Here is a 283,570-nt window from a genome sequence, read left to right as displayed (position 1 = left end):
TTAGCATTTGAATCGGTCTTCTCACACAAACCCCCTTCGCAATAGTAGCAAATAAATGGTAACAGAGATGAAGAACCCGCACACAGTCTGCAGCGGGGACCTGCCGAGGGGCAGCCGGCCCTGGCTGGGGCTCTTTGAGGGGCTCCGGGAGGGATTTCCCTCCGGCAGAGCTCCTGCACCAGGTTTCCCACAGCAACCTGCCCGTTATTCCTGGGAAGAATTAGGACGTGCCCCGCGACCGGCCACGCTCCGGCTTTGGGCAGGAGACCCAGGGCGAGGCTGCTCAAAGAAACGCACACCAGGCACCAGATGTTTCCCTTCTGCAGAGAGCATGAGTAAATGAGAGCTGCGCTGGCCCCAGATTACCTGCGGCTGCCTAATGAGCCCCCCCAGGGACTCCGTGGGAATCCACCACTTTTGTCAGAAGGTTAAATAAGATTTCAATTAAGTGACACATCAAATTGTCAGACCAGCTGCTTCGAAACCGCCTCCGTTTAGACAAGCTCTGCTCCGGCGAGAGAAGGCGGCTCAGCGTTGAGAGCCAAACCTCCGGCTGCACGCACACGCCTTGGCATTTAAAGACTGAACTCCTCCCCGCCAGCCCGCGCCGTCCCCGGCTGTCACACCGCACCGGCAGCTGGCAGGTCCCCGCCAAGCAGCTCGGAGGGGACAGGCGCGCTGACACCCAGCAGGCAAACGCCGCAGAGCGAGCGCAGCCGGGAGAGGTGCTCCCCAGGGAGGTCTTGCAGTTGGCTCCGAACCCGGCATTTCCCTGGGAGAGGGGTCTCACCGCGGCTGCCCCGGGATGCCTGGCTGCTGGCCACCCCCGGGGAGAGGACGTCACCCCACCGCAGCACCTTTTGGGGGAAATGGCTTTCCGAGCCGCTCTCCCGCAGCGCTCGCCCTGCCGGTGCCCAGGCTCGGGGGCTGCACGTGCACACGCACCTCGCCCCTGCCCCGCGGTGCCCCACGCACCCCGTGCACCCCGCACCCTGCCAGCTGCTGCCGCCCGGCCGAGCCCCCCCAGGCAAACCACAGCAGCACCGCAAAGGGCAGGAGAGCAGGGCAGGGGCTGCGGGGGCTGCTCCCCCAGACCCTCTGCAGCCAGGGAGCCCCGACCCCGGGCACCCCACGCAGCCATGGGAGAGGTCGAGGCTGCCGTAAACACCCCTGAGACACAGCGTGGGGTTTTCCAGCTGCCCGCAGCAGGGGCAGTGCAACCTATTCAGCCAAGTAACTTGCTTGCCAAACTGGACGATTTTATTGTTATTTTTCTCATCGATCTCCCAGCCATTATAGAATCATACACCATCCGCACGCAGCCCGCGGCCGGCGGCCCAGCCATCAACCCAGCTTCTCCTTCAGTACCACCAGGTCAAGCGTTGCCTCCTTGGTTGTGCCCAGACAGTAATTTGTGACTGCGTGTGTATTAATTTTAGGGAATTAATTCATTTTCTTGCAACATTAGAGGTTAATTAAACGCTGGCTAATTGCTACCAGTCATTGGAGGAATTCTGCTCCTGAGTCCTTTCATGGCCTGAATGCACCAAAGGAAGAAAAAAGGAAAGAAAGAAGGAAAGAAAGAAGCCCTTTCAAGACCACAGAAAATTGCAAAAGGATGTTTCTTCCAACCCGACATGACAAAATTGAATTCCAAGCTATTTAATGCATGCACGAAACGCCACAGAGAAACCCAGCCCGAGCACTCCGTCCATCACGACAGGGAAAGGGGTTTCGTAACACGAGCACTCGCTACGGCACCGACTCAGTGCTTCACACTCCGGACTTCCGGGCAATTTCGCTTAAATGTAGCTACCAGATTAAGGATTCTCACAGACAGGGCTTTCGCCAGCATTTCCATGGGACATACAGCTAAGGTAACACTGCGATTATGATCAACATTAACGATGGAGACCTCGGGAAGCCACCGTCCCGGGTGGTGATGGAAGCCCCGCTCAGTCTGCAGGGGCACCACGGCCAGGGCCACAGCGCAGCCCCCGCCCCCCCGCCGGGGAGGGAGGGCCGCGGGGTCCCGGTCCCACCGTGGGCACAGCGGCCTGGCGCGGCCAGTGGCATTTCGGGAGTGAAAAACCAGCCCCGCGGGTAGGGGCACGGGGAGCCATCCGGGTTTGTCCTTAAAAACGGGATTTCACGGGTTACACCGTCACGAGGATGATGCCATGCAGCCTGACAAAACGCCCCTGCCCGCCTCAGACCGGCGTGGTTCGTCTGTTGGCCGGGTTGTTGTGCAAAGACTCCTTGAACTCTTTGGGGATGGAGTTATGGACCTGTAAAAAACCGTGATCCCGCTCCGAGTTGAGCAGCGTCCCCATGGTGACCTTGGAGGGATCCCTGGAGAGGGTGAACATGGAGATGTCGGTGGAGGGGATGGTGCTGAACCCCTTGCTGACGGGCGACATGTCCCGGGACCGGGGCTCGGTGGAGCGGGAGCTGGACCGCCGGCGGAAGCGGTACCTGTAGGGGGGGAGGCGGGTGAAGGCCGACTTCTTCAGCAGCTCCGAGTGGGACTTGGCGCGGATCTGGCGGTGCTTCTCGATGTACATGTGCACGGCGATCACCCCCACCATCTCAGCGATGATGAAGGACAGGGCTCCGAAGTAGAAGGACCAGCCGTAGGAGTAGCTCTTCTTGGAGTCGCTCTGCCCTGGGTCCCCCGCGTTGGCCGAGATGTAGACTATAATCCCGATGATGTTGCTGAGACCTTCAGGGAGGACGAGAGGGAGAGGCGCTCGCCTGAGCGGCAGGAGAGGGATGGGGACAGCAGCACCCCGATCCCCTCCCGGCAGCAGAGGGACGCAGGCTGGGGAGCTCGGCCCTTCTCCTGCCCACCACGACCCGCGGGGTGCCCGGCAGGCGGGGAGGGTGCTGGGGGCCGTGGCCGCAACCCACAGGGCACCAACCCACCTGCCAGCACACCGGGGCCAAAACCCCTCACAGACCTCTGCTGCTCTCCCCAGCATACGTCTGTATTCACATGCACCCACTATATATGTATATTCACGTATACTGAAGGAGCAGGAGGAATAACCACTATTCTGTTTAGAAAAGGGACATTTCAAGAGCTGGTTTGGCTTTGCAGAGCTGCTCACCAAGCAATGGACTGCAGGAGCCCAGCCGGTGCCGGGGCTGTGGCTGGAGGAGAGCCAACCCACGGGGCACGGAGGGGATCCCTCCGGCATCAACCCCGGCTTGCCGCAGCCCTGGGAGTGCAGAAAAGTGGGAATGGCTCCATCTTTTCATTTCTGGTGGAGCCCGGAGGCTTTACTTGGGATCTGGGCAGCTTTTGCACTGCGAGCAGCGCCGTGGGGCTGTGCCGCAGGGCTGGGGAGCGGCTGATGTATTCCTGGATTTACTTAATGAATCGATTATGTTCTTTCTGTTGTTTTCTCATCTGCATCAGCAGCTCCTGCCAGCCGAAGGAGGGAGAGTAATTTGTCTCTTTGTGGGGAGAAGAAAAACACAAAATAGAGCAGTTCCTTGAGACAAAGACATTGTCATACGATAATCAGTGGAAGCGTTGGGGAACAGTGCACGGGGAAATGAGTAATCCAGAAGGAACGGCCTCTCGAGAGAGAGTGATTTTCCTTGTAGGACTGCGGCAGCCCCTCCGCCTGCTGCCCGGTCCCTGGGGCTGCCAGCACAGCGCCTGCCCTCGCCTGGCCCCGCGACCCGCTGCTTGGCCGTGACGGAGGGCAGAGCCCCCCAGAACCCGCCCCGGGGCCGGGTGCCCCCCCAGCGGGACGGCTGCGCTCCGGGACCCCCCCCGCACAGAGACTGCTCGGGGCAGAGCGGGGTGGACGCTTAAAGTGCCGTCTCGCACGGTGGCCACTTGCCAGAAAGCTGCTGCTTCTTCCCTGCCATGAGGATTTTTCCACCAGGACGGGACAGCTCACGAGCCCCAGAATCCCTCTGTGCCGCGGCCGGGGAGGACCCACAACCTGTCTCCGTCTCCCCCGTGTCCTCCCACGCTTCCACACTGGGAGAGCTGGGCAGCTCCTACCTGCAGAGACGAAGAAGATGCCGGCGCTGAGGATGACGTTGTGTTTGCTCTTGTAGAACTCGCTGGCCGCCACGCACAGGCCCCCGAAGAAGAGCAGACCCACGCTGAGGATGGGGAAGATGCTGGACGCTCTCACCGCACCTGCGGGACAGGGAGCGGGGCAGGGTCGGCTCCCGGCATCGCTCCTGCAGCGGGGGCTGCCGGCACCTCCCGCACCAACGCCAGCGCCCAGGAAGAATTGTTGCAACGCCACGCTGGCGTTGGGGATGGGGTGCCACAAGGGATGGGGGGAGACCCAGCACCGGTCCCCCCTATGCATCCTCTGCAAGTCCCCGAGCTGCTCTGCTCTGGGCTTGCTCTGGAGCCCAGCATCAGCCCTGCAAACCCCGTGATTCAGGCCTCCCGTCACACAAATAGTTTAAACCCTGAATTTCTTTTTTTCCCTCCGAGGCTATTTCAAGGAATTATTTCTTCCAGTCTTGTCACACAGTCAGCACTAGCAATTTACCTTCCCATTACCAAACACACCACCCAGGGTTTAGGCTATGGACATGACCCCGGAGCCTAGGGATTGCGGAAACCCCCCAGATCTCACCAGGCTGGCGAGGAACAGTCCTGCCAACCGCAAGGGTCAGGAACCTGTCCCTTGGGTCCCCAAACTATCCCAGCTGCTTCGAATGTCAAGAATTCACCGACTAACACACCTAAAGTTCAACAAAAAAGTTGTTTGCTGATGTAGGGGAAGAACATTATCAAAATGAACACAAAGCCCAAGACCCGGAGCCCACCACGTGTGATGCCGTGACCCTGGCACGGGCTCCAGCCCCAAGCTGGATTAGCTCCGGCAGGGCCTGTCTCTGTACGCTCAGGAGTCGCTCAGGAGACCCTACACAAAGAAGGGTCTTTTCTACATGGCCTATCAGAAGTTCAGCTTCCAAAATGACAGTAAAGAGCAATTAATGCAGCAAATCACTACCTGCTGCACTGAAAATACACTGTGCCTTGGTTTGGGCTCTCATCCCTCTATTAGGGCCTTTATTAAAAGCACAGAAATACAGAGAAGCCCCATTAAAATGCCATTCTGGGGACTTTAAAATAGACTTTTTGTTTTAAAAGTGGGAGGGGGTGGGAGAAGAACTTAAACGCTAATCTACTAAAATTGCAAACCAATTCCATTAAACACGTTCCCCTCTTAGCTGGGTGAGCAGAGCTGATGGCTCCCTGCAGAGTCAGAAAATGGGGAGTTCAGAGCAACATCTGGACGAGCAGCAGCGCCAGGCAGGGGCCGCTGCCCGGCCCCGGGGATCGGGGCTGAGCACAGGGCGATGGGCGCCGGGGGTCACTTCACCCCCGGGGATTCCTCCCAGCCCCAGCAGCTCTGAGCCCAGAGATGCCAACGCCTCCGAGGCTGCCAGGTGCCCCTGCTGCTTTATGTTCTTGCTTGGCTGGAAATTTAGGTGTTCAAATGAACCTTTGGCCGTGCAGGCTTTAGAGTCTGTCACACACGTGGGTCTTTGCCGACGTGCCGGGCGGTGCACGTCCGTGTTGCTTTGCAAATGACACACACGTGCGTCCTTTGTGTCCAGTGCCTGTCAACCTGCGCCTCGGTGCCCCAGCACTCGCTCGTGCACGTGTCTGCAAAGTGCTTGTGGGACGGTGCCTCTTCTCTGCAGGGTCAGCCTCAGGTCCCCCATGTAAAAACCCTGTGGGTCCTGCCCAGAGGCTCTGCTGGCCCCCGAGAGCAGGACCCTGCTTTTCCCAGGAGAGCCAGCTCTGTTTTCATTCCATCTCCCTGCACTCGGCTGCTGCTGGCGGAGCGCACAGCAGACGCTCGTTGTGCTCTCCCGGCAAGCACCAGCAAATCCAGCCTGGCTGCAGAGACCCTGGGAACAGGGAGACCGGCATGAACACGGCACCCCTGCGGTGCCGCGCCAGCGACCCGCGGGATCCTGGTCCCCGGAGGCCCTCGCGCCCCAACAGGCTCGGGCTGCGCAGCAGCTGCCAGGGCTGGCCGTGGGGACAGCAAGTGCCAGACAAACGCGCCATTAACACCGCTACTGCAGCGTGATGTGGCCATGCTCGGGTAACCCGGAGGGTCACCGCTGCTGCACAGGGAGCCTGGGGGGCTGCGACCCATCGGCCACCTGCCAGCAGTGGAGGGGACCCGCTGGGTGAAGCTCTGGGTGCTGGGGGACGGGGAGGGGGGTGCCAGTGCCGCGTGGGGCAAGGGGGTCCCCAGGGAGTGTGCACAGCTCTGCCGCGCCATGGGAAAGCAGACTCACGGAGGAGATACTCAGCCGTGTCTTGCTCGTAATCCGCATCCTCAGGGAAGTGGTCGATTTTCTTGCACACTCCTCGGAAGGTTCCTGGGGAGACACAAGCCAGGAAACCTTCAAACCCCTCTGCGCTGGCGGGAGCGCTGCCGGACGCGCTGCACGGGGCTGGCACGGCAGCAGCACCGCTCAGCATGGGGCTGTCAGCCACCCCACACGCTGCCCTTGGCCCCCGGGGACGGTTTGGTCCCCGGCTGCTCCTGCATCCTCCAAGCACTGCTGGTCCCCTCTGGTAGGGCTGCACGTTTATATCTCCAACTAAGTCCTGTCATTAACATCGCTGCTGAGCCGGGAGAAGGTGCCCAAGCTGCCCTGCTCCCCCCGCAGCCGCTCGGCAGCCATGGGCAGAGCCTCCCCGCGGCGCAGCTCCCGCTCCCCGCTCTGGCTGCGCGGCGGTGCGAGGGCCTGCCGGCAGCTCAGCGGTGCTCAGCACGGCACTGCCTCTGCCCGGCTGCAGCTGCGCTTTCCCCCGCTCCTTGCGTGCACCCGTGGGCACGGCAAGGCTCGCCGGGCCCCCGTTTTCTCCAGTGAAGGGGAGGTGAGGCAGGGCAGGCACTCGCTGGCTCCCAGCACCCACCCGGGCAAACCCCTCATCGGTTTTGACAGAGAATCGATGCAGCTGTAAATAAACCCTCCCGGCCTTCAGCAACGCCTTATTCAGATGCACTGGGGAAAGTGCCCCATGGCTGCAGCCCAGGGCTCGATCTGGGATGTCGAGGTCATCTGCTTTCACGTGAAATTCCTGCTGGGGGAGATGACAACGGCACCGGGGTCAGAGCGGCTGCTTGAGCAGAGCCCTCACCCCGGGGCTCCGCAGCACCGAGAGACCAGCCTGGTCCCCCCAGTTTGGCCCCTCGGCGGTACGAAAGCTTTCAATTACTGCTGACCTACAAATGCAGGGCACAGGCTGCCACACAGACGAGGATCCTCAGCACATTTGCTAAGGTAACATCCGGGCCGCAGCTTAGTTTCTGAGACGTGATTTTTCCGGAGGCACAGATGAGTTCATTTAAATGACTACAAGAAGTTTCTAGCCTGCTTACCCTCTCCTGCCACTTCCCAGCCCTGCTTCGTGCCTGGGACACAGGCAGCTGGGACAGCGGCCAGAGGAGGCAGAGAGTCGCCCAGACGACCTCTCCGTACCCCATTTCCAGCCTGCTTTCACGCGACCCCCACAGCACACACACACACACCCATGCACGACCGTGGATAAGCACCCAGTGCCTCGGGTGGGCATCGCAGCTGAGCTTGGCGTGGGCAGGAGTGCACCCGCCCTGCGGCACGGTCCCACTGGGAGCCCCGATCCCACCGGGAGCTCTGCGCATGCCGCCCTTCCCCTCCTGCTTGTGGGTCCCCACGGCACAACTCGGGAGTGGGGGCGAGAGCAGCCCCACTGTGGTGGGCACCGGCAACGCCGCCTGGAAGGCTTGGGGAAGGAGGCAGATGCTCTGGCATCTGCTGGCCTCCCACTTAGCATTTGGGAAAAAAAGGCTCTTTTTCTGTGGCTTTTTTTCCCCCCCTGAAGCAAAACAAACGCATTTCGCCTTTAAACGCCTGCCTGTTTGCTTTGGCTTTCTCCTCGCTGCGCTTTCGGGCTCAGCTCTCTTCTGTGCCAAAGCCATGCAATTGTGCACGAGAGGAAAAAGCCAAGGACGAGTCAGGCTAAGGCAGGTGATGCCCTGGGGACTCAGTCACAAGCTGCAAGATGTGGATGCGGGGCAAGAACGGGGCAGCACAGCCCTGTCCACGGAGGGAAGAGCCTTATGGTTCAGACGTGTTTATGGACTTATGGAGCCTTATGGTTCTGACGTGTTTATGGGACAGCCTGGGGGAGGGACTGGCGGCGAACAGGCCCTCGCCTCTTCTGCTCATCCATCCACCAGCTCCAGCAGTCTGGTCCATGTGCTACTGATGGACAGGCAGAGAGAAATTAAAGGCATTAAAAAATAATAAAAAAATACTGGCTATGCCCAGTTGCGCTTATGGATTTGTTGTGATGGATGCAGCCCGTCACCTCCTGTGGATGCTGCGAGCCTGCTCCTCATGGCAGCCCACCAAGACACTGAGCGCCGCACTCGATATCTGCTGGGACGGCTCGGAGCTCGGCTCGTGCCGCGGTGCTGGACGGGAACACAGCTCCTCGGGGCCTGGGGCGGCAGCAGCCGCTTCTGTCTGCAGGATTCACAGAGCCGTCTTCCCCAAAGCAAGCAGCAAATGCTAATGCAAGAGTTTGGACGATGCTTCCCCTGCAGCGCAGACAAATGCTGTCCTTGATGTTATAAATGGGGAAACTGAGGCACAGAGTGTGACTTCTCTGAAGTGGCAAGGGGCAAGGCAAGACGGGAGGAATTCCTGCAGCCGCTCCCTGCAGGAAGGGCAGCCCCTTCATGACACCAGTGCTGGAGGATGTGGTCAGGTCACCCTGGCTCTGTCCCCTCTCCCATGGGACCAGAAAGGACGTGCCGCCAGGGCACAGGGCTCAAGGCAAGAGAAGCCAACCTGCACGGTGTCCTGCACAGCGGAACGCTGTCAGTCTGCGCCCCGGCTACGGGGGAGCTCAGCATCGTGACAGGCATCAATTAAAGCCTGGAGATGAAGCTCCGGAGGTGGCAAGCTGTCATCCAAGCGGGAGACACGGCATCCAAGGGAGAGCCGCCTGCTCCCGTTGCTTTGGGAACTGCAGGCGAAGGGGAGGCTGAAAACGGGTGCCACGAACGGGGCTGGGGAGGCACTGGGCAGGCGAGGATGGCAGCTGCACAGCACAGCCCCCATCCTCCTCCTCCTCTTGGTTTTTGGGTTTCCACCCACCTTCTCTGACCTTCTCCTCCTACCTGCCAGCAGGGCTCTGTCCCGCGCACCCCAGAGCCAAAGGGACATTTTGCCCCTTTGCTCTCCAGCCATCGGGCACAGGCTGCCAGAGCGGGACTGTGCAACCCAGAGAACCCCAAAACACCTACACCCCGACAGGTCCAGAAGCACGTGCCTGGTCCCCCTGGACACGTCTCCAGTCTCACCCAGTGTGGGGCTGTCACACCCGTGACAGCACCGAGGTTTCTGTTTCCAGCTGGTCTCTAAACGCCCCGGTCCTCGCTCTGCCTCAGAGCCCCGCAGCCACGACCTGCTCTGGTGGGACAGATCTGCCCTCTCCCACTTTGAATGGCTGCAAAGCTGCTGTCAGCCAGGGACGCCCGCACAGCGCGTGGGACTTTGCAAGAGCTTCTCCAGAGGCACCAACCCCCGGGCAGCGCAGGAACATCTCCCTGCGCAGCAACCTCCCAGGTAGGGTCGTGGGACCAGCGTTCGTTATCTGATTAGCAAGAGGAAACTTTCCCTTGGTGCCACGTGGGAAAGGAGTTTAGAGGCTGAGTCAGCCCTTCAGCACAGCGTGCAAATGAGAATACTAATTTCTTTGGGCTAAATCTCTTTGAAGTTCTTGGAGGCTCCCTGTGCTGCTGAGCCCCCACCGAAACCCAGCGCTGGGCTGGGGGGACTGGCACCCCTCTGCCCTGAGCAGCAGCCAGACCCCCGGGGGCCTCGCTTCTGGCATACACAGTGTCTAAGGTAAATCTGTGATGCCAGGGACGAGGGCAAGCCCTCGAGCAGGAGACACCTGCAAGCGCAGGGGATGCCCTGTTCGGATGCAAACACCCCCTGCTCCACAGGCCGCGGGCACGTTGCGCACCCGGGGTGCAAAGCTCACCGCTCCCACCCTCCGCAGCAGCCGGGACCACACACAGCCGCGCGGCGTCTGCTCAGCCCCACCAGCATCTGTAGCCTTTCTCCTTCCCCCAGCCCTGCCTGTCCCACCCAAACGCATCCTCTGCCACAGAATTAGGATGAAAAAAAAGAAAAAAAAAAAATCAAGTGACTTTCTCAGGGCAGGGAGCCTTTGCTCAGCGTTGCTGCTGCAGGGCCCGACACCAACTCCCTCCCGCTGCCCGCGGCAGAGGGAAGCGCCGAGCAGCCCCAGCAGGCACGGCCGAGCGGCAGGAGGGGGAAAGCGCGGCGGCATCGCCAACATTTGCGGATTGCTCCGACACTGCGATGGGCGCAGGGCATCGGGTCCCTGCAGCTGCCCGGTGCCAGGGGATGAGGACAACCCGCACGGGCCCCGCGGGGCCGGGGGCTGCACGTTTAGAGGTGGCACAGCCGGGGCTCGCCATGCTCCTCGCTCGCCGGCCCTTCACCCTGCACCTTGCAGGTTGTTTAGCAAAATCAGCCCCCCCAAGGCAAAGGGAGCCCCAGCCCGACCAGGGACCGGCAGGGCAGCACCACCGGCCCCCCCACGCAGGGAGGGGGCAGCCCCGCTGCCCGGCTCCACCGCATCTATTTCACGCTCTGACATTTATTTTGGCTCCTTTACTCCCTCTGTTCATTAACCGATGCTGGTTGCCGTGGCGACCGCTGAGTCACCTGACACACAACTTCCCAGCCTCCAAACAAATACCACAACAAGGCTTAAACCACACAAAGCCCCTGTGACCCCCAAAACGCTCCCTGAGGATGGAGCCCTGCCCGGGCAGGTGCGGCTGCAAAGGGCTCTGGGGAAGGACGGGGCTCCTGGCCCCGGCGGGGGGCTCGTCCCCCCGAGCAGCCGGGCCGCACGCACTGACACCCCACGCACTGCTCGGCACGTCCTGAGCCACCGGGTCCCCGTCCCCCGGTGACGGCAGATGCAACTCCCAGCGTTCCTCTCCTGCTTTATAGCCGGGCCCTGGTCAAGGCAGCGTTACAACATCACAGGCGTAAAGGAAGCGGGTTTCGCCCGAGCCCTTCACCTCTGGAGCCTCCTTCCCCTGCCCACGTTTCCTTAGCAAGGACTCGAGGCAGAGGCGATGCCGGATTGCCTGCTCCGTGCCGTCTCTGACCCCCTGCCAGAACTGAGGCTGCGGCTGCAAGCTCAGGCACGAGATACGAGCCCTGCCCAGCCCGGGGGCCAGCTGCATGCAGAAATGAGCTGGGGAGGACTGGCCAGCACGGGAGTCACCAGGACGCTGTCCTGGGTCAGGTACGGGCTCAGCCGCCTGCTCTGGGCACTCACAGCCTCAGCCCCTGCTAACACCTCGCCTGGGCAGCACCATGCCCCTTGCCAGCACCCAGCTGCGAGCCCTGGGCCTGGGCACGGCTCCCAGCGCAGCTCGTGCTGTACGGATGGGATGGTTGGGGCACCGCCGCCTCCCCCCGCAGTCACCGCTCCCTTTGGTGCCGGTGGTCGGGCTCCCTTCCCTTTGCAGGAGGGAGGGGAGGGCTCCCGCCGGCCGGGAGCACGCCGGGCTGCTGGGGGCTGCTGGGGGCTGCTGGTTTCGACACATCCCAGCCTGCTTGCGAGTAATTTCCCCAGCTGATGCCCATGCCTGCGACGCGACTCTGCGCTGCGTGCATGAGTCACACCACCTTGGGTTTAATTCATCTGCTGGCCGGGAGAGCGCCAGCAACGGCAGCGTGCTGCTGCGGTTATTCATTCCCCGCTCAGCTGTCTCTGTGGTAGATCTGGGTAATTTTCCCTCCCTATTAGTGTGAATCTTGATTAGCCAACTTAGCTTATTGCTGCACTTCCCTGCCCAGAGCCCGACGCGGCAGCAGCCAGCTCTGCTCACAGCGGCTCGTGCAGCCCCACGCCGGAGCCTCCCGGCTGGGAAGCAGGGCTGTGTCGGGGAGCCCCGGTCGGCTGGCACTGCCTCCCCTCGCCCACCCCGGCACGGGACAGCTTCTCCCTTCACCTTTTTCTGTACCGAGGAACCAGACCTGCCCGTCCCCTCCTCCGGCAGGTCCTGCTTGAGAACGCCTGGGGCGCATCCAGCACACACAGCTGCCAGCGAGCTCAGCCTCCCCACGCGAGCACACGCTCTGGGGACCCCAGATGCACAAACAGGCAGGAACGGTGCCCGGCCAACAGGCACCGGCAGGGAGCCACAGAAACAACGGCTTGAAGCAGCTGGAGAAGCGCCAGCTGCTAAGCCTGCAAGATAATCCTTTGTCACATCACACGGCCCTCCCGTTTCACTTGCCTCCCCTCCTCCCCGGAGGAGCATCCGCAGCTGCACAACCCGCCGCCTCGGTGCTCCCCCGCGGTCGACGCTGCTCCCGGCTCCAGGAGCTCTGGGGGCAGCAGCAGGGCAGCACCGACCCCCCGGCAGTGGGAAACGCCGCTGCCATGCCCGGGGAGGGGAGGCACGGCCCCCGAGGGCCCGTACGTTGAAGTCTGGTGAGTCAGCCAACAGAGCAGCAACATCAACCGGCATAAGCGCCTGGGTGAGCCTGACCGGGTGCTGGGTCATGTCGGACCCGCTGGGGTGGGCAGCGGCGTGCAGAATTGCTGCTCCCCACACCCCACGTCCCTCTCCCCCGCTGCAGCGAGCTGCGAGAATGGACCCCAGTACCGGACACCTGAACCTTGGGGCCACGGCTCAGGGAACCATCTGAGCCCCGCAGGAAGCCTCTTCCTGGCCCTCCTGCCTTGGGGGTGCCGGGGGCACCCTGCCACGGCAGGGTCAGCGTGAGCGACCCCAGCTCTGCTCTCGGGCAGGTGTGACCTCTCCCGAGGTGCCCGCTCCATCCTCGTCCTTCGCAGCCGAGCAAAGCCCTTGGCCAGCAGCAGAGCAGCATCCCCCCACGCTCTGCACCAGTCTCCGCCAGCTTCGGTTCAAGCTCTCGATTTAATGGTCCCACTTTAATCCAGGGGCCACCCTCTGGCAAGCGGCCGGCCCGGGGGCACCCCATGTGTCCCCCGGCACCGCAGGGAAGGCCTCTCTAGTCAGCAAATCTTCCAGGGCATTCTCCATGTGAAGCACCGTATGGGGCAAGGGGACCGTTGGCCGTGCAGTGCCTGCGGGGTGTCCCTGCCCGACAGCTCCAGGCTGCAGCGAGCCCTGCCTTTTAGGTAACATCAGATTTAATTTGGAACAGATGAACTCATACAGCACATTTTGTATTCGCTGGTTTTGTAAAGGCATCCCTTCCCTTCCCCTCCTGTGGGGCTGTTTTTCATCCCGCGCTCCGCGTGATTCTTCGATCCCTCTCATCCCCACCAGATCAGAGCATCCTCAAGCTGCACATTAAATAACGTGACTAATGCCTGCCTCCTGCGAGTCACCCCTTCTTCCCCGGACAAGGGCTGCCTTACACAGGGTAACGTTTCGTTTCAGCAGGGTTTTGTCGCTGCTGCTTTAGTTCATTTGTATTTCGATGTACATACTCTCCGCACTGCATTTACTGGAGAATGCAAAGGCAATTAATTGATTTGATCTCAGGTCTTTTTCCTCTCAAAGCTCTTTTCCCCAGGGAGGGCTGTGGGGGGCGGGGAAGGGGTTGCGAGGGAAGTACGATGCTCCTGATGGTGGAAATACAGCTAAGAATATCGATCCTAACCCAGAGAGCCAGAAGACTAAAGAGCTCTAGTTATGGTTTTAAAATCTCATTACTTTTCATCCAGTGGAACAGTTTTCCAGGGACTATTCTGGTTGTTACTGCTCAGTGTGCAAACTAAGACTCAGGCTGGGAAAGATGAGCTAACACTGTTCTTAAATGAGAAGAAAATTCCTCTCTCCCCTCGCTTTGGTCGGCTCAGCCAGGAGGAGGAGAAGTCCTGGGGCAAGGTCACATTTCAGCCCTCAGCTCTCCGCACCTCCTGATAAATTCAAGTGAGTTATCTCCTAAGTTGTGGTTTACAGTAATGGCCTTCCTAAAGATACCTCGTCACGCCAAATCCATTTGGAGGAAGTGGTGGGGTCATTATGGTTTAAGTTCTCTGAAAATTAATATTCGTTGGAGAATCAGAGGTCCAAGCTTAGCTGGGAAGTGCTGGGGCACGAGCCTGCGGCACATCCTCAGAGATGCTCAGGCTCTGCATTCCCTTGAGTAACAAGAGCAAGATACCTAAATATCTCCCAGGAATTAAAACTTCAGGGCTCATCTTTTTTTACCTCCCACCCACCTCCCAGATGCTTGGAGAGATGGAAAGAAATTCATCTTTACTCCTTCCCTTCCCCAGCTTCATGCTCTGTGAGGGATCCTGAGGCTCTTTGCAGAAGGTCCCCGGTGTGAGACTGCAAAGCTCTGGGGTTCCAGGTCTCCACCACCCAGACACCAGCGGCCACCGCGCAGGGCTCGGCTCAGCCAGCACGGGAGCGCTAGCACCGAGCAGCTCCCGCACAGGAAGGGCTGCTGGGTCCCGGCCACCCCCAGCATCTGTTCACCTCCCACATCGCAGTCTTTGACACAGCTCAGTTTCAAAGACAACACCAGCAGCTTGGAAAAGCGCCAGGGAAGGCTGGTGGGACGGCTGCGGACACCCCAGACCCACGGCTCAGGGCGACCCAGCTGGAAGAGCTGCTTGAGCCAAGGATGCTGCCCAATGCAGCCGCCTTGGGAAGGGGTCTGCTCTCCTCCCAAAGCCAGGGAAACCTCGGGGAGTCAGGCGAGCACTGGTCCTCCCCATCAAACCAGTTTTGTGGCTCCTCAGCCCATAGGCTGTCACCGCTTTACACATCCATCTGTTTGCTTAAACTCCACTGGAGAGCAGCTAAATTAAGGCAAAACCCATGCATTGGTTTAAAAAAAACCCTGCTCCGTGTTACTCTGTAGCCAGCAGCTCTCTCCTTCTTGGGACAGACGCTGGGCTGCCCACCGCCGGCCAGCGGGACGAATCCTCCTCCCCAGGACCGAATCCTTTCCCCCCCACACATGCCCGTCGCCCCGGCGGCCCCACACCAGCTCCCCCCGGGGTACCGGCGTAATCTGGCTCCATCTCCACTTCACACCCTCTCCCCCTCTCTGCGGTGGTGGTTTGTGTCTGAGCAGAGTCACCTACACAGATAGGCCTTTTCTGAAGGATTTTTTTTCCTGTTGTAAAAAAACCAGTGGAAAAAACCCCAAGTCAAATGAAACGAGCGCAACAGCGAGGAGGCGGCAGAGGTGGGCTCTGCGGTGCCGGCTGGACGCCGAGGCCAGCACAAACACACATTTGAACACACGCACAGCAGTGCAAGAACTGAGCCCCCCCGCGCACCCCTGACAGCTCGGCAGGGTTTGGGGAGCAGCGCCCGGCTCCGCGCTGCCCATGACGGGCACCCCTGCGGGGGACACGGCAGGGCGGTCGTGGGCACAGCCCAGGCACTCACACCCATGGGTGGACCGGGGGCTTCTGCCAGTTTTAGCCTGCGAGGTGCCGGCAATTGGCGTGTGTCACAGAGATTTTACTCCCTCAGCATTGCTAAAAGGAAGGAAAAAAGAAAAAAAAAAAAATCTACATTTTGGCAGTGACTCATCATCTCCCATTCTGGAATCTGTGGGGTTGTTGCAACCTACACAAGGCAGTTCAGAAAAGCAAAACAATTCTGAATAATAGAGGAGGAAAAAAGTTTGAAAACGATGGGTAATTTCTAGCACTCTGCTTCAAGGATTTAGCTTTGTTTTTCTCATTATAAAAGTAATCAGATAATGCACGGGAGCTGCCTTCCAGGGTCTCCCCCCGCGCTCCCCTGCGTTTCCTTCCTCCCTCCATCCTTCCACGTCGGTGGAGCTCAGGGCAGGGAAACGCCCCGCCGCACACCCGCTCCCGGGAAGATGCCGGGCTTTCCCGGCCGGGATGGGGTAGGAAGGCGCAGGGGCTGCAGCGAGCGCGGGGGCCCAGGGTGGCCCCTTCCCCGCAGGGGGGCCGACGCACTGCCGTCCCCTCCGTGGCACGCCAACGGCGATGGGCAGCCGGCTGCCAACACGGGGAGCCCTCGGATTGGGCTGGGGAGGAGAGCGCTCATCAGCACGTCTAAGGAAACCATTTCATGTTTTATCTTTAACAGAGAATAAACATTGATTTTTATTTTAAATGGTAATTGACATTCCTATGATAGTGAAATGAGTGCTGGAGCAGCCAGAATCAGCGTAAATAAGACCTGTGCTAGAAATTAATGAGCTTTACTGATTGAGTTTATCTGTTTAAACTTATACAATTCTAGCAATTAAAAATAATAATCATCTTTTGTTTGTTTGCTTGCCTGCTCAGAGACGCTGATGGTAAGAGACGGGGCAGGAGCGGGATCCCCGTGCCCAGGGCGCCGGGATCTCCCTCTGCACAGACACACGTCAGGGCAGGATCCCGCTCTCGCTTGTTTAATGAACATTTTAGATTCACTTGGGTTAACTGATGAGCTTCTGGGAAGGGTTTGCCTTCCAGCCTCGTCTTCGGCTATCGGTAACAGGGGCAGCCAGCTCAGCCCCAGGAGGTTCCTGGATCACAAAGCTTTTTACTAACAGGACCTGGGGAAAGCAGGTCTGTCCTGCAGCGTGGGAGCCCTCGGCCCATTTGGGGAAGGAGGGCTTGGGTTAATCCCCATCCTCCCCTTCCCACCATGCCGAGAACTGGTGCATCCGAAAGCTCTCCGCAGGGCTCTCTCCATGTTTCCCCAGGCGAGCGTTTCCCCCCTGTGTGCGTCCTTCTGTCCTTGCCCACAGCAAATGCCACCAGCCTCTTCACCCTCCGGCCGGGCTGCCGTGGGGTCCCTGCCGCAGACCTGGCCGAGTAACCCCGTCCTCTGCTCGCCTCCCTGGGGCTTGGTGACACCTTGGGCAGAGCGTGGGGTCCCCGCTGGCACCCCCCTGCCAGCGCTGAGCGGGTTCATCTGCCCCCAGCTCCACCCCGCTGGGAAACTCTGCGGTTCGCACATCTGTCCGGAGGCACAGCGACCTCGCCCCCGCTGCACCCCACGGCCTTCCCAAACCCCACTTCTCCTGCCCCGCAGAGAGCTCTGGCAACCACCGCAGGAAGAAATCCCCCCATTTCCCTGCAGGGAGCCGACACTCCCCAAGCCACAGCCGCCTGCCAGACACCCACCCTACGGCAGCCAGGGACGCGTTTGAGAGTAAAGATTTTATTATTGCTTTTTATGCCTTCAGCAAGTTGTCCCTCATGATCGTTTCTGCCTGCCTTATAATGGCTCCTCATTCAACGTGTCGAAATTCATGCCCTTTTCCGTTTTTCTTATTTGGACACAACTTCCATGCATCGAATGATGTTTTTTTCTCTCCTTTGCTCTTTCACTATAATGGTTTTTTGGTCGTCTTCACTGCTGGTGTACCTCTAGCCTGGCTCCATCATGTTTGCAGCCATCGTGCCCCATCAGCCCGCCCTGGTCACTGAATAACCTCACGGACGTGGGATGCAGGACCGCACCGAGGCTTGTGCCCCTCGCCAGGCTGCTGATCAGCTCCTCCAAAAAGCGTCATTCACAGCGTCTATAACTTCCATTTCTGTGTCACATCTCGGGGTGCCCTTTCTGCAGTCTGTGGAATAACCGAAGGTCCCCATTCACACAGTCCAGCCCCAGCCTCCACAGCCCCTCCAGCACTGCTGCGCGTTGTCAGCAAAGCCTCAGCTGGGACTCACCCACAGCTGCACTTCTGCTGCGGAGAGCAGCAGCTCCCGGATCCGCCCCGGGAAGCTGGAGCTGGAGGTCACCGCTCCCGCCGTGACGGCCTCCCCGGCAGCGGCCAGCAGAGGCATTAAACCAGGAGAAAAGGAGGAGGGAGGAACCAGGGAACAACCGAGCCCTTCTCCAGCACAGCGTCAAGATGGTGAGAACAAAACTCACCAAGAAAGCAAAAGGCAGCGCTTCAGTTGCCCGTGCGTCCCGGCCGTGAGCTGGGATAGCGAACCGAAGGATCCGGACCCATGCGTTTGTTGGAGTGAGTTTGACCCACGCGGCATTTCTGAGCCCTGCAGAGACCTACATGGCCAGAACGCTGAAAATCGATGATAAAACCTGCCCAGAAGGGACCAGGTGGGAAAAACAAGGGTCAAGAGTGTAAAAGCTGGGATCCTCTGTCCAAATTACCAGCGACTTGTTTCACCAAAGCTGACACACAGATACGGGTGCTCTGGTGCCTGCTTCAAACCCCGAGCTGTGCCAGAGGCCAGACCGTACCAGAGCTGCTTAAGCACCTATTTATAAGTAGGAGAGAAAGCTGCATTATGGTGGGAAGCTGGAGGTTTCACTTTGCCAGTATTAAAGTGTCCTCTGAATTTCTGAAAACCTATAAATGACAATTTCATGGCTCTGAAGCGTGGCATCTAGCACAGGGGAGTGCTATTTTAGACGCCGTGTTGACAGCTGAAGGGGAATGGATCACAGAATTAAAAACTAGTTGCTGCTCAAGTCCAAGCAATCATGACTTGATTACGCTTCTTATGGGCAAACAGAGGCAAGTCCAAGGCACTAGCATATATTCTTGGTGCTTTGAAAGGTCAATTCACAGAGCAGAAAACAATTATAAGCCAAATCAGTTAGGAGAATGGATTTAAGCATAAAAGCATGGCTGTGAATAGAGAATGATTTAAGAGTGTTTTACCCCAAAACTCATAACCACGACAGGAGTTTGCATCAGTTTAAAAACTGCCTGGCTAATATGTAAACAGCTATGAAAATAAAAACATGCCCAGCAAAAAGAAGAAAGGAGATATTCATAACTCTGAATATAAATCAGCAACTAGAAATTGTAGAGCACTGATAAAGGACGCAAACAAACAGTAGAAAAACCATCAAAACATCTTTCCCCTATGCATTAGGATGAACAACAACAAGAGAAAGGAGCAATGCTATCGCCCGTTACCAAACACAAATGGCAGAAGCGTTAGTCACAGGACCGAGAAACGTTAAATAACTGTTATTACAACTGCGACATTTCATATTCAGCACATTCACATCCCAGAGCTTAAAGAGACATGCTGAAGGAGCCGACTGAGCAATTAACTGCGATGCTTAATGCCTCGCCAGGAAGTTCCCGAGGACGGAGATGCTCCGCGGCAGGGCACGGTGGTGCGGCTGCCCACCCCCCCGGGCTCCAGCACGCTCTGGCACAGCCGGGAGCGGTGCCGCTGCGTTCCTTCCACTGCTCCCGGCGCTGGTAAATGGTGGCACAAGTGGGGACGCAGAACAAGGGGACAGGCCACGGACACAGAGCAACGAGGTTCGCTGGTCACCAAATTTGCTTTGGTGCAAACCGACGGCAGACTGAGGGAGTGCCGGCGACGGGGGCTCCGTGCGGCGAGCGCAGACCGCGAGCTCGGGCAGCCCGGCAGGCGACGATGAACGTGATGGCCAAAAGAGCTAACCTGGTGCTTTGATGCACAGCAGCCTGGAATAACAGCTTCAAAGTTTTATTCTCTATTTCAAGGTGAAGCAGCTGCTCAAATTTGTGACTAATACCACGGTCCATTTTTCAAGGAGGATATTAATAAAACCAGGGAGGGCTCAAAGAGGCAGAAGGCTCGGGAGGTTGCTGTAAAGAGCCCGACAGGCGAGCAAGCGAATCCCTCCGTGCCCTCTGCACAGCCTGATCTCAGCCCAGCGCTGCAGATGCCGAATTGCATTGAGGGCTGCGAAAAGCAAATCATTTTCCAAAGGAGCCCCACAGTGCAGAATATCAAGGCTAAAAATATGTAAAGCACTGTCAGAGCTTCAGCAAGACTAGCAAGTTGCCAAAAGGCAATTTTGAATTTCCGAGCTCGCTGCACAAGGCATTAAAAAGGTCACTATTTCTGAAATAAGGATCTTTACAAATAAACACATTTGCTGAGGACTCGGTGACTCATGCTGGAGCGGAGCACAGAGCATTTCCAACCTAATGCTTTTGACAGGCCACGAGCAGGGCGATCTTTTCATGTTTACAGTTCATCAATAGTTTTTACAGCTGCACAGTCAATCTTTAAAGCACATTTAGCCTGGGAGGAGGCTCGGCAGGTTGTTTTCCTTGCAAAAGTGATATTAAATTTATTTTTTTCTTCCTCTTTTATAGCATTGATTTGAAGGTAAGTATTTGAACTTCAAATACGGGACTGCCACTCAAGCACCTGCCTTTTTTTATACATATATACACTTTTGTCACATCTCCCTAACGACATAAATATTTGAAGTCTTCAACTGATGCGCTAAAAGGGACTCCATCCATCACAGCCTGTTTGTTTCAGGGAATTCAGTGGGCATCGTGCTGCATGTTTGCTGGTGCGGGAGTGGGGGGTGCTGGCAGCCCGCAGCCGCAGGCTCCCGCTTTCCCTTACCCGGCTGGCACCAGCCTTGCTCCGCTCGGTGCAACCCAGGGGTCGGGGTCCGGCCCAGCCCTGCTCGCCATCGCAGGTACCGGAGCACATCCAGCACCGACAGATTTAGCTCGCTGCCTGCTGAGAGGCAGAGCCGCCTCCTCACCATCTGGGGAGGGGAAGAGAGCCCCGGGAAGCCGGTTCCAAAGCCCCAGGTGGGGAAAAGCGATATTCAGGAGTAGCACCATAGTTTCACACTCGGCTTTTTTGGGAGAACAAGAAGGGACTATCCTATAGACTGAGCATTAGGAGAGAACTTTGCTGGTGAATGAGTGAGTGACGCCAACCTTGCCTTCCCCCTCCAAGAAATGAAAGATGCCTACCTATGCCCGGTAAGCTTTCCAGAAATTCAGAGCGATTTCCAATGCACAGCACTCGCCCTGCCCCGCTGCCTTCGGGAGGGCTTTGCCATCGGAAACCCCTCGCCGCCGCCGTACAGGCAGTGTGCTCCCTGCCTGGGGGCAGTGGTGAGGACAGCTACCGGAGGATGGTGCCTCCTGTCCGTCGCCCATCACTTTGGGATTTCACAGCACCGAGAGACCCCAACACATTGCAACCAGCTTCCCTGGGCCCTTGAAATGCCCTCTTGCCCACAGGCAGCGTGCGGGAATCCTCTATGTAAGGCTCTCACTTCCCTGCCCACGCCGCAGCCCCAGCACCACAGGCTCTGTGTTCAAATAACCTCGGGGCAGGGAACAGGACCACGCTGCCGGCAAACCTGCTCTGCTTTCACACGGGTCAGACCCGGGCAAACTGCCCGGCGGGTCCCCGAGCCACTCACACCATTACCGTGGTCGTAAACTGGCCTCACCTTCCCCCAGCTTCCCAAGTCTGGTTCAAAGCACAAAACATTTTGCTAGAACAACTCCGGGGTTTCGAAACAACCCCTGCTCCCACGCGGCTCTGCCCTTCCAGGAGGCGGCAGCAGCCAAATAGAGATTTGAAGGGGGAGAGAAGAAAACATAAAAGACCTTGAGCTGGATGGGCAAGCAGACAGCTTCACAGCTCGTGCCAACGCTTTCCATCTCCTTCTATTTTGCATTACGTCAGGCAGAAGAGCCCATCCTGCTGCTGTTGAAGCCAGGTGATGTTTTGCCATCGGCTTCAAGGACAGCAGGGCTGTACCCACGGCACAGCACGGAGAGCCGGAGGGGTTGTGCCTGCCAGAGGCACAAGATTCCCCCAGGGAACCCTCCCAGGACGTGCACTGCTACCCCTGCTCGGCGCTGCCCTGGCTCTGGCCCCCCCGGCCCTTACCTGGGGCTGCTCCCACGGGTTCGTTCTCCCATTTTCAGCTCAGGCTGAGTGCCCGGCTCTGTCGCTTCGCCCTCAGCACTGCTCAGCCCACGCTGCACGTCCCTGCAGGGAGACCAGTGCCCCGTGGCAGCCCTTTTAATGGGTCTGTCCCAGCTGCAGCCCAGCAGCTCCAGCTGGTTAACGCTCACGGCACTCACCTGCCTCGCTCTTGATGAGGCACCGGCGGTTTTGGCTAAAGGAGATGATGAAAGCTGCTCTGCGGGCAGGGCTGCGGGGATGGGGCAGTCTGTGCGGCTTGGGGCCAGCCCCCGTGTATGTCGGGTACCGGTATATGCTACGTTATCGCTCCCCATCCCTCACCCGCCCCCACCTCTGCCAGCTCCCTCGGGGCACGGCGCTTTCTGCCGGAGCTGTGTTCGTTATCTGCCCTCGGCGCTCAGCGTGCGGCCCCCGGCCTCGTTCCCCTCGCCTGTTGCCAAGGGAGCTGTTCCCCTCCGCGGGCTCCCCGCTCGGCGCCGGCAGCACGGGAGTGTCTCGGAGGCTCCTCCGGCCCCGCGCTGAGCCGGGGCAGGTGATGTTATCCCCGGTTTACAGATGGGTAGTGGAGGACTGGAGAGATGCAGATCACGAGCGTCTGCTCATTTTGGGTGCTCAGCTGGAGCTGCGCAGCGCCTGGGGTTTCACAGCCCTCAGCACAGCCCTGGCAATCGGCTCTGCGCGGGAGGTGACAGCGCTGCCGCCCAGCCCGCCGAAAGCGCTGCCAGCGCCTGCGCTGCCAGCGGGGCTAATGACGACGGAACCCGGACCCCGAGGAACAAAGCTCCTGGATGCCAAGGAGACGTTCTGCTTCTCCTATTTTCTGGAAGACTTTTCCTCATCCTGGGGGAGAGATCTGTCCAAATTGACAATGCAAATAATTTCTAAACGAGTGACTGAACTTGTGTATCCTGAAAAGCCCTTGCTTCAGACACAGAGCTGCTTCCGAGATCCTCCGGTGAGCGGCACAGACATGATGCCCGACATACGCACCGAGACGCTGCAGTTTTACATACACTGCACTCGTACTGAGCCGCGGGCGATGGAGACCAGCTCACACATACCAAATGCCCGTGACAGACGTGGCCACTGCATGTTTGAATGGGCAGAGAGGGCCGTTCTGTTGCAAAAGTCCCGCACCCCAGCATACTGTACCGCACCGTACCGCGCCGCTCCGCTCCGCTCGTTCCCCGGGGCCGAGCGCTCGCTGCCTGCAGACGGGCTGCGCTGCGGGAGCGCGGCTCAGGGGCGGAGGCGCTGACACGTCTGTCTCTCACTTCAGCCGCGAGCGAGCTAGGACAAACAGGAAAGCCATACGGCACACGCCTATAGGGATGCACAGAAGCTCAGCCGGGGGGCCTCTGCCTCGAGGGGACGAGCTGGTGGCCCCTGCCCGGGAGCAGGGACCTGCCCCTCTGCTGCCGGCTGAGGCTGGGGGACAGCAGCAGCTCTCGTGCTTCCCACAGCAGCAGTGGGAATCGGGGAAGGCTGGGGCAATATGCAGAGTAGACATTATTTAAAACTATTATTATTACTTAAAATTACTTAAAACATGCATGCCACCTCCCCCTGGCCTCACTGCCATCCCTGTGCCATCGCTGGAGCACGCTTCGACGGCTCGGTGACAGAAGCAGACCCGGTTCCTGCTTCTCCCCCAGCTAAGAGCTCTCACACCCGGGCTGCAGCTTTCCTACTCCCTGTGAAAGGCGTCATCGCTCCTGTCCTTTTCACGTTGGAGGGGAGGCCAAAGACTAATGTATAGAAAACACTTTCATCCTTGGCTGAAGCATGCTGCGGAATGACAAGAGATTCTCCCGGCGCGGAGAGAAGGAGCCTCGGGCTGCGAGAGCCTTGCTGCCGCACGGCGGGCTGGCACGGGGGAGCGGCAGGCCCCCGTCCGGAGGGGACCCTGCTCCGCTGCTTCACGGGGCCCCCGTTTCCCCAGCCCGCTCTGCGGCTGCGTCGCCGGCTGCTCGGCGGTGAAGCCGCGCGGCACAGCTGCTGCGCCACGATAAGGTTTGCTCAGCTGAGCGGGGCTGTTAAGGCAAATGGAGGATTTGGCAAGGATGCTGCGCAGCCTGGCAGAAATGACTGCCTCGGCTGGCTGTAAGGCAAAGCCGGAGCTGCTGCGGGCGCAGGGCAGCAGGGAAAGGCGGTGTGAGATCGCAGTCTGTCTCGCGAAGTGACGGTGACCTTTCCCGGCCAGGCAAGCAGCCCGGGGGTCGGGGTCGGGCAGGAGGCAGCCCAGAGGGAAGGCAGCCGGCGACTCTTGCAGCCCCTTGCAATTGTTCACGCAATGATGATGCAATTGAGGAGGCTGATGCATCAAAGCACTCTGACAGTTGCAAAAAATAATTGTAAGTTGGTTTTTAACATCCAGCCGAGCACCAGCCAGCCTGTCCCGAGGGGTTTCTGCTCCCTTGTCAGGAGGGAGCCCAGCCTCCCCAGGGGGACAGAGGTGCCATCCCTGGGACCAGGGGTAGCTCTGCAGGACATGAGCGACTCGACGAAGGTGCCAAGAGCATAATCCAACACTGATTTTAAGAAGTTGAAATCAGGAACACTTTAAAAGGGTAGTGGCTTGTTGGTAGCCTCTTTGGGGTTGCTTTCCCCTCCCCTTGCAATTCCAGGCACGACTGAGAGTAAAGGTATAATTAGGGGACAATTACCAAATCACCAGCGAAATTGGAAATGCGAATGTTCGAGAGGCACAAACACAAATGCCACCCTCCAATGCCACCTTTTGTCACTATTGCCAATGCCAACACCCCTGCGGGCTCCCAGCGGCCCCCAGAAAGGCCGGGGGGTCACACATCCCCCTCCGCTCCCTGTGCCCACCCCGGGGCTCCTCTCCGGCCCAGTTCTCCTCCTTCAATACAAACCGAATGCACAAAGCCCCCAGTGAGGGCGGTGGGATGGCAGTGAGGTGCTGCTCCTGCTCCCACGCCTGCCCTCTGCCTTCCCTTGCCTGCTTTATCATTTCTTTATGACTCTGTTTGTCTCTGTACAATAAAACAACACAGTTCCTAATAACCTGACGTGGGAACAGCTAAGCCATCCTCTGCAGCCCGACAGCGCCAGGTTTGTCTATAGATTGTGGTGTCAGGAGATAAGAAACAGGCAATATCTGAGAAAATCATCGTGCAGTATCACCCGTCCAGCAGCCACAATCATTTCTCCTGCCTCTCCCCACGACGACTATGAAAAACCCTGATATTTTCAAGCCTGTCAAATGCAGTCACTCACCCAGTGTGCAAGTGATTTTTACAAGCGTTAGGGAGAGGAGCAAAGCCCAGCTGTCCCGCCACATGTTTCAAAAGGGAGCAAAATCCTGGTGTGAGAAGACCTTTCCATCCCTTCTCCTTTGGGCAAGCGAGCCGCGGGGCGGCAGCAGCCCCGGTGCAGGGAGGGCAGCAGCGAGAGCACGGCCAGCGCAACGGGGAAAGGTGGGACGGAGGAACGGACTGCGGCAGGTTTAGCATTAACGTCCTTGTAAACCCTTGGCACTGAGACGGTGGTTCAATGATGGCGAATCAGCCCTGCCGCAGAGGCTGCCTGCCCCAGAGCACGGTGAGGATGGGAAACCCGCCTCTGGGAGCCTGATTACCAACGATGTGCAAACAAATGCAAAACATCAAGTCTTGAGCAACTCAGTTACAATTTGGCCCTTTTGCCGGCACTGGCCCGGAGGCAGAGCTGCTAAGGGAGGCCGGCCGGGGTCTTCTGGTCCTGCCAAGGGCAGCTGGCTCTCCTCTGCTTGTGGCGCGTGAGCTAACCCGAATGCAGAAATCCCGCTTTGTCCTCGTGTTTCTCGGGAGACCACGGAGCGAGCGACCTTCGTTTGTGCCAGCTGCTCTGCATCCCTCCCTACCTCGGGCAGGCGAGGGACCGGACCAGGGAAGCGAAGCCATCGCTCGACAGCTTTACCAGGAAAGCCCGTGGCCAGGCAGAGCGTGCTGCTGGTCACGCAGCGTGCCTCCGGTCCAGAGAGTCACCGTGACAGGTCGATGTGTTTCTGGCTCCGATAGAATCGCTCCAAAGGACATGGGACAGTTTAAAGCACGAAGCATGCCCTGGCCTGAACTTTTCATTTTGAAGATACTATTAAATACCTGCTGCAAGTAGATGGTTAAAAGATAACACAAATGTAAAATAAGAAAATTTCGGAAAGCATCCCCGAGTCCCCAGGGCTGACCCACCGGCCCGTGACACAGGCGGTGTTTTACGCCGGGGGTTGTGTAACAGCTCTGCCGCGCGGCGACGCAGCCCGCTGCTCCTCCTCGGCACAGGCTGCGGAACCTCTCCTCCCCGAGCCGCCGCAGAGCTGTCAGCACGCGCAAGCCGAGGGAGAAGACACCAGTTGTCACCCCGGCACTGTCATTCTTTATCACAGCAGGTGTCTTCTTCATCAAAGACGTATCTCGAGATGCCCGCTGCTGCGGTCCCCCCGAGCGAGCCACGGCTCATTACAGCCCGAGCGGCGGGACTGCGCAGAGCGAGCGGCCATGGGTGCATTCCCGGGGTGCCTCACCCCAGAGAAAAGCTACAGAAAACCACTGGTGCTGAGCCTGAAGTGCCAGCCAAAGCAAACGCACCCATGAACTCTCAGGAAGGGATGTGGAACCACCCTCTCCACACCAAGCACTAACCCAAAATGCAGTCAAACACCAGCTTCAAGGAATCTGCTTCCAAGTGTCACTGAAAAAATTGAAGTGAGTTTTAGATGTTGCAGCACAGTCGCAGCCCTTACCGACGGGGGAGCAGGGCAGCGGGCGGGCAGGAGCCCTCCCTGGCTCCTCCGACGTCGCAGACGCGTGGAGAAAACCCTTGCCGAGCGCGCAGCCCTGCTCGCACCCCGCTGCGCTTCCCCGCTCGCTCCCCGTCTCCCCGCGGGTGCTTCGGAGTGACTCAGTAAATGGGGTGGGCACCTTTCCCCTCGGATGTCTTTGACTAACTCACCCTCAGCACCCCTCAGCGCTGATGGGCATTGATGACAGTGGATACGTTGCGTCTGCATCCCGCCAGTGCTCGGCCATGAGTCAGCCAGAGACACCCAGCGGCCAGGTGAGCCAGGCATTAACCCCCCCTGCCAAGCGGGACCCCTCGGGCTGCGGCTGAGCAACCCCCCCTATACTTATGGGTTAGCACATTTATATAATTTTAAGAGCAATTTTGATTTTCCTGAAAAAGAAGGTTAATGTCTATTTATGAAGCTCACATCGTATTCATTAAAAATCCATGGTGAAATCCATGTGAAAAGCAACCGAGATGCGAGAAGCACTAAGTTTAATACCATGGCTGTCTCACCTCATCTCATCCCAAATAGCACGGGCAACTGAAGAGCCTCACAGGTCTCCACACCTGGACCGTTACCCTGAACCACCGTGCCAAAGGGCACCGCGTGGTGCAGGCGGGCTGTGCCGGTGGGCAGGGCAGGGTCTTCACTCTACGGCTCAGTGACAACGGTGCCTTTCCAGGAGCCATATAAGAGACGAACACTAATGAATCCACCCGGCCCCACATTACAAAAAGCAAAACTCATGCAGAGAGAAGGGAAGTGATTTACCAAAGGCCACGTAACTCTTGGCAGCAGAGCCAAGCATCTCTCCCCGCTCCCTGGCTGCTCTCGGCAAACATCATCCGCTGGCACCCCCCGGGCAGCCCACGCCAGCACCCCACCTCCCGGGGACCGGGGAGAGGAGGATCGGCATCAGTCCCGGGGCATCCTCCCCCAAACCACAGCTACGCTCCCAGCCGCCAGCCCCAGCACCGGGGCTGCAGCCTTCATCAGCCATCCCTAATTATTTACAGCCGTAATGGAGATAGTGACCTTGCATGGGAAAAAAACCCACTTGAGCCTCATTCAAATGCAGACTTCCACCTCTATTAAACAGTAACAGCTCTTGAGATGACAGACTCTGCACCACGCCTATGCAGCAATAAAATGCCTGTTTCTGAGCTGTTCACAGCATACATTTTACTCATCACGTGTTGCTCCCCGGCAATGTGGGAACCAGCTCTCTACACCACCCCAGAAGATGGGATTTTTGTCCAGATAAATGCTGCAGCATCCCAGAAGGGTAAATTCTGCACCCCCTGTTCGAAGGGACAGTTTCTCAAAGCAGAGCTGGTGGCAGCGAGCTGAAGCACGGCTCCTCTCCGGACACCTTCCGGAGCAGTGAGATCCGAAGGCACGGCTGCCCGGAGGCGCAGCCCCAGCTGGCAGCAGCCTGGGACCCCTCTCTGTCCAGAAGGATTTTTACGGCTCTTGGCATTTGGCCACGTGCCACAAGAACAGGGGTCTGGAGCAGACCGGGGGTCCAGTTAGCCTAATTTCCATCTCTATCAGAGGACAGTAATTAATGCTTATTCAATACATCCTCCACCAAGCCGAGGTTCAGGGATTTCCTCAGTCAGAGGTTATGCGTGGGGCATCGTACGTGACACCTCATGGAGCAGAGCCCCGTGCTCGAGGCATTTGTTCAATCCTGTTTTGACCCCAGTGACCCCAGTGCCGGGCACGTGGCCTGCCCCTCCTCAGTGCTGTCCTGCTGGAAAGGCTTCCCGGGGGTGGAGGGGAAGGGCTGTTAAACCTGCAGCGTGGTAATTGCACCAGGTATTCTCAAATGAGTAACTGGTCCCTCTTCACCCTCACCCATGGCTATTATCTTAGATGTGCCCATCGTCTGCTTTCCATCACACAGGTTAACTCGATGCCTCCCAGCTCTCGTATAATGAAGAGCAAATAACCATTCCCCATTCACCGCCCCCAACCTCCCACGCTGTTACAGACCTGTCCTGTCTCCCCCTCCATCACCCCCAGCCCACGCCGATGGTCCCCATCCGCACGGCCACTGCCACCCCAGGGCTCTCCTGGCTGTGGTGCCGGAGCCGGCGAGCATCCCCGGGACAGAGCCACGTGCGGTGGCTCCGCCGCGGGGTCCATGCTGGCACTGCCTCCGGGGAGGTCGGCGTGGCTGCGTGCGGAGAGCTCGGCAGCCGCAGCAGAGACACCACCACCAGCGCTGGCGCCGCTGGCAGCACCGCGGAGCTGGACCAAGCGCGCCGTGGAGAAGTGTTCAATTGCAAGACGGGTTGTTGATGAGAATCTATTACAGACACCAACCAGACAGAGGAACAGGATGAGCAGCTCCTTAAATACCTACCCTGTAATGAGTAGCGAGAAAAAGTGCTCTATCATGGATGATTGCAATCTCAGGGACATTTGCTTGGCGCTTTTAAAAATTAAAGATAATAACTTTCTAACAGAAACAATATTGCTGTCACCTTGGGGAAATTCTCTGCTTGGCCTCACTCAGAAGGACTAAGAGCAGCTGAAAGCAGGGGAAGAGCTGGTGGCTGTCCAGGGGCAGCTGCTTCAGCCCAATTTAACGCCTTCAGTACGAACCAGCTCAGCTCAGCAGAGCCAAAAGCAACCACGGACAAAAGCAATTGGGGGAAAAATGTAAATGCAGAAGCACGATTGCTGCTCAGGAGCAAGGGCAGAGCGCTTCCCTGGCGCCCCACGCTTCTGTCAGGCCTGCTGAAGGAGGAACTGAAAATTGCAATTAAAAAATTAAAACTCAGGGCAGTAACAGTTAGGACACGCGCGAGGCTGATAAGAGAAGCTAATGGGATCAGTTAAAATAAATCTGCAACTGAAAGGTTTAAGCAAAACAAGGAGGAATTCTTTAGTCAGGTTAGAAGAAAGGAGCTTTACCACCGATGTAAATCACTACCAGATCATGACGGTGCAACTGTCAGTCATGAAGCAGAAGTGACACACAATTATTTATTCATCAGATACTTCTGTTCCGTACTTGGAGACAAATCGGCTCCTCTATTCCGCCAGGAGTTAGGGAGGATGCCAAACAGCAACTATTAAGTGTAAACATGAAATTGGTAGGACTAGAGAACTTTCTCCCAAGAGCGTTCAGAGAACAGGCTGAGAAGTTTTCTGAAGATCTAAAATGGATTTTAATATATCTTGGCATTCTGTTGAATTTCTAGAAGACAGGAAAGCTGGTTTAATGTTTAATCAGACTGTGCCACGAGCGATGGCGATGGGCAATGGTAGGAGCTGCGTCCCCAGCATCGCCTGGTTTAGCTGAGGTGGGAAGGGGCAGGGAGGAACCAGGGGATGAGATAAATGTCAAACAGCCTCGTGGAAAATAGATCTATCAAACTTCATAAATTTTTCTTGACGTGGTTACAAATTTGGTTGATAAAGGAAATCAGTAATATAATACATTTAGAGTTCCACAGAGTATTTGATTTAGCGCTCCGGAAAAAAGTAAAAGACCAGTATTATGCAGAATCAACAGTGCTTTATTAAAGGGACTGGGAGGCAGATTGCAGAGATCGTACATTGTCAGCCGATGGGATATTTCTACACGGGATCGCCTGTTACCAGAATAGTGTGGAGCTGCAACGATGTCTTTATCAAGAGTATTAAAGAAAACACAAAATAATTGTGGGTAAAAGCGGCAAACGGCAGAGATTATTTCTTATGTTCAAAGGAAGTTTGAGGGGTTCATTTCTTTTCCCGTGCAACAGCTGGCCTAGGGGCACGGCAGATTCACCCTCGGCTGACGCCTCCGGGAGTGCCACCCAAAAGGCAGAGGAGCCAAGCAGGAGTTGCAGGTCAGGTGCAGAAATGGCTCGGCAGGGTCCTGGGGCTGCAGGGGTCAGCTGACAATATTCGCAATATTAGGTTTTAATCTAGACAGGATCCCCCAAAAAAGGCCAAAACCCAAGCAAAGCTCTCCAGGTTTGGCAGGGAGGAATGACCGGCCTGGCGAAGGCTGCGTGGATGCTGCTGGGGGGACGCTGGAGGGGGGGGCCGGGACAGGTCCGAGCGGGACAGCTCGGCTGAGGAACGGTTCTGGGCGCCCGCATCCTCGCACAGCCGCAGGCAGACGTGTCCTCTGCAAACCGCCCCGCATCCTACCCCAGCTGCGCACCCTCCGGGAGGGAGGCAGGCACAGCAACGCTCGTGGTCCTCCAGAAATGATGGAGCACTTTATTCTGATGAGGGAAATGAAGGAGGAAAGAAGTACCACATTGCCTTAAAATACAGTATTTCAAGCAGCCTTGGCCAAATTCTCCTGCTACTTCGGTCTGTTTCAGCTCCGCATGATGCCATGGAGCCAACCCAATCTATACCACGCACCAGGGAGGACAAGGAGGCTCCCTGCATTTAACGATGCTGAATTTAATTAAGTTTGATGAAAACCAAAGTTCTTTTACTTGCCTAAAACCAACACAAGCCTAAGCAGCTATTTCTCAACTCCAGCTTTCCCCCTGCAGTGCCGTGCGTTTCCCTACCATTTCTATTAACAAGGAAGTCACAGAGGAAAACAACTGATGATAAACAGCCACGGGAGACCCACACCGAGAAACGCTGGTCACGTTTGAGCAGGAAGTACAAGACGACACCTACTAAGTATTCGCATATTGTAAAAGTGATAATTAGAATCCAAACGCTGCCATTTAAAACAGAGGCTATCCCAGCACAGCAGTCTGGGAACGCCTGCCCGGGCTCCAGATATTGAGCCAACCGCTAATTTGTGTTTTCCAGCGTGGGTGTCTCTACATAGGTCTGCGGCGGCTTCATTCAAGATTTATCCGCTCTCGCCTATGGGCTTTTGACGCTCACGTGGTGCGAGCGGCTCCCACGCAGGCGCTGCGCGAGTGTGACTGACATGGATTTAAAGAGCATCTGCGACGGAGCGTGCACCCAGTGCTCACGTCGGTCATTTTAATAATCTGCCACGCACACTCAGGCAGACGAGCGACTGGAGCTCGCCACTTAACTCCTCCGTTGTTACATACATTAAACCCCTGTTAGTGGAGGAAAGTTCAAGGCCAAGACGCTTCCTGACGGGCAGAGAGCACTGCTCAGTGCTAAAAACATCTTCTGCACCACGGGAGAACTGGTCCTTTCAACTGACCATGTTCATTCCTAACACAGGGTGATAAAAGTGCAACCCTTGTCCGTTTTTCAAGCCAAAGACAATGAGCGCACAGAAATTAGAGACACAGCGAGGCCCTGCCAGCGGGAATCAGACAGGACCTGCTGCACGTAGAAGTACTGGGTGCAGGGGCTCAGCACCCAGCGCTCCCCCGGTGCAGGGTGCGCAGGTGGAGAGAGCAGCCGAGCGGCCGCAGCACCGATCCTCGGCTCCAGGGGACTCAGCCCCCGCTGCGGCACTATCTTTCCTCTGCGCGGGAACGTGCGTGAGCTCTGCGCAGCTCGGCTGGGGGAAGTTTTCCCTTCCCAGCATTGCATCAGTTAACAGCCTGTGAGACACCAGCCCATTTCTCCAGCAAAATTCAGGAGGGTGACAAGCAGCACTGCCGCGTCCCCCCAGCACCATCGCAGCCCCACGTGCTCACCCTGAGCACGGGCTGGGACGCTCCCCGCCCGGCCGCCGACTCGGTGCCGTGTGCCCCCTGCAGCCCCCATTGCCCACCCGCGCTCTCACGCACATGCAAGGGATGACAGAGCCTGTGCCCAGCGCGAGGCCTTGGTTGTGCCACGGGCACGGCCGAGCAGCACTGGCACGGCACTGTGCAGAGCCGCCCTGCTCCAGCTCCGGCCCCGGCAGCTGTCGGAGCACCGGCCCGGGGGGAGAATGTGCAGCGGGGAGTGATGAGCCCCACGGCGAGCACCTGCCCCGCTGCTCCCTGCCCCGCGCCCAGGCTCAGGGCGATGGGCTGTGATTCAGCTCCGAGCTCTGGCATGGCACTGTTAAGCCCTTTCCTGAGTGTGCTGTGCCCAGGAGGCCAGGGCCTCACTGGCTCCTTCCAAAGCAGTGATTTATCGCAGTGAGGGAAACATAAAACATTCGCTGAAAAAAAATACAGCCAGCAAAAACAAGAATTTTGGAAATTACTCATGCCTCCAGTGATCCCATCTTTCACAGCCCTGGCTGCTGCCTCCTCGGCTCCCTCAGCCCAAGAGGGGAGACAGATTATCTCAAATTATTTATTATGGAATTAGAGCATGATCCAAACCCTCCTTGAATCAATAACAAAGCTCCGACTGACTTCCCTGGGTTTAGGACTGAGCACCAGGAACAGACAGGGTATTTCTGCATCCACGGCCGTGACTCACCGAGAACTTTCCAATGTGGAGGGAGCAGCTCGGCCGCCGCAGCTCGCTTGCCCCCACCGTCAGAGGTTTTGCTTCCGGGCTGGGGGAGCCCGACAGCCCCGGGGCCCCGCAGGACAGTGGGGCAGGTCCCCCCGAATACAGAGGACACCAATTGCTGCTGCTAATTTTAAAAGTTACAGCCCAGTGTGATTCCACCAGCCACTTTTTGCTGCGCAGGTACCAGCACCTGGCTCCGTTCAAGCTCATGTTTAAGCACAGCCTACTGTTGCTCCTACAAATCTCAACCAGTAGCTTTGGGTCAAAGCTGTCCCCAAAGCGTGGCCGGCGCTGCAGGAGGGCAGCAGCTGCCGTGGCCTCTCCAGCCGGGCGCTGCTGCAGGAGCAAAGCAACGGGGCGAAGCGGTGAGGCCGGACAGGCGGGAGCCCGGCCGTGGGGCAGCCGTGGCGGAGCAGCCCGGCCGTGGGGCAGCCCAGGCAGGCCGTGGGGCGCAGTCCCCAAGGGACGGAGGAGGGACAAGCTGCGGTGGGGCAGCAGCAGCACACCTTGCCCCGCTCCCCTCCGCTGTTCAGCGGGGAAGGGCTGGCACTGATGGGAGGGACTGGCTACCAAAATGCCGGGTGCGACGGGTTTCCCCGTCACAGGAACACGGTGCCTGCGGAGCCTCGCAGAGGGGGAGAGGCTGAGGGGCTTTGCTCGCTGAGCGGTTCACGTTAAAGCAGCCCTGGGGCCGGGAGAGGGACCTGTGGCCTCTCAGCCTGAAGCTCCCCGTCTCCCCGGGAGCAGGCACACGCACGGCGCTGCCGGGAGGGTGCCCAGCGCGGCTGCCCACGGACGGCGCCGGTCCCCGGGCACGGGGGACCCCAGCACCCCGCGGCCCGGCTCCACCCGGACCCCGCGTCCTGCGTGCAGGAGCCACCCGCGAAGTTTCCCCCCCGCCCGCGGCGGTGGCACGCCAAGCGCCGTCTCCGAGCCCGGGGAGGGGAGGGCGGCAGCCGGGGCTCAGCAGCCCGGCCGGGAGGGATGCTCCGCTCGCCGGCCGCGGACGCCGGGGCCCGCCGGGGGCCCGGCTCTGGGGTGGGGGGTCCCGGGATGCCCCTGCCCTCCCCCGAACTTTTGGGCAGGGCCCCCCGCGGGGCCGGGGCCGGGGGGCGCGGCGGGGCGGCCGGTACCTTCCAGGCAGCACGTCCTCCAGAGCCCCGAGTGGGTCATCACCTCCTCGTTCTTGCGGCTCGTGTCGTTGTCGCTCGTGGACTTAGTCCTGCACACGCCGCGCGAGTAGAGCCAGTAGTCGGTGCCCACGGCGATGGTCATCAGGCTGAAGGCTGCGAAGGCTCCCACCGTGGTGATGAGCATCTGGACGCCTCTGTCACACATCCTCATGCTGCTTCATCCTACGGCGGCGGCTCGCAGGGGAAGGGCCGGCGCCGCCGCCCGCCGCCGCGCTCCGCGCTCGGCGCCTCATGCCCCCGCGGCCCGCGGCGAGCCGGGCCCCCGCGGCGGCGCTGCGCGGGCCCGCCGAGCCCCCGGGCGCCCGGCCGGCATGGCCCCAGCGGCGGCGCGGAGCGGAGCGGAGCGGCTCCGCCGTGCGCCCTCGGCGGGAGCGCGGCGCCTCTCCCGGCGCCTCCCCCGCGCCGCCCGGCCAAGGCATCGGCGGGGGGCGGCGGGGGCGGGGGGCAGTGGGGGGCGGGCCGCGGGGGGCCGCGCCTGGAAACCGCCCCCCGCCCGGCCGGCGGCGGGGGCAGCGGGGCGGGGGGCGGGACGGGGAGCCCACCCCGGGGTGCCGGGGCCGGGCGGGGACTGACCCGGGGCGGGGACTGGGACCGGGCGAGGACGGGGACCGGCACCGGGACCGGAACGGGACGGGGACCGGGACCGCGCGGGGGAGACCAGCCTGGGATGCCGGCACAGCCCGGGGGTGCGGGGCAGGCACCCGCCCCCAGCCCCCCGCTGCGGGGCAGCTCGGCTCCCCGGCCTCCACCGGGAGCCCTGGAGCGCGGTCCGCCCCGGCACTGAGCTGCTGCCCCGGCACCGGGAGCCGAGCGGCGGCTGGCTGCGGGGGGCTCGGGGCCGCGCACCGACACAGCGCCGTGCTGCCGCGGAGCCCGGGGGGGCACAGCACCTGCCCACGCCGACACGGAGCCGGCCGGGCAGGGCCCGCGGGCACCGCCTGCCCCGGGGAGACCAGCCCTTGTCAGCCGCCCGAGCGCCGTGACAGACCCAGACCAAGGCGGGTGCCGGCAAAGAGGCCCTGTACCTTGGGGTGTTTTTCACATCACGCTCCGTAATTGTTTGCCACCAGCTAAAACCCTCTGTCTCTCTGCGCCTCTCTGCTGTCTCCTCACCTCTCTCAAACATTTTTGCAGCCAGTTGGATGAGCTTATGACTCATGCGACCTTTCAAATAAGCCCTATAATATACCCACCTCTTAAATTAATAGTCTTTTAAGGGCTACGGGTGAGACAGGAAAGCATATGGTTTACCTGATAGTGTGTACTTCCACAGTTCTCATTTGTATGCACTCACATGTAAACACTAGTTATTTACTCCCAAAATGCAAACGGGAAATTATGAAGGTTACCAAAAACTCAGGTACTGAGAAATTAAGAAGTGTGAAAATTAAGTAGCCTCCTCAACCTTAAATCACCTTCTTGGTGCATACCCATTAGGCAGGGCATGCTGATTGCAACGCCACAGTACTTCTTCCCCAGCACCCTGCCAGCCGCAGTGCGCCCGTCTTACTGGCTGCCCAGCTGTGGATCACCCTGGTTTATTCCCCCGCTTCGTTACCGGCCCTTTGCCTCATCACCGCCTCTGCTCCGAGCTCGGGCTGGAGGCGGAGGCAGGTCTGCCCAGGCTCTCCCGGCTGCACAACACCAGTTCCTGCTTTTCCAGCATTTCCACCCAGAGCCGCAGTGCCCAGTGGGCTGGGGGCCGACTCTCTGATGAGAGTGAGGATGGAGACTCAGGGATTGTGGTCAGAAGCATCTACCCACGCTGAATCACAGGGCTTTTTTCTGTATATTTTTTGAGGAAGGGTTGTAGTTGCCCAGTTTCTGTGACTGGCGTTGGCAGTGGCACACGACGGTTGCAGGTCACACCTTGGCGTCTCAGGCTGGACGCCGACACGAGCCCTGCGCTCGGCTGCGCCGGGACGCTGTTCCTGAGGGATCTGGTGGGTACCATGAAGGTAGCTCGGGGCAAGGTGCAGGGAGAGACCGTGCTTCTCCGGAACAGCTGCCTCAGCCATGGCATTACGCTCCTTCGTCCTGCCACCCCCACTGCTCCCACTGCCTGTCACCCAGCTCCTGCAGCGCGTGGGGCAGAGCCTGACACCAGCACCCTGCCCGGCCCCCATCCTGCGCAGAGGCAGGCATCCCGGGGAGGAGGCAGCAAAGATATCTCACACCTACGGCGAAGGGGCTGCAAATTGCATTCCGAGTGGGGGATTTTGCAGCCTTAATTGTGTTATTTTAACATAGTGTGTGTAGGTGTGTGCAGAGTGCACATGTACCGTTTCCTAGGCTTTTAACAAAGCAAGCTCAAACGGAATCAAAGTCCATGTCGGATCATGTTGGCCCTTGTAGGTGTTGGTGGTAGGGCACCCCTCGCCAAGCCCTGCACCCCTCTTACCACTCGTTGAGTGGAGTAGCCAGTCCCAGGAGTGAGCCTGGAGCTCTGCCCAGAGCAGCCGCCCCAGGGGACACCAGGGGGTTCACGAAGATTTGCAGCCAACAAGAGTTTGGGGACCTTGCCATCCCGCTTTGCAGCTCAGACTCCCGAGGGCAGTGTGCTCTGGTCACAGCCTGGCACCCTGCCCTGTGCAGCCTGGGCTCCTCCAGCTCCGGCTCTGGTCACCCCTTGCTCTTCACTGTCATATCCATCATCACCTACCTGCTCCCAAGTCTGGACCCTTCTGAATTCGGCAAAGTGGAAACAAGTAACAGAAACCAGCTCATGCTGCAAAGATTGTACAACTTGTGCAAAAAAAAAGTTGTCCTTGCAGGCAAAAATGTCCTAAACCGAGATCTGTTAGGCTTTGTCCTTCCAAATCCAGCGATGAAAGCTCTGCTGCATTTAAATTGGCAAAGTGACAGAAAGTAAGTAGTCAGAAATAATCCCTAGCTGGATTAGGTTTTTTCCTTGAAGGAAGAGAGGCTCTGATACAAGGCGGGTTTAGGTCATTAGCAATGCAGTGAGATGCTGAGCTCCAGCCTTGCCTAGTCTTCACTTCATTTCCCTGCTCCCAGGGGCTGCAAGGGGATAAGGACTCCAGAGCCTTTGCCGTCCACACTCCTACGAGGGGATTATTTATATCTGCACATGCATTGGAAATGCTGGTTGCAACCTACTGGCTCTAACAGGACTCCAGTGGTGCAGCTGGTGTGTTCTTACGTGATGTGCTGCCGAGTTCAGGGAGGTTCTCCTAGATGTGACACGAGTGAGCAATGCCACGCGTGCCACCAGCCCAAGTGCTGGCTCACTCGGTGCGAGCTTGTGTGGTTGCCTACCAGCTCTGCAGCTCCCTGCTGGAATTCCAACAGTTTAGTAGCAATAAAAATAGCCGGGGAGAGAAATAGAAACCCATTCTTATTAAGCCTCTTTACTCTGGGAAGGTGCAAAGGGAGTGCAGGAATGGCCACGCATGGGCTAGCAAGCAGCACGCAGCCTCTCGGGAGACCCGGGTGAATGTGCTTACAGCAGCTGCTTGCTAAAGTCCACCTCACTTTGCCCACGCTTCTGCTTTGGCGCGCACCAGCTGCACACACCGGCGTGCCCCACCACTGCATTTCCTCCGTACCGATACCCTGGGTAGACAAAAAAAAGTCCAGGAGAGGGAAGAGGATGACAGGGGACAGCAAACGTCACGCCAGTGCCACAGGGTTCCCCCCGCTGCTCCGTGCCGGCTCCGAGGGTACGGGGTGCTGTGTGCAGTTCAGCAGCTCCCCATCTCAGCAGCCCTGCCGGGGACATCCCGATCCCCATCCCGGGCTGCGGGAGGGAAGCCGAGGGAATCCCTTCCCCAAGGTCGTACAAAGACCAGCCTCTACATGGAGCATGTCTGCGTGGGATGGGTGGGAAAGGAGGAAGATTATCAAAGGCATTCTATGAGGCTGTGGTACCACAGAAGTAATAAAAGAACAAATAGCAGGAGATTAAAAGATATTTTGTCGTCTGAGTCCAGCCAGACCATGCTGAGCCACCATAAAAGGTTTGCTGCTGCTCCGACCCACCACAATTTAATTGATTTGATTTAAATTCTTTGAAGAAGAACTGGATAACAAATAATGAGGCAAACAGGATTGTAATGCAAATGAAAGAGATGAAAGATGGCTTCAGGGAGACGGCTTTTGAAGGTCAGAGTCTAACGCAAAGCTGCTTCTGGTCACTCATTCAAACATTAATGAGGCTGTGTTCCTCCTGATGCCTTTGATGGATGGAGGGATGGCTCAGGAGGCAAACGCTGTGCTGGTGTCTGCCTTCGTTCTCCTCGCTCCGAGCGGATCATCCCCTCGCAGCGGTGGGGAGGATTTTACCTGGCATGTTGTAGGGACTTGGGTTTTTGCTGCCCGTGTTACACTGGGTAAGCAGACGACTTAATCGGGTTTTTCCAGATACTCCGATGGAGACTCTAACTTCAGAATTAATTAACTTCACTATCAAAAGCTGAGTCATTTGTCACAATGGTTTTGTCATTAGCTCCCATAATTAAGGAAAGTGTCACAAAACCAAATGTTTCACTTACACAAGCCAGGATAACTGAAGCTCAGAAGCATTTCCGACATGCTGGGAATGGGCACGCCAGCAAAGCTGGAGGGGGGCTCGGCCGGCCACCCCGAAACCCCGCGCCGGGGCTGCGGGAGACCTTCCTGGCACAGTCCCGCAGACCTCCCCATCCTGCAGCTCGCCCTGCCCCGCGGCCGGGGGCTGTAGGGGAGCAGCAGCGGTGCCGGCAGCAGGGGACGGGCCAGGACCCTCCAGCCTGGAGGGGAGATGCCGGGGGTACATGGGCAGTGCGCGGCCGGTCAAGCCCTGCAGTTTTCCCACCCCCACGTGAATCGGGGTAGTCCCCAGTGACCACCAGCCAGATGGGAGAGATGAGGACATCTTCTTGCTGAAGGCCTCGCTGAAGTCCCCAAAGGGAGAAGGAAATGCCCTTCCCAACATGCTCACCAGCTTTCACTAGGGCATTTCCTAAAAAAGCAAGTTTCCTCGATGGCGAAAAGCGGGTCTGCGCCGTGCAGCTTTCTGTGCAAGCGAGCAGAAAGCTGCGTAACGGCGCGCTCGGCCAGGAAAGCCCTCGCAGCCTCAGGAGCTCGTGCCGACGCGGGGGGTTCGCAGAGCCCCGGCCCTGCGGCTCCCCTGCCCTCACTGCCGCGGCAGGGCCGGGCCGTGCACAGGGGTCTGCCCGGCACCCAACCCCCCCGGCACAGCCAGCTCGGCCCTGCCTGTCATAGGGACTGGGAACCAGTGCTCACGGGGTGGTGGGAAGAGCATCTGCAATAGTGTTAATTAACTCATCTTAATTAGCAATTAACTGAAGATCCAAACAACCAACACCTTCCCTCCCCCTTGGTCTATATGGTATCTTTAAGCGCCGCCACAGCTGCAGGTCCCCAGTCCTGGCCCTGCCCTCAGGCAGGCTCCATTGGCCAATATTCTCTAGCTGTGCAGATACGCATCCTTTTTACAGAAAAGCTGCAACATTTCAGCGTTTGCTGCTGTGACAGGGCTCGGCGGGGCCCCTCCGCGTGACCACGCAGGTGACCACGCAGGTGACCACGCATGCCGGGGATCCCATGGCATGCCCAGCCCGCCGGCTCTCGCCCCGCACGCCACCGGAGTCTCGCGGGCAAAGGAAATGAAGCTCTCAGGGTTTCTTTAAAATTATATATTTTATTTTTTCATACATGCAGCAAATAGAATAAAGAGTATATGCCCATCTAAAAGGAGGTCTTTATGAGAATCTTTTGACAACACACAGCAGGTAGTCTAGGATGTAGAAAAGTCATCAAATACTTGCAGGTGAAACCAAATTCACAAACACAAACTGTTCAACAATAAACATTTTCTTTTTTTTTTTCTCCTTGTTTTAATTGCCACTTTGAACGTGATCAGAAATAAACAGCTTGGATGACACTTCCATGCACGGAGCAAGATGCTTGTTGCTTCTTTTGCTGTTGCAGGCTCACCTGCTTCTGCAAAAGCAGAGAAGCTGCAGCACTTGTTAGTATGAGTTATTTCCACCCTCCAGATGTAGCCCTACCTTTTGAACAGCTAAGTCCTTGCACTCTGCGCTAGAAACCACCCTAGTTCTTCACTTGTGTTAGAGCTCCTGGGATTAACAATTATCAGAGCATATCTACTGCCCAGAGCGCTCGCTCATCCTCCCATCTTTGAGACTACGTATATGGGTTGGCCACTATGCAAACTCGCATTTATTTATTAAATGGATTAAACGGATCAGTAACTCCTTTGGTGATGGCTCCCTTATCAAGAGAAGGCTGCTCAGACGTCCAGCCAGGGCAGACAAGAGCAGCCGCAGCAGGTCCCCCCTGCCACGTGCAAATGGCGTCGCTCTGGGGCAGTCCCCTCGCACGCGCTGGCTGGGGAGCCGCTTCGTTTGGGCCGTGCAGCCGCTGACAGCCCTGGCACAGACTCGCCTTGAACTGCTCTGCAATGGCTGGGTCGGGACCAGCTGTATCCCAAACAGCCATGTGCAGCCGCAGGACAGTAGCGTTGGAGCGGATCAGGGTTTCCAATGCCCCCTCGCCTGCCCACAGCCTCGCCGCCCTCAGCAGAGCCCTGCAGACCGCCAGGAGCAGGCAATTCCTCAGGCGAGCCCAAGCAGCCAGCCCGGCTCTGCCCCTGACTTCAGGCGGGTCCCTGCCCAGGCTCTCCTCCGCTCCCTTCGCTCCTCCACCGTCCCCACGTGCCACGCAAGCTCTCCAGCAGCGCTCCACCGCTGCGGGCACCCGGCAGCCTCCCCAGCTCAAGCTGGGCTGTGCTTTGGGAACACGGACAAAGAGCCGCAGTCCTCTCTCCTTTTCTTTGGCAAAATGTCCAGGTGAAAGACCAGGGCACGCCCAGGGAGCACCGGCATTTGCAGCCCTAACGTCCCCGCAGACAGGAATGGGAATCTGCTCCTACACCAAGGTACCCTGGCGTATTCCCAAATACCAATGTTGGGAAAGAAATCCTTAGCCAGTGGGTAAATGCAAGCGGTTGTTTCTTCGCCTCCAGGAGCCTCCGCCCTCCTGCCCCGTGTCTTCTTCACACAGCACGTCGTCTCCTGGGCAAAGCCCACGCTGCCGACCAGCCCCCGGCTGGAGCAGGAGCCGTGCAGGTTCTGCCACCCGGGGCAGCCGCCGCAGCCCCAGCTGCAGCCGCCGACCTGCAGCAAAGGGGCCAACAGAGCCCCGGGGGGGACTGTCTAATCCATCCTGCCCCACGGGAACCACCTGAGGAGCCTGAACCCCACTTACCTGCAGCGTTCAGGTGTAATCCAGCCCGGGAGAAAGAGTTGCCATCCTTCGCGGGTGGGATGTGTCCTGCCTCCTCGGTCCCTCCTCCTGCCTCACCTGGGGAGGTGCAGGGCTCTGGGTCCCGCCCTGCCACCGCTGGACCCCACTGCCCGCCCCACCGCAGCCAGGCTGCTCAGCGTGGGACACCGGACTTGCAGCCAAACCCCCTCCAGACGCAGGCGAGCGGTCAGGGTGCACCCCGCAAGCCCCGGGGGATTTTTCTCTCCTCTCTAGCTGCAGGCTGAGATGCCCCCTCTGTCCCCCACAGCGTCCTTCTCCTGCCTCCCCCGCTGCTGGCTCACACTGTCCCCTCGTCCCCCAGCACACAGTGGGTGCACGGCGCCGGCAGCGCGCTCAGGTATCGTCTTACTGGGCTTTATCCGTGCATCAGAGCACCCGGGGACTGACTGGCGGGGCTCTCCTGAAGCCTCTCAGCTCTGAGCATCTTCCTGAAGCACAGCTTTCCCCATCCAATAGTGAAGATTAAATCATCAAATTACAGCACGCAGTGAGTCAACCACTGTCACTCTGCCCTTCCTTGGAAGAGTTCATACAAATCTCAATGTCTGTGGAGGGCCAGGCATATCCCATCTTACATTTCTCCAAAGAAGAAACAGGTCATCTGGAAATAAACCTTGAAATAAGAGTTTGGCAAGTAGCAGAATGGACAGTGTCAGAAACCCTCAAGGTACGAGTCCCGCAAACAGGACCCAGCCTTTGCTAAGCTCTCCCTGGAGCATGGATCTTAACCCTGCAGATCCCGAAGGCGCCCCGCAGCCGCCTGCGGCACAGCGGAGCTCGGCCGCGTGCTGGCCCGGCTCCCCCGCGGGCCCCGTCCGAGGCCGCCCGCTCGCTCGGCGGTTCAGCAACGCCTGCTCCATGCAGAAGTGTCACCCCAGCACACACACAGAAGCGCCAAACAGAAAAGATGTAACTGCCCCCACAGCAGCCCCTGCGTGGGTGCCCCTCGGCGCGGGACCTTACAGCAGCATCCTGGACAGACCCTGGGAGCGGCTTCGGAGCTGAAGGTATGGAAATTAAAAACATTCACCACTGAAGTAATACTAATTCTGCAGCAACAGGTTTGAAAGTTGCAGTAACGTACATGCTCTGACCATCAACTCTGGTCTGCAGAGGATGGCGAGACGTCTTCTGAAACCTGTGCTGGAGTTACGAGAACCCTCACCAGAAACCAGCCCACGTGCGAGGCTTCCCTGGGCTTCGTCTGATGCAGAGTCTCTCATAAACCCTCTCGGCAATCTGGCACAATTTGCAGTTTTTCTGGGTTTGGTTTTGTTGTCTCCAGCCCAGGTCAGTACCCGAGACCACGGACTCACAGCTCACATCCCCAGCACGCAATTTAATCACGGGGCGAGGACACCCGGCCGGCCGCTGCCCGGCAGGCGGGACATCAGCTTCAGCTTCTAGCAGCCTTTTTTCCTCAAGGAATCATTAAAGAAAAAAATAATTTCAAAAGGTAGAGTTTGATATTTATAAAAGATCTACAAATTTCCTTTATAGGATTCCTCATGATTCATAGAATTCTACCCCCATTTTCCCCTATAGGCATGGAGTAATGTGTATTTACATTAGAATTGGTAGTGGTTCGGAAAATATACATATGGGGTTTTTGCAAAACAACCAACCCGGTGTGCAATAAGGGAGGGGTAACAGCCAGTGCCTCAAAGGATGCTCACACGCGGGGCTCACCCTGCTGCGAGCCCAACAGCGAGCCAGAGTCACCACCCGGCCGCAGACGGGCAGCCCCTGCCTGCCCCTGCCCGCCCTGCCCGCCCCTGCCCGCCCTGCCTGCCCCTGCCCTCCCGCACGGCACTGCTGCTGCACGCACGGCGCGGCTGGGCTCGGCCTTACAAACAGCTGCTGGAATTGTCTCTTCTGATTCGGAATTTTTGAAATGATGCAGAAGGTCCTGGATGGCTGAATAAACCCCCCAGGAATTTTGGCTGAAATCAGGTAAATCAAGATGCCTGTAAAATTCATGGGTTTTGAGCCTTTAAGATAATAGCAGAGGGTGTAAAGTAGAAAAGTTACCTTTATAAATAGCCCTCAGTACAGCCCTTTTGTAGCGGGCATATTTTCAGTTGGTAAATTGTAAACCGAGAATATAAATGCGTTTTGTTTTGGTAGAATATTAATATCCTTTACAGAGCTGTTAAATTTCGACAGTGTCTGTGAAAAAACAGGAGAAAGATTTATGAGAGTGCTGACAGAGTGTATCAAAACTGCAAACTGTTCCAGATGTTAAAAAAAAATCCCACCTTTCACTTAGAAAAAGATTTGCTCTGATTTACAAGAACTGGCATGGAATTCGTTTGGAGTCGTAATGCCTGAGCGCAGGAAAGGACGCGTGGCGAGGCGCAGGCTTGTGGGAGGCGAGGGAGGAAGACGGCTTCGGTGAGCCGGGCTGACGGTATATACAATGCATTTAAAAATACATGTCTATAAGCAGACTTTTCCACACTGATCAAATGTATCCATGTCTTGAACAAAAGGCTCCTCTAAGACAAGCTCACAGTCATCGCAAGCTTCAGCACAACGGTTTAAGATATCAACCATGCTTAGCATTCAACAGAAACGATTTGTGAGTAGCTAGGGTCACTGGAATCTCAGCATCCGATTTCAAAAATTACAGAGACTGTAGCAATTTGGTATATTTCTGTTTAAAAACTCTAGTAGTCACCACCAACTCTAGTTCCTAGAAGCATTACTGACTGTTAACTCGAACCCAAACATCTCCAGCTAGGGAAACCAAGCTAGCAAGTGGCACAGACATAGAAAGGCCTCCTAAAACGAGCGGTCGGCGTGTTTCGCATGAGGGTATGTATGTCTGCACTGCTAATCCCGGAAGACTAGTGTCGGTATGTACAAGGCGATCTGGAGTGTCGGACTGCGAGGAGAGGGCGCGCGGCGGCCGCGCCGCGACTACACGTTAATGACAAACTCGGGGTTAGTGTAGGAGAATCCAGCAAACTCGTTCTGGTCCAAGTTCATGATGAAGAGTTTGTCCGTGGGCGTGAGCTCCACCGGCTGCCGGGTGAACTCTTTGTCGAAGTTGGAAGTGTCTCGTTTGTCTTTCTGTTAAACGGAAAGCACAGAGTTAAATGCGGCAAAGGGGGGAGCGCGAGCGAGCGAGCGGTGGCAGCACCCAAGGGCGCTCAGCCGGGAGAGCTGGGCTGTCCCCAGGGGAGCGGTGCTGTCCCCGGGCTTCGTGCCCAGCACTCGAGATCCCCGCACCAGTTTCTAAAGCCACCGCCGATGAGGAACGCACACCCAGACAGGCAGCGGCAGCCCCTGTGCAATAGAAGCAACCCCACACCACGGGCAAGAACAGAAGAACAGCAGTTCAACGCGCTTGAAACACACAACCAGACAGTAAAGGGACACGAGAGCACGGGGCGTCGGGGAGGGCTGCAGCGCTCCCGGGCCGAGCATCCCTCCTCTCCTGGCTGCTGCGGGAGAGAGGAACGGAGCAGTTTCTCAGCATGCAAAACCGTCACTGCAGACAGAGATTCACAGTATGCAGGAGGAAGGAGCCTGGAGGAAGCAACATGCCTCAAAATGGAAGTAAACATTCAATACGATTTCAAATTTGCACAAAATAATCAGCTGTAGGAGCTCCTTTTACTTTAAGCTTGATTTTTTTAAATTATGCTATGATATAGTATTGACTGACACAGTGTTTTATTGATTTGAGGATGTGATTTGCTCCAGGGTTGTATATAGAAAATATACAGTAGTTCAAAACCTCAAAGAATGAAAATTCCACATATGCAACCTTTTATCATTTTAATTTCAGAAGAAGAACAACTTTGCAGCTACATCCAAGCCAAAAACGGAAAACAAAAAAGTTATTGTCATGATTAGCGCTGGTAACCCACTATTGGCACTGCAGAGCCCTTCGGTGGGGAACGCTCGGGCCATTTTTATAAGTGGGTGCGTGTCAGAGATTGCCCGATTAAGGTATATTCTGGCTGCGGGAGGTTACGGTGCCTTGGCTGAATGGCAAACTGGAGCACTGAAGATACAATATAAGCACCCAGGATCCGTCATCAGCAAAGAAAGCCCGTGAAGGGACGACCTGCTCCCTGCAGCGCAGCAGCGGCGTGAGCAGCCGGGCAGCCCGCGGCTGGGAACCTGCTCTGCTTCGTCTCGTTATCAAAGCAGGCAGGGACAAAGGACTTTCGCATCTCTTCTTCTGCGTCTCTATGCAGGAGCTTAAACGAGACGGGCGCGCAGTCATTCGCAGCTCTCTCCCGCATTCCTAACGGCCTGCAAAGGCTGCGCGCAGGGTGCGGGGCTGGGGTGCTGCCGGGGGTGACGGGTGGGAGACCCGCACATCACCCGGGGCCAGACGCCTGCCCGGAGAGCAGCGCGCTTTCCACCGCTTTTTCATTTCCCCGGGCAGGCGCAGCCACCCCCGTGCCCTGACTCCGTGCTGGAGGTGACCTTCCCCTAGTGACACTGGCAGGACCCCGTCACTAATTTGGTGCCTTGCAGAAACCTGCAAAACGGTCTTTCTTTTTTTCAGACTCTGCCTTTGAGGGGTAACTGCGGGGGGCCCCGCCGCGCTCACACCGCTGCCGCTCCATCCCCCGCCGCGGGTGCCGCCGGCGCAGCAGGGACCACGCTGGCCGGCCTGCGCCCCCGCCCCGCTCCCTCCCCACTGCGCTGCACTGATGAAGCACCCGGCGGGCGACACGTTGTGTCCTCTCTGCAGCGCCTCTCGTCCCAGCGGTTGCCGCTGCCCAGGGACGCAGGGCCAGAGCCATCGGCACCTTCACGCCTCAAGCAGGAGCATGGCCAGAATGCGGCCAGGAGCCAGGTCCTCCCTGCCCTCCCCCTGCCGTGCCAGGAGCACCGCATCACAACCGCAGCCGGGTCGAGCTCCGGAGATGAGCCCCGACGCCAGCAGTGGGCCAGGACCTCGGTGGCCGCCCGGAGACTCCACTGGCCGCAGGAGGCATCCCGTCGGGACGGCTTCAGCCTTGCGGGGGGAAGACCAGAGAGCGAAGAGAGCCAAGGGCGGCTGAGAGGAGATGAGGTGGGAAGAAAAACGGGGCTGGAGCTCAAGGAACGAAGAGAGAAAAGCCAGGAGAAGAGCCAGGACGTGGCCATGCTGCCAAGCCAGCGAGGCTTTGAGCACGCAGCGGTGCTCGGGGCACCGGCGTCCCGACCTGCCGTTGCCTGCGGGTCCCAGCCTGTCCCCAGCAGGAGCTGGGTCTCTGCCTTCGCTTTTGGACAAGTGACACTCGGGAGCGGCACAGTCCCTGCAGGGCTCCTCTCCCCAACACAGAGAAGGAAGAAGAGGCGGATTTGGGGGCACAGAGCAGGAGGGGGGAAGGGCAGACGGGGTGAAGGAGCCGACTTCAGGTGCAGAGTTCTGCCAGGCAAAGGGTGGAGCAGTTGAAATGCAAGTGTAAGCCCACCTCGATGGAAGGCAGCGTCCCCGCTAGGACGAGAGCTGGCGTGGAGCAGAGGCACTGCCCTTCGCTGCAGAGGCTGGTTCAAAGCGGTTGCACAGGGCTCTCTCTTGCAGCCGCAGCACGTGCAGAAGGAAGGAGCTGACGGTGGCACCAGGCTCCTGCCCTGCTCCCGGCGGGACGCTGAGCCGACCAAATGGTTCCTGAAGGCCACATCCACCCGAACCAACGTCTGCCAAGCCAACACTGTCCTACCGAGCCAGGAGCTTCTCCCGAGCAGGAATGCTGTGGGAAGCTGCAAAGGGGAATGAAATGTCCACGTTTGCCACTGATGCAAATTGCCACCGCGGTCCCCAGCCCTTCGGAGTGGCCTCTGCTGATGGCACCAGAGAGGGCGAGCGCTCGGCCTGGGAGCCCTCGAGTGAGCAAAACCTCTCGCTGCTTTTCGGCGGCAGAAAACTCTGGCAAAGGCTGCGGGGGCTCGGGGCGGGGGCTCGGGGCAGCCCACCTCGCCCTGCTCAGCAGCCTCCGGCAGCTCCCCCCCGCCTCCTGCAGGGGCTCGGAGGAAAGCGCAGCCCAGGAGGGCCCAGGGCGCAGCGGAGAGGGGTTTGCTGATTTCTTACCTTGAGTTTTGTCTGAAATTGGTGGCAATTTGGTCTCTGTCAAAGATGATGAATAGCCTGGGAGCAGGTAGAGAACGGCTATGTGGATCTGGTAAACAGAGAGAGGGGAAGGCAGGGGAAATTCAAGGCTGAAAATGCCTCCAGCAAAGGGCTAATTGGCTCCGGGAGGTAACGAGGAGCACGGGAGGGACGGCGTGGCAGAGGCACCCCGGGCGCCCGCATGCCCAGGGCAGCGTGCCTGCAGGGCACGTCTGGCCCAGAGCAGCTTTTGTGCCTGGACCAGAGGGGATGGGAATCCTCCCCGACCACCGCCGCCGCCTCCGAGCCCCTTCCCCGCGGCAGAGCTCCGGGGCTGCACGGGCGGAGGAAGATGGGGAGCAGCTCCTGCCGGTGCCGGCGTGCTGCCGTCCGGTGCCTTTCAGAACAGTCCTGCAGAGTTGAGAACCGCAGCAATTCAGCAGAAGCGGATTTCCAAAGACAGAAGGGAAATTCTGCAAGCGCTCAGGAGAAGGGAGGCTAACAGGAACCTGTAATCCCTCTTTAGCTGAAACTGCCAATTGCTTTTAACAACCGCTCCTCTGAGAGCGCACGGGAGGGCGATGAGTCACCGACACACGGCGCTGCTTCGCCGAGAGCCTTGCCTCTGCAGTCTCCAGAAATCCGAAGCGCATACTGCAGTTGTCCCTGTTCAAGGCATTCAAAGAAATCCCCGAGCGGCAGAGCTCTGCTCGCCTCGGCAGCGCCCCGCGCGAGGGCCGTCCTGACGCCCCGAATCATCCCTCCTCCAGGGGACATCCGAGAGAAACTCCTTTCCCTCTCCACGTTTGAGCGGCACGAGCGAGCAGGGCCAGGCGCTGCGCAGCACGGGCTGGTGCAGAGGACACGCAGGCGTTTCCTCTCCGCTTGGAAGATGCTTCCAGTACGTCGCACCTCGGTTTGGGGACAAACGCTGCAGAGGACGAACGGGCCACGGCTCCACCGGCGGTGCAGGAGGCTGCGTTGTGATGTGGGCTGCTGCCTGCGCTGCTGCCTGCGCTGCTCCCCCAGGCAGTGCTGGGGATCCGCCGTGCCCCCGCGCCGGCATCCCCGAGCGGCCGGGGCAGCTTCCAGCCCTCGGCACGGTGCAGCCCCGACTCTCGGCGCCCCTGGCGTCTCTGAGCCCAGAACTGTAGAAACTGATTATTGCCAAACACATGCAGGTTTCTTTGACATTATTTCTCACTTTTTATTTTATAATCAGTATTGGAAAAAAAAAATTGGCACATTACAACTTAAAGATTGATACAGTGACAGCCCACGAACATCTGCAGAATAGTATAAAAGGAAGCTGCATGATTGTTATTGTTTCAAGAGAAATTCATCCTTCCTTAAACTTTTGCTTTGATACCAGAAACAAAACTTAGGCCATTTAAATATCTAGCGGCATTTTTTAAAAGTAGGACTATTAGTTGAAACAAGTTTCTTTACAAGCTTCATATCAGAATTCACAATACTGTTCAAAGTTAAATAGCATCCCATTTGTGTTAATACCATTTTTTGACACATTTAAAGCGCAGGTAACAAACTCAATCAATTGCTTTGGCATTTGAAAAAAAGAAAAAGTTTTGCTATGAGAACCGATGTTGTGTGGTATTTACTAGGGCGACCATGGATTCGAAAACATCTGCAACAGATCTTTCAAATTTCCCGCTTACAACTGCGTATGTTTCTTTTCATTAAAAAATGCCACTTAGAAACTGCACAATCAGGAGAAATCTTTGCAAACAGCAGACCTGGCTTCCCTAATAATTTATCACGGCTGCTGAAGACCCAGCGCAGAGAACCGTGCCTGCCCAAATCCGCATACGTACGAGCCTACGGCAGCAAGGGGTGCTGCGGTGGTTTCAACAAACAGCAGGGCAGAACTACAAAAGAAGCCAGAATCGGCATTTCAGCTCTCCGGAGAGCTGCTCGGTTTTGGGAGGAGCCGAGAGGCTCAGCCAGCAGCACCCGCGCTGCGCGTTCACACCGGGGAAAGGTTGCGTTAAAAATACTTACTTGCCGCTAAGGCTGAGAAGGCTAAATATTAGTTTTTCATGATTATATTAAAAGACTAGGAAAAGGGAAGAGCAGGCATCAAAGCACGTGCTGAGGAGATTTCTCCTAATTGTCATGGCCTACACCTCTCCATTTTACCTCCGTTAGCCAATGAACAGTTTTCGTTTTCTACAAATAAAGTGTCACAAAAGCACACTTGCAGCGCTAGTGCACATCACCCACCCTTCAGGCACGCCCCATGTGAAGACACTTCTAGCTTTAAAATATGGTCACTCTAGTAGCAGTACTAAGAAAAACCATGAATGCAAGTTTTGCAATGGAATACGTCACCACAACAGCAGTTGGGACTGGATGACAGAGATGCAGGAATGAGATCTACACAGCTGCTTAGCTCTTGGCTTCAGGTTTAAAAAACTCAGAGTTAACAAAGGAAAATCCTTCGAATTCTGACTGGTCAATGTTCCTGATGACTTCCTGGTCAGGAGGTGTTAAGACGGGTGGATGGCGAGTGAAAAACCGGTCGAAGTTTTCAGCATTGCGTCCACACTATGAGAGGGGAAGAAAAGAACGTATGGTGGGTGGAGAAAGAAGCGTGCGGGGTGCGGCTGCAGCCACCCGCCCAGCCTCGCCGCGCGCCGCGCGCTCTCGGTGCAGCAATGGCAGAAAAGAAAAAGGTGCAAAATACGTATGAGCTTTGTTAGTCGCAAGGCGATGTTATCTCATGGCACAGCCAGAGACCGGCAAAACCCTCCGGCTGCACCATGGCAAGTAATTGCAGGAGAGGAATGAGATGGGAGTGCAATTACTTGCTGTCATTCCCTGCCTACACGCAGCACCGTACCTTCTCTCTGGCTACGCCACGCACATGGCAGCTTCTTCCGAAAGACCCCTGCCGCTTCACCCGCTCGGCCATCGCTCCTTCCCCAGGAGCGGGAAGTTTCCGTCATGCCTGGACTGCTTAGAGGATTCTCCTTGCTCCTGCCCAAGGACAGGGCTTCTCGCCTTCCGCAGAGCTCTTGTAAACTGTGCTGGCCAAATGCCTAATGCAGGCAGTTGTGCCTGGGAATCCCCAGGGCTGCCCGCCCTTCCTGACGGTCCCTGCCGGGGCACGGGGTGCCGCTCGGCTGAGGCGGGTGGGAGCTGGGGCACCGGCGCGCTCCTGGCCACCAGCTTCCTGCCGCGCAGCGTCCCTGCAGCTCTCCACTGCCACTCGGCAAGGCCGGCTATCCCTAAACCCTGCTCACAGCAACGTTTTTCTCTCTTGCCCCTGAAGGCAGCTAATGACAACCCCTGCTTCAGGCGGGGCAGGGGTCCAAGGGCACTGGCGAGCTCTCTGCAGCCGGCAAAGCCAGACGAGAGAAGAAACCAAAAGCTCTGGAGTCCGCCCTGGCTGGCACGGCACTGCGGGGCAGGAAAACACGGGGCCTGGAAAGCACCCGAGCGCGCCGGACCCTCATCGGGGGTCGGTCAGCACCCATCGCCGGCGGGCTGCTGCGGAGCGGGAGCCCCGGGCAGCAGCTGAGGATCCGGCTGGCTGCGCTGCAGCCTCTGCAGCGAAAGGGGGAGGTCGGGAGCAGGGAGACATGCCAAATGCCTTATTTAATTTTCTTAGCAATCAAAACAAGGGTCCTGTAACTCCCCGTGCTGCAAGTCATGATTTAATATAATAATAATAGCAATAGCTAATAACAGGTGGATACCGGGTCACTGCAGCAGCTACAAATTGTGCCCAATTACCACCTATCACACGCATGTCACATCCCTACGAACTGAGCTAGTGACTTTGCTCTGACGGTTGGCGAACTCTCCCTCCTATCGGGGCCGTCACACAACCGATGCTGCCCTGGCCCTGTTTTCTCAGAAGAGATGCAGAAGCCAGCAGCTCGCAGTCCCTTCGTTCTCTCCTTCCATAGAGAAGATGCACTTCAAGTGCTGGGACAATTTTTCCTGGCATTTAATTTTCATTTGCTAAGGAAACAGATTTACATTTTTAATAAACATCAGACTAAATATAATGAAATATTAAAGACAATACATGTAAACTTCAACATTTCCCAGTTCCTTTCTCTGCCACAAAGGTTTCAGGGAAGACTGTGAACATCCAACGGCATGTTCCTTTGGCAGCTCTTACATGTTCTTACAGCGCCAAGTGAGACACTTGTTATGGCCAAGTCTCTAAAGAAGTTCAATGGGTAACGTTTGAGTTGATTTAACTCTAGCTACAGCCGCGCTGAACGCCAGCCCACCCAGCCTCTGAGCCCATCCTTCCACACTGCTGTACCTCTCGTCTTTCGTAAGGCCACCTCTTAACCTACAGCGCATTTCTAGTCGGGATTTGGTAAGCTTCTGCTCCCAAATGCATCTCCTGTCCGTGACCATGAGCTCAGCACGGTTTCTAACTCAGCACTCAAACTTACTCAGAGACCTCGGGGCACCTTTTCCCTCCCGCATCTCTGCTGGGCTGCCGTGGTCACGCGCGGCAGCACCAGCCACGGTAAAGCCAGCTCCTGCCTCTGAGCCCAGGGAAGAGCCGATGCTGCTCTTGGTGTGGTAGGCTGCAATCTGGTTTGCTCTTTCTCAAGTATTTGGATGCAAAAATGACTTGGTGCTGCCCAGGGGAGGAGTTAGGCAAAAAAAAAAAAAACAGAAATGAAAAGAAATCCAAACAAAGACAAACAAAATCCCCCCAAACCAAACATGCAAACACAGTGCAAACCAGTTCACCAGGAGGGTACTGAAGATGCGGGCTTCCCAAAATGAGCCTGAGAAGCCTTTTCATGCAGCCTATGAAGAGCATTGCGTTGGTGGGGGAGAACCTGCCCCAGCTGCCCTCGGCCACGGTCCCAGCACGATGCTGTCCACATCGTGGCCCTCCAGGAACAACTTTTTGGAAATCCCTGATTTCAAGCAGAGAGACCCAAATGGAAAATGACCTCTCCAAAGAAAGAGTAAGGGTCCCTGCACCAGAAAACATAGAGCCCAGGACAAATTAACAACAGAAACCCAGTAAGGAGATGGAGAATGAAGACACAAGCACAGCGCGCAGACTGGCAGACACAAGGCTCGTTAGCTGCTCTTTATAAAAAGCCCAAGTTCTTGTACCTTGCCAATCCCTGACTGCTGTACGGGCCCCATCCCGAGGCAATTCTCCGCATCTTTTCTTCTCTCCGAGCACCTTATTCCTGAGAGCAGCAGGCGGGTGCAAACTAATGGGGATGTGCCCCTCTCCTGGGCAGGTGGAGGCTCAGCGTCACGTGAAGAAGTGGCCAAAGAGGGACCTTCTGGTTACCCTCCTCTCTCGGTTACTCCAGCTGCGCCCGCGCTCCCCTCGGCAGCTCGTGTCTGATCCCAGCCCGTTGTCTCTGCTGAGGCCGGGAGCAGCTGGGAGGCAGCACCCCAGCCCTGCCCGGCGCGGGGGCGAGGGCAGCGCAAGCCCCGAGAGCCTCCCTGGGGGAAGCGCTCCCGGGGCTGCTCGCACCAGAGGGCTCAAAGGCTGACAGATACCCCCTCTAGAGCAGCACGACAGCGGCGAGGCTCACAGACGTCCAGAAACCAACAGCGAGGTTATCTGCTGACGAGCTGACAATTCCCACCATAAGGAATTTCAACAAGAGCAGTCACAGCTCCAGTTCTTTGGGAAGAGCTGGTCGCTGCTCCAGACCACGCAATCAAGTACAGCTCTAGAGTCTTGCAGAAGCATGTTTGAGATGTTTGACAGGTCAGCATCAGCCATCAGATCAACATCAAAACAGAAAATAATTTCCCCAAATTGAAGTTGCCAGTTCCACAAAGCCTGGAAGCTAAAGCCACAAAACAGACGGGCTTTTCTAGGCCAGGTTGTCACTAGTCTTCCCGCTCGGCACCGAGGCAGAACAAACTATGAGCAAGATTACTGGGAGAGTCTGCAGTGCTTAAGGTTATCAGTACAGTAACACACAACATAGCAGCGTTTACCTACTAATAAGCCGCTCACCTGCAGATTTTATCAACTCCCAACATACAGTGAAAGGTTTACAGTGCTTTGAAAATATAGCTGTCATTGCCTATTAGCTTCATGAGATCTTGGTGGAGACATGCAAGGCAGTTCATGTGAAATCTCTGACAGCACTAGCCTTCTTTTTGCTATAAAGAAATGTGCTGCCTTAAAAAAGAAAAAAAAATCAAACAAAAAATCAAGATTTAAAAACTAATCCTTGTGAAATGTTTGCAGTTATTGGGATAGAAGGTACAAATATATTTTTAATATGTATATTGGCAAGCAATAATTCTCACTGTAATGCAATAAGGCAAGAACATGTGGATGGAAAAATTTTAACAGTTGCATCTATCCGTAGTATTTCATGTCCAGCTTTGTGAAGTTTGCTTTTATTCCTGTGGACTTTCTGTTCAGATGCGTAAGAACTTGGCCTGGTCAGCAAACCAAACAGCATATCCCCCCCTTGGGAGCTTTCACATGGATAAAATATGTCTGTTAAGGCTGGAAATTGTCTTTGGGTTTATAGAAGCCAGCTCCAAGCCCAAAGCCGAGGTCTAAAGGCTGTGAGCACGCACCGGTGCTGTGCTGCACGCCACGTCCCGAGCCACCCCCACGATGCCACAGGCGGCCACGTGGCTCTTGGGAAGGCGGCAGGTTTCATTCCGGTGGCCCCACACTGCTGGAGCTTCAGAGGCAAGGTCTGGCCCAGGCGCGTGATAAGAGAGAGCAAGAAGGATCCACGCCGCTCCAGACGGCAAACAATCGCTATCTGCAGGAGCACCATCTTTAAAGCTTCCGAAATCGAGTTCCTCTTTAAGGGACAGGAGACAAGCTGTATGAATTCGTACATTAATCTAAAGCCACGTTGTGAAAAATCTGCCTCATTTTAGCACTATATTAATGTACAGGCATCACTCCATCCGGAATGGAGAAAGGGGGAGGGTGGGAATTTATCTTACATAAATCCCCGATGTGTCCTGTCTAATATTTATAGCCAGCACAGAATGACCTTTTTTTCAAGCTGCAGAAATAAAACTGTCAGCTTAGAAGATAGCCTTTTTATTTTATCAGTTTCTAGCTTGATTTCAAATAGAGACAAAAGGCATAATAAAATATTTTCCATTGATCCCCGAGATGCGATCAAAGATCATGAAAGCCAAGGATGGCTGTTCTCCTGCTGCGACACAGCCCTCGCTCCCAGCGCCGAGGAGAAGCAGTGGGCTGAACATGCCCTCCATTTCCCAGTTTTTTGGCCCAAACCAGTGGTACAGCCACGATCCCACTGGCCTCGCAGGCATCTCCTGGGCAAGTCTGACCTTCGGGGTGCTGCTCCGGGTTAGAAACCTGGCTCCTTGCCACCCGAGGGAGGATCAGGGCTCTCAGACACTTCTGGCAATAGATGCATCATGTTTGGGGGAATTTGGGTCACAGCGTGAACCTGGGGCCACGCCAAGGGCCCCTTTGCGCTGGTCAGGGGGAACGATGGTGCTTTTCGTCCGTAAGTGTCTGGCTAATGATCCCAGACCCCAGCTCAGGATGCTCCAGCGCGCGTTCATCCTTGCTGCAGGCAAAGGCTGGGAGCAATCGCTGCGAGGGTTTTCTGATGTAGGACCCCGGCTTTCATCTCTTCCCTATGAACAAAGCCAAGTTTCTGCCCAATATACTGAAAATATTGGCTGAATAATCAGGGGGGAAGCTCAGAGAAAGCCTTTACAGGACCCTGAGGCTACCAGAGCAAATCTTGTCTCGATTACGAGAGGAGACGTTTTACTTCAACACATTTGGCCGCCTCCCCACGGCATGCTCCTGCCCACTGTTGGCCCCCTCAATCCTTAAATCTCATCTAATTAGGAAATTACTAATGCAAACATCTGAACTCACCTTGTAAAGGCTGAAAATAGGGCTACAAAAATGCACATGCAGGGGAACCGGAGCTTTTACAAATCCGGGTCTATAAATGGCATTTCAATATTAATTAATTCAATGCAGTTAGAGGAAAACTAATTTATGCCATTAAAAATTATTAGATTAAAAGCAATTTTTTTAAACCACTGTCCTGTTGTGAGTAATCCTGTGCTCTGCTGTGTGATTTCAATGCTTTCAAAATGAGGAGACTTTTCAAATCACTAGGCTTTATGTAAAGTAAAGGAATAATTAGATACCAAAAACAGTAATTATCTCAATGAGAGACAGAGAAAGCAGGCAAGTGTAAATACACTTCCCAGGGTAAATGCAGACCCACAAAAGGAATTGTTATGCACAAGCCAAACCACGGAGCAGTCAAGCACAGCCCCATGTCAAAACCGCCGAGTTTCTGCACACCAAAGACAACCCAGACCCTGATCTGTCTCGTTACCGTCTCTGTGATAAAGGTTAATCAAGCACAAAGCACGAAGCAACACATGAGCTCTTGGGAATTTATTTTCAGCTCCGGGTACGTAACACCCAAGCCAGGAGAGGGCTGCAGTGTCTATTTTCCCGTTGGTGTAAAATGATGCAGGTTTCTGGGCAGTGATGTGAACCCCTCCCGGCAAGCGGAGGCTGGGGAGGCAAGGGGAGCCCTCACTCGCACCCACGCTCAGTACCTGCAGAGATGGTACAAAATCATAGAAACGTGCAAAAAAAATGTGCGTGCTGCAGAAGAGATAATTAGCAAAGATGCTTCTGCGGAGACCGGCTGCGGAGAGGGGACCAGCCCAGGGGGAGAGGTGCGGAGGCAGCACATGAGCCGCCCACCCCGCTGCTCCGGATTGGGACCTTCCCCGGTGCCTCCGCTTCCCCTCCTGCACCCGCCTGGCCACAGCACTCACATACGCAAGAGGAGTTTTGTGCTACTTCAGCAATGAGCAAACATGAATTAATGATACCTTCTGATAAGCAGAATTTGTTGACATGATGCTAAAGACAATTTGGACCGGGCTCTGCCCCCCCGAGTTGTGTTCACGGGGCTGGAGCGCTCAGGCACTACGCGGTGCTGGCGCACAGGAAGGCTGTGGGCATTTGTGGGCAGACGCCAAGCCCGCATCTGCGTATTATTCCATATTTTGAAACTTTGGCTTGCAGACAACCTCTGTAACCTTATCTTTATAGAAGCTAATTAAAAAAAAAACAAAAAAAAATTAAAAAAAATAGACTTAAGCCAAGGTAAAGAGCCAGGCGAGCACAAATCCTCTGCTCCAGCAGGCCCTGCATGAACGGCTGAAGGCCAGAAGCAGTAAGGAACGTCTTTCCTCTGACCCACCCAAGTACATTGTGAAGGTGCCCAAACCCAGATTTTCATTTCTGCGCTGCTCTGATCTGTGCTCACAGCTGGCATGAAAGGAGCAGCATTTTCCAGCACAGATGCACTGCTGTTGAAATATCAGCTATCAGCAGGTACCTGAGTTGTCTTAATCCCACCTAAATCCTAAATCAACTGCGCCTACCTTTCTATTAATCTTCCTGTCCTATCAAATGGTGAATTTTCCCCAGCACCAGCCGTTAGGTGAGACGCGACAGACGGCAGCTTACTGTCCCCCCTCCAAGGTCCAGCGTCAAAAGGATTTTCAAAGAAATAACACATTTAAAGCAGGGCAAAAATTGCACATTTTAAAACAGTAAGAAAGCACTTTTGACAGAATTCAATTGTTTTTAACTGTAAAACACCAGAGAATAACGCTATGCCACAACCCGTGGCAAAGAGCGTCACTGGGGATCTGCTCAGGAAGAAAGGGCAGATGTAGAGGAGGACGCAGCAACCGCTTCATCAGCAAATGAACACAGAGGTGAGAAACAGCAGGAGTTACGGATTTCAGGAGAAAGGGGCTCCTGCAGAATAAGACCCCCGGTGCCTGCTCAGCCCTCCCGACGGGCTCCGGGTGCGGAGCAGCGTCCCCCCATGGCGGGAGCTCACGGACCACCCGCCTCGTCTCTGCATCCTTGGCACAAAGGTCGGATCCCACCCTAAGCCAACAAATCACGGTGTGTACAAACAGCCCCCCACACTTTTGCACTACTACACTTTAATATCATATATACCATTACTTCCCAGTAACGCCTTTCCTACACGGTCTAACGGCTTGAAGATGCCACTCCTTCCGAGGGAGAGGAAAGCAGGCAGCAATTCAGACCTCGGTGCTGCTTACCAGCAACCTGGGTCTCCACATTTCTGAGACAGGTAAGGAGAACGGGACGTTTTTCTCTTTGCTGATGCAGAGGGCAGCCCAAGACTGCGCTGCACAGAAGCAGCCCTCAGCCGTGGCAGCGAAAGGCTCCGAGGACAGTACCCCGCATAGCTTCCTGCAAAGGCATCGCTGCACAAGAGTTACGCTTTGTAAAAACATTTGTCTGAAATTAAAATACGTGGCCCGCAGGGCATCGCTGGCAGACCGGGGGCCAGGAGCAGACCTCCCCCATCAACACTGCATGCCGGCAGGGAGAGGAGGCTGCGAGGCGCCTGCCAGGCCCAGCTAATGGGCGGTTTATTCATATTTGATCAGTTGGGCAAGAAGCTGTAGAAGGGAGAAGGCTGCTAGAGCAGAGAGGCATTTAGAGGGAGGAGAGCTAAAGGAGCCGAGCGCCCTACACCAAACGGACTCCCACTCCGTGTTTTCCCTGAAAGCAGAGTTTCTCCAAGCGCTGAAGGGATCTCTTCAAAAGAACAGGTTTACTGTAAAGCAGAGGAAAAGCAGAAGTGTCCAAGGTTGTTAAGGGCAGTGGGGCAGGGGAAGGCTCAGCTAAATACATGAAGCATCTCTGGACTCTGAGTTGTGATCCAGGACGACGGATTAAGAGAGCACGCAATGTTCCCACCTTGATCGCTAAGCATAGATATCAGTCCATATCAGCCATGTAAATCAGATTTAACTTTGGATTCACAGTTTTCTGTAAAACACCAGTGCCCAGCCAGGGCACAGCAGCCAACAGGCATGCAGGAGGTGGAAACATAGGAATAAGCCCATGCCTTGAGGACCTGGACCACCGCGGAGAGACTCAGACGTAGCTGTGACCCTGCCAGTCCCAACAGTGACAAAGAGAAATAGAGAAATCCAGGGAGAGATGTCCCTGTCCCCGAGTCTATGTGGTCACTGCTGCCTGTGCATCCTTCCTTGGCAAGGGCAGAGAGACGCAGCAAACCAGCGTGCTCGGGGTCATACAGAGAAGCCCGAGCACCGCAGCTCGCAGGCTCGTGCCCTCGCGCTGCTTCCCCAGGAACCCCGTAGGCAGCAGGCAACGAAACCCGCTTTGTGGCTCAGGCTGCGCCCTGCACTGGCACAGGCATTACTCGGACAGATGTCACTGCAAAGACGGCTGGACCAAGGAGCCGTCAAGTAGCACCGTCTTTTTTGACAAATAGCTTTCAGATTACTCATGCCTCCACCTCAGTTTCACTGCTGGCAGCTTATCTCCCCCTACAGCCTCGCGCTCCCAGCACACGCAGCATCTCTCTCGCTAGTAGAGCCCATCTTAAAGCAAGGCAGAGACGAGAGACAGCAGCCAGGTTCTCCTCGCTGCAGAGCTCCTCTCCACCCACGTCAGCGCCCGCACGCGAGCCAGGCTCCAGCCTTCCACCGCTTTACCTTGGAGAGAAACTGTTGAGTGAAATACAGCTCCACTGCCAATTCAGACAGACTGTGGTGCTGAGCTAGATGTTGAAATAAAGTTTAGATTAAAAAAAAGAGAGACCTGTTCAGCTTAAGAAGGAGGGAGGGAAAAAACCAACAGAAAGACTGACCCCTGGGATAACAAACAGACAGTATTGCACAGCAATTAAATCGGTGAGCTAAACGCGCGGTGTTTCTACCCCTGCAAGTCAGAGCGAGACAAGGTGTCCGAGAGTTATCCTTTCACAGTTTGACACACGCCAGGTCGGACAGAGCAGACAGAGAAATGGCACCTCCACGCTGCGGGCAGGACGAGCAGCGCCTGCACGTGCGTCTGTGCCTCTGCACCCACGAGCACGAGCGGGAGAGACTGTGCAAGAGAGAACCGGCGCGTGGGAGGGCGGGAGGGGAGAAACACGCTTAACGCAGCCACACTTACAGCCTTTGGCTTGAAGGGAGGCTGGATCTCCTTGCGCTCCAGCTTATCCCAGTCGATGTAGCGGAAGAACGCGTGCTCCTTGATGTCCCGCTCCCCTTCTGGGCCACATCCCAGTCGCTTGGCAGGGTGCTTGGTCATCAGCTTGGGGAGAGGAAGAGAAGAAACAGTCACTCATAAAGCGGCCAACTGCTTCCCAAATGTCCGCTTTGAGAAGTCCCCAGGTGCTGCGGTGCCCGCACCACGCGGCCACTGCCCCAGGATGCCCCGCATCAGCGCCCGGACCCCAGGAGGGGCTCCCATCTCCTCTCCCGGCTGTTGGTGCTCGAAGGAAAGGACAGAGGGAGGAGCAGGAGCAGCTCCAGGGACGGGGAAGGTTGACAATGCCTTACGACAGCAGACTAGGCAGATCGCAAGTACACGAGCACTGGGTGGGATGAGCCTTTTCCTTTTCCTCGGGGAATGAAATTGGTTCACCAAGAAATAATGTCGGGGTGCTGGTAGAGCTCCCCGCACCGCTGCAGCCTGCTACAACGGGGGGAGCAGAATGTGTGCAAAGCTGCTTAGCAGTCCCTTTGCTTGGTAGCAAACTTCTCAGCATCTGCATAAGTAATTAAAGGCCACTGCCTATTTAAGATGGACAATCTGCCCTCAGAAACTTTCATTAGCCCTAGAAGAAGAACCTACTTTTCTGGAGCCGCAGCAGCACAGACGAGAGGCGTATTTCTAATGAAAGAGTCAATTTGGAGAAAAAAAGCGCAAACAGTCCATTAATGTTGTTTATCATCTAAACTTCTCCTCTTCACTGGCTCAATAAGAAAAGTGAAATGGGCCACGGGAATTAAGGGCGGCTGTACAAACATTAATATCCTGGGGGCATTGTTTGAGCTGTGTTCAGAGATCAGATGGAGATTCCAGAGATTTGTAAGACATTGATAAGCACAGAGAATATGAGCCGTATACCTGCAACAAAAGGACTGCTTTATTAAAAGCAGAGCAGTTAAAACTGATCCCAGAGCTGTGCAGAGGTTGCAGCAAGCCTGGCTCCATCTCTTGGGGCCGTGGGTCTGCAAGAGACCCCCGCTGCCCTCTCGCGAGCCCCCGGGAGGGCCAGGGCACCTGCAGCTCTGCGGGGAGGCACTAGTGCTCCGGCCGGAGAGCCGAGAACCCCCCCACCTTTCTGTTGAGACTGACCCCGAAGGAAGAGGTTTTTTTGAGCAAGCATCTTCTGACAAAACTACACACATCAGCCCAAGCACCCGGGCGGCAGGCAGCCCGCCGTGCCGCGGGGAGCGAAGGAGCCCCGGCCGGGTCCCGCAGCCAGGCTCCTCTCCCCCAAGGTGTAAGTGTTTTGACACAAGTCAGCCCTGCCATCCATGATCGCACAAAACAAACTCGCTCAGGGAGGCTGATCTTTAAAAGTAACGCTACAACAGGGAGCTGAAAGCAAGGAAAAGCCTGCCAAAAAAAAAAACCCTGAAAGAAAAAAACCCCCACAAAATGTGAAGTAGGAGTGGAGCCGCTAACCACTGTGCTAGCAAATGGCACTACGTCCACGGCCAGCCAGCTGCGAAGGCAACCTGCAGCTGAAAGACCGATGGAGCGAGGCTTCCTTGAACCAGCATCACCCCCGGAAAGCCCATCTGCAAACAGCAAGGGCCCACCAGGCTTCGCAAGCTGGACAAGCCATTTTCCAGATGGTGAGACCTGCCTCTCCTCAGGGCGAGGATGTGACTGGCATCAGCATCAGCCTCGCAAGCCCGTCCCCATGCGAGGAGACACGCCGGAGCCGCTGCTGGGGGGCTGGAGAGGGAGGGCCACGGCGGTGCGAAGTGGCAGCAAAAACAAAAGCAAGATTTTTTTTCTAACTCATGTTTTACTTTTTTTGTAAATTATACAGTTTCCCTTGGTATTGCGGCATGCAGCCCTTTATGAAAAAAAGAAAAACCAAAGCCCAGCGCAAGAAGCCCGGCAAGGTGGAAGACGTTACGTGTCCTGGTCTCCTGAGTGAGCGCGGCAGCAGCACGGACAAGCAGGTGGGGCCGGATCCAGCGCCGCTGTCCCCTGCCAGGGAGCGGAGCGGTGCCAGCAGGCGCTGCTGGCCGTGCGGGCAGGTGGCCCTGGCAGGCAGGGACCCCACCGCAGGCTTACAGTCCTTGGCAGCGCAGCGAGGTGGGCGACCCGCCGGCCCCTCGGTGCCGCTGGCAGCTTTCACATCACCCTCGGCACACGGACAGGCGTCTGTCCGCTCCGGCTGCGGTCCGTCCGCCCCGGCAGCGGGCAGGGCGACGCCGTGCCCCACTCAACCTCGCCGTCCCAGGGCTTTCACTACATCCACTTCAAGTGACTTGGGTTCAGCTAAACAAGAGGGTCTTCGCATCTCCTTGGCAGGCTCCGGACAGCATCCTGACAATTCAATCAGGTCCCGCTTAGCTGTGCTGAAGCAGGAGAATAAAAAGCATCCTGTGACTCAATAAGTTTTCCTAAAGCAAGTGCTCGACAACAATGTGAGAGCCTGGAATGTGCTAATAAACTGATTTAGTGATTTGGCTGTCGCATCAAATAGCCTAGTTTGCTTTCAGCAAACACGAAAAGAAATCTGTTTGTGGGTCTTTTCTGTTAAGTGCTGATCTCGAACACACTGACACACCTCCAGCTTTTACTGCCAGAGATCATTTGGGGCAAGGAGGGAAAGCAGGTCTGTGTCTGCAGGATCTGTGCCTCCGTCGACACTAAAGCTCACAGATGCCTGTGCATAAAATTCACTGTGAAAGCATCTGACAGTGCGAGCTGGACAGATGTGCGGTCACTCATCTGCAAAGGCGGCGTTAGCAAGGGGGTAGGCTGCAGCCCCGTGGAGGCTTTGAAGGTCAGCGATGCCGGCGGCTCGCTGCCCCGTCCCCACGCGCCCCGGTCCGCTTCCCGGCTCCGGCTCCCTCCCGGGGGTCAGCAGAGCTGCCGAGGCTGCGCTGAGCCGGGGCTCCCCCCGAGCGGACCCTCCCCTGCGGGAGCGCCCGACTCCCCCACGTGCACCCAGTGGAAACGTCTACAACTCTGCTCGCACCTGCTGAACCTCAGCCACCACGCCGCCCTGCAGACACTTCCCACACACCACGGAATCCAGCCTGGGCTCTTTTACCAGCTAGCTTTCCCAGCCAGAGCCCAGGTCCGTACCTGCTGCTTGTGCTGGCAGCTGTTTCACACACACCGCCCCCCAAGCTGAAGTGTCGCGGTTAAACCCCCCGCTTCCTCGTGTAACACAAATGCACACCAAATTCAGAGCAGCTCAGCCGACTAATGAATCGTAAAAGATTTTCTACTTCAGGTACCTGCCTGTAAAGCTGAACAGAGCTGTACTACAGCGCAGTTATTCAGTATTTTCAATATATGCATCCAGAGATTAAATTTTCTTGTTTTCCTATTGTGCTTTTATGCATGTGAGCATGAAGGCACCATCTGTTATTGATATATAGGACCCCATAAACATGCAGATTGATTGTCCTGGCTTACATAGGATAATCATTTAGCTTTGTTTGTATTAAACAGGAACAAGTTGATTTGATCTCCATACTAACGCAGTGAAAACCCTTCAGGCTTCTGCAGATAAGGAAGGACGCTTTAGACCAAATCACCTGTAACGGTACGTCTGATGTTTGGAGCTCAGATACAGGAAAGCAAGTCTGGACTCGACTGCTTTGCTAAACTGCAGCTTTATTTTTTGTCTCTGGAAGGCAAGCGGATGCTCCATTTAACAGTGGCACGTTTTGCACCAAGAGGCGAAGCTGATCCAGATGATCTGTGTCCACGTTTGACGAGACCACACGGCTTATGGGCAGCAGCCACCGCCAGGACCTTCCCATCAGGGCACTGGTTCCTCCGCCGTCCCGGCACACAGCCTGGGCACGCTTCTGCGCGGCACAGCCGTGCCACCGCGGCAGCACGTCCCAGCCCCATCCCAACCGCAGCCCGGCGTTCCAGCCGGAGTCAGAGGCAGCCAGGAGTGCTCGCCATGCGCCGCCCCAAAACGCTCCCACCTTCCAGCCGCCCTCCGCACCCCACGGCCACCGAAACACGGGCACGCCCGCATCTCCGAGGGGGCTGCAGCGCCGCACCAGGCAGCTATTATGTGCTTTTCCCAGGCAGCATCACCAAATACCACTCAAAACACCTGTAAACTTTACTGCAGAAAACATGCCATTTTATGCCTTTGCTACCAGGCAGAGATTAAAGAGGGAGCTTATATTCGCAGGCAATCTGTTCACCTGGAAAGGGCTGATCTGCTCAGGCACAGTCAAACCCCTCCATATGGGACGGAAAACGGCTGATGGCTCGTGCCAGTGCCCGCGTGCACGCACACGCACGCCGCTCCACGGGTCTGAAACGGGAGCCTGGCTCCCGATAACCAAACCAGAGCTCAAGAGAGCGAAGCTAAGCTACCTGCTCCACGGAAACAGCAGCTCCGACATCAGCCTTCCGAAAAAAAATCCGAGTTGACAGCAGAGGAGGGAAATGCTCCATTTGATCTGCTAATTGATGCTGACTGTCGAGTCAAGGAGCTGTGTTCTGGTTAACTCTCCATTTTGCTTGCCAGCCAACTATCCCTGATTAACGCTTGTTTCTTGGCTCGGGCAGATACAAGGCTTTCAGGATCAAATGGGTTTCATCTCCGAGCTGTGCAACAGAAAGTGATGACTGGCACTGGCATGCCGGAGTGAAACCGCGTGGGAACAACAAAATTATTTTGGAGGGCATGGCGGTGAAATACCAAACCCTTCACGTTTAGGGGTAGAGGCTTCTCCAACTGCTTGTTCTCTGGACTGCTATAAGGCTGGGTTTGTGCCCTCCTGGAAGACCTACCACGTACCGACACAAACAGCATGGCTCCAATGCCCCTGTGGTTAATTGAGACGTATTTTACTGTATTCCAGGGGAAAATGTGAATACTCTGTTTCCAGCTTACTGACGGTTCATAAATACTGCACATATTTTTAATTAAACTTCCTGGTGTAGCAGTTTGGTGGCGGCAAAGAGTGTCAGGAGTTTTTGTGCACTTCCCTGAAACAACGGTCCTACAAAGGGAACCACCACTTCACTGCAAAAAAAATACAAGAATTTATAAAGAACCAAGCTCTCCATGCATGGCTAAATGTCCTCCCATGCAGCCTCACATTTCCAGAAGTGAGAAAAGCCATTACAGCTACACCCAGCAGACGTTTCAGTCATGGTCTCTTCTCGTCTATTTACAGCATTCACAGTTTGACTGACGCAACAGCAAACAAAGCCGACAGTGAGATTCGTCCCTGTTCCAGCCTCCGCTCCCCGGGCACCGTGGGGATAACGATGTTCAGCACCACAAAGCGTCTTCCCCCCTCCTACCCCGCCAGGGCCACAGCGGTCTTTCCTCTTATGTCCCAACCAACACCAGCAAGAGGAACGAGAGAGGGTGAGAAAGTCGGTGGAAACCCCCCTTCGGTCCCCAGCGTGGCTGCTGAATTAAGGACTCGATTTTGCTACGTTCTGCTGAAGGTGAGGGCCAGGTGGCCCGGACAGCCTCCCCTCCCTGTGCCCGCGCCAGGCAGGGAACCCCTGCAGCAGCGTTTCCCCAGGGGACAAGCGAATACTCCACTTTAACACCAGCTCTGAATCCTGGCAACACTGGGAAGAGGCTTTGAAATGCCGCAGTGGGAGCGTTAAATGCAAGATGTGTCATTTGTAGATAGAAACACTATTTTGAGATGCAGAACATTCAGATATTTTAAATATTAACTATTAAAAGCAAACATTTTTTAAGTTCCTACACAAACACATATTTATAGTGCTGTTTGACACTGGCTGGCTGAGAGGAGGCTCAGTCCCAAGCAATAACCATATGCACAGCATCAGGACCCAGCCAGCCTTTATTCATCACAACCCAAATTAATTCAGACTGCATTTAAGTCTTGCCTAGGCCGAGTCCACAGAGAGCTCAGGACACTGGGCAATGCAGAGCTTCACTGCAATTTAAGAGATATGATAATGAAAATACTGCTCTGACCCAACAGAGATGCGCACCAGCACTGAACTTCAGGTGCCCCTACAGGGCGACTCATCATAGCCAAATGGAAACCTCTGCAGGATGAAGGATTTGTATCGCATCTTAGGAAAACTACTTAGAAATCACATTTATTTTCTCTAGGCATCATTCTTCTTTTCAGGCAAAGATGCATAAAGCTCCCCTGTGTCACCTAACGGGGAGGAGGGTCTCTGGGCAGATGCCCTCAACTCCCACACCCCATCAACGCTCCAATCTTCTCCTGGCCTCCACCTGAGCAAAGACAGGCCAGCCCTCAAGTCCTCCCCGTGTTTCTGCTCGGCATAGCGTACGGCACAGAAAGGATCTAGGCGTTATTTTTAATTGGTTTTAGCACATATACAGGAAGTAGCACAAGTTGTGTTCTGGGAGCAGAGAGCATGGGCACCAGAACACGACCGAGTTTTGTCAGAGTCCGCTCGCGCTGGGAGCCTGCAGCCCGGAGCAGGGCGAGGAGGGCGAGGAGGGCGAGGAAGGCTTGGCCCCCGCTCGTGTAGGACTGCTGGAGGTGCACAGACAGCACGGTGCCCGCCGGCTGCACTTCTCCCTCCTCCCAGAAATCGAAGGCCAGCTCTTACCCCTTTGCAGATTGCCACTGCCTCCTTGGACATGGACTTGGGGTAGGCTACGTTGTGCTCCATGATGGACTGGAAGAGCTCGTCTTCATCTTCTCCCTCAAAGGGAGCCTAGAGCAAAGCAAAGAGAGGTTCAGCGGCCTTTCTTCATCTTTGAGCTTCCATTTGGAGCCGTGATCCTCAGCCATGAAACCAGCCCCGGCTGCCCTTCCGGCTGCGCCGCTGGTGACTCGTGTCTCGGCCTCGCAGTCCCCGGGGCTGCATCCACGGCTTCAGCTCCAGCACCGAGGAGATGGCCTCCCGCCGTGTGCCAGCAACAAAACAAATCACACGTCAGCATATGCTCACAACGGAATTTAACACAATCCCATAGGAATCAATTAAAATTCAATTACCTGGCCAGCTAACATTTCATAGAGCAGGACTCCAAATGCCCACCAATCCACGGACTTCCCATAGGGCTGATAAGCAATTATCTGAAAACAACACAAACAGCAGGATTACACTCCCATTTTTAACCTGTTGGCACAATGCAAACTAATTTCAAGCTGTAGTCCAGGTCAAAAGGACAAGGTTATTTACTGAGACACCAGTCCCTGAACGGTGGGAAATTGCAATTATAAACAGAACACACAATAGGCAAAGGGTTCAGTAACTTCAAAAAAATCATCAGCCTTCAAATGTGCACTAAATACTAGAAAAAACAGAGTATTCGCTGTGATTTCAGACAGATTCATTCTGATTCAGACGAAACTTCAGCGTATCTGTTGTGCTCTTGCAGACTCATCGCAGCCAGGCGCGTTGGAGCAGGAGCAGCAGCCGTTCCTGCTACCCTTGATGCACTTGGGGATTTTTTTCCGCTGGCTTCAGTGCAGTTGGTTTGAAATAACAACACAGAGTTTGGCCCTCCGTGGATGGTACGTGGCCCTTTAAAACAGACTTGCGGCATATGGGTAGTCAAAATCCTCTGCATTCCAGGCTGCCAGTTTGCTGTCTATTATTTATTGCAGAACATCCCTCACAAAATAACCTAATACCCAAGGGCCCTACCCTTACCTGAGCAATGTGGTTGTTTTGGAGTTAGGATATAGCTTCAGAGTTTGTTTGCGTTTTTTTTTTTAAATTTTAAAATATCAACGTTTATTTTGGATAAGGCACCAAAACATGAATTTTTGTATTTTTCCATCATTTACTCTGCAAAATCTGAAATACCCTAAATTTCATAATCATACGCCCTGCAGCAAAGCCACCGCAGAGCGCAGACCCTTGGCCGAGGGCTGCTGCCAGGAGCCGCCCCCGCCTTCCTCCCCCGCGGCACCGGGGTCCCCACCGCACCGCGCGCCCCGCTGCAGCGGCAGGCGCAGACACTCCTGCAGGGGAGCAGGGACAGGTCCAACCCAGGGACCGCAGAAGGAGCGGGGCTCCCGCGGGCACCTTTCTCTGTGAAGGGTCTTTCAAGCCCCGGTTTATTTGCTGGGTTGCTGCTGATGGGGTTTGGGGTTTGACAGGCCTTGGGCTTTGCCATCTGTTACTTCACGCAAAACAATTACGCAATTTATTCATCCTAATTACAGAATTCTATTCTGCAAAGATTCCTACACATGAGAACAAATGCAAATGATATGCTAATCACAGGAGAATGTACACAGCACTCCGGCCCCAGAGGTCTGCTCCTGCCGCTGCTACCCCTGCTCCCGAGCAAGGCTCTAGTCCCGCGGCTCCGTGGCTGCGGGCAATGCCTGCACCCTCAAGAGTCCTCGTGTCCGGCCGCCCCTGCCCTTGCAGAAGACCTCCGCAGTGCCCAGCGGGATCCCACCGGGAGGTACGGTCAAGATGCAGGCCAGGTGCCGCCACCCCACCTAAGACGAGGCGAGTTCCACCCTGCGAAAGCATCAGCACCGAGGCACCATTAGAGAACAAGGCTGATGCCAATCTTCTGTCCTGGTCCAGCCACGCGTCCCAACGCGGTGACACGACTCCGAGTGCCTTGACAGCGTCCTGCGGTCAGGCCTGACCCTTCCCACTGAGATCAGACGTCGGGTTTCAGCTCTGAAATCCCTCGACCGAGCGCACTTGAAGTTCCTCCCACTTGTTCTTTAGATGATTTACGAGTGCTCTGGGAAATTTAGGTGTGAACTCTTCACACCATAAAGGCCTTTAAAAGAAAATGGTACCTAGAAGAAATCCTTGCAGAAAAGCAGTCTCTGTAAATTGAAGTCGCCGAGTGCACGCTGGGGAAGGTCAAAACCCAACAGCTGAAGAACACGTTTTGTTCAGAGGAGATTATACATGCGGGGTCATTTGCACTCCGTACCTGTCACCTTGGCACGCAGAGCTGTATCTGAGAACAGAAAAAGCCCTAAAACTGGGTCAAGCAAATCACAGGACATTTTTACCCTGAAGACATGTTGGCTTGAGAACATTGCAGCTTCCTAACGGGAGGAAGCACGGTCCAGCAGAACAGCCCTGGAGCGGAGCTACACACAGGGACGCGGCCCTGCCGCAGGCTTGGCCACCCGGCAGGAGACCACGCCAGAACTGTATACCCCCTATTTCTATTTACAAAGTGCACATTGACCCCTTTGAGACGCACTGGTAGCAGGCTTTAATACCATTCCGGGGTACTGTAGTGATTTGCACCCTGATTTCCCATCTTCTGTTTTTCTTTTGGGAAAAAAAAATAGAGCAAGCAGAAGAAAATAAGAGTTTAAGTGATAACGCTCAGGCAAATACCAAGAGAACTGCTCATTTGTCCTGCTTTGAAAGAGTATTAATCACGCACAGCAACTGAGCTATGTACCAACAGGACACCAATATTAATCTTGGTAGGACAAGGATATGTAACGCACATTTGAACGAGTAATTAAAAACCTCTCTGGCTGCAGCAAAACACAATGTAGTTTAGCATACAAGCACATCTAACTATGTCCTAGCAAAGAAAATCTCTTTCTCTAAAATATTTAAATGAATAAATATTAATCTCATCATAGAAAATTCAGCAGAGTGAGAAGATTTTAGAGGGGTATTTTTATGTCAAGGGAACAGGCAATTGGGAATAATTACCTACCTGAATTTCACAAGTCTGACATTAAATTGCACCCATACTGCACTTCATGTAAGTGTCATATGTGACTCCATCGCATAAGTAATGTAATGCAAAATAATTTTGGAGTAATATAGAGCTGTACATAGGGAGTCTCTCCTCATCAGGCATGCAGCCCTTTGCTGCAAGTAGCAAGCTGGAGAGATCTAAAGATTTCCACTTCACAGAAATATTACCCACTGATAATTCCATTTTTCCCCACCGGTCACATTGTGCTGGAAGCAGCTGTCACACGCGGCGAGGGGCAAAGCCGAGCTCCTGGGCTCATCTTTTCCAGGAGCAAGGAAGTGTGCGAGGAGCAGCCCTTGGTGGGTTTGAGCATGGGATCAGACAGGCACGGTGGCACAGACATGGGAGAAACACCCAGAGAGGGAAAGCACTGCAGGGAGACCAGCACGGAGGATTTTCTGTACTTTGAGGCAGAAGCAGGACACGCAGCCAAACGGAGAGGCAGATCCAGCATCGCTGCTTCCTTAAGGCAGCTGTAGCCTCTGGGGGGGTGGACAGTGCTGAGGGGATGAACTTCCCAGGCTGACGGTGAATTCACTAATGTCCCTGTTTCAATCAGAAAGCTGCCCAAAGCAAAGTCATCCCATGGAAAAGGGCATCAGACAGGCTGCTGAAACACGTACAGAGCACCTACTGCCTTTCTGCATCTCCTACCTCAGGTGCAATGTAGTCCGGAGTGCCGCAGAAGGTCTTGGTCGTCACCCCATCCCAGATGTTCTCCTTGCACATGCCAAAGTCTGCGATCTTTATGTGCCCCTCGCTATCCAGCATCACGTTGTCCAGCTTTAGGTCTCTACAAAGTGAAAGCAAAAGAATTATACAAAAGACATCCCGTGAAGCCACCCAGCAAAGCAACAAGTTTCCCGAGCCCAAGCGCTCTCTGGCGAGCGAGCTCTGGCTTCATCTCGCACCCAGACTCTTCGTAGGAAAATGGTTGGGGAAATGAGTAAAAATAAGTCAGAGGTCTGTCAGGATGAAGTCTTTAGTTCACTTTTAACCCACAGGAACACCATGCCGGGCAAATTGCTTTTAAGTGCACGACGGAAAACACTCTCATATAGCAGGGAGAGAGGTTTAATAGATTTTTTTTTTGCACCTATGAAAATCAAAGTGTACTTAAAGCTCACCAGCAATGAAGAAGTCCCTACTCAGCAGAAGTCCCTGCATCACCTATGCTGTGCTCCCCCATGAAAATACAAGTCAGCTGTGTTTCTCTCTGATCCATGCCTGCAGAATATCTGTTAGTTAGAGCCAACCTGCAGGAGCTTTCCTCTTTAGCACAAATTGTAGAGACAGTTTCAGCTGTAGAGCTCCTGATCCGACTCCTGGCCCTGACCAGCCTCACCAGAGATGGGTGCCCCAGCCTGAAGGACAGTTTTGTAGCAAACGCTCACTATTTCAGGTGCAATTTATACATTACCGGCCATGTAACTACCACGCAGTTCTGTGATCTGTGCCATTCCTGGCTTATGTTCTATACAGTAAAGCATTACTCAAAGGTCTCCATTTCAGTATTGGAGCATGTCTGCAAGACTTCCCTGGCCCGAGGGTGACATGAAGTGACAAGGCAGGTGACAGAGCGGCACACTGGTGCAGGCACAAGCTCGGCTCAGCCGGCCAGGTCTCTGCAGCTCTGCCCAGCTGCACACCTCGTCTCGTGAAGAGCAAGCGCACATCGGGCGCCAGAGCCGGCGTGAAGGGCACAGCGTGTCTGTGTGAGCCCTCTTCTTAGGGAGCCCCGGCTGAAACGCCCCATTGGGAACCGCCTGCTCAGCAGAGCTGTGGGGCTGCACGGTGCGTGAGGCTTAACTTTGTTAAGAGCCCAATAAAAGGAACAGCATAATATACAACTTCTTGCTGTTTTTTAAGACTGTTTTTTCCAATTACTGTGCCAGTGCTTAGAACCCTGATGTCCAAAGGCAGATGGACACGAGCCTGGATTCGGATTCGGAGGAAGGAAGGAAGAAGGGGCACTGGGGACCGGCAGATCTAGAATCTCTCTGTAGCGGCTGATGGCAAAGAACATCCCTCACGTCAGGTTTGCTCCACTTCTTTCATCTTCAGAACAGTCTTCAGCATCTCATAACTTCAGTAGCATAGCTGGCATTTCTTTTTGCAAAGCAGTTAATGGTGTCTGACACTCATTAGGATGCTGTGCTCTACCTTGGGCTCTGGGAATACTCCCGAGCAGGGAAGAGCAGCGGTACACTCGTTTCAGTGCTTAACCAGCAGCCTCAGAGCCCGGTCCGGCACTTGGCAGGAACCCAGCTAACTCTGGGTGCCATAATCATATTGTGAATGGAAAAGAAGTCTTAGTGGCTGAACCAGAAGTGACAGACTTGCCCTGCAGATCTCAGAATAAGCCATTCATAAGCACTTACTCTAGTGTTAATGGTAAGAAAATAGTGCCCTGCAGCAAAATACATGGCTCAGAATTGGTCCATGCTGCCAGCGAGCATTTGTGTCATATGGAGAGAAATGCATGAAACAGAGGCAAGAGAGGAACCAAAGCTGCCTTCCTACAGAACGGGGACAAAGACAAGAACCTTCTCAAAAACCAGCGACGCTACGAGGCTCCCAGCTGTTTCGGGTGTGCATACCCGACGGGCAGCTGCCAGACCCTGCCTGTGGCACGGCAGGGAGGAGAGCCCCACGGCCGGTCGCCGTATCGCAGAGCCGCAGGGGGCTGGAGGAGCCCTGCAGAGCATCGCGGTCGTCACATCGCTCTGACTGTGGCTGGAGTTCTCGGGGGAAGAGAGGAGGAGGAACTTGCTCACCTACCGATAAATGATGCCTTTGCTCTGCAGGAAGAAGAGGCCGATGGCTATTTCTGCTGCGTAGAATCTGAAATGAAAGATTTAAAAGGAAGACTGATAATTAAAGTAGATGAATCAAAATGAAAACCTTTCAAATCCAATCGCACTAAATGAAACGCATTGGACATACATGACCAAAGGATGAAGACAGCCACAATATAAAAATACCAGACACGTATCACATGAGAATGACGCAACCCCCCCTCCGCTCGTATCGGGTAGGGATGCGATCAGGTTGCTGTGGGCTAGCAGGGGGCTGTCACTTCTTGTTACACAAATTCTCATTAAGCGAGAGCTGGGATCTACGGCTGTTCGTTACTGTGTGCTGGCAATGCGGCTTGAAAAGTTATCTGTCATCTCGGGGAGGCCAAGGAGATAACATGCACTGCCACCGCTTTCTTTAAAGAATATTCTGGGTCTCAGAGGACTCTGCCAGAGTGCAAAACACTGGTTCGAACCCACCGGGGCTCTGCTCACTGTTTGTGTTTTTTATTTAAGCGTATGAACGCTTTCACAAGCACATTCCGCTCTGTCCAGATTACAGGGAGCAGGAGCCAAAAGCCACCAGTTAATACTCTGGATGGCAATTCCAGTAGAGGAGCCAAAGACCCAAGGTCCCTCATATCCTGGGGAAGGGCACGGGGCAGAACAGAGGCGTGCTGGCAGCACAGCGGGCTGGGAGCTCACCAGCGGCTGCCGGTGTCTCCCAGGAAGCCTCCAAACCTTCCTGCCTGGTGCTTTTATGAGGGTCAACTATTTAGCTGCCAACAAGCGCAAGGTATCCCAAAGATGATCTGGAGGCACCAGCATCCTTGGCACCAGGCAAAGAATCATCCTGCATCTTCCGATTCCTGCTGTCCTTCCTTTCCCCTCCCTTTCTGCCCAGGACTTGCACCACAAAAGCCTGTGCCTTGGACTGTATTTCCAGCTATATGACAAAAGTACATCAAATACCTACCCCGAAGGTGCCAAACTAGGGCTACTGAACTTACACAGCATGTGGCTCTTTAAACCTCCCAACCTGCTGGATCTGGTACATTAAGTCCCCACCATTCACGTATTCCATCACAAAATACAAGCGATCCTAAAGAAAAAAAGCAAACAATTAGCAGCAGAATTATTAGAGCAGGGACTCTGCAGGAGTCAGATATAAGGACCAAGGCAGCTGACAGCTCCAGTCTGTATTTTTCATGGCAATCCAATCATCATCATTGCCCTCCCCAAGGGGTGCAGGTGGAGCTCGTGTTCATTCGGAGTCCGTCAGACAGATGTCCTAATTCCTTTGAAACGCTCTGGACTTAAGCTCTGCACCTTTGCAGATAGATCCGACGGAGAAGGCAAGTGGAGGAATTCCTCAAACAGAGGTTTTTCACTTCCCATTAATAAGTTTGCCCTCATTCTTCACCGAGTCCATTTTGCAGGGTGTTTGATCAGACAGCTCCTTGCTGGTATTTCCCCAGGCACCGCGCAGCTTCAATTAAGAGATGCACAAGAGCAGCTCCTACGGGGACCAGCCTCCGTGCGCAGGCAGTGGCCAGTACGATTTGGCCAAGCAGCAGGAGGTCGTGGGACGTTCCCAGCTCAGCAGCCTCGCGCTCTGCCCGGAGCAGCCCGCGGCACTGCCGGGGACGCACACGCTGCAGGGGACCCAGCAGCCCCCGGTCAAGCCGGGGAGGCAGCAGCAGGCTGCGGAGCCCCCCTCTCCCGGCAGCCGCGCTCCTCCCAGCCTCGTCTGAGGGTGCACTTAATGTTCACACGTGGTTAATTAATTAATTGTTAAGAGTAGAACAAACAGGTCAATCAGTGACTTTGAATCAATTAAAGTACTTCCTAGTAGGTGCGACCACAGCCACCTATAAGCACACACCGACTTGTGTGTAATACGCACTTTGCTTTCATTAATTAAGACTCTCCAGATTAAAGCACCTCTCCTCTTCCACACTGTGGCAGCCACATAGGTGCAGACCTAAGAAATCCCCAGGCAAGCTACTGAAGCGATGTGCGCTGTCCCAGGGAAAGCCAAGCCGTGCGCAGTGGAGCCGCAGTGAGCTGGCGAGGGCGTTGTACACCCAGCACCGCTCCTGCACTCCTTGCTAGCATTAGTCCTGCTAGATGTAAGCCCACTCCTCTAAACATTGCCACAAATTTGAGAAAGGGTGGGCCATGATCAACCCCAAGGAGAGCTACAAGGCAAGAAACAAGACCCGAGCATTCCCACAAAGCTCAGAACCGTGGATTAATAAAACAAAACCAGCTGGATCTCATCATGCTGCATTCTGAACAGAGCTCTAGCACGAGCCCTGCAAGCCCCGGGAGGCAGAGGAGATCCGGGCAAGCGGGAGCTCCACACAGCAACACCTTCACCCTGGGGAATCCATGCCCTTGAAACACCACTTTCCTCTGACCTTTCACAGCTCTTTTTTTAATGGGAAACGGCTGTGAAGAAAATTGTGCGAGACTGCCAAAACCACCAACCTAAACCTGCCAAGAGCACAGGACGTTTCTCGGGGAGGGAAAAGCGAGGGCTCCGGACCACCGGAGCGCATGCAGGACGGGACACAGACTGCTCCGACAGTGCGCACGGCAGTTGTGGGTGAGAACAGCGAAGCGCTGCGTAACGTCAGGCCTGAGCCACCCTTCTTACTCCAGGCAACTTTCCGCAGCCTTCGAAGGCCAGTGGTGGGGCCTCGGCGCACGGGGGCCCGAGGACGTGGCGGGCTCGCCCCAGCCCCGCACCACGGAAGGGAAGACAGAAAGGCTGGAGCACTGCGAGAGCTTCAGCTTGGCAGTATTACGTAGTAATTCATAATATCTCCCATTCTTCATTTCCTCCTTAAATAAACCTTGCCCTGCTTTTAACAGAGGAAGGACAAGGAGCCCAGAAGATATGCAAATGTGAGCATTACCATAATAAGGGCTACGGAGTAACTGGGGTAATCAGCTCCTCCACCCCGGGCGCAGCAGCCTGGCGCAGCACAGCCCACCCTGACAGCGGGGCGGCCTCAAAGGTAATTAAATACGGTACCAAAGGGGCAATCGGGCTATGTAAAACATGTGGCACTGATGGGATAGGAAAGAGATTTCGGCTTATCAGATGACTGGGAATTTCGGCGCATACCCCTCTGTAAATGACTGCCTCTGCCAAGGCGTCAATCCAGTTCAGCAGTAAGGCACGGGGCCGGCAAAGTCACCTTCAGCAGCCACTGTCACACTAGTCATCCTGTGACAGTAACTGGGAAGGAAAGCAGTATTGTGCTCATTTGCAGCTGTTTCCTAAATATATCGATCAACTTCAAGAAGGAAGAATATTAAAAAGATGGTCTCTTGAAACAGCCAGCTGAGCTCTAAAAGCAGGATTTGAGCTTTCCTCATTTGGGTGGAGAAGGGAACGCTGGTGCTTCAGAGAAAAAAACGTCACGAATAAAGCAGCCAGATGGCTGGCCAGCCTACAGGCTGAAGAGAGGGACGGGTACGGAAAGCTGTCCTGGCTCTTGTCTACGGCAGAAAAGGACGGGTCTGTCCAGGTCTGGAGCATCTCCCTGAGCAACAGCAAGCGACAGATACGTAAATGCCCCCCGCAGAGACTTGCATGGAGCTGGTAAAACACGCACGCCCCTTCCTTGGGCAGCCAAGGCGCAACTCCCGGGGCTCCTTCCAATGCCCTCCTCCTAATTAACCACTCGCTGGGTCTCCTCCTGTCTGACTCCCCACTGTGGACAAGAGTGGACAAGCCAGGACAACAGCCGAGTTCCCCACCCACCCGTCATTTATCATTTCTCAGTGTCATTGCTGCTGCTGCGCCTTCGCTGCTGAGCCCCAGAGGGAAGGGAGGTCGTCAGCGAAGGCACGGCTCACCCGGGGACGCCTGGGGACACCCAGGGACACCCCCCTCCCGGGAGCCCAGGCTCAGACCCAGGACCTTTTTGGGGCAGAGCACCCCCAGATCCCTCAGCCGGACCAGCACGGGGCTTCTCTCGTCCTTCAGACCCATGCAGGAGCTCTCTCATTGCTCATCTTCACTTGCTCTCTAAAACGCAGATTTAGGGCTTTTCTCTCCCCCACCAGTCGCTGAACTCACAGCCCCGGCTGAGAAGTGCGCTCCGGACTGTGCTCCCAGAAATCGAAGTGCTTTGTGCCAGCGTTTGATAATACACCCTGCTATACATTTTGATTACATTACAAATACGATTACTATTAAGCTACTATAGGTCTGCCAGGAATAATCCTGCGCTGACTCACTTCAGATGCCAGAGAGATGCTGTGTGAAATAGCTTCTCCTGGCACATTTTGATTACTGTGCTGCAAAGCCGGTCCGCAGGCTTTAAATACACTGAATATGTTTGGTAAATGAAATTTCTGGGATAATATTAAAATGTAATCCTCCTGGGTAGCATTGTCATCGTTCTAAAGGACTCTGCTGATTCCCACTCCCTGCTCCCGCTGACACGTACCTGGATGTTTTCATTCACAGGCTGCGCGACGGCTGGCCAGAGATTGCTTTAAAGGTCCCCTGTCCCCTTCCCCACTTCTGGTTTGTACAAACTCAATCACACGCCCGTTTCTAACTGAATTTCCTGTGGTTGGTATTAGGTTTCACTCTCTACTTTTTGATCACAAGAATGAATCCTGAGAAAAAGAACAGCACTTTGCTATTGAATCATAACAGACATCACGGGTGGGGGGCACCTGAGGGGCTGGGAAACCACATCTAATGCCGTCGTCAGCTCCCTGATGAAAAAATCTCAGGGGTGCAGATATTTTCCATTACAGCCCCCAGTTTAACACACACACTCCATTTTGTTCATGGAGGCATTTCTGCAAGCAAACTGGACAAGTTGTGAGGTTATCAAGGCAGAAAATACATGGCTGCTTTTGCAAGTGTAGCGATGTACATCCAGAAAAGAAACATGAATAAAAGCAAAGGCATGTTTTCAAGAAGCTAAAATGCGTGACCAGGGCAGAAGTCCCTACAGCTCCGTCCACACAGCTCCCGGGCGCCCTGCAGCCACCCAGGAAGGCACTGGTCCCGGATAACTGGTGATACTGGGTCTCTGTAGAAGAGAGTTTCTGCCCACAAGCTCACCGCTGAAGCCAAGTGACTAATACCCGTTTTGCAAAGTGTCAGACTCCCCCCGCTCGGTGTTCGGGGTCCAGCAGGGTCCCCAGTCCACTCTGCCCTTTGCCCAGGGACAGGCTGCGGCGGCACCGGCACTTACCATCGTCTGAAAGCAGGAGTGGAGCTGGGTCAGGAACGGAGGCTTGCCGGAGAGAGCCAGGACGCGTTTTTCAACCATCGTGCACTCTACGTCATCGTCCTGGATAACGACGTCCTTCTTCAAGATCTTAACGGCGTAGAGCTCGTCGGTGCCCTTCCTCTCCGCCAGCATCACCTGCACGAGGGAGAGGACACACTCAGGATGAAGGAAAACGTGGATCTGCAATGCTTCTAGCTTGCCACGGCCAATAGTTAAAAATAACAGCTTGCTTATTATCCTGTGGCTCCCATTATAGTCCTGAAAAGAGATTCAGGTGCCAAATGATGCAGAAAGCTACCAGCGGTATTTCCAAAGTTATTTAGGAACCCTAAGCCTAACAAGTACACATCTACTTCCTCGCCACCTAAACACCAGTCCAAGGGGTTTGCTGATGCCCAGGTCACAGATCACTCTTCATCACCATTCACCCCCGAGTCGGCCCCGATTCAGCACCCTCAGGGTGCAAGCAGCATCGGGGGAGGGCGTCAAGAGCTTGAACACAGAGTCCATCAAGTTACAAAGTGGTAAAAACTTAAAGTGGAAAAGAGTTAGTATATAGCCAAGAGTAAGAAAAAGCCAGCAAGGTTTTCTCTGCCTCGCACACCCCCTCCACAACGCGCACAGTGATCAAACCCAGTTATGTGCCAGTCCGTCACCCAGCCAAAGCCCCTCTCATGCAGAAGAATCCATTCAACCTCCCATTTAAACCAGTTTCACCCATTTGCAGGTTTATTTATTACTATAAATGGGATGCACTGCTTCTGCTGGTGCAGATTTCCCTCATTAATCACATCAGCCCCAGTGAGGATCCCCAGACCGATCCACCACGCTCCATCGGTGTAAGCTGCTCCTCGGGCTGCTGGCAAAATAAAGACTCTGAAACCAGACTTTGCTTCCCATTTTCCCTCCTCGCACTCTCTCATCACGTTAGATCTGAGCACCGAGTGGAAATGAATTGCTTTCCATTTGAAAGAGTCTGCAGAAATCCTCCAGTCACATCAGGAACAGGAGTTCGGTTGTTTTGAAAACAAATTATGAGAAGTCAACATCAATGGGGTGGAACTGAAATGCGTTTCAGACTGTAGCAGACTGGCAGAGGAAACGCGAGTGGGTCTCACAGATGACTTTTGAGACACTAAGGACGGCAGAATCAACCCTCTTGTCGGCCCGAGGCAGACGACACGGGGCCGGAGCCCCGCACTCCCCACCGCAACGTGCCCAGCTACCCCGCAGAGCCCCGAGCCTCCCCGGGGAGCTGGGGCTGGGGCAGGGCCTGTCCCGGGGCACTTTGCTGGGCAGAGCATCCGCCGCTGGGGTTCAGGGAGAAGGCAGCAGTGTGCCAGCCCTGGGACACAGCCCGAGGACGGGGGACACGGCAGGGGACACAGCCCGAGGACGGGGGACACGGCAGGGGACACAGCCCGAGGACCTCAGTGCCCACTCTCTTGCTAGAGTGAAAACAAGAGTACAACTGGGAAGAGCACTGCCTGAAAGCGCGTGGCTCTGGCTCACGTCAGGCGCGTGGCTGCGGCGCGGGAGAGCTGGCTGTCCTTGATGCGCTGCTCGTCAGGCTTAGCCGGGAAAGGCATCGGGGCTCCTCAGCGCCACGTGCTTCGGAGAAGCCGCTGACATTTACATTTTCGTCAGCGGGGCCAGGATTGCAGTGACCGCACGCCGCACTCATCTGTCGGCATCACAGCAAGGCACAGGCACTGGGACCAGATTTGAGCCCAGTACCAGCTCCCTGCGGTGTCTTGCAACAGCCCCTTGCAGCACATCGAGGAGCTCTCCTCGCAGGAGTGCCCAGGAGCATGGGCAGACCGGTGCCCTGCCTGCAGCCGCGGGACAGGGTGCCAGGGCAGCAGACACAGCGGCTTGACATGGATTCTGCACCTCTGCCTTCCCCTGCAACTCTGCACAAACTGAACCATTTCGGTTCATTGCCTCCATTTATCTTCACCATTTTTAAGCAGGTTGAGATCTACAAGTCACCATGCACAGGTGCTAAAAAATGGGGCTGATTTTTAAGTGATAAAAGCAGATGGGCTTCGGCAGCTCAAAGTTGGTGGAAAAGAGAAGCGACCGCTCCAAGAACACAGTTTGTGGGAAGATGAAGCCTGTTACCTGGGAGTGAGTGGTTTGTATGCAATATCAGTTGTATGCAGACCTACCTTGCTATCCATAACCCTTTCAGAGAAAAAGTAACTAAACCAGGGAGCCCCTGAAACTGGCATCTGCTGCTGCCCCGAAGGGACCGTGCCGGGGCGGGGGGTGGCAGCAGGAGCCCCCTTCGGAAGCAGAGATTGCAGTCCCAGGCAGGGCTCGGAAAGCATCCTAGTGCTTCTCCAGACATTTTCCTTGGAGACTCTCGAGGGAGAGAGCGCTGTTGTTGGTAACGGAGCGTGTTTGGGGATAAACGCACCAGGAGACTTCCCTGGGGGTACGCACAGATCAAATGGAAAGGTAAAATCAGCTGCTGGCAAACAGGGTTCGGCTGTAGTAAATAACACCGCAGGGGAGCTGAACTCTGCCGGGACAATCGGAGCCTGTCCTGCACAGCAGAAAACCCCAGAGGGGGCGGTGGGTGCCACCGAGACATCAGTGCACGATTCCCACCCGACCGGGATGTGGCTACCACCAGCCCAGCACGCTCGCCCTCTGCAGCACAGCGAGAGGCAGAGGTTGGCTGGTGTACCACACTAAACGCAAAAAACTGCTCTAGGGCTTATACGGACTGTAAATGTTCCATGCGGTAGCTTCCCAATGACGCGGCAATCCTGAGCCGCAGCTGAGCCAACCAGCCCTGCTTTACTGAAACGCGAAAGGCAAAAGGACTTTGCGGCTGCCTAAAAATCAGCGGCACTACACCCACAGCGAAGAGGCCGAGTGTGAGGGCGTGCGTCTGGGCGAGTGCAGAGGGACGCCGAGAGCCACCCGTTACTGCACTTCCCTCTCACATCTGGGCTGGCAGAGCGAGCAGCTCCAGAAGCGCACATTGAGACCGATGCCGTTCAGGATGCTGTGCCAGCGCGACAGCTTGCAGCGCGGAGCCGCAGCCCGTCCAGCTGCGCGGAGCAGCCTGCCCCGAGCTCGGTGCTCTCGGTGCGCCAAGGGCTGGCTCAAAGCTGGCTCCGGCACGCTGGCATCGCCGTTCCTATGGTGACTGCGGCGCGGGTACAGCTGAGTCTCAGGGGAAGGACAGCCACTGATGAGCGGGCTTCAGCAACGGCTGATAATGACACAGCGAGTAAAGAAAAAGATTGGGACCCATTGCACTGTAAATGCAAAAAGATTCAAACAAGCGAATGCACCCGGCGCAGTTTGGTAACGCCCTGAAGAGAGCTGAGCACAAGATGCACATTGGTAAAGGAGGGAGCGTGCACCCAAACCTCACCACGTGCCCAGGGGACAGAGCACAACTCTGCAAGTCAGCGACCGAGTCCCTGCGCCGACTACCAGCCCTTCTGCCACGTTTCATACCAAGAGAGGAGAGGAAAGCATTTTACAGCTGGAAGATTATCATAGGACATGAAAATTGTCTCCCGTTGCACTCTAATCCATAACTGCAGAGGCAAAAGAATCAGCCCCACTCCGAAAAACACCATAAAACCCCCAGAAAAGATTGGCAGCTTGATAGCATGACAGATTGATTAGCTGCAAAAATATGAGCAAGCCACATAATTTAACTTTCCCCTATTTATACTACAGCAAAGCAAACCCAGGGTGGGCTGTGCCAAGTGCTTGCCTTCCTCAGCCAGGAACATCTCCCTTGCCCTTGCCAGCCCCGCGGAGGACTGCCACCGGTACAGCTCCGGGGGCTCCGACGGACCCCCCCGCCGGGGTGGGCAGCAGCGGGGGGCAGCCCAAGGAGACCCGAGACCACCAAGGAGCACCGAGGGTCGCCCTGTGCCCTGGGGCTGCACATGCCCCTGCCCCTGAGCCATTTTCCAAACCAGAGCTATTTTCCATCCCCTAAACCTTGATGCCTGGCTCTGTGGGGACCTCCATCTGCCAGCTCACTCTCTGGAAAGCAGACTGCATTCTTTTTTAAATTTCCTTCTTTTTTGTGCAGAAAAAGCTGATATTTAACTTGATTTATTCCTGTAATACAGAGTATTTGTTTGGGAATGCTCCAGCATAGTAACTGGAGAAATTCTGATGCTGAATGTAGAGACAGCAAGTTTATGAAACTCCAGCGAGGCCAACACGTAGGTACTCCTGACCCTGGACAGCCGTAGTGGTGGAGAGAGAAAAATACTAAGCTGTAAATGGGAGCTACTGATGCCAAAGGGTTAATAAGCTTGTGCCTGAGACAAAGACTCACCAAAACAGTGCCCTTATACTCAAAGAGCTCTCTCCCTGCATGAACCGCAGCAGCAGGGACTGGGAGGAGGGAGGCTGGCAGCACGCAGCCAAGCACCGGAGCAGGCGGTACCCGGAGAGGGACGCCGCTGCCAGGGACACGACCGGCTGCTCGGCACGCCAAGGGCAGGGAACCTGCCCGGAGCCGAGACCGGAGAGCCAGCCGAGCGCCGGCATGGCGCGGATCTGCACGCCTCTGCCTGGCTCCTTCCCAAACACCTGGCACCTCCGTGTAAGTGCAAAGCCAGCAGGGAGCAAAGCGTCCTCTGCAGCCAGGCACCCTGCGCCGTGCCACCTCGGTGTCCCCGTGCCGGGGGGACGGGCAGCGGGGTGCCGGGGGGCAGGAGGGGAGCCGCGGGGAGCGCTCCCCGGCGAGGCGCAGGCACACGTGAGGGTGAGGCTGCATCTCACCGTAGAAAGCAACGTGCTGTTTTAATAAGCACTAATTAGCATATTTATAACATTCTGTTCCAGGGAACAGTTTCTGTCACACATTCCCTTATATAAGCCATGATGCCGACTGAAGAGTTTGCTAACGTTTCTCAAATTAAAAGGTGGGGGGAAAAAACCCACAACCACAGAGTTTCCAGATGCCAAGCATAGACTTTAAAAGGGATTAGATATTGGGAGGGAGAGAAAAGGGGGCAAAAGCGACGCGGAAGCGGGGATATGTATACGTTACTGAGTGAGGGCAGCACGGGCACAACGCGTGCTGCTCCCCTACGTTGCCAACCCACAGCAACGGTGCAAAACACAGAGTAACGGTGCCTCCTCCCCCGCGGCATCACTGGCAGGGGAACTGCAGGCTGATGCTCTGGACGCTGGGGACCATCAGGGACTCCCCGTTCTCCCCCTGTCACAGACGTTTCAGCGGATCTCTAAGCTCTCCACCTCCAGAAAGGAAGCAAACACCCACCTACAGAGGCTGGGACCTCCCAGAGCTCAAACACCAGCGGCAAAAGGCTGGGGGAGGGAACGGGTGCCCGCTGTGAAAGGCGGGCTCACCCCTTGTGCTCAGCAGGCGGTGGGTGAGCGTCACTCCCCTGCCATTCTTTCCTTGCTTCCGCTGCTCGCCCAAAAGCTGTGCCCAAAGGCAGAGCAATATTCCCTGCAATTAAGGCAATTCACTAATCAGAGCAGCATCAGGCCATCCATCACACCGGCAAACACCGTGCCGGTGCAGGGCAACAGCAGCCCACCTTCCTGCCCGCTCCGGGCTGTGAAGCCTAGGCAGCCACCCGAGGACTGGAATTTCTAATGGAAATCATGACAAAGTTGGCAAGACCCCAAGAAAAATCAATGCTCCAAATCACATAATTACTAGAAGAATGAAATTCTGTTACCACTCATAACCGACCTGGAAAGTTAATTAAAATGTTCACGTATATTTGTAATTATTAGAGAAAAAAATGGCCAAATAAAAAAGAGCTGTAAAGACACTGTACACACCCTGCTTCCCAAAAAAAGTGTCTGATTTTTGTGAAGGTCTGATCAGACGTCTCAGGTCTTCATCACTGTGACGCAGCAGTCCCACAGCCTGGAAGGGAGCCAACGAACTGGGCTGCCATTACCGTGACACCAGTGCTCCCAGGCAGAGCAAGGACAGATCACTCCGGAGCAGCCACGCGGCCGCAGCTCAGAAATGCTGGATACACACGCGTTAATCACAGAAAGTGCAAAGGCGTATGTTGTACCACACCTTCCCAAAGCTTCCTTTTCCCAGCACCATCAGGAAATTGAAATCCGAAAGTTTCATCCGATCTCTGCTCCCGTTGTTGTCGAATTTAGAAATGGCATTTGTTGTCTTCTCATCCGCAGCCTTGGACCCTGTTCCAATCTTGGCTCTCTGCGAAGAGATGGGACAGGGAGAAAAGAGCAAAAATTACTGAAAACAGTTTGGACAAAGGTCATTATAAAACCAGCCAGTGCTCCTGAAATCCCACCTTAAGCAGCTCTTTTCCAGGTCAAACGCTATCCTGAGCTATGGGAACCTCTTCTGTAAGCTTGACGGGGACGGCACCAAGACGGGCACTGGGGAAGTTATCAGCCCCAACACATTGCACTGTTCAGCTGGCTCCCAGTTAACGTTTGCAAGAGCAACTGGGAACCGCATCTGCCCATTACCCGTTACCCCTCGCCCCGCAGCCAGCGGGACACGGCAGCTGCGTGCCCGGGGAGCCACCCGCAACATGCTGTAGGTCACCCAAAGTACAGAACAGAGGCTTAAATAAGCTTTTTCTTCTCAAAGCTGACTTCTGTCTCTCACCTCACCAGAAGAGGACAGGTGAACATAAATACATTAAGGTAAAACACAGGACTTTTTATCCAGCTCCACCTCCGTTACTATCTGATATTGAAGAGAATTGCACTCCCGTGCCAGTTCAGGCCGAACGCAGGAAGCTACAAATCCATTTTGAACACACCAGAATAGAAAGCACTCCTCCTGCATCCCCAAGCAATTGTGCGAGCTGCTACAATCACAATTGCTTATTAAGGAGCCTCACAAAACCCCCACATTTTTAAACACAAAATCTCATCGGTTGCTCGGCACCTCCTCATTGGTCCAGGGGCTATCTAATTCGCTGAACCAGTTTGTAAAAGCTATCTCACAATTTATTCGGTTTTAATTTTTAGAAATATGCGACAGTATAAGGCTTGCACTGAGCTCAGTCTAGCATGAAATTCCATTAACCCGATTCCAGCAGTTCAATTTGGCTGCTACTCGCAGCTCCTCCAGATAGGAGCCTCACAAGTAATCTCCAAGCCTTTGCTGCTGCTAATTGGTTCTTGCAAGTTCTCCGAGCCGTAAAACGCTCCATTCAAGGTCACCTGCAGCACCTACAAACATCTGAAAAACTGCTGCACTGAAAACTAAAGGAATGGTCTCCAGAATTTGCAAACATCGTAACTGCTAAGGCAGCCCTGCCCCAGGGAGGAGGCTGAAATCATCCAACAGCCCAGTACCTGCTACCGCCGCCCGCGCAGCACGCCTGCTCTCCCACGGGGAACGCTGCATACGTCGAAAAGGAAATAAAGTCACCTCTCCTGAAGCACAAGGGTTTTTCCTTGTTGTAAGCTTCAGGCTTCCACAACACCCCCAAGAGAAGGGGATACCCAGCCAGAGCATTCTACTTCAAATCAGCTCAGGTGACAAACGGCAGCTCTGGCACCGACTGAAAGCTGCACATTGAACTTGGCCAAAGAGGGACCCAAACGTGGGCAACTGAACAAGGGCAGCCTCTGCGTCTCCCCGAAGCCAGCCCTGTGTTGTGTAACTTTGCCTTCAGCAGTCCTCACCCTACTGTGGTTCAAAGCTATCTCCAAAAGAAAGGTGTACTTAGCAGCAGGCAAAACAGTCATATTCTGTGAAAGCTTCCTAAATACTCTATCACAGCTGAAAAACAATCTTGTCAGATCAGATTTGACACGAAATTAACCTCTGTGAAAACAAGCTGTAATAAAATTCAAGGGCAATATTACGTTTCCATGAAATGACACCCAAAAGCACACCTCTGCTTCAGGCAGCCCACGTCCTCCTGCACGCCTGCAGCCCAGCAGCTCTGGGGCTGGCCACGGGACTCGGTGAAGCTCTGACCAAAGCCGGGGGAGGCTTTCAGCCCTCAGCAGGGCGGAAAAGAGCAACACAAAGAGGGGGGAAGGAAGAGGATTTCCACTTGCTTCATCCCAGCAAACTGGCCGCTTCAGGCACAGCGTTACCGGCAGCGCCGGCAGACGCCCGGGCGAGCACCCGGCACCCAAGTGCGAGAGCGACTTCAGGTCCCTCCTGCTGCCTACAGCTGCTCCCGAGTCCGTGTCTAAAGAGGGGCTGCTTCAGCCAGTCGGTCTTGCACTTGACCTGAATTTGCAGCATCACGGTACGTTCACAGGAGACAAGAAGAGATAGAAACACAACGCGACTTCCCTGACAAAGCAGGCTCGGCGCGTAGCTTGGCCAGGAGGGGAAAATGTCTTTCCAGAAAGGAGCCCAAAAGAAGAGTCGGGGAGATGTAAAGATCGTCATCCCCGAGTGAAGTGTCTTACTTTTGCTATCGAGTGTCTCTAATGTCTATCTCTAAGTGAGTACAGAAGTCCTTTAACCTGTTTTTAATACGCTCCTGACACTCACACGATCTTGAGACCTCTTCAAGGCTTACAACTGAAGTGTGCCAGATATTGCTCACAAAATTTTTTAAAAAAAGCACTTGACCTTCGTTATCCAACTCCATTTGTCATAGTTAATTTACTACATCTGAATTTATGCAATAGCAGCTGACGTTCACATCTATCAAGCTGTCCCAGCAAGCGGCTGATAAAGACCAAGCAGGATTGGCAGGGGATGTAGTGCAAGGCTTCACGCTGTGCTTTTGTCTCAGGACGCTTTCTTGTCAAGCGCAGGAGGTGCCCGCTGCAGACAGAAGGCTGCAGGAAGCACAGCAGCAGGACCTCGGCCAAGAACGGCACCGCAGGCGGCCAGAAAGGGGCATTTTTCCAGCCAGCAGCTCTGCGAGCATCCGTGCGTCTTCTGCGTCGTCCAGGCTGACACCTCAGCCCTTCCAGCCGGCTGCTTTTGCAATGTTAAGTCCACTCAAAATATAAACCTGTCATACGCGTCTCAACTTTGTCCTATTGATTCGCGCTGCCAGGAACAGGCAGGATCAAGCAGCGCTAATGCAGATCGATCGCAGGATTCTGCTTAGCCCTCCCGTCTGACATGCCGCGGGAGCAGCCAGGCCCCAGCGCCTCCTCGCCCCCCGGGCGCCAGCGCAAGCCATCGCTCAGCTGGCCCGGGACTTCTCTCCTCGTCACACCGACTGGCTCCCAAAGGAGGATGCAACAGGGGAAGACGCAGCAAGGTGAGGGTAGAGATGTAGCCTGGCAGAGTGGAATGACACCTCTGGACAACGTATTTTCTGATCTGTGGGCTACTCGTCACCTGACCTCCAACATCCATACCGTTTTAACACCACCGGAACATCACGAAATGCAACAAAAGCAGGTAGTTAGCTCTTTATAGAGCTGACAACCATTGGTTGTATGCCAGCTGTTGTATTAGAACTGTCTTATTTTCTTGGACAGTCAGGAAATTTATATATAAATGAGATAAATGTGAGATTAAAAAAAGAAAGGAGAAAAAGGAACTAACTCTCCAGTTCTATGCTACAGTTATGGAGTTCACCCTGACAACCATAAGGGCAACTATTTTGTTTTACGTATGGCTCATTTAATGTGAGTCTCCAGATGTTCCACATTCATTCCTAGGGTTCTGGGAAGATTTTAGCTATGCTGAAAAATGGCAAAGACCTACTAATTCAGTAATGTCTGGATCAATCATTCAGCAAGATCTTCCATGGCTTATCGAGTAGTAAATAGACATTTCTCCTTGAAGCCTCTTTGGGGACTTGGACCCAAGCATCACTGAAATCTTTCAGAGACTGGCATGGAAGTGTCTCCAGCTTCAGCTCACCTCCGTGCAGATCCCTGGTGCGGCCAGTGCAAAGCCCTGACGCCCTCTGATGCTGACAGCAGCTTAGCTGGGCCAGCTCCTCGGGGAAGCCCAGGTGCGACAAGGCTCTGCAGAGCCTTCCTGGCGCCCTGAAATCCCATATCCGCATTCACTCGGAAAAGCCCATCGCTTCTACGTCCTTTGCTTTTCACAGGCACCAGCAGGCTGTCCCCGAGCGGGTATTCTGCGCTTCCCTCTGCACGGGCTGGAGCTGCAGCAACACCCAGCCCTCGCACCCCGCCGCTTCCGTGGGCACTCTGGCTGGTGCTGCTGGCTGTCCCCCCAAAGTTACGGGCTCACTTCAGACAAGGCACTGCCACCCATCTGACCTTCGCTGTCACTCGGCCATATCAATTAGCCCGAAGTTCAGTTAGCATAGACTCCACCCTTGGTTCATCAGGTTACCCCACTATCCGGGCTGAGGGCGCAGAGCACACCACGGGAAGGATGGAGTACTGAGGTTATTGAAAACTAAATCACTGGCTCGAACGTATTCCTGTTCCTTACACCCCCAGCAGCCCCAGCTGCGTTTCTGTCGGTAACACCTCGGTGCAAAGCGCCGTCAGGGATCGCTGACACCACGTCCCAGCTCACCCAAGCATCACCCTCTTAAAAACCCAGCCCGGTCTCAGCGCTCAAGGCAGGGTACAGAGCCTGCCACGACATTTAACAGCTAAGAAAGGGTTTCTTTCTGAGATTAGCTCCAAATCCAATTATATGAATATCTTAATTTATCTTAGTTAATTATATTAATTCATAATCAGCAGCATGACAGAAAAACAGACGAACAAATCCTATTATATGGCACCAGAACTGCTGTACCAACAACACGTGCACGTGCTGACATCAGGAGCACGGTTACATCAGGTCATCCTGGGACATCCAGGATCTTCATCTCTCTTTAATTGGAATATAGTGTTGGAAATACGTTAACTGAGGTATCTCCTTATTTAGCTACGCTATACTCATTTTAGCAAACACAAATTGTGAATTACGTAATCCTAACAGAAAGACAGATATGGTCTGAAACAACACAAATGGCAGGGGGCTGCTTGCTGTGCTGCTTTCTTTGCAGTAAGCAGAAACGACTTCTTAGAAGTGATGGGATTTCAGACTCCTTCCTACCCGCAGCTAGCAGAGACACAGGATCAAGCACGCTCTTCGTGGAGCACAAGGCACCAACCAAACATTACACAGAACTCTGCATTGTGCAATATTCTTTGTTGTATTTTCAAGCTGACATAAGTGCCAAAGAATCATTTTCAGATCTCTCATCTCCTCATCCACCAGAAATGACTGTTCCCTTTCCTATCTAATCCACTGCCGGCTTCTACCACACACAAAGTCAGACGCACACGTGCGCAGGGAGGTCAAATTAGAAGAGCGAGATGGATGGCTCATTCTGTCTGCTACAATTAAAAACCATCCTGTCAATCCCGTCAGAAAATCGCATGTGAATGAGCCCCACACTTCCAGCTCCTGGTGTATCTGAATCCTTTTGCCTTAACTTGCTCTTCTGCAAACCTCTACAAAATGACGCCCTTTGGCTCATCTGCCCCAGCTCCCCGTCGGTCCTCGGACCGCTGCGCAGTTGCTGCTGCCCGTATGCCTCGTGCTGGAGGAGCCGCGCAGCTGCAGCGATCCAAGGAGCGCCCAGGTCCCTGCACGAGGCACCCGCGGTCTCTCTGGTCTCCCCTGCCCTGGAAGCAGCAGCCTGGCGTGGTGACGTGACCCAGCGCTGCACCGGCGAGCAGGAACCGCTTGCTGTTCCCAAATGGATCCAGCAAGGTCCCTGTTTATTATGTAACATAGCCAAACCATTGCTGGAAAGCTTCAAATCTTCAGAGTGACTTTTTTTTGTTAAATGTAACTGAACAACTTACCTTCTGGAAACACCATCCGAAGCTCGTGCCCCGCAGCCAGGCGTGCCATGGAGAGCCTCAGGAAGGACCGGCCAAGGGCACCGGTCCCCAGGAGTGGGTGCAAAGCAGGGAGAGGGAGGAGTGATGGGCTGTACCCTGCTCCGCACTCCCCGTGCTGCTGGGGAAAGAGCTGGCAGGGAAAGCCCTTGCCAAGGGCATGGCAGGCAGGCAGCAAGGAAAACCCCTGAGTTCCCAAGAAAAATCAATTCACCTCAAATTTCTGCCTCAGTTCCTCGTTTCCTTCTTCTCCTTCAGGAGGCACCGGGACGTTGAAATACTCCCCCTCCTCCTGGCTCAGCAGCTTAAACCTGGAGAGACACAGCGAGAACGTCAGGTCAGGATGACAGGCAGGAGCGCGGGCAGGCAGGAGCGCGGGCAGGCAGGAGCGCACCTCCCGCCCTGAGCACAGCTCTGCCTCCGCTACGGGCATCCAGGTGACCCCTCCCCAAGGTTAGAAGACCCCCCGAACCTCACACCCCCAAACCGTCCCACTCAGCAAGCTCCCAGACACGCACCCCAGTGGAGGGTTGTTTCTGGGGTCCCTCGCTGTACTGGGGACCCCAGCCACCCCAGCCCGGGAAGCACACACACTACCTGCTGCAGCGGACACCCCAGAGCCCTGATGCCTCTTCTAAAACACAAGCCTGACCCAAAAACCCACAGACAAAGCACGTCTTTCTCGTGACGGCCACGGGCACATGCGTGGGCAAGCTCCTTCGCCATCAGCTGCCCCGGGTGCCAAGGCAAGCTGGGCTCCATGGGGACGGCACGCAGAGCCTGCCAAGATGCTCACGGAAAAAAGGAAAAAAGTTTAAGCGGCAATTATCAGAAATCACGGCAATGTCATTCAGATCTGAGGCGTTTCACACAGCCGCAGGCAAAGCCTCGGCTCCATCGGCGAACCCCTGCCGGCCGCCGGAGGACGGTTATCAGCTGGGCGTTATCTACAGAGGCTGCACTGAACGAACAAAGTGCTATTTGCATAATGTAGGGACAGACTCTTCCTTTGAGCTTTTCTCCATTAACTGCAGTTGTTTAGATATGAAATATACATCAGAGCTCCTTCTAGAGTTTATTCTAGCCAAATGCTGTGACAAGGAAAATTACTTAGATCTCCACTTACATGATTTTTAGGAGGCTGGGAAAACGATCGGGCTTTGGGCTGCGTCAGAAGCCGGCAGCACACCAACGCCAGCCGACACACACGCATCCTTACAGGTGACTGGAAATTTGGGGGGAAGCGACAGTTTTCTTCTTTTTTCCAGAAGGGAAGCCGTGTCTCAACCAGGGTCTGCTCCGTGACAAGCCAGGCTCGCAGGCTGAGCCCCGCCGCACGCCGCCGCGCGGGAACACGGCCAGACTCTGCCCGCAGCCCCGCGCCCGGGTGGTTTTCCCTGCGGGGACGGGACACGCTGCCTGCCTTACCGCGGGCTCCCGGGAGCCCCCCCAGCTCTGCCCCCACGCCCCGGCCGTGCCAGGGGAGGCAGCGGGTGCCCCGCGTGGTGCCAGCCCCCAGCCCACCCCCGCGTGCAAGAGATGCAGGACCCGCGCTGTGCGGGCAGGCTAGCCCGTCTGCTAACGCCTCCTCCTCTCCGTTCTCTGCTTAAGTGAGACGCGTACAGCTTCCACGGTGGAAAAGACAGAGTCCGGGGTGTTTGCTCAACTCGCAGAATGCAAATGAATAGCATGCAGGTTTTGGTTTCCAAAAGACATATAATATCTACTTTCAATTATTACACTTGACATGGAAAGGTAACGCAGCTCTCAGGCATTAGTGGCCGGGGAAAAAAAAGGGAAATAAGGCGGCATGGGTCCTGCTGGGGGAGATAAAATGGAAATGAAGAGACCCATTCAGTGCAGGTGTTACAGATCCACTGTGTTCATCTTTCGTATGGTAATGAGCGACGGTAATTACACACTTTGGTAGCATTCCTCCTTTTATTGAACAGTGCCCCTCAGCACCGGTTCCGCTAGCCTGGGCGCTGCTAAACGGCTGCCCCCGCCACAGATCACAATTCGAAGCGTGTCCCCCCAGCCCTCATCCGCTCGCAAGCTTGCTCGCCTGCACGCCTGACGAAGCCACGCTGCCTCCCCAGTACAGAAACTAAGGGAATCTAACCAGAAAATGCTGGAAAACGCTTGCTCGGCAAATGCTCGGCAAGCGACGCCGTCTCCTCCCGAAGCCTACATAGCGAGAGCCCGTGGAGAGCACCAGCCCTCCTGGCCACGAACGCCAGGCGGAGCAGCCCCGTGTCTGCACGTGCCCGTGGGAGGGAAAAGCCCCCCGAGCCCCCCGAGCAACCCTGCAAGGGGCAGGAGGACACAGAGGAGGTGACGCAAAGCCAGCCCACGCCGGGCACTCAGACGCTGTCCCGTGGGACACCCCCCGGCCCACGGCAGCGATTCTCACCGGTCTGAGAGGTGGAGCGGCCCCTTACAGGGAGCCAAAAGGAGTGGTGGTCCTTGAACAGAAGGATGCTGGTAAAGTACGACGGGCTGCCGCGTCTTCCATCGCGTACAAAAAGATCAGGACTGCTTTTTGCCCATAGTATTTTTAAAACAATTGCAACTCTTACCATCCATCAACTCCCGACTTCTGCAGCTCAGAAATCCCAAAGGACAGGGAGCCCATGAAATCATTCCTGCTGGTCAGATCCCAGTCCCAAATCTCCACAGACAACCGCCTGTCTTTGTCCGCCTCTTTCAGTTGGCTGGAAGAGAGGAAAGAAAAAGGGATGGTTTTATCTGGAAACCATTGCTACACCACCATGCCCCTCCACGCTCCATAAGAACATGGATGCAAAATGAAGGGATGGTGTTTAATGACCATTCAGCTCTCTAATATTTAATTTCCTGGCCACATCCATTCCAAACGGAGAATGCAGAGTTCCTGCCCTGAAACGCTGGGCTTTGATCTGGGGTCAGGGCAGAGGTTTGAGCATTTCTGAGTCACACTTAGAGGACCGAAAAGAATTATTTCTCAGTTGAATCAGCTTAATGTCTCTGAATAATTAAATCAGAGCAAATACAATCACATTAAGTCTTAGGGGTGAGAAAAATTAGTTTAGAAGTTTAAACATTTTTCTTGTACTTACAATTTAAATGTCTCATTCCACTCAGGATTCAGGGAGCACTTGATAGTTTTGGTCTTCTGTTTGCTTTCGTTTTTGGGGTCAGGGATTAGTTTAAGCTTCACGTAGGGATCTGACAAGCCATTAGGATCCATAGGAACTAGGTTTTTAGCATCTCTTACTGGGGAAGAGAAAAAGGATTAAATTCAGTATTCAAACTATAAAAATACCCAACAATTGACAACTTCCCTGTGTGCCAAGAGTTAAGTGTGAAAATAGTGATTAAAAACGGAATTAAAACTGAATACGTGCAGACACGGACATTACATGAGAAACGACACACAGTTATCAATGCAAAGCAAATACAGCTCTAATGGACAAGGGAGGCTGAAGGATCAACTCGAGATTATTTTCGCTTTCTCATAGGATGATTTGTTGTTTGCTCTCAGTTTTAAACAGTTTAAAGCTGCTTTATTTCCTCTTCCACCTTGGTAAACAGAACTGCGCTGATATGCATCTTTCTTTTGAAGAGGCGGGAGCACGGGACGGCGCTTTGCATGGAGAGTGGAAATAGCAACGAAACAGCCGCGAGCAGGCGAGAGCAGGCACCAGAAAGCACCAGCACAGCAGCCAGATCCAGCGCTGAGCTCTCCCTTCGGGTCCCCTCGGGCTCAGCTGCCGCGGCCCCGAGGGACCGGGGGATGCCCGCAGGGAGCCCTGCTCCGGGAGCAGGAGCAGAACAAGGAGCAGAAGAGGGGAGAGCAAACCTGCGGGCGACCTCGACTGTTGGCAATCGGGTTGCAGCTTTGTCAAATTAAATACAATCAGGCTGATCTAAGTCTCTTTCCCTAGATTAAGCCAAAAAGGGTCTGTCTCCTGGGAGAAGGGTCTTACTTTCCCTTCAGCCCAAGCAAAGATATCAGAGATGGAAAGTCCGATGGGACGTGATGGAGCACAGCCGTAACCAGAGGGAAAAGCTGCTTGCAAGGAAGCCCAGAGCAGAAAACCCCCTCCCCGGCGCTGCAGCCAGCAGGCACAGCTCCGCTGGGTGCTTCCGCAGCTCCCGCGCCCAAACCGCCCAGGCCTGCGCAGGCAGCAGCCCGAGCAGCGGCGGGGGCTTCCCTCCTGCCCAAGCGTTGGGTTACGGAGCCCCCCCCTCCTCGGCAGCCGGCACGGTGCCCGCCGGCAGCCCCTCGGCGCAGCACGTGTCACCTCCCCAGGGCCGGTGCACACCTCGGGGATCAGGCACGGAGGGCCGTGCCGTGTCGGGAAGAGGGAACTCGGCGCTGCCTGAAATCACACCAGTGGCTCTGCTGCGAGCTTCACTGTGGGCACGGCTTCACCCCGTACACCCCAGAACCCCGAGGAGGAGAGGACTCCAGCTGCGTGTGCAGCGCTGCGGGACGTTAGAAGATGCCTTCAGAGAGTCAGCAAGAGTAAAAACAATTGCTTGATTCCCAAATCACGAGTAAGGCGTTTCTGATGCAGGGTTGGGTGCCAGATAGTTTTGAAAAGCGCATTAATGATCCAAAATCTGCAATCTACTGCTGTCCTCCTGAAGCATTGCCCAATTTCCGGCTCCACGGAATAAAACTTGTAGCCAAAATTCAAATCTGCATTTATAAACTAGCTCATTTATCAAACGTGACACCCCTGACAGCAGCTCGCGAGACAGAGAGAGGCAAGCCTGCCGGGAATCGCCTGCTGCCCCGTTACAGGTGCCCGGGCAGCCCCATCGATTCCGCAGCACCAGATATTCTTCAGACTCCGAGACAGCCGCGGGAGCCAGAGCCGCCCCCTGCCCCCCTGGCAGGAGGGGACGGCATGACTTCATTTCTGAAGCCCCAGAAGCAGCGACACACAGCGACCTTGCCGGGGATGCCGTCATGCCCAGGACAGTCGGATCTCTTTGCTGCGAGGCTGAGGCCCGCCAGCGGTCGGCGGGGTCAGGGATGCAGATGCCGCAGCTGCTCGGCTTCGGCATTTACAGAGAGCTTTCTCCGCTCGTGTGCAAGAAGCGGCTTTGCTGTCTGGAGGAGGGGGAGGACACGTGCGAGGCTCCGGTCCCTGGGGCAGTCCCCTCCCGCAAGTTGTTTAGGCAGCCGCGGTCTCGTTTTCCCCGCAGGGATGAACGCCAGGACCCGGGGACCCTGCGTACCGCACCGCTCCGAAATCTGCCGTCATCCCCAGGGAGCATGCTGAGGGGGGCTGGGGACACCAGAGCATCCTAAAAGCTCTTGTGAGAGGATGCCCAAGGAGGAGGATTCACCCTTCCTGTACTGGAGAAGACCGAGGCTCAGATTTTCTTTAAACATCTCCGGAGGACAGTAAAATATCGGACCCGAGCAGCTTTCAAGCTGGTTATTGCCGATTCGCTATGTATTGCACAGGCTGCTCTCCGGGCTAGGGCCAGCTTTGCAGAAGCACTGGGCCGTCCCTCCACGGACCCCGTACAGGTAGAAAGCCACAGCAGGGCCAGGGCTGGTGAGGCAGCAGCGCCCGACGTGCGCTACCTGCTCTGCACCAACCTCATCCACATAACGAACCTGCACGGCCCCTCTTGTGGGAGCAGCCCAACAGCCGCGCCTTCTGCCTAGAACTGCTTGCTGAGACACAAGCAGCGTGACTTCAGGTCTGTAATGTCCTGACAACTATTTTCATGTGCCATTTAATAAATGAATCAATTTTTTTTAAAGTTTGGACATAAATACCAGCTCTGCACTTCAGAGGATGCACAGCAGTTTATTCTGTGGCTTAATTTGGACTCTCAGTCAAAATCTTCTGTGGAAAGCTTTGTACCATCCAAGCAGAAAGGCTTGCAATCTGCTGTGTGAAATCTCTAAGTAATGAGTTTAATTTCCAAGGGCCCCGCCAAGGCTCTGCACTGATACAGCCGAAATGCCTTCCTCTCCCTCACCCCTTATCAGAGGAGGAGAATACATATTTTCTCATCACCGTTATAAGCTTTTATCTGTGCCTTTTTGATAGGAAAAAAGGCAATCTTTATAACCACGTTCTTGAATTATAAAACACAAAAGTGTATTAGAGAAAAGTCCCACAACAGGTCCTGCCAAGGCACTACCTGACTGGCAACGAGCCCGCAGAGGACGCAGCCTTCACAGTGTTTGCGAACAAACAGCAGGAATTGCTTCGGCTGGTTGCAGCCGTGGGAAGCGCCCCGCATGGGGAGCCCGGCACCCCTGCGTCCCTGCCCCAGCCCCGCCAGACCTTCCCCCACCCCGTACGCTTTGCACCGCCCCATCCTTAACTCCTCGGTCGCTCCGACCATGGGTCCGACCGCAGCCGTCACAGCCGCAGGCTCCTGCCTTCGCCTGAGCGCGGGGGACCGGGGCTCCCTGCCTGCACCCCCCTGCACTGCCACGGCACAGCGAACGATGCTGCCAAGTGCCCTGCTGAACCAGGGCCTCTTAATACCCTCCCCTGCAACTCTGCTGAGCTTTCACTACTTTTATTACCTTCCTGGCTTTAAAATTATTATGAAAACGTATTTTCAATAACGGTGACCATCTGCAGCCCAGGGAGATGTCAGAGCCTTGGGGGAAGATCCCGTCTCCACACCAAAAGCGGGCAGCCCACTGCCACTCGCTATCGTGCAGGACCACTTAAGCCGGGGCTGTCGCGGTACTGGGCACCGAACGGCGCCCGCCCCAGCCCCAGCGCAGGTCCCGCACCAAGCACGGGGCCAGCATGGTCCGCGCTGGTGACCATCGCTCTTCACCTCCCCGGGGGTCAGCAGAAACCCCCGGGGACTCCTCACCCCCCGAGACAGACGGCAACAGCCACTGTGCGACCGGCAGAACAAACCCAAGGGCTGGAAGGAGCCGCTCGCTCTCGGGACTCAGACCGGACGATGTCCCCTTACAGAGAGAGGATGCGAAATTATGTCACACTGAATCAGCGCTCTGGCTTTGCTTCATGTTTCACCGTCCGAACGGCCAGCGTAACGTCTTCTGGAGACAAATGAATAAGCCTTCGTCATTTATCAGGCCATTGTTCACTTTTTTAAGGAACAGGAAAAGTAATTCCTGACTCTCACAGTCAATCAGTTTATGCCCTGAAGCATGAGATTTGATTACCTCATGTTATTATCTCAGCATGCAGACCTAAAAATTTCATTAATGGGAATAATTTTATCTATTCATTTAAAAAACCAAAATGCTCCTGGTTGACCTTAAGTCACTTTCTGACTTTTCAAGCAGAAATCAACAATTAAGTGAAAGAAAAATAAAAACCTCAAGAAGTGTAGTAGTGATACCTCGTGTTGGGAGAACACGCTCCTCTGCAACCGTTTATGGCATTTCTTTGACAGTTAAATCTGATGTAAAATAGTTTTACATCTGTCATATTCTGACAGTTTTGTGCATCATTAAGAAGTGGTAACATCATTATTAATAGTGATGAGTAAGAGTATTATGATCCCATTTAAAGCAGCTGGTCTTAAATCACTTTGGGTACCAAGCCCAGCTACGGCTGAGCAGAAGCCGCCCTGGTTCAGGCTACGGTCAGGCAGAGGCATCGGTAAGCCTTGGACTTCACGGGATTTGGGGGGATTTGGGGCGGGGGCAGTGCTGCCAGTGCCCACCTCCTCCTCCGCGCACCGCAGGTGCCTGCGCACACTCAGCTCAGAGGGGACACGTGGGTGCGCGTGTGCCTGGCGCAGGCTGCGGCTCCGCGGGCGGCTCGGCAGCACCCGGCGGGTCCCTTCCCGGGCGCCCACGGCACCACGGGTGCGGGGAGCATCACTGCCCCGCCAACGGCCGGCATGCCCTCACTGCCGCGCACCGGGGCTGGCCCAGGCGCCCCGGACCAATAACCCTGATTTTACACCAGTTCCCTCCCTGTCTCCACCCCCGGTTCATTTGCAGAACATCCCACCCCAGCGCCCTGGTGAAGCCTCGGCAGACCAAGACCAGCAGCCACAGCTCCGCAGCGCCGGCTGCTCGGCCGACGCTCTGCAGGGGCAGCGGTGATGCTCGGGGGGGATTTCTGCAAGGAAGAGCCTCCCCCCTGCCCGGGGGGCACTGCAGGGACGTATAGTCCTGGCCTGGGGACACCGCTCCATTGCCACGGGAATGAGATGTCACCCGTTCCGCCTTGTAGGGCCAGGGCAGGTAGAGCTGGTTGAACGATATGTGAATAATTTATTCTGCAAAATTTGCAATAGTTTCCAAATAAATTATTCAGGCAACATCTTTTAATTACTCAGCCAGCTGTAACTGCGGGAACAGGCTGGGGAAGAGACACTTATTTCAGACACCCACATCTCCAGTAGAAAACATGGGAAGAAATATCACTGTAAGGAACACCCAAAGCAGGAGGGAACACTGCCTTTTCAGGCAGCTTGTTCTGGCCACGGAGGTCATGGCCAGAAGCTCACAGCGGCTGCAAGAGCAGGACAAGGCCCTTCCTCCAGCTCCAGCAAGAGCTGTACCCTGGAGAAGTGGTCCAGGCAGCTCCGGAGCGGCCGAATGCTGCAGGATCGGGGAGGGATGCAGTGCTCGGGGGTGCATCTCCTTCCCTCCCAGTGATGGGGAGGACTCCTGCAGGTCTCCACCAGGAAAGCCCATCACTGCCAGTCCCACCACCGTGTGGCACGGCCCTGCTGAGCTCCGCTGCTAGCCAAAGGGGTGGCATGCACGAGAGGATGGTTTCTGACTCTCTGCTCCCAGGATTGTGTTTGGGATGAAACCAGCTCCACATGAAGCAAAGGGTGACGGTGCCCCATCGGCAGCTCCCCGGGGAAGGCAGCGGCTGAGGCAGACCGCAGCCCAGCTCCAGGTCTGCTCCCCACCTCCGGCGTGGTTCCAAAGGGACGCTGCTCCCCCGCGCCCCAGAGCAGCCCACCCTGCCCAACAGGGCTGGGCTGGCCTCACACCTCGGGCACGGGAGATGCTGCACGGCCCTACGGAAAGGGCTGCAGCTGGCCCCACCACCCGCCCGGGGTCGTGTGCCTGTTCACGGCTGGGACCCAGGTTTCCATGGGAGGGCAAGATTAATACGCTGGATGAACAAAGACTAGAAAGTTCTTTGCTAAATACGTAGTGCCATATGGGGGTTCACTTTTATGTTTAAAAAAAAAAAAAGCCTACAACAAAACCCACTCCTACCCTGCTCTTAAAGAGCTTACACTGGCTGCCAAATCCTTTACCTTCATCTCTGAGTAAGCAAGGCCTTTACAACGTATTCAGTGCAGATAATTCTGCTTCCCATTGCCCACCAAAGAAAAAAACCCTTCTGAAAGCCCTGCTCATTGCAAGGAGAGGTCAGAGCTCAGCCACCTCATCCCAGCCCAATCACCTCACCATAGCCTTGGCCAGCAAAACGCTGTGCCACGCCAGTGGCACCCCCTATTTCACACCTCCTGGACAGGATTTTCGGGAGGGGAAGGCTCTCGGGCTGACCTGCAGCGCTCATCTTCCTCCCTCCAGCAGCATGCACCATCCCCGCCTGGGAGCAGCCGCATTCCAGCCGCATTCCAGCACCCGGCGCTTAGATTAACATCCTCGTGCATTAAAACATTTAATTAATGCTCTGCAGAAGAATATATTTGCACATGCTTATACAATAGAAAAGGCACAGGACTCATTATGGCTGCATCTTCCTGGGCTGGTGATTATTAATTAATGCACTTCCAGGTCGTTTATCTAATCACAGCATAACTGGTTTCAGTTTTGGTCAATGTTTTACTTCATCAGCTCAGTAAACAGCAGGGCTCCGGTCCCAGCAGCCTCTGCCAACGCTGCAGGCGCAACAGGGGTCTCAGCTGTAACCCCGAGCTGACGCCGCGCTCCCCCGGGTCCTAACGGGGGTCTCGGCTTCGCAGGAGGCACCAGGCACGTCAGCACGTTGCCGAGACTCCCAAGAGAGAAGAGGGAACCCGACATCGCTCCAGCCGCCCTTGCACAAGGACAGGGCGCACTCTGCTTTCACACGCCCACAGGTCGAAGTCACCTAAACATGCTGAATATTCTCCATCTCCCATGTACGCCCCGGAACTTGCAGCATAACCCTATCATGTTCTTCTGCATTTTAGTCCCTGTAGACCACCGCTTCCCTAAGTGACGAACTGCCCGATCCCCAGCTTGGCGCAGGGAGCTCCCCGCCGGGTGCACCGACACGCGCCGGGCTGCAACTCCTGCCTGAACAGAGCGGCAGGAACAGCGAGCTCTCGGCCGCAGGAGAGGAGCAATGCACAAGCAGAGTCTTCCATGCAACTTACTGTCTCACCATCTCGGAGAAGCAATAGATTTAATGGCCTCCAAGCCCAGCATTCATATCCTCTCACTCCTCCGTTTCCCAAACTCAGATATTCACATCTCTTAATACGAGAGGCTCAGAATAATCTGCATCGGGAAGCTTTTCTATTATGGAAGCAAAAATGTGCAACGCCTTGATGACATTTTAATTTGCTACAATTTCCCACTTTATTCAGCAGTCTTTTCCCGCTAATAAGGTACTTGATCAAAGCCCAGACTAGAACACAGACTGTAAATACACATTTGCTCTTGTCCAACATCAGCCAAACGATGCCCTGCCACGCTCCATCACGTCCACCTCCCACACGAGGCGGTTCAGACACGCACCCCACGCCGCACCCACTCCCCCGACACCACATCCCAGCCAGACCTCGCACACCGGCGGGTGCGGATGTGCCGTCCCGTCTGCTGGGATTGCTGTTACCTTCGCAAGTCTCTTTTTCTTGTTTCCTTCAGAAGAAACGGTGTGTCACTGTTGGCGCCAGGCTCAGAGGAGAGCAGCCCCATCCGCCCTGCCTTGCTGCCCTTGGAGCCGGCAGGATCCGACTTGTGGACACAAACGGACACAGACCGGCTCCAGGGAATCCTCTCTTTATGTTTAAGGCAAAGCCAAGAGTTGTAACAATCTTGGAGCGGGAAATAACAATGACAAGTATCGGCAGATGTGTTGGGTGTAAAGGACCAGATTCCCTGAGTGACCGGGGTAAAAACTGCTCAAGTCAATTAAGTGTCTTTAAGTGACATCGAAGGGAATTAACTTGCTGTGGCAACGACACGTCCCAGAGCACTGCTAGCTACCCAAATTTTGTTTACCAGGCCCAAAAGATGACTTCTCTTTTGTCAAGCAGCTCAAGCTAAATAACCCAGCCCACGCTACCTACTTAGTATGACAAAGCTGCGAGCGGGAGTTCGCTGCGGTTTACGCGGCGGGTGAGAGAAGCAGAGATCTCATTTCGCCACCCAGAGCCGTCCCGGGCTGGGCTGCCCTCGCCCCCCGCTGCCGCGCCCAGCACCCGCCGACTCTGCAGCGGCTGCGCAGCCGTGCTCAGCTCGGACAGCCCCCAGAGCCGCTGCTGGAAAACGCCATGCAACTTGCATCCACCTTTCCAAAAGGGAAAGAGGCTCCAAATACTGTATTATGAAAATCATGGTATTGATGCAAGGAAGCCAAAGAGCTGCAGAGGCTTCTCCCCAAATGGCCTCCAGGAGGCCGAGCCCACGGCGGCTCAGGGCACTCGCTTCCGAGGACGCTCATGGGACCCTCTCCCTGCGGTGCCGAGCACAGCACCGATCACTGGGATGCTTTATCGTGATGTAAAACACCACATTTAGCAAGCAGAGCTGCTAACGCAATCAGCCCTTTCTAGCCCGCTGCTTGGGGTTTTCCAGCCTCGGGCACTCGCTCCCTGGGTCCGGTCTGTCCAGCGCTGAAGGTAAGCGCTTTTAACTCCAGCCAGCCCAAACGCACAGAAATGCCGGACATCCAAACACGTTCCTCCTGCTGCTCAAATCCACCTCGTCTAGTTAGGCTCTGAGCCAAAGCCTGCCTCCCACCAGGAGGCTGCGCGGACCCCAGCACCCCCGGAGCCGCCCCGTGCCGGGGACCAACGGCCAAACCAACCCCACAGAAGGCGCGTGCCCGAGCCAGGGACGTCAACCCACAGCTGGTTCCCCTTCGCACCAAGCAACACCCTGAGGGTCCCGACACGCAGAGCCCGTCCCGGCGAGGGGAGGCAGCGCGGGGGCCGGGGCCATCCCAGCCGGCTCCATCTCGGGGCCTCGCTCACGCCCCCGGGCTTTCCATGATCACACGGTCCCCACGCACCTCGCCTTGATGCTTCAAAAGAGAAGAAGTGCTTGCCAAGAGCACGCAGCTAAGTGCTTTGCTGGATGAGATGCAGATTGTTTTGTGCCCTAATTAACAGAAACCTCCTGTATTTTGGAAACTGCCTTTGGCTGGTGGAGCTGCGAGCCCTGTCCCCAGCACAGAGCTGGGGGGACATGCTCCGCAGCCTCACCCCGCTGACCCAAGGGCGCAAAGCCACAGGCATTAGGAAGGTGCCATTTATTTGTCCAGGTGCCCTACTATTAGACAAAGCCACGCATTTTTAATCACTGGTAACACCAATAAATCCCCGTGCTTCAGCAACCCCCAAGCAGCAGCAGACAATGGCAATGCACGGCTCTGATTGCAGCGTGCAAAGCTGCACTCCCGGGTGCACCCATTATACAATTACATTCAATGTATAGCGTGAAAGGAGCTGTAACAGAGCCGCCCTGTGAACATAAAGGAGTGATTAACACCACAGACCCAAGAGCTGGGAAGCTAATTAGGAGGGTCAGCTCTGCGGGTTCCCACTGCTGCTGCTCTGGGCACAGCCCTGCAGACTGGCTGCGGCTGCGCCCGGCCCCAGCCCCGGTCACCCCCGGTCCATCGGCCCCGGCCGGCAGCGGGGCGGCCGCGCTCGGCCTCGCAGAGGTGCACCGGCGCTGGTCCCCGCTGCTGGGCTTCTCCCCCCTGCTCTCTGAGCAGGCATCAGCCAGGGACAGCTGCTGGCTTATTAAATCACACGCAGCTGGTGGAAGTCAACCTCATCGAGAGCCAGCCAGGGCTGTCCTGTGCATATTTTGTAGATTTTGAGAAATCTGGGGGTTTGGCTACTGAATTTCAATCCCCTGCCTCTGCAGGGGCCACTGCCCGAAGCCTCACCAACCCCCCAGGAACCGATACAGATGCTCTCCCCAGTCTCCCTCCCCACAGCTCTGAGGTTCATCCTGGTTCTTCAGAACTAAGAATGGGTTAAAAATATTGACATTTGGATCTTTCTCATGTTATTATTATAATTTTTACAGTCTTAGTATCTGGCAGACCGTGCTGTAGGCAGGCCCGCGCTGTGCCAAGTGCTGTAAAAAAGGAAAGCGCAAGCACAGCCCTTGCTGAAGGAAAGCACAGCCCACGGCCGACCCTGGGACTTCTCTGTCCCTGCAAAACACCCGCTGCTCCCTCCCTGCACCGCGGCACGCTTTGGGGTCAAAACCGCACCTCCCGGCAGTGAGGTTCACAGTGAGAGTTTGTGTTATGTTTAAACACGTCTCCTTCTTTATTGATCTTCATTTTGTGAGCTGAAGATGGCGAGTATTCGCTCACTGGCACAGCAGTGTCTCCTACCCGCTGCCGTCCCGCAGAGGTCCCAGATAATGGAGCACAAGGGGGGAGGAACGCTGCTGGGGCAAGTCACAGGCATCTTCAAAAAGGGAGGCGCAAATAGATGCCATTTTTCAGGTGGCTAGAATGACCCGTTTGGTTAGCTAAGTCAAACAACGCACTTCGTTTAACCAAAAAGCTGTGTTTTCCATTGGGAGTAAAAGGCTATCTTTACAAAGAAAATAAATTTAAAAAATCAGAGAAAGAGAGAGAAAAGAAAAACAGGCTGCCGAAAAGCATATGGCAAATTCCTGTCAAATTTGTCAAGTCGATGAAAAAAGCAAAGCCTCGGTTCGCCGATGGCCTCGCCTGTGCTGCCACCTGCAGGCAGGGGCCCTGCCCGGCCGCGGGCTGCCTGCGCCGTCCCGCCGCTGCAGCTCACTGCTGCACTTGTGGTGCTCTGCCGCGGGAAAGCTGACTACATTTCTGGGCAAGGGTCTCCACAGCTGGTGGGACGGAGAGGAGATCTTGCCCCAACACCAGAACCTGCACTTTACCGTGCAGCCGGGGCCAGAGGTGCCCGGGCACCACGGAAAGCCCCTCGAAAACAGACCCCTGCCCTCCACCACCCCAACAGCTCCTGCCCGCCACAGCATCCTGCACTGCCTGCTTAAACCAGCAGAGAGGTGTCTTTAGGAAAAACAGGGATCCCAGCACCGAAATCCCGCTGCCTGGTGTGACTGAGCTCTGCCTGCCACGATGGGCAATGCTGCCTGCGCTTGGCTGCATCACTGCCCGCAGCTGAGCCTCTGCCCGCTCCGTGCCGAGATGGAGACAGGGCACGGGGAGAGCGTGTGCAATATTGGAAAATGCTGACAAAGATTTGGGATTCACGGCAGGGGTGGTGGGAACAGCGGCTCATCCATCCCTTAGTGCAGCTGGCCCCCGGGCCACAGAATCCCGTCCACCAGCTGGACAACGTCCATCTTCAAGTTGGTTTCTGATCCTGCTGCTCAGACCTGATCTCTTTGCTTTGTAGAAACCTGTTCCCCCTTTCCCACTAGTCTCTGTGCCCATTTGTGCTTCAACAACTCGTTACCATACGGCTTCTCCTTCCTGAACAGCTTCCAGCCCCACAGCACCCGCTGGCAGGGCGTGCGGGTGAGCAGCCGGGCTTCCACCTGCAACCCAAAACCCCACGGCCCGAGCACCCCAGCAATGGGGCTCACCCCCACAGCCAGCGCTGCCTCCCCACCCCTGCCAGCCTCGGGGTGCTCCGCCACCCACCCATCCATCGCCACGCTGTCATTCCCATCCTTGACAGAAATCCACCCCCTGCCCGCCCCAAACTGAAATTTCTGCAGAAAACGTGTAAAGGGCATTTTCCACCAGAAATCTGTTCCAGCAGAAGCCTGCCCGCCAGCTCAGCCCACTGCCTCCCTGTGCCGGGCTGGGTCCCCGCGGGAGCCACTCTCCGGCTGTGCCGCCCCCGTGCCACCCTGGGGTGGCCGAGGTGCAGGAAGAGGCACCCGTGGCTTTTTTGGCGCAGTCAGCGGCACAGAGCCCTCTGAGCAGCCCAACCTCCCGGCCGTGGCCATGCCTGCAGAGTAGCTGCAGCCACGCCACGCCGTGGCTCTTCCAGCCCAGCCGGACGCCCCGTGCCGCTCTGCACGCGAAGCCCCCCGCCGCTCAAACCCAGACCCCCCCGCCATGCCTTCTGCCACCTCTGCAACAAGCACTGGCCACATCTCAAGGGCCAATTTTTCAGCATCTCTTGATGTTGTATTGCCAAAAACCTGGCAATACAAACCCAGAGATTATTTGAGGGCTTTGCCTTTTTGAAGCAAACAGTCGCGGGGGAATGGGAAATCTCTGTTGACCCACCGGAGAGGAGCCAAGGCGAGCAACCACAGCACCCAGCCTGCGGTCTGCCCGGCACGCGACTCCCACATCTCCCGAGGGCTGGGTGCCCACGTTTGCTTTGGGTCCGCGCGGACCTTTCCACCTCCCCTCCAAGTTCTGGAGCGAAAATCCCGAGCCCCTCACCTGCCTGGCGGGGCAGGAGGGAAGGCAGGGCTCCCCACCTCGGCAGCCAGCGCACAGTCGCTCCTCTCAAAGTGCTCCCACTCCTTCATTAGCTATGCACAGAGCTGGAGAGCACAGTACGTTTCCCTGCCTTTCTGGAAAAGCCAACAGATGACATGTTTTCACCAACACCTCCATACAGGGCCAGAAATAAAACAGTCTTTCAAACCCAGCTGAAGAAAAGAAAATCCAGCTGCACAGAAAGGGCCGGGGGAGTTTCTCCCCTGCCTTGGGAGCTGTGGGAACACGGCTGCGGTGCAGGGAGCCCCTGGTGCCAGCCGGAGGGCGAGCTCTGCCCCATCGGCCCCGCCTGGCCTCTGCCGGGAGGCTGGGTACCAGTCCTGCCTCGTCCGCTGGAGGGAAGGTGCCCGGGAAGGAGGACTTCTGTGAAAGAAAGTTCTGTGTGGTTCACTGAAGCTCTCCTTTAAGGATAAATAAAATGAAAAATAAAACGGAAAAAAGAAAGAAACACAACTTCTTTCAATTTTTCATTAATATTTTCAAGAAGTTGGTATTTTTCTTGGAAACATTTCTGACGGCTCTCTAGGCCAGAAAGGATCCTGGCTCTTCTCCACACTCCCGGATCACCCCTGAGCACTTCCTTATGCAAGGCTGGGGTCACCCGTGCCACCGCCTGCCCACCCTCGGGCTCCTCCACGAGGCGCGGGAGCTGCTGCGCCCAGCACGGACCAACGCTCCCTGCGGTCTCCCGTCACCCTGGGGGGATCAGCTCGGGCCACCCCGCACCGAAGCAGAGAAGGGGCAGGCGGGGCTGGTTTGGGAGGGCTGGAGCCCCCCCGCCGGGATCACACGCCTTGTAGCTGCCTCTGTTCGATCCGCTCTGCCGAGCCTGCCCTCCCAAGCACGAAGGAGTCAGCCCAGAGCAGCGAGACCTGGACAGCCCCACCGCCTCACACGCTCCCTGGGGGACAAAGCGCCCGTTAGAGCGTTGACGAGCACCGCGGGACGCCTCAGAGCTGACCCCATCCCACTGAAGCGAACCTCGTGGGTGTCGCGGCATCTCCTGCTGCCAGCCCAGCCGCCCTGCAGGGTGCTGGAAACCAGACTTCTCCAGGAGGAGCCAGCAAAGCTGGTGGGACGACAGAGAGGATCCGGACCTTGTTACCGGTGTCATCGGCCTGGTACCCCCCGGGACCCACTCAGCGGGGCGGCCGACCTTTGCAGCGTGGGCAGGTAGGTGCCATTTTACACCCCATGGCCTTAAATCACCCTGTGAACAACCGTGAACAGCTCGGCAGCCCCCTGCAGAGACCGTGACCGCCCGGAGCTGCCTGGTTACCCAGCGTGGGCAGACACCTCCTTCCCCAGCGCGGCACCGGGCTCAGCCTCAGACAGAGCCCGGCTCTTCCGCAAGCTGCCTGCCCCCGCGGAGAGCTCGCCCTGCCTCCCACCCCTGCCGCACCCGCACCCGGCGGAGAGTCTCATCTCCGGTCTGATCGCTCCGTGCAGGGGACAAGAGGCTTTACAAAATACGGCTTACGTTTCACGAGATGCCTACAGGACACAGGGGAAGAAATACCTTCTGGGAACTCAAAATCCGGGTGGCAAAAGCCTTTAGAGACGGGATAATCCTGTTTCCTGCCACAAACCGAGAATGGAGGAGTTCCAGGACAGAGGAAACCGGGATAGGGGACAAGGGGTTTCCCATGGGTGGCCATCGGGTCCCTGGGACATTCAGGGCAGGGCAGGAACCTCTGCTGCTGCCTGCAGCCTCCTCCAGCCCCGTCTCCCACCGCCTGGCGCGTCCCCGGAGGCGGACACCGCGAGATGGCACTGCCTCATCTCTGGGGATGCACCCGCACAGGATGGATCCATGCCAACCCCCCCGATCCACGCCAGCCCCTCGCAGGGCACCCTGCAGAGCTGCAGCAGCCTGCCCTGCGAGCGCTACGCCGTGCTCCAGCTCTCCATCAAGGAAACGTGAAGAACGACGGAGCAGCGCGGAGGGGCTGATGTCCCTCTGTGCCCCGCAGCGTACAACCACGCCGCAGGGCCAGCCTGCCCCAGCAGCCTCTGAGCACCAAGTGGGAAGGCAGCACACGCCTCAGATAGAGGGGGAGGCCGTGGAGTCTCCAAATCGGTGGAAAAAGGTTGCAAAGCCCTAGTCAGATAAAAGGACCACCCCAGATTCCCACCAGGACCTGTACAGGCCCAGGTACCATTAAGGGCATGGAAAGAACGGCAGGGAATGGATGTTCATCACACGGACAGCACAGTACAAACAACATACTTTTTCACACAGCACAGCTAAACAGAGGAACTTTCTGCCACCCCTTCCCAGGATGCTGCGGATGCTGAAATTTTACATGATTTCAAAAGCAGCTTGAAAAGTCTGTAACTGGAAAAGCTGTTTAGCACAGATAGCCCCCGGAGCCCCAGCCAGTGCTTGGCAGAGGGCAGGAGCGTGCCCGGAGAAGGCTCAAAGCCTTGTCCTGCCTTGCCAGGCGCCTGCTCCTCACCAGTCAGACGCTGGGCACTGCGCCCCCCGGACCCCGAACCCGCCGTGGCCGGCTCTGCTGTCGGCGCGGCACACGCCAGCAGCGAGGGGCAACCGGGCGACCCCGCGTGCGGGGTTTGTACCTGTGTCGCACACCTACCTACGACGGTGAGCACATCCTTCTCGATGTCAGCCCTGATGTATATCCGTCCCCGACGCTCGGTGTGGTCCGTCCCACACAGACTGGGGACGTTCATCACGCAGCGCTTGTGCACGTTCATCATACAGGCTGCGGGGCAGAGAGAAGGAAAGGGACACTCAGCACTCCTGCCACCTCTGCCAAAGCTCACGGGGTGTTCAGAGGGCACGGCGGGGGGAAGAACTTGTCCTCCTTTTAAATGGGGATGTTTGTGAGGGATTCTGGGATAAACCTGCAGCAAATGGACCTTCAAACGCAGCCGGAGACTCCAGCAGAGCCCTGCACGGGCACAGGGACCCGCCACCACCAGCAGTTCTGGGTCTTGCCTACAGAGATCACAGGGCTTTTAGCCCTTACTCTAATGACTCGAGTTTTGCTGATTTATCAAATTTCTCTTCCATCACTCCCATGGTGCAATGCCGGGTATTCAGCCGGATTCACCAGGAGCTGATAAGGGGCATTAAAAATTACTTGCATATGTGTATACATATATACATGTATAAAAATTTATATATATAAAACATATAAATATATACATTAAAATTTATATTTTAAATTCGTTTTCACTTGGTAACGTTTTAAAGGTGATAATGAATACACTATTCCCACAACAGTCAGCAAGCTTCTATATTTATGAGAAAGCCAGCACATGGTGAGCAGCAGAGTATGCTGTTCCCCGCAGACGGCGTAAGCGTGTAAGCAGACGCTGTATATTCACAGTCTTTTTAAATAGGAACGTAGAAGATTAACTTGAAAAATAACTGATCTCTGTCTCCATCCTCTCCCTCTTCTTTCATCCCCCATTTTCTCCTCTCTGTACAACAATTCCCCAGGTACTCCTGCGCCCGAGGTCAGGCCTGTGCAGACAGACCGGAGGGGCTGCCACCGCAGCAGGCACTGCCACGGCCACAGGGTGTCAGTCGGAGCCGGCGCTGCAGAGAACCGAGACCTGGAGAGGGGGCTGCAGGGGGGTGTGGGTGATGCTGCAGGGGGGTGTGGGTGATGCTGCAGGGGGGTGTGGGTGATGCTGCAGGGGGGGTGTGGGTGATGCTGCAGGGGGGTGTGGGTGATGCTGCAGGGGGGTGTGGGTGATGCTGCAGGGGGGGTGTGGGTGATGCTGCAGGGGGGGTGTGGGTGATGCTGCAGGGGGGGTGTGGGTGATGCTGCAGGGGGGTGTGGGTGATGCTGCCGGGGGGTGTGGGTGATGCTGGAGGGGGAATGCGGGTGATGCTGCAGGGGGGGTGTGGGTGATGCTGCAGGGGGGATGCGGGTGATGCTGCAGGGGGGTGTGGGTGATGCTGGAGGGGGGTGTGGGTGATGCTGCAGGGGGGATGCGGGTGATGCTGCAGGGGGGGTGGGGGTGATGCTGCAGGGGGGGTGTGGGTGATGCTGCAGGGGGGATGCGGGTGATGCTGCAGGGGGGATGCGGGTGATGCTGCACGGGGGGTGTGGGTGATGCTGCACGGGGGGTGTGGGTGATGCTGCAGGGGGGGTGTGGGTGATGCTTCAGGGGGGTGTGGGTGATGCTGCAGGGGGGATGCGGGTGATGCTGCAGGGGGGGACGCGGGTGATGCTGCAGGGGGGATGCAGGCAGGATCCCCCCTGGCTGGATCCCTTTCCCTCCCCTCTCCCTGCAGGACTCACGGGGGCTCCCCACGAGAGGTGGGAAGGTGCCCACTTGTGCTCGGCCCCTCGGGAGCCAGGCAGCCCTGCAGCATGCTCCGCACCAGTGGCAGAGGCTCTCAGCCACAGCTCAGGTGGGCTGGGAGCCCCTGCCCAGGACCTCGGGGTGCCAGAGCCCCTCACCAGGTGCCAGAGCCCCCCACTGCTGCAACCCCAGACACTGGTTACGTCACTTACTGTCACATTTCATCCCCTGGTGAATGAGCCCGTACAGCAACGACCCGCAGTGGTCACAGAAGGTGGGGCTAGAGTACGTGTGGATTTTAAATTTGTGTTTGCTCCGGGGATCCTAGGAGGAAAATAAAAGATAAAGATTATAAACTTGCATAAAATATTGGCAAGGCACCACCGCTCTCCGCATTTCACATGCCAGCTGGCTTCGGAGGTGCTGTTAATGGACTTCAGTCAACTGCCACCAACTGATGTGGACCTTTTCCAACAGTCGCCAGGATCCAGCTTTATTACTCTTTATATGTGTTGCCATAACAATGAAAAAGCAATGCATTGGCTTTTCTGGGGATTTATTGTTTTTAAATAACTTGGTCTTAGCATAGAAAACACCAGGTGAAATTGGTACGTAAGAACCAACATAAGGGCCGGACACTACTCAACTTCCACGTCAACCCAGTAGGGTAAAGCAGAAAAAAACACCCATGATTTCCATCTATATTAAGACTACCAGTAAACATCTTTGTGCTCTGGTGCCAACCCCTCCCCAGCACGCTCCTAGGGAATCAAGCTGCTTAGGCTATACTGTAATATTTTCAGCTTTCTTAAAACCAACGGCAGACTTCTCTGCAACAGCAGAGCATGCAAAACCAGGAGAGCCCAGTTTATCCCGGACACTGTTTGCAGTCTTGCACAGGCACCTTGCAAACAAGGCTCCTGGACTCCAACGGGGGTCTATAGAAGTTAAAACCAAACAAATTCAAATGAGAAACAACTTCTCAACAGGGAGATGGGATCAACCACTGGAACAAATGACTGAGGCAGACCAAGGATTTGGTATTTCTTGGTATCTTCCATGCAAGACAAGACAATTCTGGAAGCCCTGATCAAACCTCAGTTATTCAGCCCAATGCAGAGCAACTTTAAGACAACACAAAGTTACGCAGGAGGCAGGACTAAGCAACAGAATGTCTCCTGCTGGCCCCAAAGCAGCATGGACAGCACTGGTTTAAGTTGCTGTGGTTACTGGAGAAGCTGGGGCAGCAAAGGCAGAGCCCCAGCAGCAGCCTGCTACTCACTGCCCTGCCCCAGGAGCTGGAGAAACCCCAGCGGAGGGGCAGGGACGTCACCGCCGGCACCACGCGGGGACCACGGGCACAGCGGGGCAGCGCCAAGGCCGATGCTGGGGCGGGCAGTGTTGCTCCTGCAAGGGGAGCCCAAAGCAGCACGGCTTTGCCGGGAGGGTCCGGGCAGCCTGCCCGGGCGTCTACGCTCGGTAGCAGCAGATACACACGCAAGGGGGAAGACTATGGCAAGTAGCAGCTGGCTTAATTGCATCTCAGGTTAATTGTTTAAGGGTTAGGGATGAGGCACATAGCTCCTGGCTCGGTCATTTGAGCTGACTGGCTTTTTAATGGCCTGGAAGAGTGCCCGGCATTAGGAAAGACACCCTTTCAGGGCACTATAAGCTAAGTAAATAAATAAAGAGTGGAGTCGGAACCGAGCTATAACATAGCTGCCAATACATTACCTTCCCCTGAAATTAATTTTCTTACCGCTATTGCATTGAAGCTTTCAGTTGCATTAATCACTAATATTGTGCATTATTTCACAGCATCCCAGATAACTTGAGCGATATCAGAAAGGTGAAAAAGTAATGGAGCTTCATTTAATTCAATCTCTTAAGTGCAAGGGATTAGGTACATGCTTCAGCAAATTTATTGTACTTGAAATGGAAAATATCTCACAATTAACCCTAAGCAACCCAATTCTAGATACAGAGTGCAACATGCCTCTGTCTGGTAGCTCGTGTGTCAGTTGTGTCGCAGGAAGCCTGGGAGGACGAGGGTTCACGATTAACCTGTCTTCTGCTTCCAAAAAGATAGTTCACTAAGTGACCCTGGGCATTTGAAAGCCTTTTGCATTCCCCAGAGATGTGAGAGCATAGAAAATTTAAACCTGGATTTTGGGCTAGAAGAGGAGGTGGGGGGAATCTGCCCCCGCAGAAGCTCCGGGCAGGCAGACGGCAGCTGCGGCTCGAGCCGGGCAGCCGACGGCACGCACGGCGCTGCAGGCAGGGTCCCACCGAGCACTGCGGCCCGAAGCGCACGCGGACTGTGATAAACACACACAGCTTTTGAAGAGGCTTACAGGGTTAGTCAGATCCTTCCACTGGGCATGTGGTAAGCCCTTGAAAACTCACCTGCTTGATTTTATAACCTGAGCTCTGTTTGTACAGCAGCTCAGGACCATCTCCGTAAGCAGCTTTGCCTGTACAACACGGAGCTCTTTAATCGGCGTGAACCAACTCCCTGCGTCTCCCAGGGAGCGGCCCTGGCAGCCGAATGCCTGCGGGCACGGGGACAGTGCCCACAAGCCCACCGCACACGCGCAGGAAGGGCTTGGGCTACTCCCTGCAGGTGAGGCCCCCAAGAAAATGAAAAGCTTTCTTCTGCCACCGTCCCAGGAGAAAGGAGGTCTGTGGCCGGCCAGCGGGACACTGACCCACGCATCCTGCAGAGCCCGCGGGCGCAGCGCCCACCCCGCCCACGCTGCAGAGGAGGGCAGCCCCGGGGACGCGCGGGCATCGGCCTCCGCCGCTGACCCTCCGGGGGGGCCCGGGGGCAGCTCTAGCAGGAGCCACGTGCAGTCAAACCCCAGAGTGTGACACGGGGAGGAATCGCCCCCGAGTGCTCCAGTTTCTGTCTTCCCTTCTAGAAACAGATATTCCTGTTTAGGCAAATGAAAGCTTTAGTCATTCATAAAAGACACAAGCTTAATGCAAAACGAGACAATTTCCACTTCAGGCACAGGATTTTAAATTCCCACTGGCAGTTCAAAAAAAGCCAGAGCTAGAAGAGAAAAGCATGCACTGAGCGGGGCTGCGGCGGCAGGAGCGTGCTGGCACGGGAACGGCCGCAGGTTTCCAAACCGCTCCCTCAGCATCCCAGCCCCGCGAGCAGGGACCCTCGGCTGGGGGGAGCCGGATCCCTCACGGGGGCATTTCAGGCTTCCCCTTCTGCTCCCACCCCGAGGGGCTGCTTTGGAGAGAGCCGGCACCCGGAGGGCCAGAGCCCAAAGGGTGTGAGGGTGATGGAGCACCGGGCGTGGGGAAGGCAGAGCCGTTTCTCCAGCTGCCGGGGCGTGGGGGCCCGTTTCACCTTGACCCGTGCTTTAGAAGGTGCCAGAAACTGGAAATCCTGGGTATCATTTTTGAACAAGGCTGAAGTCGTTTTACAAAGAGACTATTTTTGTACCACAGGGACAGGGATGACGAGATCACTGCGTATGCAGATGCTGAGAGACTTAAAACAAGAATGGTTAAAAAGTAGTTTGCCAAGAAAAGAAAAGGCGCTGCTCCTCCATCCTACCAGAGCCGTCCCTGAAGAACAGGGCAGAAAAAGCTTTCTCTGGAGCAGAACTGAAAAACGCCATTAGGAGTGTTTTACTGCACCGAGAGGCTCTGACCTTTCCAATCAGCGCTGCCGCAGATCTGCCATCCTCCGAGCGGAGGGATGTGTGCGTGTCCTGAGGATGTGAGCCCAGACGAGGGAGTCAGAACGTGAGCCAGGGAAGGAGAGGAGCAGCTGCTGACCTTGCACTGGTACCCTGCAAGCACTGGCCCATCAGAGGTGGCCAGCTTCTGCTTCTTAACTTGCCAGCAGGTTCCTGGTCTGAAACAAGCCAGTGCGATATGGCATCCCTGACTTACTGCATCCCTGACTTACTGCATCCCTGACTTACTGCATCCCTGACTTGCAGAGCAAACCTCGCAGCCCCTGGCTTCCCCCAGAACCACACACCTCTAGCTGCTCCTAGCCAAGCTGGCCCTGGCCAGCCTGCGGCTCTGCGGGCCAGGGCTGACAGCAGCCCGAGCTCTCCTGCTCTCCCAGGAACACAAGAAATTTGATTCATAAGTCAGGAATCAACTCGTGGCCTTCCAGGCACTCTGAGCGCAGCCCAGCCGGACCCTTATTCCAGCTCAGCAATCACCTGTGCCCTTCCTGGGGGTCATACCCACCACCGAGCTGGCTGCATCGAGGTAAAGTACGCGTTCCCGCTGAACCTGATGGAGACGCTGCTGCAGGAGCCACCGCTTACCAATTACTGCAGGCAGGCAGCTGGTGGCATTGATCAGACTGACAATTTATTCACTGCTGCTAGCAGTCAGGAATCCGCTTGCCCTTTTGCGGCAGTCTGTCGGGGTGGCACTGGCAGAGGCTCGCCAGGCAGCGGCGAGCCAAGGCGTGAGAGCAGAGCGGCAGGGCAGCACAGCACGGCCTGGCAAGCAAGGGCGTTTTGCTTCAGCTATTTCTCATGCAAAGCCCGTGTCCTGGCAAGGGCAGCAGCCCTCTGTCGTACCCAGAGTTGCAAACACCACGCTGGATGCCATCTGGGCTTTTATTTACTTCTGCACTAAATTCAGCTTTGCCTGGCTCAGAGGGAGCGCAGGCATCGCCGCTCGCTGGGGCAGGGAGGGGGAGGAGAGGGAGGACCAGCCCCTTCCTCAGGCCCAGCAACCTGAGCCGTAAAACATTTTTAAAACACGTCCAGCTCACTTGGGTTCATCCCTAAATTAAGTCCTATATGGAGGGCACTTGGGTTTCTTCTGCGGGCCCCAGCTCCCATCGCTCTCCTGGAGCACTGCACCGCTTGTCCTTCAGCAGAGTCCGGCCGCCCCGCTCTGCCCGGGGAAGCGGGCAGCCCAGACCTACGCCCATGGGGCTGATGCTATTTTAATCCTTCGTACTGTCAAAATTTCCTGGACTCTACAGAACAGCCACACAGGCTGGTTCAAAATTATGCACGCCTGCTTTCCCCACCCCATTGCAGAGAAAGCTTTAAATTATTTTCTGAAGAAGAATTAACACAGTTCATGTGAAGACACTATTTTAAAGTGAATTTCATAGCAATTTAAGCAGCATGATAGCAGAGCAAATACAACACAGCCACAGCTTACCGTCTGCGCCTAATGAAACCCAGGCAGCGGACGTAAAACCAAAATCCTTGCATTTTGTTCCTGCATTTCCCCTGGGGAAAATCCCTCCCCCCCCCCGGTACGTGAGGAACAACTTGCAGCAGAGAGACAGAAGTGGCCTAACAGCGACTCTAGAGGTGACCCTGGAGAGAGAAGCCTGTCGTTCCCTCCAGGGAAACAGGGGTTTGTAAGAGGCTGGGTCAGGGAGGTGAATGAGACAGCTCCGGGCAGCAGGCTCTTATTGCGCAAGTTCTTACTGAAGCAGGAGGTGGTGGGGAAGATGAAAGGAAGACACCTGTGGCCACCAGAGACGGGGACTCCCTGCTTTCCTGTCCTGTTTGGGACCCGCAGCTGGGAGCTGCTGCCCTGGGGATGCACCTCCTGCACCTTCCCACCTGCTTGCACAGGGCTGGAAAAACGCCTTTGGTGAGAAATAGCTCGAAGTCCCACCAAAAACCACGGAAGGGAGTTAAGGAACAAGTGAACAAGAGTGATGAGTCTTTGTTTCAATGAAAAGAGCCATGATAAACCATAGAGACTCCACTGAAAGAAGGTTACAGACAAGAGAAAAACATGGGTCCTGTTCAAGACGGCAAAGGTTTGGGCTACCTTTCCTATCAGTACTGTGACTCTGTGGAAGCCTGCTTCAGCATGCCACATTTTAAAGATGATTGACACTGCTGCACCAGTAAGTGATACCAAAACTATGTTTCTACCATTTACAGTATTACAGCCAGAGAAAACCTTGCACAGCGCAGGGCCCGAGGGCACGGCAGCGCAGGCGGCGGGATGCAGGCAGCTCCTTGCCCGGACCTTGGCTGTGGAAGGGCAAGCGGTCCCCGAGCACGGCCAGCAACACGCCAGCAGCTGACATGTCTGCGGGCACCAGCATCGCGGCTTGGGCTGCTGCCATGTCAAACATGCGGCTGCAGGTAAAACCTGCCCTTGACAGCTTCCCTTGACAGCTTCCAGCAAGTTAATCCATTTTTATTGACAAAAGATCTCATCTGCTAGTCAGACAACTGCAGAGGGACATGGATGACAGTTATTCTTCTCTTGCTGCTGCCAACACTGAATAAAATACACCCTCTTACCAAGCAGCCAAAAAAAAAGCCAAACTCAGCTTTTTTCCCTGAGCAGCATTTAGAAATATTTGTTATCTTTCACATGCCTTGAGAGTCATTTTATTACGAGCCCCCATGAGAAGGGGGCTCTCACAGCGCTTTCCCTGCACCCTGCAGCCTCCGGGTTGCCTGAAACAGGACAGAGACCCCCTGAAACACCTCTGCCTGCAGGACACTTCGTTTCTAGACCCCCTCACTGGTGCCACCCGGGTGGGCACGGGCTGCACCACCCACCTCATCGCCCTCCGATAGCTACGCCCTGCACAAACCCAGCCCAGACCCAGCCACCAGGTCTGCGGAGCCGCAGGCAGGGCACGGACCCCACCACCCTCTGCAATCCCCTCCTCTAACCAGAGGGTCTGCAATCTCAACAGGCGTAACGAGACACACACCCCCGAGAAAACGAGAGAAGAGCTCTTCAGTTACAGGGCTGAAGACGTGCAGGCTGGCAGCAGAAAGCGCCGGGCTCCGGCGGAGCCAGGGAAGCACCAGAAGGTGCTGGGAGGGAGCAAGGCAGATACATCTTCATCCCACGGGAACCGTCACCGGCTGCCTGCGCCGGCAGGAGCAGCGAGCATGTGCCCTCGCGCAAGGGGCAGATGGCATACCAGGAGCGCCGGAGAAGTTAATTAGCAAGACAAAAGAAAGCAGCAAGTTGCAGCAAGGCTGTGAAGATCTGCTTACGCACCAGACCCGGGGCATCCCAGAGGTATGCGAGATGCGAGGAGAGATCCGGGTCCTGCTCTCTCAGGCAGGACCTGGGCAAGAGGGTGCTTGGTGCCTTCAGGAAGGTCCTGCTCAGCAGGCACATCTGGAGGAAGGGGAGGCAGCTGCGCATCCACCTGCACCCTCGGGCGGGCAGAGACTGCTGATAACCCAGGACGCTATCCTCCCCGCAGCAGGCGTCCCTTCCCACCGGAGATAAACCCAGAAAGGAGAAACTTGAAGAAACTGCTAATTTTCAGGTAGTACAAATAGCATCTTCATTAGTTCTGCTGTTGAAGTCTCATTGCTAATTATTGCCAGCCCATGTTTGCCCAAACGCTCTAGAGAATAAACCAAACTGGGGAAGGTGGAGTGACCCTCTCTGCACCCTGCTATAAGTGTCGGCTTGGGATCTGGTGATGCTGTGCGTGAAGGGTAACGACCACGTACTGATGCTGCGAAGACAGCTTCTGACTGTAATTTAAACACCTGTATGACCCACACCCTGTGAAGTTTCTCTCTTCTTCTAGAAGAGTGGCAGCAATACTTCTGTCAGTACAAACACTCAACTCTGGAGCTTTTCGAGAAAGGAGGGGCCCGAGGCAAAGATGAAATGATTCTGCCTCCAGCAAACAAAGCGTGGAAAGACCAAAGGTGCCGTGGTGATAGCATTACCGAAGTCCTCTCCTAAAGCTGCAAATGGCTGAAAAATTAAATGAAAAATCAAAGTGAAGCTACATTGGCCTGTTACTTTCCTAGAGCAACTCTGATATTTATTAATGCATCCTGATTAGATGACCTTTAACAGGATAATGCAAAGAAGGTCATTTTAATGATTATTTTGTCTACAATTTAAATAATTATGCATTCTACTAATAGCTCCGAGTATAATTAGGTTTGCCAACTGCATTACATTACACATGCCTGACTTCAGCTCCTGAAGACCTTGCCATATTTCAGAAAACTTCAGCTTGAGCGGTCGTGCTAGCTCTGCCTCCTGCGAACAGGAGAGCACAGGAGTGTCAGAGCTTGTAATGAAAAATCGCAGGGTTTAGCAGTGGCATTGGTGGGTTTGGGCTGGCCAAACTCTCCAGAACAGCTCAGCGGTTTTGACTTCGGGGATGCAGGGGAGCGACCACAACCCGACAGCACATCAATGTGAAAGCTTCGGTGAAGCTCCGACCTTCCGGAGGAACGCACGCCCACGCAGCCGCGGGAGCCCAGCCCAGCGCGGCGGCGCAGGGAGAGCGAGCAGCCCTCCTCGCCGGCGCTTCCGAGCTCCGCACAGCACACATTCGGACCAAGTTAGAGAAGTAAGTGGTAAAAACGCCGTTGCGCTCAGCTAGCCAGTACTGTGTAACAGCCGCTGTCCTCAGCAATGCCGTGCCCAAAGCACAGACCTATCACATCTTCAGCCATCAAAAAAAACCAACCCTGCCATGACTTAAGAGCAATCTAGCATGAAGGCAGCCCCGGTGTCTTCAGTACCAGCATTTATAGCTACAGCTTCATTCTCTATTGCAAGAAGCAATTAATTTTTTTTTTTTTACTTAGAGGCCCTATCACCGCTGTATAATTAGTCCTCCTCTCCTAGATGGAAGATTCCTACTCGGTAGGCTTTGCAAGGTCAAACACACGCTCTCGCTCTCCTCAAGGAGGTTCAAACACAACCAGATCAAACAGAAAACTGCTCCAAAGTAGGACTAGTCAACGGTAACAGAGAGAGACTTTGACATTTTACTGCTCTCCAGTTATTTTGTTATACTCTGAAAAGTGTAAAATGTCAGCCTGCCCCCAGGGTTTTCTGCCTGATACATGCACAAGCCACCATCCCATAAAGCTCAACTTCAAACAGAAGAGTTTTATTTAAGTAACTAGTATTACTCAGGTGTTTAAAACTAAGCATGCATATATACCATAAGCACTCCACAGGATGTTTCTCTCCTTGATTTTCAAGTAACTATGAAGTACTACAAGATACAGAGATGAAGGAGCAAAGTTAGAATTTTTTTTTTTTTAAATATCTTTTTTTCCCCTGGGCTCCATGACTAGCATACTAGAATGGAGCAGCTCTGGGGATGAAAACCAGCAGCCAGCTGGCGTTAAAAGCTCCAGCCCAGGCTGGGACCTGGCTGGAACTGCAGCATCGCTCGTTTGCAGCCCCAGCCAGAGCAGCCTCTTCCAGCCGCCGCTGTGCACGGCACCTGCAGATGCCGAGGACGGGGATGCCATCTCACTGAACGAATCTCTTCCCTCTCCAGCTCCGCAAAATCACGTGGCCCACTGTAAGGATGAACACACTGCAAGGTTTAAACAAATGCAATAAATTAAACTCATTCTTTCTGCAAGATTTCATTGGATATTAGTATCTGTGAAAGGAAAGACATTTACCAGATTGCTGCACCGACTGAAAAAATGCATAGCTATAATCGTTACAACCTAGATGCTACTAGTGTTTGACATAATTATAGGTCGCTCTGGATTCATGCCGTGGTTATTAGCAACAACAGAGCAGAGGAAAACTCGAGCTTTGCATCAGTTCAAGACAAAGCCCCTGTCCTCGGTTCATTCCCGGAGTAGACAAGACATTGCTGTTTGCTGAAGTAGTTTTCCGACTCCTGATTCAAAGCTCCTTAAGGATTATATTGCTGTAAGAAGCTTGATTGCCAGTGCAGAAGGAACAAAGTTTGCCCTGCACGCACCCCCCAGCTACACCCCAGCTGGCAGTTGGGCAGGGTACAAACCGGAGGGGCTCCCACAGGGCTTTGCTAAACGGCAAAAAAATCTGGCTACAAAAGGGCCATTTTTGCACCCTGCTTTAAGTCCCAAGCATCTGCATTCCTCTCTTGGTTTTCAAAAACAATGTATTAAAAATTAATTGACACCAACTGGGCAGCCTTTACCTGTCTGCTGGATGAGCCACAATGGCAGCTCTCCCCCAGCAATAATAGCAAGCAATAGAGAACTCGATCAGGGGCCTTTACGCATGCCCCGGTATCAAGTGGCGCCTCTCAAAATGTGACAACTCAGATTTAATTTAGACCTTTCCCTTCTCAGGCAGAGGCTGCCCACAGAAACCTACAGCCGGCCGGGGGAGACAGGCGCGGGAGAGATCTGCTGCTCAGGGGCCAAGGGGCTGTGCTCGGGGAGCGGGACCAGGCTGTCCGAGGGCTCCGCGCTGCTCCTCGCTTGCCCCAGCTTGGACAGGGCTGGTGGGGAGAAAAAGAAAAGCATTGCATCCCCCTTCGGCCACAGCTCCATGCAGAACAGGCGAAGCATCTCCCCGGAACCTGCTGCGAGCTGCTATCCAGATGATGAGGAGGGATGAGAAAGCGGCGCCTGGGTGGGCAGGCTGCCCAACGCCTGAGCAAAGCTCCGGAGGTGGCATCTGGATCACAGCCGTCCCTGCTCTCCCATTGCCAACCTCATTTTCCTCGAGCAAGGTTAAGTGGTTTCAGCGTGTCCATCTCCCTCTGCCCTGACCGCCTTCGCTGGCACCTTTCTGCTGGTTTTGAACCGCACCAGGGAGGGTTTCCAGCTCTGCTGCCTGAGAGGCACCCGCAGCGCCCCGGAGCACCCACCCAGCCGCTCCCGGGGCTGCCACAAGCAGCTGTGGGGCCAGCAGCCCCCTCGCCCGCTGCCGTCACCCTCTCTGGGTGCCCGCAGCCACCCACCCCGCCGCCAGCCCAGCCCGGGGCAGGAGGCTGGGGGCTCTGCTCAGACAGCAGCTCCTTCTCTGTTACGTTGCACCTAAAGCAGCTTTATAAGTAAGATTTCACCTCTGCATGCACAAATATCTGAATACGTATCTAAACGTATATATTTTGGATATATGACATATACCTCTTGTAGCCTGAATCAGGTCTGCAGGGTCTAGACCCGCAAGTGGGTCTCGCTGCCATTTTCTTTACATTTTAGATGACAGAGAATAGAGAGAAATCACTGAGTGTCAGAGCTAAATCCACACGGCCAGAAGGAATCTCGCAGCGTGACATTACTTAGCAGCAAAGGTCATTGTAAAACCCCCAGCACCGCTGGTGCACGAGGGAGGGAGCCCGACACGCGCCTCGCGGCCCGGCAGGCACAGGGCAGGCAGCGCGGTGGCAGGGGCTCTGCCACGTTACCCACACCCTGAGCGCTGGCACGGTGCAGAGGGACCTGGGCACGCGCATGCAAGCTTCTGCTTGCCTGGGTGGCCAAACTCAACTCTAAAGAGGGCAGAAAGTAGATCACCTTCTACCACCCTTACCTCGTTTCCCCATGCCTTCTCCAGCTCTCCTCGCTCTGCTACAGCAGGCGCCCACTGCAGAGCAGCAGCAGAGGCAGTGAGTGAAAGCACCCAGGAAAAAACAGAGGCATGAAGGCGAGCGGTGCAAAGCCATCGCTTCCCTCTCATGCAACTCTACCCCCCTGAGTGACCCGCTGGGACAAATGCCATGCGGGCACACCGTGTGTACACACATGCATGCTCACACACAGACCTTACCACGGCTCCTCTGCATGCATCCTGACTATGCCCCGTTGGCACAGGCCCAAAGCGTCCAGAGATGGAGACAGAGGGATGCTTTTATCCCAGTCAAGCCCCGTCCCAGGAGCAGAGCGATGGAGCCCTGTCCTTGACCGCCTTTGCCTCACTCCCTGCAAGCAACGCACCGAGCAGGCAGCAGCTCCTGCCCACGCCTCCGCTGGAAGACCCTGCTTGCTCCAGGCACAGCAAAGACCTCGGGACCTTGTGTCCTGCAGCCCGACACCAGTGCCACCCTGCCACCCCTGCCTCGGGTTTGCTGCACCACCAGAAAAAGGGCCGTCGGTGCCGCAGCTGCTTCCACAGAGGCTGTGCTGGCTGGAGCAGGTTCATAAAGACATGTTACGGACTAACAGTCTGCAGGACCAGAGTATTCGTGGATGCATTAGTCTCTCTTGGGCTGGCATCTCTACTGCATCTCCTTTTCTCCTCCGCTAACTAATTTTTAAGGTTCAATAGCCACCAATACACCGCAATTAGCAGTAGTCCCTATGGAGAAGAAAGCCTTCAGTGAGGAAAGCGACAGTCATATGCAAAGTGCCCAGGGTGGGGGTTAAAAAAACCCACATAATATCTTGACTAATTGTCTGGTGGGAAGTGGAAATAAAACTGGGCTTATCAAACTGTGCACAAGCCCAAGTGTGAAAGCAGCCTTTTTCGGGGCTGCTCCGGCAGCACCCCCAGCAGCCACACGGGCAGCACAAGGCAGCAGGACCCAGGCTGCTGCGGCACCGACCTGCGCGAGCTGGAAGACACCTACCTGTCTCAGCCTGTGGGAGACAGCCAAAAGCTTCATTATCAGCTCGTTACAATTAACACTCTGCCAGGCATCCTCTCCGGAGGTGGAGGAGCACTGTCAAGCAGGCTTCAGCACGCTGGAGGCATCACGTTGTGCAGCCGGGGCTGGGGGGCTGCACGCGCACGTGCCCCAAGAAATCCGACATCAGGGGCTCAGGGTCGAAACAGGGTTTTGCACAGGCAGGTCCCTCGATCCGCCACAAGCTGGACTTCGGGATAAAGTCACCTCTTTGCTAGAGCCAGAGCAGTGACCAGGTTCAAGGGCAATTCTGGGGACGTGGGGGGTGTCAGGTACCATCCCACCCCGTCCCCCTGCCCAGGGTCCCCGGCAGCTCTGCAGTGGAGCTGCCCAGTGGTTCTTCGGGACCAAAGCCCCGCCAGATTTCTCAGATCCAACCCAGAAACGCCCCAAACCCAGCACGCTCCTACAGCAGGAGAAACCAGACAAAAAGGGAAGCCAGCAAGCCAGGCCGCTGGTTTGGCCGGAAAAGAAACGCAGTTTTGGTGAAGGATCCCGGACCACCGTGACCCACGCTCAGCCCTTCCCCTCCACGACCCCCCACAGCCTCTCCTGCAGCATCGCCCCAGGAGCACGGGCAGCCCCTGCCCCCAGCTCCCTGCCCAAGGCTGGACCCGAAAGGGCTGACCCCCAGCTCTGCCCCGTTCGGAGCCGTCACGGCCCCTCCCTGCCAGCATCGCCCCCGTCCCCGAAAGCTCCCGTTTATCACAATCACGGCACACAGCCCCGTTTCGGGCAGGGCGACTGACAACGTGTGCTCAGCCTCCACCTTCAGCTGCCTGTTACACTGCCTGCTCCCACTGGTTCTATTTTTAAAGGTGAGAGTTGTGGTGCACTGTCGTTTCCCCAATTCGATCTCTCCTCTCCTAGCAGTTCCCCAAATTAGCTAGTTTCCACAGTAAAACACAAAAACTGCCAGACAGACCTCAAAGGCGCTGGCAGAACCGCGCCGAGGAGCCTAAGCCAGCTCCGCTCCGCTGCTCCAGCTCTCCCACTCGCCCCCGAAAGCCCGGGGATTCACCAGGAAATTAAGTCCTTGTGAAAATAAGGATGGGGTCTTAGTCAGTGGGCATTCGGGTGGTTTTCTGGTTTTTAAAGACCAGCGTTGTTTTCCAAAAGTCACACCGAAAGTGGTATTTCCCAGCAATTTTGTTGTCCTTGATGATGCTGCCCAGTCAGTTCTGTGTTTTCTGAGGGAGTAGGAGCAAACGCAGCAACACTGACCATGCAAATCACAAGCATAAAATGTGCCTGTGGGCGTTTTTCTTCCTTGAGAAGACCAAACATATATATTGGTTTAATTAAACCTGTAAGGTGAAAACAGACTTGAAAAAACTGTGCCTACTTTTAGCAAGAAGCCGCCGGGGCGAGGAGCAGGGATGCTGCAGGCGAGCGGCCGAGAGCCCCGAGCCCAGGTAATGCCGAACCACCACGGAGCAACACGGGACCGACACTGAAATAACGACGCGGGGCAGTGATGCCTTCGAAAGAAGTAATGAGCTGAGGGGGAACAAGGACGGGCACATTCCCCGGGGCTGACTCTAGTCTAGCAACACGGTAGGCATCTGTTAAACAACAGCTAATTCTTCCAGGTATTTCACTTGTGACAAAAGGAATTGATCAAGACGTTGAACCAAGCCCTGAGAAAAGAGAGAGTCGTCTTCAGCTCAGGGCATGCTGGCCAAAGTCTTAAAGCACCCTTAAATGCATATTAATTAACCCCAAACCTAAAACCTCGATTCAGGTGGCAGACCCTGGAAAAGTCATTTTACCGATGGGGAAACTGAGGCTGCGGCTCAAGGGACAAAAGGGAGACGGGGCAAGGCTGCAAACTCAGCACTGGTTTTAAGTGTCTCAAAAATATATGAGAGCCCACACAACTACGAATAACAATGAATTAGAGATGCCCGTGAAATAACGGCACAGACGTGTCATCAGCCAAGAAAACTGGAGGAACACCTTCTTCGAATCGCTGTGAAACAGAGGGATCCACACGACCCCGCGCTGTGCCGTCGCTCGAGGCCTGGGAGCAGGTACTTACGTCCGAGGCAGGGCCTTTATCAGCACCGGGGCAGGAGAAGGTAACGAATTCATGGCACCGCTTGTGCACGACGAAGCAGCAAACTGCAAAGAGAAGACAGCGACAGCGTCAGGCGTACGTTAAGGCATTTGCACCACGTGAACCCAGAGCTTAAAAAATAAAAAGCTGTTATGTCTGATTTATGAGAGGAGACATCCAGAACTCTAAGCAGGTTTCTTTAAGTAAACCGTGGCAGATTTTTAAACCTTATTGAGTATCGTCAACTGGACCAGGCATTTCAGTAAAACTAAGCAGAAGCAAAATGTTGAACCAACGTCAAAGGAGGGCTGGGAACCCTTCTGTTGCTTTGAGCTCGTTGTCACTTGCTGCACACGCTCTGAGGTCACCGCCGTGCATAAAAAGAGGGAGAGTCTGGCATTTGCAGGTATCTGAGCTGAAAAGTGCATGTGTCCAAAAATGGAAGATTGTACCAACGGGAACAGGTGGGCAATTTTCCACCCACAGCTCTGCTTTTCTTCAGCAACTCCACAGCCCCCATTTGCCAGACCAGAAGACACGCACGTCTTCCTCTCCTCACGCACACATGTCGATGACAAAGTCATCCTTCTGGGAACAGCGCAGGAAAATTAATCCCAACATGCCGTTACCCAGACTTTCAAGCATAAGTATCCAGAGCTAAAGCCACATCCCTCAAACCACCAAACCCTTATAGCACATGCTGATCTGAAGCTGCCAGCAGTATTTTTACAGTTTGTGCAATCAAAGCGCTGTACTTAAAGGTTAATTTTTTCCCTAAATGCCAAATGAGCACCTTACTTTCAAGCGATAGACCTTAAGAAGGCCACTGGGCCCCGTAGGTAACCTCAGCTGATGGCCCAGGTCCTTCTGAGGGTCCCAGCCCCCCTCGCCCCACAGCTGGAGGTGGCACCACTGCTTTGAGAAGCCAGGGTGCCCCAGGTCCGGGGAACGGAGGCACCGCCTCGCCCCCCACGTCACCTCCCCCTGGGTGCCAGCCCCCAGCTCCGCACCGCATCTGCGCCCCATCACCGCATCCGCGCCGCGCCCCATCACCACATCTGTGCCGCGCCCCGTCCCCAGGGATGGGACCTCAGCTCCGAGGCAACGCCGCGCGCAAAGGGAGCAAAGGGACCAAGTGCTGACTTTGTGAAGAAAGCAAAGCTGTGCAAAGGCTGCCTTCGTCTGGGGGAAACCTGGGCACCAAACTCAGCTCTGTCTCGGGGGTCTGTTATTTGCCACATCCTTCTCCCGAGAGCCGTAGTTACACTAAATGAAAGAGCAACTGGAAGATGAGATGCAGTCTACTGGGGTTCAGAGAAACTGAGCACACAAAACAAATTGAGCTGTGCAAAAATGAAGCAGGTTTCAGTTGCATCAATATCGGACTTAGGTTCCTAAGGAACAAGGAAAAGGCAAGTGACGTTTGCCATTAAACTCACAATCCCCTTATTGTGCCCTGCCACATCCAGCTTTAAACTCGCCTTCCTTTTCATATTTTTCATTACAAAAAAAACAAACCCAGAAGGTTTGAGGCACAACAGCTGCCAAGAACTCTCTCCTCGTAGGACCTCTCATTTGCTTTTCTCAGTCTAACAAATAAACATTTTCTTGAAAACATCGTTCACCGTTTCTGTCATTTGTATACAGAGACAGAAGCATCTGGGAAGCAGGAAGGAAGAAATTAGAACTCTATTAGCAAAGATTCGTCCTGAAGGGTGTGTACAAACTCAATAAGGCTCCGCGCCACGCTGGAGCACAGGCGCTGTCGGGAGGTTGCACACTGATGATCGAGGCTGCGGTGAGGGGTTCCCAGTGGAGCCAGAATAATTTCAGTTCAACAGAAGAAACAAGATTGTTACTAGGCTGAACTTCCTAACGCCATATAAAAAAGCTGTTCAATGCAAACCTGACTCTGAAGAGTAGGTACAGAAAGAAAAGCAGGTCCTTTGGTGCTTCCCCAGCTCCTAAGAAGCTTTTGCGCTTTGGGGACAGCGATATTTGTTCCTGCTTGGGGAAAATAACCTTCCTGCCTTCGTGGTGACAGAAGCTGGAGAAGGGAAGAAGCAGGAGTTGTCCATACCGGTCTTCCCACCGGTACGGCTCGCTCACCGGGGAGGCCCGGCGGCAGCAGACCGCTGGTTCTGCTTTGCAGGGCGTGAGCCAGGTGCTGGCAGCGGCCGCCCGGCCACCCCTCCCGTGGCACCCAGCATCCCGCCGGCGCTGCCCGCGCGGGAGCCTTCCCGCGGCTGGACGCGCCCAGGGAGGCCGCCGCAGGCCGGCCAGGCTCTGCTCCGCGGGGCCGTGGGGAACGAAGCCCTCGCCAACCTCTTCCGAAAGGCACGACAGCCGCCAGCCTGCCCCTTCCCCACGCAGCCTGCCTGGCCTTGCCACAGACTTCCCTGCCACGCGCCTCCCATCTCCTAACCGCTCCTTCCTCCTCCCGGCAGCCCCGCGCAGCGCCCTGCGCTGCCTGCTGCCGAGCGGATCCCCTTCCGAGGACAGGGCAGCCCTGCAGCACCCGCTCGGCCGGCGGAGCGCACCCGCCGAGGCAGCGCTGGGCGCAATGACAAATCTCCTGCCATTCAGGAGCCGGCAGGGAAAGCAGCCTCCCCAGACGCCGCTGCCAGCCCCGCGCAGCGCTCGAGTCACCATGGGGATTACAAGAGGTTTGCAATAGCGGCTCCACCACCTTAGCTGTTTCTGTGTGCGCACTGCTTTGCCTCCTGCATGCACCTCCCCTGAACAGGGCAAGGGCAGGCTGGCAGTTTGGCTTTATTTTACGGAAAGTCAGAAATCTGACCTTTCTATTTTTGCTCTCCCAGAAAGCCGCGGTGCTTTGCTTTCAAAAGCAGCGCTCCTGGCTCCCCTCTGCGCCAGGCAGACGGGGCCAGGGCCCGGCTCTGCCAGCACGGGAACAGGGACGCACCGCTCCCCGGAGTCTGCATCGCAGAGCCAGGAGACGCAGCACATCAGCAGAGCTGTGGATTTTAAATGCATTTGATTTAAAAATAAAAAAAATCTAAAAATCAAAGTCTTAAGTTCTGCTGTGCACGAGGAAAATCTGCAGTGGCTTTCGATACTCTGCTCATTACACACTTAACGTGACAGGCAGAACTTAGGTGATAAGGAGAAACAAAGAGGGAATTTGAAGAAGCACGGGAAAAGAGAAGACAGAGCCAAGCGGCTGACCCTCACAGCCGTGCGAGAGGATGACTGGGGCAAGCGAAGCGCACGTGTGTGCGCACGCCAACCCTGGGCGAGCTGCTCGCCCGTGCCTCCCCAAAGACACTATGAAAGCAGAAGACATTCATTTTACATTTCCACTTGCATAAGCAGAAGAGGTGAGATGCCCATTTCCAGTGGCAAGAGAGACTAGAAAGCCAATGTCTGAGAAGCTCAAAACCATCCCAGATTTTTATTGCAGCCTCTTTCCCATATTCTTTCAAGGTTTCATTGAAGAATTTAATTATTAAAGACGGCATTAAATATATACACACAGGTAGCACCTGCTGCCCTTTGAGCAGGGACCTAAAGAATACACTAGAAGTACAGTATTTTCTCTTCAATTGGCAAAATAATTGCCGTGCCTTCAAAATATTCATATTACAGTTCAATTAAGCAAATGATATCCGAGTCACTGCAAGTCATCTTTGTGGCAATTGAATATTTAGCAAGAATAGCAGGTTCTCCAGCAATCGGTGTTAATATAGATTGTAAGGACAATCCGTTGAAAGACGGTGAGGCGTAACACTTTCCTATGCATCCAAAGCAAACAAGGGGCTTTCTGCCAACTGCAGCCGTGTGCGCTTTGCATCCAGCACCTCGAAGGGAGCCCTGCAAGCCTTGGAAAGATCCGTTCAAACATTTCATGCATGCTCAGGCGAATAGTCAACTCATGCAAAAAAACGGCCAATAGAATTAATCGGGCACAGGAGCTTACGGCAGTAATCCTACCCAACAGATGCAAGAAGATTTGATAGATCTTTCCTCCCGTGACTGAGCCTGTGCGTTACGCCGGGAAGAGACCGCTCGCTTTCCACCTGCCGAGCAGGAGCCGGGCTCTGGCTCTCCACGAGCATGGGACCAGGGCAGGCAACGAGGCGGCTACGGCAGGTTTGCTGGGACGAGCGCTGCCATGCCACTCCTGGTTTCATCACACCAGCATGTTAAGGCTGTACCTTTGTCAGTTTAGAAACTGCAGTACAAGCAGCAGCTTTCCCAGGTTGCTAATTAGACAGTTAATTTGTAAATCTTATTACATGGATAATAAAGTTATCAAATCCCACTGGTGAGCTACAAACGTCCCGAGTCATTTATATGCAACAAAAATGAAACATTAACCTTTACCATTTGTTATTGCATAATGCAAGAATGTTTAGTGGCCGTAAATTCCTCTTTAGAGCCATCTCCATCGCAGGCATCTGGGGAGACATCTCTGCCTCGGGGGAAGCAAAGGATACAAAACCCAACAAAAGACAAGAGGTAGAGCCCTGGAGCCCAGTGACTCTCCACAGGCTTATGAGACTTGCTGGAATGCACATTTTTAATAGCAGCACAGTTTCTCAGATCTGGGGAGCCTTGCACCAAAGCGTCAGGGCAAGATCACGCACCTCCACCCCTGTGATCCTGATGCAGTTTTGGGAAGGAAGGTCTCCTAGAAGGTTGGTTTTCGGAGTTAAGAAACCACAACAGCAACAGGGCACCGGGGTATTTTCAAACCCTAGGAATTAGCCTTATTTTGAAGGATGAAAAGAGAGAAAGTGCTAATGGTATTGCTTAAATATACATATATACACTTAAAGGCTTCTTGGCCTAAGCCACTGCTCAAAAATCCTCAAGAAAAAACATAAAGCAGTTTCCCAAACGGATCACAGAACCTGCCAACCAGAAAAAACATGTCAAAATGTGTTCCAAGGGTATGAACATTGCAGAGCACGTGTCCGGCGGCACCTCCAGCATGGGAAGGGACCTCCTGGGGAAGCGAGGGCTGCTCGCGCAGCTCAGCAGTGGGCAGAAGGAACATCCATCAGCTCCAGGCTGCTGACAGCCAGCCAAACCGGGCTGCTGAACGCAGGGAGACAGGCCAGCGAATTAAAGCTTTGTTCAACAGCGTGCGGTCGGGAGCAGTTGTACGTTTGCATGTTTTGGAACAATGCTGCAAATTATTGCAGCAGACAGAAGCCCCCGGTATGCCCTCGGCAACGGCAGGGGGGACAAACCCAGCACTAGACTGCACTGCATGGAAATACTGCTGCAAGAAGCCGGGTGGAAGTCCCCTAATTGCTGAGGACTTCTGTCATCACAGACCCAGGGCTGGTGACCAAGCGGAGCTGCAAGCTGAACGCTGATCTTGGAGATGACCTCCCTCCAGCACCGCCTGCCTCGCGGCTGCCGCGGCTGCCCTGCTGCAGGGCGAGGTCTCGTGCCCGCGCCTGGACCCCGGCAGTGAAAGGGAAAGCGAAAAATAAGAGAAGACAGACCTCAACATTAACCAAAGCGCAATTAGAGAAGAGCGGGTGCTTCCAGCATCGTGAAGCAGCTCTGGGAGCAGCCAGGCAGGTTTTAAGGTACATCACCTCGACGTGTGGGAGAGAGCCAGCTCCCAGCGCCGTGCCCTCGGAGAGCTGCGCAGGGCTCTGGCACGCCAGGCTGTCGGGACTGCTTAATGCACAGGGACCTGTCACAAGCACCCGAGTTAGGAAGGCGCCGGGCAGAGCCACTAATAAGGAATTTCCTTGCAGCCATCGCAGCTTGCCACTATGGTGTCCCCAGTCCTGCGGGAACGGAGAGTCCCTTTGTCCCTCTGATGCTCCCAGTAAAAGCAGCAAAAAACCTCTTTGTTGGAGGGGACAGGGAGAGCCCTTGCAGCATGACAGGGCCAGCGTTTATGCCCCTCAAGGCTTGCCAGGACAGGCTGGGCAGCTGGCAGCCCTGGGCAGGGGGATGCACCCACCCACCCCTGCTCTTGGGGGCTGCGGAAGGAGCGTGCTCCCCCCTGCTCCTGCCTGCCCTGCGCAGGGAGCAGCCCCAGCCCGTGATGCTGAAGCCCACCCGTGCGAGGGGCTCCCACAGCCGATAGCCCGGTGCTCAGCTCTTCTGCCACGCAGCAGCCCGGGGAGGAGCAGAAGCAGCCCTGGCCATGCCGACTTCCCCCGCTGATGAGCGACGCAGGTATCGCTGCCTTTGTCTCACCAGGTTTGTTTATCGTGAAGACAGAGCTTGTTTGCTCTGCGTCGCCTGCACGTCCACCCTCCCTCTCCCTCAGAGTATTTTCTTTTCTTCTGTTTACAAAATGTAGAAAAATGCAAAAGAGTTTCCCCACCATATGCACCAAGGCTCACCTCGCATGCTCCATCTCCGTTCAGATGCTTCCCCAAAAGCAGACAGTTGGGCAGTTTGCCCAAAGATACAACAATGCTGAAAGATTTGCTCTTAGAATACAAAATCCTTCCCAGTCCAATGGCTTCTGCCCAGGAAAAGCCCTTCACCAAAGCATCAAGCCTCTTATACTGGTGTCAGGCTACCTGGGGAGCCAGTGCAATGTGAGCCCAGGTGTTCCCAGGACTATGAAAGCCCAGAAAAGCATTTTATTTGCAAACAGCTCCAAATGCCTGACATTGCTGAGTCCGTCCCGGACAGCAGCACAGCAGCAACAGACCCAAGCGCTGGAGCTGCATCTCTGCCCATGCTGTCACTGCCAGAACACACATTTGTCCAACACAGCGGCCAGTCCTGCTCAGAGCAGTCTTTCGGGATATTTTGGGGCCCCATTTCTCCAGCATACTTTGACCTTGCTCTGGATCAGATTTTTGGGATGCTAGAAGCACGCTCTAGAGGGGAAAACTGCCTTGCCCTGTACCCTGGCCACGCTGCATGGATCCACTCTGTGCAAGGAGCTGGATGATTGCGAAGGGTCACAGATGCTGGGGAAAGCAGTGGTGGTGTGCCACCCGAAGCACCACGTCTCCACACAGCCCAGAAACGCCAGGAGAGCCCCAAAGCTGCCTCCAAGCTGCAGCAACCCCGACACAAGCTCTTGGCCACCTGCACGGGGCCCTGGCACCAGCCCACAGCTGAGGGCTTAAAAATGCCAGGAGAGCACAACCCTGCAACATACCTGGCAAGCAGAGCAAGGCTGGCTCGAGATGATAAATCATTTCCTGACCCCTGCACGCTATCGGCTTGGAGCCTGCCACATGAGATCTGATTAGCCTCATCTCCCACATGAAACGTCGTTAGCTGGCAGGAAGGCATCCAGCCCTCCCCAAAACCCAGACGCTGTGACAAATGACTTCCTGCAGGAATGAACCCTGCCCAGCAACTCCATGCTGCATAAAAGCAGCGCTGCCTTTTATTTGATCTCCATTTGTTGCTCTAATTTCATTGCATGAACTCCTTGTCCTGATGTTCTGAAGAAGGGGCTAATCAATTTTCCCCGAGCCCTTCATGAAATAAATAATTCAGGGAAGTCACCTCTAATGCTTCCCCTTGAGTACATCTCTTCCCAGAATACACATTCCCGCTGCAGGGAAGCCCTTTGTCCACCTCCGCTGGGCAAGGGAGAGGTCTGGAGGCACCCAGAACAGTCTCAGATACGGTATGTCAAACAAGGCAGACAGATGGAGAGTTAACAGAGCCAGAAGAAGGATCAAGCAAGATTCATTTAAAAATCAAACCCAGGGAGGAGCTAAAACCTCCCCAGAGAGCTGACGGAGCCGTGCTTTAGCAGATGGTTCTAATATCATGAAGCTCGAAGATTATTTCGAGCGTATCTCAGTGCGTAGCTGCTCCCTTACAACCTGTGGAAATTCTCGTTTGGATAACGTTTCCACTTCCTAAACAACACAAGATCCAGGAAACAGATTGGAATTCGGATTATCAAAACTGGAAAAAACAAAATAACAAAAAAAAAAAGAAAAAGATTTTTAAAAGACCTTTGTGTTGATCCACCCACGCTGGGCAAACCCACGGGGTCAGATGTGTTAGCCCGGCTCTGCCCCGATGATGTATTGAAATGCACCACAGCCAGCGGTTGCCCACAGTTTTCCATTCCCACATTAAAAAATAAAGACCTGCTACAGCAAAGTCAGTGAAGCATGGTAATCACAAAATAAGGGGAAAGAAGGTTTCCAGGAGGGGAAGGTCCTGAATTTCTGACAGCACTTTACAGCTTTTAATCACTTACAGCACATAGAAAGAAGCTGAGCTAAAATTTGTGCTATTTGGATTTAATGCCCAGCTTTGGTTAAAAGCTTTCTGGAGTTCTCACAGCACAAGAAGTATCTTCAGCTCCCCGTCAGACTTCAGCGGTTTTCCCGTTGTCAGCTCCAGAGAGACACAGTGAGACCGACCGTGCTCTGGGGTTTTGGGACTGCAGTTCTGCTCTGCAGAAACCTGCTGGGAACAGCCCCGGGGACTGGGCTGGGGGGTTACGGCGAGCCCAGGCTGATGCACTGCTTGCTGTGTCCGACGGCTCGCTGGGCCGGAGGGCGGCCGTGGCACAGCCACCCCGCGGGACGACGAGGAACTCCCATCCCTCGGAGGGCACCGGGGTTGTGCTGATTTGCACTTCGGCAAGGCGACCGCACAGCAGCGTCCCGGAGCCGGGACGAGCAGGAAGGTTAACGGAGGGGACAGGGGCCCCAGGGGAACCGGGACAGAGGGGGGGACGCCGCTGGTGCAAGCAAAAGATAAAGAGGGGTGCAGGAGGCAAGGAGTGCAAGAAGGCATTTCTGTACGGTTTGGGTTTCTTACAGAAAAGGAGAGCTGTTCTTCTTAAGGAAGAGGGGGGAAAGAAAAAGAGCGAGGGAGACAGCAGGCTTCTCTTCCGCGAGCTCTCACCAGCCTTATTTCTCTAGAAGACTCTGATTGCCAGAACAGCTACAAAGATTTTCAATCCAAGAAAGCGATTCTTATTCAGACCAGTTAATTCTGCGCTAATGGTACAAAGAAACCTTCATTACAGATCTGAAGAGGCCCAGCCTTGCAAATTAGTGCTGAGAAAGCTGTCACTCAGTGCCAGGAAGATAAAACTGCATTTCCTGGTATTTCTGAAGTAAAAGCAGCAGGATATTTTTTTTTAAAGCTATACAATCTTCCAACCAGCCTAAAAACAATTGCCACTGTCCTTTCTGCTCTCCGGCAGACCCCGTCAGCACTTCCCGAAGCAGGGACCACGTAAGACCCTACACCACAGGCAGGGCTTTCGCCCATCCTCACTATCGCAGGCTGCCTTCTGGGGCGGGACGGAGCCTGGACACAGACACGAGCGGGATCAGGGCCTGCCACGGGCTCCACGAGCCGCCCCCGAGCCAGCAGCCCTTGGCCGATGCCGCTTCCCCCTTTGGCAGGGAGAGGAGGATGCTCCTGCTCCTCCCGGCCCCAAGGCCCTTCCCCAGCGCCGTGGAAGGGCTGAGCCTTCCAGGCGAGGAGCTCAGCGACGGGCATCACGTGCCTGGAGAGCAGGAACCCTCTCTTTTGTGCAGATCCTTGCTAGGGAAAGGGCAGTCTGAAACACCCTCGTTTATTTAGGTCCTCGTCTGCCCATACCCCCGGAACCAGCTCCGGGCTTTTTGCTCACATCTCCCATTCACCCTACAGTTCCCAGTTCTCCAAGAAAACCGACCCTCACTCTTCTGCTTGCTTGCTGCTTGGGAGGGGAAGAGGGGCAACGTTAGCTTTCGAAGAAGGCTGAAGAGATCCAGGATCCCGCGGGAAGAGCCCCTCCCTAGGGCCCGTCTCCCAAAGCCTGCGATGCCGACTGGCCGGCGGCGCCCGCCCTGCGCACCCACACCACGGCAGCTACTTCCAGAGACACAAAGACATTAATTTTACATTAGAGAGCCTCGTCCCAGCTCAGACTTTAAATACTTCATCAGCATTTCTCCCTTACCAAGCTGTAACAGAGAGTCACTTTCAGACTGAATAATTTAGCCGCGTGCACGCTCCTGGCTGGCGCGATGCACGAAGCGGCAGCCGCAGCCCTGCCAGCTGTGCCGGCAGGCACCAGCAGTGCCAGCAGCAGCGCAGTGAGCCCCCCCAAGCCCCCCAGCCCCCACTGCACGGCCGGACCCGAGGCACTTCTCAGCAGCAGCAGCAGGCAGCAGAGCCCAGCTCACACCGGGCTCCGGCGCAGGCAGCAGGACTTGCCGCAGCCTCGAGTTGGGCAAGAGCCCGGGCTGTGCAAGCTTTACCCCGTCCCCGATTCCTCCACGAATTACAAGTTTGAGGACTCCCCAGGAACGTTCCTGTGTTACTGATGCCCGGGTATAGGGAGGAAAATGCATTCAGATGCCAAGGGGTTTTGTGGGCAGGATCTGGGCTGCTCCTCGCGCTGCCTCAGGCTGGGTATTTTGGAAGGCTCCTCCAGACGCCGTCGTCTCCTCCTCCCCTCTTTCCTCCTGCAGTTCATGGATGAGTGAGCCTTTCAGCTCCTGCTGTCTCCACGCTCTGGTGCTCACCCGCATTCCCACAGCATCTCCCACCCATGGCTCAGCATGGCAGCACCCACCTAATTTCCAAGACCAGGCTGGCTCAGATGCAGCCGCCAAGCCCTTCCCCACCTCTGACAGACGAGACTGCTGCCCATGCCCCTCGCCTCCACTGCCCACGCTGCCAGGACACCCCAGAGAGCTCTCGACACATCCAGGCAGCAGCGTAACTATCCCCATCCTCCCACGTACCCCGCGCTCGCTGCGTGGCTATCGTTTATCTGTGCCCTTTCCTCGTAAGCCAGTTATGACTAAGCCAGCCTGCTCTTTGAGCTCCTCCAGTGTCTCACGCTCAAGGGCCAGATGAACTCAGCACGTCCCAACACAAGCTTTGCCCCGACCCTCAGTGGTGGCACCCACCCTTGGTCCTCGGGAGGGAGAGGACGTGGTGGGCAAAGCGGGAGTTCAAAGCACGCTCCACGGTCCCCCCTCCGCAGCTCTGACCCCCAGCAAGGTCCCTGGACGGTGGCAGCAGCACCCATTGCTCCCGCAGGGAATTGCACGCGCGTCCTGGAGCAGCTGACTTTTCCTGGCTCTGCGGAGGATCCCCCCCACACCTGTAAAGCAGAAGCCTGTCTCTCCACTCAGTGCAAGCAATGCTTCTGGGCACTCATTTCACCGTATAATTTAGGGACTTAAGAAAATACAAAGAATACAAAAATACAAAGAAAATACAGCCTTGAAGAACTGTCAAAGGAAGCCTTGCAGCTCCCTTCGCACCTGGAAGGCAGAGAGACCCTATAGGAGATGTAGGGTCAAACGCCCCCCCCCCCCCGCTGCAGCAGAGCTGCCCCCTCCTCCCGGGGCTGCCCAGGGAGCGCAGGAGCCAGCCCAGCGACCGGGGACATCACTGTCCAACGCCAAGCCGCAGCAGAGCTGGGGGGTACAACCAGCATTTGTGGCTTCTTGGAGTAAGACCTCGTCAACAAAAATCAAGTGAACCCAGTGCCCGCAATGTCCAACACGCAGAAGCAGCCCACAGCAGCTGCGCTGAAGAGCAGGGGGAGGGAGGCTACTCTGCTGTTCACTTCTAAGAGACATCTTCAATATTCCTTTTTTTTTTTTTAAAGGGGTTAAATATTTTGAGCCAGCCATGCACTTTTACAAGGATTTGAGTACATGTGAACAAAACATTCAAAAAAGTCTGCGGCTTTTGTGTGAAATACCAGTAATGAATTGACAACATCCTCTGCATGCCAACGAATGTATTGAAGCCAGGCTGGATGAGGAACATCAATCATCCACGGCAAGATAATAGGTGTGGGTGGGGAAGGGGACGATGACAGCATTAGAGCTCGGATCGGGGAAAGATCTTCATTCTCCCACTGCATGTGCCCGAGGAACACCGAGAGCGGCATCCGGGCCGCAAGGGACGGGGGGCTGCCCAGGCAGAGGGTGCTGCTCCGGGAAGCAGCACGGGTAACGCAGCTGGCCCGGCTTCTGCAGCCCTCGCTGGCGCAGGGTTCACCGGACGCGGCAGAGGGTGGGTCCCTCCACCCAGGACATGGCAAAAGCCCAGCTCCTGCTTCCTCTCCAACTGGCTTGGGCCAAAAAAGCTGCTCGGGAGCAGCGAGCAAAGCACGCCAGCAGCCTCGTTCGTCCCTGGCATCTTAAAGAATCCCTGCAGGAACTGCTCCTTGCTCCCCCTGCCACGGGCCTGTCCCCAACTGTGCAGGCAGGGATGGTCGCACAGGTACGCGCCCGAGTCCCACCACAAAGCACGCCATTAAGAGACCAACAAGAGCCCCCGGCAGAAGGGCCTGCCTGCAGGAACCTTTACGGAGAGGCTGTCTGCAGTGAGCGGAGCTGCACGACCCAGCGCTTGAACGGGGGCGGCCCCCGGACCACGCAGCGTGCAGACGCAACGCTGCACCACTCGCCCGCTCTCCAAACCCAGCTGCCCCCCAGGACGCAGCCGGGGCCAGCAGAGAACATCAAAGCAACGAGAACGAAGCCGCCAGTATGTTCCCCTGCATGAAGCGCACAGGAATCGCAGACACCTTTCTCCTCTGCTCCTTTTCCCTGTGCCAGGTGCCGTTGCAGAGACCCACGCACAGAACCAGGGGGAACCGCACCAGCCGAGAAACTGCCCACACACCAGCCCCGACAGATGCTCTGAATGAACGGAGGGAAACGTGCCATTCTCTAATCTTTAATTATAGCCAGGTGACATGTTGCAGCAACACTAACAGGTAATTTTTCAAGTTGGAATTTGTTTCTTTCCATGTTAACCTCCCCTCTAACCCGTTTCTTAAAAGCCCGAGCTACGAGCCTCATGATATTGCACGCAGAGAAGTTTGCCACGGCCTCGGGCAGCAAGAAGGGCGGCGCTGGGCTGCAGTGGACGGCCCCGGACCACAGAGCCATCCCGCGGCAAGCAGGGACGCTGAGGTTTCAGCGGCTCCCCTGGGGATCGCAGGCGTCCGAGGAGGAGCGCCCAGGCGCTGGCTGGCGCGAGGCGGACGAGAGGTTTGACGCACACACTCGGTTTCTACCTTAGACAAACAGGACAGGCAGCATCGAGGGAACTGCTGCACCCCCTCTGAGCCTGGTCCCTTCGCGAGGGGACGGGGTCTGGGTCCCTGGGGACACCCCTGGGGACATCCCGGTGCCTGCAGCCAGCTCCGCTCACAAGCACCCACGCAACAGCTTCAGGATCTGTCCCAGCCCCCCAACGACACCTTCAGCATCTCCACCAGCGAGAGATGAAAAATAAGTACTCTGTGATTAATCAAGGCCCCGAGGGACCAGATTAAACAGTCTTGGCAATTAGTTCTGGATTTCTTAGGAAGGCGCTGGAAGACAGCAGAAAGCTGCGGCAGTCCCTGGGGGACGGACGCCGAGTCCTCTTAAAGCCCTGCCTCGCCTGCACCAGTTACACAACTCACGGCTCGCTGTTGTGATGTGTTAAATTACAGATGGTCTCAATTAAAAGTGCATCAACAGAAAGGAGGCTTGGCAAAAAAAAAAAAAAAAAAAAAAGAAAAAAAAAGACCCGCACATGACAAGAAAGAGAAAATCATTAAAAACTTGGCAGCCTACTTTAACTCTGGTGACCTGGTAATTTAATATTGTAATTGAAACTGCGGGTCAACCTCTTGAGAGGAGGTAGAAATATGGAAAGGTATCCCTGCAGGATCAGTCCTGCCCAGAGAAGCAGTCAGCCTAAGGAGAGGGCAGTCCCGGGCGCAGACAACCCACCATCACCCAGCTGTCACACTTGCGTCTCAGGGCCCTGGAAGATGGCTGCTAGCTTGCTTCGAAGACATTACTTTTTGTAGCAGCGTATTAATCCTATTCAAGGAAGACAAAAACCCAGTCCCCGAAGCGCTAATAACGTAACTCAGTTAAAGCTGAATTTTGTCACTTATCTCCAGACAGAGAGGGAACTTCACTCCCATTTTCTTCCTCACGCCCCGCCCTCCTCCCCCCCCTTAAATTTTAATATTCTGAACAGTGTCTTATTTCCAAAACCAGAGACCAAGGTAATGATTAAGTAGCAATGCTCAGATAACACCACCTTCACCTCCAAAAAAGCCAGGAGGCTTCAGGGACACCAGGCTGCCGAAGGATCTTTTGGCATTTAAACAGCTCACGGTGCGTGCACCATCGCCTGGCGCACCCCTGCCGCGCGGCCACGTCCCCCGCCTCCCCCGGCTTGTTCCACCTCGTCCCGATTCCAGCCCTGCCTGCAGCCTGGTGCCCGCCCGGCTCTCCCGGCACAGCTGGTGCTGCCTGGCACAGCTGGTGCTGCCCGGCACAGCTGGTGCTGCCCGGCACAGCTGGCGGGCACCGGCCCCTTGCGCCGCTCCCTCCGCCGCAGTAAGCACCGTCGCAACCTTTGCGGCATCAAGTGAAAAGCCACTCCAGCCTCTGCACTCGCTGCCGACTGCCCTCCGATTCCACTGTCGGTCTGTCTGCCCCAGGTCAATCGGACGGTTATTTTAAAATCCCTGCATTTGACCACAACGCTGTGGTGGTTTTTCTCCACAAGCATTTCCAGGCGCTCACCCCCGCAGCAGCTTTGTCAGGGTCTGACACAACCAGGGCAACCTCCAGCGATGCTTTCGCAGATGGGATTTAAAATTAATGACAGTTTCTCAAAAGATGTCTTTCAAACGCTACAGACCCCGGATTAGCCTGTTGGGAGTACCGGGGTGTCAGGCGGTGCGGAGAGGATCCGGAGACTCCCACAGCTGCCGGAGGGAGCCGTGGCTGGTTTCTGTAAGCTCCCCTCGTGAACCTCAGCAGGATCTGCAGGGGCAGCTGCTACTCAAAGTGCCACAAAGGCAACGCGATCTGCCCGGATCCATTTCAGGAGCGTTATGGTTTGATCTGCCTAAAAGAGCTGGGGTCACACACGCCCCAGTGGTGCACCAGAAGCCATGGGCGAGCAACCGTACAGGTGGCCCCAGCCTGGGAACAGGGACACCTCGCTACGGCAAGCGGATTAAGGAGCCTTATCTACAAGTGGCAAGCATTAAACCAGTTTCCTGGATAAATCATGGGCTTTGCATACATTCAGAGCGCCTCAGGGTGATGGGATCAGGTGCCAGCCCCATGCCTATGACCAAGTAGTGTCAGCAGCTGACCTGCAACCATCCTCTCCCTTTGGCATCCCCACCACACCAACTGCCCCCAAGGCACCACCGTGTCTCGGGGTGCAGGAGTGCTCCAAACAGACCGTGTCTTCCTCCTGAACCTGCAGCACACTGAAACCTGTAGATGGAAGTCAAAGCAGAGCGAGAATTCCCCTGCGCTCATAAGCCTCTGGCCAAGAGGCTTCATAATTCTGATACCCAAATTAAGTTTCCATAGCAGTGGAGATCCAGAGAGAGACTGAGCTGCTTTTTATTCCTGAAGACTACAGCAAGAGGAATTTATGCTGAGCGCACGTTGCAAGATAAAGCACTCATTTCCGTTAGATAGTCTATTTAGGGTACAGAGCTAAGCCCGTACACGGGTGAGAAATTTCTCCAGCACCCTTGGCCAAAGTGCCGTTTCTTCTCCCCAGTTACCTCCAGGAGCGCTCGTGAGCACCCGTGTTGTCTCCAGACACGTGTGATCAGGTGAGTCACGGGCTGGAGTTCAAAACCGGCCCTAGGAAAGTGGAGAATTTAAGGTCTTTGACCAAGACATCAAGAGTATACCACGAACACAGAGCTACTGCACAGCAAAGTTTGGGAGGCATTTATATGCTGCCGAAAAGACGGCATGGTCTGTAATCTTGTTCCCCTCCGTCCCCGTGTAGTTGTAAAAAACAGGCTTTAAATAAACCAGACTAATCCAAATGTGGGGAGATTTGTAAAGTAAATCTATTCAGAACAATAGAAGGGCGCGGGTGTTTATTTCTCACCTCGTTTAAGGAGCTAGTTCTCCACGTGTTCCTCCCATACACCACCTGCATCCAGGTCCACACCTCCACGTTCGCGGCAGGTTCGCTCCCCCCGCAGGCTCACCCCGGCCCCACCGCGGCCCCCGTGCCGCGCCCCAGCAGGGACGTGCGCCGGGGGGAGCTGATCTACGCCCGCGCTGGGCTTCGCCTGGGGTGGCATCGCGTCCCGGTCCCGCAGGCAGGCGAGTCCCGCGCTGACTGCCTAACCCCGCAACTTCGGTAACTCTGTGGTGAGGCACTGGGCGACCCCCGTGACTCGCGCTGAAGCGCCGGAGTTGCTGCACGGTCCCTTTGCTTTTCAGGAAGTGCAGAAAAAAAAAAATCATGAATACAACAGCAACATTTTTTTTTTTTGGCCAATATGAAGAGTAATGACTTCCCTGCTGCTGCCTCTGGCTTATTTTGAGCACGTTGCATCTTGGGAGTTTTTTCCCTCTGCATACAAAGTGATGTTTGAAGGGTTCCTTGAGCACCCAGAAACAGTAACAAATCAATTTAAGTACAACTGAAGGCAGCAGTTAGCCAGGGTCCTCGTAAGGTGAAGCTTCCTACATTGGATTTATTAAATGTTGCAATTGCGTCATGTAATTGTGCCACAGTCCTGGGTTTCCTACAGCAAAACGCTGACCGTTTCTCTGCTCTGCTGCCTCACCACCAGCAAAGCGTTTCCCCAAATAACCGAGTGCTCGCCAACACCAGCCCGTCGCAGAGGGCAGGAACCCAAGGCACGAGTTTGCCCTGACAGCACTTTAAACACCGACACAAACGGCTCCTGACGTTCACACACCTCCCATGCATCGACCTATCCAGGAGTGAACGGGAGCGTTCAAGACAATCTCAAGACACTTTTCAGTTTCTCTCTGGCCTTCCCCTTCTGCAGACTGTTGCGTGCCACGTCCTGCCCCAGCTGTGCAAGCCACCAGCGTGCTGCTGGGCACCTGAGCCTGCAGCCAGAGGGTCAGCCCACAGCACAGCGTGTCCCTCAGCACTTCCACTTCTACCTCACCAGCACGCAGGTCTCCCCACCAACTCACCCAGACTAATATCAGCCAGCATGTTTTGGAGCTTGCAAGCCCAGGAGACAGCCACAGGACCTGCCAGACGGCAGGAGATGAAGCTCCATCCCTGCTCCTGTGTGGTGGGAAGCCAGAAAACGCTCCTGCGAGCCCTGTCCGCTCCCCCCGCATGCCTGGCCACGGCCAGGCAGGGTCCCGCAGCCCCCGGGGGATGTGGGATCGTGCTGCTCACCCCCGCGCCCCAGCCACAGGAGAGCAGCCGGCTGGACTTTATCTTGTTATTTCAACCACTTCCTCCTGCAACACGCCAGCAGAAAGCAGGCTCATCTTCAACAGCTCTGAAGCACAGGAGGCGTTTCCTTCAGTTTTTGATTCTCCCAGGCTCTCCCATTAAGAGGAGCGTATGTCCCAAACCTCTGCAGCTGATGGCAAAGAGGGGGTTCAGAGAGGGACCCCGAGCAGGGCAGCACGCACTAACCTCTGCGCTGCCCAGCCTGCAGCAGCCTTATCGAGGCAGCCGCTCCACCTGCATGGGCGGCTGCTGACTCACATTTCCCCCACGCTCCACCCCGACCCCCCCACGCCCTGCACCTTCCCACACCGCCACACCAAAGCACCAGCACCCGGCCAGGGAGGAGGGTCCGAGGGGCTGAGCGAGGCTGGGCAGCCAGCAGCCGCCCTCCGCGAGCAACAAACTCATCGAGAAGTTGTTCCACGTTCATTAAGTCTATTTTAAGATAGGGAAGAAAAAAAAAAGTCAAGCGTTACTTGGCCCTCGCTGTCTCTCTGCTTTAAAAAGATCACTGCCACCATGGGCAGGAGCAACAAATGCCCCGGGAAGCCGCAGACGAGGGCAGGGCATCCTGCGGTAGCCGGGATGCTCTCGATCAGCAGCTCCCACTGAAGGACCTCCCCAAACGGCCACCAGCAGCCATCCCCCCCCCACCGCAGCGCCTTCAAACAGGCAAATAAATGCCCATCATCAAGTATGGGCACCTCCAGGAGACATCTGGTCCCCAGTAAGAAAGCGGCAGCCCAGGGCATTGCACAGTGGCGAAGGGAGGGGAGGACGCTGGGCAGCCCCCGGGCGCTCGCAGGCAGCCGCCCCCCTCGGGAGGGGACTCTCGCTGCGGTGACACGCGGGGGTGCCCCCACCGAGGCGTCTCTCTGCAGATGCACCAGACCGAAGCAAGGTCACAGACTGCCAACCCAAATCTGGAGGACACGCGCCCCCGCCGTCAGTCAGCAGCCAGGTTTTTGGCTAGCAAAGGAGAGCGCACTGAAGCGCTGTGCAGCAGCTGGCACCTCCAGTCCCTGATCAATTAGCAATCGCCTTATTAAGGCTAACAAGCAGGCCAGGCTGTAGCTACTCCACGTGCAGCAAGCAAGCGAAAGCCACACGGTGCACTGAGAGGGCACAGCAAGGAAAGAGCAAAACCCAAGCTCTGTAGCCTCATTTCACTTTTCCTTGCCGTCACGCCTTACCCGCTCGCCCCAGTGGACGCTGCTAATTTGATGAGCTTAATTCTCCGAGGCTGTTTTCAATCCCTCTCTTGTGCTGCAGCAGGGGAGGCAGAGAAAGCAAACCTCCTTGCAATGAACGCTGGACGAGGTGGCGGAGCGGGGGCCCTGCCCGGGTTCCTCCGGGCACAGCCACGTCCCGCAGGTCCACACAGCGCGCGGCCACCCAGGTGCTCGAGATAGGACCCAATTTCCACTCCTCTCACGTTCTCCACGCGGAGGGGGCTCAGACCTGCACCCCAGCCCCCCTCCCACCCACCACCATTCCCCAGGGCTGCCGCCGGCCCCCTCCACGGGGCATCTCCCCGGGGTGGGCAGGGGAGCCCTGGGGCCAGTCCCTGGGCCAGGTTATAATTATCAAAGGCAGCAGCAGAGCCACAGCCAGGGTCTCCAGCAGCAGTCAAGGCCCTGCTACGCGCCCCAGGAGGTTGCTTGTCTCGTCAGTCTGTGCTGCCAGTGTCTGTCAGTCTGGAGACAGGATTTGTCCTGAGCCACACGTCAAGTCTGTGGCCAAGCAAGGACAGAGCTGTCCTGCACCGGCCTGACCACAGACGCCCTACGATCCTGCAGAGAGCAGAGGCACGCTGGCTGTCCAGAATCTGCTGGGGAATCGTTCACGGGAAGCTCGTTAGGAACAAGTTGTTCTGATTTTCCAAATCCTGTTCAAACCAATGGCTGTTGTCAAACCTGCCCACCAGCTCGGCCGCAGGCTTGTCCCGGTGACGCACCGGCCAGGCTCCCACCTCTGTCCAGCATCCCCTGAGCATCGCCGGGGTCCACGCGCCCGGCAGCGCTCTGCCAGCCCCGTACCACAAACATCACCCCGGGGAGCCGCGGGGGAGGGCGCGAAAAGGATGTGGCCACCAGCCCCGGCAGACACGAAGGAGCACTGCTGAGCTTCAGGCTCGTCTGAAGCAGCGAGCATCTCTGACTTTACGTAACAGGCACACGAACTGGATGTTAACAAGAAAGGACACGCTGGGGTACGAGACACCGTGGACGAGGCTCCCACAAACGGCTCTGCTGAAGGCTCCCGGCGGCAGCGCCGCGGCGCCTGTGCAAACCCACTGGAGCCAGAGCCCGCCAGGGGAGGTGCCGCGGGAGAGGAGAGCATCCCCGGCACAGTGAGCCGCAGTCAGACCGTTTGCAGGGGCCATTTGCTGTTTTGGAAACACACTGCCCGTGCCAGGTGCTCCGTTACCCCATGGCACAGGGCTGATCCTTCAGCGCTCGTGCCAAGCTGTCAGGGCAGAGGAGCGAGGGAAGGGACCCAGCTATTAGCTCTCCTTCGAGAGCCCTCCCCAGCCACACAGACTTCCAGTCTCCTACCGACTCCCCATCCATCAGGGCAAATCCCACCAGAAGCACCACACTGGAAAATATTTCACACACTCACCTAAACCACATTTCCCTAATGTGCCCATAAAAATGGGAAACGAGACCATCCCAACCCCTTGCTGTAGTCGCAGCCCCTCCCCACCACCCTTCCCCCTCCCTTCTCCCCGCACACTTTGAGCCCCATCTCGTATCGTGAGATGAAGAACCTCCCACAGGGCTGGTCCTGGGACAGCCGATTTCCCCGGAAAGCCTCAGAGCGTGGCTGACATTAAGCCCTTTCCTCCCACCAGGAGGTAAAAGGAAAGCTGGTGAGGAGGGCAGGCAAAAAAACCTCACAAGAAAACGCTAAGAATTTGGAAAACTTCCAATCAAGGAAAAAAGCCATTTATCAAACGCAGGACTTTTCACATGACAGCAAACAGCCGTGCCAGGGGTCAAGGGCAGCCTGGGCAGAGCCAAAGTCTGAGAGACAGACGGACGCCCGCGGGGGCCCCTGCGACGAGGCGGCTGAGCTCGGCGGAGCGGGAGCTCTCAGGGAGACCCACCGGTACCGGGCAGCCTCCCAAACAGGTCTCACCACAAAGAACACCGCGATTTGCCCAGTTCTGGCATAAATCGGGCACGGCCAGAGCTGGGCACTGAGCTGCAAAACCCCAATTTTGCTCCAGCAACTACCTCACCCTCCCTGCTCTCAGACCTCTCCAAAACGCACCCCCGGCGCGGGGACTGGCACCGAGGGCTGCGGAGAGCAGGGACGAGGGATGGAGCACCCCAGTAACCACGGCTGGAGCATCCGTAACCCACTCTCCACCTTATTACAAGCCTGCTCAGTCCCCAGCTCCACGGGGGAATTTTGGGAGGTCTCGCAGGCTTCCTGCTCCGTGTGCTGCCGATGGGGACGTGCTGATAAGAAATCCAGCCACTTCCTCTGCAGAAAAAAACAGCTTTAGTGAATGGAGGGCGAGAGCACAGCGGCTCCAGCAGCACGCGGTGCGGGGGGCAGAAAGCCTTTCGCCACCCGGGAGGATGCTCGGCCCCGAGCCCTGCCTAGGCTTCGGTTCTCCTTGGTGCCGCTCGTGCTCGCCCTGCAGCGAGGCAGATCCCGGCTGAGCAGCGGCAGCAGGGACTGGCACGGCAGGATGGGATTAATGCCGATTGTGGGTCCAGGCAGGCACGAGCGTTTGCCCGCAGCACGTTGCCCAGCGTTGGACGCCGCGGGGCTTTGGGACCACCTGGCACCTTGCTAACGCAGAGCGGCACGTGGGGCATGAAGCCGAGTGTCACCCGAGGGAAGATGCTCGCCACGGTGCCAAGTGCTTTCCTAGGCTCGCCTTGGCTGCAGCCCGAAGACGAACGTTCACTTCTCAGGAGAGGCTTGCCAGCAGTGCTGCAAACAGCAAAACCCCTCAGCGCTGACCCTCGCAAGACAAGTGCTACCACACTCCAGCCCCCACACGCCACAGCTACACTGCTGCAGGGAAAGATGTCGATTACACTGGTTTTTGTTGGTCTTCTTCCCTTGAAAACGGGCCATTATCTCATGACAGTTTGGAGCACTGTATGTTATTATACAGCAACGTTACTGCCTTTAAGACATTCAGAGGGCTGCAGCTGGCAAGATCTCTAGTTTACTTGGCACTCCTTTCGATACTATACAGATAAGATATTAAAATAACATTTCCAACATGTAGATTTACTGTGTCTGCTCGCTCCTCTCTCTCCAGCCCAAGCCGTTCAGAACAAGAGTTTTATTGATGCCGCTAGACAGGCGGTGCACAGGGCAAGGGCTGGAGGAGTCGCCTTGCTGCGGCGGAGAGCGGGGCAGCTCTGCCCGGGGATCCGTCTGTCCCTGCCCCAGGTCTCCCGAGGGAAGGTCCGGGATTCAGCACCAGGCAGGATGCACTCAGAAACCTGTTCGAGGCGCAGGGGGCACCAGCACTCGAGCAAGGTCAGCAGAGAAAGCGGGAATCGGACACTACCTGCAGTATCACATTAAGGCAAGCGTCTTAAAACACATTGGGGGGAGGAAGAAATCAGACCTGCTTAGTGGTTTTTGTTTTGTTTTCTTTTTTAAAGCAATTATGGTTTAGGTGAATTTTGCTTTAGCTCTAAGTGGCCGGTACGCTTGGCTTCTGTTTCACTAACAAAACTTCATCAAGCCATGAATTAAATTTGCTCTTCTTGGGCAACGGTCCTGTACAATTACATGCCATTGTGCTCAATTAAAACATTATCCAGGCTGCCAGCTTTCAGAAGAGGAGGAGAGAAAAAGAAGAGAGTCGTTTTATTTACATGGAGCTCTGCAAAGAGCTTTCTTGGCTCACTTTCCACGTCCATGTCCCTGCTGGCCAATATGACTTTATTAATGTTTACGATATGGCCTACTTTTTAACGCGACTCTGTCCCAGTGAAAGAATCCATTTGCATTTTTAATGAAATTTGGATACGCAATTTACCCTATCCCCCAGCACGCTGGCCTCCATAACCCTCGCACAGAGCCTATCTACTGTCAGCCCCTCTGAGCAGACTGCCGTGGCTTCTCTTCTGGAAGTCCAGGCGTCTTACGGAGCAACCTCTTCGCCGAGGGGTGTTATTTTATACAGAGTTTGTGCTGCTGCAGCTGGCACAGCATCCGCACCGTCCTCAGCACAATAAATGCCGGCCATCACCGGCTAGCCCAAAGGCAGCCTTACATTCAGTTTATTTTAATAAAGCAATGAAGGGAAAAAAGCCATACATAAGATACTAAATGGAACAATAAAAATCCTTATGCTTGCCTGAAATTTCTCCCAGCTGTTACATAGTATTTTATATACTTGAAATAGGGCAAATTTCAGAAATACTGGGCTGAGTTTTGCTTGTGTATCCCCAGCAAGTCTCTCCAGTTCACACTGGCCTCTTCTCCTGTTTTCCCTTTGCTACGCAGGGTAAAAAGAGAGAAACCTCTCTGCTGAGCCGTAAGAAGTTGTCTGTGGGGCCGGGGGGAGAATGAACAGAAGCTTCCAGTAACTCACGGGAAGTTGCAGTACCAGCTCATCCAGCCAGCAGCAGCGCCAGCCTGCGTGCCCGCCTTCGCCAGCCTGACAGACGCGCGCCGGCTCCTCCACCGCGCTCAGCCGGCACTTCCACGGCTGCACACCGAGGTCCGCCGTGCCATCCTTCGCTTTGATTTTTGGAATAAAAGCCCGACCTTCAGCAGACGAAGAGATGCTCGCCCTTCACCTGTGACGTGCTTACATGCTTTAGGGCCAAGCCATCTCACCAGGGCAGAAAAATGAGCTGCAGCCCCTGGATCAAAAATCCCACGCCACCCCTAGGCAATCTTCCCTTGAGTCATCCCAAGTTTCCCCTTCTCCTTGCAGGAGAGTACGGTGCAGCATTGCTGCAGCATCCCCCCCACCAAGCCACCTCAGACATCCTGCAATGCCTCCCAGCACCTGCAGAGCCCAGGGAAAGTCACAGAAATGTCCCCAAAACTGCTTTGTACAGCAGCCTCTTGCATACCCCTGCAGGAAGAATAATGTTCCTGTGAGCTTAAAGGCCGCCCAGAATCGTTGGTGCCAAACGAGGAGGCAGATGCAAAGCCCCGTCACCGGTCAGGCTCAGAGCTGGTGGGCAGAGACCCACCGCGGGGTGGTTGAGCGGAGGGAGCTGCTGCATGTGGCCCTGCAGCGAGGGATGCTCCCGCAGCGAGGGATGCTCCCGCAGCGAGGGATGCTCCCCGCAGCGAGGGATGCTTCCCCACCATGCTGCCTTCAAAGTTCCCTGCAAAGCCACCCAAGTGCTATTGCAAACACAAACTTGTGTCTGTTTGAAGAGTCTGGGATGAGAAAACCCCTAAGAGAGGTGCCTTTCCACCCAGATCTCATTTTAAACCCCCCGCCTTCACGCTGCCTTCCAGTTTCCCCCTCGCACCTGCACCACGCTGCCTTGCTTGACCGTCCTGAGGGTCCTCACCGGGACCGGGGGGCCGGGCTGGAGGAGCACCGACAGCCCCAGCGGGGCTGGGCTCACCGCCGGCTGCTCCCGGCCCCCAGCTGCTGGCTCCTGCCCTGCCGTGTCAACAGCGTCTCCGATTCATTTGAGATTGGCAGCTGCTTGGGGGCGGCTTTCCATTTCTGAATGCACGGCACCCGCTCCTCAGCACATGATATAGTAATAAATATTTGGAAAGGTTTGTTATTTTTACATAAACAGTAACAACATATTGCAGAGGCTCAGTTCAAGAACCTGCTCCTGCCTCGAAGCTCTCTGGAGTCCGCAGCACTGCTCCGACCCCACCAGCCCCGGGAGCGACCCGCTGCCCCAGCCCCGCTGCCCCGGGCCACCCTCGTGCGTGTGCCTCAGCACCCGGCGAGGGATGCCGGACACAGGGCTCGCTCATCCCAAGCTGCGGAGGCTCCTGGTTCTTCTCTCCGGATCTCCCAGCTGCAAACAGCCTCCCTGAAGCCCCCCGAAGTTTTGCCAGAGCACGGCGTGAGAGCAGACCTCCCGTCACGGCAGCCCTGTGACGCAGCAGACCTCAGGCTGATCTCACCTTCCTCCTGCATCTGCTGCCTGCTCCCATCTCCAAACACCGGGCAGCCTGTCAAAATTGTCAAAGACCCCAGAGACCCCGCACGCAGCCCTTCAAGCTAGAATAAATAGGGTGCCTCCATAAAATGCTGCGTACCAGGCAGGCTATTTATCTTGGGATTTATGGAGACTGGAGCTACAGAAGAGGAAGCAGGTTCAGCCTAGGAGAACAAACTCATTTGCCAGCCGCCCCCAGGGAAGCACTTCTCTGCCCTTCAGACTCCGGGAACATCAAACGCACACCCACAAAAAGGTGTTTCCCAAAAAAATTGATCTGTTTTACACCCTGCCTGGATTCTAATTCGCTGCAAATGTGGTGCTCAAATAGAGCATATTTCTTTATTGCATGTTTTTCTGCGTTACATCAGAACGCAGCTCCAGGATCTTCCTCCCCTTCCATCATCACCGGGGCACGGCTGCTTGGCCGTGGCCCAACATGACACTTGCCTGCCTGCGTCAGCCCTATTCCAACTTCGGTGCCATTAATAATAATGACATTATAATTCTATTTCACTGTAATATTATTTTGGATGGCGAAGGCCGAACCCAGCATATTCATATTGCTAATGGAATTACCTCTCCTTCTGCAGCCCCGAGCGCCCGGGGAGCGGGAGCTGCGTGCTCCCCTCCTGCCAGAGGGGCCCCGACTGCTCGACCGGCTGCACCTCCACCTCCGTGCGCGGGGGGACGCGCGACAGCGGGCTCCGGAGGCTTTGCCTTTGCCGAGCAAGCAGCTATTCCCACCCGCATCGGCTGGCTGCGGGCTCCTAACTTCAGCCCGCAGACGGGCTCTCGTGCCCTGCTCCCCCCCGGCGCAGTCCCTGCGCTGCGTTGCACAAGCGCCCGCAAGCTCACAGCCACGCGCCTGACGCTACCCAGCACACATTTAACCACCCACCGGTCACCCAGTAGACAGGCTACAGCTCTAGAGAGCTACAGGCTTACACGACCACCCAGTAGCACCCAAAAGTAAACAGGAGGCGACTAAAACACGGCTTCGATGCTTCCCGAGCCTCTTCTCCTCCGAGGTCGGTGTTCACATGCCCACAGCCCCCGTTCCCCGCCAGACCCCCCAGCCCTCCAGCCCCGCGCTGCTCCTACTGCTGTCCCGGTTCGCATCCCGGGATGTGCTGCAAGGAAAACGTCCACGTGCCGGGACTGTCATTTCAGAGAAGCTCTTTGCTATAAAGTTATACCTCAACAAAAATGCTTTTTGCTGCTGCTCTTCTCAGTGCTGCAAGTTCCCAGAGCAGCCAGAGCAAGGGGCTAAGCCCCGTCAAGCGCAGCAGGACGCAGGGCAGGGCTCTGGAGCTGTGGTCCCAACCCACACGCGTGGTTTTCATCACCACCTAAACGAGCCACTACCACTAACGGGGGCTTAGAAAGCAAGAGAGGGTAAGCAAGCTCCCAGGAGCAGAACAAACCAACTTCTCGGCACTGAAGGTTAATTCCCCTTACAGTATTATTCCTCTAAAGTGGTAGTGCCCGCACACGTGTGCCAGGTTCCAGAAGAGGCCAGATTATTTTCAGTTGGGCTGATGTAACTGGGGAACAATTCCTCTGAAGTTGGTTGCTCCATTATAAGACCAGGGTTTGGCCTACATAAAATCCCGGTACTCTTTCAGCAGGCTGCTGAAGTCCCTCTAGGGAGAAAGGAACATTCTGGACGATATTTGTTAAAAACCCTAGAGGTAACGGAATAGCTAGAGTTTTGATCATCACCTCCACCCTGCAAATTACAGGGCTTGCTAAAGCCCTCCCCTTCTGTACCTGCCACCGGTGCACCTTACAAAGAGGGCATTCCCAGCTCTTGCAGTTTTAAAGAAAAATATTCCAAATATCAATTGATGCAATATTGGAAGCCAAACTACTCTCTATGGCAGCCTGAAACATCTTAATTTTCCACGCAGGTGGCATAGCGAGCAGCCCCGAGGCACACGGAGCTTGTAAACTTTGCTTTTGATAGTAGGCATTGAGGGGAAAAAAAATCTCATTCAATCCCTTGAGAGTTCAGGCAGCTCTTTCAATTAGCAAAAGATATTCTTGAACTCCCTGCACAACCTGAAAAACTATTATATTCGCAACTTAAAATCCATCTGAGTGTCTTAACTAGCAGGGAGCGGGGAGGAGAAGAACGAATTAAATCAGGTTTCTAACCCAAGAATGCCCGTTCCCGTAGCAACGGCAGCATTTGCGATGGCTCTGGCGGAGCACGGGCGGATGGGTATGCCGCATGCAGATTTTTGCTAATAACCCGTCACCCAGAGGACCCGAGAAGCCGCCCTGATGGCGAGGCCGCGTCCGGCAGCGGTGGCGTGCACCGCGCAGCCCCGCACGGCCGGTGCTGCACCCAGGGCTGCGGGAGGCCAGGCGCTGGCAGGAGTCTCCAAGAAAAAGCACAGCCTGGTCTTGCAGGAATTTCAGCGTAGGAACGAGCTGGTTTTTAAAGATGTGCTCTGATAGCTCAGGATAAACAGAGGGGCCGGTGGCATCTGCAAAGAGGAGAAAGTGTTTAACCACCACTGAACTGGTAATTTTCTCCAGGGAGAAAGCATCCAGGCGGGCATACAAGAAGCAAGAGTCACCAGCGTACAAACGTTGCCTTTGGGGAACTACCAACTCTCCAGTGAATTCCTGATCAGCCAGTAAGATGGTGCTTAGGCATCATTATTTCTACAGATACAAAGACCAGAAAAACCCAGTCTTAATCTTCAGCAGAATCAGCCTGAAGTCAACTTCCAGGTGAAAGTTGCTAGGTGACTCTGGAGCAGAAAAAGCTCCTTTTTAATCCAAAAGTAATCATGAGAATGAAATGCAACTCTTCAGTCTCACCACTCCTCTTAGAGTTAGGTATTCATTTTTCAGCCAGCTCAATACTGAGAGTGACCCGGTGTCATCAGACAGCAACACTGAGAAAAACAAGCGTGCTCCCACCACACGCTCTTTGGCCAACTTCTCTCAGTCACACCGAGCAGATCTGCTAAAGCCACCACAAAGCTTCTGACAGAGTTAAGAAGGAAGAGCTCGGTTGTCCCCGTAGAACAAGGGCTGAACGCTACACGGGTTTACAGCAGCATCCATATGGCACAGGGCAGTTACGCGCATCAGAAGGCAGGCTGCTGTACGTGCGATGAGGGCAAGAGCTTGCCGTAATTTTAGCACGCGCTTCTCAAACGCGGTCACGGGAGTTCCACCTCTGCACGGCTGCAGAGCAAGAGCCGCACCAGTGACCAGAGACACCGGGGCGGCGGTGGCACCAGTGCCACGCTGGGCCTTGGCCACACCGAACTGATGTGCCAACGTCCCGCTGGAGCTGCCCGCACAGGAGGCACCAAGTGTCACCAGCAACCTGATGCCTAAGGACGCGGTAGCAGCACCCTGTTCCTTGCAAATGCTTTCCACGCAAGTGTGGACAGCGCTCGCTGAAAAAGATTCAAAGGCTGTGCCATAAAGGTCTGGGCATGTCTGACTGCGAAGAGCAGGAGCACAGTTCTGCTGTGCTACCCGCAGCTCTGCGAAGACGAGACACCTCGGGAGACACCACCTCACCATCCACCTTCAGCGGCCAGAGAGGCCACAGAAACCTTGCTTCTGGGATCCGCTGTAGCAGGTTCAGGACTCCAGGTTCACAGGAAAGCAAGCGAGCGCCAATCCGCCCAGCGCACTGGACAGGAAAGACGCTGCTGATTTTAAGAGCTATAGGCAGGTTAGACAATGCTGATTTTGAAAGGACTGACCCGGCTCCCGCATGCAACAGCATCACATTAATCCTGGCACAACCTTCAACTCCCTCATAGAAGTGCTCCTTGTGCACGGCCAGGACGTGCCCGTGGAAAGCCCTCGCCCCATCGTCCCCACCTCTGAGACCTGACAAGCCTCAGCACTAAGAGTCCACCTGGGTTTGTACACTGCCACGCAGCTTCATTACAGGGCGGCCCCGAACCATTGCCTCAGCGAAATCCGGGTTTCCACCCCAAAGCCCAGCCCCAGGACTGCAGCGCAAGAGGCTTTACGCAAACCCAGACCACGTACAGCCACCCACGCAGATCAAGGGAGCTCTTCCTGCGCACCCCCACACCTTCTACCAGAAAAACCTCCTGCAGATTTTATTACCAGTTTCTAGTAGCAAGTCTGGAGCAAGGATTTCTTTAAGCAAAAATATAAAAAAAAAAAAAAAATACTCAAAAGAGCAAGCAGTAGCCAGGGCTGCGGCAGAAGCTTCCCCTCAAGGGCAGCATTTTGACCTCCCTTGCCTAAGAAAGAGCTCACCACAAACCAGTGCTGCTCAGCTGACATGCAGAAGCTCTAGAAAACGAAATTCTCTCGCCAAGCACGGACAGCTAACTCGTCCTCAGCACTCGAAACTTTGGCTGCTACATCAGATTTCCGCTTGAAAAGTGCAGCCTCGTGGGAGCAGAGACAAGCACCGCAGCCGGTGCTCCCACCCCAGCCCACGCGCAGGCGCCGGCTGCAGGGTCTCCCCGGGCTGGGCAGAGGGACCCAACGCCTGGGGACCCAGTCCTGCTCCTACGCCATCCCGCTGCTCATCAGCGCCGATGGGAACAGTCCCGAGTGCTTCTCGCCCCCGCTCAGGAGGTTTCACTACAGCCCTGGCACCCTCCACCACATCAAAAGGCAGATGGATTGCTCTCACGTCAAAGGAAAGACGAACCGAGTCAAAACAGAGAAGGATGCCTTTTAAATTGACCGATTGCGGGGAGGGTCCCGGTGCAGCTGCCGGGGATGACAGAACCAGGCACCGTCCCCAGGGACGCAGCTCAAGACAGCTCCTCGCTCGCTCGAGTACAGAAGTGGGAGAGCAATTAGGAGGAACAGCAACGAGCTTCTCCCCCTTCCAGACTTCCCACTCACGAACACCCTCCATTGTGCCGCAGAACGGCTCCCCACCACAGCGGGGCCCCCCACGCCTCCCAGCAGCGCAGCCCCGACCCTCCAGCCAACACCAGCTTGGGAGGACTTGCTCCTCTGAGCATGGCAAGAGATGACAGTCAAAGAGCTCACGAGGTTGCAGAAGGGCTGGGGATGGAGCTGCTGTCAGGTCCCGCCGGTGGCCAGAGATGGGCTACTGGAAAGCTCCTGCTGCCAAGAAGAGCGGCACAGCGACACCAGCAAAGCAGCTCTGCAGCCCTGCTGCAAGCTGGGGGTCAGCACCGCAATCAACATCTTGTTTTTAAACGGCGCAAGTGCAGAGCCAAGAGGGAAGGCCGTACAGCAGCGCGCTGAGACGGCAGAAGAGCGCAGGACGGGGCAGGCGTGGAGCCCCTGCAGGCTGCTCCCGGGCCACCGGCCATCACCGGGCCCTTACGGAGACGTACAGCCTTGGCTTACAAATCCTGAACCACTCTCACGGGAAGCTGTATCACAACAAGGTAAGCGTAATTGGGTCTCAGTTCAGAAAGCAAAGGTGGAGAACCCTGTGGTACCGAAGGGAAGGATCCAGGAGAACGGTGCTCCAGCGCGGAAGGAAAAGGATAGACAACTCGGAGCCAGAAACCGCACGTGGCAGCAAGGAGATGCTGAGCACAGCACAGAGGTCCTCTGCAAAGGGAAGGAGCTTGACTGCTTGCCAGGGGAATACCCAGAAGCTTCAAACCTCAGTCACCAAAGAGCGAGCGTATGCCAGCCACTTCCCTTTTACTGCCAGATTTCCAGGAGGAAGGCCAGAGAGCAGCCGGGCGCGGGGTGCCCAGGCTTCACCGTGCTCGCCGACTGCAGCCTGCAGTTTGATACCTTGCCTACGACTGCCTGCACAGCCACTACTCCTGCCCCCGAAAACCCCTCCTCGGAGCAAGGACGAGCAGGACTCTGCAAAGGATGCACTGTCACACCACGGCATTAGCGCTCGAGCGGTGCCAGACGCGAAGCAAGACTATAAAGTTCAAGCCGGTTAGTGAGAACCTCCAAGCTTCCGAAATAGCTTTGGGGAAGCGATACTACAGATGACACTTCAGGGCACGCACGGGGACTTCTCGGGGCGCAGCGCCTGGCACTGCTCTGCTGCGGCGGCTTCCTGCTCTCCCACGGGCGCCGGCAGGACCGCGGCCCCGGTGCCGGCAGTGCTCGCACTCGGCGGGCAGCTCCGCTCCCGAAGCCCTTGCCAAGCCACAGCGCTGCATTTGCCCCAGGGAGCGGGGAGAACCAAGAGCAAGCTGAACACCGCACTTCTGGACTGGATGGAGACTGGAGGCCTTTTCTCCACCGCTCTGCAAGTCTGGGGAGCAGACGCCTGCTGTCGCTGCATCTCCAGCCCCATCCCGCTTGCCCTCTGCCCCAAGTGCAGCCTGACCTCGGCTTCCCCAAAACCAAGCCCACAGGAACAGCCTGCCCCAAGCCTGTGCACTGCCATCTTCCCTTGTTTTAATTTCTGTTCTTCTGCCTTGATATGAAGTCATGTGTTGAAGTTATCAAAGAGCTGGAAGTGAGTCAGCACAGTAAACCGCAGCCTAAGAATGTAACTAATTAAAACTATTCACTCAAGCCAGCATGTTCCAACATACTCAAGACCCTAAACAAAGCCAACTGCATCAGTGGGATGCAGCACACAACCCCAGTACATTGGCTCCCATCTTCTGCAGCAGATTGTACTAAGAACAAGTCGTATACCAACGCAAAAGTCAGGGCTTTGCTACCCGAGGACCGCATTCCTCAACAGAGAGCAGGAGATGAATTTTGAGAGCTTTACTTAAGCCTCAAACTGAGGCTTAAGTCATGCTTCGGTTGAGGGAACACGTGAAGCCATTACCAACCCACCAAGGGGTGGAGGGCAAAGAGCAGTGTTTGTACAAGCCCGAACAAATGGTGACGTGGACACAGCAAGTCAAACCAGCAACAGAAATGAAGCGTAACCCATCCCCGCTCTGTGCAGGATGAGCAAGGAGGAATAGGCCAGCCAAATATCTTGCTACCTTTAATATATTTACCCTCTCGCTCTCTTTTGTAGAGGTAGGAGGGTAATTTGCCCACCCAAGTTCACACAGGCAGATTACGGCAGAACAGGGATCTGAGCCCACAGTGTTTCCCAGCTCCAAAAGCAATGCCTTAGCCAGGTCTGCTGCAACTCCCAGCGACATGGGAGGACCTAAACGCTTCACTGTCACTGAACAGCACCGCCGGTGTTATTGAAATGCTACGCAAATAAACGCTAGGACATCCATTTGCAGAGTGACAGCCACAGGGAGAGTCTCAAAGGTTAGGAAGAGGAGAGTGTGGTGGTGTAAGCGTACAAGGGCATCCCACGTGCACAGCAGCTGGCAGGGACCGGGCTGCCGCGGTCCTCCCCCCACGGACACATAACCCGGGGAGATGCCTCCCACCGAGAACATCGCAAGATGAGTGGAGAAAGCACCTTCCGCACACCCGCTGACATCCACGCAGGCTGCCGGGCCAGTCTAGTGGCTCCTTATACACCCAAAACACCCGTTACGGAGCATGGGAGCAAGGCAGAGCGAAAGCATTTTAATCACTAGCTTACATGAATAAAAAGCATTTAGTTAAAGACCTCTCCGCTGCAGAGAACGTTTCCTTTATGCAATTGAGATGGAGTATGAGAGCATGAAACCAAATCCAGTAAGCGCAGAGATGCGGCAGGCGAGGAGGGCGGCAGAGCCTGCCAGCAGCATCAGCAGCGCCGGGTCCTGGGCGCAGCCCCCCAGGACAGAGGAGCTGTCGGCACCCACCAGTGCACGCACCGTCACGGGGGGGAGAAGCGCAGAAGGCTGATTTACGAGAACGCTGTAGCATTTCTTTGGCATTAAAATACAGAGGTGCTGAGTGCTTTATCACACCACTTGTCTCCCTCCCAACCAAGTAAGATAAACCATGAAGATCCAAGACCCTATAGTGGATCTATTATTTAATAAATACAAGTATGCAATAAGACCTGCCTTATGCTAACAAACTTTGACAAAAGATAACCAACCATCCAGCTATGAGCGCTGCAAGAATAACATCAGGCTATTAAACGGCACTTCTAAAAATAGACTACCTGACCTGCTACCACTTCTGACTATCAATCCAGCTCTCCCTGCAGAGAAGCTGCTAAGGTCGAGTCAAACCTCAAAATACTACCTCAAAATAGTTGTTCTCGCATCTGAAACGCTGCTGTGTCTGTAAGTGATCCACCCCTTCCTCAATTTAGATCGCTCAGAAACCTTCACAGAAAGAAAAATCACTACGTGTCAAGGCAGAAGCAGAGAGAGACAGATATTGATTGCAGTAACAACAGAAGCTGTGGGAAAGGTTGCAAAAAACGGGGCTGCAGCCAGCTGGGGCCTCACAGCGAGAGGCACTCGCACCCTGAGAAGTCGGCGATGGGGAAGGCGCAGGCAGCACGCCGACATCAACACGCGGTCGCTGGCGAGCTCGAGCCGCACTTCAGGAGGTTTGTTAAGAAATGAGGAGTTTGAAACCTTCCAAGTTTGTCTGTCGGCGCTTTCCATTACTTTTCGTCAGCCCACCAATGCACGCAAACACCGCGCAGCGCTGGCCGCGCAGCACGGACTCCTGCACACCTCCTGTTTGCCCGCACACCGTGCAGCTGCCGGCGCCGCCCCACCGCCTCCCCCTTGGCTCTGCCGATTTTGAGCCCGTTTACGGGAGCACTGTGTTTCACGCTGACGGGTTGCACGGCTCTTGCTCTGCAGGCTGTGGAGGAGCGAGGTCGGCTCTGTGCCGCCACGCGACGGGCGCTCTCATCTCAGGTTTTGTAACTTCTGTGTCGCATTGCTTCAGCCAGAAAACGGTGTACAACTTGTCTTGTCTTCTAGCTTTTCTGGAAATGGAGGTGAAGACCGCGCCTGAAGAAGCACATGTGCTCCTGGTTTCAGAAGGACCGCTGGCAGCACACGTGAAGGCAGGAGCACAATCCTACTGGGCTGGCACAGCCTGCCGTGAAGGGCGTTCCTGCAGGAAGGCAGGGCAGTCCATGGAAGCGAGCTAAGCTATGCAGGAAAAGTTTTTGTCTGGGTTTGACGACACCAGACAGGCTGGATGTCGCCTCCCCCAGACACACAGATGACTTACCCCATGCCCCAACCAGCCCACTCAACAGAGCAGGCTTCTGAATCAGTCACATGCATGCAAATAAACTTCCAAAAAATGACCATTTTACACACCTAACATACCTGAAATGTGCGGTTTGATTCTTCACTTAAGTCTTTAGTTTTTTTTTTCCAAAGCCTGCTCTAAAACCTAAAGGGTGAAGAACGAAAGTGAAAACTCAGGTTCTTGACCCGATTCTGAGCGTAACGCTGCAGGGAGCAGGGGCTGCATGGCGAAGCCTCCAGCCACCGCAGCCCAGGGACCAGGTTCAAGACCTCCCAGCCACCCGCTGCATGGGAACACGCTGTGCATCAGAGGATGCCCCGGAGTGCCCGGCCGCCGCAGCGCAGGGCTCTGTTCAGCCTCCCGCCGCACCGGTACCGCCGGGCAGGGGGAGCACGGTCCCCGCCACACCCAAAAGCAGAGAGTGCTGGTGACAAGCGAACATTTTGCTGGTGCATCCCGTGGTCAAAGCGCTCACGCCGTGCTCCTGCCGGCACCCCCGGAGCCACGTGCAGCAATGTCGCTTTTCCTGGTGTCGGCGGCTCCGGGGACCCATCCGAAGCACACGAACGCTGCTCACGGGGGCCAGGGGTGACCCCCTGTCCAGACAAACTAGAGCAGGATCGCCCCAGTTCTGCAAAGAGACTTCTAGGCAGCTCCTCCAAGGCTACTCCAGCACTCCCGAACCTGAAAGCTCTCCCAAGTCCTGTTCTCTAACCCTTCTGCTAATTATTTTCATTCCTCTGCCAGTGAGAGAAAGTAATTTACAGGAAATTACTCTACGGTTTCCGTGTTACTTCAGCATAGCCCTACTTACAAAACCTCTGCCTGGGCCAGGGAGCTCTAAGATGCACCCAAGGAAGGGACCCACGCCAATAAAATTGTCCTGCCAGGATTTGCCACCTCCTGTCCAGTTCACCAGTGTCCCCACAAGCCCTGTACTGCAACTCCCAGTCCTGCTCCCAGTTGTGGCTGTACAGGGGAGCCCCCGGACTGATCTCCCACTGCCGTCAGTGGGTGCCCTACAGACGGGACCTGCAAGCAGTAACAGCATGCACCAGAAAAATGAAAAGAAATGGGGACCATTTCCCTTGCAGGGGGTTGTGCTTCCCCGGCACAGCCCCCCTTGCAAAGCGTTATCAAGCTTGGGGGAGAGGGTACGGGGGGGACCAGGGCTGGCAGTTTGGAAAGGACGGGCGGTGTTACAGCAGCGTGGGAGCCAGAGGCTTCGTAGGAGACAAGCAGCATCCTGCACTGCTCCCCCAGCTCTTCCACACGAAGCAGGGTAATTATCACGTCCTTCCTTTCCCCTCCGAAACAGCTACAAGGCAGTGGTGGGATGTTATTTGACAGCGCAGCTGAGCTCCGCTCCTCGGGAGGAGAGGCTTCGTGGGAACAGCATCGCGGTGCGGAGCAGCCGGCACAGCCGAGGAGCCCCGCTTCTGCCACGCAGAGGCCAGAGGTTCCAGCCAAGCTTCACTATCATCGAATACAAAGCAAACGCGTGGGTTTTAGTGGTCTGCCTTGCTAAGGGGACTCTGCCGTCGGACCCAACTGTCCTTCAGAGCGCCAGCCCCGCCGCAGGCTGCCCCGCTCGCTCCCACCCGGAGCTCATCCGCTCCAGCGTCTGCTTCCCTCCACTGCTGCGGAGGGAGGGTTGCTAGCTCCACGCCCCAAACAAACATTAACAGCTTCAATAACAAAGGAAAAGTGTTTTTTCCAGGGCATCACAAACTGCCACTTTCCTCAGCTATTTCGGCCCGGGTTTGCTGCAGCCTCGCCGGGCACCAGCCCCGCTCTCTGGCTTGGCAGCGGCAGCGATGCTGGAGGACACGCGTGGCTCCCGCCGCCGCAATCGGCGATGCCGAGCCACAAGCCTTCGCAATTAAGCTGCTCATTTCGGTGTAATAGCTTGGCAGTTCACATACAGCAGGGCCTGGACAGCAAATAAAACCTCAATAGGACAAGACCTGAATGTGCAATAACCCGATCAAAGGGGAACAGCTGTCCTGACAGGCAGCCACCTCCAGAAGGCCACTGCAGAGCAATTAGGAGTCCAATGGTCTCCGCAGCAGTGGAAAGATGAGGTATGAGTTCTTTATTAGACATCCATCGGCCCTCGCTCATTAGAGGAAAAGCACATCAAAGCCAATAAATAGGAATTTAAATGCGAGCAGCAGGGATCCATTTACAGATACCTCCGTTACTAAAAAAAACCCAAGCAATTACGCAGCAACTGCCCCAGTGTTTCCACGCTCGTGAGCTCTTCCACGTTTCAGGGTCAGGTACCTGCCCCAGAAATTTTACAAATACAAGTGTTAAAAGAAACTGTTTGACCCTAGCTCTCCTGAAAGTTCAGGTTTGGCCTTGTAATAAATGGATGAGTAATATCAGTTCCCCAAAAATCATGGGACATTCTAACTGCTAGAGACCATGGTGCTGAGAGCGACCGTCTCAAAGCACATGCCCCGTGGGGCCAAGGTGCGCACACCTCCGGTCTGGCTAGAGCCCACCAGCATTTTCTTTGCTAACTGTCATTCCTAAAGCCAAAAGCTTTAGCACCCCATACAAGTCAGCAGTGAGCTGACAGCTATTATTTTAGGAGTCTCCATATGGACCCATTGCAGCATCTTGCAGCTCTAATTTAGGGCACAGGCTGACTTGGAGTGGATGCTGTTTCCACCCCCCAGGTCTGCTGAACAATGGAGTATCTCCCAGCCGGCTCCAGCAGCGCGGTGCTGCGACAGCTCTGCCTGCACCGTTTGTTAAATGCAAGCGGCTGCAGAAAGAAAAGATGAAAAGAAAAACCCTGGCCAAGAACGTACATCCCAAAAAATATATTCAAGGAATGAGTTTCTTTAGAGAGGGGGGGAAATACGCTTCTCCTTGTGCTGCCGAGGAGGGCTGAGGGCACCGTCCTGGGGAGCCTGCCTTCAGCCCCCACACAGGACCGTGGTGCCCTTTCAAAGGGAGAAGGCGCTTCTTGCTCCTATGCATAATGCAGTCTTGCAGAGTCACACACATCACCCACCCCAAAGGCAAGAAGGGCAGGAGAAAGGGCACTGGCACTGCGCAAGTGCTCGCTGCACAGTGGGAGCGTCCCCCCTCCGCAGCCATGCACGTGCAGAGGGAGAAGCACCACGAGCTTTGAGCCCATCGTGTCCCCACAGCAGCTTTGCCACCCGTGCATGCCCACGCAGTGCAGAGGTGCAGCGTGTGGGTACAGCTGCAGCAGCTGCGACCTCGGCTGGAGTGCCCCCGTACAGGCTCACGTCAGCCATCCTACACCGAGGACGTTGGCCAGCAAGGGACAAGCATCGCTCGCCACTTGATGTTGAGAAGGGATCCTGCTCCAAAGAGAGCAACCAAACACCCCCGAGGAGGCTGAGGCGCTCTCGCCGGCAGCACTGTCAAACCCAGGAGACACCTGACGGCACCGCCTTGCCCTGCGTCAGCGGTGCGGAGCAGCGAGCGATGCAAACTGGTCCCATTGCGATGCCATGGGGACTGGGTTCTGCTCCTGCTGTCACACGCACCAGTCAGCGTGTCTGCGGACTCCTGAGGGACACCAGCCTCCGTCCCCCTGCCCCAGCCCTGCTTTCCGCACTAACCAGCCGCAGCCAGCACCACCATCCAACTGGGCCCACTGCGTTTTCCCGAGCATCCCAGCGCAGCCTGGCAGCCCTTTGCTTCCCCCTTCGGAAGTGACCAGATCAGCCACGTTATTTTGAACCCTCTCTAAATGCTGACATACCACTGCTTACTCACATGATTTTCCTCTTGCTTTTTAAAGAAGTATTCTTGTTTCGCTCTGACATGGTGGAAGAAAAATTACAGCCAAGCAGGCAGCGATAAGGGAGGAACTTGCAGCAGAGCTGCGGAGCCTGAAGCACCCAGCGCCGAGGCACCCGATTCAGGAATAAGATAAGTCGCTGTGCCCCGCAGCTAGGAAGGGGCCCCCGCTGCCGCCAGACCGCCCGGCCCTGGGGCTGCACCGGGGCCAGGGGGGACGCAGGGCAGCCTCTCCACCCGCATCAGAAAAGGCTTGCTGCCTGCAAACCCCCCCGGACCAGGAAAAGGTCCTGAAAAGGGCAAGATGTTCAAAATTACAAAGTTGCTTGTGTATGGGGAATGATGGAGCGGGCTGCAACCCCACAGCCTGGAGGTGCGACAGACGATGGAGGACACCACAAAGCCTACAAAATCCTAGCTGGCATTGCAGGGGTGAGGACCGGCTGTTCTGCCTCTCCCAGGGCGAGAGCTAAAGGCTGCCAAACGAAGGCAGCGCTAGCAAAGGCAAAAGCGAACAAGGGAGGGTGGTCGTTCAGGCTGTGGGAGAGCCGAGAGCCCTGCGCTTGTGCAGTTACCTCTGCAGCCCTCGGGTCAGGTAAGCAGCAGTCTGGGCACGAGAAGCACCAAGCCACCAAAGCCCAAGCTGTACGGTGTAAAGTTCATTTTGGTGGCTCTGAAGTGGAGCATCTGAAAGGCAATTCGCAGGTAACTGGCTGGATTCGGTATTCCTTTACAAGAATCGCAGCCTTATAATTTCTGCAATTAGAAAGGGAGTTCTTCTACCGTGATCTAAAATAGAAGTTTTTGTCACAAATTACTAGCTTTCACTCCCCTCAAACCTGAGCTTAAACCGAAACTTAAATGGAAATTTACAGGAGAATGAGAAAGTGAGTCAGTCTGCCCTTCCCAACAGTCATTTATTTTCATCCTCTTGGACTCAGTTAATAGTAACACCAGAGAAATTAACTTTCTTCCAAATTTACAAAACCCAGAACGGGGGAGGCGGTTTTGGAAGGGAACTCTGCCGTGCCGCAGGCCATTGGCAGCACTGGGATTGCCGCCGGCCAGGGTGCCTTGGTTTCTGTCCCCGTCCAGGCGGGCAGCGAGGGCGTCCCGCTCCCTCCCTCCCCCTGCGAGACCTGCCCCCCCATCGGAAGGGGGTGCCGGCGGTGCGTTATGTCACCGAGCTATTATCCCGTTTTTCCTACCCACGCAGTAGTGACTCTCACACCAGCTTGGGGAAAGGGCTAAAACCGATCTAAAAGATAAGCCTCTTGCCTCGTAATTTGCTATTTGGGCCATACTGTAGCCAGGTGAAGGCAGAAGGGATTTTGTCTTCTGAAGCGTGGCCGCACTGACCGCGTTTGGGAAAGGAACGGCAACCACTCGCAGGGAAGCCTTAGCGGATCAAAGAAAAACAATCCTCCAGCGATGCAGACCAGAAAGACCCGTGCAGAAAGCCTCCCCAGCAAGCCGAGGAGCTGCTCACGAGGAAAACTGGCCCCAGGCTCTCCACAGCCCAGCTGAGCAGGGGGTCCCGGGGACAGCGGCACATCGCTGGGGGGACGGCCACTTCTGCCCCATGTAAACCCCCCGATAGAGCCACTGCCTTCAGACACCCAACCTGTGGAAGTCAGCCGCTGTCCTCATCTGTTGGGTAATACAGATGCAGAGAGTCTGGAGCAACAGCCAGCCCATGGTTACGGAGGTTTGTTCTCTTTTTGTATTGGCAATGCTCAGCATCGTCTTGTGCAAGCTGACAACGTAGGCAGGAACAAAAGTTTCCAGAATGTATTTCAAAGCGCCTTATTTTCAACTAGCAGCAGAGCTGAGAATCAAAAAATGTGCTGCAAAGCTTCCTACCCCGGTACATGTCTCCTGAGTATTCAGGTCAATAGAAGGACTGCTGTTAGAGAAAAAAAAAAAATCCTTTTAGGTATATAATAAGGGAGAATTTAATTCTGCTCCAAGGTTGAGAGAAGCAAGCCATTTGTCATGCAGCATTTGATGACGGTACTTGTCCACAACCCTGACAAGCATTCGCTTCCCTTACAGCAGAGCGACAGCAGCAAACAAAGGAATTCAGACTCCAAACTGTTCGGCACCAAGACAGATATTCATACAGTTTCAGAGAAGGAAGAAATCTGAACTATAGTTTGGAGTTATTTTAGAAAAATTCTCTACAAGGGTTTAGTACTCAACCAAAATGCAAATCACCATCATGGTTTCCTAAGCTAATGAGCTATTGTTACATTTTTTCCAGTCCAGCAGCATCTTGCTCTGAAGATCTAATAGCAGCCCCACTGAGCAGCAGCTAATTAAAGCCTTTCCTCCTGCCAAAACCCCAGATTCAGTCTCTAAATGACCCAGTGAGCAAGACTTCTTCCACCTCAGAAGCCCTAGGAGACTCTAGGTCAGAAGCTATGCTCTTACCGCCGCCGCGGCTGCACATCCGCGTGCCCTACACCGACAGTGTCGAGGACAGAGGTAACACGGGCTGACAGCCGGCTCCTCTCCCTGCTGCTCCTAGCCACGTGGCGCACGAGCACGGGTTCAAAGACGTCTCTCCAACCAGCATCCCACCTTCCGCAGCTTCTCCTACAAGCCCAGTAAAGGCTGTGGAGAGAGCGGAGACCTCTCCCCAGTGCAGACCTCGCTGCCGGCACAGCTCGCCCCGCTGCGTACGGACCTCGCCACAGGTCCGAAGGTGGCCACTCCCCCACCCCCCCACATTGCCTGCGGGCCACCACCGCCTGTACCACAGAGCCGGCTCTCTGTCCCCAGCCGTCCCTACGGCCGCAGCCCCCAGCACCAGCCCCCCAGGCTGAGGTGCATCCTCCAGCCCACCCCAGGCGTGGTGGCACGGAGCGGCTCCAGGCCCTGGAGAGACCTGGAGGACAAGGGGAAGCCCAGGAGATGGGCTTCGATGGCGAAGCAAGAGCTTCACTGTTTCAGCACAAGTTCTCTTCCACCAGCCAGCTCCTCCGACCGGGAGGAGATGGCATCAAGGAGGTGACACGATGGAAGAAGGCTTCTGGGACAGAGACGGGCCAGCCTCCGAAGAGGACAGCTCGCAGGACGAGCTGCCAGGCCACGAGCGTGTAGATACAGGTGTCCGAGGCAGGGGAAACCCCCAGAAGCAAACTCTGAAATCAGCTCCTCAGCTGCCACGAAGGTCACTTTATTTTAACCAGGAGAATAACCCGCTGCTGTTACAGACCTACAAGGCTCATTTCCAGAAGAGCCTGGCCCTGAGGCACCTCTCCAATCACAGACAAACGAATAAGACAAATTTGGAAGTTAATGGACTGAGCTATTGGAGACGGTCCTTAGACGCGTGATCACACAAATGTGAATTACTTCAGTTTTACAGCCATTCCCGGGGCAGCAAGCTGAAAGCAGCAGAATCTCCCGCGGCAGGCTGGGGGGCAGGCAGCGGGGTGTCCTGCCCAGCCTTCCCTCCCCTCACAGGCAGACACGTCCCCTCTTGGCAGCTCTGCCACCCTCAGAAACTCTCTCTACTGGCAATTACAGCTGTTGCATGAGAAGGCACTTTGCTCCGATCAGTCCCCTCAAAAAGCGAGTTATTCCATCAAACTCTTCAGAAACCAAGTGAACATGGAGAACTTTAGTCCCTCCCTTAAAGGCTGTTTTCCCAAAGCAGCCCATAAGGCAAACGAAGCCTGTAACAAAGCTTTGCCATGACGACATGGCAAAGGTTGCTCCACAGCAAAGACGGTGTCAAGCTCTGGAGAGTCTACAAATGACCGTTTGGGGGATTAGTTCAAGCTGCGCATAAATCTTCCATCAGCACGGGAAAGGTGACAGTGCATTGACTTATCCCGAGCAATAGCGACTGCTGGGGACAGAGGGGCGGCAGCACCGCGACCGAGGCCGAAAGCAGCAAGCGCCGCAAGACCTCGCTGCCGCTGCCGCAAGCTCTCCGGCACGACTCGGCTGTACCTTCTGCTGCTGGGCGGGGAAGATGCATCGGTCTCAGAGAGCAGGGACACACTGGTTTTATTGCTCAGGCACTCCCTCTCCCCTTGGCTGCTCTAGGTTAATGGCAAGTTATGGAGTATTTCCAAATATTTTTCCTAAACCAAGTTAAAGCAGAAGTATTTAATGTAATGAATGCAAAGAAAGAAAAAAAACCTAAAACCAAATTACTCAGCCTCTTGGGGTAGGCACGATATTAACAACCTTGACAAGCACCATCATTTTGCTTACAAGGCAAGCGTTAACAGTCCCCGCCAAGTAAAACACTGAGAAGTAATGATCTCTGAATCAGCCTCTCTCCAAACCATTGCACTGATAAAGGCAACAGATCTGGAGACATGGTAAATAATGAGTTTGCACTGCGTCAGGAGCTAATCCACTCAGTGATGCAAGTTAAATTCGTGGGCCACTTCCCCCTCGCTCCAGCTTCTTACTGCTATTATAAAACAATCTTCGTACTGACTCCTGACTTCATGGCTATGTCACCGAGCAAAGTTGCATTAAGCCATTCAGAAGAGCCGAGACGACTTTCACTCCTCTTCACAACCTCACTTTCGCATTCTTCTGCTATAATTGGAAATCATGAAAATGCGTTTGTTCATGTGCTAAGAGTGTCAACTATTAAATGTACTCGCTGTTCAGACCATCAGAATAAAGGTATTTAGCTGTTCTCTCCAAAGGTGAAGCTATTACTGTTGCATCATTTCACATGGCAACAGAAGACAGGGAGGAATCTACCGGCATGATCAGGTAAAACGCACCGGTGTCACAGCAAGAGGAAGAAGAGGAGCGGCTGAAGGCTGAGATTTAAGCATCAGAATCTTTTTTAGCTTCCCTGCTGCTGACTCAATACCGAACGTAGGAAGACCAGATCAGAACTACAGGAGACTGAAGTTTTTAAACACGACCCCCAGCCGACGGCAGAGGCAGAGCCAGCCCGAGCAGCCAGCTATCGCCACGGCCCTCCAGAGCACGTGTACTCGCCTAACCCCCCCTGCCCTCCGTGCACGTCCCCGCTGAAGCTGCCTGCACCAGCAACTACGTGCCCTGCTCAAGCCCAAGACCTCCCTGCACAGCCGCTAATTATCCCCCCATTTCCCCAACCAGCCCAAAAAACATTCACCTGCTTTTCCTCCTGCTTCAAGCCAGAAAGATTTTCTTGCTCGGAAGATTGCTCTGAGGAGTGAGCACTCCCACCTGAAGAGGAAAGCTCACCGTAGACCAACTCTCTGCAAACACACAGATTTAACTGGATGCAAAAGAGCCAATTTAAGGGGAGTTGTACTGTAACGAGTCTCAGGTTAGCAAGTCTAATAACTGGAGCCTATTAATGCTGGGTCTTTTGGCAGGCATTGCCTGTCCAGCTAGGATTAGCAGTGAGTATATTCTGCTTGTCATATTTAAACAAGATGTATAAATCTAGCACAAAAGCAAGACCAAATATGGAAGCAAGTTATTTAAACCAACAAGATGTAACTCAAATGCATTAGATATTCAGCAATCAATGCACATCAGCTGGGGCAGGAAGATGTGCTCCTGTGCTACAGAAGTTAAATTCTGAAAGCAAGAGGCCAATGAGGTTACAGGTGTTCACCCCGAACACTTGCTGATTCAAGTACCATGCTAGAACTGTTTGTTTTTTCTTTTATGTGATAGGAAGAGCAGGACAGCTATAAACAGCTGAGGAAGTCAGCCCAAATCCTTCAAAAGCGAACAGCTTGAGCAGAGCCGCAATTATGCCTCAGGTCAACTATGAGCCACAAAGAGTTGGCCAGCCAACACGCCTGGTTTCTGGCCGCGCACGCCAGCCCCATCAGCCTGCGAGCATCCCCCTCTCGCTGACACACGCCAGAGATACACTGTGCAGGCAACTCGGGCGTGCCAGAGAAGCAGCAAGGGAAAGAATCATGTCTTCATCTAAACAGCATTTATCAGCACCTAACAGCAGAGCAACGATTGCCACAGCCCAGGTCTGCCCAGCCTTGGACAGCTTCCAGAAAGAGAGGCGCTTTGTAAACAAGAAGAGAAAGTAAATGGCTTCCAGTAACCTCTTCACAGGAAGATGACAACGAGTCCTACTCCAATTTGCAACGAGTGTTAAAGTGCAGGGGAACCGTGCTGAAGCGATTTACGCGCTGCAGACCAGCATGCGGCCAGCAGACAGTGCCCATCGCTGCCAGCAGATGCTGAGCTGAACGGCAGTGGCAGCATGCAGCTTCATCTGCACGGTGATGCTGCGGGAGCAGAGCCGTCATGTTTCATGAAATCCATTTCCTTTTACAGGGAACCAGGATCAGCTGTCGGAAGCGATGGTGAGGGCTGACTTACTGTACAAAGTGGGACCCTGTAAGGACTCATCTTGCTTCCTCCCGTACCAATGAACAGTTAAATAATCCTGAAAAGGAAAAAAAAGGACTGCTGCTTGCAAGTTACTGTTTTAATTACACAGAATTCAGGTGGCCTACTCACAAGGAGAACATTTGAATTTATTTTATTTTTCCAATGGGGGCTGGTCTAAGAATAGGACAGATAAATCACTTGCAGCCTATATTAAGTTAATCAGAACAGAGAGCACGGCATTGCTAACACAAAACAGGCGTGAACCGTGGAGATCCCCCTCTCCTCGAAGCACAGCCCGCATTAGCCCCTGCAGCTGCAGCACAGCAGGGCCGTGCACCCACCACTGCACCGTGCCGGGCATCCCCAATGCCTGCTGCTCCCTGTGGAAGCGAAGGTTTTTGCTTGTCCGCCTTCTCCTCCCCAGCAGAAAAACCTGCAGCAGTACTTCTCACGGGGCAGCAGCTGCTCTAGGAGGCAATGGCTTCCAACATCCCTCTGTGCGCAGCGCTGGGGCCGACCTGGACTGACACAGAAAAGCCAAAGCAGCTGCTTGGCCGGAGCCATCCCTTGGGCGTTCCAGCCGAGCCTCGGCCACGTGCAGCGGGAGGGCCTCCCCGTGCAGGGGCGCGAGCACTCAGGGTCCGCGGCGCAGGCAGCTCCCCCGGCCCAGCTCCCCGTTCAGCTCGACAGCCACCCCTGGAAGCTGCGGCAGAAGCTCACCGCAGGCGAAGCCGTTTGCTGCCCTGCAGCCCTCAGCTCCTGGGGACGAGGCACACCGAGGGGGCAGGGCAACCCCTGGGAGAGACCCCGTGGCTACTGCTCTGCGGTGCCTGCAGGAACCCGTACCACCCCGGGAAAGCGAGCCAAGCGCTTGGCTGCTTCTGCCCCTGCACAGCATCGGGTGCCACTCTCACCAGGAGCAGCCCGCGGCTGGGAACGCTGCCTTCCCGGGAAGAGCTACAGCCAGCACAGCTACTTCTGGGAATTGCTTCTGCTTAGTACGAAGCATTTGGCACACAACTGGAGCACCACACAACTGGAGCTTTCTTCTCATCTCCCCCACCCCTCCTGTGGCTTTTGTGGAAAAACTGACTTCTTGGTGACGGCTGCTCCAGGCTGGCAGGACAGGGCCAGCCAGGGTCAAGTCTCTCCTGGTGAGAGCCCCTTCTCTGCTGGGGCAATAGCCCCTGTGCTTGGGAAGCACCCCCTAACACTCACCCTGATGGGCTGAAAAGCTGCGGAGATTTTCACCTTCATTCATTGGGTCACTGTCTGGAGGACTACAGCATTTACTGCAGCCACTTTACATCTCTGCCGGTACTATCGCCCCTCTGCCTCAAGGGACCCCTGGCCAAGGCACAGTGGTCACCAACACCAACCCAGCCCTGGCCAGCTGGATGGTGGGATGGGGACATGGCCTCGAGCTGACGTACCTGCCTCCATGGCTCGGAGTGGGGGAAGCAGCAGCCCACAGCTGTCCTTTCCCCGGGGAATGTGAAACCCAAGGGATAGCCCTCGTTTCTAGACACCCTAGCCCTGTGTCGCGATTTACGTACAAGACTTCAGCGCGACGCCTCGCTCCGGGGGGTCCCGCTCCGAGGAGCACAGTGGCTCTGCCTCCAGTGCGAGTTTCTTCTGAAACTGGAGGTACAGGGCAATGCCAACCCACGGGATGAACAAGTCCTCTGCTGCGCTTTGTTTTCTACAGCATCATTTAAAAAGCCCGGAGGGTCTGTGGAGCACTTGGCACTCTCTCCTTGCTCTTCCCCTTGCCCAGCTACCCGGGACAGCGTGCACATCGGTCATCAGCAGAGTGAAGGGTATTTGTGCCAGGAACACACAAGGCGACATGAGAACGTGGCAATGGAAACCCAAGGCTGCATCCAGGATCAGTGCACAAGGACTCCCGCTTTTCTGGGTTTGCTTCTATCGCCTTTTTCACAGGGCTTGTTCTCAGCAACCTGTCTTGGGTTGCAGCCCTTGAAGAACGAGAGGAACACGCTGCCCAGAAGGCCTACAGTTACCCCTCTCCTATGGGGAGCTTGTTACTCACCTTTTCCAAATGGCTCTAATCTACGGACTTTCAGAATAATGATTCATGAAGCCATGCTAGAGGAATTAATCGCACAGCACTGCAAACGCCCTCCACCGCTCCTCTGTGCTGTCCTTCACGCTGGAGCCTTACCACATGCACAAAAGGCGACCAGCCCTCGGTTGGACTCTGGCAGGCCCACGGCTCTGTTTGTGTTAACGTACAGCACTAATCCCCTGCACAGCTGGCTTCTGCAGGAAAAATCCACCCAAACATTTCTCTTGGGCAAAATCCCATCCCACCCACCATTATAAGCATCCCTTCTCGTTACCACACACATTTGATTCAGACCAGGGGATGGCACTTTAACATTCCCCTTCTGGTTGTACACTTTATAATGACATGTTCCAAGCAGTTCTGGCCTGAACTAAATTATGGGCACAGCTAGAAGTTAATTTCTTAGTCATTGTGATCAGGCGAGTTATTTGCTGATAAATCCAAAGGGGGACTGGATGGCATTGACGAGCGTCTCAAACATTTTTAGATTTTTGCCTTTTCAAACGAGGAGCCGTGCTCGCTGGTTGGAAGGGCAGCAGCCCACCAGAAGGGCTGGTGCAACTCCTCTAGCTTGAGTTTCTAGATAAATCCCTGTCAGTTAACAGAATTCACACCAAGTGTTGAGAGGAGATTCAACCCCACCTCCTGTTTTATGCCAGATACCAAACGCTCAAGGTCTTGCTCTGTTTTGCAGCCCCAGCATCTTCTGCTGGCGCTGACAGGTGAGCGTTCGCCCACAACTTACGGTAGGGCAAGGATGCCCTACACACCCTTCCAGGAGCCTGCGCTGTAGGGATTTCTAGGACCGCATCGAGTGAGCTAGCCGACGTATGGAAATGCCTCTACTGTTTGCTGAGAAGTCTCCTTAGAGACAGCCCAGGCATTAAATTCCCCTGGAAGACCAATACCCAGAGAACAACCATGGCAGGGGCTCGTATAGCGGGGTGGTTTAAACTCTGCAGCGGAGCCGCAGCTGGCAGACACCAGCTAGACGTGATGCAAACCCCCGCCGCCCCAAGGCGCCCGAACCCCCCGGGCCGGCTCAGAGACCCTCTGCCCAGCTTCCTACTGCTGACAAGGTCAGCGACAGATACCCGGGAAAGAAACGGACCGCTTCACGGTCCAAGCCTAAGATCACTTTAGGATGACAGCTATCGCGGGGGATAAGAAAGAAAAATCTATCATGCTAACTGCAAAGGGGGAGGGAAAAGAGAAACCACTTCCACTGAGAAACTCAAATGAACCCTTCCGCACTGTACGGAGACGCTAATGGGGCTGAACACACCAAGTGATCCCCGCTGAACCCGACAGCCACAGACCCTGCGCTGCAAGAGGCTTCTGCAGTCCAGATTTCCTCCCAAAAGAGATCTCCTTCCCAGCTGCTCCAGCACAGGAAAGCGCAGGATTAGGGAGACCGGCTCAGGCGACAGGCCTTAAAACTAGTCTTTGAAGGGGACTTGATCCTTTGACCAAAATGCGAAGGGGCACATCTTCCCATTTTCCCTCTCAACCCTGTTTCTATGCACAGTTCTGCAGAACCACAGACCATCTGGTGCAGCGCGGGGGACCAGACCGACTTCCCCTTTCTACTTCTACCTGCTCCAAGGCGCTGCCCCAGCGGCCGGAGAACCCGGCTCCCGCTGCCCGAGGCTCCACGGCTGCAGTGTCGAGAATTGTATTACCACTGCAAGGCGCACAAAAACCCTCCAAAATTATGTTTCCAATTTCTGCAGCATTATATAATTAGCATCGTTTGTGTTGCAAAAGTAATTGCAGTAACATTTTTAATTAGTCTATTTGAACACTAACATTTCTCCAGCGTGCATAATATGTTGACACGAAATTACGGGGTTTGAGGCAACTCTGAATGATTGGAGTTTGTTTTGCTGTTGTTCTCACTTGCTTAATACAGTCAATAAAAGCGCGCACTGAATGCCTGCATCAAGTTAATGGCGACAAACCAAAACCCGTAGCAGCAGCAGGAGCTGCAGTTACGACCAGAGCTGCTACGGGTTTCACTTCCGTCTGGAGGGCAGCGCAGAGGTGGGGGAAGGAAGGGTGGGTTTCGAAGGCAGACAGCAAGAGAGAAATACTTGCTTGAAAGGTGAGGCCTGTCTGGCATTTTCCAGCTGCTTAGCTTTGGTATCAAACGCTGAATTGTGAAAACACAAAACAAACGAGATTTGGAGGACGGGGAGAAGAAAACCTGGAAGAAGGAATTATATTTGGTATGAAGTCGGGAAAGAGATTAAATCTGAAGAGTATCTTTGCTTACTGATTCATAACCAGGGATAAGAAGTAAACATTTTCCCCAGAAAAGTTACTGCACGAGATCTAAAGCGTCTGTTACTAAATGGTGCTTTTTTTTCCCCTTCTCCTCTTAAGGAATCAAGATTCTTCTTTCCAAGATCTTTTCTACTTACTCTGCACACGTGAAAGCAGTAACAGATGCAGGTTATTTTTTGCTCCTAAGTGAGAATCACGTTACACAGCTCTTCACCTCTACACGAGCACCTCTGCCCCTGCTCTTCCCAAGTTCCCAAGGTGGACGCCCAGCCCGGCCGCTGCGATGGCGACTCCAGGTTAAGCAGAGCCAGCTCTCGGTGAGGTGCCCCCCTCACGGGACCTCCAGCGCAACCGGTGCCCTGATCCGCAGAGGGACCGAGAGCTGCTTGGACAACAGGAGAAAGACACCCCAAGGATGGCACGGAGGGAGCACATTCTGAGGACGAGACCAAGAATTTCACTCTCGACAGCTTTCAAACCAGTTCCCTTTCCTTTACCATCCTCAAAGCACTTCTTAAGTTAGGAGAACCGAGAGAGCAAAGCCTTCGGCTGTAACTTAGCCACACATCGTTCCTTCACCAAGACAGTCTGCAGATAACGAGATGCTGCTCTCTCCCTCCTCCTGTATTCCCTGGTAATGGTATCGGACAGACGGATCTTGAAACCCGGGAAGGGGAGAACACATACACCCCTTTCTCTTTGTTATTTATGAGTGCACATGAGAGCTCGCATCCCTTCCAGCTAGAACAGATCGTTACAAGAGTCAGAAAGCCCCCTCTGTACCGCGAGCTGACATGCAGCCAGTGCACGTCGAGCCTCCCCCAGGAAGAGTTTGTCTTTCTGGCAGCTCCGGGCACATCCACAGCACTTCAGTCTTCCAACACCCACGATATATTGATATTTTTTGTTAACCTGCAAGAACCAGCCCTGCTCCTCGGGGCCGCCTGCGCACAGACCTGCTGCTGCCCAGCACAGAAATGCCTTCTGGCTCTGAAGAAAGACGTTAGCCCAGGAAGTCTTAAGATGCATACAAGGATAAGAAGCAGATTAGCAAGCAATTAAGTGGCATTTGCGGTATCCATTAGTATTTCAAGCTACAAAGAGTCAGTTTCTGCTAACTTCCTGCCAAAAGTCACAAGTAATGAGCTAATTAACAATCTAATTATTGCAAATGCCCTAGAAAGAAATCAGGGCACAGGTGAAAACCTACTTAAAGCAAGCATGGCAGTAGGAAACAGCTCAGAAACGAGACAGGTATGTGCCTTAGCTACATTTCCAGCCATCCCCACTGAACAACACGATAAAATAGTTGGGGGAGTTGTTAAAATTGAATTAAAGCTGCATTCAATAAAGGGAGAGCTAAACACTACAGTCAAAGCTTACTGCAAGCCCTGTAGGGCTGAAGAAAAAGAACCCCTAAACAAAAGCTAGCCCTGAGGTTTCTTCCTTCCATGGTAAATAAGTCGTATTTACCAAGTTCAACAGGAGCTGCAGCACAACCCGTGGGGCTCAACCCCGAAGCCTAGTGCTTCTTGCCAACAGGAGCGGTACCCAGCACGACCCGGCACTACAACGGCTCCGGCACGATAGCTTGACCCACTCTGGGGCAGGAGCAGCGTGCGGTGCCAGCCCTGGCACCCGAGTTCCTCCTCCTGCCGCAGAAGAACCGCTCTCCCTCCCGGAGCCTCCCGGGGTAGCTGTGATTTCAAAGCAGATGGCAGGCGGTAGCAACTTCTAGCTCATGCTTGACTTTGCAACCTGGAAGCGTTCTGCACGGAGACACGGCGTGCCTGCCATCGTGGGGCACCAACTGCACGACGCTTTCGCTGTAACGAGGATCACGCCCACGGTCTGAGTTGCAGCTACCTCACTAATGGGAGCGCTTTCACCCGGGGACCTCGCAACCTCGCAGAAGGGGACATGTGCGAAAATCCACAGAAGATCATTGATTTTGAGAAGGTATTCGGAGTAAAGATCGCTCTGTTCTACATACTACAGTCTGCAAAATTTCCTGTTGCAATACAGTAATGCGGTTTTCATGTCTGTGATGCCAGAATAACCTGGAAAGCCGTTTCTTAAGGCAGAAAGGAGTGTTACAGACCAGCCACTCACCTTTGGAGACATCATTGAGCACAGCAGCTACTGCTGTTACTGCAGCCTCGTACGGGCTCCTGCTCCAAGACCACAGGACAGGATTGCGCTGTTTAACATCTACTAGTTGGTGGAGGGTCTCCCCATTTGGAGGCCAGTTGCTGTGCGTTAGCAAGTCTGAGACCACCTTCGTGGGTCCCATTTACTGACCTCGCACTGAAGAGTGATTTAATGCTGGTTAAAAACATTTAAGGATAAAGCTTGAAGCAAGCGTGCAATTACAGCTTTGGACAATAGTTCCTAACGGCTAGAAGAGAAACTTGAAAAAGCTCAAATTGTCTGATACTGAATGCTATAGGCAGAACTGAGCAAAGCACTAGAAATGATACAGGAAGAAAGAAAAACCCTGCCCTGCCGGCAGATGATCCCCACCAGCTTTTCTAGCACACTTCGAATTTCAGGGGCGTTGTGTTTGCACAAATACGCTTGGCGTGACGCTGCCTGCACCGTAAGGAAAGTCAGAGAATTAACGGCTGGGTAAACCCGGTAAGACCCACAATAAGAGATATAAGCTGCACAAAACTCCTCTGAGTAACGTGACTTAACTGCCCATGTATGAAACCTCAGGTACCAGGGGAAGCTGTGACCTTGAGTAACACCACCAGGACGTGTTTTAGTCTCCACATCTGCTTTCCTCTGCTTGCCAGCACCAGCCCAGGCCTTTCGGTGGGGGTCTGGAAGGCGGCAGGGAGACGCTTTTGGTATTTTAAAGTTATGCTCCTAAGGCAAGGGTTAAGGATGAGCAGCAGTACCATTTAGACTGGGCTAGACGTACACCGCTTGTAGGAGCGTCTGCAGAGATGCTCCTGAGAGCACCCAAGACAAAGCCCTCCCGCCTGCAGCCGCCCAGCCGGCAGGCGCAGCGCAGGCAGAGCTGCCATCCGAGACTTGGACCCACCGCGGCACCTCGAGTTTTGATTCTGTGCCACACCGTAACACGGGGGGTCCGTTTTCTGTGTCAGATACAAACGAAGGCTGCCAAGACGAGCTGTTCTTGAGATATTAGAGCTATACAGCAGTTTTATTCTCATGCAAAATACCTCAGCTTGGGATTCAGCCACCTGCCAAAATAAAACTCTGCCCCGAATATTCACAAGAGCAAAATTTCACTGCCAGCAACTGCAAGCACCAGCCCGGTTTGAATCCCAAGCCCAGACCTTAACCTCACGCAGGTGTGACCCACACCATTGCGGCCAGGATTAGCCGGGCTATCTGCGAGCATGTGCAACCTGCCGTTAGGCTAGCTAAAAGAGCACCAAACAACCAGATACAGCCCGGCTAATTCATCCCAATTTCCTGAGGGGACATCATAAATCCCCAAAGAGCCCCTCCAGAATCCCAGCATTATCAGAACACAGAATTCTGGGCTGTAGTAACCCAGAAGCTACCGCAACATGTTTTCTTATAAAGCCTCATTTTTCCCCAGCAACACAACTAAGCCATTCAAGTTCTTCCAGACTGCATAGTTACAGCATCGGACTGCCACCAAGCCAGCGCGCAGCCTGTTTGCCATTAAAATACATGTTTTCACGTTAAGTACGTTAAAAACAATAAACTTCCCTCTGCCTTTTTTGGGGGGATTTATCTGAAGTCTCGGGCACCTATCTCCGGTAACGAAACCCGACCGGCTTAAAAGCACGGACCAGTTGCCGGTTGATTAAAAAATGACTAAGCTGCTTCCCCGGCCTGGGCTCGGCGGTTCCCGCGGGGATGCTGCCCGCCAGCCCCACAGCGATGCTCTGCGGGCGGCTCCGCGGCCGGCCCCGGGAGTGGGGGACGGTGCCTGCCCCCCCCCAAGGCCCCCCCGGCTCGCCCGGCAGCGCGACACTCACCTTGACACTGGAAGCCCTGCTTGCCGAAGCCCCTGCGGGGAGAGAGGCGGCGTGAGACACCGGCACCGGCCCCGGCACCGCAGCGCAACGACCCTGCCCGCCGGCGGGAAGGGGCGGGGGCCCGGGGAGAGCGGGCACCGGCGGGGCTGAGGGGAGCCGGGCCGGGAGGGGGGCCCGGGGGGGAGTCCCGGCGGGCTGGGTGCCGCGGGCCGGGTCGGGGGTCCCGGAGCGGGTGGGGGGGGTCCCGCCGGGCCGGGGGGCGGGCGTCCCGGGGGTGGCGGTGCCGGGCGGCGGGGCCCGGGGGCGGCTCACCAGATGAAGTCGGTGCAGTGGCTGCAGAAGGTGGGCTGCTTGAAGAACCGCGCCGTGAACTTGTGGTTCTTCACCTCGTGCACGTTCTTCTGCCGCAGGGCGCCCTTGCGGGCGAAGCGCACCGGGCCCTCCTCGCCCTCGGGGCCCGGCGCCGCCGGCGGCTCGGCCATGCTCTGCGCGGGCTGCCGGCCGCCGGCTCGGTCCGGTCCGGTCCGGCTCTGCTCGGCTCGGCTCGCCCCGGCTCGGCTCGGTCCCTCCGCTGCAGCTGGGGCCGGGGCTCGGCTGCGCTCGGCACCTCTGGCTGCAGCTGGCGGGAGGCACCGACACACACCCAGCGCCGCGCCGCCCCCTCATCTACATAACACTTCCGTCCCGCCCCTCATCTGCATAGCGAGCCCCGCCCCTCCTGTCGCCTCTCTGCAAGACAAGCCCCGCCCTCCGGTCGCGCCGCTCAGACATAGCCCCGCCCCTCTGCTTTGCATACTGCTTTGCATAGCGCCGCGCGCTGGGGGCCCCCTCGCCCCGCCCGGCCGCCGTGGGGCGCAGTGGGCGGTGCCGGGAGAGGCTCCGCCCACGCAGCATTTGCATACACCACCTGCATCCCCGGGCCGATGCTGCCCCGGCCCCGCGGGGGACCCCGCCCGGCGGCCCACGCGAGACCGGGGGGCCGCGGGGGGACCGGCAGCCCTGCTCGCCCCAGGCCGGCAGCACGGTGGGGGACGCCGCCCTCTCCCGTTGCCACTGCAGGCAGGGTGGGGGGACGCGCAGGAGTCGGTGGAGGTGGATAAGTAACAATAATGGCAATAATAATGATGGTAATAATAACAGTAAAAAACCCCAGGGAGATCCTGCCTGCAAGTCGGTCGCGGGGGGCATCTGCGCTGTGAGAATGACGGTTTTCCCAAACACCCTCAGGAGTCCGAGGCTTTCCCGCATCAAGGCCAGAATTATTTTGCTCTACCTGATTTTCTGTGCAACACAGGTCAGCAGCAGGAGTCGTGAGTTTAGAGGGGATCCAGGCTGCAGCTGCGGCAGGCGCAGAGGAGGAGCACGGCCCGGGGTGACTGCGGCTCGGGGGAGCAGGAGTGCGGCCACAAGCAGCCAGGGCAGGGCCACCTCCCCGGGGCTGGACAGGGCTCACACACAGGCTCAAGGGATGCAAAGCCAACTGGCTCAGAGGTCCTCTCAGAATGCCTTTTTAAACTTACAGCTCGAAGAATGACTTTCTTTTACCCAACTCACTGAAAACGTCTCAGCTGACTAGCATGGAGGAGTTTCCAAACTGCGTTTGCCATTCATCTTTCTTGCTACCTGCCGGCATTCACAGACACTGAAAATCAGAGCTGTCAGCCTCCTCCTCGGCGTCCCACTCTGACGTCCAGGTCTCCCTGTGCCAGGCCGGTGCTGCACCGTGCCTGGTTTGGGAGCTGAGGCAACAAAAATTCATAGAATCATAGAACAGCCCAGGCTGCAAGGGACCGGAGACAAGTTTAACTGAAAGAGATTAATGAAAATATTTCTGTGAACAAGCAGTCTTTCTAAATGCTCATTTGTGGGATTTAATTCTGGCTCTGCAGCCATGTGATCATTTTCCTTCTGTGGCCCGAGACCGTCCCTGCTCCGCTGTGATCCAGCCCTCCATCCTACAAGGTCTTTCTCTGAAGAATGCCCCCCGAGCTCTATGGAATTAAATGCCCAGGAGGCTTACCAGAAATAGGCCCAGAGCTGTTGTTATGCCGCTGCTTTGAAAGGTTCATTACAATAATAAAACGTAGCTGACCTGTCCTGCTGATGTCGTCTTTCCATAAACAGAGAGGCTTGTTACTAACACCCAGCACCACGTGATTCTAATGCTAAGAAGGAGAAATAAATTGCAGGCATCCCCCCTCGTGCTGCGCTTGTCATGAGGAAATGAAGGGGAACCTTCCCGAGGCCCCCCGTGGTCTGCCAGAGAAAGCGGGGACCGAAGGTGGTGCCTTTTCTCCCCGTTATCATGCCAGCCGTGCTGCAGGGTGTCTTCTGCCTTGGGTGTGAGGCCCTATTCACTGCTGGTGTGCACATAGAAGTCTTCACAACAGAAATAACTCCTTCTGCATGCAAAGGAATGAGAGTAACAATGAAAATAATAACAGGTCATTTTGATTCCTTTCCTGTATACTTTTGCAAAGGAAAGTGGTATATTACCCTAAGTGCATGCTGCACTTAACATGCAGCCAGGCTAGGCTGAATTCTTCTCATTTTAATTGTAAACTTCGGGCTTTGCCTGTTTCTTCTTTGTTGTTCTTTTACTGTATGTACCCATTTTCCAAACGCAGCCCGCATAGCTGCTGCATATGAAACCCAGCAGCAGCAGAAACCACTGAGAGTATGTCTTTCATTTCCCCCTATAAGTATTGATAATCATGTTAGTATTCATGCGCAAGCTTTTTTCACTCTGCTGGGCCAAGAAGTACAAAAGCCAGGTATAGTTCCTGCTCTCGGGAGGTTGGTTTTCTTTTTTCCTTATTTTACCATTTTCGTTATTTAGCACAGTCAGAACCGTATCATATCAAAGGCAGGATTTTCAAGACCACGCTAATTTTCATGGGAGCTGGGTATCCAGATCCCCTCAGTGCTTTGAAATGTCAGGCTGAACATTCCAGCAGCTCCTTCCTCTAAGGAAATTGTTATATTTATTAATGCAAGTAAAGTCCCCACAGGTGCGATGAGAGGACTAACACACAAACAACTCTGAACCGGCACTCTCAGGGGAGCGCAGTGCGTGGAGCAGAGGGGAAATCAGCCCGATTCATTCCTGTTTCCATAAAAGTGCAGGTTCTGTATCACATTTTCCCCTCCATCGGCTCCTGCCATCAGGCAGAGCAGGGCACCGACACCCAACGGGTGACATGGGCAAACAGGGTCTCCTTTCCCTGCCTGCAGCTGCAGAGCCCCTCCGTGGAGCGCAGCGCTGTAAAATCCAGGCTCACCTTCACCCGCGGGCTCTGCGGCCTCCCTCCGCTGCCGGGGGGTGGGAGAGCAGCCCCGCAGCCGCGGGAGACGCGGAGACAGCGGGTGCAGGAGCAGGCTCCCACAGAGACATGATTCACATCCTGAGGAAGGGACCTCATCCTCCCACCAGGCAACCGAGGAGCTGCTTTGTGAAGGGAAGGCGCCGAGCACGCCGCAGGGCTGCCGCTCGCGCCGGGAACTGTGTGAGCAGAGAGCCTGGCATGAGGCTGCGGGGTCGGGACTGCAGGAGACAAGTAACACAAGCCCTTACCAACAAAAAGCCCGAACCACAACTAACAAACTGCAGGGGTTCAGGTCAGAAACCCGCTGCAATTGCACAGCCCGGTGTGTTGCACCAAGGCAGGCTGCAACGGGGCTGCGGTGCCGGCCGGCTCCAGCCCTGCAGGGGCTCGCTCTGCACCGGGGTGGCAGAGTCAGCCCCAAAGTCCAGCAAAGAGGCAGCATCCCAAAAGACAAGGTAAATTCTCCCCGTTTCCTCAGCAAGCTCTGCTTCCACACGTGCAGGAGCCCCTCGCACTGCTGGCGCGGCCGGGACGTGCGCAGGAGCTGCCGTCCCGGAGCAGCGGCTCGCGTGGGAGCGCAGGCGAGCTCCTGGCAAACGCGCTGCAGCCTCCAGCCTTGCATTGATGTAGGGATGCTGCTCCCTTGGTGCCCACATTGGCTTTCTCTAAAGAATTCAAAGCTGGAGAACAGATTTTCTCTTTTTTTCAGCATTTGTTTCTTAGGGACCTAAATCCGCCGCAGGAAACAGGTGGAGGAAGAGTCAAACTCTAATTAAATATAAAGGTGTCTCAGCAGCAGTCAGCAGCCTCCGCCTCTGTTTGCAGATGCTGTCTCACCCCTGCAGCGTGCCGGGAGGGCCGAGGCAGGGACCGGGGACCCTGGAGCAGGGACAGGGGGCCCTGGAGCAGGGACCTCCCTGCGGGTGCAGCCAAGCAGCAATTGCTCTGTGAGCAGCAAGTCTCAGCTCCGGCTCTTACGCCGTGCATCTCCCCGTGCCTCCTTGCAGCTCTGCGGAGCTCGTGTGAAGCTTTCTGAGGACGCGCCTGAGCGCACTTAAAGCTCCCAGGAGCAGCAGGCTGGATGCAGGCTGGTGGGGTCTCCAGTGCTGCGGGGTGCATGCTGCGGCAGCAGCACGGCTCTTTTGGGTCCAGGAGGTATAAGTAAAGTTTTAAAAGGGCAGGTAGACAGACAGACAGACACAAACACACTTGAGGAAAGCCCTGGTCTCACCAAACTTTGGAAAAGCTTCTTGCTGCTCACAGCAGTTGATTCTTCAGGCCCGGGGGCAGAGGCTGCCCAGGCGGTACCCGGAGGGCAGTGCGGCCGCAGTAACACCGCAGGGCCCGTGGGGCAGAGCCGCAGCTGCAGCCGCAGGCTGGGGCACCTCTGGCCGTGCTGCTGCTCCGGGCAGCGCTGTCCCCACCGGTCACCCGCTGGGGAGGGGGGTTCTGCCCCAGGCCCTGTGGGGACACTGGGGACGGAGGGGGCGAGGGGCAGGCCCCCCCGCAGCGGTGCAACGTCAGCTGCGCTGGTTTTTTCCTTTCTGCTTTCACAGTTTTTGCATGTTTCACGTCCTCCGTGCAGGGAGGACGGAGCGAGGAAGAGAGAAGCTGCGTTCATGTGAGGAGAGACCTAGTTACACACCCACCGGAGGCAAGAGCATCCTTCGCAGCCAGCCGCTGTGTGAAAACAAAGCGGCCCAAACGTTAGCGCCCGAGCGTTACATAAATCCTCACGAGTGGCCGGCGGCGGGGAGAGCAATGGGAGAGCCGCAGAGGCACGGCCGGGCAGCGACGCTCGGCTGGAACAGCCGCTGCTCCAATCTCCGATGCGAAAAGCAATCGTTTTCATTCACCTCCACCCGACTTCTTTAGCAGCCTTGTTTTGATCCGGCAGCGCAGACGCCGGATGGCTGTCTGCTCCGGGTCTGCGCGGATGTGTGGCGGGGAATCAAACAGGGCTGTCGCTGAGGGCATCGGGACCACTGCCCGTGGTGGCGGGGCTGCTGGGGGACACTGCGGGCTCCAGCCAGCCACGGCCTGGCAGAGACCTCTGCTCACCCAGGGGAGGTTTCAAACACAGGGAGCAGAGACCCCCAGCTATGTTGGGCAGAGAGGAGGAAACCTGAGCAAAGAAAGCAAAGAGACGTTACCCCTAACGGTCCCCAGAGTGCAGGTTATTCAGCTGACCCTCCATCCAGCCATCCCAGGGCAGGAGGGCACGAGCAAGTGAAGGGCCTGCAATAAAAAAATGGCTGTTAAACAGGGCTCCATCCACTGCAAGTCCATCCACCCAGGGCAGAGCAGGCAGGACAGCATCTCCCCATCACACCAGAGAAGACAATTTCCTGCAGAAGCCGAGCCCGTGCCCTGTTTCCAGGCTCCCAGCCGGGCCGTGCTCCTTTGCCCGGGACTCACGGGCACCCAAGAGCAAGACGGGGCGCGAGGACGGCCTGGGGTACAGTTCCCAGCGGGGGGCTGCCAGGCTGGGAGGGGCAGCGGGGCAGAGGCAGAGAAGCAAGCGGGTTCCTGGCTCAGGGTGCAGACTTGCAGTGCCTGGTGTTCAGGGCTTGTGTAAATGCGTTGCTATTTTTCAGGCCCACCAACGTTTCTTCCATCCCTCCTCAAGGCAAAGCATGCTGCAGATGAATAAATGAGACAAGGAGCCTTTGTATTTCGCTGCCCCGCGCCGATACACCCTCCACTCGCTCCGGCAAGGGGCAAGGGGCACTGCCAAAAAGCTGGAGGAACCGAGTGCTCCAAACCTGCATGCACGGAAAGCGCAGTCACACATCAGGTACTTGCGTGGTTCGGCACATCACAAACATGGTTAGGCTATTTAAATATTTCATATTCCTATCTGCTGGCTTTCAGGGAGAACAAATTAATTCTGTTTCATGTACCCAGAAACGGCCCACATCAAACCGCCTTACTGCACAGTTGGTTAAACAAAGTTAGTGGTAAAATCCTTGGGGTTTTGCTGCTTGTTTCCAAAACCATTTGATCAATAAGTGGCTTTCATGTCCTATGACTCTAAGATAGGAAGTGGTCATTACTTCTTCCTATTGATCCAAACCGCGGGGGATTTCCCGCTGCCCTCCAAGCTGGGTTAGCACACAGGTGAATTCAGTGTGCTGGCAGGAGCCCGAGCGGCACTGCCACCTCCCCTGGGCTCACTGGCATGCAAAGGAGAGCTCCGGGCTCAGGACAGCCAGGCAGCAGCACTCAGAGTTAAGGACAGCATTAAGTTTTTCTGCTGGATTATAAAAGCGGGACCCAAACTGAACAGCAACAAGACCAAGCTGTCAGGGATGGGCTCGAGCGGATGCACGGCCACTTTCCCATCCGGCTGCACTAATGCAGTCCCTGCACCCACGCGTGCACCCCCGGGTGCCTGGCACACCCCCAGCCAGGCAGCTGTTCACCCCTCTCCCCTCCTTTGGATCAGTCTTGTCCGGGGACTAAGCCCAGCCCTGGAGGCAGAGCAGAGGGGCAGCAGAAGTGCCGCACACCCACCAGTGTCGGTGGTGCCATGAGGTCCCCGCAATCCTCCCTCATCTCTCGGGTCGGGGCTGCAGCACCTGCCTCCGCTGGGATGCAAAATAATTCTGCTTGTGCCATGGCAAACTCCAGCTGCCATCCCCCGGGAACTGGAGCTCTCTGCAGCACTCCTCCTCGTCAGGCATGGCTGGTTTTATAGACTGGTTCATCACATCGCTCAGAAAAATCATCTGATCATGAAGTTATTCATCCAGCCCTGCAAGGAGCTCCATTTAAATAACAATGAGGCTCAGTTACAGGCGGCAGGGCTGATCCCGGTGCACAATCTCTTCTTCATTAAGCTTTGCCTCGGAGGGCTTTCCTCACAGCTGAGCCATTAACCTCTTCCCTTACAGCCAGTCTTGAGCCAGCAAAGCCTCGGCCCACAGAGCCCGCACGGGCCCTGCTGCGGGTCAGGGATGCACTGGGGGATGCTCAGAGCCTGTTTCTTCGAGAATGCTGTCACCTGGCTGCCCTAAATCCTGGGAGATGGAAATCCTCAGATAGATGTTCCTGCGATGGCTTTGGCCTTTGTCCACCCTCAGCTTGTCCTGGCATCGCTGCTGGCATGCCCTCAGCACGTAAATCCCTTCACACAGATGCTTCAGAGAAAATCAGATGGCTCTTCCCTGCTTGTTGGCTCCAGGTGAGCTGGGGTCTCATTTGGCTTGTACCACCGAAACATCGTGCTCGTGCTCTGCTCCCTTTGCCCCAGCAGCTCTGCTCCTGGGCCTCCGTCTCTCCGGCTGGTCCGGTCATTTCCCAGCAAAACCAAGCCTGGGATAAAGCACAGATCTCCCGTCAGCACAGGGTGGGGTTTGCCTTTTCTCACCACTTTGTTGTGTTGTTTTCCACTGGAGATTATTCCAGCCTGAAGGCAAGCGCGCAGGCGAGAGCTGCGGGCCAGGCGTGCCGGGGTCCTGCCTCGCTGTCCCCTGACGTCCCACCGGCCGCCCTCCCCGACCCCGCAGCTGGCGGGAACGTGCCTGGGCGCTGCGGCGGAGCTGGCGGAGGATTTGCAGCCGGAGACGTGGGTTTTCCTCCTCGTTCCCCCATCCACAGAACTCTCCTGTCTGGTGTTTCTGCCTTCTCAGTGGCCTCACCCTCGAAAGCCCAGGCACACACGCGCGCACCCTCCACCACGCAGCGCTGCCACCGGCGAAGGCTGTGGATCCGCTGCTCAGATGCCACCACCCCTTCCCCGGGCGCTGCACCTGCCGGGCCGGAGGAGCCTGGCCGAGCCCACCCCAGGTGACGCGTCCCCCCGCCGCTGCGGCTGCCGCGCTCTGTATCCTTACACGCAGGTTTGTGTTACCAGAGCATCGCTGATGGGCTGCGATAGCCACGGCCCAGGCGTCTCGCCTTGCCTCCGAGGAGCGGGGACCCCCGGAGCCTGCCCACAGCTTTACCACCGACATTGCTGCCATCTTCAGCCATGGCATCGCGTCTCTGCAGTTCGGTCACTCCTCTCCAGCTGGGTCCCCTCCAGCAGCACCACTGCAGGCGAGCGAGCTCCTGTTTGTGACAGCTTCAGGACTCAGCACCAGAGCTGCTGACAAGCTGCTCTGCAGTGTGGAGCATCCTGGGGCCTCATGGTACCACTCAGACCACAAACGTTTGCAGTCAGACAAAGCTGACTTTGGGGGAGGAAAAGCAATGAAAAAAATTTTGAAAAGAGAGAACAAGCTACCTGTTGATGAATTTCCAGAAATAATTGAAAATGTTTCATCAAAAAAAGCTGAAAAAAAAATTCCCCCAGAGAGACTTGCTGCTTTACTAATTTAGAAATCAAAAGAATTTTTGAATGGAAAACATTTGCATGAGGTTTTCACTCCTCTCTAACTATATGACTCGTTCTGGGTTTTGGACAGCAGCGCCTCAGCTGCTGTTGGGTTTCGTTTACCCCAAGAGCATCCCCCCGGGCGGCAGGGTGGAGGGCTGCGGGTGCCACGCTGCCCCGGTGTGTCCCCTGGGCCCCGGGGTCCTGCCCCAGCTGCCCACACCACCGGCCCCGGCCCCGGGAGGGAGCTCAGCACTGCCCGAATGGGATTTCTCTGCTGTAAATTGCAGAAGGTTGTTTTACTCCACGAGCTGCAAGGTTTATTTATCCCTCCCTTACACTTGCTCATCTGTGTTTGTTAGCCAGATCCTACCGGTTGCCATCTGGAGGAAGCTGTAAATTGTTTTCTGGCTTTTCCCTACCGACCGCAGCTCCTCCGGCTCCTTCCTGCGCCTCTCATTGCTGGGAGCTCTGCAGCACCTTGGCAGACGTCGGCTCTGCTGTGCATGACCCAGCCCCTGCCCGTGGGCTGCTGGAAGGGCCATGGAGACCTGGGAGCAGCAGGTCCAGGGGGCACAAAGCACCATGGAAGCTCCTGTCTTCAGGAGGATTTTTAACTCATTTCTGTGTGTGGATGCCAGGCCATGGCCAATGCATTCACTGCACCCAGCCCGGGAGCTGCTGAAGTGTGCTCAGGTGAAAATAATCCTCATCACTCGCGGTGGTCACATTTGCAGTGACACAGGAGGGTCTGTGCTCCGCCAGCAGTCCCCGAGCCAGCCACTTTCCCCAGCTCTCCCTCTGTATTTCCCTTCCCAACCTCCCCATGAAATCCAGTTGCTTCTGCACCCCCTGGGGCAGCGCTGGGGTCTGAGCACAACCCATGAGATGCTGCCTGGGCTTTCCCAGGCATCCTCCCTGCTCCAGGGCTGCCCGCTCCTGGAACAAGGGGAAGGTGAAATCCTCAGCGCTCCCAGCTCAGTCTGGACCACGTCCATCAGGGTCCTGTGAGCTCCTTTATAAACGAACATTTGGCGTATTAAGGGCCATCCTGCCATTTCCCCCGCCCCGATTCGTTGGGGGCGGAATCTCCTCCCCTGAAACGACTTGCTGGACTGTCAGCAGGTATCTGAACGTAATTAAATCCCGCTGCTTTTTCAAATGCCCTTGGGAGCCTTCTGCCCGACCCATTTCTGGTGCATGCCAGCAGCGACAGCGCCCGCGGGGTGCCCTGCCTGCTCCCCAAACCCCGCTGCCCGCGCAGGCAGCCTTGCCCTGGCCGGGGCAGCACGGCTGCCCTCGGCTTTAATGATCACGCGGGGAGAGCTGCTGCCACGCGCCGTAATTAGTGCGGAGGAGGGGCAGGGCGGCGCTGGGCGGCCGGGGGGGCCCCGCGGACCCCGGCCCCGCCGTCGCTTGTGGAGGGAGCGCTCCCAGGGGGAACCCCCACGCGGGGGAGCCCCCACCCGTGTCGGGGGAGCCCCCACCGTGTCCGGGGCGCCCCGGGCAGAGGCGGGCTCTCTCCGCACCGCCCGGCAGCTCCGCCCGACTCGGGATGTCACCGTTCCCATGGCAACGGGAGCGCTGCAAAAAAAAAAAAAAACGAAAGAAAAAAAAGGAAGAAAAGGGGAAAAGAGCTGAGGAAAACGCGGGGAGGAGGGGAAGGGGCAACCTGGGTGAGGGTGGGGGCTGCGGTACCCAGAGGCCACCCCCGACCCGCAGGGACAGACCCCGCCCGGTCGGGGGGATGCTCGCCCCTGCGCGGACCGCGGCGGGGGGGACCCGGCAGGGACCCGGCACAGCCCCTGCGCCCACCGCCCCGGCCCAGGCGTGGGGGGGCTCTGCAGGCTGGCCCCGCCACGGAGAGGGGCTCCCGAGTCCGGGACCCACCCGGACCGGCAACATCCCCGCTGCCGGGGCTGGTGACAGCCACCTCCCCCCGTACCGGCACGGTGTTAGCCACGACAAACGTGCAGAAACCAACGGGTCAGTCCACTCTGCCCCGTGCCCCACCATGACTACAGTTTGAGAGATTTTCTTCATGACATGGCTGGAAAAGCTTTTTTCTTAAACCAAGGCTGAGTTCCCAAATCACGACGTCATCCCAGGACCTGTAGCCTGGGAAACACCACCAGGGGATGGGCGGCAAAGCAGGCAGAGCTGGGGTCAGCTCCTGGCTGGTGGTGACAGGACAGACAGACACAGCCGGGAGAAACCCGTGTATGTGAAAGGCATTTTGCAGCTCAGCATCTTCTGCCCAGCCTTCATGTGTCCTCTTTTTGCAGGGGCTGTCGAAGCCCCCTGGTCCTGCCCCCTCCCACCGCAGGCCTGGGTGGTTCGGCCGGGGACGCTGGTGCAGGGACCGCTGCCCCACCTCGCCCGGGTGCTGTTGAGCCTGGGGATGCCCTTTGCCATCATCCGCACCGCGGTTGCAAAGAAGAGGAGGAAGCCCCGCCAGCACCAAGGTGCCAATTACTCTTTCATTAGCAGCCAATGTATTTCTTTATCAGCCCTGTGCTTCTCTGTACAATGTTGATCATTTTGATGGAGCATTTGTTTTAATTTCCCAAATGAGGAAGCAATCTTGTAAATATTGTGCGGTAATTAAAATGGCTATTTATTGTGCAGCATTCTGGCTGCTGCCAGTACAGAACCTGATTAGCATTCCCCTTCCGCCAAGCCTTTGCTCCAGCCAGTCCTGCTGCTCCAGCGAGCTCCTTCGTCCTCGCGCCTCTCGCTCTGACGTTGGCATGGCCAAAGCACCTCCACGCCTGCAAGTCCCGCTGCTCTGATTCCTCGCTGCTAAAAAACAAACGGAGGTTTCATATCCTCCAAAAGCTGAGAAATGCAGCAAAGAGTGATGGAAACTCTTGTTTCTGAAGGAAAACGCGCTCCTTGGGGTCTTGCCGGCAGCATCGGGATCGGCTGCTATGGGCAAATCTCCGCGTTGTGGACAACGGAGTAACCTGGGGTCTGGAGGAGAGGGGCCGTGCCCTGGGGCAGTGATCCCTGTGCCAGCTTTGACCTCAGGTTAGGGGGTTCCTGGTGCTCTCTGCTTGCCCCGGGGAGGAAGGCGCCTGCCCAGAGGCTCGCGGTGGCCCTGCAGTGCCGGGACGGCAGGTGCCCTCCCGACCCGCCCTGTCTGGTAGAAGGGTGCACATCCAGGCAGAAGTCCGGAAAGGGACCGAAGCATCCCGCGGAAGGGGTGACAAACTCGCTGGGAGCTGCCCGACTGCTTGGGCTCACAGTCCCGCCACGGGGCCAGGAGGCAGCTTTAGCCCATTTCAAGAGCACACGCCTGTGTCTTAGCAAGGGGACACCGTCCCAAGGCCAGCACATGGCAGCGGTGGGCTCCATGCTGCCCACTCCCAGCAGAGACCAGTGACCTCCGTCATGGCTGACCTTAGAGGAGGGTGGGGGCAGGGACAGGAATGGGACTCATGGTCGCATGTGGGGTCGTGCAGTCGGCTCTGCAGCCCCTGCATGGGGCCAGACAGCACGAAGCTGCAGCCCAGCAAGAGAAGAGGCTGTGCATGGCTGGGGGGGCAGAAATTTCTCTAAAATGGTTCAAAATCCTCCTCCCAGGTCTCCATGGTGACCAGGAGCCCGTGCCGGCTCCGGCGCTGGGTGCAGGCAGCAGCCATGCTGCTGGGGAGTGGGGCAGCTCTCTCACCAGGGACCACAGGGTGCTGGGGACATGCCGTGGGGTGGAGAGGGGCCCCGTGGCTTGGGGAGCGGGACCACAGGCTGGTCACGCACCTCACACCGAGCCTTCCAGCGAGGGTCAGGAGTTATGTCTGAACTTCGACTTCCACTCTCATCACATTTGCATGAGCGCAAATTCGTTATCTGAGGTTTTGCCTTGTGTGGTTTCTGCTTATTATTTCCTCTCCACAAACATTCAAACTGGCGAAAGCTGAAAAAAAAGTACTTGGAAATAAACATCTATCCAAATCCATTTTTAAAACCCTTTAAAATGTAAATCCTTCCAGCTCGAGCGATGCTGGGTAAAGAAACACTTTGGTGCTGGGGGAAGCGAGGCTGAATGCCACCGGGTGTGCAGAGAGGAGGTGCAGCCCCTGCTGCCACAAGCGGCTCAGCTCCCCCGCCAGCCGGGGGGAAGCGGGGCTCCGGGGGTCCCAGGCCCCCACGCCACCCCGACCCCCCGGCTCCCTCCCAGGAGGCACATTTCTGTGCCGGCTCCTCTCCAGGGAGCCCGAGTGGGCTGCTGATGACAGTGAAAAGAAATTAAAGCTCAATAGAATGAGGAGTAGAAGCAGAAGCAGGGGGTGGGAAGCAGAGGGATAAGCCCCTCTGCCCCCCGTTTCCCTTCCGCCAGCCTTGCTCTGGGGCCTGTCCCGCTCTGCACGGGGCCAGGTCTGGGATCCCCAAAGCTGCGCTGGGGACGTCCCTTCTGCCGCCTGTGAAACACCCTCAGCTCTCCGGCTGCCGTCGCTTGCAGAAACCCCCGGAGCTTTGCATGTGGTGGTGATGCTCGTTCGTGCTCTTTGCATATATGCTAATCAGCGGGGAGCCTGCTCTGGCATTTGTGCCTTGTTCTCAGGCTGCAGAGTAAATATAGCAGCGGAGGCTGGCGCAGCGCTCAGGGGCGGCCAGGGATGTGGCACGGCGGCGAGGGATGTGGCAGGGCGGCAAGGGATGCCTCAGGGCGCATCCCCCAACCCCACGGGCACCATCCAAGCACAGGAGGGCACGAGCCCGTCCCCGTGCCGCCTGGACCCCGCTAATGGCATGGCTTTGAAAGCTTCCCCAGAATACATTTAGACTCCCACTCCCTTTACCATCGCCTCGCTCCCCGTCTCCTACATACAGATGCCAGCTCATGCGCGGTACCGGCTCCGCACGTCATTGCCCACCTCCGCTGTCCCTCGCGCCCCCGTGCCGGTGCCCACGCAGCCACTGCCACACTCGCCCCCGGGACGCCCCGACCCGGCAGTGAGCACCATGGGAGCTCCCCATGGCACCGGCAACCAGGGTGGCAAGCAGGGTGCTCTGCGGGCTCGCACAGAGACCCGGGAGATGAGTACAGGGCAGGCTGGAAGAGCCGTGCCAGCCAGATGACGAGCTGCCTCGGAAGCTCTCAGGGCTGCGGGCGGTGCGAGAGCTGCAGGAGCTGCGCTGCTCCCCACTCCCACGCAGCCCCTCGCGTGGGGCCGTTGCTGCAGGTGCCCCCCCGGGTGCCCCCTCCCCTGCAAGGCTCACGTAACACCCACGAGCACTGGAGGAGTCCGGGGGCTGCCCATCCCTCGGCTTTTTCACGAAAGGTCTGCAACCCCCCCGGCCCCGTGCTGGTGCCGCCGCTGCCCTGCCTGCGTCCAGATTTTAGTGCAATTCATGTTTTTTGAAGTTTTTTTTACATAGGTTGGGGCCAGAATACCCCAATTTGCTCCCGCAGGCAGGAGGGAGACGAGGAGCAGGTCGGTGCCATGGGAGCGGGTCCAGCCTCAACTGGTGGGCACTGGCGAGGGGCAGAGAATCCCGCTGCCCCCAGCCGTCCCCGCTCGCTGCTGCCTGCGTTCGCCCTCCGCAGCCACTGCAGTTCTGCCCGATGGACAAAATGAGCTAAAAGAATTAAATCACCTTTCATTTTTAAGGCTGTGATTTTTCCAGCTGTAGATTGGCAAAGAAAACCTTTACAGCAGAGCAAAGTGAGAATTCCCAGATGCTCTCATGGGGCATGTTCCAAAAAGCATTCACCCATCAAACTTCGCTGCAGCCACACTCTTGGCATCTTGATGTGCTGCCTCTGCTCGGGGATGCTGTTATTTTAAGAGGAGGCTTTGGGGGAGCACGCTGCCAGACACTCCTAATCCTTCTGAGGGGAGAATTTGGAAGGAAAAAATCTGGGGGGTCCTCCTTTCCTGGACCGGGGGGTCAGGGGTGGCAGGCGAGCGGGCAGGGGGGAACAGGGAGGTGTTGTTCTGCCCATGGATGAAAAGCCTTTTGTGAGCCCGGCGCGGCGGCGCAGGCAGGGAAACATCACCCGGTGAGGCTCCACCGCCGAGCAAATCACCACCACGGGGCCGGCACCGCTCGGCGCCTGCTGAGCTCACGGCCCCGGTGATTTCTTCTTGTTACGAGCGCTGTTGTCCGATTGTTGCTAACGTGCAGACTTGCTGCTTCTTCAGCCCGTTTTTCCCTACCGCCTGGACTGTCCCTCTCCTGGGGGCGAGCTCAGGGGTGCTCGGGTTCATCCCTCACCTGCCCGGGGGGTGCCAGCCCCTCGCGTGCAGCAGAAAGGAGAAGTCACCCCAACTCCTGCAGACAGCGGGGGTGAGCTGCCGCCCCCCAGCAGGGACCAGGCTGCCGGGGCAGGGCTGCGCTTATGGCTATGGCCACACACGGTCATGGCCATGGGGCATTCCCAGGCGGGGTACGGGGCTGCAGCCCACCCCTCATAACAGCGGGGGCAGGGAACTCCCCCAGATTGGCATGGGCGATGTTTGCCGAGCACCGTGCCGGGGCCGGGGGCACCCTGTGCTGCACCTCGCTGCCACCCCAGCTCCCCGTCACAGCACGGGGTGCTGCCTGACCGGCCGTGAATTCCCCATTCCTGGGGGGGCTGGGCAGGTCTGCGAGCCGGGGAAGGAGAGGGACTCAGCCGAATTAACCGACTCATTAATTTGCACATTTGCACGCTGCATATCAGCTATTTCCAGCGTGATGCTGCTGCCAGCGGCTGCGTCCCATGCAGCCACCAGCCAGGGCGGGCAGAGCCCGGCGGTGCCGGGGGGATCGGCCGCAGGTCGGGGCGCAGGACTTGGGCTTTGGAGCAAGGCGGGAAACACAGCAAGAGCTCCTGCGTGGCCGGGGGGTCGCACGGGCTGGGCAGGGACCCAGCTCAAATCGGGGCCACAAGCCGAGGTCCGGGCTCCTGCGCGGCTGGACGTGGGCCACGAGCGAGCAGCCCGGCTCGGTGTCCGTCCCTCGGGGCTCCGGCGGGAGCCTCCCGTCCTGGACAAACACGTGGCTGTTCCCGCGGGTGGGCTGGCACCGGGGAGCCCGACCGCAGGCGGCAGCGCGGCTTTCTTCCCCCGTCAATGTTTAACCAGGGTGTTTATCCAGAGTGAAAGAGCCGCAGTGTGAGGGCAGGAGGGCTCGGGCAGACACAGGGACAGACAAACATCCTTCTGATGCTGTTCCCAGAGCACACCCTGACTTTTTTCCCTGTGTCCCCAAAGCGCTGGCGTCAGCCACGGCCGACAGCGCCCGGGCGAGCACGTGCACAACGCCTGCAGAGCCTTCGGTGGCTCTTGGGGACCAGGCGGTGCCCCGGGCTCCCCTCGGGCTTTTCATCACGCAGGGCATGAGCGTCCGTGTCCCAAACCTCAGCTATTACCGCCACGCTAGCTACGGCCGCCGGCAGCATCGGTGCCCCACGCCTGCCCCACGCCTGCCCCGCACCCGAGCAGCATCTCCATCCCAACCCGCGCGAAGAACCTGGAAAACACCAGGCAATGTCCCGGCTCTGCAGCAGATCCATGTGCCGATAAAACCATGGTGCAGACCCATGGCCAGGCCTGATGCAAGTTTAACTGAATGGGAATGAGATGTATTTTATGTCCTTAAAGCACATTAAGTGCTTGGAAGTTAATTGGTATTTAATTAGCATAAACTAATCTCTTTAATAATACTCAGAGAAAAACAACGCAGTATTACAGATGCTTTATTAAAAGTCACCCTGACAAATTAAAAATGAATGTGCTGAACACATCAACAGCAAAACAGGGAAGCACATGTGGCCGCGCATGGGACATCCCCCACCTCCTGCCCCCCTCGCCTGCGCCCGGGGACCGCCAGCAGCATCACCGCCCGCGCCCGCCGGGAGAAGGGCCCTGGAGCCGGGGCGCGGGAGGGAGCCGGCCCCGTGCAGAGGCAGCCGCAGCCATAAGCGTGTTTCCTGCGGCGCCGCGGGGCCGCGCTTCCTCTCCAAAGGGGAAGGTGGGCGCCCGTCGTGCCCCAGTGTGGCAGCTGCCTGCAGCCCCGCTCCCGCAGAGGTCTGTGCCCCGAGCAGGGGCCGGGGCAGGTTGGGGCCCCCACGGTGGCTCCCCACGGCCCCCAGCCCCTACCAGCGCCTGCTCCCGCGCCCCTCAGGGTCCCTCTGGGGAGGAAGCAGTCACTTTGCTCCTTGTTTGCTTTGGCATTTTTTGTGGCGTTGCCATGACAACCGTCCTAGTGACATCTTCATGCTGTTTGTCTCCTTCTGTGGGTTGCATCATTTTCCTTCCTGAATGAGCAGCTGCCTGTGCCCCGGCTCACCTGGGGGGGTACCGCGTCCCCCAGCCCCGGGAGAGCTGCCTGCGGGAAGGGATGCAGCAAACGCATGCCCCGAGTCGGGGATGCTTCAGTTCTGGCTTTCCCTCACTTCAGCATCTCTACAGCCTTGTCCTTTTCTAAAACAGAATACATCTTTGTGTGTGCGTGCATGTGTGGGTCACCTCCCGGGATGAAAAAAAAAAGCAAGCAAGCTGAAAATAGCGAGGTGACATTGTGTAGGGCTCTGCCAGCCCCACGGGGGCATTGGAAAGCCGGGAATGTCTTCCCTGCCACAGCAACAGCTTTTCTGCCTCTATATGGAGCAGCCCAGGAGGAGGGGTAGGAAGCAGGGGTTGCTTTACCCAGGGGTTTCCTCCGGACCCGCTGCCAGCCGGAGCCCTGCACACTAGTCCTGGCCCTGGGAGGATGTTATTGCTCCCGCTTACAGCATCCTGGCCCTTTTCCACTCCCGTCTCCTCCTGTCCTCCAGCCCCATTTCCAGACTGGTGCCCCAGGGCTGTGCTGGGCAGGGTGCGCAGCCCCGCTGCGGGGGGCACAGCTCTCCCGGCACAGCCCCTTCCCCCGGCCATTCCAGGGCACCTCAGAGCCACACGTGTAGGGGCTGGGAAAGCAACAGACATTTCCCAAGTTAAAAGTCTGCAAAATTAGGAGTGACTCAACCCAGGTAACTGGAGGGGTTTCCTGCTGGGGCTGGGAATACGCACAATGACACTCGTGTGCCGGTTTACCACCCAGCAAGCCCTCCGAGCGGTGGGGATGGGGTCCCTACAAATCCCCCCCCCACGGGGGAGGCTGGGGAGTCCGCACCATGCGCCAGGGCAGCGCTGCCGTAGGGAACGGCTACCCGGCTGACGCAGAGCTGCTGCGCTGGCTCCTTTCCCCGTGCCCACACAGCTCCATCACTCTCCTTCTGCTGACTCCTCCTGCTTACGGCAGTAGGTCCCTCTGCCAAGGCAGCCCCCTCCCCTCGCCCCCCAGCACCCATCCTCTGGCAGGGGAGGGACAGACCCACCCCGAGCTCTCAGCTGGTGCTTCCCCCCCTGGCCCTTCTGACGCTGAGAGGGGCCAGAAACCGGACTGCCACCACAGCTCCCTTCTCCCGTCACCCTCCTACGTGGCAGCCTCTGTGGGGCAGCCACAGGCAAGAGCCGCTTGGCATCGTCCTGGACCTGCGCGAGGGACAGGAGCCGACCCACGGCACAAACTGGGGAGCGGGCTCCCGGGGAGGAGCATCCTGCCGTGCTGGAGCACGGGCTCCCCGCGGGCTGGATGCTGAGGAGGGAGCTGCTGGAGAGAGAGCAGAGATGCTCGAATGGGAGACAAACGCAGGAGCCGGCGTAGGGCAGGGCCAGCCTCGCAGCACCCACCGCCACGTTCGGGGCTGGGGAGCTCCCGCAGGTGTGTGCCAGGGCGGAGGGAGCTGGCTGCATCGGGCCTCGGAATTAATATTGTCGTGAAGAAATTAGAAAGCGATTAGGGTCAGCGCTGGCGAGCGATGCCGTGCAGTCCCCAGGCACGGCTGCTTGACAGCTTCTCGCCACCTTAGCAGGATTACGGCCGGCTCCTCACAGGGCGTTTGGCAACCAGCAGCTCCCACCGCCTGCCTCGCGGAGCCGGAGGTGCTCCTGGAGAGCAGCCCAGCACCGGGCTGCCGGCCACAGCCACACACACCGGACCCCTGAGCGTGGGGCAGTGGTGCCCACCCCGGAGGGCACAAGGCTCCCTGGCACCGCAGACGCCCAGGCACAGCCCTGGCTGTGCACGACTGATGCTGGGGGAGGCTGGGACCTCGTGGGCACTGGTGCGGGTCAGAGGATGCTCCTGGCGAGCCGGTGCCGCAGCCACGGCAGGGGCTGGCAGAGCCCTGGGGAGGGGTGGGAGCGGGGCCCCGCCGCCAGCACAGGGCTGCCTGGTTCGGCTGGGCTGCGTCCCATGGTCCCTGCAGCGTCAAGTGAACCACCTCCCGAGCACGGGCTGCCTGGGAGACCCAGAGGGGAGGTGGGATGGTGAGGAACGGGGGCAGGGGGCTTCACGCCGGCTGTGCTGAGCCGCACCGGCCGCCCGCGGCAGGTCAGCGATGACAGCACGCATGTGGCCCCGTGCCCGGCATCACTTCAGGAGCAGGCGGGTGGTCCGGTCGCCGATCAGGAGCCTTTGGGGAGGTAAAAGAGAGAGAAACTCAGGGTTAGCATTTTTGCCATTGCAAGCGTGCAACAGAAACCCTGCAACAGCAACAGCCCAGCGCCAGCCCGAGCCTGGATTCGCCCCACAAGAAGACACGGATGGAGCAAACACGTGGATTTGGAGGCAGGTTGGATCTTTGCTGTCGCCCTGTCCTCATGGGAAGGAGAAGGGAAGGGAGTCTCCAACCCTTGGACATCTCTCTGGAAAAGCTTGCAGCCTTGACCAGGGAGCAGGGAAGCAGCTGGGCAGCGCGCAGGGCAGAGCCCCCCGGGAGGCGGCAGGGTGGGAACGGGGGGTCAGCCCGCACGGCTCTGCTCTCCTTACCGCTGCGGACCTCACGTACCTCACCAGCACGCCGACAAGGAGGGCAGCGACCATAGGCCCTACCCAGTAAACCCAGTGATAGTCCCAGTAGTTTGCTACCAGAGCTGGCCCGAAGGCTCTGGCAGGATTCATGCAGGCTCCGGACACGCCGCCTCTGGAAGAGGAACAAACCGGCTGCGTCAGCCCTGCGGGACGCGAGACCGGCACTCATCTGCCTCGCTGCGGGGACAGGGCGACGCACGGGGCAGGGAGGGGGTGCTGGGCACGGGGCGGGGAGGGGGTGCTGGGCGAGGGGCAGCAGCGTACCCCTCCCGGGGCTCCTTGCTGGGGGTCTGGCCCTGCTCTGGGTGGGCGACAGGCTCGGAGCACCCCGGCCCCCATCCAGGCACGGCTGCTTGGTGCCCGGGGAGGGTTTGCCCTGGCAGCGTAAGGAAGCCTGCAGCGCAGGGACCAGCCGGCCCCCACAGCCCCGCGGTGGCTGCTCCCCGGCGGGCACCTCCTTTGCTCACGAGTGTTTGCAAGCTATGGGGGAAAACCTGGCGTGGGGTGGGAGCATGAGTGCCGAGTCTATTTTGGGGCTTACTGGGAGCCGGGCTTTTAAACAGGGAAAGCTCCGCGCCACGCGTAGGTAGTGGAGGGGGGCAGGAGAGACAATAGTGTTTACAGATTAAAGAAAACTGCAACAGATAAATATTTGCACACAGGGTTTGTGCAGTGTTTAAATAAGAGCTCTGAATCCCGCTAGAGGGGGCACTGCCTTAACTAAACAACCCATTAACATTCATAATTGCGAGCACCCGTTATCTGATTGCAGTGGCACAAGACCAGGCTGCTCGCCTGGAATGCCTGCCTGCGCCGAGGCTGCGCTTGGCAGCGCTTCCCTCAGCCGCCAGGACACGCGGCGAGGGGCGGCTCCGGAGGAGCCCCCTCCTGTTTGCCCAGGGCTTCCTACAGCAAACACCGCCCGCGCGGCCCCGCGGTGTCACCAGCCCGTAGCAGGTCCGTGCCAAGGCTGCCCCGGTGAAGCGCCCCGCGCTGGGCTCCAGCCGCCGGCCTCTCCTGCCCGCGGCCGGGCTGCGCCCAGCAGCTCTCCCCAAAAACGTCAGAGGGGGCAGTGGGCTCACTCGCCAGCCTCTGCAGCGTGCTCGGCCCTCCTCAACCGCCCCGGCCAGCGGGTCCTGTGCTGTGCTGCCAGGGGACACACCCGTCCCACCCCATCCCACCCCACCCCAGGCACGGGCACTCTCCCCTCCCTGGTGCAGGACGCAGCAGCCGCAGCGCTGGCCAGGGAGGGAGCGGGGGACCCCTGATGTGGGGAGCCAGTGCTTGGAGCTGCCCCCCTGGGCTCTGCTCAGCCAGCACTGCAGGGAGCCCCGGGCACCAGCTCCATCCCCGCAGCCGTGGTCCCACCCTGACCCCCTGCTCCAGGCACCCTGCCCGGTGACAGCGGCTGCTGGAGCGGATGGCACCGGCTGGCCGGGGGCAACACGCACGGGGAGAGGGCTCGCGAGCTCACCCCGCCAGGATGTCGACCGTGACCGTGAAGCCGATGCAGAACGGTGCCAGCGGGGTCTTGGTCTTCCCGTTGACGGCGCCCATGCAGACCGCGAGGACCAGGAAGGTGGTCATGACGATCTCGCCCACGAGGACGGAGGGGATCTGCTCGTCGGCCGCGATGCTGCTGAAGGCTCCTCCGCTGGCATTCACGTACCGCTCGCTTGCCGCCACGGCCTGCGCGGGGGGAGCCCTGTTTGTGCCGTCCACGCTCCATATTGTGGGCTTTAACGGGCATATGTGCTCACTGTCAGGACAGCGTGGGCGGGCGTAGTATCAGGTTAAAGAGGAGCTAATCTCATCACTTTCCTCCTGAAAGCCAGCCCTAAGCGCCTGGCAAATATAAACTCATTAGCGAAGGCTCTTAACGTCTCCTGAGATAATGAGCCAGCCACTGCTCTCCCGGCAGGATGAACCTCATCCAGCTGCCGAGGGCTGGGTGCGGGCTGCCTGGACACTGGGAACGGGCAGCACCAAACATAAATTAACCTTAAAGCACAGTGCCATAAGTAGAAGCGCAGGCAAACACCATGCGTGAAAACGGCTGGAGCTGCAGAGGTACCGTGCATCGTTCTGTGCCTAATTGGCATACCATAGCAAACCTCTGGAGAACAGCTGCTGTCGAGAATTAATTAGGCGGGCCCCAGAGTGCCGTGCAGAGGTGGCACCCCCACATCTGCACGGCTCTGCCAGAGCCGAGCTGCGGCGGGGGGCGAGTTGTCCAAGTCCTGGAGTCAGACCGTGAAAGACCTGGGAGGAGGAACCGGGCGCCCGGGCCCCGAGCGCCAGACAAGCCCCACACCCACGCAGCAAACCTCTGAGCCATACCACCTTGTGCGAAATGAGTGCTCTTAATCACATGCAGAACCAAGGCACTGAGGCCCCCTCGCCCTCCCCGTCATGCACGCTGCTGCTGCAGACCCCGGGGCTGGGCAGGGGGTTGGGGCTGGCCCGGCCAGCTCTGGCAGAGCAGGGGGAGTCCCTGCACCCCAGCGCCAGCCCTGGTTAAAGAGACTCCCCGGGTGTCCGTACCTTTGCCAGGCCGGCTCCTATCATCCCTCCGCAGAGCTGGGAGACCCAGTAAGGAATGAGCATCGTGATGTTCAGCCCACCGACCAGCCACACACCCAAGGACACGGCGGGGTTGAAGTGGCCTCCACTGCAAAGGAGAGAGGAGCATCAGCGTGGGGTGCTTCCAGGAGCTGCCACGGCACTGCCAGGGGAGGTGCGGGGGGAAGGGGTGTCTCCCAGCATTGCAGGGTGCTGCAGGCTGTGGCATGCACCGAATCTTGCCCAAGGCCCTGGTACAGGGGGGGTTACACCGCTGCCCCCCCCAGCAAGAGCTTTGCTTGTGGCAGCAGCACAGCCCGGCCACCAGCGCTCTCTGGAGCAGCTGCTCCGGGGACAAAGACTCAGGGAAGAAAGTCATTCCTCTTCACGGACTGATGGCAGCCATCCCCGCTGCCCGGGGGAAGGAGAGCGGCTGGCAGAGCTGGTACCCAGGGAGGCAGGGAACGGGACAAGCGCTGTCGGGCAGGGCTGAGGCCACCTCCCGGCCACACCAGCGCTGCTGGACTCTGCTGGGATTTTCAGGGTTTATCTCCCTCTGCTCGATGCAAATGCAAAGGCACACAGGTCTCCCTGCATCCCTGCGCGCTGCCCACCACGGCCCCGGGGAAGGGCTGGCAGCAGCCCCTAGATCATTCATCTTGAAGACCACATGCAAGACAAACTCAGATACCTTCTAATTAAAAGAGATTACCACGGGACACGCATTAATGAACAAGTTTCATAACCAATCAGCCCTAGTAATAATTGCCGGTGAAGGCGATGAGTCAGAGTGTCTAGGAACTATAATTACATCTTATTCTTCAGCTGTAATTAAAGACCCATCATATGAGAGCAAGAAGTCGCGTTGTTTAGGCTAGCAAACGTCTTGGCTGGATGGGGCTCTGGCTGCACATGCCCCCGGGAAGGGTGGGAGCCTGGGAGCTAAAGGAGGACCTGTCTGCAGATAAACCCCGGCTGGAGCACCCACCCGCCCGCAGGAGCACTCATCCTGAGCCAGGCTCCTCTGCAGCCTCCCTGGGCCCAAATCTCTAAAACCTGACTTTAGGCTAAAACATCTCCCTGCGCAGGACCCTGAGCTGGCTCCTCCTGGCTTCAGAGCTAACAGGGGACCCCCGGGACCCCTCTGCAGCCCCTCATCACAAAGCCCCCCCGTGCTGCTCCCCTGACGCGTGGCTTCGCTGTGCCGAGGGCTCGGGGTGCAGCGGGCGTCCGGCTCGGCTCCGCCGGCACACGCACCCCGGGTCACTGAGTCCTGACTGCAGAGCCTCGCCCCGCGGCGTTATCCCTCCTAATGAGGCGCTGATAAATTATCAGTCCGTTTGCTCTGGACGCCAGGGCTCGCACGTGAGCCCGGCCGAGCCACGGTGTTTGTGTCCCAGCCCGGAGCCACCCCGGCCCTGGGCTGCACGGAGCCGACCGGAGAGAAGGGAATGAAACTCCACAGGGACTGTTTCAGCTTCTCCCTTCAGGATAAATCTGTATCTTAGCATTAAACGACACCATTTTCAACAAGCTTTTGCTGTTGCTTTTGAGGAATTGAAACCATTTGTAAATGGAATCCAAATTTTTCACCTGAAAATACACAGGGGAGTAGCGTACTCAGATCAAAGTGTTTCAATTCTGACATCCTTTTTAAAGGAAACATCTCAGCTTTCCAAAGGAATGCTTCTGTTCCAGCTTTGACCATTTTTATTCAAAGGGGCTAAAAATAAAACCTTGCAATCAAAAGCCAAGCAAACTCCCCCAAACCCAAGGCGTTGTGGACGACCACCACCTGCGCAGCCAGGCCGTTCACCGAGAGGCTCGATGGCAGCGCAGCGCTGCTGCGGTCACCAATATTTGGGCAGGAAAGATCCTGAAGGCAGCGTGTAGGAGACACGAGCATCTCCTCCTGCCCCCGCCTGGAAACCGTGCGGGTGCTGCAGCAGGGACCGAGCCGCCCCGGGGAGTGCAGAGGAGGTGGCGGGGGGAGCACGTGCGGCCCCAGGTGCCGGCCCCCCTTACCTGATGTCTCCCAGGATGGCGACGGTGAGCCCCAGGGCCAGCCCATGCGCCAGGGCGGGCTGCAGCCTCCCCGCGTCCTCCGCGTCCTCGACCACGGAGAGGCAGCCGATGAAGATGAAGAGCGCGCTGCCCAGCAGCTCGGCCACGCAGGGCTGGACATAGCGCTCGTACCAGTGCGGCTGCGAGGACTTGGACTTGACGTCGATGTCCACCGTCGCCTCCTTCACAGGGGGGTGACCACGCTCGGCAGCAGCCATGAGCGGAGCTGGAACAAAGCAGCAGAGCCTGGTCCCGTGGGCACGGTCGAGGAGATGCTGCGGAGCAGAGGGCTTGAGAAACTGGAGACGCAGGCTGCCTGCTCAGGTCCCTGAGGGGTCCTGGTGCAGGGATGAGGACCCTCAAGGAGCACCTCGCTTGTCCTGCTGAAAGGCTGGCAGGCTCCCCTTGACCTGTGTGAAGAGGTAGTGGATGGGAGGCTCTAAAAAATGGATTGGATTTGCATTGCTAAAAGAAAAAAAAAAAAGGGGGCAATAAAAGCTGATAGGCCAGCCCCCAGGAATATAAAAGCTGTTTATCACTGCCGTTCCTTGGTTCAAGGCTTTGGGGTTTTTTTTCCCTGTTTTGTTTTTTTGTTGTTGTTGTTTTAGGGTTTTCTGCCAAGAGTCAGGACTTGATTCCTTTCATGTAGATACCTGGAGTGCCGGCACCTGCGCGAAGCCCAGCCGGCCTGCCTCCCTGGGCAGCTTCTACCTGCTTGTGCTGCCAAGAGGTGGCACGTGCCAGGAGGACCACAACATCGCCTGCACGGGGGCACGCACGGATCCAGCAGCGCCCTGGGAAATGGCTTACGTAGCTCTGGGGAGGGAAAAACCACTCCTTGTGAAAAATCACTCCTGGCCAAGGCTTAGCTCTCTGTAATTAAGTCTAAGCCCAGGCGTAACACAAGAGACCAGAGCCCTTCCCAGCACGGTGCAGTCGAGAGCCCCGAAAGGCGTGCGGAAGGGGATGCACGAGGAGCAAGGGGGAAGGCTGCACCTCAGGAAAGGGCATCCAGAGTCACTGCTCTGACATGGGGGAGGCAAACTGAAGCCCCTCGGAGCCAGCCTGGGGCTCAGGAGGGAGCAGACATCTCCTTCTAGAACTGCTGGACATTGGTACCTTTGTGCATGGCAAACATGGGATTTACTTCATGTTACTACAGTAACACTTAAGGGGCTTTAAATCCTTAAAGATAGCATCTGCACAGAGAGACGTATCGCTGAACCTCTTCCTACAGACCCCAGAGCAGGTAAAGTGACCAATTTACCTCGAGCTACCAAAGGGGCCCACCTGAACCACAGTCAAAGCCGATTCCTCTAAACCTCAGCCCACGTCCTGCCCGGAGCTCCTAAAGCAGGATCAGCCAGCTCCGATGGTCTGCACGCCCCTGCACTGCTCTCAGACAAAAGGCTGCTGGCGAGGGGGCCTAGGGATCCAACTTTGAAAGTTGACATTGATCCAATACTTCAAACGAAACCTCCCCACACCCGCACCGCACCCCGTAAGGGATCACCGCCCGGAAAGCCAGATTCAAGCCAGAGCAGAGGCCGCGGAGCTGGAGCCGGCAGGCGAGGGGGGACGGCCGGGAGGCTGCAGCCGGGCAGGGGAGGCTGGCACCACCGCACCGCCCGCGCAGCGACGGGCACAGCAGAAATTGCCCTGGCGATGCAAGCGCGCGGGTCTCTGCAGCGCGGCTTGCACCCAGCGGCAGGAACGCGCCTGCCGTCTGAGGGGGATGCAACCCACCCGCCGCGGCATTGCACCTCCTTGAGCAATCGCCTGCAGCGTTTCGTGTTTGTGGTGGGTAATTAAGGATTGGGGCTCATAGATATTTTTTTCCTCTCGTAAGCAAGGGTAAAGAACGCCACAGATGTTTTATGATGTTTTCACAAGACACTGGGGATGGGAAGGAAATTTCCACTTGCCTGTCCCAGGGAGGGCTGTTGCTGGCCGCACACCAGACGAGGGCCAGGCCGGAGCTACGAGGGAATCCCAGTTCAGGCACCTCTAAACGAGCCTCTGTCAGCTCATTGCCCCTCCCGAAAGCTCATTTCCTACAGACAAAAGGTCTTGGCAGCAGGTTGTACAAATCACTGGAACATGGAGAGCGAGTGGTGGGGTTGGCTGGTCTTTGGGGCTCCTCTTCGAACCCCCTGCATGGACCTGTGGAACAGGAAAATCCTTGACTCAATCTCATCAGCTCGCAGAGCACAGTGACCTCGAGCAGGTTTCCAAGAAGTACGTGGAATTCATCTGCCAGCACGCCTCCTGGCGCAACCGGGGTTTTGTTGAGAGGGATTTTAACTCCCATAAAGGAATCCAGATTTCATTTATTTTTCAGGGTATTTATTATGAGAGACTAATGTAACGCATATCCAGATTTCAGCCGGTGCTTCTTACCAGCAGCCCTCAAAGCGCTGCACAGCGACGCCGGCATCGCGTCAGTGCACCAGGAGGCGGCTGAGCTGCCCCAGATCGCCGGCAGCAGCGCCGGGCAGCGCGGGCAAGCCCCGGGAGCCAGTCCCCGGCTCTGCTGCTCCTTGGCCAGGGCAGAGGTAGCAAAACGGCCCCTTCCAGACACTGCTGTCACGTACACAGTGCAGGAACGCTGCCGATGGCCATGCCATCACGCCTGGACCGCGGCCGTACAGGCTGCTGCAGATGTCTCCCAGCGGAGCGATGGCTTCGGAGCACTGGAAGGTCACAACCCAGAAGTGAAGATTAACTCCGCGTCCTTGGCTTTTAAACATTTACCATTATTGTTCGGGGAGCAGGGATGTTTGCCTGAGCCTTCTAGAGGAAATGCTCCGCATTCAGGCAACAAAGGAATTAATTATTACTAAGCACAGGACTGAAACAAGAAGACAGAAGCATGATCTTGAGGGAAGGCGTTTCCCCCGTCGGAGCTCCAGCCAAGCGGCTCCGCGCCATGTGCCAGCCAGCACTGCCCGGGCATCCCATGTCTGCCACGCTGGGACTGGTAGAAAAACCGCTGGAGGAAACCGGCTCAGGAAATTTCATCACTGTGCAAAACCTTGACTGATTTGTTTTGGAAGATTAGGGAAAAGGAAACATCTTTTGCAGGGCCATGGCTGATGTGCCACTGGCAGAACAGTTCAGTTGGCAGTTTCTTGCCTTTCTTCCTGGGGTCCAGGGAACGCTGCTGTTCTCACCGCTGCCTCGGTGTAAGGATGGTTACAAGGGAAAATAACGCTGCCCGGATGTAATTCAAGTTAACCTTAAAAACAGGGACAAAACCAAACCAATAAAATAACGATTTTTCAGCAGCTGTCAGCTGTAGCTTCTAAAGCACCCTCAAGCACATAAGTCCTACCTGAACCTCCCGACAGACAAATGAGGCCAAGTGATCACTTGGTTCATCCCCAAATCATCTCTGGCTCCATGCCACAGCACGCAGCAAAGGGGCAGAACCGAGCCTGGCAGCGTGGGAGGGCAGGCGGGCGAAATACAAGCTAGCCACGTAGGAATTATCTGAAGTTTTCAGCCGTGCTACACTGAGAAGTGCCAGAAGAGTGTGCAAGACAAAGGGACGTAGGGTTGTTCAGCGTGGTCAGAAAGTCACACCACCGGCAAGATGACCTTGGGCAAAGCAAGGAACTCCAGACCGAGGGGTCCACCGAGGCTCGAAGGGAAGAGCATCATCTCAGCATGCTCGGGGCTGCCTGGACTCTCCCATGCAGTCAAAGGTTTACAGCAGCAATACACATGATCTATATTTATCATCATGAATCGGCAGAGGTGGTGTTGGATTTCTCTTATCTTTATCCTGAACTGTGACTTTCCTGCACTTACAACTCTTGAGCATAATATATTTTCCATAACACATAATAAGTGATTCCTACAGACCCAATTTAAGCCACATCTCAATCCAACATTCCTCCTCTGTCATGCTGAGAAGAGGCTGCTCCAGCACCTGTCTTTTGTTTAGAGACGCCACTAACGTGCAAAGAAAACCACCCTGCTCTTAGCACCCTTTGCCCCCCACGGATAAAAATAAATACTTGCCACTAAGGTTTGCTCAGTAAGCTTGACAGAAACTATGCTCGTGGGAAAAGACGTGGGGATGAGAACAGATAAATCTGTTCACATTAGCAGACACTTATTTTTGTCCTTGTTTGTGCTTGCACCGATTTGTCAAGTGACAACAGCAAATGTGTCAATTAGTAGAGGAAATGGTGGTACAAAACCAGCAACAGCTTCGAAAAATCCTTTTTAGGAAGTGTAGGGAACGTTTCCCATGTCCATCTACCTGGACAGAAAAGTCAGAACACCCCTATTTTATCCAGCCGCCCCCGATGTTTCATTCTGTTTCTCCTTGCTTCATCACGCAGATCTGCAACTTTTCGTTTGCTTTTCTACATGAACGATCGCACCCAAACTCAACAAAGCAGTTAAGCAGACACTTAAGGACATGCTCAAGTGCCATTAACATTTAACAATGCTTAAGTGCAGGACTTGAGCACATGTGGAGTCTCTGTTGAATCAGTGCAGGTACATTTTATAGGACATGCACATCTATAAAAAAGTTATCAGCAAAGTATTTTGGTGGTGCACAATGGTGTTGCTGCAAGGAAAGACCCCAGCATAGCCAGCATCCATGGTCAGCTCTTTTAAAAAGCAAAGGCAACTCATTTGACACTGCCTTATCTTTACAGTATTTATCTTGGAGACTGGTAGCCTTAACGATTACACAACTGTTACTGAATGAGAACTTGCAGAATTATTTGCAGCTCGTAGCAGTAACACAGGTTAGCTGACCTCTGCCCATTTATAGATCCTATATTGCATAATAGTTTTACTTCAAATTGCTACCATAATGCTCGAGTGCAGATGGAAATTTCCAAGGGTTCTTAATACAGACTTACTGTGTTCTGTCGGAAAACAGGGATAGACTTGGGTCAGTTCTGCATACACAGAGTAGGCTGGTTTTTGAGAAGGGAAAATAACCAGTAGGATGAAGCCACACTTAGACCTTAAATCTGGTATTTAACATCAAAATCCACCAAGCTTTCATAGAAGGGACAGATGTTCCCAGTCCCATGTAGCATATGCGCGTTGCAGTTACCTAACACTCAGCTCTCCACGAATATCCTGTAAGGCCAAATACAGTGGAGGTTTTTGTCCTCAATAACCACGTTTCCCTGTGCCCCAGCAGCAGAGAGACCTGAAAAATCTTGTAAGCACAAAATAAGGAACTGGTAACTCTACAGAGAAGCTTGAAATGCTACGTGCTAAGCTAACAACTGCTTTTCATTCAGTTCCTAGAGCTGGATAATCCCTGTAAGGAACTAAATAATTTAATTTTCTAGAAAGGGACTTCTTTTATCCATCTTTTAAGAGTGAGTAGGCAATGCTCAGGCATAGGTAACGTGGATGGAAGACAGGCACAGTAAAGTCTAATCACCTAAACTGTGGCTGAAGCTTGGACAGAGCGAGGATCAACATCCAGGACTCAGCACGGAGCAGATACGAGGATCTTCTTGTATCTGTCGGGAACAATTTGTGACAGGCATCTCAAAGGCAGGCAAGGACCACGTGCTCCGACTCCCTTGGTTTGCCATGGCAACTGGACTCAGCATCCTCGTTGTGCAAATGCTTCACGACCACAGACACAAGGAGAAGCAAAGAGGATTAACAGCATCTTGCTTCAAGAACAGCGAGTATGACCAGACACAATTCCTCTGGCTGCCCCTTCCTGCTACCCACGTTCCCTGGTAGAGCTCCTTCAGCAGGACCTTCATCCCCCCCACGCACCCCGCAGCTGCCAGGTCAGTCTCCTTGCAAAGCCCCTTGTAGGGCCACAGCCAGCCCGGCTGTCCTCCTCCCTGGAGGTCCCATGTCACCCACCCTCTCCGAATGCACGGCACACGGGACAGCCCGACTACCCACCCTGCAGTCGAAACAGAGCGGGAGGGCAGGGGGGAGATGCAACTTCTTAGGTGCTCCACAACCCATTAGCAACAGGGCGAGGAACAACATCACAGGCTCCTCGCCGTAAGAGACTTGCAGAACTTTTCCTATTGATGACATCAAGTTGCATGCTGTTACTACATTTACAGACATAGAAACTATATTCAGTAGAAAAGAGGAAACTATTTCAAGTACTTTTAAGTGATCTTCAACAAAATGACACAGGTGTGGCTATGACATGGAGACCAGAGCTAAATTCAGGGCTGATATGGGATATCCCAGTGGCAAGGACGACAGCAAAGTGCCCTTATCTAGGGGCAGGTACCGGCCGCGTCTGGCTCTCAGCCTCTTCAGCCGGCACCAGGAGTCGCAGGCAGGGACTCCACCGCAGACACCGCCGGCGAGCTCCTGCAGGCAGGGCCAGGCAAAACCCCTCAAGCATCAGGGGAAGCTGCCAGCGGGGCAGGAGGTTGCAAAGGGAACAGTCGAGCTCCTGTGCCATAGTTGGCTGGTTGGGGCAACGCAGCTGACTTTCGCCTTGCAGTTCACTCAAGCTTACATGATATTTCTTTCCCCCCCCCCCCCCCTTAAACAAATCATTTGCAGGGATGAATTTTGTTGTACTGTCAGTACCAATAACCCAGGCAAAAGGCTGGGCTGAGAGCAGAAAAGAGAGGCAGAGATTCACCGTGCAGCTCCAGGGAGCCCCTGCTGACAAGCAGTCACACAAAGCACAGCAAGCAGCAGCAGGCGGCACAGGCCATCTCTCCTGGCTAGAAAATGTTTCTCAGCCTTTTTCAGCTAGTGGCTTTCTAGCGTTGTTTCAGCAGCACCAGGCACTCTCCAAACCCAAATATTCCCTGAAGAGAGGTGAAAGATTCATTTATTTTAGTTAGCGCAGTCATGAGAGCTAGACTGCCCACACCCGTCCTCCCCCCACGAGCTCCTGAGGTATCACCAACTCTTTTGATCCTCTTGTAACCCTGAAGCACAAAGTGACCTGCTTTCTTCACCACTGTGGGCAACCGAGCTAGAAGGGACTCTTGAAGAATTCTTGCAGGAATGATTTCCCTTCTCCTAGCTGGATGCTGAGGCGTTTAGCTGAACGGCTGCAAGAGGGAAAGTCAGACTCATCTAGACGAAGATCGAACTGGGCAAACTGGGCACCATCGTGCCTTTCATCCCACGGCATCAGCTCCACTCCTATGCCGCATTCTTCAGTGCTTCCCTCAGATGAACAATTTATACAGGGACCTAAAATAGAAATTGATGAGCAGAAATTCCACCAATATCTGCCTCATGCTAGCAGACATCATTTCCAAACACTGAGAGGATTAAACTATGACAAAGACAACGACAAAAAAGATTGACTGATAGAGCACAGGACCGTCTCCTGTAGTGAGCCGCATTCAAACCCTGCTTATATGAAAAATGCAACAGCTCAGTGGTTGCATCTTAGATGTCGACCAATTCAAAGGGAACAGATTTGTTTGTTCCAGAGCCGGTAAGACTTCAGCTTGGCTCCCACTCATAAAGATATGTTACAAGAGGCTCAAGGAATATGGTCTCAAAGGCGGTCTTGCCAAAACTCAGTTGATAGTATAGGCTTTTATGCTACTATGTATTCATTCATTTTATTCAAAAGAAATCAGCAGGATAGTCTTGTTGCCACAGAGCAAGCATTAGTCACTGCACAAGACAACTCCTGCAGTGCAGAGGGTATTATAGGGCTTTTGATTTGTTGGGTTTTGTTTTTTTTTTTTTAATCCCTGATTCTTACTAACAGAGATATTAACTGTCAGGTAACCCGTCAAACGTGGCTATAAGAAGATTTGTGACACTACACATTGTCTCGTTTCTCCCATCTTCATATTTAAGCACCTTTGACTCAGCTATTTCAGATACTTTTTGCACATTAATTCAAATCAAGAGGTTTTTCAGGATAGACACGATCTCTCACTGGGTGCTTATGCAGCACCCAACACAGGTAATGCTAATGCCAGCAAGTCAGATCAGCGCCGTTTGTGGACAGAGATCAAGGAGCAGAAGATCAAAGAGTATTGCAGGCAGAATCAGATATCTTGTCAAAGCCGTACCGAGGAGTCTCCAATACTGAGAGGTTAGTCATCCATTAGTAAGTTCTTACTCCATAAACCACAAGGAAGAAAATTGCACCTATGTGAAGACACAAGAAAGTAGGAACTAGCTTTTACATACACTAGGATGAGAATTTTGAGAGATCATCAGAGATTCAAGGAGACCTAGGTATCTGATGAGGCTGGAAGGGAGGTGAGATCCGATTCCGGGTGGCTGGAGAGCAATGGCACAGCAGTCACCACTGCGCTTTGTTCCAACAGGATCTCCTGCCAGCCATCCGCGGGGATGCAGATTTAACGTGGCTCGTTTCCAAATGATGGAAACGCCTCTACAAAAGGGTTAATGCACACTGTGAGGACAGAGCAGGTATAAGCCTGCTCCCAAACGACACAGATTCTGCTGATTAAATAAAAGCGTCAAATCTCATTATCTCAGTTCACCTGAAGCAAAAGGAATCTCAAATATAGCACCAGCTGATAGAACAACAGGTCCTAGCTCAGCCATGTTCCCCAAGTGCCACAGTCACTCTGAAGGTGGAAGAAGCCAAACATTTACTGTTGTCCATCTCGGGAACACCTTACTGTTTCTTAAAAATGGAAACAAACCAATCAAGTGCCCAACCGCTAGTCATGCTTTTGTAACATCTCGTCTTTGATCTAGCAAATGAGTTTGCAAGACAGCGCACATACCCCACAGGAGCAAAGCTCTCATGTGAGTCAGAGCATCTGTAGGTGGGAGGCCCTGGTATGCTATAAGCTCATTAAAAGTAAGAAAAGCAACTTAATGGTCCACAGCATGATCCAAGATGCAGTACTGATGAAGTTCAAAACAGTTAGAAGATGGCAGATTCCAAATAAAAGATTTACCAGGATTTCGACTTGGGAAAATAGCCTTTGGGTAAAGGAAAAGGACTGGGTGGGGGTGAAGGGGCATGAAGGCGAGAAAGCACCTCAGAATCCCAACCTAAATAAGCAGCAGTTCTTTTAGAAAGTTATTTAATTTCTCCTCAAATGTAGAGCAACAAAGAAAACAAACAAACCAACCAAAACCCAACAAAACCCACCAACAACCCCACCCAAACCAACTGTCAGTTAAGAGATCATGTGTTATAAAGCCATCACAATTTCAGACAGTTCAAGGCCTGGACTAGCAAAGATGTTAAAAAGATCATGGCTAAGTATATTTTCAGAGTAACCATGCTTTAGATATCAATAACCAAGCTTCTGGCAGCATGAAACCATGTTAGCAGAACTGAGAAGTAAACTTTTACTAGACTGGCTCAGTCAGTAGAATCGAACCCATCTTTCCATCAAAACATAGGCTGCTTTCATGTATAGCACATCCATAATAAAAACCTGCTGTCCCACTGATAGTGACTAAAAGCACTGAAGAGGAGAAAAAAATGTTGCAAATATTGCAGAACTGACTGAGATTCTTGAGTTGTTTTACCTTTTGTCGAGCCCCTACCTCACCTAGAAAGAGACCCTTGCCATTTTGTCAGTGTCACATTAAAGTTCACACGCCCCTTCCGTTGTCAAGCTCTGCCTCCTAAACAAAACCAGGATGGTAGAGGGAGGACAAACAAGTTTTTATGCTCCGAATAGGGACTGCAGATGCACATCTACACTGGCAGTGTTTCAAATGAAGTTTTATCCATATAACTTTGCCCTTTTGACCCCGATACTCCTGTCGTCTGGCAGTTATCAGAGAGTTGTCTTTGCTCAAACCTAAGGTTCCAGATCTCTAGGTGTTTCTTGCACTGACCTTCTGAAGGGGCAGACACCAAGGAAGTAGTTGCATACTGGTATTCCTCTTTATGCCAGCTGAATATCTACTCTTTACACAGCTACGCAGGTTAACTCAGGAGAAACTGTACTCTGAAGATGGGCAAGGAGGCATGATGCTTTTTTCTTTTTCCAGGTCTCTGGCATAAATGCCATATTTAGCTAGGCACTAAGTTTGGAGGACTCAGAGGTCTAATTAAGATCCTTGTTGAATTTAGCTCCTTGGGTTCATGTTAGGGTAAGACAGAGCAATTGCACAGTGGGAATGAAAAAATATTCAAAAACTATAAGTAACAACAGTGTGAAAACAGAAGGCAAAACCCAGAAAGCTGCAGGCCATTAAACAAGCAGGCTAACTGCCCCTGCTTCCCAAGAAGCAGAAAGGCTCATCAGCGAGTCTATCTCCCCATCCAGACAGCAGGCAACTGCCGTGGAAACCACCCAGTGGCAAACCCTACAGTCCCTGGTAACAGCTGCTGCGCTCAAGAAGGAACTTTGATGGTAAGGTGAAAAAATGAGACATGCCCTTCTGGTCTCCTCCATCTGCGGAGAGAAAGAGTCAACACTAATGCAGACACAGCTTGCACATGCCTCTTAATAGAAGAGGGGTACAGATAAGCCCAAACATCTAAAACGTGCAGGCATAAGCATACCATCGATATTGTTATCTAGGAAGCAAAGGTTATAAGCTCCTTTCATAATTGCACAAAGAGTCCATCCCTTCCCTTTGGGGGCTGAGAGCTATGCAAAGACCGAGCAGAGCATTAACCAAATATTGTATTTCTGTGCCTTGTCATTTATGAAATCAGCTTGACATAAACATAACAGGAGGTGGCCTGTAGCTACCAGTGACTAAAATCAGTGACTGAGAGACAGAAGGGCAGTGAAGGGAAGGCCATTTCTTTTTACTACTTCTGTTCCTCCGAAATTATGACTGTCACTTCTAATAACTGATTACTTTTTCTGGTATCTCAATAATCTCCTTCTCTACATCTCTAGTCCAAGCTCATGTCAACTATTTCCAAAGCCAGGTATTCTTACAGTACAGAAAGTCACATACAGTATTAAAATGGTTCCTTATGCTTGCAACTGCTTTAAAAAAATACTCTTGGTGAGGCATTTGGCGAGAGACAAAAAATGTAGTCACCAAATCAGATATAAATAGGTAATTTCTAATGAGTCAGACACTAGTCAAATTATAAATACTAAACATTTATTATTTTTCTCATAGGAAGGTTGCAAGATTCAATTTCAAACAATAGGGCGAGGTCTTTTGTTGCTGTTGGGATTTTGTTTGTTTCTTTTAAGGGGAAAGAAAGAAGAATGAGAAACTGGTATAAAGATACTACCAGAAGCAGTGCAAATTTAGATTAATTTCTTTCTTACCTTTACCATCCCAGTGCTGAACAGCCAAGCTAAGCCCTTCCCAGTTAAATAAAGCCTACATTAATATCATCCAGTTTCTTGTACATCACTGAACAAGAATCACAGTCCCCCCTTTTTCTTTCACCCTTCCCCTACAAGAACATACCTAGTATAGTGACAGCCTTGTATCGACAGTAAAGCCTGGAGAAAGCTAACATGGTGATGCTTCATAACAATTCAACCTGAACAGAATGAAAATTAACAAAATTTAACCTTCATGATCAGCCGTGCACAGTGCAGAGATATCCAGTAATGCAGCTCACCAGCATTGATTTTCCAGCTTCCTGTCACAAATACATTTTACACATCCACAAAAAGACAAAAGAGGAAAATAATATAATCCAAGAACACTTTACTTTCAGTTTTAAACTAAGGAAGGCAAGCTTTTAAACAGGAATTACTGATATCTTATGAAAGTCCATCATTATATATCTGGGAATGAGAGGCAAGTCTTGCCTCATAACAGTTGCTCACAATGGGCAAAAAAGATTCATCAAAACTACCAAAAGCCAACAGGACAGTCGACATCAGCAGCACCCGTCGCTTTCTGCACTGGCGCCGCTTACACAGATGCGCAGACTGAAGTTGGCACATGCGAAGTCCCACCATTTCTGTGACCTTGTCTCAAGCAGAAGGCAGTCGCTGTGGCTTCTGGGCCCGCGGCTTCCCTCGAGCAAATACATTAGAATGTGATGTTTGCAAGACCTGTTCGAAAAGAAAAGGGGATGGGGGGGAGAAACAAGTGTTTATTCTTGTACTACCTGTACTTCACTACTATTAGGACAGTTAGACACAGGAAGAAGGACGCTTTGAGATTTTTTTTTTTTTTTTTTTAAAAAAACTTAAATGTAAAGGATTTAGTGGCAGGAAAGGAAATTAGGAAACATGTTGATCTCTACTTTTTTAACCCTTTTTTGATTGTGATACAGCAATTAATTTGAATAAGCCAATCTGAAGCAGTACTGGTTATTCATGGCAGAAGGAACAACACAGAGGCTGCTGATGAACTAAGGATCTGCCCATGAAATTAAAAAGAGAAAGCTGGAGAAAGTACCATTAATGAGGGCAGCAAATTCACTCTGGATAAAGAAAAACTGCTTTATATTAAGGCATATCCATGTATTAGACATTTGATTATCTCCTTTGGGATTTGTCTTTTTTGACTTCTAAGATATGCAGCGTCACTCAACCTCGGTACCCAAAATTGTCCGAAATAATTCTCTAATCACAGCAAAGAATAACGCTGGAGATGCCAGAAATACTGGCTACTATGAATAGGTGAACTTTTTGGCCTTAGCTCCTCTAGAAATAAGTTCTGTATTACAGTCATCACTTTTTAGCTGTAAGAAATCAAAACGGAAAATGTGCATTTCTGCAGCTGAGAACAGTCAAAGTTGTAGGATTCAGGTCAGCAGACACCACAAGCCAGCACCTCTGTTACAGCAGCAGCAACAGGGTATTGAAGACCCAGCTTTACCAGCTGTATCAGATGCTTTGCTACTCATCTGGCTGAGATATATGCACGACTTCAGCAGAGATTCCCTCTACCCACATTTGCTAAGGCACAGCAAATAAAATTTGTTCTTGAGTACTGCTTTGTCAGGAGCAAGGGAATGGCAGAGAAGGAGAAGGGAAGGAAAAAGATATAAACTGGCAGCCAGAGAAGTTTTCTGGGAAGACTGAAGTCCCTCAAATTGCAGACAGAAGTAGAGATAAGCTGTGTCTGCAAGAGTTGCCTTTCTAATTTGGACAAATAATGGCTATAGACATGCATCCTTTACCCAAACCACAATTCTTTTGATTTTATTATTTCTTAAGCAGCAGCAACATACATAATGCTACATAAAGCATAAATCAAGTCTCTCTGTTTCAAAGAAATTCCAGTCTAGGAGACACAGAATTTTAAGAACAAAAGGAACATTTAAAAGAGTTAACTTCAGAGGGAATTTTTTCCCCCAGGAGAAAGTAGTGTGGAAAACTTAAGTCTCAGATGGATTTAAATGGGGGCAGTGCAGAAGAGAACTGGGCTAAGTAATACAAATTTATTTTTATGTTGTCAGGACGCTGTGATTTCATATACCATGTGCCCATATGGCATTTTACATGCATAGGATTTGTAAACCTTCCAATTAGCACTGATAGTATAAAGCAGGCAGTTATTTAAAGTAACCCATACGGCATCTTTTGGTGTAAAAATTCTAACTCCCCTGTACTGGACAGGCTTCCTCTTGGGCAATTCAGATGCCAGTACAAACCCTCAAAGGCTGTGGAGAAACAGTCATGACACACCACCTGGGAGGTGTTCACAGCCCCAACAATGACAGAGAAGCTGACCCCATTCCTGCTACAGGATACTTCTATTATACATCTGGTGTGTATAGTCCCAGTCTTTCCACGTGAGATTTCAATGTGAAGGGTCACCTCCTAGATGTTGGAGAACATTACCCAGATTACTGCTGTCCTTTGAAGCCCAGCAGATGCAGTAGTGCTGCATTAGTTGTTCAAACAGTTCCTTTTCATCTAGGAATTCAAGTCCTTCTATTCTGTAGGAACAAAAGAAAAATTGTGATTCAAACTGGAGTCTCAGTATAGTTTTTAATGTACTCTTCCTCACTCCATAGGAGTGAAAACTATGGCCAATAAGGCAGTTACCTTTCTAGTAAATTAATACAGGTATTTGTCCATAACTAATCCTAGCCTTCGTTGTCAATGTATGAAACAAGTGACCCACAAGATGTTTTCAACTTGGAATTTCATGTTCCAGGACTAATCTGTGTAACTTCTGACAAATACCAGTATTTCTCTTCTAACCCCTTTTACTGCATGTATCTGGTCTTGCTGGATTTAAGTAGACACAGTAGTACAGCCTAATGGAAGGAGATTTATCTTTATCAAAGGATTACAGCAAACAGTTGAAGATAGTATTTTCTCCAGATATTCACAAGTCCGTATTATGTTTGGAAGAGTGATGGGTACACCAGTGCAGCTTCTAACAGCTCTCCCACATGAGCTCATGATGAAGCACAAACCAAACAGTACATACAAAATCTGAGGATTTTTTTCCTAAAATGGTTCCTACCTAAGATTCTTAAAGGAAGATCTTTGAATGTCTTCCACCAAACAAATGGAAGAACTCCCAAGCTGTGCTTGCTTTAAAAAGTTTAACCTGGCACATTCCTCTCTCTCACTCTAGATTACTTGAATATCAGAGTGTTTATTTTCCATGCTAAATATTTGGAAGGGCTGCTACTGAGGATCAAAAGAGACTAAGGGGCAAAAGTTCCTAAATACACTCACAGATGTGCAAGTGCTGCAGAAGAACACTTTTGTAAAGATTTTTATAAACAGAAAGCATTATTTGCCTCATTAATACTGAAGGACAGAGTTTACGTAACCTATTTCTTGGCATTTGGAACAAGTGGAGGGAGCTGAACAGATCTAAGGTAGTCAAAAATGCTGCAGAAAGAGTACAAGCTATGTCTCTCCACAAGTGCCATATGGTACAATCACACAGTCATCGTTCCTATTTAAATAACCTATGATTTTTCAGTCTCACCTGTTCAGTTCCATGGTTTGAGAAATCCCCATATGTGAATACTTATTTTGACCAAGGTAACTTGTTCGGCTAATTCAAACTATAGTTAATGAATGACTCATAGCAATTCACACTTCATATTATATACCTAAGGAGTTACTCATTAAAAACAGTTTCCCCCGTTTCAGCTTTTCTTTAATGCAAAAGATTTAACAAAATCTATGCAGATTACTGACTATTCTAACAGCCTTTAGTTATACCCTCTATGTACTAAGCACTGTCTACAGACCCAGCAGTCTACTCACGAACATGATACGAATGGAAGATGCATCAATCTGTTGAGAGATAGTCAGACCACGCTGCTGGGCACACCTCTTCTCTCTCTCCCTCTTCGCTTGCATAGTACGATAGGTCATAGCCCTAAATTACTGCCCTGCCTTGGCTCATTACCTAAATATGCTGCCAAGGAAGAAGGAAGGGAAAAACAGGACTGGCCATTTTCCACCCACTTGTAGTAAAAAAGCAAATGCATAAGTAATCTTATCTAGGCCTATAAGACTGGAGCAAACACCTGGATGTCATCTCCCTTGGGGACATGAAAAGCGGCTGCCTGTTCTGAGTGTATTTCAGGAGTCTGCTCCACCAATCTAGTGTTGTGGAGGCTAGATGTTGACAAGAAACATCTTTGGTACTGTAAAAACTCAACACGGCATTTCTGTAGCATCTTTTATCTGCAAATTTCTGTCATGAGATGCTTCATATTGCACCCAAATAAATCATCATCACTGCCAGTCTACTTCTGGCAGCAATAGCCCTCTGGATCATTAATGTTGCTCCAGGCATTATCCTTAAGGCTCTGCAGAGCTTCAGACTCAGACACACTCTGTCCACCTAGCTAGCATCTGCACGCAGCCTCCTCTCTGTTATACTAGGGGAGCCCATACTACGGTATTGATGTGAGCTACCTCAGAAATGGCATATGAAGATGACTTTTGGCCGCAAGCAAACTACCAGTAATACCTTTTGACATCAGCCTGTGGCAAAAAGCTGTACACTTTCATCATATCAATGGCACGTGCAGTTTCCCAGCCGTTTAACAGCAATCGTTCCCTCTGTAAAATAAACAAGCAGCACAGTTTTCAGACGACTGGAGGAAAAATACCAGAGAACAGTTTTTCCCCTTAAGGATTTTGTAGGCCATCTGCTTGACCTGTTCTTTGAAGAGCTCTTAAGCTCTTTTCTAAGCATCTGCTGCTAACCTCTGCGCAGAGAGGACAGTGGAATAGAAGGAGCTGTGCTCTGATCTACTGCAGGTTTTGTACAACTACCGAAATTAAGTGATATCGAGCAACCATGGCATTGTACCATGGATAGGAAAGGGTTTCAGTAAGTAGCAGCTGCTCACCCCAAACCTGCTTTACCTCTGAGCCTTACAGTGAACACACAGAGGCAGAACTTGCAGACAGATTAATTAAGTTTAATATCAAACACACCCAGAGTTCTGTGCCCCTTTACCTGAGAGTCCAAGGATCTGCAAACTTCCACTCCAGCCAGGTTACACTGTCGTCTCTGCAAGTTCTCAATCATGATCTGTCCAAACCGGTCCGTCATATTCACCTCAGGTAGAGAATGAGACAAAAGTGTTCCCCCTTCCGAAAAGAATGTAATCGCAATGAAAAGCAGTAACTTGGTTAAACTCTCGAATTGTCTATGCCATAAAATGTACAGGATAACATTAAAGTAAGTTTCACATATTCTTACACGGGGTCTCATTTCCCGCTGCCACAACCTCCTCAGCTACCTCACGTTTACCAGTTGAGTGCCAGTTTAATGGAGACAACGCTACTGCCTTTGCAGGCACAGGGACTCTGCACTGGGCACTGAAAACTGACTCTGCTTTAAGTTGTCAGCAACTTGGTTCAGCTCTCTAGCAGTGATTTACAGCTTGGAAGATCCTGTTACTAATTCCTGGAGCCACCTAGTTCCCCCGAGGCAGCATTTTACTTCCATACAGAGAAGTTAAGTTCATGCTGATGTGATTTTTTGCTCCACTTTGTCAAAGAACACAAAGAGGTAATTATGTAATGTTATACACTTATATCCAACATTCAGCATCATTTCTTTTTCCTCTGTCTTATCTAAACCAATATTCTATGGTTTTCTCCACATATGGATTAAGCCTCAGTTCTTTTGGTTCAACATAGTCCAGCAATTGTCTTTCAGAATGGCTATATATTCTTTACAATGAGCTAACAGATCTACAAAATAAAACACATTACTAAAGAAATTCACCAGAAACTGCTGTCTATACAAAAGGATATGGCCCACTCTTATTTTACAAGCAGAACTCCCACTTTTGAGAGCAATTTTTATGACAATAACGCAGGTCTAAAAACGCCATTTTTGTTTTACCTGCTCATAATTTATAAACATCGCCACTGGAAAAGTGCTTGCTGCCCACTTTAAAAGATTTGCAGATTGCTGCGGTGTCATGTAAACCAGTACACACTCCGCTACCAGAAGCGTTGGCAAACTTTAAAACAAAAAAACAAGAGAACTATTTCTACCAAAAGAACAAGAAAAATCTATAAAGAATTATTAGCAAGCAAGTAATTTCATGTCCCCAAAAATTCTTAAAAGAGCTACCCTTTTTATGAACTAGACATTTAAGACTGAATAAAATCACTTCATCGAGTTGACTAGAACTGGGTTTTCTGGCAGTTGACAGGGGACTCCAATGGTTACAAACCAGAGATATTAGGAAACAATCTCCCCTAAGTCAGCCATACTATGAACACAGAAGAATGTGTATTCTGTAAGTCTTCTCTGAACTGTGATAGCATGAACTGAAGTGCATGCTAAAATTGCAGAAGAATTGTACCCTATATATACAGTCCGCAGTCTTTTAGAGATCAGTAAAATTAGGCATAAAATACAAATTGAAAAAAAATGTTTTCTCTTTAAAAAAGTTCTAAGAAGAATTTTAATTAGGCAAATTTGTTCAGTATCTGTAAAACAAGCTTCACACATTATTATCTAACAAAATGCAATCTACAGTTTGGACGTAGATTCTTCCCCCTCCATCCACAAAAAAACAAAAATAGACATCTACAGAAGTAATTTTCGTTAGAATTATGGAGTTTTCATTTAATTGCTGGAATGAAGAGGAAAAAGAAAAGTCACTAGAGGCAGGAGAAATTCCACAAGGAGCAGCAATGTAGGCAAGCAAGGCAAGATTTCAGAAGATGGAAGTGTAAAGATTTAAATGGCAATTTAATGCATTCTGCTTACCCATATGCTCTCTCCCACCCAGCCAGATAGCCGCTATTTATATATTTTATATTTGAAAGGTATGTCCATCATCCACTCTAAAAACTTGAATCCTGCCCCCTCCAGAAGCCTAACACTTGAACAATAAAATCCCAGATATTAGCTTCCAGAGCTAAGTTCTCAAAGGGCTCCATGGCAATCACTTTGCCAAAAGGTCTAGGGAACGATAGGGGTTTTAAATGGAGGCAATAGAAAATAACTACAAAGGTAAAACTCCGAAATAATTTAACATTGACAGAATTATTCTTCACTTTATCAACGAAGCTCCCAGAAATCTTGACTCATACAGCCATTACAATAGGGGTGGAAGATGTTCGCTGATCTAGGTACTGCACATCAGTCAGCATTAAAACGCAATGCAACTGAACCAACTCTTAAAAAAAGATATTTCTGATACATCTCTAGTTTAGAGATTCCCCTTGAATAACTTATGATTCTGTTAACTAAATTTCAACAAAATTCAAGCAAGGGTTAAATTCATGAAGTGGAGAAAGAAAACTTGTATGAGCTCTGAGGCAGAAAATGGCTGCTGCAGGAACTCATCCCCTCCAGGGCAAGGGATGGGGGGGAAAGCGAGAAGGAATTACAGCTGCCTGGCCTGCAACAAGAGCTTTAACTTGTGCGAAAGGATCATATACCCCAAAGAGAACCAGCCACCAGAAACACATTCGCAGAAAGCCAGACTTCATTCCCCGCAGCGTTTTAAGAACACGAAGCAAATAGTTCTGTAATGTTTGATCTTCTCAGGAAGGACGAAAACGCAGTTTGCAGAACAGACTACGAAAGGAACAACCTTGCTTCAGACTTGGAACTACCGAGCAGTCACGGCAATGCCAGCCTGCTCGGCTCAGTGAGGCTGCAGGAGGTGTCTGAAAAATTCCTTCTGCTCAAAGGGCTCAGGAAAAGGTAACCATGGAAATAGCATAATGAGCACTGGATGCAGATGCTGTATGCCCAAGCCTGATTTTACTCTCACCAGTATGTTTCCACAAGTGCTAATCAAAAGAATAATTTAAAAAAAAAAAAAAATCTTACTGTATATCCAGGTCATGTTTCTTTAGCTTTTCCTCCAGATCTGATGAGAAACGGAGATCTGCTCCTACTATGGAATATCGACTGGAGTCTAGGCTGTGAGAATCTGCAAGTTTAAAATTTTGAGAGACTAATGGTTACAAATAAGAGGGATGCTGAAATTATAAATTAAAAAAAATACACAGGAACATATGAATTTGAAGTCAAAGTTTGATCTGTTATACCTAACAATTAACAGCAAACTCTTCTTTTTAAAACGTTTATTTCCCTTATACCTGATTGTTGTGGTTTACAGATGGTGATATGTTAGCATCAGACTCTGCAACAAGCCTACTCTTTTACTCCACAGCCACTGTAATGCAGATAGGTTATCCCACCCGTTACCATGGTTTCAAGGAATGCAGAGAGAAGAAAAATGTGAAGATTAAAGGCAGGGTTTTTTGTTTTGTTTGTAGAGTCTTTTTAGATGACCCAGCGTATGTACGTAAGGAACTACATTTAAAAAAAAGTACATCAATTTCTGAAAAACTAAGTTAAGAGTAACAATGTTCCAAATATTAACAATAGATATAGCTATATAAATTAACAATACATATAGCTATATAACATATATGGGTATCAGACAGATTTGGGGACCAAAAAAGTTATCATTTAGCCTTTTCGTATGATGTAGCGATGATATTTAAGTGTAGAGTCAAATTAGAAAAGGTATTCTGAGAAACAAGTATTCACGCTGGGATACAACAGGCAGCAAGCTCCTGTAAATGCTTTCCAACATGAAGGAGGAACTAATACTAAAGTCAAGACACTTTGCCATACTAGCAAACTGTAAGGAAGCCAGCAGCAACATGAGCATCTTGCTATCAATAATTCTGACAACCAGTTGCAATCAATGCAACTATATGAGCCCAGTCCCCATAGAAAGCATTTTACAAGTACAGTATCAAAGACTAAAGTTCTGCAGGAATATATCAGATTGCTCTTTCATACTTTAGCTTTACTAGAGTGAAGACATGTGGACAGAATAGCACATAATTTTCCCCTCTTACCATATGAGTGCAACAGAGCAAGCAGTAAAATAAGTAAGCTAAACAGTGAAAAAACCCAGAGTGAGAGTTTAAAGTGGTCTTGTAATGGCCAGGCAATACCTGTCTGCAGTAGCAAGCTCTGGCACAGCTCCATTTGGGATAATGCTGCTGACAGACACAGCTCCTGAATGGTAATACAGGAGCAGATGTCAAGAGCTATGTGAAGAGAGAAAGAGAAGCCAAGTGGCTGAAGTGACGGGATGAAAGGGGTTTTCCATTTCAGGAGAGGGGAAAAAAAAGGCAATTTATTAAATTAAGCAGTGCTTCAAACGTTCTGGAAGATGTACCTCCATTTAGTTTTCAAGTGACCAACTGAAAATGGCACTATCAAGTGACAATAGCTGTCTTTCCAGCAACATTTCTGAACAGATACAGAAACCAGAACAGTTCATGCAGAGAGTTACAAGGAAAAAAAGAAAAAAAAAAAAAAAGTTGTGTGGCAAATGATTCAACATTTTGAGTCAAGGCTTTTTTCCATGTGCATGTTCTGTAATAGCTTTACTACTTCCCACACCTTTCTATTTAAGTTATTATATCAAGGCCATGATAATGGCATCAAAAAAAGCCACACAAAAAAACCCCACCACACAGAGGAATGTATTTATATACTGATTGGTTTGCTGTCCGGAGATACAGCACGGTAAGCGTCAGTCACCACAATTAGCAGGAAATTAATGCAATCTTCTTATCCAGCTTCATTGACTTGGACATATTGGTATGTTAATTATAACCAGAAATAAACTACAAGAATTTTTAAGTGATCCGGTATCAGAAGTAGTACAAACACTTCACCAGAGGTGAGAATAAATGCTCACACCATGTTGATTCAAGCATTTCTATCACTGAAGAGCAGGAAAGAGCAAAACCTCTCAAATCTTATGTTAGAAAACTCTCCTTCCCAATGGTTCAAATTTCAGCAATCAAAATTACTAACGTTGTTTTTAATAAGCTTGTATACGCATGAACAAACCCCACAGTTTCCATTATGCCTTGACATGGTGGGAGAGGGGATGGCCAAAGGAAGCAACCTGGGTCATCCCCAGAGCAGCCCAGCACAGTTGTTTTTGGAGATGTGGATTGTGGACAAGTGAAAATAGACAGCCGTACAGCCATAGCCTGGTTATTACAAGTGATCTACTAGAAAAAAAACCAAACACCAAACCAGAGCAGATTTCTTTAAGGGTGATTTGGCTCAGTGCAAATATTCTTTAAACCTTAAAACCAAGTGTACTTAATGCCTTAATACAGGACTCCTTGCAGCAGAAACTTTTAAAAGGCCAAGAAAGCTGATGAGGAATGGACTGTCTTCCTCTCTTCAAAAGCCTTTTACTCCAAATGCAATCACTTTACTCCCATTTCCAGTATCCGGGCTGCCTGGTTCTCCTTCTTTGGTCCATTCAAACAGAATGTACTTGTTCCTCCACACATTTTCCTGCCAACCTCCCTCAACTCTCCACTGATAGTTGGCAAACACAACCACAGATAGTACCGGGGCAGAGCTGCACACACATTATACACAAGCTGATACAATTGTACATTTTAAACGAATCTGAAAGTACCTCATTCAACATCTCCATAATTCATATATTTCAAAATTTATGATCAATAGTTTTATCTTGAAGGAAATCTTAGGGAAAAATATGAAATTTACACTAGTGAATTTTAAAATGCAAAAAGAGAGGCAAAAGGAAAAAAAGCAAGAGGAAAGAGTTTAAGCTAAGCCTCTTCCAAACTTCCTTGTAAGATTTTCTGCTAGCTTCCACCTTTGGCCTAGACATGGCATTAAAAAGTCCTTTTTATATATAAAGTCAAAGGGATGAAGAGATCATACTTAACCAGGCAAAGGACTTCAAAACTTTAAAATTGGACTGACAATTGCTCCATCATCTCACAGTTAGATAGCAGACACTCACTTATTGCAAGGCAATGGCAGCTGATGATAGCTGGAATTGCCATTGTTCCCAGCCTGGAGGCTAAAAGTCGAAGTACGGCCATAAACACCCCAGAACATAGTGTGCTGCTAGTTCATGGTCTGGCACCAATTTCTACTTTATTGCAGAGTTTGATGCTCTAAGTATGAAAATTTGCAAATATGCTGCCATCCTGACTGAGCAGTATTGGTGCAAATGTATTTTACAGTACCTGCCTATCTACAGAGCAGCTGAAAAAGAAAAAGCAAGTTTCACCTTGGTAGTACAGTCACATGGTCTCACTGATTTCTTCTTGTGAAGAAGTAGTTTCTTTTAACTGAACCAATTTTTTTGGTGTTAAACACTCTTCCGAAGGTGTCTGCCACAGCGACCTCCCCACAGACGAGAGCCCTGCACGCTCCATCAGACCTCTGCCACTGCCAGGAGCGCTGCTGCCTTCCCTCCTGGCCGCGCCAGAGACCACCACCCACGCTGCACTAACACGCAAGTCAGTGGCAATTTTCAAATAAATAGGGCCACCTTGTTGTGACTCAGGCCAGCTGTCCTAATGCTGGCTTAGCCAGCAACATTTGGTGGCTTAATCCATTGAAAAACCCATATTCCAAGCACTAATTCCCATCCAAAGGCCAGTATTTCATGTTGCTTTTTAGCAAAGTTGTTTGGTCATGATGTTCTTTTCTAGAGCACAGAGCTACCTTACGGTTTTCTTTGTGATGCTGACACTCAGCATATTCAGTTATGTACAAAGTTTCTCTCTTGTTCTTGTCTGAAATGAAGGTTTGAGTAATACCAGATTCAGATTTCATTTGAGAAATACAATGGAGGGGAAAGGGAAGGAGAGGAAAAAAAACCAAGCCCATCACTCCAGTCCACCCCATCTTCCCCACACAGCCTCTCTCAGCCTAGATGCTCGCTTCTGTTATCCATGCACAATGCAACAGAGAACGTTTTGCTCTGATCATACCACTTGTATGTATATTATCCATGACTTTCGGCACAGAAGTAACAATATAAGTGGTTCGAATTTAGACATCATTACAGTAACTGAATGGTAGCAGGAGTTGCTTATAGTTGCCTATAGTTGACTTCACTGCAATAAAATTTTTCTTCACAGAACCATGCCACCAGCAAGTAAATGCTCTGTTTTATGGTGGCCCACAGGCACTCACCCACCACCTTAATCCATCTGCTGAAGCAGCATTACAGAATCACAGGCACACGAAGCGGAGTGTTTCCTCTGCTACAAGATTTCAGAGTTTTCTTTTCTTACTCTCTTCTTAGATTAGTGAAACAATTTCCTGGAGGTTTTCCAAGAGGCAGCATGCAGGATACTATTGACTCAAACTGATTTCATTAGGATTTTCATCCTAAGGTATCTTTGGCAGCTTTACAAACAACCTATTCTGCAGGCTCACAGGCATGACACAGTATTGGTTTCACTCAGGTTGTTTATACCTACAACATCAGAACAGGGTACATGTCAAAACACAAAGAAATTTAGTTTGTCTTGCAAGCGCAGGATCCTCCCCAACGCAAGGCATGCAAGTCACCAAGACAGCAACAACCCTGACGTCTGCGTTGGGTCACAAGCAAGTTTGGAAATGTAGGGAAAAGGAAGTTGAAACAACCAACTCCCAAAGCTGGACTAGACAGGGCCAGGAAGTGTATGAGTGGCACTGAAAGGTAATAGTTCACCGAAGCATAATTTGCACTGGCAAGGTAGCAAAGGTGGAGTACTAACTTCCCAACACTAGCAACTGCATCGTAAACCAGACAGCGCCGCTGAACTTTGAAAACAATTTAAATCGATATTGCCACAGCGATGTCAAATTACTGCACAAATTCACTGCTTTCCCCTGGAGATCTACATTCCCTAGGAAACGGCAGAGCTGTTCAATGACAAGTGTCATCTTGCTGCATTCAAGGGCAGAGGCCACAAATATCTATACTTGAATTGCAAGCCATGCTGTCCTTGCTTTGTCTAAAGGGCAAGGAGAAAGCAGATGTTGCCCTGAAGCCAATAAAGTTGTCTATTAGCACCAGCTTCATAAAATGAAAACATATAGTGCGAAAAGAAAAGCAGTAAGAGAATAAGACTCGTGTCAATCGATATTACAACAACTCAAAAATCAAATTCCAAAGCATCTAAACAAATTATCCTGGTATACGTGAGACAGCAGTATGGAACTGATGGGGGGTGGGACGGGACAGAATGGGACAACCTCCCTCCCCAAGATTCTAAAATCTTGGTCCATAGCCCCACCCCGAAAACCACATAAATGAGTAACATTTCCCTACCTGGAAATGCTGCTTCATGCTGCCCCACTACAATCCCTATGACAGGTGGTATTCCCAGAACATTGCATTAGTCTAACAGCTGTATCAGGTCAGACCAAAGGTCCCCCTAGTATGGTATCCTGCCTCTCACAGATGCCAACAGCAGCTACCTAGGGAAAAGACAAAAAGAGGGCAAACATGTACTACTAATAATGGCATCTATGTTGTTTTCTATCTTTTTTCTAAGAACGCTTAGATTTGATTTGGATTTCTGGACCATCACTAAGCCAATGTTTTCATGCATCTGTTTATTGGAACATCCAGATCTTGTACGCAGGCAGCAATAATCAGCCAGCAGCCTATCATTTACATGTGAGGCACAAACTACTTTCTCCACCCATGTGCATCACTTTATATTAATCCGCATTGAATTTATCACCAAGTCACTAATTTCACAAGATTCTTCTACAGTTCTTCACCACTCTGAAGAGTTTGGACTTGCCAACAAGCTGCCACTTACTAGTCACTCTATTTTCCCAATCATTTCTTAGTGTTGAACAACAACATATCACTGAGCACAGATCTCCATCCCCCTCCATAATGAAAATTGACAACATATGCCTACCCTCCATCCCCAGCTCTTTATCCATATGAGAACCATTCCTTCCCCCCACAACAACTGTGCAATTTCTTTGGCAAATTTTGGTGAGGGACACTGTCAAAACACATTTTTTAAATTCAAGCACTGTATTAATTGGATGTCCTTTTCCAATGTGTCTGTTGGCTCCTATAGAGAACTCCAATAGATTTGTGAGGCATAACTTACCTTTACAAAAGCCATGTTGACTCTTTCTCAACACATTATATTATTCCTGTGTTCCACTAAGTCTGTCTGTTAGAGTTTCTACTAATTTGTCCAGTAGAGACATCAGTCCTACTGGCTTGTAGTTCCCTGGATTTCTCCTGGAGCCCATTTGAGTCACAGCCGCCACCTTCGAGTTCTCAGGTACTAAGACAGTTTTGAAATGAGAGGGTATATACCAGTTAGTAGCTGAGCGAATTCATTGTCAAGTTCCTTTAGATCTGTAAGAAATCTCTATTCATCTGACTGTTTGATTTGTCTGCTTAGGCCACAGCCTCTTCTGGTGGCACTTCCACGTGAAGCAGTGTCATTAATATGGCCCTAAACGAGAGTTCCCACGTGGATTTCACTCAAACTGACTTGTGGTTATCAAGTGCCCGTTCAAACTGGGATTCTACAACAGACTTCCACCATCCACAAATATCTGGACATTACGCTACATCCCAAAGATCTCAGTGTAGTAGAGCCTACATCAGCCGTGTTACAGTAAAATGGCTACTCTAAAGTATTTGAAATCCAGCACTGAGAAAGAACAAGAGAGACAGCTTTAGAGAAATAAGCCAGTCCAATACATTTAAACAGTGATACATTAATTGCTGTGCACTGCTGCGACTTGCTAATTAGTAGCTTTTGATTACAGTACACTGCTGCAACTTGATAACTTTGCAAGCTGTTTTACTGTACTAGACATATCTACAGCTGTTCAGTAACATAAATACTATCTAACCCTTCTGATCAACCTTGTATTAATGCCTTTTTAACAGTGCTTATGCAGCATCTCTCATTGTATATAAGAGAGATGTTATAAGAAGGTCTTCTAGCTGAGACACAGTGATACTTAGGAGCCCTTTTTCTGAGATGGGGCACTGGGCTTTCATCTTTTGAGACCTGAATGTACAGTGGAGAATTCTGCCATTCAAAGGACATCTAAAAGGTTGGGAAGTTAAGACCCTCTAACATGCAGCAATAAAATGTACATTATATGCATAAATACGCCCATTCAAGTCAGAGCGTGGCAGTACTCTGATCCAAGTTAAAGCACTAAAAGAGCCTTGGGGTGAAGCATCTACACTTTGCCATTGGCAGCACAAGAACAACTCCTCACTCTTTGTACTCTTCCTCACTCCTTGGAGGGCCCTTTCAAGCCCTTCAGATCCTTAGCTAGAATTGTGCTTATTAAAAGCACCTATAGATGTAATCGTATCTGGGAACACAAAACATTGCTAGCTCTGTTTTAGGGTCATATCTGCTAACACAAATTAGTTGGTGTTGTAGATGCAGATAATTACTGTTCCTCCTAAAGGGTCCAAAGCAGCTACTATAGTGCAGTACCTGCTATTCGGGCACCGAAAACATTATTCAGCGGAACACAGGCTTTTCTCCACAAGTACAGAGGTTTTCGAATTACAATCCTGACACAAACATAGTGAGGCTATAAGTCAAGACAGTACAACCACACGACACCACCCGAATCTAATATCCCTTAATACTAAAATGTAATAAATGGCACTGGCTCCTGAGAATGGACTTTGCAGGCTGTATTTCTTCTGTGAAGACTTCGCTAAATGTAAAGACTTGTGCTCTTAATGAGACAGAAAGAAGATAGAGGAAAACACTCAATAGATATTTAAATCCGGTGTACATGACTAGCAGTGTCATTTTTGCTTTTCTGTGACAGAAAAGAAAACATAACTTAAGCTACATACGAGAGAAAAAGAAAAAAAACCCAAAACTTTCTGGCAGAATAAAACCACTTCAAGAGAAGACATTTCTAACATGACACAGAACAAATGGGCAGGAGTCTGTAAGAGAAGAAAAAAGCCCCTTTTCCCTCCCAATTCTCTGTCCAAACAGCGTTTCAAACATTAAAAGCCTGCCCACATAGCAGAACAAAATGATCAGAAAAGTTTTAAAAGTGCTGCAGTACATTGCTGAGTTATTTTTAAGATGACTCACCTATTAGAAGAGAGTCCCCTGAATGGGATTCCATAATTGGTTTTGACAGGGGAGGCTTTGATCTGTGGGAAGAGGAAGAAGCATCTCTGAGCAGTTAAGCTTGTTTAACAGTGTGCTTACAATTATTTTTTTTTTGAACATAGATATGTATGTGTGTGTGTGTTAAAAACAGACAAGAGAATACCTCTGCCCTCTACTGGAAATAGAAACGTTAGCAAGTTAGGCTTCATAGTAAGTTGCAGTTGAGTTTTATACCAAATGACTCTTAAGTTTTGAGGTAATATTTCAAGAGAAATCCAGACAAGACACTCTCTTCAAGATTCCTCCATAAGCCTTAATGTATTCATTCGAACAGAATATTCATGTATAGTACCAGCTATCCTACCTCTCTAACTGAACATGCAAGTCTGGGAATTTACTACTGTCTTCAATAGTAAGAGAAGACGACTTAATCGCCTCTAATCAACGTGAGGCTTCCCCTGCCCATTATATTTTACATAATTAAGAATAAAGTCTGCTTGCCTCCCTAAAGCTTCCACATACCAACTTCTGCAATTGGAATAGTGGTTGCACAGTCACATGTACGACTTGCCTGCATAATGAAACCTTTATTCTAAATCCTAGAGCATGAGAGTTTCTCAGAAAAGAGACGAAATAATTGTAGCTTGCAACTCATGACATTTTGCTGAATTACATTCAGTTTCACATAGCTAAACATAAGTGTTATACTTACTTGATATTATGTATTTTTCTTGCAACTATCATTGGAAAATCCACTTCAAAATATTTTCTAGGGAGAAGATTTTCATCCTGAGAATTGGAGTAAGACTCTAGGATTAGGGACATTCAAGTTTCACATGCACATGGCAAGAAGATATAACCTTAAGTCCTAAATAGTTTTGTTTTAGTTTACATTGGCATTTGTAACAGTAGTATAACTTAATGTCCCACAGCTCAGAAAAAAAACCAAAACAACAAAAGCTGAGAGACATTTAGACTGTCTTCTAAGCATTAAGGAAATTATTTAACATTTTATGTAATGCAGCAATCCTAGACACTAGATCACTGAAACATATATTATCAGGATCTAGAAGAGCACAGCAACAGGAAACTATTACGACATTTACCATGCATCTTCAGTATATTCTTCTAAGAAAGGAATCAGGAACATTTTGCACAGGTTTACACAGAAAGTAACCACATTCCACAATTTGTCCTCAAACCGACAGCCAGACTACAAGCGCATCTGTATTCCTCTACAACAAAAAAGGGGAAAACCTCTTCATTTCATGTTGTCACTGTTTGACACCCTGATAGATAAGCTGTACCAAGTTTCTCCCTATGCAGCAATCCTTTTGTGATGGATAGGTGCTGCTAGTTCTAGCTTGTCAACCTCATGAATTTCTGAACAGTAGATTAAATCAGTAGTCAGAACACTGAAGCACTCGGTTAACTGGGTCCCATCTTCTGTACGTTAATTATACCACACCTGCTCTTTACAAGGAGAAAGAATTGGAATTACAGGCCCCACTTTAGCTTTTAAAATCAGTTACAGGAAAGTTAATAAAAATGTGTATTGACATAGTTTTTGTAGGAATGCAGGTAAGAAAAAAGCTTCACATCTCAGAAAAAAATCATTATTTTTTCCCTTCCACTGACTGAAATACAATGAATTGTGATCAAACAAAATGCGACTGGCCTCCTTGGGCTTTCTTCCAGAAACCAAATTTACAAATGTAAATGCTAATGAGAAGACAAGATGACTTAGAGGTGTGTTCACTCACAATGATACTATCATATAATAACTGAATAATCTGAATTTTTGTGAATTACATACACGCATACAAACAGACATAAATATTTATATATGTAAACTCACATTTATATAAATAATTCAGAAACATGTAAATAGAGCCTGTACAATCCTGTGCTTTGGTACCCTATTCCTGTTCTAATATAGGATAAAAAAAGCGAAACCTTAAGACTTAAAGAGAACAGCAAAATGTGGAGTTCAAGCTCCGTTCCTGAAAGTCCACTAGAGATCAGCTCCGTGTCACACACTTTTTGGTAAAAGCCCGTGAAACCCGCAGCTGCTCCTGTGCACTGAGGTTTAAAGATACCTAAACTAATGCTAAGCAAGCTGAGAACTGAGGCAGACCAGCCAGGGCAGTCAGCCTCGCTGCACACCTCCATGTCGTACTACAGAATGCAGCACCGAAAAGCCGTCACAGAAGACTGCTTCAAATGTTCACACAAATCTTTGTCTTCAGCCAAGTTCGTTACTCTCAGCTATCATTACCTTTAATCTCCAGAACAGGGTATCCATGCCAGCACCAAGATTAACAATTTGACAGTTGCATTCTGTCTTCTTCAGAAAAGCTTTAATCAGATAACTGACTCCATGAACACGAGCATAATAGCCTGTTAACAACAACAACAAAAAAGGTTATTTTTAGTTATTATTTTCATATAATACTTAACGTTTTACACTCAATAAGATTCTTAGGTGACTTTGTAAACTCTTTGTCTATTTAAAAAATGGTGTTTCTTAGGAAGAATAATGCACTCTTTAAGATACTTAAGGTTTTTTTGGTTTTTTTTTTAATTACTAACAAAATCTGATGCACTGATAAAAGAGGATTCCTTGGGTAAATAAAAGTTTTAGTCAAATTTCACCACAATGAATTAATTCTAGCTGGTGTGCATACTTTTGCAGAGACCAGAGCTGACATACCCTGCTGTCCTGGGTCAAATCAACGTTTTTGATTGCTTTGTAGGGATTACTGCACGCTGAGACACACAGAGACATTCCATTTAGAATACAGAAAGCAAAGGATAAGAGTTTTGATTTAAAGAGTAATATTTAAAAGATCAGATACAGTATGGAATTATTACTGTGAAGAAAACTTGTCTCATTCTTTTACATATTTCCTACACTCCATAATACCCAGTATATTCATGAGGTTTTGTCAGGTGCTCTTCAAGACCAGCTAAGAACACATTTGCACTGTCTTCATTCAAGTTCACATGCCAACTTGCCTCTATTGATTTCAGGTGCTTTTCTCTCTTTGGCTTGTCTCACAAAATACTGGATGTAAGGGTCCTTCCAATAGCCAACACTTACAGCAAACCTGTCCAGCAGAGGGAAAAAAATAAGAGAATTATTAAATAAGGTCACCAAGATTTACTGTGAAAGATACACAGGCTGAAAAGGTCACTCTCTGACCTGGGTGTGTCAGGTCACACAACTTGACAAGGTTTAAAAACCTTGTTGAATGCGCGGAACTATTTCAATTAAGAAGTTATAGAAAGCCTAGTAAAAAATTTTGGCTCTTGCCATATTAAACAAGCATCTTTTTAATGCTCTTGGCACTGTTTGATTAACTTCTGCAAGCAAAGGCCCTAAACTCAAATATTTCCTCCTTGAGGACCCAGCAAACAGAGGAATTGTCTGTCCAAAGTTCCTCAGACTGAACACAAAGCAGGCTTTACTTCTACACATCATTATGCTATGAGCTGTTTGCACTTATTCCAGAGCTTCTACATATCATTTTAACACAGACAACAGTGCTATTCTATTCTAATAGAACTTACTAGTTTTACAACTGATTTGAAAAGGTTAACTCTCAAAAACAAACCCAACTACCCAACAATTTACTGCTACAGCAATAACAAAGGATAGAACAAAAAGCCCGTGATAACAGAAGGTAAATTCACGCCCATGCACAACAGGGCAACAAAACTCAACACCCTCCCAGCACCCGTCCTCCAGAAGAGATGAAGTAAAGAATTCTGAGAAATATCAAACGTTTTTTTCCCTGAGACATCAAACATCACTGAAATTTCAGATCCCCACCGTAAGTATAACTCTATCACTGCATGCTGTTTTATAAACAAACTCTAAGTAGAAAATTGGACAGGTGTTTAATAACAGGACCAGGAAAGTTTATGGCAAAGCTGCGGGCTAAAGCTGCCGGTCCAAGTGAAAAGCCCCCAGAGCAAACACCCGCCCTTTCCAAGGGGAACGCTGACCAGGTTTTGAAGTTTCTTCTCCCATATGCAGCTTAGCTTGCCACACAGCTCTGTGTTTCCCCGGCCAGCCGGCCCTTGCAGCCGCTCGGGCCCCGGGTTACGCTCTCGGCCTCGGTGCAGACAAAGGGCACCGGCACCGCCGGGCACGGCGGCACCCTTCCGCGGGGCGGCACCCACCAGAAGGGGCTCTTCCCCCTCTCCTCCAGCCCGGCTGCCCGGGGGCCGGGCCGTGCTTCGCCGCCTTCCCGCCCGCTCCGTCTGCCCTCGCCCCCGCCAGCACCGCGCCAGGGCCGCGGCCCGGTGCGGGGGAGCGCCGGAGAAGCCTGGCCCACCCCGCCCCACCGCTCCCCCTCCCCAGGCGCCGCTACCGTTTGCAGACGGACGCGTCCTCGCACGTGCCCCGGACCGCCTCGTCCGCCTCGTCGAGGCCGGCGGCGGAGAGGGCGTCGCGGGCAGCGGCCGCCATGGAGGGCGCGAGGGCCGGGCCCGGGGAGCGCGCGAGCCTCAGCCGCCCGCCGCTGCCGCCACCGCCCTCTGCGGCCCGCCCCCCGCCACCCCTCATTGGGGGGCCTCCGCAGGGCAGCCCGCCGGAGCTCGGCGGCGATTGGCCCATGTCCTCGTCCATTCCCATAGCGCCCAATGAGAGAGCGCGGGCTGCACCGCCCCGCCCAGGAAACGGCGGCTGTACCGCAAGGGGAGCCGGGAGCAGTAGTCTTCGGGGACGCGCGGCGATAACGCCGCGGGGGGTGCGGGACGGGGGCGGGTCCCGGGGCTATCCGCTCCGGGAGGGGCGGCCCCCGCGCACTGAGCCCGGCCCAGCTGCCGCTCCTGAAGCAGAGCGGCGGGTGGAGGAGCCGCCCTCGCCCTGCGGAGCGCTGATATCCGGTCCCCGGGGCGGGACATCCGGGTTTCCGGCCGCCCCGCTCCTCCCGGGGACCCGGCTGTTCCCTCGCGGGCACGTGACGCTGGGGCGGGGCCGGAAGCGGCTGTGGGTTCCGGTGTGGGCGGGGCTGGTGGTGCCGCCGCGAGCAGGGAGGAGGAGGCGGCGGCGGCGGCAGGAGGCTGGGCCGGGGCGGCGTGTGGTGGTGGCGGCGGTGGCGAAGCAGCAGCAGTAGCAGCAGCAGCAGCGGGTGCCCGGCGGGAGGCCGGGGGGACGGCCGCCGCCATGAAGAAGCAGTTCAACCGGATGAAGCAGCTGGCCAACCAGACCGTCGGCAGGTGGGTGCCGGCGGTGGGGCCGGGGTCCTGCGGCCGTGGGCGGCCCTGCCTGGCTGGGCTGGGCCGGGGCGCCGGCGGGGCTCGGGGGGAGGCTCCGCTCCGGTCCGCTTTTCTGTGCGGGGCCGCCGGCGGGGCGCGGGCGGAGGCCATCCGCAGCCTCGGCCGCGCGTCGGGGCGGGGGTAGACCGGGCACGGCGGGGCTTCCCGCGCCTCTCCGGAGCGCGGCTTTTTGGGGAAGAAAAGCTTCTGTCAGCTCAGAAAGAAACTGGCGGGACGGGGCGGGCAGGCGGCGGAAACGCTTTATTGCTCGAAAATTAAAAAAAAAGAAGCAACAAGAAGGTTCTGGTCCTCGGTATTGGAGCTGGGAGCGGGGGCTGGGCGAGGGGCCCGGGCGGCCGGCTGTGCAGGGTCCGTCGGTGCCCGCTGGCAGCGAGGCCTCGGTCCCCCCCGTTCGTGGGAGTTGTCAGCTCCACGGCTGGCGTGGAGGTGGGCAGAGCCCGGGCGGTCCGCTGGAGCAGCGCTGGAACCCGCGTTTGTGTTTGAGGTTCGCGTCGTGTTTGGGGATGTGGGGACAGAAAACACGGATCCTTGCGGGGCTGGGAGAGTGCCCGTGCTGGGGGTCCGGGCGGGCGAAGGAGGGGGGTCCTCCGAGGGTCGCCTTGGCCCCCGAGCCCCCGCAGAGCGATTTGCATCGTGCCCTTCCTGTCTGGGTTTTTGTGACTTTCGTTTCCTTTGTTACTGTGTTAATACTGAGCTACTTGATCTATTTCTCACTCTTTTTCACATTTGAGAAGACTTCAGAGAGCGCATCCTCTGTGACTTAATTTTAACAAAAATAACAGAAGTCTTGTAGGTGTGATTGCCATCGATCTCCAGATGTCAGAGTCTTGGAAGGTCTTTAGCCTGGTTCTGTGGAATCAAATCTGTACACAGACACCGGAGTGTCTGCCTGCAGCTCTTCTGCATGCTAAAAATGCAAATGTAACTTTACTGTGTTTCTAGTAGAGTTCTACATTTCTTTCCCTCAGAAACTGCTCTCTGCTTTTAGTGAAAGCTTAATCTGAAAGTATGTACTTATACTGAAAGTATAAACTTTCATATTATCTGAGTTTATACTTTCATGGCCTCCACTCCAATAACTCACTTAATACAATGTTTATTTTCTTTGGGGCCTACACGCATATAAAACAGGTCAAGTGTGTCAGCCAATAATGGCTAAGTAGTAGACTTTTAATAGGGCGTTTGTTTTGCTGTAAAAGAGAGCATGACTTCCAAACCAATCTTCTGTCCCTTCATTCTCATTTCATATAAATTAATGGATTTTTTTTTTTTATATTGTCAGAGTGATTATTAGCATTCCCTTTTTGCATGTGTTGGGCCCACAGCTCCAAATCCCAAGTGGAATTTCAAGTAATCTGCGTTGTACTGAGCAGGATAAACATCTCTGGCTGCTTTCTACTTCAAGGGAAAAATCAGAATTAAATCTGGAGAACTGTTTATGGTTGAGTATGGGTTGGGAGGTTCATAATGACCTTTGACTAAGTGCAGCTGAAGCCCGGTGGAAGCTGTGGCTATCGGCCGTTTCACAACGGAGGTTCTCAGGGTGTGGTTGTCTGCATGCACGAGTATTGCTCATACTTCTTCGCCAGGTAGTCTGCTGGTGCCTTAGCAGCCTGGGTCTGGAATAGTGAAGTTTTCTAGCTTCATTAAAATACAGACAAGTACCTGTAATTGTTTTTCATGAAAAACTACTTAAAATGACACTGACTTGTTTGGTTTTATAAGCTTAATATTAATAGTTTAAATTAAACTCTGCGTCTCTCTTTCCTGTTTTAGTCGACATTAAATACAAGCACATCCTTATTGGTTCTGTCTTTGCCTATAGAGTGTTTTTTAATAATAAAGTATCTTAAGTTAGTTGTATGGATTCTTTACCCAAGAACATGCAAACTTTTCTTTTAATTGAATAGAGGTGAGAAGACTCTGAAGAGTGAGGGTAATCACAAAGTTTTGACTAGTGCTTGTTGCCTTTTTCACGTATAAATTATATCCTCATGTTTGTAAGTGCTTTGAATGTCCCAGATTGACCCTTCTAGGGGTTTGTGTAGTCTTGTTAGCACAAGGTGGTACTTACTCTTTTGTTGCTGACCTTAATGTTTGTCTTTCCAAGAAAGAAAATCTTTAAAGAAAAATGCTTATGTAATTGAAATAATTTTCATCACTGTAAATCTGCGTTAATTCTAATGAAACTCAGGAAACTTTGTTTATGGACGCAATTTGGCAATGGCAGGGGAAGAAACAAAACTCAAGAGATTTGTGTTGGCTTCTGCAATGTATGATCACATGTGTGTATAGGAACTATAACAGTGGAAACTTAGTGAAGATATTTTTACGTTTCCCAGAGTGCAGTGTATTCATGTGCACAACCGAGCACTGTTTTTCCCCAAACTTGTTTTTCTTTAATTTTTTTGGTTCATCATTGCAATGCTTTTATCTGACTTCCAAGACATTCTGTTGTCTGTAAAGAGGTTGAAATCAATCATTTGTATTAGATGTTCACTTAGATACAAAGAGCATTTTAAATAGTAACTGCTTTCAAGGTCCGTCAAAGCCCACAGTCTAGTGAAGACTTTGTTTTGATAGAGTCAGAGATAGTGTCCGGAAATGCTTCTGCATCTGTCCTCCTCCGCTTGAGGAGGCGAGAAGGATGTCTCAGCCCTGCAACAGTGAATCAAGAAACAAGCATGATTAGACCAATTGGTGTACAAAGAAGGAGAAATGGTTCACTTCACAGTTTTAATAATAGTTAACTTGAAAAATGTGTTGTTTCAAGAGGTGTGAAATGTGCTATTAAAATTAATTGGTGAATATTTAATATTACTAGCCTCCTTATATTTCATGTACTAGCCAAGCATTCGGATAGTCACCAGGGTCTTATTTCATTTCCCAAAATAAAATCACTTAGTAGTGAAAGATTTGTGATTGGTTTCACTTGCAAATATCAAGGCTGAGGTTTTCAAATTTCGGGCAGTGCTGCGTTCTGTGGTTTTAATAAGCACTGTAGAACTCATGGAAGACGTGGGAGACGCGGCAGTTGTCATTCAGTAGGATCTGGATCTTGCAGGCAATATTAGCAGAGGCAAATGTTTCTCGGTACCAGAACCAGGAGTGAACCATTTCTATTTTGTAACATTGAAGAAAAAAGGAGAGAAAAAAAAAAGAAAAGTTGCAGTGTGCTGCTTATCTGTCGGTACTGTTCCAGCTTGCTGCTTTCCGAGATGGGTTTATGTTGAGTTCGTGTAACTCATGTATTAGCTTTTTATACTTGGACAGAATGAGGAGAGAAATCCTATGTCAAAAGGACTCTTCAGCTATGTAAATGTCTTGAAGAGGTGCAGCGTTCAGTATTTCAAGACCCCGTATGCGGTTGGGAGATCTAGCTGGTGAGTAAGCCACCCCACAAAAGAAGCAGTATTTTGAGGAGCAGTTTGGGCATCTGTGCTGAGGGGTCACATCGCTCCATCTCTGCTGGCTCACCTGGGACGTTGTGTGGGCTGCCTGCTCCCATTTACCTTCTCTGGGACATCTACCCTTCTATGTAACCTGCTGCTCCGTAAGGTGATCTTTGACTGGCTGTTGCTTTTTGTGGTGTGGTATTAGGAAGGAGTATTTTCTACTGCTTTTCTTTTCATTCATTGGAGCTTTTTTCACCATAATTGAGGGGTGGGGACAATAGACATTATCATGAGGTCAGCAAACTTTGGCTATGTATCAGTGCTGTGTCTTTACCATGGTTTTGTTCTCTTTAACAAAAGGACATTTAACTCTTAATATAGTTCAGGATTTATCTTGTTCAGCTCGCCATAGGTATGAATGATACTGCCTTTCTTAGAGCCAGCTTCCGAAGGTTGGCATCCTTGGCCTTGTGCCATGAATATGTGACTTAGGATCAGAGAAGTATCTCCGTAGCATGAAAAATAAGAAAAGATGGGCAAGAGCTTCGTGAAAGCAGAGGAATGGCATTTATGGGAAGCCTATGAGTCTGCATGGATAGTATTATAGAGAATTATGAAATATATGTAGGAAACTAATTAAAGAGAGGATTAGCTGAGTGGAACAGGATTCCACAATAATTAATAGATGTGTTAAATATTTTGCAGCAATTATCTTGTGGATGTTGTTGAATGCCTTAAGACAAGTATTCAATCTGCTGTTGAGTACTTTACGTATCTGACAGATCTGTTGTGAGCGCTGCAGGTGTGCAAGCAAGCATTTCTACTGAGGTGAAAACTCAAGCTCTGGTTAACCTATAAAGTAAAATATCAATTACTTGTCTATATAAACCTGGAGGAAAGGGGGAAATGAAACAATAGATTTTGCAGATAGATTGAAAACTGGCAGTTCAAGCAGTGGTCCCTCTAGTTTTGTTGGCTGGTGTCAGCGTCGGCTGCTTCAGAGAGGCTGTCCAAGTCTGGGCCAGGTGACCGAGACAACCTCTCGTTGGGAGGTGGCATCAGAACTTTCTCAGGGCAGTCTTAGCTAGAGTAACAAACTGTGAATCTCTGCATGTGCTGGTTCTCATGTCATCGTGAAGGATCTCGCATCTACTCAGAGATAATTCACAAGAAGCAGGGCTGGGGCATGCAGGGGGGCGGAGGCATGGCTTACCAGGAAATCATTAGTTCCACATGAGCTGAATTAACGCATCAGAATAAACTGGCATCTTGACCATGACAGATACACGGCTAGTCACACAAAAAAACCGGCTCAAATATGACTTTATTTTGAGCTATGTCCAAACTCAGCATAAACAATTGGAAACAGCTTGAAACTTTTAGTTAGGCTTGAAAAATTAAGAGGGAGAGGAAGTGGAGAAGAAAAGAATAACCCTCATTTTGAGCTTCATGATTTTCAGGCAGCCTGTGATTCCTTAGAGGCTATGTGCTGAGATTGCTTTTAATGAAATTTATGTATTAATTCCTCTAAATCTTCACCTGTTTTGAGGACCAAGGCTCATGCCTGCAGTTCTTCTGTTCTACACACACGTGTCGTGTGTGCTTTGTCTGTGTAGAATACCTTGTGAAGTGAAAGTCATGGAATAGGCTTTAGTACGTGCTGCCTCACAGATTTGAAGAGGTGAGGTACTACGTTCCTGGTGTGTTTGCACCTTTCCTTGGGATGCTTCATTAGCAGATACTCATTCTAGCAGATCAGGTGTATGTTAGGTTCAGAAATGAAAAGGATTATATTGTGTATGACATCAACAAGGTAATTCTTCAGATACCTGCGAGTGTTTGTCTTACAGTTTTCATACCTGTTTATAAATTACAAAGGGAGACAGATTTTGATTAGAAGCTCGGGAAGTATTCTACTTTATAGTTGCAGTCATCTCTAATGAAAATAAATGTTCAGAGGTATTGTCATTAAAGGCTTTCAAATGATACACTAATAAGCATTTGAACTACATAGCTAAGTAATTCATATGAGGAATGAGTCCACAGAGGTGTTTGTATCATGCTGTTTACTTACAGAAAACCAGGTTGGTAATTAATGACACTTGTTAGACTGTCTAACAATTTTACGTGAGTTAGGCTTTCCTGCCTCTGGGGATGCAACTATTAATGTTGTTCCCATCAGTTTCTTTTTTCATCTTTTGGGTGCAATCAACAGAGTACCATGCAGATGAAGAATTATTCTAGCCAACTGGTCTGTGAAGTTTAGGTCCAGTGAAGTCACCTAGGATCAAGACTGATTGATAGGTAGATATACTTACTAGGAGAGATATTCTATCTGCCCTTAGGCTGTGACAGTAATTTAAACCAGGGGTGAGCAGATCTGACTAATTAGAAATCTGGAAGAGACCACAAAACACGTTAGAAAGATCTTTTTTTCTGCAAGAAGCTAACTTACTATAGCTTCTTTTCTGGTTTTCCACTGTTTAAATACAACTAGTTGTATACAAATAGCTTTTTCCAGGCCCTGTACATACGACATTACTGTGACTCAACAGGAATATTTGAACATATCTTTTAATAGCTCATGCCCTGCATAAAAGTCACTATGCTAAACTATATTTAGTGTTTCTTCAAGTCACTTGGCAATCTAGAAGTCGTAAGTTGGAATTGGTGTTATTGTAACATAGTTATTACATTAAAGCAAGTTATGTTAAAATGACTATTATTGAATGATTGTGTACAGTAAGGAGCTATGTACATTCAACCAATATAACATTAACCCTACAATGCCATTTAATGTCAAAGAAATACTTCTTTAATGTTTTTCTAGTTCTTGTGTGGAAAAAAAAATTGAGTATGACCCCAGTAATTGAAAATGTCTGGCTCACCCAAATATCCTTTTAAAAAAAGTTAAATATGATAAGCGTTATTCACTGGGAGTGATTGTTGTCATTGGTAAAGATATTTGAAAAAGTGGTAAACAACATTGAAATACGTTCATATTAGTGGGCAGGGGGAAAATATGCTTTGCACTTGGTCTTTTCGGTTGGCATTTGTCTACATCTGAGTACTCATGAAAAGAAAAATCTCATTTCAGTGTTTATAATAGTTATCTTAAACATTTCCTGTTTATCTCCAAATGGAGTTTGAGGTCTCTTTAATTAGAAAATTGACTTAGATCTTTCTGGATGGAAGATAAATTCAATGGCAGGTTTAAAGAGTCTGAGTGGACTGAATTAGGGAAGATCTGTTTTCCTGAACATATGCAGACTTTTGGACTTCATGTAACTAACTGTCAAGGACTGATTGAAATAAAACGTGTGTGAATGCCAAGGCACTCGTATACTGATAGCAAAGGGAATGTGTTATCTAAACATCTGCGTGTGAGTAGTTTGGCTGTTGAACAGGCAGAGCAAGGAGGCATTAAGCTTTATATTGACTGAAATGCTGGAGTTGGCATATACAGCTGCATAAACTGCTCATTAGCTCTTAGCTGCTGTATGGGCTGTGCAGAGGTCCAGAACTTTGCGAAATGGTGTTCCCATCTGAGATGTAAGCAAGAAAAGAACTAACAGTTACCCCTTCAACACTGCCTCTCGGCCTCAGCAGTATCAACAAAGTTTCTTGGTATCTGCACATTTATCTATTTCCTGCACCCTTTGGGGAAAACTGACACAATGTAATGCGTTGTGCAGCTCAGGAATCTGATTTTTCTAACAGTACAAACTTCCAATTATAGAAAAACATGCAGCTATTATGTTTTCAGTTTGGGGCTGCTTCTTGTGGTAAGACTTGGCACTCGTCCGTGTATTTGTGACTGCCATTAATGCAGCAACAAATGGAATAGCTTGTGGATATGAATTGTGTCCAACCTGTGGTCTAGATTCAATTTTGTAAGCATGTCTGTTAATCGCATTGATCCATGTACCCTTCAAAGTGGATTGCTAAAGCCAAAGGAAAAATTACCTGAATTTACCTAAGCTGAGGACTTTGTAGTGACTTTCTTCAATTGTTCCTTCAGTTGTTCTGTCGCAGTAGACGACAGCTGAGCCGGGGAGGTCTGTGAGGCTGAACGCCTGCTGCCGCCGGTGAGAAGGGGTATTGCTGTACTGGAAGCCCTGGTAAGAGAGGTTTTGTCTTGTGAACAGATGGTCAGAAAACAAAGGAGTGTATTCTGGCCTGCTTGTAGGTGTTCCCTCGAAGTTTTGTAAAGGCAGTTAGTTTATCAGTATCTCTTAATTCCTCAGGGACCAAGATGATCTCGTGTTGGTTTAAAGTTTAGGTCGTTAAGAATCCTTAAGATTAGAAACTTATTTCTCTGCAGAAGTTGTTCACTCTGTGTAATGCTGTGCTCTTAGTGCATTGCAGTATGGTGTTTTCCAGAAAACCACCATATTAGACTTTCTAGATACAAGTGCAACATGAAGGAGTGCTCTTACAAAGGCAGCAACAGGTTTTAAATCAATGAGTAAGTATTTGCTCAGCCCTCAGTTTAAAAAGCCTCATGACTTGTGATCCGATTCCAGACCACATGAAAACCTAGGAATGCCTTGCCCAGCGTCCAGTGGCCAGAAGCAGATGACGCGGGAAGGGTGCGAGGCTCAGATATCCCGTGGTATTTCCCACGCGTGTTCTCACGGCCGCCAGCTGTGTCTGTCTCGGGAGCTTCCTGGGCCAGAGGTGGCTTCTGTGCCTGATGTCCGACAGCACCAGGCTTGTGGTGCTCCGTGCACTGACTGCGCCATCGCTGCTAACGCAGAGCTCCACCTTACCGAACAGCTGAAGAACTGTAGTCTGCTCCCCCGCTTCTCTGAAAGTCCAAATTTTGATAGTTTAAACTATTTGTTTTCCCAAGTGAATTGCGTAGGGGAGAAACATGTTTCTCTGCCTGCGGTGTGTAAGAATGAGCTCCTTGGTGCCTTACTTATTTTCCTAAGCAGTGGATGCTTCCAGGGCAGGTGAAGCTTCAGTTATTTTGCTTCCCCTTAATAGATGCAGAAAATGCCTTTCAAACTTTTACAAAAATTTCTGGTATTCGGTGGTGAAGATCGACTTGTTTTAGTTGTGCTAAATTTTGTTGACTTGAAAATACCATAATAAAATGTTGTGCTTTCTAGTAAAGAACTAGCTAACGCCTGTTGGTTAGAAGAAAAAAGGTATTATGTAACGTTGTGGCAGACTTATGTGTCAACTGCTGAGTGGGCAGCGTGTAAAATACTTGCGATTTTTGTTGCAGAAAAAGAAATTAAAAGACTCCAAACTCGGGGATTTGGGAAATATTAATTACCTTCTTGTATGAATGCCCTTATCTCTTTTGGCTCTGTTCATCATGCTGCTGCTTGATGAAACAGATCGGAGGACTGATAAAATATTAACAATAGACAGACATATACCGTAGGATCTGTGGTAGCTGGATCATCTTGGGCTTCCTGTTTTGCTGGCGGGTCAGGACGGCACAGCAAGGGTGAAGGGAGCATCTGCCTCAGGAAAGCACAGTCTTGTGTTGCCTTAAAATGATGACTAAAATGTCCTTTTTCTGTGCAGAGATTTCTCAGGTGGTTTCACAAGGTTTTGAAGGGCAGCAATAATGATTGTGCCAAACCTGGTGTGCTGTGCTTGTGTGCACCGGAGCCTGAGTCGCCATCCCCAGCCAGACCTGTGCGGCTGCCTGGGTGAAGCACCACGGGGAAGCAGAGGAGGCTAAAAGAGTAGGAAAGGATGTATTGTCCAGGGGTGTTAGGTGCATCCAAGGTGGATGTTTTGACATAACAGCAGAGTAGTGAAGGTAAAAATATACTTGAATCTGCTATGGTGACATTGTTCAGCTAAACTGTCGGCTGTGCACCTGCACTCTGGAGGTAAAGTCCAACTCTTCTGATATTTATTCATATAAACAAAATAATCTCGGTATTACCCTCTTTGTGGATGAAGCTGTGATTCCTTGATTCTAGCTTGATCTGATAGTGGTCCTTTAGAGCAAATAATTTTAATATCAGGTTATGCCCAGAGTCAAAATCCTAAAATAGTAATGATTTAATCTGCTAAAATAGCTAGAAGTGATCTAACAAACTGTTTCAACCTGATGCTGTAATGTGATACACTTGGGATTTATGAAAGCGAATGTATTTCATAGGTACTCGCATGGTATTTTTAGGTTTGTTAATGATAATGGATCAGACACTGTGATAATGTGACCAGAACTGCTCTTTAGAGGTCATTAGCAAATGATGAAATGCCAGATACATATGATCTTTTTAGGATGTGGTTAAATGAAAAGTGTCTTAGTCTGTTAGAAATGTTTTCTCATATTATGCACAGTTTCCAGAAAGGAAGGTCTCATAACTTGTTAAAAGAAGTAGGCTTTTTTGGTGCTTTAGGATAACCTCCAGCCCACTGTGTTCGCTCTTACATAAGGCAGCAATTAGTTGTCCCCCCTTTGCCATGGCACAGCTCTGATCTGAAACCTGTGGGAGTTTAATAATGCAAATTAAACTGGGTAAGGTATGGCTGATCTCTGGTAATTCAGAACAAAGTAGCTTCACAGCAGTTGGTGGTGACACACCAAGTGATTTTAACAGATTACTGTGCTTGATTACCTCATTTTTTCAGGGCTGCTTGATTGTACCGGTCTTGAAAGTAAGGCTAAGTTTGATCCTCACCAACACCGTCATGCTTAAAGCAGCACTTGATGTCTAGACAAGAAAAAAATAGGGAACTTTCGAGTATCCTTTTTATCTGCAACATTGCTTTTTTGACTGAATTAGAACATTGTGGTTAAAATTGATTCCTTAGGAACCAAATAGCCTTAAAAGCTTTGAGTTTGTAATCGCTGTTCCATTGCTGATAAAAGCATGTCAGAATAGTCGTGCATCTTATGCTTGGACAATCCTGCTGTCTCAACAGGAAACGAGCTTTCATAAATACACGCCAGCTGGGTGAGGTCACAAGTTCTTCTCCTAAGTGAGGTGGAGCCTTTTTTTCCTTGACACAGATTGTTTTCCTGTGAAGTTAATTGCATTGCAGAATGACAGGAACATCCTGGAGTGACTGCAGCGAGTGAATCGAAGAGCCAGGGGATCTGCAAAAAATGAGCATGCAAAATATCCAAATCAGTTTTAGGTGAGAAGGATCAATAAAGGAAGAGTTTTTTCCTTCTGTCTTACAAATTGTCCTGTGCCAGGAATTGCTGGACTGAGATTTTTGTATAAATATATTTGTTGGCTATATTGCATATTTCTCAAGATCCCAATGACACTTCCAGAGTGAAAATTAATAAAAGGAAAACTGGTAACTTGTACAGCTGAGTGTTGCACAGAAAAGGTAGGTCATTGCTGAGAGCTGTTAATGCTGTTAGAGTATATATATCCTTGGTGACAGAGTGAAGGCTACAAAAAACTACTTTAGCCAGTGACAGGAAAATTAAGTTATAAGGTTGGCCCTTTTTTAGAAGATAAATGCCTCGCATGCAGATTGGAAGGTTATGGCTGTGATATGGCTTTGAAAAGTACAGCAGTTTATTCAAATGCCAGCTTTTTTTGGCATCTATGAACTAATTATCAAGCAATTGATAGGAAATGTTAATCCGCCTGATTAAAAGTTATGTTTTCTATAGAAGACGAAGGGAAGGTAGAAAGCTAACATTTTCATACAGAAAAATAAATGTGTGAGCTAAACTGTTGCAGCTTCTATTTCAGTCGAACGTTTAACTGGTTGTCTTGCTGTAAGCTGATTTAATACGCAGATTAAGTGTTCTGCTCTGATTTTTTTTGTAGGAATGGAACAGTAGGATAAAGTAATCCTGGTTTTGTAACAGCAGGCCCAAGTGTGTGTTGAAGTGCCGTACATGTTAATAAACGTTGATTAGACTATTAGTCTGAGGCTCATATTTCCTTCTCAGAAACCTATTGATAGAGTTAACTTTCAGTTTCATGCTAGAACAGCAAAAAGCATTGTGTGCAACACATGGCAGGGCAGTAGTGGCATGGTTCTGCATGTTATACACATTAATATGGTCTTGTATACACTGTATCTAAGCAACATAAAAACAGACGTCTATATCCAGTGCCGTAAAACCCAGTAATTGGATGAGTTGTCTCAATTGCAGGCTAATTGTCAGACTCAGCTCAGAAACTCGCTTTCCTGTTGGTGAAACGTAATAAAGGGTTCAGCCATTAATTTTTAATCATGGCTACTGATCAGAAAATCAGTGCAAAGGCTTCATTGTGAAATAGCGGGCATAAGGAATAATCCCCATTTTGTCACTAGCCTATTAGTCAATTTTATATCCCCTCAGGTCCTTGAATTCCCTTATACTTTTTTACTGTTATTTCAAAGCTTCCAACTCCTTTTTGCTTTCTTAGTTTCTATTCCCACTTCATTGTTCTGCCTTTTCTATGTTTCCTTGTTTTGCTTTTGTGTTGATTCAGTTTGGTTCCTTTTCAAAGGCTTTCTCTTGCCAGTTTTGTGAATCCCCGAACCTAAAATAGACCTGTCTGGACAGTATATTAAATTAAGAACAGCATTACCTTTGGTGAAATATTCATTTTTGGATTGGAGTTTTTTGACACTTTTGCAAGGTAATATGTAGCTGAAATGTCCTGTCAAAGTGCAAAAAAGCAAACAAATATGCAAAAAACACCCAGGATTTTTTTTAGCAGTTCGGTGTATTTTGCTCATTCCTCTACTGCATATTTTTCCTATTCAAACGTGTCTGCACTGTAAAAGGTTTGCCTTTGCAAAAGGTAGTACTGCTTCTTAGAATCTTTTCCAGTGATTGATAGTGCAGGAGTTCTGGAAAAGAAATGATTAAATTTTAAGATGTTTTGAGTCCACCTGTTTTGTGGCTAGAATGGAAAATAGTGTCTTGTTTGAAAGTTCAGGATATGTTTGAGGTTTTTTGGTGGGTTTTTTTTTCTCTCCTTCTTTCCTGAAATGTGAAGGAGTTCTCATGTCAGCAGGTGGTTTGGCAGGGGGACTGGTCCTTGCCTAAAACTAAAAGCTGCCAAACCCACGTGTAGCAAATTCATGAGCCATTCTTTTATCCAGAAACATCAGCTGCTGCCTTAACTCCGTGGTCAAGAGGTACAACTGCATCATGCTTCGCAGCAGTGCCCTTTCTGCCAAGCACTGATTCCCTGGCTGCCCTTCTGTTTATTCCCACCCCTTCTTTGTGCTTGCACGTGTGATCTTGGTGGTGAAGTTCATCTGACTGAAAAATAGGTTTTCTTCCAACCAGGTTATTTTTCAGCCAGGTCAGTCCTTTGAGCTGTTGGCTAGTGGGGATGCTTGTGCCGGGCAAAGGGAGATGTGAGCAGCCGAGGTCGGTAGGAGGGAGGACACAACAACTTTTTTCAGCAGCTCTGCCAGCTGATGTCACCTCAGTGTTAATGAAATGTTGGCCCCAGGGTGCAGTTTCGTGATCAGCTTAAGTTGATCTTAAGTAGCTGCTGTTGCTAAAAGGGACAGATTTCCCCTCTCCCTGCCCAGCCTGCACTGCTGCCAGCTCCCCTGCCTGGGGACGGGGAGTGCTGCAGCGTGGGGTGGCCCGGGGAGGGGGCTGAGACAACTGGAAACCAGTAATTTCTTTTATCGGACGAAATTCCAGTCTGAGCTGCCTGCGACTGCTACTGATGCAGGGAAGGGATACAGGGACCAGGGATCTGTATCTGAAGTTCGGGGAGGGGGGACTGCTTCAGGCAGGGCCCTTGAAAGGAGAAACGTAGGGAAGCATGTGAGGGAGGAATCCAATGTCTGCTCCTTGTCTGTGGGTTTGATTTGATGGTGACTCCAGTGGGCACAAATTCAGGCTGCTGTGGACGGGCAAGATGAGCAGCTCTGGAGGGCCGGCCCGGGGAAGGGAGGTGGCTGCAGGCTGATTTATTGCTACGGTTTGGCCAGGGTAATTTTCAACTAGACCTATTCTCTGGTGTGACTCTGGTTGTGAGGCGGCAGCGGGAATTCCCGTTTTGGCAGCAGCAACGTTTATGTTGGCATACGGGGATTGTAAAATTGCACCTTAGATTAAGGAATAACAAATTCGATAATGAGGTTGCTTTCTGCTCCACTGTCCCTTATATCAAAATTGTGCCCAGCTAACTTTAGATAAAATTCTTCTACATAAGTAGAGGAAAAAGTTGTCGCTTGCTTGGAGGAAGGAAGGGCCTTGTGTGAAAAGAAACTTTTTAATGTAAATAAATACTGGGCAGTTAAATATTAAAAACAGTTCTTTATCAAGATGTTGTGTAAGGGTATTTGTATACATTTTTTTATAAATTATATTAGTAACTGACATGTTTGGAAAGTTCGAGTTCTATAGTAATGTTAAGTAGAGTGCACTTAGCATGGGTAATACTTAAAGGGGAAAAAGCAAGGCATAGAAAATACATTATGATTTGATAAGTTTAGAAAGTTTCTTGCGTAGCTTAGCTTTGTCTCAGATTCCTTGTTTTTTTAATCACTAGTTTGTGACAGCTTGACATAGGAGTTTTTACTTTGGAAAAAAACATGACCGCTGCTAGATTTCATCCTGACTGGATTTAAGCATTTAGAATTTTAATCCCCTATAACAGCACTTTGCATTTCCTTGTGAAGGTTTTAATGCTTTCACAAATCAAATGCACTTATTTCAAAGAAGCCACATTTTGTTATATTGGCCTAACGTAGACTGTGAGTGGAGGTTTGGTTTTTTTGAAAGTCAGAAAGAATACAGGGAGAGCTTTACTAGCTAAAACTTCGTTCGTGGTATGAAATAGTAGGTTAGCAGTAAGTATTTGATTTGCTGGGACAGTAGTCAACTGGAAGCACTTAATTGTAATTTTTTAATTTGTATCCAGAAGTTTAAAAGCTATCAGACTCATCAAAGACTGCTCAATGAAACATTGCTTCCTCCATGAAACAAAATAGCTTTAAATCTGGTTCTGCAATTAAACCACAATTGTATTTTTGCCATATAGAAAGTTCAACTTACATCCATCTCTAATTTGCAGTGCATGTGGCTCAAAATTATCAACCTAGATTTGTTACGTTGACTTAACTGTTTGAACAGTATTTTTCTCAAACTGCACCCTATTTGGTTTAATTCTCAATATCTAATGTTAAAAACCTGTATTTTACAAGGAAGGCGTTGGAGTTCTGAAGGGCAGTGCAGGGCCTCACTGCAGTGACTGTACCTCCGAGAGTGGCCCTAAAATAGGATTTGGCTTGAGCTGCTGTTGTTCTAAATAGCTAAATTTACTGCCTCGCTTGGGAGAGGAGCCTTGGATCCATTTCACTTACGAAGGAATTTCAGATCCCCTAATGCGAACAGTCTGTCATGGGTTTCCCTGCAACTGCAAAGGAGCAGTCTGCTTTCTTTCCAAGATGATTATCTTTCAAAAGCCTGGTCTGCCTTTAATTAGAGCAGGCAGGCTTCGTTCTTCAACATCGGGTGGCTGAGATTATAGAAGAGATCAAAGTTGCAGCTTTTAGGTTGAGTGACCAAGCAAAGTTTGACGGAGGGACTCAATGGAGAAAGGAAGACAGAGGAGCAGAAATCTTCATCCATTTATTGAGGCCTGAATTGTAGTTTTGCAGCTCCTGGGGTTTTGAAGATAAAGATCTCGATTAATGAAATATTTTGGTGCCTTGGAGGTGATACTCCATTTTTTTAAAGCACTTCCTGCATGGGTTAAAATTGGTGTCCTGGGCATCATTTTAGTTTGCAAACTGATTCTGCACTGAGGACCTTCTATAGGAAGCGAGCAGCCTTTGGTGTGATTTCTGCCACTGACAAGCATCAGTGGTCACCAGATATACAATGAAAGCAAGTTCAATACTTGTGCAGAAGTTTGTTGTTAATTTGGGTGAAAAAACAGGGATAGTAGGCAAACTCAAAGTCTAACTGGTGACTGGTTGTGAATAGTGTTCACTAAATATTAAGTAAATATTGGAAATGGTCAGACTATCATCTGACAGTCATTCTGAAGTGATTTTAAAATGTTTAAAAATAACTCACAGAATATTGATACTTACCTTGGGTCATGCTAGTTTCTTTTGAACAAATTCAACCACACCGAGGATCCCAATTCGTCACCTTACTTTCAGTATGAGTCCTGGGTTTTTTATGGTGCGGAGTCAAAACGGGATTAATTTAGGGCTTGTGTGACATAATGAACTTGGTTTCTGTGGTGAGAAGTGTACTTGGCCGAACACGTTTCTGCTCTGGCTTGTCTTCAAAATGCTGTGCAGGTGAAACCAAACTCCTACGGTCTATCCACAAAGCTGAGTATTGCCACAGGCTGCCAAAGAAAGCAAAATAAATCCTTCGTAATAAAGTGGTTTTGAAAAGTGACCTTTAATATATGCGTTTATGAAGGCCAAATTGCAGGATTTTTGCTTTCCAGTTGCACAGAAAGATCCCTTAACGTGTTAAAGATCTCAGCTTCTGAAAAGCATATGAAATGCAGAATCTGGGTAGAGAATCTGGGTGAGAAATACGTATGTTACAACCTGTATTTTAAATTCTAGTTTAGCCTTTGCTGCCCAGGAGGAGGAAGGGGCAGGGAAAACCTTGTCATGTTCTTCTGAGCTGGAAAACAAGAGGTTCTCTGCATCACCTTGATTTCTTGAAGTCAAAACCAAGTAAAAATTAAGGAAGATACTGCTGTAAACAATGATTTACTTCACGTTTGGATACTGACTGCGGCAGTCACTTTAAGCGTACAGTAAATGGCACTCAGGAGTCACTTCTGCATGTTGGTGCTTCTCCTGCATCCTTATTGAAAAGGCATCGTTGAGTTTGTCTCTGGTCTTGTAGAGCCGTTGAAGTTTTCATTCAGTTTTAAAAATATTTTATGTATTTAATAATTAGGTTCCATAAACATAGATTATAAAATACAGGGTTCACCCAGCTTCAAAGGGAAGCCTGTTGTTGGAAATTAGCACAACATTGAATGGGTAAAAGTTAGCTGGTGTAATGCTTTAAGTTATGTTTCTATGAAGTCTGTCTTAGTGAACATTAAAAAAGCAAAGCTTTTAGAAGGGAAATTGTCATCTAATTCTGGATTCCTTGTTTTGGAACAGAGCTGCCGATTCTTTCATTTTTCCTGGCAGCAAATCCCACCTATTGTATGTGGAAAGCGGGCAGGATGTGCTGCCAGCCCGACGAAGGTGCTCTGAAGTGTTAACTCGCCAGCAAAGCTAATCTGGTTACTCTGGGTAACAAAAAAATGCTTTGTTTAAGGAAAATCAAACAGCAGGGAGGGCTAGCTTTAATTTTGTCTCATGTTTCGGGTGGATGTCTCCTCGCTTCCGCTGAAATCTTTCCAGAGTTCAGGAACGTGGACTTGTTTCATCATGAAGGGAACTGCCCTCCCGTGGCATCACCTACCGCCAGCTCCACCTCCCATCCGCAGTGCGTGAGTCAAGGTTTCTGTTTCCACTTTGACATTTGAACTGAGTCACTTGTTCTGTTTTGAATGTCCAAGTTTTTATGGCTCTTCGTGTCAGGTTGGCTCTCGTTCCTTCCTTGTTAGCCTTTCAGGGGTGTAAATTTCTGCTGGTTTTGTAGCTTTGACCTGCTTTGGAGATCAGCCCCTGGATCAGGACTGATGTCCTGGCGGTGGACGGGACCCTGCTGTGAAGCCAATGTGATCTCAAATATTGTTTAGGTGAAGCTTTATTTTTTTTAAATCTCTAGTGCTGGTTTAATAGAGCCTCTTCATTTTATACATGGAAATGTAAATTCTTTTCCTGTGGAAGATAAACACTTTTATCTCAGGAATTCTCATCTGCTCTTTCCAGATGTACAGAGAAGACTTCTGGCCTGGAAGTGTGAAGGAGCTGTAAAATGAAAAAGTGAGGGGACCAGTTCTAAACCTGTGGGGTGAGAGCTGTTCTGCCCACCCTGCTCACAGCTGAGCCAGGCAGTAAGCTGCAGCAGAGCCCTGCACGCTGAGCTGTGTTTCAGGCTGAAGGGCCTTTCCGGAAAGAAGGGAAGAACTAAAATGAATGATGCTATAAAACACTTAAAGAGGAGGCCAATTGGGGGCACATGCAATACATTTTTAAAATGTCACAGCAAGCTAAGGTATTGTAATTAACGTGTGTAGAATAAAAAATACAGTCTTTCCACTCTCAAACCTCTTGGTTTTTTGCTTGGAGTGAGTTAAGGCAATTACTTATGGCCATGCCATCCCCAAATAGCAAGTGGCACCAGCATTTATGTGACATGACATATTTCATGTTAAGTACAATATATGCTGTCTTAAAAAGAAGAGAAAAATAGTTTGAAGAATCAATTTGCCAGCAAAAATTTTGTTGAAAATTACAGCTTCTCAGTGTTACGGTATCAGAAAGTGAAAAGCTAGCTCTGCTCACTTTTTTTGGCTGTCTTTGAAGAATCTGACATTCACCAGCTGAGCTGTATTTGGAGCCTAACCTGCTCTTTGCTACCTGTTCCCACCCCAGAGCTGTGTCAGCAAGGTTATTTGTCTGAAGGGTGAATCTGGGGAGCTGGTTTGGCTGAAAAGTAACTGTTTCTGTCAGATTATTTTCAGTCAGCTTGGCTGCCTGAGCTGGCTTACACCCTGGCTGAACCGATTGTTGTAACAGTGCAGGAGAGGGACAGTGAAGGAATGAAGAGCTGCTTTTGCAGCTGCCACCGACAGCAGCTCATGGAGCTCTGCATGGTGGGCAGCATGTTGTGCTAACTCAGTGTGAAAAGCAGTTTGAAAGTACTGTTTTTACGGAATTCGGTAGTTTTATCCTCATTATTCATTAAGGGCGTGATTATAGCTGTCACAAATGATTGTTCAGTTCTGTTTTTAAAGTCTTTTAAAATGCACTGCTGAATTTTAATTGAAAAACTTTGTACCAATTCATTCACGTAAAGATTCTGGCGTAACAGGGATCCTGCCTAGTGTTGTAGCAGAAAAACTTCACCCTGGGTTCTCGGAAACCTTCCTTTCCCAGGGGACCAGCTCCGTTCCTGCTGCCAGCCTAGCAGCTGTCTTATATTTAGGCAGCTGAACAGCCTGTGCGCCGCTGCTGCGCCGGGGTGTGATGCCAAGCCCTGCGCGCCGAGTCCGGCGTCTCCCGGCTGCTGCTCGGGCTGTGCTCCGTCCCCTCTCGCGCGAACACCACCTCTGCGCCGGAGGTGTCGGCAGGCTCCGGGCTGGGCAGGTCCCCGTTTCCCTGCCGCGTGCTGGCGGATCCTGCCGTCCGGAAGCGCGGGGACGGCTCCTGCACAAACAGCTGGGTCACAAACCCGTGTGTTTGAGGCCCCTGGGAGGGGGTCCGATGGCAGGGTGTGCTTTCCCCATTAGTAATGGCTTGGGGAGACCTCATTTTGCAACTGGGAATTGACTGTTTGGACTGTATTGAGTTTAGCTGCTGGGAATGTAAACAGTCATAGCTGCTGTAGTCTGGGCTTTGTAATCTTCGTTTGGGATGGGCTGTGTTCATGATATCTCGTGGGGGAAGCTTACAGTGGAGGGTCTCCAGGCTGGAGGCCAGCTGCCAACTGGGCTTGATAAAGCCCTTGGGAACACTCTCTGCAACTAAATCTTCCAATTCTTAATTCCAGAAGGATTTCTTCATCACTTCGTGCTACCGATTAGATAAGATACAAATAAGACCAAACAAGGGATAAGGACAGAACTTTAAGTAGCAGTGAAAAAGAAATTCTGTTATTTTCTGCAAGTTTGCTAATTGTCTAATTAGTCATCAGAAGGAATCAGCGTCCCACAAAGCTGCAGTTAGATGTAAACTTTAAACTCGTAGTACCTGTTATTCAGAGGGAGACAGAGGTACCTTTGGTTTGTTGCTTTCTCCCTGCTCAGAGGGGAGATAGACAGTGCTGCTATCGCAAGGTTGCACTTTCTGTTTCATGGTTGCGGTCACTGAAAAACAATATTATTTAGTGGCTCTTTCTTGGCGTCCTTATGAAAGGTGGAATGTGGGCCTGCAGGAAGGGTGAGGTCTTCCCTCCTGCATTTCCGAACCTGACATCATCATCAGTGGCTTTTCTAAATCGGCGCTGGCCTGGGGACGCGGTCCTGCTGCCACCAACGGCTGGGGAAAACACCCCTGACTTCAGAGGAGATCTGGATTTTCAAGTTGTGACTTTTAATCCTTGATAAACCAGTTAGGTGTACAAAGAGCATTTAAGATAAATATACGAAAATTGTTTTGCACTTCATATAATGATACATAGTCTGCGGGTAACCATATTTTAAATAGAAACAAACTTCTGCCAGCGTGTTACTGAACCGTCTTTGCTTTTCACTCAAATGAATACAATTTCCTAGGAGAAAGGAGGGGAAGGAGAAATCAAACTTTTCATAAATCTAAAGTTGTATGGAAGTTCTATACTATTTGATGGTTTTAAATTAATGTTGTGGCTAAAGCCATTCAAAAGCATCCAGTAACTTTATAGTAGTATAATGAAAGGTTCTGTTGAACACAAATATGGAATAATATTAGAAGGAACATTGTTTCCTCTAAAAATAATTTCTATAAAACGCATTTCATGACTCCCAATAGCTAAAAGTGAATTTACAAAATCTTATAGGAATAGTAATTTGATTTGTGCTGCATGGGTGGGAAAAATTCTGTGAACTCTCAGTCACTATTCTTGTGATTATCAGCAGTTCAGTGGTTTTGACGATGTGTACATATCCAGTTATAAGCCCTCTAAAGTTGTTTTCAGTTACATCACCTGAGGTGGCTGTTTTATTTCCTAAAACTGCCGGTTAGGTTAAGGTTGTGCGTTCTCTTCTGGTGTGTCAGATCTCCGCTTCTGTGGTGTCTCTTTCATATCCCGTCAGTACGCAAGTGTGTCAGCACCCGGGGTGAATGAGCTGCTGAAACGCCTTCGTCTAATCTAACTTTCTCTTGCCCTGAGCCAAATTAAGGACTAGAGAGAGCGACGGGGGAGTTGGTGCAAGCTTCACTTGTGTAATGTAGATATAGAAACCAGTTGCATTTTCTCTTAAACAGATTTCTAGGCAAAAGAAGGAAACTGAGGCCTGGATACATGTGAAGGCTAGCAGGGCGGCTGCTGGAGCTCTAGTAAACTGCCGTGCTAATCTTTTGTTAAAAGCCGATTGCTTTAACTTTAAGAAAATCTTACCTAACATGGTTGGAAATGCAAGTAGTGATTCTTAACTATCAAAATTAAATCATTTCCGGTAGGCCATTTTATTTATAAACAGCTGCATCTGTTGTTGAAAGAAGTCTGTGTTTTTGCAGGAGACACCCTGAACTGTATTGTTTAGCGAGCTTATGGCAGGTAAGCACGGCCTGCTCAGCCCGTGCTCTTCTCAGGGCTGCACTCCTTCATCTTCAGTCTGTCGATCCTGGCGTACAGTGTGCCGCCTTGATCAGGACGGGATTTTACCCGACAGGTATTTGAATGGGTGCCTTTTTATATGCATTGCTTAGGCTGACTTGGTGTTTAAGGTGGTAAGATGTGTCTAGGCGAGGTGCAACGCTAAAGCAATATGCCATTTGGTAGCATCGTATACACTCTGTGCCATACACTCTTTCTTAAAGGTGGGTAAAATTTAACTTCTTGAAAGCTGCCAGTGAAGGGCATCCATTCACCTGTAGAAAACAGGGCTGAGAAGAAAATGGTGTTTGAAACCAAAGGCCGTGTTAGCTGTGGTAAATACAGCCCTTTCATCGGCCCTTCTTCATGAAAGGCATGTACAGTATCAAATTCAGTTTTAGAAATAGAGATGGCTCATCTCTTGCGCAGTCTGTTAAAGGACAGAAGGCTCTGGCTGCTTCAGGATTTTGTGTAATACCATTATCATGCACAGCACTATGTTCCCGCAGAAGTATTTAGTAGCTCTGTGTGCTTCTATCAGATAAGTTAGCTGATGTGTGTAGTAGTTGCCACTTAAGATTAGATTAAAATCTATTTAAGAACGTGCTGCTCTAACTGGAGTATTCTTACACTGTCATTCTTCCATGTAATTTCTGGTGGGATTTCGCATGACTAAAAAAAAAAAAAAAAAAAAAAACACAAACAAACAAACAAAAAAACCCAAACCAAAAACCAAACCAACCCCACCTCCCCAAAGAAACACCCAAAAAACCAACCCGAAAAAACACAAAATAATCCACCAGCAAATAATTGCTCTCTTACGGGATATAATTTCTATCAGACACAATATTTCTGTTTGTGTGGAAGAAAAGTTTATCAATCTTGTATGTGTTTTCCTAAACAAATTAATATTATAGTGCTTGCAGTTTATGTTCCTATCGAAGTATTTAAGTGGCTTTTGTCTTAGTCTTGTTGAAGTTTTGAGCACTGTACTCTGGTATTTAATTATTAAACACCTTATGGTTCACAAATAGTTCAAGCAGATAATGTGCCATGAAATTGAAGTCAAATGCCTTAAAAAAGCCAAAAACCAAACCAAACAAAAAACCACCTTAAAGTCAATGAATCTTGTTTTTGGAAGCATTTCACAACTTCAGCTGATGAAGCTTGATCAAGAAAATGAACTTTCTGTGCATGATCAGTCTTGTAGTAGGTTATTAAACAGATTGTAGGATCAGAAGGAAGTCGGTGTAGTAGATGAGGAACTCTGACAGCAGCAGGGAAACTCTCTGAACAGGAAAGTAGAGTACTGGAGTACCTCCAAGTTCTCTATAGCAATAGATGTGTAGTCGCTGCGAACAGCTGAGTAGAAGAGCTCACAGGTGAACTAAATATATCTTTATTTTGTAGATCTAGCAAAGGTAGGGTAAAGCAGTGTTACAGCATATGAGTCAACACCAAACAAATCTTGGGTCAACATTAAACAATTCAAAGCATAAATTGGGATTGGAAAAAGGTGTGGAATTGTATGCGTAAAGGTTTGAGTATATTTGTAACAACTGTTAACATTTTTGTCTGGAAGTATGTGTGAGTATTTGGATATTTTTCTATTGAGGGTGGACCTTTACTGGGAATACTGTTAACTTCTGATGATCTTTTTAAGTATTAAATCTTTTCCACTGTTTTAGTATTATGGAAGTCAGCAAAATGAGGTAATGGGAGATTTCTGATGAAGGTTGTGTGCATGTAAGGTTAAGGGAAGGTGTTCAGGCTACCATTTCCCCTGATTGCTGATTGCTAAAGCTCTGCAGTGGTAGAATATAAAAATACAAGGTTGGCTGTCCTACTCTTCTCATGTCTTTATATTCATTTATGTTCATGTGCGTTGATAACATTACCTGATTAACAACATGGAGTGAAATTCAAGTCGCTTCAACACATCTTTGCATTCAAGTGAAGTTACTCAGGATTCCAGTTTGCTTTGTGTTAAACCGTGTGCAGTCTGAAATATCGTTGAGCTTGGTGCAGAGGATTTGTGCTGTGGGTGGGAATTCCGTGAATGTCAGGCTTTCCCAAGCACCCTGTGCTGGGCAAGCCATCCATGTTCGCTCCTTGGTCGGGGCCGGGAGCCAGTGCTGCATACGACATCGTGAACACACTGCTGTTTGCCGCAATGGTCATAATGGGATTATAACTTGAAACTGAAGAGGTTTTGTTGAAAGCACTGTAGCAATCTTTGACCTTGAACATGCTAATTAGTCTGACAATGGTCTTTTTTCCTCCCTTAGGGCTGAGAAAACAGAGGTGCTCAGTGAAGACCTGTTGCAGGTATTGTAACACAATTAATATGTATTTTTTTAAATGCTCTTTGTGAAGTTTGAGCCTTCTGAGTTTTGTGGGGCACCTAATGTGGGGAAGAAAAATGCTGCAAATGACAGGTGTGAAAACAAGGATGTCTTCGGCTGACTTGTCAGCACATGAAAAAACTATGATACTATTTGAGTGGAAAAACTCCGGTACTTCTGTTTCTGAATCTGATCATATGGCTTGATAAAGTGAAGGAGGAAGCATTTTTGCTTTTAATTAGATGAACCAGCTTGTTAAGCTTATGAACAATTAGTGCTAATGACTTGCCAGTCTGTCTGGTGGAGGACGATGAGCTGGGAAGAAACTGATTAGGCACAGCTGGTTTCTGTCTTCATTTCTGTTTCTCTTGAAGAGGTTGACTTGGGCCTTGAGAGAAGTGGCAAAAAAACATGCCAACTGCTTGCTAATAGATAATGTCAATTTTTTCTGAAAGTCTGGAATTGCTCTAAATAAATGTACAAATGCTTCTTGAGTAGCTTGTGATATTTGTTCTCAAATTTGTCACACTGACATTTGATTTGTTTGCAGACTTGTCATCTTTTTGAAAGTATACCATCTAATCAAACATTACTTTCATGGTGAAATTTTAATTGCAACCGTTAGATTAACAAGATTGACTGATTACATGGACAAATTTGTTCTACATAGTTTTCTTCCTCTGGTTACTTTGTGAAATGTTTCTGCCAAAAAAAGTGGCAGAACATAAATAAAAAAAAAAAAGTCAGAACATAAATTGGCAGGGGAAGTCAGGCTAGCTGCTCCATGGGACCTCAAGTGTAATGGTTATTTCGAATTGATTACAAAGCATCTTACTATGCTTAAGTTCAGGACCTGTATATGAAACATGGAAGCCAAACAAATGGTGCAGGTACTTTTATTTCAAATCTCTCCAGCTGTTCAGATTAAAGTAGAAGATGGGAGAATGTATCAGCTTTAAAACTTGAATTCAGCACAAATACATGAAATCATCTTGAGTAATGGTGAAATGAGCTGACCTGAAACATTTTACCCTGCATTTCAGGGGGCTGTTTTATTTGAACTATAAATATCTTAACAGTTTGACAATACTATTTCTAATTTCTAAAGAGATGTGTACAATTAAATGGCATAAAGAATGTTAAAACACCTTGATAGCCCTCAAGGGCCCATCTGTTTTCTTGGTTAGCTGCAGAATAGTAACAAGAAGTGAAAGCCAAAAGTACTGCTGCTTGTTGCCAAAAAAATTTTGCAAGCAAGGCTTTCCCAGGCACAGAGCAGACTGGCTACACCCAAGTGGAAGAATTTGCTCACTTGTTTGTTTGCTCTTGGGGGCTTGTGGCGGGGAAAGAGGCTCTTATCTAATTAAAGAGCTTAAAAGTGTGGTACTGTTCACTTTATAAACATGTTTCACAGTGCTCTTTTTTATATTTAGCTCAATCTTTGACATAGGATTGCCATAGCTTTTTTCTGTTTTCTGAAGTGTAATACTCCATTTCAAGTATCTCTGTTAAATGTGTTCCTGTCTGAAGACAAGGAGTATAATTCAGTACTGGAAAGGCTTCTACAGTAGACCCACTTTCTGGCATGCTCTTGTAATGTATAATAAAGCAATTGTGTGAGGTTTTGTACACTGAAGATGCCCTGTGGGTTTAGACAGCATGGCCTGTAGGTCACATTTTCAGTTCAAAGGTAGCATAATGGAGATTAATGTCCTTCATGGTTTTCCTGACATCTTTGAACTAAAAAGCAGATCAGAGAGGAGAGTATATTATCATGAAGTTTTGGGGTCATGTTCTTCCTATCAGTCTTCTGCTCTTTGAGGTTGGCATTCAGACTGCCTCGAAAGAGGCTGTTGGGAATGTATGTGCTCCAGAGTCTTTCTAAGCAACGTAAGCCACCATGCGTGGCTGACGAGGGCTGTGTTTGTCTGCTGCGATCTGTAAGATGGTTCAGTTACAGAATGTCACCATGTTTCAGGTGTGGGGAAAAACCTGTGCTCAGTATTTTAAGAAGTCTTAACTATGTGACCAAGCAAAAATAAATGTTTTCACAAATAGTGGATGATTTAGAATGTGTTGGTGGTACTTAATTTTTAAGATAACACAACAGAAATGAATCGTCTTAGCTGCCACAGTAGACCATAAACAGTACCTTCTTGTTCGTATATCTTCATATGGACTTTTTTGAAGTGGACTTAATTTTGAGCTTGTTGATACATACTCTGTAAATAAAAGGCAATGTGCTTTCAGAGCGGTCTTTCTCGGGCAGTTTCTCTGCACCTTACTCTACCATAATAGATTTTTACTAAGCTTTTTGAGCACCTCAACTTGGATTCATCTTGTGGCTGATGAGCTTTTAATCCCTTTAGTGCCTCATGTAGCCAGTGAAACTTCAGTCTTCCTACATTGGTCCTTCAACTCACCAGTCCTCCTATCTAGTTCTTTTTCACCTTCCCTTTGGACTTACAAAGGCAGCACAGCTCCAAGGCCCAGCTTTTGGTGCTCCTCCAGGCTACAGCCGAGGGGTGCTCCCCTCTTCCGAAAGGAAACAGGGAGCCCAGTCCTGCACTTGCTCGTGCATTCAGGACAGGTCTCCCGCAGCCAACAGCAGTGATTCTGTGCTGATCCTCACCAAGTCCCATCTGCGTGTGCCTCCCTCCACTGGCATCTTCTTCCTTGCAGCTTTTCCCAACCCACACTCCTCTTCTGTTGGATCTGCTGTCCCTTTCAGTAGCTGTAGTTTTTACAGGCTATTTTTGTTGGGACCTAATTACATCCTTCCAGTTGTAACCGCTTTAGGGGTATACATATCCCATTGTAGTAGTGCCAAATAAACCTGTTGGGAGGAAAAAGATGTCATTCTTACCTGGATGTATAACACTCTAAATGAAAATTTATAGCATTTCATGTTCATTAGAACATAGCAGTCTGCCTCCGCTGGAAAAACCAACAGTGTATCTCCTGCTTTAAATCCAGGTACGGTACCCTTAACAGGAGCTAACATGGGGCATAATGACTTAGCACTAAAATTACTACTCTGTCAGCTAATCTGTATTTATTATTGATAGGAAAGCTGGGGAGAATTATTGCCCTCCTGAAAACGTAACAGGAGTGATTTAGAGCTGTATCAAAAACTGGAGTCTGTTCAGATTATTTCTACAGATGAAATCTACTTTTTTTTCCTTGCTTTTTAAATAGAAGCCATTCCAAAGGGCCTAGTTTTATTCTTGGTGAGTCATCAAAATGCAGATAAACCACATTCTTTTGGTGCTGTGCAGAGAGAGCTCGGTGCCATAAGCAGTTCTGTCCCAGTGCTCATCACTTTGCTTTTGGTGTTCTTTGAAATAAAATAGTCCAAATTCCTTACTTAAAATCCCTTAAAAGAACAGTTTATTAATGTAAATCTTTGTCATATTCACAGTCTATGTATTAAGCCATGTTTCAAATATACTATGATAAACAGAACTCTTGTTTGTGCATTGACTCCTATTTTTTTCATTCCACATCCCTTTTGAATCCCATTAATCTCTCCCTGAAAATATTATTTGTTTAGCATGTAGGAACTTTGTCATTGTATTTTATGGCCAGAGAAGGAAACACAATGGAAAGCTTGCAGTATGTACGTTTGACCTAGTGTAAAGGAGTGGTCAGATATGTCTTTAGCCTTCTACTTTACAATATCACAATGAAAAAAATGTGAGAGTTTTCCCACATTTTTCTCCCTAAATTAGTGTCTTAGATATCTGCATGTGCCATTCATCTCAGATGGCAAGTATCAACCTGATTCTCTTTTGCCGAGACAAAAAGTAGGGGCACTCTTCCACTTTCCAGTCTTGTGAGCATCGCGAGCTCCGACTGAATTGCAGTGCCACTGAGAAAAAAAGCAATTTAAATCTCTTTCCAAGCATTTTTGCTGTCAGGCACTTCTGCTAAGCATCTGAACTTCTTGTAAGCTGTAGAACTTGAGAAATATGCAACCCAGAACTAAGTGTGGTACAGGAGGAAGATTTTCTGCTGAGGCCAGGAAAATAACTTCTGTTTTTTGTTTTGTTTTCTCTTCCTCCTCTCTCCCCCTCCTGCCGACTAGATCGAGAGACGTCTTGACACTGTGAGATCTGTTTGCCACATTGCACAGAAGCGATTAATTGCATGTTTTCAGGGCCAGCATGGTACAGATCCTGATAAGAGACATGTAAGTACAATTGCCCTTTGTCTTGTCTTCTGAGACTAGTCTGAATACAGTCTGGCCTTCTAAATACTGATCAGCTGCTATGCTTCAAATTATCCACATGTTGACATTATTTGGTAAAATGCTAGCTGTAATTCCCCATCCAGATACAGTAACATGACCGTGGAGTACCTTAGTAGTGTCAGGACACTCACTTGTTTCTGCAATATGCTGAGAACTTACAGCTTTCATAAGATCTGACTAAGAAGAGAAGATACTCTGCAACTCTGGTCAAGCTCCTCATATTTAGAATTATCTTTGTGCACTGAAATCTCCAATTAACTGTAGATGTTTTTCTGTACACGTTTGATTTCTGCCCCTCTTTAGCAAAGCTGTACGTAGGTTTTCTTAAAGTGTTAGAACCAGAAATAATTAACATTCAAGTTTTCTCCTTTTGTTGAATAATAGAGACCTCCTGAAAACGGGCACATGGAACAAACCTCTGCAGAGAGATAGATGACAAGCTAGTTGCTTAGATTTCAAGTTAAAGCTGTTTACTTGTCTTTGACAGTAGTTGAGATACATTTTGGCCCAGTCATTCCAACTAAGACTGAGAAGAAAGTGCTTTTCAAAATATCTGAGAACAGGAGTCTTGAGGCTTGAAACTTTTTGTGACTTGGCATTTTCTTAAAGTCAAGGAACGAGCTGCATATGTGTATAATAGAAACCATATGGAAAAAGAGAAAAATCTTAGAGGGAATGTACTGGGAAAGCTGGAAAGGGTGAATAGCGCTAAGCTAAGCACTGTTCCTTCTGTTCCATAGAAAAAACTTCCTCTGACAGCTCTTGCTCAAAATATGCAAGAAGGATCTGTCCAGCTAAGTGATGAAACTCTGCTGGGGTAAGTATTTGGCTTTGTAAGTTGCAGCCTGTCATTTTATTGCCTGCAGGGCTCAAATTAGAGACTTTGGGTACATAAAGGCTGTTTTCAATCTAATTAAACTAATATTTGTAGATTCCTTCTCTAATCCAAAGGGAGAAAAAGTGAGCAAGCATTTCTTCTTGAGTGATTCTGGGGCAAGTTTTAGGCTTGCTCTGAATTGCATTCCAGAGGATTCTGATTTTCTACTGTCTTAAAAGCTTTTGAAAATGGCTTTTCTCCTTGTGGATTAGTAAAATTATTATCTCCATTTAAAGTTTAAAATTTAGTGTTAATGCTGCATTCTGCAGTTTTGTGTTCTGCAGTTTTGCGTTAATGACTTAAAATAATGCCAATTTGCATTAATGGCTTCTAGTTTAAAATAATGCCAATTTCCTTATCCTGGCAAAGCGCTTATTTGCAATGTACAGGAAAGTGGCTGAAACAAATGAATGTCAATATGCTGAATTCCTGGAGCAAACGTGTTTCCTTATTGCTGATGGGAATTCTAATGGAGACAGTGTAGAATGACCTTAAAAACCTTTATGTGCATTTTTATGAGCTGTTGCAGGAGATTTAAATATGGATAAAAATCTTAGAGAATAGGGTTTTTCCTTAGAACAAGCTTAAAACAAAGGTCAAATCATGGTTTTGGAACCTGAGACTGCTGCATATGTGATCGCTTAGCGTTATGGTGTTAAGACTTTTTCACATTAAAGGACCTTAGGAGAAAATCAAATGCTGCATTGAGCCATTTTCCTGCATCTGGTGAGATGGAAGGATGGGCTTTGAGATTAATACTAACTTCTTAGCCCTTAGGGCCAGTATAATCACCTATGTGACTTAAAGACTCCAAAAATATTGTAATGGCTAAGGAATTTTAGAAGACACAGGTTTAATAACACTCCTTGCCTATCCCAAATTTGCCCATGACGGCACAGAGCATCTTGGTTTTATGCCATTAAATAATGCTTTGCTTTATGCAACACAAAGCTTTCCAAAAGGGTAGCAGATGACAAAGGGCCACCTCTGTTTTGTTTTGAATCTTTCTTCTTTAGTCAGTAGTAACTCACATTACAACTTCCTGTAATTCTTAAAGGAAAATGCTAGATACATGTGGTGATGCAGAGAATAAACTGGCAATGGAGCTCTCTCAGCATGAAGTACAGATCGAAAGAGAAGTTTTAGATCCACTGTGTCTACTAACAGAGGTAAGTCACTTCAGCCTGACTGAAGAAATAAATCTGGATTTATGTATAAACTGAGCAAAAAGGGTTTATCTCATCGCTAATAATAAAACTGTTTTAAGGGGTCATGCATTAGTGGTGGAAAGTGGATATGAAATCTACAAAATCTAGTTTATTACAATACACAATTTAAAAATAAATGTAAGCCTTGAATTCTTGTTTTAGACAGAGATCCCAAACATTCAGAAGCAGAGGAAACAGCTTGCAAAGCTGGTGTTGGACTGGGATTCTGCAAGAGGAAGGTAAGAAATATTTTTAATTACTAGGTCCTTTTCCATTCATGTTAACTTCTTGTTGGCATCTCATGGCATCTGATCTGATACTGGTACTTGCTTCTGAAATGCCACTGTATGCCTGTTAATACTTTGCTGAAAAAAGACAAACTTGCATTTAAGTTATTCAAAAAAGGACTCATGACTACTAGATACAAACAGAATCAAGATTTTGGAGCTCTTACATGCCTATATATAATTGGAGAAACGCTGAAAACTCATCTTCTTTCCAGTTCACTTAAGTTGTCAACTTGAATAGGAGTCTAATTTTGTAACCATGCCAAGTGCTTTTACAGCATAATATTGAACCATCTTATTGGTAGAGTCCTAGGTTGTACAACTTACCCTTAATTCCTTTTAGAAGGTCTTAAACTGTGGTAATAATTTATGTAGCATTTTCTGGGATTGTTAGTTCTAACACATTATACACCCATGTTAGAAGTTGTAGAGAATGCAGGATTTCTTGTGGATTTTTATAGTTGTTTAGCTGTTTGTGAATTATGCCAGCATGTCATAAATGGTGTGTTTTGAGCACCTTCCTTAGTTCTGTTGGAAAACTTCTGAAACTATTTGGTTTGTTTTCTGTCAAAAGAAACCAATTTCAAGGGAGTCATAAATGCAGATTCTTGTTTAATATTAGTTTTCACCAAATGACTGAACCCTTTCTTCCACAGGTATAATCAAGCCCACAAGACTTCAGGAACAAATTTTCAAGTGCATCCTTCAAAAATAGAATCTCTTAAGGAAGAGATGGATGAAGCTGGAAATAAAGTAGAACAATGCAAGGTATGACAAGATGAGTCTCTCTCCTTTACGTACCTCTCATTAGCAACAATAGCAATCAGAATATGGTTGCTTCTGTAAGCCTTCCATATGGAACTGGCTGTCTGATTACCACAGTCACGAATTATGTGGCTGTTAACAAATTTAATGTCTTAAAGCTAGCTGATCTCTGCTTGAATATAATGAGGAACTTCTTTTTTTTTTTTTTTTTTCTTCCCAAGATGGGTATTTTACAATATTTTCTGGTTTAGTCTGAGACAGTTATGAGAAGGAACTGTGTCTTAGCCTTGACTGAAATGTTCAGGGTGTCCGTGTGCTTCAAGCCACTGAGTAGCCATGTGTGAGAGCTACCTGGATGAAATTCAGGCTGCTGACATAAAAGGAACATTCTGAGTATTACAGCTCTGAGGAGTTCACATTCAGTTTCACTTCTCAGTTGTCAAATACTACATTATGCCACAGTTGAGCTGAGCACCAAAAACCTTTTAGTAGTACTTGTCTTTGTATGCAGGGATTGGCTCTAAATAACATACTGCCATAAAATCCAATTGTTGACTTAAGTGGGTAATTGCTTTGCTATATAAAAAAAGTCAGGCATTTTGAATGAATTTTGCTTGAAAGAATACATGTAGCAGAGTAGGTGGATTACTGGCTTCCTGTACTGCCTGAATTGATAGTTCAAACTTACTGCAGGCAAAGTAAACATAGGTACTTCTGTCCTTCTGTATAAGTTGAAATGCCCCTGTAAATTTGATGTACTATTTTGCATTCTTTTCTTTTTCAAAGGATCAGCTAGCAGCAGACATGTATAACTTTGTGTCCAAAGAAGGGGAATATGCTAGATGTTTTGTTATGGTGAGTATTATTTCATTATTATTATTTGCAGCACGTATGTGCATAGACGCTCGATTCTCAAAGATTGTATTTTGTGTGCTAAACCTTCTAGTCTTGTGTTATGTGCTCATCAGAAGCTAATGCTCTTTTTGTTTTTAAAATGTGGCTTCTGTTCTCAGTTATTAGAAGCACAAGCAGATTACCATAGAAAAGCATTAGCAGTCATAGAAAAGGTCCTACCCGAAATTCAAGCCCATCAAGGTAAAGTAACCTGTGCTCTGGCTGATGCTTCTCCTTGCCTGTGCCACCTATGCACAATACTCTCCTCCTTTATCTTGATTCTCTTGCATGCAGACTTATTTAATAAGGCCATTTTGATCTACTTAACAATTTTACATTCCCAAGCATAATTCCATCTTTGTGTTCTCTGGAGTTCTCCAGCCATATTTTAACACACTAATAAAATATTAAGAATCTATCTGATACCCAAAAGGGTAAAGGAAGGATTTTTCTATTTGCTTGCACTTCTTCCTTGATATCATGTGACCTTTTGCTAATTCATACCTGGCTTTTTAGGCCAATGAAAGTTTCATTGTGATTAGGAACTTTTTAGGGTCCTTGCTTCTTGAATTATTACTAGGCGATTATCAGAAAAACTCCCCTTATTCTAAGGAGCTAGACTTTTTTTTCCTCCTCTTATGCATCCTTTTTCCCAGTGTGCTCACTGCAGTACAGCTGGCTAACGGAGTGTACACATTATTGTGTTGAATATCAGCAGTTAAGAAAAGCGCGTAATACAGCTTCATTTCTTCCCCATGCTACTAAGCTTTCCATTGTCAATGGGAGTTAAGGTGTATCATTAATGGTTTGGTATGAAGATGCAGTGTGTGTTGTTGAAATTGCTATCCTTAATACTGGCTATACTGTCTCTTAATCTGCTAAGTGCTTTGAACAAGAAGTAGGCTGAACAAAGTCTGAGGAAAAATATGATCTGAGCTGAGCAAGACTCAAGTATCTTCAGTTGTGGACCACATGCAAGTTGTAAAAGATGAACCATTAAACTAAATATATCAAGAAATACAACCATCTTGCTGAAAGATGATATAGAATATCTGTACTCTGTAGATCTGATGGGAGGCAAGATAATGCAAACAAATGATGCTTACACAGAATCAGGGTTGCATTATGGCTGTATGGAAGGTTCTCTGTTTACGAATATGACTGCTTTAAATTGGTTGTTGTTGTTGCTTGGGTGCTTTGTAGAAACTTTTCATATGACAAATGCTTCAGAACAGATTAGCCATCCTAGAAGGTGGGTTAGGAGGCATGTTGTTTAAGTGGTCCAGTACCTCACATCTAAGTGTAGGGCATGAATCCAGTTGTTTCCAGCTGTTGTATATATTACTGTGACTTCGAACAATTGCTAAGATTTCTTTTCCTAATGTTGCTGTAACTTGCAAAACTGGGGAAAATGACATGTGCCTCTCGTGGTGCGTTAATGAATGAGAGGAACTAAAGCCTTATGAAGGATGTAGTTGATGTGGTTTCATAAACAAAAAGGGTAAATTAAATCTTTTGCAGAAGCACATTGTGTCTTCAGAGGACTCTTTCAAAGTCTTCATCTTTCTTGACCTTTTTTCCACATAAAAGAAGTAATGCATCTGTACTAACAGTAACCTTTTACATCTGCATTTTTTCAGTTAAGACAGCAGAAATGGGTGAAAAAATAAATTGTAGGAAACAAGAAATTCACATTAAATTTGGAGAAACTTGTGCCAATTTTGACTTTCAGAGTTAAGCAACAATTGAGAAATTGAATAGAAAATTTGTGCAAGCATTAGTGATGGGCTGTTAATGTGGTAATTCTAATGTAAGACATTGGGGCTGTTAACATCCATTTTAAGTTGCTGATTCCTTAAATCTGCAATAAACTTTGTGTTAACAGCTCAGTTTTTATCCACCTTAAATACAGTTAAAACTAAGATAAGCCCAGGTCATGCAATCTGGACAAAATTTTCCCCAAAGATTCTTGCAAACCTAAGCCTTTTGGTGTCTTGGCAAATGAGAACTAGTGTAACTTACAGCCATGTGGCGGCACTTGTGTGGCGGCCTACTGGGACATGCACTTCCAGTTATACACAGGATTTGTGTGTGATATTCCATCCAGAAAGATGCAGAAGTATTTTTTTTTCCTTGAACACCAGCAGGCTCATTTTCTCTTTACTCATGATATAAGGGACTTTACCAATCAAGGGCTGTAAAACTCCTATTGTATTCTGAAAATTTCTTTGCTGTACTGGAGGTTTTCTTCTTTTCTTGTCTGGGACATAATTTAAGTGTTTGTTAGATATTTTGCTCAGTGTTTTGATACTCTCCAACTAGACAAATGGACTGAAAAACCAGCTTTTGGAACTCCACTAGAAGAGCATCTCAAGCGCAGCGGTCGTGAAATTGCAGTCCCTATCGAAGCCTGTGTAATGATGCTTTTGGAAACGGGAATGAGAGAGGAGGTAGGTACTACCATATCATGTGCTATGAAGGACAGGAAAAAAGAGCTCAGTCAAACTCGTGGACTGGTGTCTGTACTTTTTAACAAGTTCCTTAAGTAGTTTTGTTCATTAGTGTAGATGATAGATCTTTTGCAAGAGAATAACCTTCAGCAGTATTTGAAGTATCTTCGAGATGAATGCACCTAGAATGAAAAATTCGGAATGGTCCAAGGGTGAGAGGGAACTAAAACATTGTCAGATGGCAGTGACACATTAAGAGCCAGCTAGGTCATAACAGTGAAAGGTGAAGACACCAGACTTGAAACTGTTCTGAAGGAGGCTGTCATAAAACTTTTACTGTTACATGCTTGTACTAACGTATTGTTACCAGTCAAATACATTTTATTTTTATTATGCAGGGCTTATTCAGAATTGCTGCTGGAGCCTCCAAGTTAAAAAAGCTGAAAGCTGCGTTGGACTGTTCAACTTCCCAGCTTGACGAATTTTATTCCGATCCCCATGCTGTTGCAGGTATTGTGAATGTTCTGAATCAAAACCAGGTATAAATTGATGCAACACAAGTTTATGCTGTTCATTTAACTGTTGACTTGCTGCAGTGAAAGGTGTTGATCTTTGCAGATAAACTATGAATGAAAATAAATTGAAAGTTCGCTTCATTGCACAGCTTAACAGAGATAAGTATAGGGTACGCATGCTCATCACACTTGATGTATTCATGTCTGCGTGACAGAGTGGTGTTTAAAATTCAGGTGATCATAGTAATCCAAATATCGTATTTCCTCTCATGACAAGAGTGTTAACATGATCAAGGGAGATTAGAGCCATATGTAGACCTTTAATAAGGTCTTTGTTCTGAAGAGGTGGTTCATAGTTTCATAGTACATGTTTCTGTCAAATTACAGTAATTACTGGAAGACCTTTTGTGTTAAGTGTTGAGCAGATAGACTGTGGAAGTGTCAGGTCTTCCCACTGTTTCACTGGAACTTGGGTCCTATTGCATAGATAAAATTGCAAATCTGAGGACAGAATTTTAAATGAAGACTGAAAGCATTGGCTAAGAAGCTCGCCTGTTTCTCGTCTGCATTGCAGGTGCCTTGAAATCCTATTTGCGAGAGTTGCCAGAACCTTTAATGACCTACAGTCTATATGAAGAATGGACACAAGCTGCAAAGTAAGCATACTAAAAATAGTTATATAGGAAAAGAGTCTACAGGTTTTTATCAAATTTGATTCTTCATATATGAATTCAAAAGAAAAGGCCAAGCTCACAGAGTTTACTTTCTCATTTCTGCTCTAACAGGTGAATATTTTTCATAACAAATTACTTTAAATACCTTAATACTAATTGCACAAAAATGTGGTGAAATATCTTTTTTATGTTTAAACATAAGGGCTGCTTCAGGCTATTGGCTGCATAGTATTGATGCTTAAGCAGCCTTCTTTCGTTGCAGGCAGAGATAATTCAGGGATTTGACTAGCAGGTTACTGAATTACTGAACACAAACCAGTGCATTTATTTGGCGTAAATGGAAGGTTATACAGTCATCAATTCGTTCACTGCAGAAACAACAATTTCCTGATCTGAAAGTAAGACGTAATGGAAATTTTTTTCCTTTCAGTATTCAGGACCAGGATAAGAAGCTACAAGAGTTATGGAGAATCTGTAACAGATTACCTAAGCATTATCATGCTAATTTCAGGTATGTATGAACATCTGTTGACTTGCAGCACAGCTGCTTTGATGCTAGAGTACTATGTTTCAAAGCTGATTAACGAAAACTCTAATCCAGGTGTTTTTTTTCTTGGCTAAATTCAGTTAGGTTTATAAAAGGACATCCTATTTTATCAAGTAGTTGGTGTGCATTGGTGGTGGTAGACTTTTTCAGTCAAGTTAATTCACTATTGACTGTAATGAAATAGTGATGCATAGAACCCTTCCACTTAAGGGTCATGCTGTTGGCAATAGTACCTGACTTTTCACCAGCTGTGCTCTTCATTGTATTTTCCAGTCTTAGAAATCACCTGGATGTGTTATTTTTCCTTTTGGTTTTGCCTTTTGGGAATGAATCGGAACAAAACCAACTCTGGTGATGCTTAGACGTGTGGAAGTTCCATTATAGGATATGAAAATAGCTATTGAGTGGGCATTCTCAATATAAACTTTTTTTCTGAAAATATAATAGTTCTGTAGTTCCATTTTGCTAAGATGGGAGATGCTTTCTTTTCTACCCAGTTCAACTTTTATGATTCATGAGTAGAAACTTAGTAGCCAGCTACCAAGCAAGAAGACTGTTTGTCTCATTTCTGTTTTGTTGGGAGCTGTCTTTACAAGTTCTTGAATTTTTACTTAGTTGGTTTCAACAAGAAATGCGCTTAGTTCCTGCTGTTTAATTATTTCTTCCTTTTTTGTAGGTATTTAATCAAATTTTTAGCAAAGCTTGCACAGAACAGTGATGTTAACAAAATGACACCCAGCAATGTCGCAATAGTCTTGGGCCCCAACTTGTTATGGGCAAAGAATGAAGGGTAAGTTGTTCTAGCAAAGCTACAAAACAGAACTTCCATGAAGCTGTAGAATTTCTTGTCAAATTGTTTTAAATCATGTAGACTATTCACAGCAACAGACTGTTTTCCTAAAAAATATTTCAAATGTTCTTTCAACCTGTGCCTCCAGATCCTTTTAGCCATGCATCTTTTTAGGAGTATTTTCAAATGCTGTGAATGTTCCTGAATAGTGTAGATTTCATCAGAGTGTGAAGTTGCTCTTTATCAAGGAGTCTTGATTCATCAAGCTTAACATAATTTGTCATTTAGGTAACATGAATTTTTTTTTTTAATTTTCTTTCTTTGATAGAATTCTGTATAAAGTGTTCCACAAATTTCTTCTGCAGATCCCTTGCTGAAATGGCAGCAGCAACTTCAGTCCATGTGGTAGCAGTTATTGAGCCAATTATTCAGCATGCAGACTGGTTCTTCCCTGGAGGTAAATTCTTGCCATAGTTAAAAGAATTTTGTGTTTGTGATAACCCTACGCAGGTAAACCTCCAATAGCTTTTTGCAGTGAGGCACCATTTTGTATGTCTCAGGATGCATTCTGTCTGTCTCTCTTTCAGATCAAGATTTCAATGTGTCTGGGGCATTCGTTGCAATTCCTGCTGTTAATTCAAATCACTTGTCACACACTGGGAATGAATATGAATCTGGGACACTGGAACGGAAGAGGCCTGTTAGTATGACTGTAATGGAAGGGGATTTATTGAAGAAGGAAAGGTATGTTTCACTCGCGGGTTAGGTTTCAATTATTACCCTACTCCTGAGAACTGGACTACTGAGGAGGCTGTAATCGGACACACTTTTACTGGTCTCAGGACCAGTATTTCATGGAAATACTATAGGTAACAAGAGTGATTTATTTCCGCCCCATGTTGTTGCAGCCTGAGGAAGGTTCAAAGGTAATGTACTGGTATTTGCTTCCAGTTGTACTCTATGCATGATAAAAACCAAGCAGATAATTACTGCTTCCAATTACCATTACAGATTGGGGGGTCTAAAATCCACTGAAACAGAAGTGTATATAGTAGCATCTATCAGTATCTAACTTCTGATATTCCATGGCTTCTTTTTCAAAGCCCATAAGCTGAGGTGGTGTTACCTGGTGCCTTCATGATAAGACTTCTGAGTTGATGATGGTACAGTATACCACAGCAAACAGTAGAACGCTAAAAAATAAAAATAAAACGTGCTGTTTTCCCATATAACATGTAGTGTAACGTTCATTTATTATCACTCATATCATGAATATTCAGGCGATGTGCTGTTTTGTTTTTAGCTGTTTATGCAAATGTTAAATTGTTACCTGAATGTTAACTATGGATAGCCACATGCAAAATTATCAGCACTGACAGAGGAAGAAGAAAATCAGTTCAGGATTCACAGTCTTTAACACAATAAGAATAAAATAAAATTAAATTCTAGAATGAATGTGCATTCTAAAATCTGTTAGAATTTTAGTCTGTTTATCCATAGTTCTCCTTTAAGCATCAATCATAGTGTATATCCAGTGGCTTTTTTTGTCTGTCTTGAAATCTGTGCTGCAACTTAGTGTGTAATAGAAACAAAATTCATGTGGCAAAATATATTCGGTGAGGAGATACTCTGGTATGTAAGGAAATGTATGTATTTACATGTAAAATTACTGAGTGGTTTGGCCTCATTGTCATCAATGTCTGTCTTCAAATGTAATTGAGTAGTTTGTTCGACTTATGTTTAGCTTACCCCTCTGTGTGGATGAGCCAAATAGTGTTGCATGTCTTAACATTAATGGTGTTATTTGCAGAAAGTTGAAGCTTTCCTTGTTGCTGCTTTGCATGCTAAGCAACAGGGGTTGCATTTGTCTGTGTGGGTTATAACATCCAATTGTCCTGTTGCTTTAGTTACCTGGTGTTGGCTGGCGTGGTGTGTTTACTCTCTCTTCTTTCTGTAGCTTTGGTGTCAAGGTTATGGACTTCCAAGCGAATCCTCGGAGATGTGGCACTATAAATAGAAAGCACACATCCCCAGCTTTCCAGCCACCACTTCCACCCACGGAGGCTGGCGTGCTGGCTCAGTCTGGAGCGGAGCAGCACTCACAAGCTTCTGTGGCTGAAACAAGCCCAGTGGGTGCTGGTTTTGCTCTCTCTGCTGGCACAGCAGAACAGTTACAAAGTCAAGGAAATGAGGATGTCAGGTAAGAGGCATGGCTTCTGCTGGCAGTGGCTTAGCAGGCTGCTTCAGCAGCAAACTGATGTGTCAACTGTTTCTGCTTCACAAAGCACCTCTTCTAACTGGAATGCAGGTTCTCATGTGTGAAGCCTTTTCAGGCGTGGGCAGAAGCACTATGCAGGAGCTCTCTTGCCATGCATATTGTTCCAGGATCGATCTCCTAAAATAACATATGTGTTCTGTGTGTTGCAGAATTGACCTTCTAAAATAAGAGAATTCTTGGGGGAAAGAAGGATGATGAAAAATACTAAAAAAAGATGGTATTTCTGCTACCCATGTTGACCTTTCCAAGTTAGAGGTGTCCACACAGTATGACTATCAGTTTGCTGCTGAAAGAACAAAACCTACCATTGGCAATACTAGAAACGTGTTGGTCTTGTTTGTTGTTTCTCGTACACGTTATCTGGATATGTCTCTTTTTTTTTTGTCTGTAGCAAGTGTTAGTGATAACCGGACTTGCTAGAAAACTAGAAGTCGATCTATCATACATCAATATTAGTTTATTTAGGACAAGCATGTATACAGGCTTTTTTGCTACTTAATTACTATTGAAACTTTGTGCAATCATGTCCCCAGTATTAGTATACATAGACTCCAAGACTAATGGGAGTAACCTTGACTCTTCCTTTCATGTATGGTGAAAGCAGCGCATTGCTTTCGATATTTTGTGGTCTGAGAGATAAAACGAACCACAGGTAAAGGCCTGTAGTGCTCTCCAGACATCAACCTCCCACACTGCATCTTACAGTAAAACACCAGCGTGGAGTTCAATGTAGCATTGACTCTTTTGCATGTAGCTTTTGTTCTCAGGTGACATTTTTACAAAAACTACTTCTCATTTAGAAATCCCCCACAAACTAGTATTTCCTCCACAAATGTCTTTTGTGGCATAGGCAGCTAAAACAAAACCTTGAGAGTAGTGTCTAAAAGCTGCATTTAAAATCTGCACAAACTCTGTGTTCAAGTTCTTGCAATTTATTAACAGCATCTAGAGAAACTAGGATTTCAATGTGCCAGTAAAAGTGACTGAAAGGTGTTAGCCCTTTTGAGATAAGTAAGATGCTGCAAGAGACTATAGAGAAGTGAGCGAAGACTGCAAGCGCATAGCAAGAGGAGGGGACGCTGCCCAGTACCACCTTGGCTGGTTCATGCTCGAATGCTGTGTTTCCCCCTGATTCTATTGTCTTCATAGCCAAAGGTTAGGAAGAGCTGAGTTGTCCTGACCTCACTCTCAAAGACTTTGCAGGGATTGCTCCCTCAAAACAAGTTCTGGTTTCCCAGCAAGGTAAAAGCTTAATTCCAGGTAGGGTGGAGAGAAGACTTCAGCCAGTCAATGAAGGGAAAAGAGCCTCTGCTCTCTCCACACCCAGCTCTTGCAGTCCCTGGGCCCTCCTGAGGGCTTCCAAAGGCTCCAGGGGCTTCAGCAGTGAGGACTACCTCTGCCTCGCCCGTATACTAAGCGTAGCAAGTTGGTTCGTGTCCTTTGTTTTTTTTCTGGCAGAGCTTCACAGATTGCCATCGCTTGATCCTTAGTAGCTAGGTCTACCAGATAACCACCAGCGAATTGGATGTGATGCTGTGACAGAATATTTTGAAAAGGCTAACAGTTATAGGCATGATAGGTCTATTTGAATGAGGAGATTGGAGGAGTAGTTTCATATGAACTTTCATGTTGGGAGTCTGTTTTAAAGGATCTGCAAATACACTGAGGATGTGTTAGCATGGAGACTGTACTCCTAGGTATCAGTACTGCATTCAAACAGGTACTGTGATACTGCAGAACTACTTGTATTCCTAATTTTGGTAATTGATCTTTTGTACGGGCTTGCCTAAAACCTACTTGCCACTTGTTTGAAGAGTTGTAGCACTGTTCAGTCTGTCAGTAAATACCAGCCAGTGCAGAAGTTTTTCTGAAGCGTTTGAGGGTCAGAACTATCGCACAGTTCATAATGTAAACCTGAGCGGGTGCAGCTGATTTGGGCAAGGCTTTTTACAATCATCTAATTTAGGACTTTTAATTTTCAGTGCCTCAAAATCTAAGGACAACACATCTTCAGCTACTCCTCCACCCGTGAGAAATGGCGGGCATGCGGGCACTGTCCAGAACCAGTCAACAAGTAGCACTAATCAGCTTTCTGTTAATCAGCCACAGAATGCAGCAGGTCCCAGTCCCCATTCAATGAGGAGAGGTGTGTTTTTCATTTTGTTTTCAAGCCACTAAGTTCCAATTATTTATGTACTGCAAAAATGCTTACTAAAATAACTTTATCAGAATCTCTTCCTTTATTGCAGACAGTGGTTTAATTCACTTGCATTTCACTAAGTGCATCTTCGACTTTTGGGCTCTTTCATGAATGCTGGTAGTAACGTTACCAATACTGTTTAACAAAATCACTCAAAGACTATTGATTAGTAAACCCGTGACAAATTTCTGTAGCTTCCTATTGATACTGCTTTTATTTGATAATTCACCATTTTATTTTGATAATGTACTTGAGTATTCTTTTGTGCTACTAATTTCTTTCCTTCAGGATTTTGGTTTCACAATAGACAACCATGAAATCTCACCTCTTCTCTTAACAGCTGTTAAAAAGCCTGCGCCAGCCCCTCCCAAGCCAGCCAACCCACCTCCAGGGCAGCCAGGAAGCCAGAGTTCTGCCCCAGCTGCTCAGCCACCTTCTGTCTCTCCAAAACCACCTGCTAGAAGTTCTTCTCCTCCTGCTCAGCATGCAAACCAAGGAGCAGCCCAGACCTCCACTTCCCAGGTTTCTGCACCTCGGAGATACTCCAGCAGCCTTTCCCCAATACAAGCTCCCAGCCATCCACCACCACAGCCCCCAACACAGGCTACTCCTCCACTGCAGCCCAAATCAAACAGTCAAGCATCTCCTCCTGCTGCACCCAGCAGTGAGCATGGACCAGAGCAGCCCTGTTACACTCCTCCGCAGACTCCAACACCACCCGATACACCCCCTCTAGGAAAACATAATACTAGTTCCCCATCGCCACAGCCATCTTCTCAAGAAACCTCCCAGTCTCACTCTCCACCTCAGACTGGTACACTGCCAAGGCCACGGCCGGTACCAAAACCCAGAAATAGACCTAGCGTTCCCCCTCCGCCTCATCCTCCTTCTCAGCTGGCTGGAGATGGTGGTATTGCAAATCCCACGCAAACAGCTTCCAAAATAGTAACAGGTGAGCAGATTCTTTCATATTTGGTGTCTCCTCAGGGAGTGGAATTGAAGAAAATAATGTCTGTAGCTGTAAATGAATTTTGGGCAGGGCAACTGAAAACCACAAATAACAGTTAAAACACTAAATTGCTCATTTCCAGTTAAAATGCCCACCCACCTATTCTGTGCATGAGGATTTGGGGCACTTCCGTAGTGAAGGTCGTCATTCCTGAGGCAGAAGGGTTTGGGGGGAAGTGTAGATTAGCTTGCTTTATTTTTTTCCTGCTTTGGAAGCAAAACACTGTTATAGCAACCAACTCTCTAGGCTTTCTCCAGGCTCAGCATCATGGTAGTTTCAATTATGCTTATACATCTGTTAACAAAACCCAAAATATTTGGAGGAGGGAGAAGGTGTAGCTAAGGATAGTATATTTCAGCATATACATATGCCAAAAGTGGTCACTGATACGTAGACAAGATAGATACATACAATAGACAATACTAACACAGTGAGTGTTTTACCTTATGAGAACGAAGTCTTCTGATGTGCTTTTAAGTTGGACATCCAGAAGCTGAAAAATCATATACACTTAACTGTGTATCTTAGGTCAATTTCTAGATAGATCTTCATATTTTAAATGCAGCCGCCTTCTTCCGTTTTGAGACATTCATGAAGTAAAGAGAAACTTTCTGTCTTCTCACAGGAACTTTGTGAAGCTTGTAGTGACTAGTGTGATAGGGATAATGTTAATTTCTCTTGGGGGAGAAAAAAAAGATAACTGCTGAGGACAGTCAAAACTAGCAGATCTTGAAATGTTCTCCTGCTGAGTCTCTGCTTATTTTAGGAAATTCTGAAGGAAGAGATAATGAATGTAGGAGACTAATGCTTTTAAATCTACTTGTATTTAATAATGGTTAAAACTTTCCAGTGACACTGCAGCTTCTCTAGAATAAGACTAATGTATTGGAATGCAAATTATAAATTCTGTGCCTAACAGCTTTACCCCATGATGCCTTCACAGGTGGGGATGGTTACTGCGAATAAGGTTTGTACTTGCCAGAAACATGCAATATAAGCTAAAATGCTCCTGCACAGCAATATTTTATTTGTAGCTTTATTTTGTATATGCGCTTTGGAATATGTGCTCTCTGTCAACTCTGTGTTATCTCATTACTACATATCATTCTGTTTGTAAGAGATTTTTAAGACCTATGCTGCTTAATTTTAACAGTCCTGTGAACATTAAGTTATGCCTTGAAACAAATTGTAAAAATAACTATAATGAAATGAGTAACACTTCACACAAAGTCACCAGAACTACTAGTCCACAAGTCAAGTGTGAAGCAGTGAACCATTTAAAACAGGTTTGTTCAGTGCAGGCAAATATTGAAGTTCATGGTTTTTCCTACAATTCAGTGTTATATGATTGCATTTTAATGTAGCTTTCATTTTAGGTTTTCAGTTATTTTTAACTACTTGGAATTTATTTGGCAAAATATGTGTTCATGTGACTAAAACCCTTTGCAGAAAAACACCCAGCAGCATCTGCATTCTGGCATGTTTGCATTTGCATTCTGTCAGCTCCAGCCTCACTAATAGTACTAGTCTGTTCAATCGCAGCTGCCAAATGACACATTAATAATCTTACTATTCATGTGTAATGGGTTAGAGATGCTACCTTTTTAAGGTAACAACTGCATGACAGGCTGAAAAAGTTGAGGCTGCATTCCTGAATTATCTCAAGATTTGACTTCTTACAGGAAAGATACTGAAATTAGTATTGGATTGAGAAGTCAAGATGGAAGTACAGTTTTCTTAAATTTGAGAAACTAGCAGTAAATGAGCTGCTTAAGCAACTAAAAAGTAGCTTTGCTTTTTAAAATAACAGACTTTTCCTTATTGTACTTCTGCTCTTTTTGTCAGTATCTTTAAAATACAAGAGCAATTTATTTCAAAGCTGAATTCAGAAATAAGGCTGGGGTCTGGATCTTTACAGCACTTACAAATAAGTTAAGAATGGGAACAGTGCTGACGAGTCAAACTTCAAGGAAGGACTTAACCTTAATTTCTAAGTTGTGTTTCATAGGTTGACCATGTTTGTTTTCATTTGGGAATTTTTCTGGTTCTGAGGAAATAGCTTTAACGATAGCAGACAAGCAGGATTTGTTTTACCCCAGTGTAACTGGAGAAATACTTGCCTTCTAAATAGTGTCCAGCTGGTATGCAGGGGACCGCTTTATTAGTGGGGGAGTTTAAGCTGCACAAAGCAAGCATCTGCCAAAGGGGAGTGACTGGATATGGGCTGTGAATTACAACTTAGTGCTGACTCCTTTTCAGCTAAGTTACAGGTATAACAGAGGTACACGACTGTCCTGTGGTCTGGGTAAATATAAAAAAATATTGAAATCAACAGTGTTGAAACAGTGTTAAAACTGGAGAGACTTGGTATCATTCCTTTCAAGTGCAAACCATAGCAAATTGGCCATGTAAGTTGTGCACAGTGAACGATAGTATGACAGCTGCCATGCAGGAAAGCCAGTAAAAGAAAGCTGATTCTCTAGCAAAACTGATAAAGGAACCTAGAAAATCTAGTATGTTTTGCAAAAAAAACCACCTGGGGAACAGTTGAAGTGATACTCAGGCTTACCTACCTACAGCAGTACTCTCAGTACAGGATCATCCACCTTTTCCAGATCAATCTTTTTTTAAAGGATTAATATTTGTTCTGAATTAACACCATTGCATATTACATAAGAGTATCTGCTCTAACATTTACACGTGCACATAAAAGCACTTATTGTAGACTGACTTATCTAATTCACAATGTGAAATAGCTGTCTTTAATTTTAACGTTAAATAGTGGAGCAAGGGAAGACAGAAGGGAATAATGGAAGCCAAAATTAAGTTGCCAGCAAACTTCATAATGTCAGAACAGGAGTTCTGAATTGTTTTCAGGATGCTGTTGAATTCCTTTGTCCATATACTGGACTTCAGTAATGCCTCAAATTCTATTTATGGTATTAGAGTAATAAGCCCTAGAAAAGAATATTCTAATCAAAAATTTTATTAAATAATCTAGATGTTTGACCTGCATTCAGTAGGAACTGTATTGGAAAGTTCAATGGTAAGGAAAAGGCACATGATTGGCCAAAACCGTTGCTAATTCATAATCATGTGTGTGCTAATGCCCAGTACTAACCTGTCACAAATAACACTGCTTGCTTGCATTATCGTTAGCGTGGCATGCAAAAAGAATGGCTGTTTGATGCTCGCTCTTACATTAACGTACTAAAAGTTCTGGAGACTAGAATGTATAAAGTTGTTCATGTTTGGACTGGCCAATTTCACATTGTACTTCTTCCATGTACAGAAAATCATATCTAGAAATCTATGTGTTTTATACAGAGTTTCATTTTGTATTTGAAGTAGCTGTACCATTGTTTGTCACCAATACTCCTTTCCTGTGTCACCTCACACTTTCAGTTACCTCTTTTTCCGATTCATCCTTCAATATGCAGTCTTGGTAGAGAGAATTTCTGTGCCTGCATCTAAAGTTGAAGTACACCTTTTGAACCATACTTCAAATGACAATTCAAACATAACAGCAGTATTGTTAGATATTAGGGAGAGTGCTTCTGCTACTTGGTTCTGTGCTCATCTCTTCTGTGGTGAAGCGCAGTGTGGAACATTTTGAGTAAGGGAAAAATGCAAGAAGAATTTGGGAACTTGCATGATTGCAGTTGATTCTTCTATGTAATATTGCTTCTGTCAGCAATAGTAAAAATGACTAAAAAAATCTAAAGTTTAAATCAACTGACTTTAAAAGGGACTTACTTTAAACACATGAATGTGAGGCTAAGTGAAAAGGTTTGGTTTTAAAGTAGCCCCAGTAATTATTTCCTCATTGCTATCAAAGGTCTATTGAAGAGTGACCGTCTTATAGGTGCCACAAGGCACTGTTCACTGGGTATAGCCGATGCTGATTTTCAAAATGGGAATGAGGGCTGGGCAGAGAAATCTATTTAAAAGGTGATGGTGCTTAACGAGTCATAACAGTACTGGTGGCTTGTTCTGTGCCTTCTGGATGATTTCATAACCACTGAAATGCTATCTTAGCAAAATACAGTACTCCCCAAGACTGTGATACAAGACTTGGGAGAAAATTTATCGTTCACACCTTGCAAGAAAACGTAAATCCTGGAATCCTGATGTCATTTTTGGGAAAGTTGCAGCAGTAGAGATGAGAACATTTAACTGTCCGGTGCAAGGCAAGCCAGCTGGTGTCAGGCCACAAGATGATGGAGCTACTACATTAATAGTATCACTGAATACAGAACTACTCCAGCTGCGTGAGGCTGGCTGGCACTCTAGTAACGGGCTGAGAGAGCAGCAGAATGGGCTGCACTCGGACTTCAGTTCTGTGTCTGCTTTCACCTCTTCCATGTCATTTTGCTCAGAAATTTTCAACTTGAACATTTATAAAGTAACTTCTGGGCTAAATGTAAGACTCAATACTTGAGATGTGAGTCGAAGTCTTTATAGGATGCCTGTCTATGCCACCTAAGTTTAAAAGCAAGGTATTTATTTGGATTCTTTTTATTGATTTAAGTGATCTAAATGACTTTCTATTTGGATCAGCTGTTATGTTGCAGTAAGTGATGCCATGGCGTATATAAATTAGCTTTCCAAAATACTGACTTGATATTTTCAGTTACGTTTTTTGAACTGTTACGGATTTTTCTGGTCTTCTAACTACCAGGGCAGTCAGTCAGCAGAAATGCAACACTTTGAGGTCCTTCTTGGACACCTTGGCTTGAACAAAATTCTCCTTCCCTCAGAAGAGGCAAAGAACATGATGTTCTGTTTTATACACAGGAAAGGGTTTTAATCTGCATTTGGTTTAAATAATTTCTTCCTCTTCTTGTGACAGTGCCTCCTTTTGACACCATACATGTTCCTATTGTTTCTAAAAGTCATAGGTGGTTCTTTACCTGGCTGATGATTTAGGTGCCAAATTTTTTTGCTGAGTGACCATTGTGTTTTGACATGAAAGTCTGGAGTAACGTATCACTCTTAAGGGGCGTTGAGGAATCTGATACTAAATCATACTTGCTGTCTTCCATTCTTCAGAAAGAAATGTTTTTCTTTTATTAAGTACCAGACTAAAAAAAGGTATGTAGGAGAAGCAACTCAAACGTAAGCTTTTTAGTTTGGCTTAGCCTTTTTGTCTCCATGTGTGCATGTGCACATATGTGCCAGTTTGAAATGCCTTTGTTGATCTTTCCTTTCCCTTTTCTTTCTAAGGAAATGCACCAGAAATACACTAGTGAATGAGATGTCACTGTCCAGACTGCTAAACTTGCTATTCCATTTTTTGTGCAGACTCTAATTCCAGTATTCAAGAACCACTTCAAAACCCTTCTTCAGAGCTTCTTACAGAGACAGCGAGCAAAGAACTGCACAACCATCTCATGCTCGATATTGACAATGATACAGAAAGCACTGCTCTGTAATGGAAACTCTCAAGCTTTTTAAAGGTTCCTCTCCTGGTGGGAAAACTAACAGACCTAACAGTGAAAAGCTTCTTTTGACGAGATGGCAAAACTGTGTGGTTTGACTTGTGCATCACAGAGAAGGTGATTTAGCCATTCAGAAGAAGTTTAATGATCTGTGTCTCAACAGTGGTTTTCAAAATCTTGGATGGAAGGAATTGATTACTGCAGAAACTTGCATAGGAAGCATAATTGCTGCTAATACAGGTGGTATTAGCAGAAATTCCGAAAGAATAAGCAGCAGAATATTAGTTATTTAAAGTGCATGTATTATGGAAATAATCTTTTTAATGTCACGGTTAGACTTTTATTTCTAGTTCTTAGACATTACAAGGAGATGCCTTGCAAGAGACATTCCCTCACTGATTTGCTGCAGATTCTTTTTAAAACATGAACCAAAAAATGCCAGAGTGCTGGTGGTGACTGCTGGTTATCAGTCGCCTTGTCAAAACTGTGGATGTATTCTAGTGCCTTGAAGGACTATCATACTGTAGAAGGAAACTTACTGTATCTTTAATCATTTCATTGCTACTTAATGATCAGTACGTAATACTTATTTCATAGTTATTTGTATTAACCAAGCCTGCTTTTGTTTATGTGAAACTTGCAACTGTTTCAGGATGAAACTCTGGAAGTGTTTTTTGTGCTTTCATTGAAAATGGTTGAATTTTGAAAGAACTTTGAAACAGCTGTTTGGATTTATAAAATTAAAGATTGTCTTTTGTCAACTTAAGGCATCTTTATTCAAGTTTATGAGTAACATTGCTTCTAGTGGACATTGAAGGTTACACAATCATCCCCTGGGCTTTTGTAGCTCATGAGTTGCTGGCTGCTCAGCTTGTTCTTTTAAGGACTGTAGCGGAAGCATACTGGGAATGACTATGCATCTATTCTTTAATGTGTAGATTCACGTTAAACACAAATGAGTCCAGCTGCAAAGAGAAACACTGGATACAGCCTGTATCATGCAGAGAAATGAGATGGAACAGGCCATACAGTTTCTGCAAATGAGAGGGAGGGAGAGGAAACTAGTCAATTCAGGTAACATTCATATAACTAGTTGAATTAATTTACTTAACCTGTAAATTCCTTAATACTCCATAATACATTTTATTGAAGTTACTAAACTAGACTTCAGGCTTAACTACAAAATAAAACTGTATTTCATAAAGGTCTTAACAAGACACGTTGCACTTGGTGACATGATAAATATATTTTAGTTGCTATCTCGTTGGTGCCCCAGTTTGAAATCCCAGTGGCTGCCCAGTTGTTTCCTGTTTAGACATCTCTGAACAGGGAAGCTGAGCCCTGTTAGTGGGTGTAGACCTGCTTCCCTCTGTCACTACAGTAGCACTGTAACAAACTCTTGTAACTCAAAATTCAGTGTTACGAGCCACAACTTCTACATCTGTTACTAAATTTGATGTTTATCTCTCAAACTGTATGCGGTGTACCTGAATCCAGGGCAGGCTGTGAAGGACTTAAATAAATTCTCAGAAAATCTTCTGGACTTGCACATTCTTCAGCATTATACAAATAGTTAATTGTCTCTGCCGGGATTAGCAGCTCAGGTGCAAGAGTGTGTACACTCTCACTCGTATCCTCACTGTCATCCTTGATAATAAACAGCATATTTCAGTGCAGTTACAATAAGAGCAGAGGGCTAGTTAAAGTTGAGGAAATTTGCCCTTCTCTACCAAACACAACTGTGTCCTCTGTTCCCAAGAGTGCACAGCAATGGGCAGGGGTGGGAGGCAATGTCAGGTATCGACCTCATGAGTGACTTTCACCTGGCTTTAAGCTATGTTGGTGCAGTTGATTAGTTCAGTCAAATGGCTGCACAAAATAACTCTACAGAGGCCTAGAAAGAAACTTGGAGTAAAATAATGAGGTTTTGTAATGTTTTAACCCTGCTTCTAGAGTCCTCTCAGGTGTACCTTATGTAAACTCTGCTTGAAAGACAAGTGCGGCTGCTTGCTGGTGTGGCTTGGGGGGATTTATGTGGGTAAACTAGGTTTATAGCCCAGTTATTTGAAGTTTACCTCAGAACTTTGAATAGAGGCTGCCAGTTTGAGTAGGAGGGTAAGGCACTCTGCGACCACCTCTGCTGTAGACTGCGACTGCATCGAGCCTTGTGGACATGTCACGGGAGACGTTGCTATTGCCACGTACCAGTCTGGGAACAGTCTGGTGGGGATGTTGTGTGCCACCACTAAGACTTTAATTTCCTGGAGTAAAGCACTGAGTGGAAAGAGAGTGAATTCCATCCTAAAGTACAGCAAGGAGTTTTTATCAGATGGTCAAGTTTCATAAACTACAGAGTGAGTTGCTGTTTGCATTCCTAAAGCTATGCTAGAGCATTGTATGCATACGGCATGGTGCACCCCTCCCACTCCAGCCAGCAGAAACCTTTCCTAATTGTACTCTGACGTACTGTGCAAGGGTCTTGAGCGGACTGGTCAGATGTGAGGGTAAGAAATGAGCAAAAGAGCAGTAGGGATTTAATAATGCAGGAGTGTGATGGTAGCTTGCTTTGATAGGAATTCCATTCACAGCAAAGAAAATGACCTGGATTTCAGTGAGTTAATATGGGGCCCTAGAGAAACATCCAGGTTAGGCTAAAGACAATAATTGGTTGAACTCTGTGGGACTGGTTAGTGTTGAAAGGACAAATAGCAGGCTGGAAGGCAGTGACTAGTACTCTAAAGATAATTTTTGGAATTCCAGTATGTACATCTACAAATGTTTACAAAGCAGGGTACAGAAATAATAACAGCCGATTCCTAAGGAAGGAATTTTCCTACTTTCTGAAACCTATGAAGGCTGTTGAAGTCTTGGTGTCTTGAAGATAGACTTCAATGCGAGGGCTGCGCAAGAGCCTGCTGTCAGCTGCTGACTGCATCCAGAAAAGATGCGTCGTGTTAGCTGGAAAATGTCAGCTCCTCTGTGGTCAACAGGTATTCAATGGGAGAATAAAAGCTTGATATGATCGTAGCTAATGTTCAGTTTAACCTTAAGGAAGCATTCTACCACTTTGGCTAAAATTTTGTTTCATCTAAGTGATATGAAACACTTACCTATGACCTTGATTTTGGAGAGAAGCTAAATCTTGGATGATGAGATGGATTGTGCTACTGCAAGACTGCAGAGGAAAGGGTAGAGGTTTTTCAGAATTGCATATTTCAAACTAATTTGTGAATATAAAAATAATTCATCAGCTGCCCTACATGGGCTCTCCCTTTGAGTCACAGGCGCTGAGGACAACGCACGTTGTTCCTATTACGTCTGACAGAACATGTCATCTGATTCTGTCAGAATAATGTTCTGGGGCAGTTATCTGAAGCGTTGGGTGGAGCAAATCCCAGAGGTAAGCTACTGAACCCACCACAGCATTATCCAGGTCTTTAAGCCTACATATGGAGTAAGAGATGGTTATAATTTATAGTTAGCTGGATCTTAGAGGCCAAATTTGTACCAAGATGAATCAAGGTTACTTGATCCCACTAGGAATTTATGTAACTTACCTCTACTACATGAAGAATATAGCTGGAATAGAGAAGTAGCAGACCTGAGACTTGTTCTCTGGCGTGGTCTTCTAGCACATTTTCAAACAATCCTCTGTGATAACCTTGTTTCAAAAGAAAAACTGGTAGTTTGTCAAACAGTTTATAGCGGTAGTTCCAGCAAGTTAGTGTTGTGTGGTCCGTTTTGTGTTCTCTCTGCTGCCACAGACAACAGAGTCACACATTATGCTTTTATCATTCAGAAGAAACATGAAAGCATTGCTACCATGGGAATCTCTTCTTGACGTACGCACCAATGCAGTTCACCTTAGCTCCTAAAACTGCACCAAAGCCTGCAATATTTCAGTAGCTGAAGTCTAAAACTCCCATTATCGTTTGTTTACTCTAAAGATGTAGTTACATCTTTGTTGTGGTAGATAGATCACCTGAAGGCCCCCAATGTAGAGCGCTTCAGAAGTCTTGCATGTGCAGTTGCATCCTTGTCCCTGCTTGACATGGCACTAGCTGATACAGGTGTTTAAAATAATATTGTCTTAATGTATCTCACTCATCAGACAAAACATTTGGTATACATTAGTTGCCTGAGAAAGTCATACATAAAGTTGGTTGCAAAAACAATATCAGACTTTAAAAATAAAGTCTGTCGCTCAGGGTTTCTAATAGTTGTGTTTCATTTGCTTAGGAAGGATTCCCAAGTGACGAAACTCTACATATGGTTTAACAAAATAGTATTTTCTCATTTTTAGGGCTACTACAAGGCTTATATGTATCACTGCTCCATACTGTCCATCATGTTACTCCGTGCACGTGCAGTGCCATAAGCTTTAGTAGG

General features: G+C 51.7%; 5 protein-coding genes across 23 annotated transcripts; 1 reads left to right on the top strand and 4 right to left on the bottom strand.

The window, feature by feature from the left end:
- Positions 1-1,240: 1,240 nt before the first annotated feature.
- Positions 1,241-34,323, bottom strand: CACNG3 (calcium voltage-gated channel auxiliary subunit gamma 3). Its single transcript, XM_075164893.1, has 4 exons — positions 34,025-34,323; positions 6,304-6,387; positions 4,022-4,162; positions 1,241-2,722 (listed from the first exon to the last, which is right to left on the bottom strand). Exons 1-4 carry the CDS (start codon positions 34,233-34,235, stop codon positions 2,211-2,213), a joined length of 948 nt encoding a protein of 315 aa, XP_075020994.1. The 5' UTR covers positions 34,236-34,323; the 3' UTR covers positions 1,241-2,210.
- A 9,940-nt stretch (positions 34,324-44,263) lies between these two features.
- Positions 44,264-175,865, bottom strand: PRKCB (protein kinase C beta). 3 transcript variants are annotated; one of them, XM_075165592.1, is made up of 17 exons: positions 175,581-175,839; positions 175,269-175,300; positions 123,364-123,446; positions 109,183-109,294; positions 107,284-107,412; positions 92,183-92,339; positions 91,664-91,798; positions 89,299-89,395; positions 83,362-83,508; positions 77,262-77,435; positions 73,038-73,129; positions 72,011-72,073; positions 69,884-70,022; positions 66,513-66,593; positions 66,121-66,228; positions 59,476-59,616; positions 44,264-44,473 (listed from the first exon to the last, which is right to left on the bottom strand). In XM_075165592.1, the coding sequence occupies exons 1-17, from the start codon at positions 175,748-175,750 to the stop codon at positions 44,321-44,323; spliced, it is 2,013 nt and encodes a 670-aa protein (XP_075021693.1). In that variant the 5' UTR covers positions 175,751-175,839; the 3' UTR covers positions 44,264-44,320. The 3 variants fall into 3 exon arrangements, with proteins under 3 accessions (XP_075021693.1, XP_075021692.1, XP_075021691.1); XM_075165591.1 differs by lacking the exon at positions 44,264-44,473 and adding an exon at positions 48,649-50,024 and having other exon boundaries at positions 175,581-175,865; XM_075165590.1 differs by lacking the exons at positions 44,264-44,473; positions 175,269-175,300; positions 175,581-175,839 and adding exons at positions 48,649-50,024; positions 139,273-139,441.
- A 15,720-nt stretch (positions 175,866-191,585) lies between these two features.
- Positions 191,586-199,867, bottom strand: AQP8 (aquaporin 8). Its single transcript, XM_075165589.1, has 5 exons — positions 199,350-199,867; positions 197,307-197,433; positions 196,237-196,451; positions 194,740-194,874; positions 191,586-194,364 (listed from the first exon to the last, which is right to left on the bottom strand). The coding sequence occupies exons 1-5, from the start codon at positions 199,604-199,606 to the stop codon at positions 194,322-194,324; spliced, it is 777 nt and encodes a 258-aa protein (XP_075021690.1). The 5' UTR covers positions 199,607-199,867; the 3' UTR covers positions 191,586-194,321.
- A 6,034-nt stretch (positions 199,868-205,901) lies between these two features.
- Positions 205,902-231,212, bottom strand: LCMT1 (leucine carboxyl methyltransferase 1). Of its 3 annotated transcripts, none has more exons than XR_012676156.1 (12): positions 231,037-231,212; positions 229,676-229,767; positions 228,936-229,057; positions 227,370-227,446; positions 226,637-226,698; positions 218,526-218,628; positions 216,573-216,693; positions 215,676-215,777; positions 215,181-215,272; positions 213,071-213,168; positions 210,732-211,330; positions 205,902-206,573 (listed from the first exon to the last, which is right to left on the bottom strand). XR_012676156.1 is itself a non-coding variant. In XM_075165587.1 (11 exons), exons 1-11 carry the CDS (start codon positions 231,132-231,134, stop codon positions 211,308-211,310), a joined length of 990 nt encoding a protein of 329 aa, XP_075021688.1. In that variant the 5' UTR covers positions 231,135-231,212; the 3' UTR covers positions 210,397-211,307. The 3 variants fall into 3 exon arrangements, 1 of the variants encoding a protein (XP_075021688.1); XR_012676157.1 differs by lacking the exon at positions 205,902-206,573 and having other exon boundaries at positions 210,397-210,807; positions 211,129-211,330; XM_075165587.1 differs by lacking the exon at positions 205,902-206,573 and having other exon boundaries at positions 210,397-211,330.
- A 478-nt stretch (positions 231,213-231,690) lies between these two features.
- Positions 231,691-279,942, top strand: ARHGAP17 (Rho GTPase activating protein 17). 15 transcript variants are annotated; one of them, XM_075165571.1, is made up of 22 exons: positions 231,691-231,886; positions 254,938-254,977; positions 259,082-259,186; positions 259,987-260,063; positions 261,181-261,292; positions 261,494-261,570; positions 262,275-262,386; positions 263,170-263,238; positions 263,397-263,478; positions 265,600-265,727; positions 266,126-266,237; positions 266,817-266,898; positions 267,347-267,427; positions 268,140-268,253; positions 268,619-268,710; positions 268,841-268,997; positions 270,211-270,453; positions 272,514-272,677; positions 273,072-273,683; positions 274,660-274,707; positions 276,742-276,786; positions 278,967-279,942. In XM_075165571.1, the coding sequence occupies exons 1-20, from the start codon at positions 231,834-231,836 to the stop codon at positions 274,704-274,706; spliced, it is 2,559 nt and encodes an 852-aa protein (XP_075021672.1). In that variant the 5' UTR covers positions 231,691-231,833; the 3' UTR covers position 274,707; positions 276,742-276,786; positions 278,967-279,942. The 15 variants fall into 15 exon arrangements, with proteins under 15 accessions (XP_075021672.1, XP_075021675.1, XP_075021674.1 ...); XM_075165574.1 differs by having other exon boundaries at positions 279,045-279,132; XM_075165578.1 differs by having other exon boundaries at positions 231,692-231,886; positions 274,684-274,707.
- The last annotated feature ends 3,628 nt before the right edge of the window (positions 279,943-283,570 follow it).

This window comes from Calonectris borealis, chromosome 16 (assembly GCF_964195595.1).
Source record: "Calonectris borealis chromosome 16, bCalBor7.hap1.2, whole genome shotgun sequence".
Lineage (NCBI taxonomy): Eukaryota > Metazoa > Chordata > Aves > Procellariiformes > Procellariidae > Calonectris > Calonectris borealis.
This window is presented reverse-complemented; position numbering and strand designations above follow the sequence as displayed.

Coding starts and splice junctions, on each gene's coding strand:
- LCMT1 (XM_075165587.1), bottom strand. CDS start 231,134: ATGGCGGCCGCTGCCCGCGACGCCCTCTCCGCCGCCGGCCTCGACGAG. Junction 227,447..228,935: donor CCCTGTTCTGGAGATTAAAG/GTAATGATAGCT, acceptor TCCAATTCTCAG/GATGAAAATCTTCTCCCTAG. Junction 215,273..215,675: donor GCAGATCCTTGGACTCTCAG/GTAAAGGGGCAC, acceptor TTTATTTTACAG/AGGGAACGATTGCTGTTAAA.
- ARHGAP17 (XM_075165570.1), top strand. CDS start 231,834: ATGAAGAAGCAGTTCAACCGGATGAAGCAGCTGGCCAACCAGACCGTC. Junction 272,678..273,071: donor TCCCCATTCAATGAGGAGAG/GTGTGTTTTTCA, acceptor TTCTCTTAACAG/CTGTTAAAAAGCCTGCGCCA. Junction 273,684..279,044: donor AGCTTCCAAAATAGTAACAG/GTGAGCAGATTC, acceptor TTTTTTGTGCAG/ACTCTAATTCCAGTATTCAA.
- CACNG3 (XM_075164893.1), bottom strand. CDS start 34,235: ATGAGGATGTGTGACAGAGGCGTCCAGATGCTCATCACCACGGTGGGA. Junction 6,388..34,024: donor GAGGACGTGCTGCCTGGAAG/GTACCGGCCGCC, acceptor GTGTCTCCCCAG/GAACCTTCCGAGGAGTGTGC. Junction 2,723..4,021: donor CATCTTCTTCGTCTCTGCAG/GTAGGAGCTGCC, acceptor TCCTCCCTGAAG/GTCTCAGCAACATCATCGGG.
- PRKCB (XM_075165591.1), bottom strand. CDS start 175,750: ATGGCCGAGCCGCCGGCGGCGCCGGGCCCCGAGGGCGAGGAGGGCCCG. Junction 123,447..175,268: donor GCAGGGCTTCCAGTGTCAAG/GTGAGTGTCGCG, acceptor TTCTCTTTGCAG/TTTGCTGCTTCGTCGTGCAC. Junction 72,074..73,037: donor TTTAAAGAGCCACATGCTGT/GTAAGTTCAGTA, acceptor CTTTCATTTCAG/ATTCTACGCAGCAGAAATAG.
- AQP8 (XM_075165589.1), bottom strand. CDS start 199,606: ATGGCTGCTGCCGAGCGTGGTCACCCCCCTGTGAAGGAGGCGACGGTG. Junction 196,452..197,306: donor TAGGAGCCGGCCTGGCAAAG/GTACGGACACCC, acceptor CCCCCCGCGCAG/GCCGTGGCGGCAAGCGAGCG. Junction 194,875..196,236: donor ACGGTCGACATCCTGGCGGG/GTGAGCTCGCGA, acceptor TTCCTCTTCCAG/AGGCGGCGTGTCCGGAGCCT.